The 220,960-nt window shown below is 41.9% G+C and overlaps 2 protein-coding genes across 22 annotated transcripts; one reads left to right on the plus strand and one right to left on the minus strand.

The window, feature by feature from the left end:
* The first annotated feature begins 25,838 nt into the window (after positions 1–25,838).
* ptprdb (protein tyrosine phosphatase receptor type Db) lies at positions 25,839–184,112 on the plus strand. Of its 15 annotated transcripts, none has more exons than XM_084344997.1 (45): positions 25,839–25,964; positions 26,120–26,234; positions 52,430–52,455; positions 67,357–67,432; positions 68,709–68,753; positions 112,983–113,132; positions 124,258–124,403; positions 127,186–127,327; positions 134,262–134,450; positions 138,177–138,194; positions 139,879–139,989; positions 141,018–141,029; positions 141,521–141,790; positions 143,043–143,152; positions 143,595–143,792; positions 144,026–144,151; positions 144,287–144,434; positions 144,541–144,686; positions 145,367–145,511; positions 146,411–146,713; positions 147,874–148,067; positions 148,554–148,580; positions 149,217–149,334; positions 149,588–150,175; positions 150,583–150,677; positions 151,580–151,836; positions 152,356–152,449; positions 154,954–155,178; positions 155,279–155,439; positions 157,363–157,374; positions 158,020–158,132; positions 158,237–158,278; positions 158,832–158,929; positions 161,719–161,842; positions 164,011–164,186; positions 166,633–166,656; positions 169,203–169,322; positions 171,278–171,432; positions 173,061–173,346; positions 176,660–176,838; positions 177,006–177,132; positions 178,769–178,894; positions 178,993–179,147; positions 180,423–180,558; positions 180,658–184,112. In XM_084344997.1, the coding sequence occupies exons 6-45, from the start codon at positions 113,048–113,050 to the stop codon at positions 180,724–180,726; spliced, it is 5,850 nt and encodes a 1,949-aa protein (XP_084201123.1). In that variant the 5' UTR covers positions 25,839–25,964; positions 26,120–26,234; positions 52,430–52,455; positions 67,357–67,432; positions 68,709–68,753; positions 112,983–113,047; the 3' UTR covers positions 180,727–184,112. The 15 variants fall into 15 exon arrangements, with proteins under 15 accessions (XP_084201123.1, XP_084201116.1, XP_084201127.1 ...); XM_084344990.1 differs by having other exon boundaries at positions 25,839–25,937; XM_084345001.1 differs by lacking the exon at positions 166,633–166,656 and having other exon boundaries at positions 25,839–25,937.
* Positions 184,113–188,663: 4,551 nt separating this feature from the next.
* kdm4c (lysine (K)-specific demethylase 4C) lies at positions 188,664–218,815 on the minus strand. Of its 7 annotated transcripts, none has more exons than XM_084363942.1 (22): positions 218,529–218,814; positions 215,975–216,141; positions 215,582–215,757; positions 215,105–215,219; positions 213,767–213,960; positions 210,408–210,457; positions 209,475–209,578; positions 209,073–209,210; positions 208,642–208,835; positions 208,040–208,266; positions 205,789–207,866; positions 205,554–205,665; positions 204,065–204,246; positions 202,531–202,774; positions 200,694–200,770; positions 200,067–200,122; positions 199,824–199,932; positions 193,983–194,177; positions 193,345–193,515; positions 191,435–191,554; positions 189,888–189,980; positions 188,664–189,747 (listed from the first exon to the last, which is right to left on the minus strand). In XM_084363942.1, the coding sequence occupies exons 2-22, from the start codon at positions 216,116–216,118 to the stop codon at positions 189,580–189,582; spliced, it is 4,947 nt and encodes a 1,648-aa protein (XP_084220068.1). In that variant the 5' UTR covers positions 216,119–216,141; positions 218,529–218,814; the 3' UTR covers positions 188,664–189,579. The 7 variants fall into 7 exon arrangements, with proteins under 7 accessions (XP_084220068.1, XP_084220069.1, XP_084220070.1 ...); XM_084363943.1 differs by having other exon boundaries at positions 193,345–193,512; positions 208,040–208,269; XM_084363944.1 differs by having other exon boundaries at positions 189,903–189,980; positions 208,040–208,269.
* Between the last annotated feature and the right edge of the window lie 2,145 nt (positions 218,816–220,960).

Below are 220,960 nucleotides of genomic sequence, written 5' to 3' on the forward strand. Positions count from 1 at the left end.
TCACGTCTGTCCCGACCCACTTCCGCATTTGAAACTACAAGCGGACAAGAGGTTTGTTTGGCCCTGAGCAGTTCAGCTGCCTCTGCTCGCCCCACCAACAAAGAGTCAAAGAAAGAAAGTCTGTCACTGAAAAGACACAAAGCGAGATGAGAAACAAAGAGGGCTCAAACCAAATAAACATCGGGTCATCGTTTGAACGGTGGCGAAAGGTCCGTGAAGATATGGACCCGGTGCTGATACAGCGGCGTTTCTGTTGAGCAGGTAACCTTCGTCTTTATTGTGGATGTTGTGACACAGATAACTTTCATGCCGATGCTGCTGATGACTGTGAAAGCTGCCGTTAGTTTGTTTCTGTGTTATTAGACGGTGTCTGTCTCTGCAGTGTTGTCAACACTTGTTTACTTGTTCGACGGAGACGTTAGCCTCTATGCTAGCATTGTAAGCTAACAACAAGCTAACATTGCTAACATGTTTACACCAAATCAGCCTATTTATTTGCTCGTGGCAGCTAAATGAAGCAGCAAGTAAGATGAATGAAGGGATGGATGAAATCCCAACGCGAAGCGGAGGGGTTTCGGATTTATTTCCGGATTTTTATCTTATTTGTCCGGATTTATTTCTCCATAACAACCTCTCGCCCGGTCACTGCTCAGCTGTTTTGCTAACCCTCCTCCCGGTCTTGTCCGTTTGTTTTCAACGAAGCCTTTGCTAAATCAATATGATGGATTATCATAAACGCGTTACGATGTGTGTATTTGTGTGTCTTATCTGTCATAAACAAGAGATTACGGTTTACGGACACGTTTGTGTCGCGGTCTGTGTGAGTCTCGGAGCAGCTGTGTGTCCTAGCTGCTGTCTGGTGCTGCTCAGACAGCAGCTGGGACACACACAGCTGCTCCGAAACTCACACAGGTTTGTTTTTCAGCCACAATGTGGAAGCGATCGTTGTGATGAAAGCTGACGGCAGCATCTGTTAGTCTCTTGGCCCTCAGTAACTTTTAGAAGTGGCTAACTTAGCTGTTGTAACTTATTACGTAGCTGTAAGGTATCGTAGCTGTAGCATGCTAATGTCGTTACGCTAGCTTGGCTGTGGAGCTTGGCTGTGGACAGTGTAATGACTTACAAGATTTACGTGAGTTTCAACGTGCATTGTTATAACTTTATCTGTGAATCCGACATCGTTACTCCGCATTCAAAGCTGGGCTGTATTTGGTTTCTGCCGGCTTGTTGCTCTTGGTGCTTGTTGCGGGACGTATAAAGTTCGTTGAAGAGAAAAAAAAAAAAAAAGCTTGTAGCCGGAGGGGGTGTGTCGCGGGACTCCGAGGGGAGAGCGATACAAGCTCGGAGGGGAGGGGTTAAGGAGCACAGAGGGGAGGGGTGCGTGTGGGGGGTGATGCTTTTTTCAAACCTTTCTCAGATCGTAGACCAGAGCTTTAAGTCTGCTTTTGACCAGTGTGTGTTCACATTACAGGGTCAATAGGTATTCAAGAGCACAGCCCAGAGACATCTATAGGGAGAACTATGATGCAGGCACTCCATGGAGGCTGTTGGGGCATTGGAAGATCTGAAGTTAAAGTGGAAACTTAGTGTTTCCAAGTTATATTATTGTTGGTGCAGCTGTCGCAATGACAACTGGATTGTTTCTGTTTTCCTCAGAGTCGCAACTAACAACAACAGCAGACAAAACATGCGTTTATTCATTCACTTAGTCTTTAATGGAGACGTGAAGGCAGATAGAAATGGTGCCAGCCTGGGTCAACAGTCAGCCTTCATTTCCTGGGAGGTTTCGCGCACGGTGGCAGACAAGATTGCACAGTAAGAGGTTCAAAACCAATCCAAACGTTGATGGGGGCATTAATCAACAGCCATTACATTATGCAAACAACATTTACTTCATAATGACGCATTAAAGCAACGTTTGCAAGTTTAAATGCACTTGTTTCATGTGGAATGATAAACAAGAGTGCTTTTACTATAACAAGGCAATTAAGATCTAGATGACCAAGCTTTATTAAGATGGCAAAACAACATATCAAGTACCGAAACTTAATTTTAAGTTAAAACTAAAATTAATAAAATACGATGCAATCTTTCTAGATGTTCAAGGTGATTAATTTGTCCTTGGTTTTCATCTTCACATATAAAAGTTCTACATCCTGGACCGTTGTCCATCCACTATGACTGCATTTAAGCACAAGCATCATCGATGTACGTTGTATCGATGTACATGTTGAAAACTGTGACAATCATGCAACATCATGTTTTATAAATTCAACTTAGCTTGCTCTGTCACTAATTTCCCCAGTGTTATTTAGGCTTGATCAACGTTTAACTGGACACTGGAGATGAGGAAAAAATGCATAAATCCAAGATGGAAAGTTAACGGCTCTGAGATAGCTCTGTAATATGCTTACAGTGACAACGATTAATAATGATTTTCTGGCCATTGAGTGCTACACATCCCCATCTAATGGGATTCATCTAATTACACTGTTTTCTGCTTGTTGTCTTGCCTCTGGGATCCCTGAATGTTGAGTTCTCTCGCTCTATCTCGCCTCCAGGAACCCTGTGAATATAAAGATCACAGAACCTGAGGAACATTTTAATGGCTCCCGAAATGAGCATCTCTTCAGGCAACTGCTCAACTTTCTCCCACTCAGAAACTTTCCTGGAGCATTGCATGCGACCCACCAACTACTTCTTCACTGTTGCCTACTCTCTTTCGCTACATGCGGGGTCCTCCCACCAGTGTCTACATCCCGTGGCTGAGAGTAAGTGGAGCAGAGAGGGGAGTTCTTCCCATTTTAACTGCTTCAGAGACCATCTAACTTAATTGCCTTCAGGGGTTTTGTGCTGTTTTATACAGTGCATGAAGCCACACAGTATTCATTTGCATCAGACATATGGGAGCTTCTCGAGGTTCATCTGTCTGGACGTCTGATAATGGATGTCCTGGTGTGTTCTCTGAGCTCGTCTTGTAATTTCAGTGGTAGTTGGTGTCATGCTGACATGTATCTCATCTTTACTTTTACAAGGACACTTAAAAAACAAGCCTCAAGAAAGTTACAATAATGTTTTAAATCTATCCTTCTCTCATTAAAGATAATCTAATCAACAACCATATGTGTGATACACTAGTTTAAAGATGAATGGTGTTAATGTCCAGCTGTAGTTACAGAACTCCCACGAAGGTTCAGAAAGGTCCATCAGACCTTCAGAGCATACACCTGTATGTATAGGCAGTTGTATGCTCTGATGAAGGTCTGATAGACTGGAAGCTTGCTTTAAAAGAAGTGAAACACTGCATGGACCTATGTGTGCAGAAATCTTTCATTTGGAATCATTAAAATGAAGAAACAATGTGCCGTCGTGTGGGTACAGAGGCACAGCGAATACCCATTTGCTCCAGTAATTTCAGCTTGCATCCCAAGACAGACACCATATAACTGTTCTCACTTATTTAGCCTGATTACATCATCTCACAGGACTTGTTAGAGTGTATGGATTATGGTTGATTTATATCCCTCTCACGCTTCTGTTTCTTTTCTCTTGAATATTTTATTTCACCTCTTATGGGATGACCACTTACACCTTTAAATATACCTAATGGTGCATCTTAGTGACATCTAAAGCGTTAACCTGAGCAGATGTAGAGCCGGAATAAGTACAAGAGAAAGAAAACGATAAAACAAATCACCTCCGTGTGAGTGCAGGACCAAAGTGACAGCTGACTGCTCTATCACAGGAGCCATTCAAGTCCACTTGCATGCACATGCTAATTTTGACTTGTCAAAGCAGGACAAGCACAAGTGTAATGAAAAACATTGATGATGGCTGCATTCCATTTTGTGTGCAGGTTTAAAGGCTTTGGTATTATGGTTGCTGGCTCACTAGCTTTGCTCACTGGACACACGTTGGCATATACAAATCCATAGATATGAAGAAACCTTACTTTTCTTTATCTTGCAACTTAACATTCCTTTAGGTTAAATATTACATTATTTTGCTTTGGTAATGTTGTGCTTATGCACTGTTTAGGTTTAGGCACAAAAACCACTTGATTAGGGTTAGGAAAACATCATGTTTTGGCTTATAATATCTGCTTTGTCACCACAAACACACCTGGAGATGTCCAGAAGCCTCAGTAAAAATGTTCATTTTTTGTCATCACAAACGCGGCTGGAAATTCTCTCAGTCTCCTTACAAATATTTAGTGGTTTCACACTAACAGATGTTGAAACAGTCTCTAACAGTAGTTAGTGGCTTGTAAGCCTTCATGCCAACAACCCCACCACCGTCCCCTCCACCACACGATATGAACATCAGGTCATAAACATTAAATGTGAACGCGATATAACACGTTTTGTAGAAACGTTAATATGGTACAAAGCCTATAACATGAGCATTCTTTTGCTTTTATTATGAATAAGCAGAAAGGGCTTCCTGATGAGTCCCTTCTGATTTAAACAAGATGAACCTAAGTTTCAAGCATCCTCCTACAATGTCACCACAAACTTTACTATAACTACTGATACGTGCTTCAACAACACTTAAGAAAATGACAACATCTCAAGCTGAACACAGTAATAAGGAGTTGTCTTTAACTGATTTGTAACTCATCATAACCACAAACTACAAGTGGCATCTGAAGAAAAGAATAACGTAGGTGTAACCATCCTGACAAGATAATAATAATCATGAAAATAGTGAAACTTGCCGCCTTAGACTTGCTGCCCACAAGAGAAAGGCTTTCTCAGTCTTCCCACTCAGCATGTGTGTGTTTGCTTGTTCCCCCATCATAGCAAGTACAAAAAAACGTTCTCAGTCGGCATACTTTTTATCCCGTTTTTTAGATTTGATTTATTATTCATTATAATTTCATAAAATTGTGATTGTGTTTGGCAAACTGCAAGAAAAAAGTTGTGTTTTTTATTGAACTTGATACATTGATGTTTGAGTGCTGCTAGTTCACAGAATCTTTCAAAAAGTTTTGTCATTCATTCCCAGCCAGCTTGTTACACATGGAAGAAATATCACAGAGAAATATCATGCTCATTTTTAGGTTCCTAATTTTATTTTAGGTTAGTACTAGAATAGGTTACATGCTTTAATGCTCAAAATAACACATCAGTCTTCTCATACTGTCCAGTGCTGCAGCACTGTGTTCTCCCTCCGTCTGAAACGCTCTATTTTAGCTCCTGTCTCTTTAAGGCCCCCCCTCCTGAATCCCCAGTCCCCTCTGATTGGTCAGCTCACACAGGCCCTATCCAGCACCGCTAACAGCAACAGAGCAGCTATGCTATATCAGTTCAAACTGTACGTGCCAAACTAACAACTTGGGATGAACTATGCAAATATGTGACATGGTGACATAGTGTGATGTCACAAAGTCACAAAAGTAAAGGTGGGACTACTGACGAGGCATTTCAGGAGCAGTGTTTTCTGTGGGAGAGAGGAGCTTCTGTTGGTGCAGACTTTGACGTTTTTAACTTTCAAGATCTTTTACATGCACAAGTTCATATATAAAATACTGAAGGAAAGGAAAAAAAGCATAATAGTCTCTTTTAACCTCTTTTTTTTGTTTAGGATACTTCACACTGCAGACTATTAAATATACCTACTGTTTATCTGAACGGGCCAATATTATGTCAGAGAAAAAAGGTATTGATTCAATTTGCAAATTATGTTGTTAATAAAAGCACATTTCTCCCAAGCATTTTTCCTCTCACACTGTCTGTGTCCCGCTGAAGTGTTATGAAAAATACATTTCATTATAGTGCGACTTTGCTGTTGGCAATATGAGACCGTTTAACTAGTCATGGATTTAATGGCAGCTGTACACTACCACTACTCCAAAGTGTCCATCTGTGTTCAGCATATTCATAATATCATATTAAACAGCACTGGATTTCAGCATTTATGTGTGTGTTTTTCTAGTGTATACTTATGTTATGGGGCCATATTGCCCTTGCAGGAAATCCAGTACCCATTATTTTCTTTGCGAACTGAGGTAAACTATAAGCACAGTTACAATTAAAAGCTCTTGAGGTTGTAAACATTAAGGAAAAATACCTAGCTGTCAAATAAAAATGTTATTGAATAGCTTCAGGCTGTAAATCTGTTTGACATGTTAGATTAGTCCTGGTATCCATCCTTGAAAAGCTATCTCTCTGCGTAAATAATGATTGGACAGTTCTGGGTCACTGAAATAGCATAGAGTGTGAATTGATAAATGAGTCAGAAATGCAAAATTTAATACAGATGTAATGTTCCCACAATCTTGTCATACTCCATTGTCTCGGTTTCCTTATTTTCCCTTTTCTTCAACAGTTCCACATAATAAGCCAAACTCTTCCCACTTGTGTCAGGATTACTGTCACTCTGGTTTCCTGCAGTCCTCCGGTTTTGAGAGACATCCGCAGATTTTGTGGTACACTCGTTTTTTTCACTTGATAATAATAATCAATCACCGTGCTAAGAAAACCTGTCATCTCCCATTCATTTTTTTTGCCGATGGCTCAAGGTCTTGGTTGTATTCAAGCTAAAACTGAATTCAGGCAAGAGTACAGCATCACAACAGCCAACTACAGCAGTGGGGAGATTATTCTACAATCATACAATCCAAGACTATAGGTTTGTTTCTCATGATGACTATTCTGATTATGGGGGGGGGGGGTCTAAAATTAGCAAAAAAATGACATGAAGCCTAAGTTATTGCTTTGATGAAATTTTGATTACAACGTATTGATATTAAAGTCTTTTATAAACCCACGATGGCTGACAATTTTCTTTTCCCTCAAAGGAGCATGCTCTCCTTCATTTGAAGAACTAGATATTGGCTTTTCACCAATCAGCAGGGATATTTTCATTCATCAGTTTAAAAACAATGTAATAGAAATTAATTAAAGTAATTACCAAGGCACATTAAGGGACAGAGATGACTTCTGTCATTTTTCATAATGCATAGTCATAGTTTATTGCTGTTGCAAATATTGCCATCATGGCTCTGTTCAAAGTGCCTTTCTTGCCTTATCCAAAAGCCATAACACCTGAGAGCAATTATCTGCTGTTATGTAAAATAAAGGTTTTTAAGATGTGTGGGTTTTCTACTTGTTGTTCTCATTATTACTCTCCTTGGAAACTCTTCCATAAGTTTATCACTAGGTTGTTATTCAAAGAGCTTGGAAACATTTCTGCTCTGGCAGTGAGGATAGAGGAGTGATTAACAATTGTTTCATCAATTTCATTATTTCAATAACCCTTGTTGCACTGATTAATTGCATTCCTTAAATTGTGATCACTCATTCTCATGCTCATGGGGGTATTAATCTCAAGAGACTTAGCTCCGACATTTGTTATTACCGCGTGCTTTTCTACTTTCTCCTCTACCTCCAAAAGGGCTGGGAAAACTATCACGGTGATCGCTGAGGCTTAAAAAGAGAAAGTTATCTTATTCAAAGTCTCAAAGGTTTCGTTCATCCATTAAGCCAAACAAGTGTGTACTTTGTAAATGTTAGAGAATGTTGTGCTGCTCATCTAAAGTTTTCTTTTCCAAAGTCTAACCCTGTTCTCTCCTGTCCTTGCATGAACTTTTTCATAAATGTTAAGTATGCAAATATGAAATCATATTCTATGGATGTTTTTTTTTTTTCTTTTTTTTCTGGAGCTAAAGGGAAACAATGTTTGTTTGGTCTCCAGAGGCACTAAAGTAAAGTGTTTTTGCAAATCATTTTCGGACAATTTACACTTTGGTTTTCATAAAGATCTGGCTCATAAACAAATGTGTTTATGTTTTCTTGATTTTTTCAGCTGTTCCAGGTGTCCGAATTCAAATCAACTCTGTATTAAAAATAAAATAATAAAATAAAATAAAACTTGATCAACAACTTTCACTTCAATTTTAAGATTAAACAATGCTTTGTTTGTAAATAACAGATTATCGGGCCATCTCAAGTGTCAATGTAAAGCCAGGATTACATTTGGTGACATGTGAACATTGTGTTTCTATGTTTTAAAGGTTTTCATATGATCCTTAATGTAAATCCAATAATCACAGGTGTTTTAGACTTACTTTGGACCCCCGACTCCTCAGAAAAACATCTGGCTCCAAAAGGCCTTTGTAAAGTTTGCCTTTCATCATCAGTCACAGTTTACTTTTTACCACCTTCGCTTCCCCGCTTCCCCCGTGTTAAAAAAAAAAACGACGCAAAAGTGCCCTCTAGGGTGCTCATCCAGTTCACTATACTGTAAATGCATCATGACTTTCTGTGCGCTGGTGCCCCACAGCTTACAGCTATAGTGCCCTTTTTGTTCCCACCTCTGCCCCTAAAACATCCTAAGTCAGCCACTGCTTCTGGCGTTGCTTCCCAAAGTTAAACTGTATATTACAGTGAGTGGTATTATCTTAGCATATAGATGTCAAAAGAAACATGGGTAAGAATGAAAGCACTGGTATCGGCAGTATTTGTTACCCTTCAAATTCATTCACTCAAATTATAAGCAAATGTGAAAATGGGGCTTAATCTGTGTTTGATAGCTTATTATTAACAATGCAGATGAATCTGTATCACAGCTGGGGGGCTTTGTGCCTCATTAACCCTGGAAGAAATTACTCCATAATCGAAGTGAGACTTCCTTACAAACCTACTGAGATATCAAGGGGGCTTGACTGAGAGGAAAGGTATCCCCTGGGCAGAGTTCCTGCTGGACATCTGAGGTAACCTGGACTGGACTGGACTGGACTCAACAGTATGTTGAACACTTGGGATTCAAGGTTCCACTGAACTCTGGGACCAATTTCAGTGATCAACTTTTTAGGTGTTTATCAAATGTGGTGCGATATGTTCTGGACACAAAGATAAAGAGAGGATCTGAGCTCAGGCTGTTTTGATTTGAGTCTGAACTTTGTTATCAATAACAACAGCACCTGTACATACATCATAATAAGGCTGCTGTATAACAATAGTTTTTTCTTCTATGATCTTCAAATATGATATTTAATGGTCTTTTCAAAGACAACCAATTCCCTGTTACATAAACAGCTGACCTCTCTGGCCTGGTATGCTCAAGCCATAATCACTGCTGCCTCCTCCGTTGCCAACCTCAGCTTGGGCCAGTGACGATAAGGCCAAAGAGTCATCAATCATGTCATAGGTGATGGCCCATGCACCTAACTATTTGCATACCATTAGCTGTAAGTACCTCGGGTTTCAGAATCTATGGAGATGCAAAAAAGCGTCAATATACTTGAACACTGGAACGTTGGAAGAAAGGCACCAGAAGTACGTAGAATCAAGAGGAGCGGGACGACGCCAGCAAGTAACAGGTTTGGCAAAGAAATAGTCATTTTGTTTATAAAGATGTCCTTAATATTTATTAATTTTCTTAATACAAGTGTAGAGATTCATTTTCTTTTTTTTTATGGTCTCACCTGAATTTGTAGTATTTTTTTCTGATTTTACTGTGAATATAAGATAAAGTGCTACAAATTACTTAAACAAATAATCACTATAACTACAACTACTATTGTTACAGATGAGATTACCGCATCTTTCTATAAACCTATTCTGTCATGTATGGCACCAGTACAATTTAGATAGATATCAAGCTAAAATGAGAAACATTGAAGCAAGAAGACGACTTAGAATTTGTAAAAAAGAAAAAGAAAATGTTCTCAAATATATCAAAAGTAAATACATAAATAAGATGCCACAAAAGGTGACAACATCTTTTAAATCGTTTTTCAAAGGAAAGAAAAGTCATGTTTCTTTCCATAGACTTCCAGCATGAACAACACTCCTCTTGGAAACACCTCCTTGCTGCCTGGCGACGCCGTCGTCCACGCCAGTGTGACAGCGATACCCTCCATGGTCGGCCTGATCCTCCGACTGCCTGTCTACATCTACATCCTGCAGCTGATAATATCAAGGCACTGGAGCTCATCTGAGTTCTACACCCTCAAACTGGCAATTTTTGAAATCTTCATCTGCTTCAACAACATTTTGGACATAGCGTTGTACTTTTCCGAAAACAAATATTTGATGACAATCAAACTGTTTTTCCTGGGGTTCATAGTCACAGGTCGCCCAAGTCTTCTGACAATTATTTGTGTGGAGCGCTACATAGCAGTAGTTAAACCTGTGGATTTCTTGAGGCTCAAGCCACTGAAGTACAAACTGGCCTTTGCTGGGATCATCTGGCTGTGGACACTGCTTTCTTGCTCCCTCAGATTTGTAATAACTTCCGGTTTTCACTACATTATCGCGGTGCAGACCAGTGTGTATTGTGTGGTGAAGCTTTACTGTTGTATTGCTACTCTTCGGGTGCTTAAACGGCCTGGTCCTGGAGAAGGGACCAAGCAGACGGAGGGAATAAGCAAAACCAAACGAAAGGCTTTTGGGAGAATATTGATTATCACAGTATCAGTTATGCTCGTGTATGTCCCCTTGATGTTTGTTGTTCTTTTAAAAAGTTACCTGGCACCTCATCTGTTCCTGAACATTGTAAATGTGTCCTACACCATCAGCGCCTTTACAGGGTTTGTCCAGGCTTTGCTGTTCCTTCAGAGGGCTGGGAAACTGACTTTTATCAAGTGTCCCTAACACTGAAGTCAAACCTGCATGATCTTTGATGCAGCCTCAGTCACTGCATTTAACTTTACAGCTAAACCACATCGCTATTCTACACGAGTTACCCGTCATCTCAACTTCATTGTCATGAATAGCTCACAGCTTACAGTAAATGTTTCAATAACACCGCTGACTTTTCAAGATTTACAGTATGACAGCATGGACGTTCCGCAATACTGCAATTTCTGCAACACATATCACATCCTGGCTGTGAACTTCTGTGTGTTTGCATGTCATTTGCAAAAAGGTTTACATCAGCCCTCACGTTTCAAACAGGTGAGGAGCCCACTGGAACTGAGTGTCTTTACAGAAAACATTAGGGTTCTTCTGGTACCAATGTAACGTAATGTAAGAAGACAATTTAATCGGGGGAGCTGTCCATCAATCCGTTAATTCAAGGTAATTTAGCACTCAACTTAGTTTTATTCAGACTGCATCTTCTTCCACATTTTAATTCACTGATTATGAGCTAGCCAGCATAACAAACCCTATATTACATATTAGTGTTTTAGAGTACTCTGAAAGGGGGTGCTGACACCTTTCAATTCTTGCGTTGGTTCACTGGTTATGTATTATTGCTTAAATTTAGTATGATTGCTTGCTTGATATCGAACATATCTTATTATCTTTGGCTTGTCAGTAACTGAAGGAATTGATTTTTCAAGTCCTACTCCTCCCCGCCCGATAACAGAAGATATTCTGAAAGTCAAAGTGTGCTTAATCTTTTTATAGTGCCCCTAGATGGCAAGATGGACGGAAATAACAGTCTACCGGTTGTTGCATCTCATCTGATGCACAGTGCAGATGCCCAGGCTCCATTCATAATCAATATTGTGTTTGGTCTTCCTGCCAACATGTGTGTCTTGTGGTTAATATTGGCAGGACCTGGAGATAAAGCTGCAGAAGTCTTTTCTCTTAACCAGGCTGTTTGTGAGGTTGCCATCTGTACAGCAACTGTCTTTGCGTTAATTGCAATAAATAGCAGAACATCCACTGTAGCGAATTCGACCGACCAATGGTGTATAAGATTTCCCTTCAGATTTGTATTTTCAGGGCATCCACTGTTCATGAGCACTGTCGTATATCCTGTGACACTTTTCTAAAGTATTTCAGATACAAACCAGCTGGAACTATGATTTCTTGGCTGACAGCGTTGGTGTGTTGTACAATCCCTATATGGATTTTACAATATAAGTCATATTATATTTTATATTATATTTCATATTATATTTCCAGCCTTTTATTATGTATGTTTTGGCATGGCTTTCATCTTATTTCTGGTGCAGCTCTTTTGTTGTGAAACACTTGCTGCCCTTGCACGGAATGAACAGTGCAAAACTAAAGGCTTTCAGAATCTTTGTGGCCATCCTTGTATCTGCTTCTCTCGTCTATCTACCCTATATCCTTTCAAATATTTTGTATGGTCATGTACGGTTAGGAGCTAGAGCCAGGAGGATACTATTATCTTAGCATAAAGACTACAAGTAAGGAGAATCGGCTGTCCTGACCCTCGTAAATGTTCAAAACAAACCGACACATCTAGCTCAAATTATACAGCAGCAACATTATGCAAACATTGTTTCGGGGTTTTTTGTTTCATTTTTTGCAATTCGGTGCCAAACAAGTGCAATTCACTTATACACACCTGTCATGAATACAGACAGCTGTACAAGTGCCTTTGTTATAATTACCTTACATATGATCAAAAACCAGGATTCTTGCATCTTGGTCTGTCACACGCTGCTGTTCTCGTCTTAGCTTCCTCTGTCAACATCGTCTTTGATCTCTTCACCTCTGCCATGATGTTTGTAGAGGTTGCTGAGCCCTTTTCCAAGCTCCAAGTCCCGTACAGACTGAGTCTGCAAGCTTACAGCAGCTACATTTAGCAGCAGTTAGCACTTACTTTAGCAAGAAGAAAAGCTACCTGTCTATCAGGAACAGGGCCACCGATAGTCTAGCTTGCACCCATGACAAGATGATCTTACTTGAGCCTGATCTGTTGTATGAGAGGGTGACATGTTGAGGAACATGGTTACTTTTTTGGTTTAGTTGATTATGATATAAATGTGGCGTGTTTGTGATGATTTGATATATTGAAAAACATGTATCCATGAACTGTGTATTTGGAGTACAGGCAGTGTATCACAATTTCCTCTCATAAGCTTTGATATCAGAAAAATGCATTTTACATTATGATATTGTGTCCCACAGTTTTCAGAGTTGTTTGGCTTTGTCTCACTGAAGGACAGTGTGGCAGCATCTGCGAGTTTTAGGACTTAGTGATTCATGTTTCTGTTTGTTAACACTTTGAGCGATGACTTCACAAGTGATCACTGGAATATGCAAATATGAGACCCCGCATTCAGAACTCAGTCCACAGCAGTACCCTTTTGTAGGTGAGAAAGACAAAACACGCGACCACATGACTGACTTCAAAATTGGAAAACATATCATTTCGCAGGTGTGATACGTGTGAAGAACTACATTGTAGTCATGTTGTATAATAGTTTATAGATGTCACATATATGATAATAATATCATGTTTTTTTGTGTGTGATTGAAGAGTGTTTGTCTTTTTTCTTCATGAAAATATGTTACACTTGTTACACTGAGCTGTTTTTTGATACATAGACCTATTTTTTCTCAGTGTCTACATAACAGTCCTCTCCAGTCTTAACCTTTACTTGTTCAGCTTTGTTGTTCTTGTTCTCAAGTGTTGCGTCTATTCCTGTGTAAGTACAGTAGGAGTGATGAAAAAATCCTTGAATGTGTACATACATACTTGCTGATTCCGATGTTGCTGTATGGAAATAATCAGTTCGGCTTTAAAGCTGCATGTCTGTTAACATTGGGTCCTGCCCTTCTCTTCCTCTCCTCACTCAGCTGAGTGCAGTTTCTGTGATGACTAAGACTGAGAGAGACTGTTCACTAGAGACCCTACACACACACACCCCATCACCACCACCACCACAACCACCGCCACCACAGCCACCTGCTTGTTATGAACGAGGTCTTTGTGATTGACACAACTATCTCATCAGCCTTCCCCTCACGACCAGTAAACACCACGGCCAAAAAAGCGCTGACCTAGTCTGTTTGATGAGAGCAGATCATAAACTTGATTTTAAAGTGTTCCCAGCGACGGCATCTTAAATTTGAGCTGGAGTTGGAAGTCACCTCAATTAAATCTGTTCCCAGCGGCAAATTACAACTCTGACTCACAGCTCTCCTTCAAAACATGTGAAATACTAGAACGTGATTTACTTATCCTTCGTCTTCTTTATTGTCCTTTCTCTGCTTTCTACTTTTATTCAGCATTTCTCTCACCCTTCCACAGAAGCTTTCCAGTTCTGTGCTCGGTTATTAAGTGTGCGTTACGTTTACAAAAGACATATATTTCTAGGATGAAGAATTGCAATCATACCAATGAGCTAAATGTCACATCAAGCATCAGCGGCACATTCTTTTCATGCAACATTACTCCCCTGTTTCAGTGTTGAGGTATGTGAACCAGTTTTCACCAGTTAAAGGAAAATAAAGAAAGGAAATTGACACACGGCTTTTCATATGGTTTATTCATGGTCATGCATTTACAGACTGATGGCAAAGTTATTTCTGTGTCTGTACGCTAAGAACTATAAAATGTGAGCAAGCAGCAGTTCAAGTCAAACATTTCAACTATTTTTTAAGCAAAGAAAGGCAGAAATCTTCATGTCAACACGTCGTATTGGAATCATGCTTTTGAAGCTAATGGTGGTAATTCAAATCACACTGCACTGATGTAAGTGTACTAACTGATCCCACACACAACAGCCACTTGTATTGATGGAGGCTAATTGGCATTCCTATGGTCAACCAATGTAAAGCAGCCAATTGTTTCGGTGTTGTTTTCATGCATTGTTTTGTTGCTTTATTTCTTGGAGGAAAGTAAAGGCTTTAAGTGCAGCTGCAGGCTAGCCTGTTGGCAGCTGTATGCTAATGGCTTGCCTTGTTTGTGACTTTGAAATCAAAGCAAGTCTTATTCTGGTCAGTGCTGGCCTCAAGGCTGTCAGTTTTAGGAATGCGGTGGGCGAGGAAAAGAAATAAGTAAGACCGATTTCAGTTATTGTTATTGACAAACAAAAGACTAAGGGAACGAGTCAGCAAGTCATTTAGAAGCTACATGCTAAAAGCTTGATATTACTTCACAGTTCTGGTCAGGAAAAACTTTTGGAGGGTTGAAAAGTGTAAGAATTTGTGACTTTTTCATGAGTTTGCATGATTCAAGTACGAAAATAAAGGCAGGATCCCACAACTGCTACTGCAGATGAAGTGATCGTCACAGCATTTTTCTCTAATCACTTCAGCTCTGTCACTCCTTCTTTGCACTTCACACTCCCTTCAGCTCCCCCTGCACTGATCCTTTCTTTACCTCACGTTTTCCAACCAAGTCTCTTTTTCGGTCCTTCCTCAGTTTTCTTTTCTTCATACCAATCCCCCTTCTATCGCCTTCTGTCTATCTCTACCTTTCTTCTCTCTCTCTATCTTTCATGCCTTCCTCCCTTCCTCTCCATGTAGGCTGTGTGATATGTAAATGCGCAGACAGCTGCTCCCGTTCTCCGACTTTTGATTCAGCAGTCGGCGTAATTAACAGCTCTGCGAACTGTGACTCATCCCAAACTAGGTGAGAGCAGCTCCGTCAGCCAATGAGCGAACTCTCTCTCTCCTTCCTCCCTCTGCGGCCTCCTCTCTGCGGCTCTCTCAAACACACATTGTTCGATATATACTGAGACACTTGCACACCTATCTGACCCTAAAACATTTGGGGTCATCTCCCAGTGGCTGGCTGCTGCATTGTTTCCCTGCCCTCTCTCGTCTTGGGTCTTCCGTCCTCTTTCCATGCTGTCATCTTCCTCCTCATCTTCCTCCTCCCCTCCTGTCTCTCTTCGTCTACACCCTGCAGTAACTTCTCCGCTCTCTGGCCCTCTCATCCTCCTCGAGTCTACTTATCTCTTTAATGGGGATATCAATTAACATGGGAAACTGGGACCCCAAGGCCCCTAGAGAATTAATGCATAACAACCTAAGCCACAGAGACAGGCTCCAATGTGCTCATCTGCTCCCTCTCCTGTACTTTCCTCTCTCCCTTCCTACTATTCTTCTTCTGCAGAGAATGATTCATTTTCTCTTCCTGGGTTTGAGCCACTCGCTGTTTATACAGCAGCAGAAGGTTTTATGTTACGTTTTTATAATTTGGCAGGGCTTGGCGAGCCGCATCTGCACACCTATACCAGTAAGTTGCAAACATACACTCTGTTTTGACAGCCTTGCAGGTGTGGAGATTCGACTATGGTAATGGCCCTGGGGTCTGTGGCAGGTATAAATAACACGAGGCAGGTGAAATTACTAGGCCTCAAAGCAAAGGGCGATTCAACATGTGACCACATCATAAACATATAATCAGCGTGTCATCGTAGCACAGCACTCTATGTCAATGAGTTTTATTTCATTAATTAATTTACAATTACTGCCTTGCTGAAAATTGGTAGCTGTGTTTTTTTTTTTAAATGATTTTTCTTTGGGTCATTTCCCCTATCATTGTAAGAAAGCGTGTGTATGGAGCAGAGAAAAACATTAAGTGCGGAGGAGTATAATTTATTGTAAAAAAAATATGAATGTCACAATTAAAAATGTGAATTGAGTCTAGGTCAGACTCTCCTTTCTACTCAACAAATCTGCATATGCAAGTTGGGTGAAGCATTTGTAATCCAAAAAACTTCACAGGAAAACAGTGTTGCTGCATTTTGCAAAACAACCGGAGAAGATGGAGACTTGTTTTAAAACATGAAGGAAAAAAAGAACATGAAAAGGCTCCATACAGCCCGTCCTGCATAATCCAAGTCGCCAGACATTGCAAGAGCTCAAATTGATTTGAAAATAAGTTATTTACACCCTTTTCAAAGCCTTCTTCACTGTAGCTGCTAAGCTAAAAGCATTAGCAGTGTGAAGCCAAAAGAAAAGATGGACTGATGTTTATTAGCAACCGCAATGCATTCAACTTGAAAGACATATGCAAGCAAACAAAGTTGACCAAACTTTGACCGCTATGTGTTTATGACTATGGATCTGTTCTCTATAGAGGTTAATGGAAAGCATTAGCGTATCACCTGTACACAGAATTGGCTTTTAGCAAATGCACTGCACTCAGTTAAAAGTATAAAGTCTTGTTATTTCCACACATATTTTTTCTTATTTAAACCTTTTCAGTGCAACAGTTTTGAATAAATATTGATAGCATATTTTTATTGATCATTACTACAAAGACATGACAACTAAATTAGGGTTAGTCTGCATTATGATCAGTGTTTGGTAACTGTCTGTGACTGGACATGGACCCTGGCCAATAAATATATACCACGACCATCCGCCAACACGAGTCTGACCTTCACACCTTTCACAACACCACATACGCGTCACACTATCTATTGCATTGGCACTGAATGTTGCTATTGGATATAAATCTTGTCCTGCAGAATCATCCAATATGAAAATCATTCCTAGAGGGTCGGGCTGGCTACTGCAGGTCAATAATCAGTGAAAGTAATGAGCAATGTGATTACCTTCCTCGGGAATAGTTATGATATAGAGACAGAAGGGATTAGAAACGGTTTATTAGTTTGTCCCCATAGTAACTTTCCCCAACTGTGGCAATCAGTGATATTTCACTGCACAGAATAATTAATACACCAGCAGGGGTTTGCAAGTACAGCTGTTCAAAGTCATTCACTCCTCTGTTAAATCAATGCCTGCTTTACTTAAAATTCAAGCGTTTTGAACTGGCAGCAGGCTGGCTTGATTGTGTGTTTGCTGGGAGAGCCACAGAAAAGCACCAGGCACTCCAATCCACAAGCAGACTTTATCTTCTGAGCAAGCCCACATGTGCTTTGTGATAGGCCTTTTTCACAGCAGACAATATGACTTGTTATAGAGAAGCACAGGTGGAACCAATTACATTAACGATGACTTTGTTCTATTCAAGTGTCGCAGAAAGCAATGACAGTGTGACAGTGAGCCAGCATGCACAGTGCCAGGACCCTGAAACTGAAGCAGCTAAATGGAATTCAGCCATCATTATTGGATTTTTTTTAATACCAATGGTATTTTCTTATGTGAAAAAGGAGCTATGGATATCACATAACTGCAGTTGTGGTACTGACTCGGCATTGCAATTGTTAAATGTTGTTTTTTTTTTTGCCTTAACTCATCATTCTGAAGTAATCACCAGCTGCATAGTGTAATGGCTGCAGAAAAATGACACCGTTCATGTATAGATTGGTTCCCTATAAACCTTGCTTCCATTATGCTATTCAGTCTGCCCGTTGAGCTGGATTTTTCCCGCAAAAAAAAAAAGAAGGACCAATGATGGCACAAAGGAAGTGAGTCTGCCATTGTGCAACCAAAACGGGAAGAGGCATCGTTTTCCCCGGTTGGTATCGCTAGGTAATGGTGGAGCAACTGGAATAACTGTGGAAACTCCACACTGCAAAACAAAAAGAACCGAGCTGATGGAGGAGGCAAAGAAGTGGAAGAGGGAGAGAGACAGAGGCAGAGGTAAATCAAAAGTGAACAGACGGGCATTCACTCAATGGATAACTCTCGTGTACATTGAAAATCTGTTTCCCCTTACCACTTGGACTTGAGATGGTTCAAAACCTACAAGATCAGTAAGTAACAAAACCTACTTATAAGTACAACTGGGTGTTTTACATCTTTTCTTAGCCCTGAGATCAGGATTTCAAGGTCAAACAGGGGTTCTTACAGTGTTTTTTGCTTTGAACAGTAGCCAGTAGCCATGACGCTAATGCTGGCAACATAAATACCACAGGGAAACAGTAGGAGGCTGGAATTTGAAAAGTTCTCTGTTTCTGATTTAAACAGGCAAGCAATCCTGTGATAAACATTAGCCACATAACATAAACTAGCTTGCTTATAGTTAAATTGATGCTAATTGCATATTTAGTATTACCTAAAACAGGGGCGCCCAAACTTTTTGCCTTAAAGGGCCAAAATTGAAAGTTGATGGGGGGCCACAAAATATTTAATTGTATTGTTATGATGCACAATGGTTCTAGGATTCATTTAGTGTAATTTGCATTTTCCCATTATTGACTTCCTGCGCAAAGTGTCTCTCCGCCCACCATTCTCAGATAATGAAAAATAATTCATAATAATTAAGGAAATTTAAAAAAAAAAATGTTACCAAATAAAATTAACAGCATAGACAGTGATTTAAATTCATTTTCAATTTTTGTTTGCCAGAAACTTCCCAGCAGCCTTGACCTAAAACTCTCTTGTCTCTGAAACTATGACATATATTGATGACACTTGTATGAATGTATGTCATGCTAATTTTAGCTCTTACTCCTAGCCGGGGTGTTGTGGTGCCGTGTCACCTCAGTCCGCACGTAGTCAGTGGAGTCGTGTTTGCCAGTGTAAAAGTTAACACTCTTAACCTCGAATACTCAGGTCAGCAGATAGAGAGTGATAAAAAAAATCATGGCGATCAAGAGGTGTTACTTTCAGTAAAGCACTGCAGCATTCATTTAAATTGTTGCTTCTCTGACAGGCTTGGTGTCAACACCCTGTTCTGAGTGTGAAAACGGATTCAGCAAACACAATAAACCCTAAATGCATTCAACTTATTTAGACACAGTGTCACCATCCGTCTGTGAGACAATGCAAACTCTCATTTTTGAGAGCTGTCGTTATCCTCTGCTAGTGTTTGTGTACAGCCACATTTCACTGATTGCACCTTTAGTAATAGTGACTCGTGGCAGTAGAAGCACGGGTAGAAGACACAGAAAACAAAAGTGTTGTATAATTCATAAGAGAAGCTGCAATCCTCAAGATGAGTGTGTTAAGTCGCTCCCTCCCCTTCCTCAGTTGAAAGACGGCATCATAAATATTTTCTTAACCCTCCAAAATCCAACAGGGTGACTTGACCTAATGGTGTGAGGTTACATTAAGCTTCTATTTTCTGCTGTGTCAGGGCCGAAGGTCAACAGTGAAATGACATAATCAATGTTTAACGGAGACAAAGTCGGGAGGTGATGGCCCGTAGTGGCAGAAAATGATACAGGCTAATATTAATGGCATTATTGATATTCTTAGTCATCTTGAAAAAGAAACACTTAAATCCCTCCCCCACCCTCACTTCACCCTCTTGCACATAGACAAGCACTAATAGTCTCGTGGGAGTTTATTTTGCTTTCTCAAACATTTAAGCTTTAAAAGATGAGACTCTGAAAAGGAGATTTCTGCTGGAAAATGAATTTATGTTCTCTTGTTCCTCACAGTTGTTTAATAATGTCCTATCAATATAAGCACTTTCACGCCTAAAACACACAGCGTCTGCTTTAACCCATCCACCACTGGTGTGGTCGAAGGGGCGAGTTAAACCGCCAACCCCTGTGATAAAATTCAAAACCAATCAGAGCCGATCCCATTCATATCCATTATACTCTGAACTGGATCGATAGTGACAAGGTCTGCAGCTCATCGCTCTGGGCCTGTCAGCAGGGGAAGCCCTAATCTATAGGAAAATGGCCGGCCACCAGCGCAGGCTGGAGGAGGACCATATAAATGAAACATGGATGTTTATCAAGCTGGATAAGATTTATTTAGATATGTGTATGATTAAGTGTTTGATGTTACTCTTTGAACACAATATGAGCCAGGGGTTTATCACATGGGAGGGGTGTCTGTCTGTGAGTGTGTGTGTGTGTGTCTGCTTCTGTGTGTGGGAATGTGCACATGCCTTGTCTTTTTTTCCCCCTTTATGGCATTTGAAACGCTTTTTTTTCCTATTTAAACCATGTTGCTTTGGTACCCCCTGAGCTTTCAAACCCCTGGGTGGTCGATATGGCCTAGTTTTTGAATTTCCTGCTGCACACAGAGAGGCACACAAACAACTGGCACACATACAATGCACCGTCAGCCCCACTCGTGCGGCGCACACACAACGCGGCAATACAGTCCTTGTAAGCGAATCGACAGAACATGTATGAAGTTGCCTTAGTTTTTCATCCATTTTCGTTCCAGAGAGGACAAGAAAAGCATCTGAAGAGGGAGGGGAGAGGGGAGGATGAAGGAGAGGAGGGAGGAGGTGGGAGAAGAGGAAGGGGAGGAGGTGAGGAGGGGGGAAATGAAGGAGGAAAAAGGAGGGGAAGAAAGGGAGGGCTGAAATATAATAATGTGTCACAGTATATGGAGCTGAGCCAAGACACACGCTGTGAATAATCTGTGGTGGTTTTTTGCTGAACCGGTTGTTGTAGCATTAAAAATATAATGCCAAATATGTCCCAGTGTCTGGCTTGCCTTAATGATGACAGCCCGGGGGAATGGATAATTAAGACAAAGGGATGTGCAGTTTGCCTCCATATACCTTTAATAGTTTTCCAATGGCTCCTCTTCAGTGATACCGTATGGGACATTGATAGGTTACTCTGACCAACTCAGTGACCCTATCAATGCTAGTTTATAGGAGCAGAAAAAATGGGACTACAAGGCAGAATCAATGTTGGCAATGTACGTTTCAGTTAACTGTGGATATTTCACTATGTTGCAGCTTTTTTTAGGTTTTAGCTTTCTAATTTTATGTTGTGACATAAATGATGATGTCCACGATGAGAAATCGTGACGGACGGTAACATTGTTGTTTTAGGAGTGGGTGTTTGATTTCTGAATTTGAGGCAGTTTGCCCCCTCAGTGTTTTTGTAAGGCAGCAGCTGCTTATAAGCTCACCGCTGTAGTCACCGCAGTTTCCCACCCAGCAGAGAAGACTTTCCCCCAGCACCGCTGACATACAGTACATGCCCGTGCCATGTTTAAAAGCATCTTCATCTCCACACCTCATGTCCATAACTGAGCTGAGATTAGCCTCACAAGCTTGAAGCAATGTTAGCTAAGAAAACGTCAACAGCGACGGCCCGGTAAATTTACTAACAGAGAAGAAATACTGCTGCCACAAAAATTTGTCTCAGATTGGCCTAAATGAGCAAGAACAAAATAACCGGGACATGCAGACGTAATATTAGTGCACAGAGCAGCAACAAACTTCTTTCCAGTTACTCCCCCCACATATCACAGACAGCATTCCTGCCTTACGGCAACTCTGAGGGGACACACTACTTTATTGTGATTTCTGGCGGGGTGCCTTTTAAATCACAATGTTAAGATGGTCAGGGCTCAGTAGTCGAAGGCTGTCAGCCTTCGGCGATGGCAACACTTGGTTAGGGTTAGGGAAAGGTCGTGTTTTCGCTCACCACCTTCTGTCGCCACAAGTAAAATATTCAATTTTGTTGCTACTAACACAGCATGAAAATGTCCCAACATCTCATTAAATATATCTGGTAGTTTTGCGCTTACAGATGTTGAAACGCAATCTCGAAAAGTGGTCCCTGGCTTTTGCAGCCATCCCGCCCAGCTGTACCAACCGTCCCCTCCACCTCCAGACATGAAAGCTGGCTCGTAGATGTGATGTGAAACGTATTGTAAAAAAGGTCAATATTGTTTGTATGACATGTACAAACTTGAACGTATTTGAATGGAGAATGGTAAAATGCCAACACTTTTTTCAAGCGAGTGGGCTCTACAAGGTGTTCTGAATATACAAAACTGCATAAAACACCCTCAGAAGTGAAAACTCTACTTTGTCCATTTTAAAAAAAAAATATATCCTTGCAACCTCCAAGGACTGCAGCTGTTTTATGCATACAGCCAGGCACGTAAAAACTGCCGAGCGCGGGCGAGCCTGCATAAGAAACATGGGCAAAGAATTTCCTTGTATTATTTGGGTGAATCATGAAAGCGAATACAGATGGACAGATGGATACAGATATAACAGGAGGCGCATAGCAATAAGATTCATCACCTTGAAATCCAGGTTTAGACCTAAATCTACTGAAGTGTTGAGTCCCAGAGTGTCTTAAATAAACCGCTCTGAAGCCAACGCAGCTTTTCACAAGGAACAGTCAGAAACTTTAAATCCAGAAAGTAAAGGCTTTATATCACGCACTCCTGCCCTTCTTTATGACTTCCTGTGCCTGCCCTTTGCAAGGAGACTTGAAAACGATCTGATTGATTGACCAATTATCTGACTGACTAGTTGACTCATTGATTTACATACAGGGAAGTATCTTTTAACACCGCTGTCTTTCCTGGTAAACAGTTTCAGATGGTTACACAAAGTAATCAAAGAGTTGTATACCATACGGTGCAAGGACGTATCAATATCCCATCGTTTATGCAATGTTGGATGCATCAGATAAAACACTCCAATGAACCCACACACATGTACATACGGATACACAGTACAAAGCTGACGCACACACACACACAAACACACTTCATCCCACATGCTCTGTAAATAGAGACCAGGATGTTGCAGACATTTGGGTGCATGAACAAACAAGAGATGCTCCTAGAAAGAGATGGATAGAAGAAGAGAGGGAGAGAGAGAGAGCAGCTGAGGAGGGACGGATCAGAGAGAGAGAGGGGGGTAGAGAGACAACGAGGACGGAGACAGAGAGAGAGAGATAGACGGTGAAAACGAGAGCTAGGGGTAGGTGGACAGATGAAGTGGTGACTCAGGAATGAGATATGAAAAGAAAAGAATCAGCACTTGGAATTATTCTCCTCCTCCCACTCATTTCTTCTCTCTCCTTCTCTCCGTGGACAGAAGAGGTGGCATGAGACGGACATGGATCTCGCTGTGAACTTTGCCCTTTTTGTTTCTCTCCCCATCCATCTGCTCTCCTCTCCCTCTGTCCTCCTGTCCTTCGTCTTTTTTCTCCTTCCTCTCTTCTCGTTCCTTCTTCTTTGTCTCCTCAAGCAGGAGAGTGTCCAGAAGTCTCTCACTCTTAGCTCAGCGGCAGCAGCGGAGGCAGCTACTGAGCAGTCAGGATTGGAGTTAATAAAAGAGAGGATATTCAGGAAATGGGACGCAAACCCCTCTGCCTGATATGAAAGTATAATATGAAAGAAAAGTAAACAATAATACCGGTAAAAATGAAATAATCAGCGGCTGGCACTGTTGCCACATGCCAAAAAAAGAATTGGCTCGGAAAAAAATCAAACAGTACACCTCCACAGCTTTCAACTCCTGTTATCATTATTTGAATTCTTGTAATGATGCTGTAATATCTGACCAGAGTACAGAACAGTACACGCTCCGTCAAGGTCTTCATCCTGCATTCAGCCGTGTGAACAGGACGCTTCAAGTGAACAGAAAGTGTCCCCTGCTTGTGTGATTTGGATGAGGGTGGCGGAAAGAAATGCATTTCATATCCCCCCGTCCATGATGTCATGTTTGAGTTTGACTTTTTATGATACTGTCAACACGTCCCAGTATCACTCTACCAGTATCACATCACCGTATGAAAGCTTTGCATGTATCATTTGTTAAATATACAGTTTATACTGATACTGTGTTTGACAGATGGATGTAGTATCATGTTTGTTTGCTCGCTTTCCTTTGTGTTTTCTCGTGTCTCTATAAAGTACATGCCGGGTTTACCCCCTGGAAATTGCGTAGCCAAGGTGGTAAGCCTCCCAGATGTCAACGAATCGTGTCTCATAATCAATTCAGTTAGACAATGATGGACTAAACAATAGCCCCGCACATTAAATGTATTGCGTTCATTGTGTGAAACACTGCCAGTTTAACGTTTTATTCCATTAAACTTTATTCATTTTAAAGGGGCCCTATGTAACAATTTATAGCAATTTACATGCATAAATCAATTTTTATTGGCCATATGTGAGCGGCTTGAAACGTGAAATGAAAAATGAGACGTCCCTGTCTCTCTTACAAGCCTGTGGACGATTTGTTTGAGTTGTTTAAAGGTGCATTATGTAGTTTTGGGGAGGAAATTTTTAAGACGAGAGAACAAGAGAAAAGGGGAAGAAAAACATCAGTCGTGACTGTTTTCACGACTGAATAAGCGGAATAAACAAACTGTCCTCAATGGGCAACACAATTTCATACAGTTTTACTTTGTTTATATTTGCGGGACCCTTCTACAGTAAGTAGCCATCTTCTTAGCTTCAGACAGACATCCCCCTCTGAGGAAGGCTTGTTTGTGATGGAAACATATCAAATAAATATTTCAGGGTTTGTATTATTATCTTATTAATATTGTAAATATAAACTTTCTGAGTTTGAATATAGTTTCCAAAACTACATAGTGCACCTTCTAATGCTGCTGGACTGTGGATTTCTGTGTGGAGGACTCGGGTCAGCGAACATAAAGGACTGACACAGCACCCAAGCTCCACAGAGCCCTGTTTAAATATGTTTGCATGTGACGATTTCCATTCAAGGTAAGGTGGCCCAGGACTGCTTTTGATTCATTTCACAGTATGAATTCAAGATCCAGGATTGCATTTCTGCATGCTCGTCTGTAAAACCAGACATGAATCTGCCGCAGCACATTTATTAAACGAGGGAGGAATCTCGCATTTTGTGGTTTTCACAAAATTAATGTGTGGGTTATAAACACGGCGAGTGCTGCCTGTCTCTTGAGATGCCTCCACCACCTGAGGTAAGACTGGCTGCGAGCCAGAAAGTCCCAGGTCATCTCTTTGAAAACATCTTTGAGGAGGCTACTGCAGTTTGAAGTTCTCTCTCTCTCTCTCTCTTTCTCTTTCTCACATTTAAAAAAAAATAAAGCCCAAACTATCTTCACTGGTCATGTAAATAAGTAGCCTAGAGTAACTCCAAGACAGGCTGTGCAGCAACTGTACAACCTTCCTCCTGTGTGTGTGTGTGTGTGTGCGCGTGTAGCAGGACCTCACAGTCTCTCCTTGTGTCTGTCAGCCTCAGGGCAGTGCATGCTGACTAACATTGTAGCCCTAAACATGCACCTCTGATGCCTTTGAGTGCCTCTCTGTAGAATCGGGAATTATTCATCAACACCTCTGATGAGTTCACGTGTTATATTTCCCTGTGATGGCGCATATGTGGGTTTTGTCTCACATCTCGACCTACTTGAATAACTTTTAAGCTGTGGTTTGTTTGATTCAATTCTCTGGATCTGTCTCTCATCACTGCACCTCTGATCTCTCTCTCTCTCTCTCTCTCTCTCATACTCTCTCTCTCTCTTCCTCTCGCTCTCTCTCTGCCTCTCTCTCCTCTCGGAGCTTATCTCGGTGCGCATCGTCAGCATCAGTTTGAAGTCAAATCTGACAGCCGCTGCCTTGCCCGGTCCTTTCTTTTTTTCTCCTCCCGTCTCTTTCCCTCTCCGGTGGTCATCCCGTCTCGTTTAAGAGGTACAGACCCGGATTAGTGAGCTAAACGTGTGTAATTATTGATGTACTTTTTTGGGGGGGTGACTGAGTGGTGGTGGGGGTTGACCTCGATTGGCGCCCGGGATGAGAGAGAGTCGTCCACAGGCTGGCGTGGCTGTTTCCCTCTCAGCGTGGTCTTTACCTCTCTGTCTCTCTCTTTGCAGTTGAGTCGGGACTGTGGGAGCGCGCGTCTCGTCGCTGTCTTCAACTTGGGGTGAAGAAAGACAGGGGAAACTCCTCGGGATTCTCCGTACACCGAGCTCTGATCCGGATATTCTGGTGAGCACACTTTGGCCGACAGAGAGAGAAAAAAAAAGAAATGTGCTTGATTTGAATCCTGTGCGTCCTTTTTTGGAAAGTGCTGCTTCTGATTGTGTTGCGCTGATTTGGAAGCGGTATTTTTATTATTATTATTATTTTTTTTCAAATGTTTTTAAAAAATGCCTCTTGCACTTTTGTCTTCTTTGTAATTGTCAGTGTAAAAACAGCTGAAGAAGCGTTGAGGCGATCGTTTCCTCGCGCCGTGCGGGAGCTGCTGGAGGAGGCAGCGTGGCAGCGCAGCTCCTCCAGCTCCTCTCTTTCCATTTTCCTTTCTTTCTTTTTTTGTACCCCATGGCAGCGAAGTTATCGCTTATCGTGCACGGCAATTAAACGTGGCCATTTAGTGACAATTATTGTCGGTATTCCTCTCACGGAGGGTGAGAGAGTAAAAGACAGGCGGCCGGGGTGAGGGAGAGATTAGGTGAGGAGTGTGAGAAGAAAGAAACATTTGAGGGATCCCTCAGGGAAGCGCCGCTTCCCTCCTTTTATGAGAGGGATTTTATTAGTCTTTTTTATTTCCCCACAATGATGACATTGTCTGATATTGTTCTAAAGCTTCTACTTAATATGCTATTATTGTCAGTGCCATTACTTCCCTTTGTATATATACATATAGTGTAGTGCCATCCTTCAGTGCTGCTGGCTGTGCTGTAGGCAGAGAATCTATGGGGCCATTTGCTGCTTTTATTGTCCTGTTTATCAATTAAGCTTGTCTATAATGGAGATATCACACTTCCTCCAACATAAAACATTACTCTCCCACACACCATCCGTTAGCATCTCACCTCCCACATAGCCACACTTGCTGTCCACAGCCGATTATCTGGTTATGTGCCACCATTTGCACTAATAGAGAGTCCCTACTTTAATGTAATGACAACTCGATCTGTCAACCTGTGCACAACGGAGGGCCGCTTAAAGGCTCATAAGCGGTGTCATCAAGGGCAGATTGAGAAGTCGTAAAAGACACAGAGGGGATGACAGAGTGCCCGTGGAGGTTGTTTGAGGAGTTTGCTGATGTGTTTTATTGTCCGTGTACAGTTCAGGGGCCGTCATTGTGAGGCATGCACCCAGGGTTGTGTGTGTGTGTGTGTGTGTGTGGGGCTGTTTGCATGTGTGTGTCAGCTCTGCTCAGCCATGTGTACGCAAGGAGAGAATAAGTGAGCAAAAAGAAAAGAGGGACAGAGAGAGAGGGAAAGAGAGAGAGAGATTATGCTAACTCAAAGTATCGGAGGAAGAGGAAAACCCATGTAAGCAGTTTTTCTTTTAGCTTATATATTTATATATTTAGCTGTCAGGGCCTTCACTGATACACACTCGCTTCTTCTGGCTTTGACATGCTTGTCACCAGCATGAGGTTTATGTGAAAGAGGGCCACTGCTTATTTTAGCTTAGCTGTGCGACTGCAAGACAAACAAGGGGAGGCTAAGAGGATTGACCGAACAAGACCACCGACTTAAACACAAATAAAGGAGGATTATAACTCAGGTAGCGTGAGAGGGAAACTGCTGGACAGCAGTAAAGGGTCGAGTGTAAAGTGTCTCTCAGACATTTATTTGCCGCCGTCGAAAATCTAAGGTGAGAGCGTAGGAGGATGTTTACCAACGGGTGATATTTGATCATCAGAACATTTGTCAAGTGAAAACGTACCAAAGAACATTTATTTCAACGGGAGAGTGACCCATGTCATCTCTCATCAATTTACCTCCAGCGCTCTCTGCAGATGAGTTTCAGTGTCAGGAAAAGCTACGGTGTAAAGTGAGAGTGGAGGAAGAAATGAGGCATGCTGGGTGATACTTATAATCAGAATTCGTGTCATGGTTTGAGCTAAAGGTAAAATTTCAATGGGAGAGTGACCCATGTCATCCCTTCTCAATCCCCCCCCCTGCACTCCTCCAGTTTGGGATTCACACACGTTTCAGCTCAGATGTTTAACCTCCTCGTAGACACGGCCGGTCAATCAAGCGATCATTTTAACTCGGCGACCTCCGTCAGTTTCTTGTCAGGCGAAAATGAGACCATGCGTTCTCAGATGATGTGTTGACACGGTGTCGCCGATGGCAGTCAAGATGATGATGATGATGATGATGACAGCGTTCTGGTTAATGATAGTTGGGCTAATACCGATCATCTGATCTCGTACTGACGATGAAGCCGGCAGGTAGCTGCATTACATCATGGTGTTACCGCGCTGCACTCAGGCGCTACATCTTACATCAAAAGCACTTGATTTCCCAGAATGCTCTTCACTCTGAGAGCTGTGTGGCTTATATTGAAAAGGAGGCAAACACCGGGTTAAAAGCTTCTCGCCAGAAGTAGACAAGTTGAGTACCTTTTGACAGCATGAAAGAATGGATCTACTTGGGTTTGGTGTTGTTGGCAGCAGCATCGCAGTATTAAGAACATGACAGTCCTTGCAAAATGGTAGCGGCACACAAAGCCAGTCCTGATATTTCCATGTGACAGATTGCGTGTGTGTGTGTGTGTGTTTTCTCCTTCCTCTGGTTGTTGTTTGTTCCCTCAGTCACACCCGCTAAATCACACATAACAGGCACATACATGCTCAAATGCACTCACAGACACGTTATCGAATTATCAGCGTGGACTTGTGCGACAAACAAAGACACGTTCTCAAAAATACCAAAAACACATTGATTGCGGGGCCGCAGTCACACTTGCCTACACACTTAGGTAAAACCTTATTGTGTCTTGGTCGTATCCGCCCATTCTGAAAGACATTACGTAGCCTTGGGCTTAAAAATATCTCGAGCACAAACACACGTACACAGTTTGAGCAGGGACAGCCCTGTTGTGTTGGCACAAAACCAGAGAGCCGGTGATAACGAGGTTGAAGTTAGTTAGGATTTTAGCTGCGCCTCAACCTCCTAACACCCTTTCTAAATCTGATTCATCCCAAAATGAGATGTTTTTCCAAGAGAGGGAGATGAAAACACGCTCTCTCTCTCTCTCTCTCTCTCCCCATCTTTCTCTTTCTCTCTCCCTCCCTTCTTCCCTTGCCAAATACAGTTGAGCTCAGTCCCCCCTCCTCCCTCCTCCCTCTTTCTATTACTCTCATACTCTCACACACTATCTGTTTCACACCCCGTTCCTCCCTCCCGTTCTCTCACATCTCTCTCTTCTCTCCTCCCCTGGCACCTCGATGTGTTTCTCTTTAATTGAGATGCATTTCAATGTGGTGCAAATTAGCTTTCTACAGCTCCAGTCTAAACTTGCAACCTGTGTGTGTTTGTATTTGCGTGTACGCCCATGCATGTATGTGTGCATGTGAAATCTATACATGTGTGTGTGCGTGAAAAAGAATTCCCACAGTTGAAAGTGCTACCTTCCTCTTCGTTTCTCCAACGCGTCTTCTGACGCCTCCTCTCTCCCACAAACTTACATTTTTAGTACGGCATTAGCAACATTCACTTGTTTGGACTCCCTCGGTTTTTGTGTCTCTTGGCCGTGACTCCCACCGGACTCCGGATTTGAATTCTGATCTGTACGTCTGAGAGGTGACAATGCATGGCAGCTCATTAGGGACAGGGCCATAACTGAGGAGGGTCAGGGGTGTTTTGGGGACATGCTTTAGTTACGCAATGCTTGTCTTGCTCAGCTGATCCGATCTGGTTCTGTTCTGTTAAAGAGAAAGGCAAGCTGGCGGTATTCTGGACAAATGTGCAGGGCACAGCCGACAGAGAAAGTAGGGTCTACCTCTCTTAACGCGTATTAAAATCACATTGACAAGCAAAACATTGCCCAAATAATGGGCTATCGAGAGTTTTCTCCTCTTTTTTTTAGAAAATGATCTAAACATTTACAGGAAGTGGTTTCCAACCTGAGGGTCGACATAACCTGAGGGCTGGGATGATAAATCTGATAAACAAAACAAAATCATTCCTGGGATCTTCACTCATTCAGACCTTTCTCTAATCTTTGCTTTTTTTAGTGTGCCATACTGGATTGTTTGAACTTTGCAGGCACCTGAAACTTTTCAAAGGAAACAATCTCAGATGATTATTCTTGTATTGAGCTTCCCTGAGTATTCCCCTGAATGTAACCTGTGGTACCGGGTTGCAAGTAGACATATTGAAAATGTGAAATTATCTCATCTTGTGGCAGATGCCTCCGCTTCTTAAGCAAATAAAAGATACATCTAGTAGATAAATACAGTTGGGCGGTCTTGAGGCAGGTTTTCCCAGGTGGTCTCCGGTGTGTGTGCGCGCACGAGCGTGAACGTATCCTGGTGCACTTTGCTCGACTTTGAGCGTGCGCACGTATGCTCACATGCATGTGCGAGAGCGAGAGGAGTCGTTAGGGAGAGTGATGCTGACAGTGGGGTGACCTTGGGGCTCCCAGTCTTCCTCTTGTCGATGAAGGGGATGACTTAGTGCCTCCCTCCCCACCCATGATGGCTCATTTATTATCATTAGGCACACAGTCAAAAGATGCTGCTCAGACCCTCAAAACAGAGTGGTACATCTGTGTGTGCTTGTCTGCGTGCGTGCATCAGCGAGAGTGAGAGACAACAGGACAGAGACAGAAAAGGAAGTCTTATCTCTTACGATAAGTGCTGCACATCTGAGCATATGTGTCTGTCAGTCTGCGTTTGTCACAGGTGCGCCTGCCTTTGTGTTAGCTTCTGAACGCGTGTTTACCCATATCTTGACAGAAGACGCGCTTGCCTGTCAGTCCACATCTGCCGGCGAGAAGCGCCTCTCGCTGCCTGCTTACCGTGCAGTATAAATAACGTTTCACGCCATAACCCTAACCTTACGTCACCTCAGCCAGCCAGCGGGCAACATCAGTGGTATATGGGTACATCAGGGCGGGCCTCTGTGCTATCGTTTCTCAGCGTGATGGATGGAGACTTCTGCAGGCCAGTCAATACCCAATCTGAGCCCCACTGTCCTGATTTAAGATACAGCAGCACCCAGGTGACACACTCAGAGGCACGCCACTTTAATCACTCTGAGCATCAACTCTACACTGCCAAGATTGGTGCGTGGGCGGGTGAGTGTGTTTGTGTGCGCGCGCGCGTGTGTTTGTGTGTGTGTTTGTATTAGTATCTCACTCAGTCAAGCACTGCTGTAATCACACAGCGATCGGCAAGTGCCTGCACTTCTGACAGAGTTAACATTTCTTTAGAATGGAGAGGGAGGGACATAAATAACCTTTACAAGGGGAGGATTTATGCTGCGTGCGGCTCGAGCGGTGACAGGAAACATACATGAAGAAAGAGGGTGGAAGTGAGGGGATAAAATTTGTATTAGACATGGTGTAAACTGAAGGATTCCCACAAAACATGTTGCTACAGTACATTTCTTATTGACCTGTTAAAAGGAGGATCAGATTCAGTGGCAAAGGTGTTGAGTCCATGAAGTGTGACATCCTCATAGTAAGTGAGAGGCAGGAGGCCGGGGTGGATCATTGAGCATACAGTATGAGACACCAGAGAGGGGGAATGGTGTCTCGTTTAGGCTACAAGTCCACTTGGTTAAGGTTAGGGAAAGCAGTCAAAATCAGTGCAATGCATCTCAAGTCTTTGTGTAGTTAAGATTATTTAAACTATGTAGCTTTTAAAGTCGTTTTGGAAAAGGTTGTTGATTGTTGAGTCTCACAAAACATCAAATACCATCGCTTTGGGTTGATTGTTGAGGTCCGACGCCACGACCAGATTTGGTATTTGACTTTCTGGACACTATTCATTGTTAGCTTGTGTTGAGGATAAGTGGTTACAGATGATGAAAGGATGGATGGAAAGAGACTCAACAATCAGCTATCTTTCTGCAGAAAGTTACATAGGTAATGCATGAGTGAAAGTGCAAGAGTTAGCCGAAAAGCTCTCTTTTTTTACCTGTATCCCCCAGGCCAAGGTCTCAAAAAGGCTTTCACAACAACAAAGCTAAAAGAGAAGTCAGCTTCAAGTCAGTGTTTATTTTTTCAATGTCAAATCAAGACCATTACTTTCCATTTAACCTTAACCGAGTACTCTGAGTTGCCTAAACAAACCCTCAAAAACATTACTAATGCCTTAGCTTCCGGGAGCGGATTTAGAGGGAGAATAAATGAAAGTAGGTTTTGCGGATACATTCAGCGTAAACATTTTGTGTTGGAAAATTACATTTAATGGAAACATTCCTTTGCTATCCTAATAAAAAAACATCCACACAGCACCACTTTTCCTTCAAATGACTTGTATCTGTCATTTTTATCAGACGTGGCTGCATTCAGGTATGTCCAATCTAGTCTACTGGGAAAACATGTCAGATCTGCAATAATTATGCGTTATGCGAGGATGGAAAAGTGATATTTCCCGAGGTAAAAAAGGTGGGCAACTTCATATTCTGCATCCTCGATGTGTACAATCTCCCTGCTGTTTCCGTTTATGAGCGCATCATGCCGGAGAAAACGCTTCAGTACGTGCGGTAATCAAGGGAAGATTGTGTTTGTATGAGCGGGCGGCTGGATATCGCTACTTTATCAGAGAGTAATCTGTTTGCATTGGTTCAAATTGTTCCCTCTTGACGTGTCATCATTCACATACATGCACGACACACACTTAGTTGTGTACACAGAAGCACACTCGCACTTCCAGCAGCCCCTCCCCTGCAGCCCCCTCCGCTTTGGCTGTTAGTCTAATTTATGAGGTGCCGTTAATTTGGCCTAAACGCTCGTTGCGAGACCTCCCTCCTCTCTCATCCCTTCATCTTCTGCATCCCTCCTTCTCATCCTCCCTCTCATCAGTCACTCGGCAGAGTAAATCAGAGGGGTGGTATTGCACAGCAGGCAATACATAGACTGGACACCTTGACTAATATACCGCTGTCCTTCTCCCTCCCTCCCTCTCTCCCTGTCTATCTAACTCTCTCCATCTCTCTTGCCCGCTGTCTAAATCAAATTTGGCTCCTCTCCTCTCCTCTGTTCCTCTTTTAGTTTTGCGTCTTCCTCGTTTCTGCCTACACTTCGTTCACCTCTCCCCTGCACTTTCCCATCACCCCCTTCCTCCACCCTCCTCCCACTGTCTCCGTACTTCTGTCCCGTACCTCTCTTCCTCTACTCTCCTTCTTAACTCCCTTACCTCGCCTCGCTCCTCCTTGCCTCCTCCCCCCACTCCTGTTCTCATGTTAGGTGTAAATTTAGAACAGAAGGCATGAGGGGATGCTTTGTGTGTGTGTGTGTGTGTGTGTGTGTGTGTGCGTGTGTGTGTGAGAAAGAGAAACTCTACATGAAAGCTTCTCACAGTCCCCATACAGCGCTCAGATGGGGCTGATTAAAAACCTAAAGCCTTGGTTTTCATCCACATTTAGGATTCACATAAAATCAGATACACTACACACGCTCACGTGCAATCTGTTATATACACACGTGCACATGCGCCACGCGCGCACACACACACACACACACACACACACACGTTTTCCCCCCTCATTAGCTTCCTCTTATTTCACTCTTTTGCTCCGTACTTCTGTCGTACTCTCTTCTTTCTCTCTCTCGCTGTCTGACTCTTAAACGCAAACTCACACTTATAGCGTCTGGCTGAAGGTGATTCTTCCGGATACAGAAACAACGTCGGGCATCTGAGACTCCCTCATCGCTTTACGCCACATTGTTCTCTCTAATTCCATACATGGCACACACTTGGGAGTAACCCCTCGCTGTACTCACTGTGCCGGACTGCCCGACACACCTATACATCACTGTCCATCTCTCCACTCCTCTCGCTGTCTCTTTTCCATCTCACACACTCAATCGTTCGGGGTTTTCGGGCCTATTTATTTTCCTTCTTTTCCCTCTCATTCCTCATCTTTCACAGCATCACTCTCTCATGCGCAAGGACCCCATCTTTGTCCTTTTTCCTCTCTCCCCCCTTCAAATTCCCACGGCGCGACGGGCTTAGCTACTTCTCAATAAATGTAACAACATCTAGCCTCCTGTTCTCTGCCATACCCCCTCCCCATCTCCCTCTCCGTCGCCATCTCTTCTTCTCCCTCTCCCTCCTCTCTCTGACACTTCTCCCCCCCTCAACGGGCTTCCTTCTAGTGCACACTTACACTCACAAGATAAAGCATGCTACCTCTGCCTTATCCCTCTGTGTATTATATAAAGCTACCATGGTTATCATTAAGCAAGAACACCTTAAAACACTAGCTCATTCTATATAAAGATCAGACTCTCTTTGGAGCGGAGAAATGACTTAATTAGAATAGAATTGAATAGAATAGACAGGTATTTTTTTTTATTGTTTACGTAACAGGCAGAATGCAAAATACATTTATTGTGGCAGTTATAGCTAAAAGCTCATTTGCCTCCAGTGATTTTCAGGTTGACGCTGCAAAAGCATTTAACAGCAGCAGACAGTTGTAGTGAATTAAAAGATTTTGCCTCAAAGCAAATACAATTAGGCATCGTTATTACGGCCCAATTTAAAACAGACTACAAAAGTGCCCAACTAAGCACTCTATCATCGGTAACCCTGAAGCATAATTAGACTCAGACAGTTCAGTAGAAGTGAGAGTTTTCTACATACCTACGCAACCTTTAACACTTTCCAACATTTCGTTTGAATACAACACAGCTCTGCTCGGTGATTGCAAGTCAGATATCTTTTTTTCTAAGTCGAATGAAAGAGGTTTTGAAGTACTGCAACCTCTGGTGATAAATGGTAACTTCCATATTGAGGATGTTCTAAATGAAAGAGTTCATTTCCCTTTAGTGGAGGCTTGTGTTTACTCAGGGAGCGCAACACTTATCATAAACTGCAGTAGTGGATTCAAGAGTGAAAATATAATCCTTCAAATTTCAAATCAGTGAAAAATTATATGTAACTCTGAAGAGGAAATTGCAGTGGAATAAAATTGCAGTTTGAATAAATGAGGGGAAAAAATGCCCCAATTTTCTGGTTTGAGCTCCTTTAATGTAATTATTAACTGGTTTTCTGTGTTTTTCACCTAAGTTTGTATTAATGATTTCAACTTTTATACACATAAATCCATAAAACAGAATAATACAAAACAGAAAGATACTTACATAGTTTCTAGTAGTCCATCCATGTTCTCGGTTTCAGCAACTAAATCCATAAATCCTTAAAAAGTTTTTGTTGCTGTTCTGGATTCTGAATAACGTCCATTTCTCTCATTTTTCTTCAGGCTGTGTTTCTTGTAATCTCAGGTGATGTGTCAGTTTTTCCACTGTGTGGATTTCCTCTACGATCTCTATCCATTGTACCATCTCTTCTTTCTTTTAACGTCTGTTAATTGATATTTCAGTCATCAAACGATACAGACTTATCAGAAATTACACAAAATATCACAAAAATAGTATGAAGTTTACATACACGGACACAAAACAACACAAACAACATAGAAACAGGAGCAATATACAGTATAAATGTTAACCAATGTACAGGGCTGCTTTACATCGTAATTACTCACATCTTACTTAACCTAGTTGTAATAACAGAGAGTTGGGAGGATATTTACCAACTAGCCTCTACATAATTAATAAAGGGAATTTGTCAACAGAGCCTCGTAAAGCCAGTCTGAGCTTTCCTAGTTTTAGGTGCTGCATAACATCTTTTATCAACAGAGTATGTGTAGGCGGGAGGTTGTGCCTGTTTTCAGTTCAGTAGAATAACTCTAAGAGCCAAAAGGGTTATGAATCTTGCCGCAGTTGAAAGGAGTCTTTTAAGAGGACTTTCCTCTCTCAGTACCCCAAATTCAACCAGCGTTGAATGAGATTCTTCCCTATGCCCCAAAATATCAGAGTTTTAAGTATAGAGTCCCAAAAAGTAGATTGTTTTTGACGTTTGAGGGATGGAGACGATGCAGCTTACTGGTTTTCTTTGTCTTCTTCAATGTAAACGTAATATTATTGGACTCAACTGAATTTCATTAGAATAGAATAGAACAGAATAGAATAGAATAGAATAGAATAGAATAGAAAATAGTTTTTGGAGGCTTGTTGGATATATATTGCATGCCCGCTCATGCAATTGTCTTCCGAAATTCAATTCACCAGTAGATACATTCAGGTCATGTTTCTTTGGGATCAGCAGCATAAATCAGGAGTTATCAGCTCCTGGCGATGCTGGCAGCCAGCTAACACAGTCAGGTAAGTGCAGGATGATGAATTATTATTATTATATGAAAAGATTTTTTCTCTCTTGATCCCAACTTAATATTTTGGGATCGCTGGACACATTCATTATTTCACGAGTGAAAGGCCTTCGACACGTGCGTTATGAATGTGGTGATATATGGATTTACACGTGTGAATAGCAGATCCTTTATTTCATGACTCCCCGCCCAGCCGGGGCTTTTAACACTTTCGACTTAAATAATAATCAGATTCAATGACGGACATGGAACCTGCAAATCAAGAAAGAATCGGGTGCATTTTCTTGTGTGAATCCATTATATGGCTGTATCCCTGCGAGATCTCTGGGAGGCTGGCCAAGTGTCTCCGGCTGAGCCATCTCCATTCGCTGTGTGTCTGTTCAGTCAGCCACACAGAAGACAGATAGAACCACCAGTCTGCTCACCCCTCCAGTCGCACCAATGTAATCAGACCTCAGCAGCCATAAACCACCGGCTATGGACACTCTGCCTAGCCCGCTGTCACACACACACACTCACACACACAAACACACACCCACGCACGGAAACACAATCCCACGTACATAGATACGGACAAATGAATGTAGACTCGTGCACAAGATTTGCGGGTGTAGAACAGGCTGCAAACACAGGAATATGAAAAAATAGCTCCGTGGCATTGGCTCACACGTGCACACACGCTGACGCATATATGCACACACACGTAGCTCAAAGTGTGGAGTGCTTAGTGGTGGTCCTCCATAAGTTGAGGCTTTTTGCCCAAGGAGCTTAGCCCACCATTCTGCTGGTGCAGGAAGGATGTCTTCTGGCCCAGAGGGAGCCTTCATCATGTTGCTCATCCTGCCACCATTATGTGTGTGTGTGTGTGTGTGTGTGTGTGTGTGTGTGTGTGTGTGTGTGTGCGTGTGTGTGCGTGCGTGCAGAGATGGACTTCCGTCTACAGTGTGTGAGTTATGTGAAAGCTTGTGTCTTTATCTCCCTCCCTCACTGTCTCTTCCCTTCCATCACTCTTTTAACACCTCCATCAGTGTCTGTTTCACCCCTCACCACCGCCTGCGTTTCGGGCCATTTTGTGTCTGTTTGTCTTTTTGTTATCGTGTATCCTTTGTTCTCCTCCTCAAAAAACTAACACTCAATGTCTCCCCATCTCCCGTCTCCCCCTGTCTTTCTTGATGCTCTCTCTCTCTCTCCAGCTCTGTGATGCGAACGATGGTGGATGACTGTGCTTTAGGAGATTTACTGCTGGATCCTGTCTCTGTCAGGTGTGGAGACGAAAGGAAAGCGATGAAAGGGGAGGTGGGGGGGGGGAGCAGATGGAAGATAGAGCAGTACACAGAGAGACGACGAAGGGAGAGAGGGGAAGGAAATGGAATCAGAGGATGAGGGCAAAGAAAGGGATGAGAAAGAGAAGATTATGCAGGGGAGCATCGAATGAGATAGAATAAGAAAAATGTGAACAGAGTATGGAACAGGAGGAGAGGCTACACTGTTTTTGAGAACGGTCTCTGAATATAGCTTGACAGAATGGCTCTGTGCTCCGATATAACTAAGTCTCTTACTTTGCCTCTTTTTCTCGGTTTCTCACCGAAACGCACGGAAATACAAACTCACACAGTTACAGACACAAACAAATGAATTGTCACTTCCAGGTGAAAGTTGCATTCACGCCGACCAGACACCAGTTACTTTGTGAATTTGAACACTCATCTCACATTTAAAACACACTCTCTTAACGGTTGAGCGCTGTGAGGGGTTAAAGTTGCCGCTGAAGGGTCACTGTAAGTGTGTTTAACCCCCTAAAAGCCCTTTCACACACTTTAATGGCCCCTGAGAGGGAACACACATACGTCTTCAAAGACCAGGCTTACTGCCTCAGTGCAGAGAAGAACATATGTGTGCAAACATGCTGTGCTGCTTCTCTGTTGCCTAATTCTTACATTATTTCTCACCATCATGTAATCAGTGGTAACATAATGCATTGAATTTTAAGTGGTTTGGTGAATTTGATTAATCGGTATGTCACATGTACTTCATTTTCTCCAGTGATTTATTTACGCTATGGCATACACGGATGTATGTGAAGTGATTGTAGGTGTAAATAACTAGCCCTAACCTTACTAATCTCTATCAACAGACTTCTGCATATGAATGCAGAAGTCTGTAGGCAAAGGACAAGATTTTGGTATCAGAAGCATTTTTGTTTCCTTTTGGTCCAATTTCAATTGAATTTCTGTCAGATGATGAAACACTGAATGGGAAGTCTTGGCCTGGATATCCGTTATCCAGTTATCTGCTATCTATACTGGAAACCCAGAAACAATAGCTGTTGCCCCCAGAGGCTAAATTGTCATTAGATGGCAGCCGGTTGATACCAAGATTGCAATCTTAATAGTAGGTATGAGTCATGATCGTCCAATATTCTAATACTTGGTGAATTAGAAATATTCTAATAGTATTTTATTTATTATTATTTCCCTTGTTTTATCACCACATATTGCATCATTGCAGGCCTAAGTAGAAATCATGCTATTATTACAAGGCTCCAGTAAAATGCATGGAACACAATGTTTTCTACACAGAGTCAGTATAGGCCCATGCCGCTATATGCTACAGTACATACAAACATCAGCTCTTGGAATAATTGAATGGTCATCATTAACCACTTTAACTTTTGCTGCAAGTGTAGCAGTAAAACTTGGTTTATGGCGATCTTGGCGATTTACTTAAAGCAACATTATGTAGAAATCGGCATTTTGTGCGATTAGGACGGTGCCACACCACTGTTGTAAATACAAATCCCAGGTCTGTAACAATTTGTCAGATGTGATGTAGGTGCTAACTCTAAACAAAACTCATAACGTCATAACGATGTTACGTGTTGAAAACTTGAAGTAAACACGTATGTAACGCTGTGATCCTGCCCTCTCACTGAAGTTATGTAGTGCAGGAACAAGTGATTCGCCTTTTACAAGACACTGTACCATCAACGTGATTTTGAAGCTGTTATTTTAAGATAAAAGAGTTGCTTTAATGAGCAACATTTTCATACTTATTTGAAAAAAAGTGCATTTACGTCATTTTGGCTCCAAATAGTTCAGACTATTCAGTATTAGGTCTTTTGGTTTTTTTAATTAACAACTCTGGATTGGTGAAGAATTCACATGTGCCTGTTTGGCAGAAGAAAGAGCTCATCAAGAGCTTTCATTTGATATATATGACTCATCTTTGCCCAGAATGTCGCTAACACCCCTCTGTTTCTCACCCCTTGAATAATATCTGCAGATCTATTTTGGATAAACTCCACATTAAATCCATGACACGTCCTGTAGTTCTGCTTTCAAATGTTTCGGATTCAAGTGCATGTATCTATATCAGCTGTGTTAAAAAGAAACTGCTCATAAAGCACAACTGCTCCCTATCCTGGTAGGCCAAAAATAGCCCTTCATCAAAACAACACCAGGGGCTGCACTGGTGTGGGCGTGTTGCTACAGGTACTGGTGAGAAGATGAGCTACAAACCAGGAAGTCCAGATTGAAGCCTTATCATAACAACAAGACACCGTGCAGCAGTTTCTACTCCTCTGAGGGAGGATTTTACAACTCTTATCCCGTCAGCAATAATGTGCTCCTCCGTCTGGACGCCTCTGAGAAAACAGTACAATTTAGCATGTTTCTACATAGCACAAGGCTATAGATTTACATACTGTTACAAGAACCGAATCAATCGGACTGGAAGAAGCATACAGCTGACTTGAGTGTCTGTGTCTGTGGTCAAAGTGACTTTTGGTTTTGAAATGTGATCACAGCAGGAAGCATTCATTGTCAGGCTTGTACACTCTATGCTATGACTGGTGGTCAGGTTCACACTATGTTAGTCTGTCAGTGACAGAAATGCTGGCAGCAGTGTCGGCACAATCTAGACACCTCATGTCATCAAAACATGGCTCATCCTCAGAATGCTGCTGCTTATAATTAACACTATTTTTCAAGATAGAATATGAGAATGGTAAATAACAATTCATGCATTATGAGTTGTCACCAAAACGTACGCCAAGCCACTCAGATAGTTGTGAGGGTGGCGTTTCCTCAAAATAAGATGAAGTTATCGACTATTCTGGCATCCACCCCAGACAGGTGCTGCATTAAAGGGGCACTGTGTAGTTTTGGAGAAGAAATTTAAACTCAGATTTTTTTTACTCAGAAACATTTCTTTTTTTCCATAACTGAATTACCAAGCTGTTCTCAGAGGAAAATAGGCTCCCCAGAACATTGTTTGAAGCTAGAAAGGTGGCAGGGTCCGCCACATATAAACAAAGTAAAACAGTATGAAAGTGTGTTGTCCTTTAAGGTCAGTTTGTTCATTCAGTTTATTCAGTCACGAAAACAAAGAGAGTTTGTTTATTTAGTTTGTTTAGGCATTAAAAAAAATCTCTTCTGATCAGAATTTCTTCCCCAAAACTACACAGTGCACCTTTAAGCTGACACTGCTGTCTGACAATCAACCCGCTAGTTTCTTAAATCTGTTTATTATTTTTGATTAGTTTTATTAATTATTTATATGTTGCAATTTTTAACACTTTCATCATTCTGATTTTCATTTGCAAAGGAAATTCTTCTGCTTTTCATCTGTTTATATTTGACCTCCAATTTTCTTGCTGCAATTCAAATGACTCTAGTTCCAGTTCATTAATATTTCATCAAACTTACTAAAAACAAATCTTTGCGATTTAAACTACTTTTCTTACAGTTAATTAATATTGTATTTCAATAACCTATTTGTGATTGCTGGACCAAATCCTTGCTCTTAAAGATTTTACTCAATATGTTTTTAATATTTTTACATTACCCTTGTTATGTCATCTTATGTTTAATTTAACTTGTGTTGCGTTTACTTCATTACCTCATTGTACAGAGTCCCTACTGCTACAAACAGTATACGTGTAAAAAAAATGTGCCCTCCCAAGGACGACCAAACAAAAACACTAATAAACACAAATTTACACAGAGAGATGTTTAACACACAAACACGGTAAACGAGTGAGCATGCATGAATGACCGCATTATGTGCTGTGGGTGAAAACTAGAAACCCAAAAACAGGAGATGTATTGAGAGAGTGAGAGCAGAACCAGAAATGGTTTGAGGCACCCATCTGTCAGAGGAAAAGAGGAGAGGCGGGCAGCGAGACAGAGAGAGAGAGAGAGAGGGGAGAGGGAAAGGGGGGGAGGACTGACAAAACTGCAAACAGCATGTGGATGTACAGACAAGGGTTGTGAGACAGACAAAAAAAAAGAGAGAGACAGAGGGGGTAAGCGACAGAGACGGAGAGGAAACAGAGATAGGAAGAGGGAGTGAAAGACAGCCAGCCTGAGAGAGTGACAGAGTGCAGTCCTGAGAGGGAGAGTGTGTGGGTGAGTGTGAGAGCAGCGCTAGCTAACTCGTCTGTCAATCTGAATCTGTGATTGACACCTCGGGGTCCGGCACTCCTCTCTTAGCCCGCTGGCTCTTCCTGTCAGGATGTAGGGCACGGGGTCACCCACACTCGCACGTAACACACACACACACGCGCGTGCACACACATCCTTACATGATAGAAAATATGGTGTAATTGTCCATATGCGTAGATGATGTGTGTCTCTTTGTGTCTATCTACTGACACACACACACTAGCAGCGGACACACACACATGCAGGCAGGGTCTGGCAGAGGTGAGGTCTCCTGTGGCGGTCCACTCTTGCTGACTGGACCTTAACCTTTGGCATTTGACCTATGACCTTTACACTGTCAGCAATACATCTTTTCACTGGACCCATCTTTCACATCGGATTGTCTGTGTTTTATGTCACGCTGCAGCCAGTTTGTTATTTATCAGTCGGGTTCTTCCTTTTTCTTTCTATCATTCTACACAACACACGAGTGCAATCATAAAGCAAAGAGTCTAATACTGTAACATGCGTACACATGTTTAAATACACACATGCACAGACACATATCACTGTCCTTTAATAGAGGGATGATAACAACATGTCCTCTACCGTATGTCCTGACCACTCACAGTTACACACACACTGCGGGCTGAAGCACTGCGTAAAAATAACAATATTAGCACATCACTGTCAGAAAAATATATGTGTTTTCATGTGTGTATTCTGTGTGAGTACATATTTCAACTCAAGGTCCACTTACTAGCTTTGTCTGGGGTCGTCAATTGCACCTGAGTGCGGTCAGAGTTTGTTCAGTTGTCATGAAGATAGCTCACTTATCCTGATGTGAAGTATGGAACAGTCCCCTTTAATTCAATCAAGCCTAATCTAATATCAAACTCAATAGCCCTGTACTGTGTCACTCTAAATTTCAAACCTACAATACTTTTATGAATTGTGTTGTTTTAGGTAGTGTACTTGCTGTTCTGTGTTTTTTTTTTTTGTTTACCTGTCAAGGGACAACAGATACAAATTAGCTGCCAGCTAACTGTGGTGCAATTTCTGTTAATTGTGCACTGTCCCTGTAAAAGCTATCATAAATACTGCTCAACCATAATTAAAGCTCACCATATCTAGGATCCACATTAAGTTTTTCAATCATAGATACCAGCCACCTAAGTACAACTGCTTTTTTTACATCAGGATCCATGCATTATTCCCTGAGAAATTCACAGAAATGTAAAAAAAAAAAAAAAAGAAATCCTATCTCACACTAAAGGTTAATAGGGTCTATTCTAGGCTGAGACCCATCCTCCATCCAAGTTTCATGTAAATGTGTTGAGTAGATTTGGTGTAATCCTGCTGACGAATGAACCAGCCAACCAACAAATTAACAACAACCTCCTTGGTAGAGGGAATAATGGCCTGAATGTATTCTGAATTTGCTGTATATTTGAATACCATTCCTCATGCCCTTGCAGGAACACTTTATTTATTTTTTTGTGTATGTCTTTGTTACATTGTGAAAGTCAAGTGAAAACTTTCTTTAATGCGGTACAACATCTATTGAAAGACAAGATCAAACCAAAGGGCAAACGTTTGCATATAATGAGAGATGGAAATTTCTGCATAATGTGCTGCTATAAATTAAAAGTATTTATACCCGTTGTTATTTTAACAGTCTTTACATTTAAATGTGAATAAGAGCTGATGATTAAAACCTGATCAAGTTTCTACCGCCAACAATGACCGTCCCAAAATTCACCAGCAAACAAAATGTCCCAATTTCATCTGCGATGTTTTGAAATTACACATATTACACATTTTTTTAATCAATGCAGCCTAACACCTGCATTGGCAGTGGTGTGAAGATGACTGATCTTTCCTGGCAGCTTTCATTAATGATGGAAGATGTGATGTTCTTACATCTCATGTTGTAGCTGTGTAGCTCTTCTTTAAAAGTATCACATGTACATGCACACACACACACACACACACACATCCACTAATGAGAGGAAGTGTCCATCTGGCGGTCTGTGTGTGTATGTGTGTTTAAGTTTGCGTGTGTGTGCACCAGTAGGGGTTTGTGACTAATGGGGTCATTATTGATGCTGAGTCAGGATTACCGCTGATTGCAGTGGTTGGATGCCACCCTAACGAGTGTACAAACACATACACACACATGCTCTTACTTACGCATGCATACACACACTTTCACTCACTCACACACACACACACACACACACACACACACACACACACACACAATTTCATTTCTTTCAGGCTCTCATAGGTGCACTTATGCACATAAACCTCCCACCTCAGCTAATAAACTTACTCACCCAGGCATCCCTCTCTCCACCTCTCTAGACCTCCTTTGTTCCTGCACACACACACACACACACACACACACACACACACACACACACACACACACACACACACTTATTCGAAGCTATATAACCAGACAGGTGGCAGGTGTTATGATGAGTAACCTGTCACCTACTTATTTTTGACAGGGCTACAAATGATTCATAGACACAGACAGACACACACATAAGAACCTAAACCGTGACATACGTTTTCACAGTACAAGACAGAAAAGTGTTAGAAGCTATACAAAAAGTCTATTCCGATAAGAGTGATAGTTAACCTTGAACAGATAATGGGTGAATCATTTGGAGCGAACATATTCATCTGAGAGATACAGTAGATATGAAAAATATGACAAAGACACGAGCTGTGAAAATGTGAATTCATCAAATAAAACAGGATGGCGTCACTGTGCTGTACTATGTTGTGTACTCAGCTTGAATCCTACTGACTGTGTGATTCCCTCAATGCTCCTGCAGCATCACCACCGGGTCAAAGTTTTCACTTATGCAGCAAAATATGTCAGCGTCCGCGAGATAGACTGGCACATACAATATGCCTGGTTCAGACATTCATGGTCCCCAGATGATGTTTCTTCATGGCACCCCCTGACGTTTCTTCCAGCGTCAGCAGCAGGTCGACATTTTCAGATCACGGCTAGGCTTTTCATCCACATGCGGCCCAAGTTTTTACCAAATTTCTTACAGAGTCGGTGAAAGAAAAGGCAAATTTTCATCTGCCACTACTTCCATGCGATAATTTGGAGTAGGTTCATCGAGATGCGCAGCAACAAGATCTTATCCCTCCACACAAATCTGATGTTTTTGTCTGCAGCCATTGTTCATATCTCCACTCACAGGTACCTCCAATCTGTTTCCATTACATCATGCCACAATTTGTATTTGGAAAAAGAACACCATGTTCATGTTTAGAAATCGTGCCCTTAGTTGCCCATAAAGGCAAGTGGCACTAGATTTGTTAATGATACAACTGTGAGTGTACCTTTTGGAGAGGTTGAGTCTGACTGAAGCTGCACTTGAACAGTAAAATAAGCGAAAACTGTATCTTTTCTTTCCTGGAATCATTCATTCAAACAGCAGAATTATTTAAAAACAAAACATTATATTAAAAATGAGCTGAAGACCGATTTATTCAGGCAGGCATTTAGTTAATCTTACACGTTTCCATCTCTTCCTAACTACTTTTATGCATCACCCTTTTTAATCCGTTCTTTTATTACATTTTTAAGATTTTATTTATTTTTTGTATTGTTGCTCATTGTGTTTTGTTATTATTTTATTATATTATCACATTATCACAATGTCTTTTTAAAACTCGGCCATTGCTGATCCTCGGACTGTCTCTGGGGTCTGAGGTGATCATCGCTGCTCTCGCTTGGGGAAACCAAGAGCTCAGCGAGTCTTAAGTGATTTGCCAGTGATTATAAAAACCTTTAGAAAGCCAGTGCCCAGCTTTGAAATCAATAGGGAACCCGATGATGTGTTCGCACACAGTTTTCTGTGTGTTTGTATGACAAACGATGACGGTATGTGTACCTTGGGGGCCTAAAATGTGTCTCTGTCCTCTTAAACACAGACTAAATGTCAACTCGGTGATCCCCCTGTGTCAGCATCATGAATAAACATCAAGATCATTCCCAACATCCAATGCTTCAATTAGACATTTGCCTTGATGTGAGTCCACCTGGTGTGTGTGTGTGTGTGTGTGTGTGTGTGTGTGTGTGTGTGTGTGTGTGTGTGTGTGTGTGTGTGTGTGTCCAGAGTATCACAAATACTTCTTAAACCCCTCAATGTGTTTTTAGAGTAACCCGTGTGGCAGAATGATGGTAATGGTTGGAGCAGCATGTGAATGTTTGTAATTGCAAAATTTCCGGCTCCGGTGGTGTCACAACATGACTGTGTTGGTGTGTTTCTTGTTTGACTGTGTTTCCAGGAGTGACTGTCTTTAGCAAATGAATTACACACTCAGAAATCTTTATTCTCAAAGTCAACTCAGCAGTGTAGTCCCAGGTTTAATCAAAGCGCGAGTGGTATTTTTCGCCCTTGTGTGTGTGTGTGTGTGTGTGTGTGTGTGTGTGTGTGTGTGTGTGTGTGTGTATGTGTGTGTGATCCAGCTCTGTGTGTGACTTGACAGTGAAAGCCACTGTAGTTTCTAAATCAAGTCTGATATGAGGTTCTGCAGCTCAGGGCAGACCATTAACATTTCATGTCACTCTGGCTCGCTCTCTGTCTTACTCCTGTGGGCATTAAGCAGAAAGTCACACTTTGAATAATCCCTGCTGCCGTCTGCGAAAGCAAAACCACAGCGACTGTGCTTATTGAGACTGGGGGACAAAAAGTTTCAAAAGTCGACAAACAGCCATTAACCTTGACCCCCAGCTCAACCTTTTCCCACGTGAACTTTGCATCCTAGCTTAAACATTCATTTCGACAAAGTGATTTTCATAATGCCCGTGGAGGAACAGATTTTTTGAAATCAGAGTAGAGCCGTGGGGGGAAATTTTTCTCTTAAGTTTCATCACTTCGCCAGACTTTATTGTCTCTTTCTCTCGCTATGTCCTCACTCTCTTAACATTCACCACTCACACTTGTCAGCTCTGAAGCGCAGCTTGCCTTAAGTATCGGGATTCAGCGTGTAAGCTCATCTCATTATCCCCGTTTGTGTGTGGACGCGCGCACGTGCGTGTGTGCGCGCGTCATGTATGAGTGTTTAAAACTGACTGTGTGAGAGTGTGAGTGAGTGATGGGTGTGTAAGCCCCCCTTCTCTCGCGCTCTGTTTGAAATAAAGCGACAGATAATCGCAGGGCTCTGGCGAAGCGAGCTCATCTGAGCGCCAATCGATACGGGTGCCATAGCTTCAAAGCAACCCTTCAAAGAGGAGAGAAATAGCCATATGCTCTACGTGCTCCGCGTGTGTGTGCGTGCGTGTGCGCAAATTCGTATTAGAGACAGGGGGAGGGCGCGAGAGCCAGAGCAAATATGTGCGTGGAGAGAGGGAGGGAGACTGGGAGTGGGAGAACAAAAGGAGGAGAGAGACCGAGTCAGGGAGTCTCTCTGTGCAGATGAAAACAGTTTTCATTCGGTCGCAAACATTATCATATCACAGTTGACATGCGAAGTGCTTGTGATGCAACTGATGTCGCTATTTAAATTGGACAAAATCATTGTTTCGTTAGCTGGTAATCTCCTGATATTATGGCTCTGTCATCTTTTATTCAGCAAACCGGCAGCAGCTGTGGCCTTTGTTGAGAAAATGGGCTGGGAGGAGAGACACACACACACACGCACACACTCCGTCTCACACGCACGCGCACACAACACTGAGACAGAGTTTAAAGACCGGGAGATAGTGTGTGTGTGTGTGTGTGTGTGTGTGTGTGTGTGTGTGTGTGTGTGTGTGTGTGTGTGTGTGTGTGGTGAAAGTGAAACAGAGAATAGACTATACAGTGTACCGCGAGACAGTGGGAACCGAATGCGCGCAGGAAGGAAGAGTGAGAAGGACGAGAGAATGACAGAGTGAGAAAGGGAGAAGGAGGTGTGCGAATATGTGTTTGTGTGTGAGACTTAGAGAGGGAGATAGGGAGAGAGATCCCCGAGCCGTGCTGTGTTTAGCAGTGCCATCTCACCTTCCTCAAAGTGAAAATGAGGATGTATTTTTGACTCGTCAGTGTTAAAAAGAAAAAAAAAAAAAAAGTTGTCTGGAAGTTTGCGCGCAAGTCTGTTGGTGAGCGAGATGGAGTATGTGTTGGGTTTTTTTGTTTTTTCCCTCTCTGCACGCAGACGCGCGATTGTGTAAAGTGTGCATGTGTGTGTGCATTTTGAGAGGGAGTGTGTAAACTTGTGTGTATGTCAGCATGTCTAATTAGCTGAGACAAGCAGGTGTAAACCAGTAATTAATGACACAACTGACTGACTTCATTATCTCCACATGAGCTTCTGGTTGCTGGCTGAACAGACACGCACACGTGCAAACATTCTTTACATTTGGAAAAACATAACAACATGAATCTGTTTGTGTGTGTGTGAGAGAGAGGGAGAGAGAGAGAGAGTAAGTGTGTTTAACATCCTTTCCCTACAAAATAGTAGAGCAGCGGCGTGTAGAGTAAGTGGACACAATCATCACACACAGTCGCAGTTCGGCCACTCAAACACTCATTTAGTTTGCAAATGGACTCATTACTAATGAATCACAAGCTGCTTTAGAGCAGGCTGAGCACACAGTAATGGTTTGGCCATCCTCCAGAATACAGACACTACAGCGCGCGCGCACACACACACACGCACACACACACTCAAGTTGACAGAGATTGAGAGCAAGTGTCCAAAAGCCCCAATTACCTTCACATCCAATGTAAGAGAACAAGCTAGAAAGCTAATTACGAGACCCATACATGTAGATGTGGATCACTCAAGCACACACACTCGCAGAGCAGATGCTGTGCCAACACAAATAGCATTTTCTTGTATTTGTCTGTGAGTGTTAGTGTTTACAACGAGCTCATTATGTGTAATATGGCAGTGTCATTGTCTTATTACCATAAGTCATGATTACAACCCAGCGATCTTTATTGAATCATCAATAACAGTGTGTAAATGACTAATTCCAGATTTAGCCAGATTGATTTACACTTCACTACTCCACTAGGCTTGAATGAGATCAAATGATATTAGATGCCTCTAAATGCACCACGTTGTCGTTCGCTAAGTGGAATAAATATGTTTTTTTATTCATCATTCGAGAGCTATCAGTCTTTTCCTGCTGGTGCTTTGCCAAGACATAAACACTGCTGACGCTCTCGCTCTTTCTCTGGTGATGGCAGTGATTGGACGGAGTAATTGGACCTAATGAATATGTCAACAGCCTGTTTCTTTCGCTCTCCATTAAACACAACTGGATTAGATTTACTGTGCTTACCCCAACAACTTAAAGACTCCATCAGTAGGCTACTTTCGACGTGCATTCACACACATTTGTGCACGCACACACGCAGATTGCCTTGGCTCAGTAGATCAATGGCCTCTTGGTCAATGTCTCCTTCGGGAGGGTAATCTATCTGCTCCTCACTAATGAATCGCTGTGTGTGTGTGTGTGTGTGTGTGTGTGTGTGTGTGTGTGTGTGTGTGTGTGTGTGTGTGTGTGTGTGTGTGTGTGTGTGGGTTTGAATGTCTTTGTGCTATCACGGGTGTCAGTTTGTCTCTACAGTGTGTGGATATGGAGTCATGCTGGTTGTTATTAGGTTAATTACAAACTGTATCTAGCATTTTGTGTAAGTCACATAACTGTGTATTTAAAATGTGAAAAAAAATGAAAATATTAAAGAAAAATTTCCCTTGACGAATCTCATTATACAGTGGCATGTCAGTAATCCTGAAATACTGAACATCTTCACCTTGTATTAAAAAGCTTCTGTGACGACGACCAGATTCTGTGGTGACATAGATGTCATGTGTTGCATTTGGCTGCCACTTTTTTAAAAAAGCATTTTCGACACTCTCTAATTCTAACACATTCTTTCCTGTCAGCACCTTTTTTTCAAATTAGCTTTGCCAAAGTATCTTTATACTAAATAGTCTTTGACGGACGGAAAAATTGCTTCTATTGTCAGCGTTGTTCCTCTCTTTTGTGGCAAAAATGTTTTTCATTTGAAAGCCCCATGATAAAAATACAAATACCAAATAAACTCTGTGCAGCCAGTCAGAGCCCAACAATCAGGTGCAAGGCCGTAAATAATTTCCTTTCTTTATCCACAGTGTTTGCAAAAGGTTTTAAAGCTGAAGTGTACTGGAGTGATATTTGAATATGACATCCATTGCATTTGAGCCCTTACCAAACAAATGCTTCCAGTAAAGATTTAGCCTATCACCACCAGGTAAAGAGCCAGAGTTTTTAAATCTGGAGGTTATTTTGTCACGCCAGTGCACCTGTAGTGAGTTTTTTACATCAACCAGTACTCATGTTATTATGTATCAATGACTACTGAATACTCATGTAACTATTTAGTGATGACAACTCAGTACACATGTGATTATGCAGTAATGACTACTAAGTACTTGTGTAATTATGTCGTAAAGACTACTGAGTACTCATGTAATTATGTAGTAATTACTAGTGTCTCCTCATGTAATAATGTAGTAATGACTACCGAATACTCATGTAATTATGTAGTTACGACCACTGAGAACTCATTTAGTTGTGTAGTAGTAAAAAATTACACAATTGACTAGTGTCTACTTATGTAATAATGTCGGAATGACTGCTGAGTACTCTTGGGTTGGCATGTTGACAAGCGTTGTGGCTGGTGTGATCCCATCCCGAGATTAATTGATTTACCTCACTGCCAGAAGGGAGAGGCAAAAGTTCCACACGCAGGTTTGAATATAAAAGTCTTGTGCGTCCTGGTGGCCTCATAGTTGAGTTGTAACTGCAGTATTCCCAGTTGACATTTGTTGCCACTCTTCTTCTCTGACGCCATTTTCTTTTCCGATGTCTACTGTCACTGAAAGCACAAAGTACAGTCGATCTGCAGTGATGTAGGACGGTTTCCTGCTGACCCAACTGATGGTCATTGCAATTATGGAATAAAAATAAATGACACAGTTTACCATGACCATTTACCATTAAAACATGATAAAAACACTTGTATCCATTATCAGCTTCTGTGTAGTGTTGTATGTGTGTGTATTCCATTATTACAACTCTGAAACCTAGTGTGTGTGTTAGACACTCACAATGAGGGTATTTGGGTGATGTAAGGTTATTTTGGTTTGTCCTCATGTCAGCCGCAAAATTTAAAGTCTACAAAACTATACTTTCACCGCTGACTTTCTCAGCCTTGAGTAGACCAAAGTCACCAGAAATTCGCAAAAAGATTCAAAAAACCTCAAGGCCACAAAGTGTTATTCTCCAATATGTTCCTTTTATCTGTCAATGGATAAGTCTGGAACTCTCTTTGAGCTTGTACTCACAGTTTTAATAGTCTTGTACAAATTATTGTATATTCACTTTTAAAGAAAATAGTATCTGGATTCTATTTCGGTGACCTTTTCAGAAACCAAGTAGAGAGAGCTACAGACAATTTGAGTCGCAATAACATACTGTTTATCAGTGAGCTCAACCTTTACAATATGTCTGAAAGCATTTAAGGCATCTGATTATTACATTTTGTTTAATTAGGCAGCACTAAGATACTCTTCTTATGTGCCAGGGTGTACTTGAATTGAGGACGTTGGAAATCAAATGCGTTCATAGTTGTTTTCAAGGGTCGCACTGGAAGGCAGGGTGAAAAACTGGCCTTCATGCAGGTGGGGTAAACGCTATATCTTTTAAACATAGGGTTCATGGTGCTCTCTTTCAGACAGTCTCCTCTGGCAGACATCGATAGTGTTACACTGGCTTGTTCACAAGAAAAGTGACAAGAAATATTTGTGTCCAGAATGAAAGGAGTTCAAATCCTGGCCTCTGTCTCACCTCAGTAAAGCCGGCACATGACGGGGTTGAAGTGAGCGTGGATGTCGGATTGGCAGTTTCAGAAAGTTGGAGAAATGGTCGGACACAGACCCTCTGTAATCCGACGTTGGAAAGATGTCGAGGGAGGGAGTTTCCAAAGCTATTCACCCATCCGCTAAGCACTTCTGACGGAGCATACTGGCAGCTTAAGGGTGTTTGCATCGTCTCTTTCCAAGGCTGCATGTATTGCAGCCAGGAGAGCGTAGCAGTGTGAAGTACAGTAGGTCAGCGTTTGGCAAGGGAAGACAGGGAAGAACAACACCCAACAAACCAGTGCTATCTCCGTACTCCCTGCTCTGCTCTACCGGGGTCTGATAAAGTGTGGAGCTGCGGAGGAAAGGGACGAGAGGAATAAATATTGTACAGGATCCAGAGATTCAGCAAATCCATGAGGGCTATTTCTAGTTTTTTTTTTTCTTTCTGTTTATTTAAAGTTGTCTCTTAAACAGCCCCCTCAAAAGCAGATTTTAGGACAGCCTCTTTTATGATCTTTTTTTTAAATGATGCAACTGTCAAATGGTATTCAGTGCAGCAGAAGCTGCCTCGCTTTGCACTGTAAATCCACTCTAGCATTTTAAAATCTCTCTCCTTCACACATTCGCCTGTGAAGTGTCTTAGAAAGTTGTTGTTCTGCAATTGCGCTTTATAGTCAACTAATTTCTTCTTTCTTGTTTCTTCCTCTCTCTTCTGTCTCTCCCCTTCTTCTCTTTGCAGTTTGACGTGTTCAAGTGCTTTTTAAGGTAAGAGACACTCGTTTTGCGTTTTCCTTCACTTGTACATTCTTCCTCTGATTTTCAACCCATAAAACACAGCACGCCATCAGCACTTGGCACAGTGTGTGTATCACGAAACAATCTGCGTCCTCAAAATGTATTTGGCACAGGATCCTGCTCACTGAAACACAATAACATTGTGTTAAGATAACAAAGAGACACTCTGGGTAGCACTCCCACTGCACTCCCCGGGTAAAGCCATGATCAGAAATGCACAGGACTGCATCAGCAGCTAAAAGGACACTTTATATAGGGATTACACAGCATAATTAACATGTTTACATCCCTCCATTAGTCAATAAATAATTTTAAGCAAAAAAAATATATCATAGGGCTGTGTAGTAACTCTGTGCGGTACACACGAAGAATAATAATGCACAGTAAATCCTCTCGCTTAGTGTTTTGCAACTGAATCTTCCTGTCACTAGCAGTTACTCATAACCGGGTCTGTCTGCAAAAAAAAAAAACTGCCGTATAGTTTTTAAAAGGCAAGGCCGCTGTTATTGTTTATTTATAGATTACTGGTTTCAGCTTTAGTATATCTCAAACTTATTACTTTCAGGCTGGGATGCTGTGTAATAATATCAGCAGACTCACAATACTCTCAAAAGAAAATTAAATGTGCTACAGTACCATACAACCTGCCTGACCTTGTGTTCGGGCATACAGGATGCGTGTGTGCAATATCTGACTGCAGTGTAAAGTGTGAGCACGAGCATGCTGTGATTTTTTTTTTATATCATTGAAAACCTTTTATCTTCAAATGTCCTTTGTTCACAAATGGTTTCATTTTAGAGCTCCGAGTTTTGAGTTTATCTATCTTGCCGTGAAAAGGAAGTTCAAACACCTAATTTGTATAATTTTCTCTATGGTTGCTCAAATAAAGCTGAACTGTAATTGAAGGCAAGGCAAGTTTATTTATGTAGCAACATCCAGACACAAGGCAAGCCGAATGCTTTACACAGGCACAGTCATTGCATTTGAAGGATAATATCAACAAAAAGATTACAACAAGATTACAGTTGACTGTATCATTGACAAATTAAAGTAAAATAAAAAACTTAAATATCATTATTCACACTGCAGTTAAAAATTTAAGAAATAAAGTTACGTGTTGTTGAAAACAAAAACAACCAAATTTGGTTCAAGATTTTGTCATTTATTACCAACTGATTTAAAGCTGAAGAAAACACAAAATACTTTATATTCTTTTAATTACTTAAAGGAACATTATGTTAATTTTTTACCTTAAAATAACAGTTTCAACATTATTGTGATGTTACAGTGTCTTGCAATAGGGTGAATGGTGTCTCTGTCACAGCTCTCACTTGTTTCTGCACTATGTAACTTCAGTGAGAGGGCAGGAGCTCAGCGTTACATACATGTTTACTTCAACGTACAAGTTTTCAACGCGTAACATTGTAATGACGTGATTAGTTTTATTTGTAGTTAGCACTTACATTACGTCTGACAGATCGTTACAGACCTGGGATTTGTATCATCTGATGTTTCCCCCGAGGAAACATCAGATGATACAAGTTGATATTTTAATGTGCCTACAGACTTCCTTTATGGAGTCAATGGGCATTGAGTGCAGTTTAATGGCCTCACTTAGTCACCAGCAAGCATAGCTCTGCCCACCTTCAACCTGAGCAGAGGCCCCATCAGGCAGAAGAAATGAAAACACCTTTACTTCTGCGTTTGTCACATTCTAAAATTTCTTTGGTGATTCCCAGAGCTGAAGACGCTGAGCTTGAAAGGCTGAAAGCAATAGACTGCCCCCGCAAGCACAACACAACCTTTGCCATGAGAACTATTTAAAATATGCTATAATCACATGAAACTTATTGTCATCGAACAGCAATTAAAAACACTTTGGCTCAGAGAGGTTGTTAAATTTTTACTCTGCATTTGAATATGAAACAGTGCCAGATATCAATATTGAGAAAATGCTCTGATACTTTAATTATTGCTGAATTCAGTCCAAGGCACCCACACCTTCCTTAGAACTGAGGACAAGTAGAGAGGGATGCCAATCCTCCAAAGAAGTTAAGACATAAAAAGCTCCGTAATTGTAGCTACAAGGTTTTTACCAAAGACAGATGCCATGTTAGTGCGGCCTTTAGTGTTTGTTTGTGCTGGTGCCCAAGGTTGTGCGTCAGATTTTAACATTTCTGTGTTTGTGTGTATGAGGGCATGTGTCTACATCTTAGTGTTTGTCTCCCTCCTTGTGTGTGTCTGGTTCCCCGTGTTTGGAGTGGGCTCTGTTGGGACTGTGTGTAGAGCCTCATTAGTGGATAAGGTTTGGCCGGCCCGCTGTTACTAGAGACTCACTCGGGGGCACAAAGTCATATGTTACTCTACTGCTGGCCCATCTGCCACATTAGCCCTCACTCGAGACTCTGAGTTATGTTTCTTCTTCTTTGCACTTGCATCTTTGTAAGCAGTCGTGGGAAGGTAACCCAGTACATATTCTCAAGTACTGTACTTGATTATGACGCATTAAAGTAAACAGATATAATTATTGTTATTTAAAGTACCTTAACTGCCGTGGAAACCCGGTCTCATCAATCTGTGTACAGATAAGACAAGTGTAGACCTTCAAATTGAATGCACGATACATTAGTTGCTCCCATTAACTACAGCAGCCTGGTCAGTGGCCCTACGCGCCTAAATTTGATGCTGTAGGCACCCCTCTAGTGACACAGCAGCGCCACTCTAGTCCAGTAGAATAAAGAGCAAGAAAAGTCCAAGTCAGGTGGTTAAGTGGGTCATTCTCAGGACTTTTTACTCTGGGGACCAGGGTCTGCATCTGTGTGTCACAAAGAGTCAAGAGTGATTTGTTATTATTTTTTATGTAACGTAGGTAAGTTAACCTATGTAAATGATGTCACTTATGTTACTTTCGTTAAGTGAGTGTTGCCATGTGCGACATTACATGAGTGACATCATGTACATGAGTTACATCACTTACATGTACAAGACTGAATGTAGTTATTTTAACCTGAAGTATGGTCTTTTCCTAAACCTAACCAAGCAGTTGTTGTGCCTAAGCCAAACCAAATCATGACCATTTGATGTTGATAACATTTCAAAAGTCATAATAGGTGAACTGTTTGCCAGCAAGCTTTATTTTGAAAGTCTAATCAGATGTTGCATACTGCATATTATTGCTCACTTGACCGCGGAGCCCTTCGCATGCAAAACTGATGCTAGAGGGTATAGGGTGTGACAACGTGTTGCAGATCCATAGTCAGGTTATCTTCATCATCATCGATCACAGTTATGTTAGGTTTAGGCAACAAAACTACTTGGTTTGTTCTAGGACAACATGAGGTTATATAAGTCATGTAAGTTGAATATGATATATTTGTTAAGGTGTGGACATAAGTTACAACACGTCCCAGCCGACTTGATTTTATACAGGACACAAATACCAGTCTCTAGGCTGGTTGTTTGACCCATCCATCAACCCCAACCTCCATCCTTATTAGACTTTTTGGATGACATCACCTGACATTTTTTCATGTGTGGTATTTGGACGCATCTGTTCTCCACAGAACTTAATAAGAAAGTTGCTGTTTCACTTGCACGCAAAATTAGACTTTGACACACAATTTTCAAGTCCATGATTTGTGTGCGGCAGCCACTGCTAAAACTTTCCCGTGCCCACCTGGGCAGGAGCACCTCACAGTTTGAAAACCTGTGTCGTAGATGAAACTACCCGGTGTGTAAGCAGTTAAACTGAAATACACCTTGATCAACTGCAACGTTAAAGTACTGTACCAAAAATAATAACATAATGATAAAACACTGACTGAAAATGTTAACATTTTGTTGATAGTATTTTGTTCTGCAGGATTATTTTATAGTATATTATTGCTACTTATACCTTGGCACTTTCTCCCTACTGTTTCTATAGCAAACTATTAACAGTCTATGAAAATGCATGTGTGTTTATGTTGAGAAACTGTGTAGTCATGAGTCTACTCTAGTCAGAAGGTCAGTTACATCGAGAATGAAATGAAATGGTAAAAATTATCCAAGCGATTAATACTGGGATTCAGCTAATGATGTTTTGGGGGGCTAATTCAATCAATAATTCAGTGCTGGCAGCCAGATACACAGATAAAATACAGATAGACATGGAAAGGAAAGAATGACCGCTGCATGAACTGGTCCAGTGCACAATGTCACTGTATGTGTACAACAGCTCGAAACAACTGAAGTTGTGTAATGTGTCGTGATCGTGATAAAAACTTGTTTAAAGCCTTAGCTTTAATAGCTCCGCTCAGCAGGAGAAAGGTTAATTATCACATCCTGTTACTGACAGATAGGACACCTCCTCCTGTCAAGCACACACACACATAGACTGTGAAGCACACAAACAGGCCGACCATCAAACAAAACTGTGTGTGCGAGTGTATCTGTCATATAAAGATGTAATCTAGCATCTGTTTGTCCTCATTTCCCTCATCACTCCATTGAGGCCTTGATTTCTTTTTCCTCCTGCCTCCCTCCTTCTCCTCCTCCTCCTCTCACACCACCCGTAATCACAATAAGACGGGACCGATGCCACGAAATTCATTCATGAAGTCGTTCATCAGGAAGAAACGGACAAAGTCCCCTTGGATCACGTTTCCTCACTTGGATGCAACGTGTGAATTGGGAAGGTTTATCACATCCCCTGAAAAACGGGGCGCAATTCAAAAGTGAAATGACGGATGAGTGGACAGAGGTGTTCAGTGGGTGTGAAGCAGTGAACCACAGAAAATGATTGCTGTTGTGTTCCCTGGAAGATGCCAAACAATTTAGAGGTGAAGAAAATTAAACTGACAACTGAAAAGAAACCACAAAGAAATAGTGGAATTTCTTTTCTTCTTAAAGTGGACAACTCCACTTTAGGTCATAAACGCTTTTACAATATCTCTCCACTCTTTCATGTCATCCACTCCACTCTACTTTCCACTTTATCTCTCTCCTCAAACATACACTTCTTTCTGCGTTTCTTTTTCCTCGTATATTATTTTCATGCACATCCAGTCCCTACTTGTGTTGTCTCCCAACCACCTCCATCCTCATTTCATTGCCAGTCTAGACAGCATCAGCAGCAGGTGCTGAGGCTGGGAGAGGTGAGAAAAATAGGGTGAGAAGAAGGGAGGGAGGGAGCAATGGAAGGAAAGGAGCCAAGGGGATAAGGAAGACTGAGCCAGAACAGAGAGAGATTAATAGATCAAGCGGAGAGGCATATGATGAAAGTTTAGAGGAGTATGGAGAGGAAAGGAAAGGAAATGAAAGGAAAGGAGAGGGATGGGTCAGTTTAAGGTAGGATTGGAGCAGAGAGGAAGGAGGGGAGATATGGGGAGAGCTGAGATCTGAGTAAATCAGGTAGGTGCTATGCAGAGGCGAGAGGCGCGGAAGAGGCTATTTTAATGCAAGGTAGAAACCAGGTGCTCGAGGTGGGGAGAGAAGGAAGTGGCAAAGAAAGAAGGAAGGGGAGGCGACGGGTGGTGTGGAGCAACGGAGTGAATGAGGTAAAGAGAAAAGAAGGGTTGAGGAGAGGGGAGGATGGAGGGGGAGTAAAGAGCCTGTGGAGAAGAGGAGGAGAAAAAGTCCCAAGGAAAGGTAGCATGGAAGCAAGAAAAGAGGAGGGAGAACAAGGATGTATGGATGGATGGATGGATGGATGGATGGATGGATGGATGGAGTGTGTGTAGGGGAGAGGACAGGAACAGCGTTGTTGTGCTTTTTACGGGAGGACACCGGCTGCAAGGAAGTGAGGCGGGTAATAAGGCCATAGCTCATTCCTGTGGAGCAGCCTCTATCCTATTAGTGACTACCTCTCACCGGATGACTTATATGCACCTCGTTTTTCACCAACAGTATGACAGCAGATGCTTGGGAAGAAACAAACATGTGTGTGCGCACACACACACACACACACACACACACACACACACACACACACACACATACGTGCACGCTGGAGATGACAGGAGAAATCTGCTCCTTCTTCCTGATGTGAAGAGAAAATAACATCAGTGCAGAAAAACCAACAGTTCACAACCCGGTGTCAGACTGTACAATTACCTCAAAGACAAATGTAAAGTACTTTTGTCTATTTTTCATGAGAGTCTGACTGAAGAACAGTGTTGGGCAAGAATGCACTCAATTACACATTACTGTAAATATTACTAATGAAAAAAGTTAGCACAATACTTATTACTGAGCTGCAGTACTAATTAATTAGGCGACATTACTTTCATTAATCAACCTAAAGGTGCCTCTAAACTAAAGCCTCCATAGCCAAACATTACATCCTCTGCATGTAAAGGTGCAGCGTGTTGGATTTGGTGGCGTCTAACTGTGCGGCTGCACATTGCAACCAACTGAATACCCCTCCACTCACCCTCTAAGAAATAATGTGAAAGGCCGTCTCTGTTTGGTTGGTTGTGTTGGTTTGTCCGCTCTGGGCTTTTGGATAAACATAGTGGTGCAACAACGTGGACTTCGGTGCCTCTATAGATATGAAAGGCTCATTCAAAGGTAACAAAAACATTGTTGTTAGTTTTAAGGAGATTATACACAAATGTTATTGTTGTCTACGTTTCTGCCAATAGAAGTAAGCTAGTTAGCAAGTAAGCTAAGAACACCAAGCTAGCCAGTGTGTCAGCTGAATACAGAGAGAGCAAACGGACATCAACCCTCCAACAAACAACTGCTATGACAGTAGTACAGTGTTTTGTTAGTGGCAGGCTCACACTGTGAGGGGCATACAATAAAAAAGGCACCAGCTGCATGTGGTTGGGCACCACTACGTAAAAAAGTTGTGATGCATTTGTGGTGAAACAGTCCCTTCATTGCCTTTTCTTCATTTTATATTAGCCTAGGAGGCACTTTACCGACGCTGTAGGCACCCCTCTCAGATGATTTCTAGAGGCATCCAGATCAGGAGGTGGTCTGATGGTTGGTTGGGTCAAACCTCCATCCACGAGAGCAACGTTTTAACTTGAACCATTATCTTTTTCTACCTTTAAGAAGTTAATGGTGTCTGAACCTAACCAAACCCGGCCATTTTGAAAGTCAAAAACCAGACGTTGCATAATTCCTATTGCTAACTTGACAGCAGAGCCCTGCATGTACAAAACTAATGCTGGGGTAGGGGTAAGTAGGGTGTAGGGTTGGGCTGATAGACGTTGCCATCGTCCATCGTTGATGGCTGACAGACTTTGACTAGTCAGCCATCTACCATCGTAACATTGTGGTTGTAAATAGTGAATTACAAAAACCGTAACTTGTTACTAACTAATGTGTTACTGGAAAGAAAATACATTTAAATTGTAGAAAAAATGTGACAACTGCATGAACCAGATGTGAAGCCAATCATAAGCTGGTATCAGTCTTGCCTCACACAGCAAGTCCAAGATCACTTATATTCAGAAGCACCTCTGGAAAAACTCAGCATGGTTCAAGCATGGAGCCAGATCATCTTCTGTTCGGCTAACAACCTTGTACACTTACAGTGGGTGTCTGAGTGCTGTATAATCAGTCGCTCCAGGGAATTCTGTAATTGCAAGATATTTAACAAAATCCCCTGCTATCTTGCAAGGGTTTGCAATTTGGACCAGTCCCCACACTTTTACTCCATAAACCCTCCCAAATCCTTTCAATTTGAACTAAAACAGTACCATTGTGTCAGAACAATCCAATCAAACAAGTCCATTGAGCATTTAGAAACAATTTCAAACTGCATTTAAAGCGAAATGGTGAAAAAAGAGGAGAACTAATTGTCCTACAGTTTCACAGAAAAGCCAGCAGGAAATCGTTTTGGTCACAAACTCAGAAATGACTGGTACTTTACAGAAAAAAACTAATTGTCTTGATACTACACACATAAGTGCACACACACGTACACAGTTAAAACATCTTTTCAATCCCATCTTGTCCTTTAAAGTGAAAGTTCATCTGTGTTATTGTAATTTACCATCTCCATGGTGACATTTTCTTCCCGAGAATGAAGACTGACCCCGTCAGACTCCTCACCCGCTGGAGTCCGTGCAAACCCAACGACTAATGGTTTGGAGGGATATAAGAATCTATTCCAATAATTTTGCCATTTTAATTAAATTTATGCATATTCTTCCCTGTGAAGAATTTGGGGCAGCTGTATCAGCAAGAGGGGGAAGAAAAAGAGACAGAAAGAGAAAATGGGTCACTTTGGCAGAGGGACTGAGAGGCTTCATTAGGAAACCCGTTGCAGTCACTCTGTGGCCATTCTTATTCTGCTCCAGTATTCCCATTCTGCACTCGTGGGATTCCAATATCAGCCTAACATTTGTGACCTCGTCAAAGGCAGGAAATAAGCAGGTGTCAGGTCGCGCTGGTCTCACCTGCCGCCACCTCTGTGACATTCTGCCACCTTTTCCTATTCATTCTGCCTAAATTAACACTGCGTCTCCTTCGCCTTGGAGGGGAAAACGTCAGGTGTTTCCTATTCAGAACTTTGCAGGTTCGTAGTGAGAAAAAAGCTGCACGCATTGTCTTTGCCAGTGAAAGAATTAGGATGTTAGCGCTGAGACAATTTGATGTTAACTGCGCAAGAGAATTAGATGTACTGTGTAATTTTGCCTTTCAAGGATGATGGCTGAGCAGATGGAGCAGGGCAGAGCTCTGTCAGAGTTTCTCCACTTTAGAAGCGCTTCTTCCCTCTTATATCTCATTTGCCCTTTCTCATTTGCTATAATTCTCCTTATCTCCCTCTTTCTTTCCCACTCTGTAACACTGGTTCATTTTTCTTGTTACCCCTCTGTGTTGTAGACACTTTTCTTTCACTATTTCGCTCTCTCAGTCATCTGTTCTCCTGGCCCCGAGCGCAGTAGCGTCTAATATGTCTTTAAAAGTAGGACACCACTGAGTAATTTGTTGCACCTACCAAATGATAATTCACAATTGTCACCATATATCCATGACTGCGGGGCCACCCCAAGCACACAAAAGCATCTGCCGCTCTGGAGAACAGTCATCATGATTTTCTCGTCATTGTGGTGTTAATGGAATTTTAAAATATAGGATTATTTCACAAAGACGTGACACCGTTTCTCAGCAGGGATGTTTGTGCCCTTTGTGTAAGCTGCGTCATTACACTGCCATTACATGGAATTTGCTTTGTTGTATATTGCTTCGAGGCACCCTCTGCTGTAGCTTTTCCTCCTACCAGTAAGCGTGAAGAGAAAAGCTTTCTTAAAACCCAGCCCTTTTCTCTGCAGCAGCACCAGTTTGAAGTGGTTTCTCAAGAGGTCGAGTGGAACAGATAATTACTTCTGTACAATCGTCAGCGTGATTTACCTAAGGCCTTTGAAGGTCATTATAAAACTACACATGAATATCAGTTTACTAGTCTTTAGTAATACTGAGCCTAATTTGGGTTTGAAACTTCGTCAAAATAAGAGAAAATAACCCCAGCAATATCTTCAGGGCTTATATTGTCATGGACTGGGAGAATTTTAACGCCTGGGTGACAAACTGGGGGTGAAGAGTTTGAAGGATGGAGGCATCTGTCAGACCTGGAGGATGAAAAATGTGGTACCTTAATGCATTATGGGGCGTGTAGGACGGCACTTGACTGGGGGCTAAAAGTCAAGATGTCTCAAACAATTGCCTATAACACATCAGGCCAAAACACTGTAGTCTGACTCACTGGATGTAGAATGTGGATATAAGACAGCTGAAATAGGCAGCCAGTGGCAGGCTGTGTTTTACAGTTTCTGTTGTACATGCTGTTATTGCTACAAAAACAACACCCTCCAATCTAGCAACCTACAGTACACACTAAAATTGGGTACTAACCCTGTATTGATGATATGTTACGGATGTGTTTGTAGTTACACAAGTTGCTTGCCGTCCATCCCGTAGATGGGTGCACAGACGTGTGTACCCGCCAATACCGATTCCAGCATTTTAGGCAGTTTCAGAAGCATTTCCGATACTGGCATAGTAAAGAACTATGCGAGCGTAGACACATTAAAGTGTGTTTACGGGTCTTGGGGAGCATATTTAGAAAATGTAGTATAAATAAAGCCTTCTGTGGCTCCAGAGGAAGCTGCATGTAATTTGATAAATTGCCTCCAGTGATGTCAGTCAGTGGATGAGTTGCATTGTGGGTAATGTAGGCACATTTTACTTCTACAACACTGCTGGACTCATTACGAACAGTTTCCAACCAAATGATCAAAAATCGATAAAGCAGAAGCAGAGATATCGCCTTTTTTAATCTACGTTTTCTCCCTCCCTTTAGAAACCTGCCGCTTACATTACCCACAATGCAACTGGAGGCAGTTTATCAGATTACATGCAGTTTCCCCTGGAGCCACATAAGATACTTTTTATACTAACTTTTTCACGTATGCAGTAGTACTCCTCAAAACCTGTTAACATGCTTTAATGTGAAAATTGGTAGAGTTGGGCCACCACAGTAGCTCAGTTGGTAGAGCGTGCACGCCACGTACAGAGGCTGCTTCCTCGTTGCAGTGGCCCAGGGTCTGAGTCCGACTCGTGGCTGTTTGCTGCACGTCATCCCCCCCATCCTCTTTTCTGTCATCTCTCAGCTGTCCTATCAAATAAAGCCACGAAAGGCCAAAAATATATATAAAAGATGTAAGAAAGTTTGGTGATAATTCCCTGTCACTACAAGTGACACTTTTCACAATACACAAAGTTAATTTTTTCCATCGTTACAAGAAAGTCATCTGGTGCTGCTTTAAATTCAGTGTTGTGAAATGTGCTGTATCGTTTAATTCACAGTCTAAAAGACTTACACAGAATGTGCCAACAAGGAACTGTCTTGTTCTAAGCCCTTGACCCCAAGTTAACCATAATTTAACCTACCATAAGTCAACATTAAGTCAAATGATATGTATATGTATTTCTCTCATTGTATGTATTATGAATAGATGTCCGCTCGAAAATGCCAATAGAGGTACAAGATTTAAAACCAACTCTTTGGTATAATTCCCAGGAAATTTAGTTCCATTTGGTATGTTAAATCAGGAAATGAACGCACACTGGAGCATTGTAATCTGACTCAGCTCAAAATGCCAGATTTAGCTGTACTTATCCTGCTTTAGGTTTTAAGAGGAGCTAATTTTTTATGTAGTTTAGGATTAAAGTGTGACTCGAATTTCTATCTTGCGTGTGTCTCTTCCCTGTCTCCATGTTAGCTCACTGTCTCACGTACAGGTGTTGGATGAGTGCACAGAGACTATCACTGCTGTTCAATAATCCTCATCCCACTGTAGGCCTTTTTCTGTCTCCAGAGTTGCAAGAGAAGCGGGTCACTTTTGAAGGCTCACTTGAGTTACGCAGGCATTCGTGCATCATGTATCATCCCAAAATGCTTAATCATCCTTGCGGAGGCGGATTAGATCCCTATTCCTTTGTATAAACCCCTAAACGTCAGACACACACACGTAAACAAGTTGTAAACAAGTTCAAGTTGTTTACGCAAAACTGTGCCATGCCGCTCTGAGAGTCCCTGTTGCCAGCTTGACCTGCAACAACCTCCTTAACATTCTGGGCAAACTTTGATCAGGGCTGCATACACACCTCGAAAGAGTAAACATGTTTACAAAGTTTAATTTGCTGCTGAAATATATTTTCTCTCAAAAATTATACAGCTGACACATATCATCTTGAAACCATGCACACTTAAAGGTCCTGTATCCCGCTCATTTTCAAGTTCATACTTTTATTTTTGTCTGTCTACTTGAAAATGTTTAAATGCTTTAAAGGTGCGATATGTGAGTATTTTTGTTGAAAACAAACAAAAATTAACTAAAAATATCAACAGAATGCAAAGAAAATGATGTATCATAATGATTTATGATGTATTGTTGCAAAGAAAGCAGATGAAGATAGCATGCTAACCAGCTAGCCCCAGTCCTTAACAGTCCAAAGCTACTGAACTAGTGGTGTAAACACAACACTCCCCTGATCCTCAGAGCTCCCAGTCTGGACCACTAGCTACATGGCTTACTGAGCTACTTAGCTTATAGCAGCTACAGCTAGCAGCAGTTAACGTTTGGTGATATGGTGCCCACGTTTGGTTTGGAGTAGGAATTTGACATGTGGTCTGTTCTTGCATATTGCATCTTTAATGTTAACCTTGAAAAAAAAACAACTTTTTTTTCATACTCTCCATTGTACCACCTCTATTCATCCTATTTGTGAATGGTCAGTTTTAGCGCCTGTCTCGTTAAGGCCCCCCTCCTGAAAAGCCCTGTCAGCTCTGATTGGTCAGCTCTCACAGGCCTGAGCAGGCACCGTCCACTACGTTTCCACATGAGCTCTGTTGGTGTTTTTACAACCACAGCCATGTTGGTTAATACTTGAACGGTAATTATACAGCACCCAGACCTGCTTCATAATCAAAAAAACATGGAAATCCTTCTTTCTACAATATGGGACCTTTAACCGTCTCTAAAAAGAGACGTTGTAGCCTGAGGAGGTCGTGTCTAGAGATAAAGTTTGTAGGTAACCATGTCAGTGTTATGCATGGCCTTACTGTGGCACTAAATCCAAAGCAGGGCGTAAGAGATGGCCATCTGATGCCCACTCGGCTCACCTACTTGATGTTGAATCCAGTAGACAGAAACCTCAGAAGAGTGTTTCACACATGCTGAGTGAAGCCAAACCAAAGTAAACCGAGTTCCACTGAGCTGCCCTGGTTCGGGTTAGACATCAAAAAATTATCTGGGCCATTGCTGTGCAGGTCAGTGCAGAAATAGTTTGGTTCATGGAGTGAAAAGGGTATGTGAAAGCACTTTAGTGACCTAAATAATTTGCAGCTTGAATCATTTCCGCCACCAGCAGAGACCTTTAAGGTGATGTCCAGATGGAGCAAGAGTTGAATTCTCTTCAAATTACTATCAACATTTTGATTCTTACTGAATAGTCACTTCAGCCATCAACATAAAAGGGATTCAGAGGCTGCTCTGAAGGGTTCCCATGGGACTCCTCAGAGAGATTCAAAGCAACCAAAAGGGTTTGCAGACAGACTTTCACCGCGGGTGCCACTTTATCACAGAAAAAAATCCAGGAGAAATCTACAGTAATGCCGTGTCCACCGAAAAAGAGGATAACATAACTTGTCCCAGCTTATTGTGCAAGAGCTGTAAACTGAAATTGCTTTCACCAACATGAGCTTTCCAAATGATCTACTTTCAAAACTCTTCCTCTCCCGCACAAGGCTGCAGCCGAGGCTTTAATTACTTCTGCTGGGCCAGCACAGGTGAAGCACATTCTCACTAACAAGGTGGTTTCCAACCAGGGAGCACTGAAACACCAACAGGAAAACAACGTGATGGAGAGAAAAACTGGCGCCCACAAAAGAGGGTAACCGATGCTTATAATAATCCTCCACCCAACTGATTTCACCAGCCGCCGTCAGATCGTTACAGAAGAAACATGGCGCGAGTGGAGAGGAATCCGGGGAGGAATGTGTCATCAACTGAAAATAAAGTGTGAACTAGTTTTCACACATGGTGCACATACATTTGCCACAGTGCACACACTATATGTAGCACTTGCATCTGAGACTGATCCTCAGAGCGCAGATTCTTCAAATGGCCTTTGATTACATCATGTGAGACGCAGCCCTCGTGACCTGGTGTTAAGAGGTCAAGGAATGCAACAGTAATGACAGATGTCCTAGTTTTCATTTGGTAATTAAATAACTCTCGATCTTTACATCATCAGATCCTGCAGTTAATGTATGCTGCCATCATCGTGTCTGCCCTTATTTAGTAAGTCGGTCAGCAGCACAAACACAGGAGTGGTGTAACAGCACAGACTAGTGGTGACTCTGTGTTACGGCACCTTGCTCCAGTTGTCTGACAGAATCCCTCTAACAATCTCGATATTGTCAACAGTAAACATGATGGACTCTTATTTTTCTGGAACATATCATGCCTGCAACTTGTCAGAGCCAGCTGCATGGTGTGTTCAGCGATAAATAAGGGCATACAACAAGAATCAGATGGTGTTAAAAGTGCTCAGATTGGATATTTACATCAAAAAAAAGTTACAAACTGATGTACTGCAGTGGCTGATTCACAGCAATACTGCGGAAAGTTGTTTGTCCAGGGTCTCCGAGTTCAACAGAGGAGGGATACCAAAAGAATAACACTGCAACTGCCCATGAGACCCATCCTGATTTCACTCCACCAGCCAAAGTGATTTCTATTTTGCTACGACTTGCTGCACTCTGCTGCACTCCATAGATGGCAGAAGAAGTCTGGATACCGTCGCAGAACACTGAAGAGTAACATCTGGATGTGTGTGGGTGTTTGTGTACACGGCCTCTCTTTGCTTACGTTTCGCACACCTCTTTGCCAGTATTCACGCATGTGTCCTAATGCAACCCCTTTGATCCAGCAGAGTGTGTACTTATCATACTGAGGTGGTGTATGCTTTTCCCACTCTGTGCTTTTATAGCCCCGCATCCCCTTCGCAGCGGCTTGTAAGTAGCCGGCATGGAAGCCTTGAAAGCCTTAAAAGCCCCCAGTAGGAGTTGAGCCGGGGCCGTCCATTTGACCTGACCTGCTTTTGGAAAAATTATGGCCCCCTTAAATTATGTTTAACCTGGAAAGCCTCAATCGAAACGATATCTCATAATCGCAACACACACAAATGCGAAGGCGAGTTCAGAGGAGACGCAAACACAAGGACCCTAGTTGAAAGCGGAGTTGGCTTTAAGAGCGTTCAGTTCTGAAAGGCTAAGGCTTCTGTTCCTAATCCCTCTCCTACTTTTCCTTTTCCCCTCTCTTCCCCACCCTCCCCTCTTTGCTCCCTCTCTCTTCTTCTCTCTTGCAGGAGAATTCTGGGGAGATTTCTTGCTCTTTCATTCCTCAAGGATGAAGCAGCACAGTGGACCTGTGTACTGAAACACGTAAGTACTGGATACGACGATGACCTTCAAACACACAAGCGCACACGCATATAAACTTCTTTCCCTCGCCGTCAAAAGCAGATCAGTCCAGGGCCTGACTTGTGAATGGTTTATGTTGCTAAAAGGATGCGCCATGTCTGCTGAGAAAGACACAGGGAGGGAGTATAAAAAGAAAGAGAAAGGGGGTGGGATCTTGCATCTGAGAGAGAGAACGAAAGAAGGAAGCACAGAAAGGGACTCATCCTCGGGGACGGAGAGAGCGAGTGAAGAGACTGTCGACAGGATGAAAGTTTAACCAAACATCAGCTCCCTGCAGGAGAGGCAAATCTGCTGCCGTCGCAGTGGACAGACTGGAAGAAAGACATGCAAAGAGACAGACCGGCAGACAGGACAAGACAGAGCAGCGATCCCCAGCTGTTTTTAAAACGCTGCCTCTGATACATTATTGAATATGCAGCTCTCCAACGCATCGCTGAGCTTTCCTCTCATGTTAGCGCTCAAGTTTGCATAGCGTCACCATTCTAAATATAAAGCATTCGCTCACCCCACTCCGGTTTGTTAAAAGATGCAGAGGCTGCACGTAGGCTGTGTGTGTGTGTGTCTCTGAGTGGCACTTTCTGTCTCTGAGGCTGGCTGGAGTTTGAGTTGAGCTCGTGTGTGTCTGCGTGTGTGACTCATTTTGGAAGGAAGCCTCAGCAAACTTCAAAAAACAAAAATAGATTTCATCAAACTCTTTGAAAGTATCGTCAGATGATGCGCGCAGTATACTGAGGCGAGCGGAGCGCTTGCTTCACTGGGAGTCACACGCACTGTACAGTGAAGGAAGTGAGACGTTATCGAGGGGGCTGTTTCTGAATCAGACGGCATCTGGAACACTGCAGGTCCACAACTAGTTTGCACAAGTCAAATACTCATTTTTCCTAGCTCCCGTTTTCCCAGTTTAATAAGCCAGATCAGGATGGATGCTCTGAGGTCAGTGTCCTTAGACTGTGTGTGGGTGGAGTACCAGGTCTGGTCTACAGGTGGCAGCAGAGCAACATACCCAGCAGGCATGTTTCTGTCTGACTTGATTGTCCCATTTTACCAGCAAGTCCCTGAGCAGGCCTCCTCTTCATTTATCTCTCTGTCTCATCCAAGACAGGTTTTCAAGCAAATGACTCCTCCTGGCCGAGAAAATACTGCTAAAAACCAATCAATGTGGCTTTTTGTTCATAGATCAAGTGTGCAGACAGACACCTCGAACTCACATGAAAAATCTTGTCTTGTTCTGTTCCAGCTCCCACTTTTAAACTTCATGTTCCAGGATGAACCATGAGCAAAGGTAAAAAAAAAACTTCAATTTGACCTTATCGTAGCATCTGTGTGTGGGTATGTGTGTGTGTGTGTGTTAATAAAGACATGCCTGTGAGCGTGTATAGGCATGCACTTTCCTGGATGTCTGAGAGGATAGATCGACACCTGAGTCCAAGTGCTGCTGGGGGTATGTGCAGATGTATGAATGTTTAAAGGGTGTGTGTCTCTGTTTTCTGACAGATGTTGTAACGACATGATTAGCCCTCCGGCTGCCAGTCGCTCTGTGTGAGGTTGCTATAGTGACTGTGGGTTGAGTGTTGGGGAGGCCAGAGTGGAATATGAGGGTGCCGAGGATGAGGAGAGGGGGTGGAATAGGAAATGAAGTGCCTGGTGCCTCCGGCCTGTGTGTGTGTTTCTGTTTTCGTGTGCATGAGTGGGTGTGTTTGCGCGACGTTTATGTCTGTTTATTTGTGTCTATCGCCAAAGAGTACAGCATTGAAGAGACACTCATCTGTGTAATTGGGAATATGATCAAGACAATTCACTCAAACGCACAGTCAATCATGTCTACACACACACACACACACACACACACATGTTCAGTCTGCGTAGGAGCGACAGAGACGGGGAACCTGTGATGGAGGCAGCGTGGGCTGAGGGTAACCTGCTCTGCCTCACAGACCAACACCATGAGTAGGTCGCACTCAGTATCACTTATCACTTAAATTGCCGCGTCAATGGAGCTGTTGTGCAAACTGGTACAAGCAAGAGAAATGCCCTCTGCACACAGACTGTGAAACGGTGCTGTGTGAGGCACCCCGCCGCTTCAAGAACAAGGCTCAAGTTCAGCCTGCTGATAATTTTTTTTTGACTGTGTTCTGAGGAAGTGCTTATCAGCCCGAGGGTCAAGACCCCCACAACGACTTCTAAGATAAACCTGAGAGGTCTCTACGTTTTGCTTTTGCAGCATCAGAGAGTTTGACATCCTCAGGCGTCTAAAATGTCAAATGAAACATCCTGAGAAGAGAAAACTTATCTTTGGTGAACTTGATAGAACTCAGGCATGACTTGCAGCTTCGTTTTAAGGGGTCACAAGCTGCAGCGTATGTAGTCAAGTTTGGGAACCCTTTCAGGGTGTTTGTGTGTTTGTGTCCCCTGGTTGTCTGAAGGGATGCGCCACTTCATCTTTTTTCTCTCTGGATATTGTTTCAAGTACCTCAGCTCAGGATATGTGCCAGTACACAGCGCTGATCCAATACCCGTGGTCTCTTTTTTCTAAAACTTCTCTGAGAACTACAACCCCAGTTCCAAAAAGATTGGGGGTGCTGTGTAAAAAGTATATAAAAACATTTATTTGCAGATACCAACAACGGTTTTATGAAGTGTCCCTGTGTTATCAGCAGTATCCAATCTTTTTCAAAGAGACATGATATTAAAACCTGTCAAGTTATTACAATATTGGCATTCTGTCAAGTCAAGTTGCAACAGTGACTCAAACTGACGCTGGTTCACATATCTGGCCCATGTAGTAATAGCCCTTATACAATAATGTGTTTCACAAAGTGGTGAACATCGCCCCATTTGTGCTTGTGAACGACCCTGTCACACCCAGTCATGATGCGATCACCTGTCACTGAACCTGTTTACCTGTAGAACCTTGTTTTGGAGCATTCCACAACTTCCCCGGTCTTTTGTTGCCCCGGCCCCAACTTGTTTGATACATGTTGCTGGCATCGAATCCAGACTAAACATGTATACATGCAAAACTTGCTAAGTTGAGGCCAGATTTACAACAACAATAAGACACCAGTTTACTGCTTTTGTTGATAGAAGTTTTATTTTCTGTGATTGGCGTCTATCTTTTTTTGATTTTTTTGTCTGATTAGAGGTCAGCCTTCTTTTTTTCTTTCATTTTTTTGACAAAATTGAGAGAAGTGTTTCACAGCAACTCATTGTATCGTTTTGGGTCTATCCTAACTTTATAGCATTATAGGGACATAATGTTTTCTGTGTGTTAAAGTCGTTAGTAGGCTATATTTTCTTTTAACTGAAAATTCAGTCGTTGGAAAAAAAAAAATCAAATAGAAAATGCAAATGTTAAATGTTAATGCAAATATGAAAGACTAGGAGACGGGATTATCAAAGAAATATGAGACAGGGTGTATTAAAATTTGAATATTTTAATCACTGAGGTGAAAAACATCCCGCCAGGACTGAGAATGAGATGATGTGTTCCCGGTGGGCCACCTTAAGTGAACCGATCTCACTTTACGTAACAATTTAAATAAACCCCCGAGGCTCTGCTGCCACATACACTGCAAACTGTCCCCATGCTTGTCTCCTGCATCGGCCGTGTGTGCCGCCGCTTTGTGCAGCAGTCATGGGTGAGAGATATAATGGGCTGTACTGTACGGGGCTGGCTTCACACAGGGATTACACCTAGATGATTCTTCAATAGAGAATTTAGTCTTGGGTAGCCGAGCTTAATCCGCGCCGGTGGAAGCGGACCACAGTGCCGTGGAGCCGTGGCCAGATATGACAGAGAACAGAGAGCAGCCAGATTAGTTCATACGAGGAAGAGGGCTGAGCTTGAAGCCGCCTGACAGAGCGTCTCTTGACAGCTCCTCCCAAATCTCTCTACTCGCTCTAATGCAGTCTGAGGGAAACATTGTCCCCCTTTCACTCTTTCTGACTGTTTCTTTCTTTCTCCCACTCTACCCCTGTCTCTCTGTGTGAGGTGAGAGCAAGCCATAGAGAATAAGAATATGTGTGTGAGTGTGTGTGTGTCTGTGTGTGTGTGTGTTATCGCTTCATTAGCCCGTAGATTTCTGGGTCATTCGTTGCCTTGTTCCCACTGTCTCGGATGCTGTAATTACCCTCACATGAGTCACATCTGATAATTAGGATGGTCCGAGCAGGACTCAGCCACACACACACACACTGTTCGTGCTTACACATGTGACGCACATGCACACACACATACACACACACATCAGTCATTAGTGGAGAGCTTAAAAATGCAGTACAGTGGTAATGGGATTATCATTGCTGAGGGTCCCACTCATCAACCTCTTACTCTTCTTTCTATTCATCATCAAGCACCATTCTTAAACACTCAGGAGAGCCCATCATTTCCTACATGACCTTTCTTTCTTTCTTTCTTTCTTTCTTTCTTTCTTCCTTCACATTCCTTTCGAGGTGTCTTTCTTCTCATCAGTGTAACTGTGGATATGCTCTATTGGCATGACCACATCTGAGGGCAGACTCAATGCGGCACCACGGTGGCCAAGGAGTTTAAGCCACTGACCATGTAATTCTGATGTCCCTAGTTCAAGTTCAGCTGGGGACCTCTGTTGCATGTCTCTTCCCCTCATTTTCTGTCTCTCTATACTGTTTGCTTTCAAGTAAAGGCATAAAAATGCCCTTTAAACTTAACTTGACCCCTGAAAATTAAGGAATGTTTTCATGCAACCCTTTGTAATACAATTCATATGAAGAGTTCATTTGCAAAAACGTGGTTGGCGGATTTAAAGGAGACATTTTATGCTCATTTTCAGGTTGGGTTACTACTAGAATAGGTTTACATGCTTAAGCGCCCAAAAAACACATCAGTTTTCTCATACTGTCCAGTGCTGCAGCACTGTATTCCCCCTCTGTCTGAACAATCTCTTTTGGCTCCTGTCTCTTAGAGGTCACCCCTCCCAAATAACGAGTCTCCTCTGATTGGTCAGCTCACACATGCAAGAACAACAGAGCAGCTGTGCTAAATCAATTATGTACTATTAGATGCTAGACATGAATTATGCAAATGTATGACATGGTGACATAGTGTGATGTCACAAAGTCACAGAATTAAGGGCGAGACTACTGACTAGGCATTTCAGGAGCAGTGTTTCTGTGGGAGAATGGAGCTTCTGAAAAAAACCTTAATTATAGGTCTCCTTAAAGGACGCACTGGCCCTTTAAAATAAAGAAACCAATACAATACCAATGTGACTGATATTCCAGGGTGTATAATCACAACAGAGATAACTATTTTTGCAAATGGGCCCTTCATATCGAGCACAGCTGTCACAACTGGAGGGGTTGGTTTTTAAAATGATAGCAATTCAAAAGAGAAAAAAGATGAGAGGCAAGTTTGAAAAAAATGAACACAATTTGGCCGAGTTTTATCTCTTCTGCTTTCCTACTGTGTCCTCTTAATCATCTTGTGACCCCTCATCTGTAGAGAACCACAGCTCTCTAAAGAAGAGCAGCCAAATTAAAACTAATTATAGGATACATGTGTGAGATAAAAAAAAAAAATGACAGCTGAAACAAAAGAAAATTGAGACGAAGTTTGGTTTGGTTAAAGGAATATGCATGCATTTTTGCATATTATGTCCATTTTAGCAATTAATTCTAGACTTACATCTAGTCAGTCATACTTTACATAAAAAAGCCTCCCTAACAAGGATATCACAAAGGAAAAGAAAACACTGAGAAATGTAGCCTTGATTTGTTGTTCTGCTCTTTTATCCTTTAGCTGCACTGACATAATCACCTCTCTCCATCTCAGCCACTCTCTCTTATCATCGCTGCACCCATTTCATCAGCTCATTTAAAAGTAATATTACCCATAACCATTCAATTTTCACTGTGTTTATTCTGTTGACTGAAATGGTAATGGAGATATTGACAGCGCAGTGCAGAGTGATTCTGTCCAGGCGGGCCATTGTGTTGAGTGGTTCGATGGAGAGGAGTGGATGACTGGAGAGCTATCTATGGTATTACATATAGTGTGGAAGGCGTGGGAAAGAGAGGCCCTCTGAAAGCCAGAAGCTTAAATACCATGCCTCAAATACACAGACATAAAGGGACAACTCACACACACACACACACACGCACGGAAACACATGCAGGCAGTGGTTTAGGATGGGGATTATGGGAGCATAGCTGCAAAACAGGCAGAGACAGATCAGTGTTCATAAACACACTGGATGTGTATTAAGAATGTACAGTAAGATGGATTTATTCAAAGGTGGATGGTGTGATGAGTTGGGTTCATGCGTCATGACTATTCAAGCTTAAATAGAGAGACAGTTCATTGGGGATGCAAAGAAGCTTTAGAAATCAATTACTGAGCCAGAATGGCAGGAACTGAAAGCTGCAGAGATTTCACATCCAGGTCATAAAGTATTTTATAACGTCCATAAATTACATTTTTTTTACTTCAGTCTATACATTATGATGACATTGGACATTGTAAGCTTCAGCTTTTCTCCAGAATATAATCTACCATAACACAGAAGAAAAGACAACCTTGGCATTTTGCCCATCACACAGGTCCTGACATCGCCGCCTTTAAAACACAGGTGATGTACATTAATAAAACACCTCTGGCACCAGTTTTATTAAATGGTGAGCCACTCCTGTTTGTGAAGCACTTCACTTTTATTATCTACAGTACGAGGACAGCAAGATACAGAAGGACGTCAATAGAAAATGTTGCCCATAGGCCACGGTGTACGTCGTCAACGCCGCAACATCGAAACATCTGATACAGCCTCAGAAAACTGAAGAGTTTTTGGTTAACCCTAACATGCATAAAAACAACAGGATAAAATCAAGCTGTTGTCGTGAAATTCACATATGTGTTTAAAGGACCGGTGTTTCAGACTTAGTGGCATCTAGCAGTGAACATGCAGATTGCAACCAACTGAATATCCCTCCCCTCACCCTTCCCTTTCAAGCCTGTAGGAGAACCTACGGTGGTGCCAGCCAGTGTAGAAAGATTGCAGTACAACCTTGTAGACTCTGTAGATGCTAAATCTTACATATTGGACCTGTAAAGAATTAAACATGGTTAATGACAGCTGTCAGGTCATAAAACCAACAATCTGTTGATCTCTACAACTCCAGATGAGATAGTGCTAGATGGAAAAAGGGTTTAAATTGAAACTTGACCCTAAAATCGAAAGTCATAGCGAATCTTAGATTTGGAGAATTGTGACACCGTAATGTTTACCAATGCTTACCATCTTCATTAAGTGTGCAAGCGTGCTGAGATGGACTCGATTCCAGTACAAAACAACCAAAACCAAAAACTAGACAAGGCAGACGAGGCAATAAAGGTTAACTTTATCTGAGGTGAGACTCAACATGTTGTCAAGGATACAGACAGTGAAGGAACATTATTGTGGCCTTATGTCCCTCAGGAGATGAGGAGGATTGAGTAGTTATTAAGTACATCTAGACTCCACGACAGGGCAATGTTAGATACTGTACTTTATAACCTCTTTTATGCATTAGAGGTGCAGTTCACTCAAGTAGCATTAAAGCAAAGTATATAGCAGAGTAAGTATTTTATCACTGGAATGGATCCACAACCACATATTTTCAGTTTTATGTGCTGAGAACTTGAGGTTTCTGAGCACTTTTCTCTTCTGAAACTTCTGTCGTCACCCCAATATAATGAAAGTGAATGAAATTTCCTTGGTGATGCTCGCAGAGTTGAAAAATTGGCTTTCAAATATTCAACAGCGACTTGTCATTCTTGCATCCTGGTTACTCTGGATATGCACAATAAGTGTTAACAGCTTTCATGTAGACTATTTCTTTGGTAGAAAATGGTTTAACCGGGAGGTCTGGGCTTTATCCTCAGAGGCTCGGACAGTGTTTCCTCAATAATTTATTGCTGTTGAGTTTCTCAAAAGTAATTTTCTAACTCTTTGAGCACCTCCGACTAAATCCAATTCATCTACATTGTATCCGGGTGGCCACAGAATGGATGATAATTCAAAACCTGGACAAATAATTAACACCAAGCTATCATGTTTTTATTGATGTTATACACAGTGTCCCAACGTCATTTTTCAAGCTGAGGGTTGATAATGAAATTAAAGTTTGTAACTCCTTAATGCTACACAAACATAGAACATATATACAGTTATGTAGCCTGTAAACATGCATTCACAAACAGAATACCTCCGGGAAATCATTCTGTCGCTCCCATTTTGCCGCTCTGTGAATGTAAACAGCAGCAACAAGATGATGATAATATTGTTGGCATCGTTACAAGTTTGACTCAACGAACTATGCCTGCGTTTGAGCGCCGTGGATCAAAGATGTGAACACATAGTCCACCTCTCTTCGCCTTGCGCTCTCTTGGCTAAGAACTTGATTCCACCCGTCGAGTGCAACAGCTTGATCCGAGATGTTGCGGTGGAGACAGGTCTCTGTAAAGATGTGGCCACAGCAGTCTCTGATTTCCCGTTGGTTCGCCAGCCTGAGTCTCATTTGTCCATTTGAGCTCAGGCCATTAGCCAGAAGCAGCCATAAATACATGTTTCAGTGGAATTTATCCTGAAATTACAAGAAAGTCTGCCCCTTTGCAACCTCATGTAACTATAACTAATTGAACAATTTTGAAATAATTCATGATATCAACTTGCTGTGTTATTTTATTATTGATGTTCTTATAAAAATGTAATTATTTGTATTTATTTAACAGATATGTCACATTACTATTTACCATACACTTTTCAGGTTCACATATTGCACAAATTGATGTCCAGATATGTAACTTGACTTGCACATCAACAGACATCCAACAGGGGTCCGAGACAGACGTTCTTTCACAATCACCAGGCGTACAAAAGCTGATCTTGACTGATGGATGTCGTACATACACGATCTACCATCTCCCTGGCGTCGCATGCTTGCTGCGTAGTTCATAAAATGTGACATTCTGAGTTTGCAGGGATTGTGACTGAAGTTTGAACTGAACTGTCAAATCAAGGCATTGTTTGATGTGACGAATCGACCGCCATCACTGCCCCCTCTTCATTAGTCACTATTCAAACGCTGCTCGGCGTTACTAATGAATTCTACAGCTTTGGCTGAAAAAGAGCTATATTTCCACCTCTAATTGTCACAGAATCTGCCATCACCGTGGTCAGATTTGCATCCATAATGGCTGGGAGACTTTCTAACTAACCGTAGCCCATATCGCAAAGCTGAATGCGGTGAACAGGCGCACACGCACATCCATATAATGAGAAAATGAGAGGGAACAGTTCACCTCTCCACCACCCGCCTTGTTAATTTAAAACAAATTGCCCAGTCGTTGAAAGCGACGCGCTGCTGTGAATCGGAGCGGATGTATGGGCCCTGCTGTCTGTTCTCGGAGATAAAAATGCAAAGTGATACTGTCACGCCAGACGTCATATAATGTTTCAAAATTAGGCCACACGCTGGTCACAGCTCGGCCACACGCCGGTCATACATGATGATGCGCTCGTCAATCTGGTCGATCTACGTTGCGGCCCTGCTGCATCAGGCATGTCTTGGTCACCATGCATCTGTCATCAGCACGCAGCTCACTGGAGGTCTGCGGCTCCCCGTGATCCCATCTTCGCTCCAACCGTCAAACATAATCATCAATCTCTGCTTTGTTTCCATTCATATTCACTCTGCACATTTCTGCCCGGCCTCCTCAAACTCTCCCCTCTCACCACCACCACCCTCCTCCTCCTCCTCCTCCTCTTCTTCCTCTACATTTCTCCTCTCTTTTTCAGTACGCTGAAATCTATAACTAGCAATTTGCCAATCTCTCCCACTATGACACACACGTACATGCACACGCACGCACACAGACACACATGCGGCGGCATCCAGACCGCGAGAGCTGCTGTGGTGTATAATGACAGATAATTGGCTATTGTGGGTTCGCCCTCGGCAGCAGGAACCAATCACAATGACAGCCACTTCTCCATGACCCGTGTGTGCTCCAGTGAGTGTGTGTGCGAGCAGGAGTGTGTGAATGTGTGTGATGCACTGATTGTATTTTATTTCACCGCCTGCCTTTGTTGCTGCGCATAGGAGAATTGCCAGTCAAGCGTGTACCATACAGTATGTAACTGACAGCCCTCTTTGTAGTTCATATTCCTTGTCATATGTCGCAATTGTGTTAACATAAATACGCTGTTGATCTATGCATTTGTGTGTGTGCATGTGGAATATGATTATCTTCTGTTGTCTAACATTTTATTGAGTCATAATTTGTCTATACATTTTTAAAAAATCTATGTAGTGTGGTTTATTAGGCTTGCTTGCAGGTATAACCACAATAAAGCGTCTTTATTTTGTACAAATGGCCACTCAGTGCTTTCTCGTTTTACATTCTCATGGCTCGTGCACCCGCCTCGAGGATCCCACACAATGCACCCTTGCTGTTCTTCACTAATGCGGTAGCTGCTTAGCTTGTCATTCGTCACTCATTTTGATGGAGTCAGCAGCCCTGGTTAATGGTCTGTCCGCTTGCCATTTTGTACAGAAACCTGTTGCCTCCAGACTGATCAGAATGTGGAAACTAATCCTGATGTGTGAATTGTAGCTGCATCAGCGACAGCCTTTAAAATGACTCGCCATAGTGCAAGTGGAGGATGCCTCTCTTTGGTTCACGCACACTCTCTTCTCTCCCTTTATCATTCACTCATTCATTCCTCGCTCCTCTCTGTCTTTTCTCTGCCACTTCCTCTTCTCTCGCTGTTTTTCTCTTTTCTCCCTCTCCCTCTCTCTGTCTCTCCGCCTGTTTGCACCGATTCTCATTTCCGCTCTTTCAATAGTAGGCAGTGCTCATCCAACCCCGTGCACACAGACTAAATGAGATCCTGTGCGTGCGTGTGGCGCGTGCGCGCAGATCTGACTCTGTAAATATGATATTTTCTGTATTGCTAATATGCAAGACCATAAAAAATGTGCATGTTTGCGTGCGTGTGTGGAGGAAGGGCTGTGTACTTCATCATAACAGCCAGCTCAATATTCCCAAATGCAATTTCCTCGATGTGAAAAGAGCAGGCTGGATGTTCATCATTCTATACTCCCGTCTTAGTGTTCAATAAAAGCTTCCTTAGGACTGCTGGGCTGCTCGCTCTCTGCTTCTTCTCTTTCTTTTTTTTTCTCCTGTCACCCCCTAATTGTCCCTCTTTCTGACTCCAGCACACCACCACCTTTCGTGGAACACAGCGTATCTGTCTCCTGTGCATGATTAAAGTGCATATCACAGCACGACCCTGGGTGTTTCTTTTGTAACGCTGCTTAACATTCTGAGCCTATAACACATAATTCAGCCCAGCTAAGCTCATCTGTGTTGGGTTTGTGAAAAATCAATTCTAGCAATAGAGATTTTTGCTGTTATACATGTAGATAGAGAAACGTTTCAGCTCAGCCTCCGCTGCCGGCAAACTGATCAATTTTCGGTGTCTCCAAAAGCTCCGTATTAGCTTTTTCTCTCCGAAGCTAAGCCAGAGGAGAATGTCTATTGTCAGAGCTAGATCAACATGTTTACAAAAGGCTCAATCGGTGCCTTTTAACATGTGTGTGGCAAAGAAATCGTAAAAGGAAGGAAAAAAACACGTCATTCTTGTTTACCCTGTGATGTAATCCAGATATTTGATTGTAGATCATGTATGATAAACCGACCAGCGGCCTATCCCCTCACATCACTCCGACTGCGCTCTCCTTGTTAGCTGTATTAGTGTCTCCCTCTATGAAATTATGGTTGTAATTGTCCAGGTGCAACTAGGGAAGGTGCCATCTCTTATACCAGCCCAGCCACTAATGGTGAGCAGCCCACTGCAGCCTCACATGTCTGGGTAGAAAACAGATGACTGGAGGACTGGCAAAACGGCAGGTCAGTGTCTAAAGGAAGGAAGGGATAATGATGTGGTTTGTGTTTGTGTGTGTGTGTGTGTGTGTGTGTGTGTGTGTGTGTGTGTGTGTGTGTGTGTGTGTGTGTGTGTATAATACATCCGTGTGCGTATTTGTGAGTCGCATTTCCATACACACAAAGAGAAAGGATGTGACTATCATAAAGTCATCAATGCCTCGAAGCTGGAGGAATGTTTTTCTGCTTGTTTCTTCGTAGGGTCGAGTGTCAGTGGCAGGGTAGGCAGGGTCAAGTATATGTGTGGGAAATCCATGATTAGGGCATGTGCGAGCAAATGGTGCAAGTGGGTGGCACCGTGGCACTCCATGATGCTGAGATTAGAGGCAATTACTGAAATGTCATGGCTTTAATGGGCCGCCGCTCCGCACCCCTCTCATAAGTCATGAGGTGAACTTTCAAGGTGATGAAACCAGGACCGGTGTCCAGAGTCTTTGTGGGGTTTTAAACCTTTTTTATAATGTATCATAATGTTATTCTCCACCTGCTGGCCATCTTTAGCTGCCACACAGTAGAATTTAGCAGCCTGATGCTAAGGTACAGTAAGGGGTTGTTGTTTTTTCATTGTTGGTTAGAATCTGTACGGAGCAGTTTTATGTGGGTTTTGCTGTGAAGCTCTCTAACTGTTTTTTGGACTATGAAACTTTTCCCACACTCAATCGCCATGGGGGTGAACTTTTACTTTAAACCTTCTTGGAGAACACTGTTTTACCGTTGCCCAAGAACGCTGGCAATTTGCAGTGGCATATACTGCAAGGGATTATTTCAATCAATAAACTGTATCTATCTTAAACCCATAGCGTCTGACACAATATCCTTTTTGTTTTTCATAGTTTCTTCACAGAATGATTCTCTACTCTTATCACTTTTAATGAGATTTGGTATAATGAAGGTAATCTTTTCTCAATGATATAATGAAATCTCTTCTACTGATAAAACAGCGTAGCAACATCAATATTTTTGCACAGATAGAATAAACATTTAGCCAGTCTACTGTCATTAAATTTAAAGTAGTTTCAAAAACTCATTCAAAAGCTTATTTTATCTTTCTTTTTGTAATGACTATGGAGGCCAATTGGCCAGTTTGTAAAGAAATACACCAACAACTCATGCCAGATATCTTTGACTTTTCCAAACACAGGTGTAAGTATTAACATTAATGATGGTTTTCTTTTTTTCATATGCAGTAGGTGTTCCTGTTTCAGGGTTGTAGCTGACTAACTGGCACACCTAAATGGAATGGAGCCATCATTAATGTTATGGGTTGTGTTTTTCTTGTTATAATGGGTCAAAATTTCTGCTGTATGGCAGCTCGTTTCAGCAGTGGTCAGTCCAAGATATACATTAGATACTGTACAATTTCACCAGTGCCCCATTAGTCCAACAGAGTTTTTGTCTATTCATTGTGTACAAAATGTCCAACAGTCCTTCTTGTGCCACCATCAGGCCATGGTGTAAGTCACAGGTTAGCCTATATTTTTTTAACTGAAAAAAGCTGAGAAATATCAATGGGTCACAATGTTTTCATAAATGTTGATTATTGAGCATCATGTCAACCAATCTTTAGGATATTGTACCATCTTTGAGGCTCTTTCATTGTGGCTACTCAGCTGGATCTCCCACACTCTGAATCAGTCATTATGACTTGATGAGGTCGGCTTTACTTAGACATTGGTCACACACAGTGTGAAGTCACACTTTGGCAGTTTAAAGGGCAATTATTTAGTTACAGTTTCCACCATTAACCATGTAAAAATTGCATGCTGGTAGGTGAAAAATCTGAGAAATCGTTGACATATTAAATATTTTCTATCAGTCACACTCGTCCTATTTTTAGAACATTCAAAGCCCACATATTGCTGGTGTTGTGATATGTAGAGCATAGGACTTATTATCTCCGGATCACAGGATTAAAACCATAAGTGAGCAGGACATTTTCTATGAAAAGCATGCACTCCAAATTGATAAAAATTTCTCATGCTGCAGCGTAACAGCCCGGAGTATTTTATTAAGCCTGCTTGCTAACCCTGGTGCAGACGATATCTCCAATAAAGCAGAGACAGAGTTTCAACTTGTCACTCGTCCAAATTTGTGTCTCCATGCGGGCGTAGAGAACAGGGATGTGTTGAGCCGGGTTAGCTGTAACTGTAGATACAGCGAGCTGAGGAGAGGCAGAGTTCATGCATGACTTAGAAAACATTGAAAACTGATAAATTAGTTGGTTGACAGTGTGTGCAACATGCCTGCGGGGTGAGCATGTGTGCGGACAGTCGTGTGTTTTCACATACAGAGAGCATCCATGCATACACGCGAGCGCGTGTTGAATATTGAACCCATACATCCATACATATTTATCAGTGGATGACTTGAATATTTAATCAAGAGCTGCTGGAGAGTGTTGAGGATATGTGTTGACAGTGAGAGGGCGCCCGGGTGTGAAGCAACAAAGTAAAAGCATCATATGTAACTCAATTTGCTACATAGGGTGTATTTATTAGAGCTATATGACCTCTTTATTGTCTTTTCAGTTCAGTGCATGTGCAATGTGCATATGCGTGTGTGCACTGTGATGTCATGAGGCCCATCAAACACATCCCCAGATTTCATTTTAGTCTGTGAAGCTATCTCAACAGCAAAACCCTTATCTCTTGTGTGTGAGCTATTATCTTTTGAGCGACTATGTGTGTGTGACTGTGACTGTGTGCACATTGTGTATGTGTGGCATCTGTCTCTGGTGCGTGTGAGGGTATGCATCTGTCTGTGTGTCCGTGTGTGTGTGTGTGTGTGTTTCCCGCGCCTGAGGTTGTGTTTTCTTGTACCCAGTGAGCTGAGGAGTTTCTGCAACAAAGCACGTTTACGCTCCTCCAACTCATTTACATTGCGCTGATGGGAATCTGCTGCACCACTGATTGTGTTTGGTGTTCTAGGTCAGCACACCCCGATAAGTTTGTGTGCTGGTGATTGTATGTGTGTGTTTGTGGTGCAAGCATGTGCTCAAAGTCTAAAAAGAAATGGTGTTAAAATCTTCCATTTCCCTCCTTCTTTGGCCGACCTCGTGTCTCTTTGTCATCACACAAACGGACAGTCTTGACACCCATTCGCACTGGCCAGTATGTCAAGGCTATGTGGAGCGCGTCTGATCTTCAGCAGCCACATTATTAATATAGTTTAGAGCCGATTTGCTCACTTTGTAACGCACTTTTGCAGCACGTTAGATCAACTAAAAGGTGCTTTGTAGCTGTGCTTGAGTATGACAACCTTTGTTGCTCAAGAGCTTCTCTGTCATCACTTTAAAGCATCAACATATCCGATCTCTGAGCAAGGCTATTGACTGCTATTCAACTTGTTATGAGCAGCAATCAAATTGCTTACCTCTTCAGTTGTCTTACAACAGAAAACAGACTTTAAAAAGAAATACGACCCTGAATTACCATCATGCGATTCACACGGGACTAATGTTTTCATAGGACTTCCCAGACTGTTTCAGCAGGGGCCCCCTTTATAGATAACAATATTTTCAAGCCCTGCCGACCCACACCACACACACACACACACTCACACTCACACTCACACACACACATACACACACACATCTTTTGCTGCAAACTCCTCAAACAATTTTTTAACTGCAACTTCAGTGTGACATCTCACTGACAAAAACTAAATAAGGAACAAATCACCTCTATATGTGTGTATACTTTAAGTGGCATCTTAACTGGTTCAGCTTCACACTGTCAGAAGCTAATATTTTGAGAGACACTACACTCTGTGGTCTCTCTTCATTGCCAACCTTTGCCTTTGTACTGATGATATTTTCTTGTCTTTGGCTTTGTGTGGTAGCCTTGCCGACAGAGACGCCCACAAAAAGTGTGTAATAGGAGGGGCCAGGACTAGTAAGTGGCCACCTAGAGGTCATTTTATTTTCATTATTTATTTAGTGTAAATAAGTACTACCTAAGGTTAAAAAGAAAATAGAAGCATATTATGCATACAGCAGTTGCCACAGCTTGCGGCGCCCCTCCTGATTTTTGAGCAATATGGAAGGTAATATGTGGTGGATCTTTTACTTTACCAATTACAGACATGGCAGATTTGCGTGTGATTAAGATCACAGACGTCCTCCACAAGAGACCCTTACTAGTCCTGGGAGAAAAGGGCTTAGAGCTGGGCGATGTGGTCTTTAAACAATATAAGGCTACACGATATTGTTACAATATTGTAGGGACGACTTTTGGTACTTGCACAAAATATATACACAATGAGAATTTTGTTAATCTTATGTAACTTTTTGACCTTAAAATAACGGCTTCAAAATCATGATGATGGTACAGTGTCTTGTAACAGGGTGAATGGTGTCTCTGTCTCAGCTGTCACTTTGTAAATTCTGCATTATGAAACTTCAGTGAGAGGGCAGGATCACAGCGTTACATACGTGTTTACTTCAACACGTAACATTGTGATGAAGTAATGAGGTTTGTTTGAAGTCAGCACCTACATTACGTTACAGACCTGGGATTTGTATTTACGACAGTGGTGTTGCGCTCAGAAACTGTGGGGGGCGCCATATCGCACAAAACGCCAATTTCTACATGATGTTGCTTTAAAATAATATTGAGATATTTTTAGGCTGTATCGCAATACACGATATTGTGACAATAATTCAGGTATGACTATTGGTGCTTACACAAAATACTAACACTGTGAGATTTCTGATAAATAATCATCTGTCATGTGGACGTTGGTGGGCAAAGTGGAACAGTGTGGCCACTTCTGAAAACGACATCACTTTACCGTCATGCCACCTTTAACACCACAACACTTCACCATATAAAGATATCGATACACGGTCTCCATCCATCGATATAGTGCCCAGCCCCACTAGAGCATTTACCACTTTAGTATCCTGTGCTGTCAGAAACAATTCAGAATTTTTTTTAAAAATACCTTAATTTGAATGTTTTAACAGTTTGATAAAGATTTTAACATACAGCGCTGCAGCAAATTTTAAACTCCACTTACACAAAGCTCAGTCAATCAAATCCACACTGGCATAATCACGTTGTGCGCTCCGAGCGGCCCCATCTTGAGTTTTGATCTGTTCTTATCATAAAGCTGTCTGCACTCTGGTTGACGCATCGGTTCGAGAGAAACTTCCAGATTTAAAAAAAAAAAATTATCTTCACATAGATCACACCATGGCTTCCTTTTTTTTTTTTTTTTTTGGTTCCTCCTCATCAGGAGTTTGCAAACTGTTGGCCTAAATAACATGAAATGTCCCGATGATACCCGAGTTTATCAAAGAGCTGCTCCTCACTGGAGATAAGATCGACTCCACTTGTCTCCACGGATAAATTGCGCCTGTGATTGGCCCTTGCCTAATCTCCCCAAAAACTAAACATTATCCCAGAGAGCCTTTTTAATGTGATGGGGGGAACGAGGGAAAAAAAACACTCTGACAGAGATTTAATCTAGAGTTTAACTGAGGAAATTGAGGGAAAAACACTGCCAGTAGTGAGTCATTACACTTCACTTTCCTTATCTAATTTCTTGCAATTGTGTCCAGAACGTTATGGGTGTAACGTTGGCGTTTGGACCACTGTTTGTCTCAACGTGATACATTTCCAAACTGAATCTGGCATTCGTGCCCAGATTGATCTCATCTCATCGATCCATCCACCTCCACCTCGCTGCTCGGGACGATTTCCTCTCTTGCCGGGCGAGGGAGCGATGACAAAGGAAACTCCTCATCGCTCCACGCCACATTACGGACTCCCTGAAACAACGTCGCAGGGATTACGCGCGGCGTCTGCGGCTTTAAAATCTACCCCAAGTTCAGTCCAGCAGCAGCAGCAGCAGCAGCAGGAACAGCCACCACACAGGGGGGGAGGACTTGACAGCTACCTTACCCAGCCGTGTACTCACCGGGTACAGGGAATTATTGGAGCGAGAGAGAGAGAGAGAGAGTCAGAGAGAGAGAGAGAGAGAAAGAAAGAGGGAGGGAGGGAAACAGACGCACGGTGCTGGATTATTTGGGCAGAGCAGAGCGGCTGCAGCCACGGTGGATGTAACACGGAGAAGACGACGGACGGACGGACGGACGGAGAGCTTTGAATCCATCCAGACGAGAGCGAGTTCTGTATTATTATTATTATTTTTTTAACCAACGACGGCGCCGGGCAGGATGCTGATATGGTGAGCGCGTCTCCTCTTCATCGTGCATGTGTGTAGTTTTGCGTTTTCGCGCACGGAGCGTTAACTTCTCACAACGACAACGCATTCGGGAGCCCGTGCATCTGCGCTTAAAAGACGCACGGATGCGTGTGTGTCAGCCACACACACATGACTGGCACCCTGTGTTGTGCCCTGTGAAGCACGAGCAGTTAGTTGTTTGAATTGGTGTTCCGGGTGATCTCTGATGTGTCTCAGCCGTGAGTTCATATTGATCTCAGTGCTTTATTATTATTATTATTATTATTATTATTATTATTATTATCTGCCATGCCTTCATGATGTTACAGTACGAGATGACTGTCACCCAGTCATGATCTGGATGTTCCCCTCTGGTGCCACAGTGATGATAACATACAGTAAATACAGTTTATTACACTGCACCCTCTGTGGCACCTCTTGAAATGAGGTTTTTTAATGCCGATGAGAGATTAAGGAGGCTGTAAACCCGCCTGCTTTTTCACTGGGGTTTGGTGCCTGCCTGGGGTTTTTATTTTTTTTTGGCCCCCCCCCCCCTCCAAACATGCCCAGAGGTATTTTCTCACGACTGAACCGAGCACAGAGCACGACTGGATGGATGGACGTTATTGTGATCCTGCAGACACAGGGTAAATGGATTTTGTTAATGGCAGTCAGTCAGTGAGTTGAACCTGTTTTCTGAGTGGGCTGTCTGTGAATTTTTGCAAAACTGCGTGAACACTTTACACTCAAATAGGCCACAGTGGATTATACGGGCGAATTCCTGTCCCTGGGGTTCCACCAGACTCCATTTGGATCAATTTTAAAAGAGGTTATTGGAAAAAGAGAAATGTTTGATTGCAGTTGATTGCCGTGAAGCACAGCATGCCCCATTCAGCAGCCTACACAATCTGCTTCCACGTCTGAGATGTGGTGATTGCACACTGTTTGTATTTTGACAGCTTTGCTGCAATTTTGATACGTGACATCTATATTTCTCTTTATGCTGCTGCCACAACTCAGTGACTGTAATGTGCCGTAATGTGCTGATGTGCTGCGTGTGAGTGAGTGAGTGTGTGTGTGTGTGTGAGTGTGTGTGTGTTCGGCAGTAGTCAGCAGTCTTACTCAAACACTGTCTATGGCAGCATTACAGACCTCACTAGCTTACAAATCAATCAGGCAAGTACTTTTACAGCAATTAGGTTAGGTATGTGAGAGACACACATGTGAGGGGGGGGGGGGTGCCTTCATGCAGTCATCTGGTCTTACATACAGTTTACCCATACAGTTTCTCTGCTAAGTGCCTGCATCCATGTTAAGTATTGTTGTGAAAAACCTGCACAGAAGGAGCCATATGTTTCCTGTTTGGAACACCTACACGATCTTTACGTTAACTGATTGACAACTTGTGCTGCTTTTTCTCGGCCAGCTGTCTCAGTATGTATTTTAGTTAAGATGAGGGTGAAGTAGTGTCGTCACGATGGTGGAATCTCTAACGTAGATACAATAGCTTGAAAAAGAATCGATATTTAATATCGTGTTCAATACCACGAGGGAAAAATTGACACGACATTGAAGGAATAACTTTTTAGATTTTTATTAGAAGATAAACTTTTATGTGCAGCATGGGTACTACAGCAGCGCATGTGTCATCTCTGTTAGGAGAGGAGAGCGATAAAGCACATTCTAGTACTGGCGCATCATAACGCAGCAGCCAGACATGTTACAGGTACGAGGAAGTAAGAGCACGTCACTCATATTTTTCCTACCCTTCGCTGGCCACCAGTTAAATGTAGAATTGATTTTTAAGATTTTATTGTTAACTTTTAAAGCTCTCCGTGCCAGTCTGGCTCCTGGCTGCATTACTGAGCTCCTACTCCCGTCTGTGCCAAGCTGAGCCTGAGGTCTTCTGAAATGACTCCACTAGTGGTTCCAAAGTCTGGGTTGGTGACCAAGGGTGAACAGGCTTTTGCTGTAAATGCTCCCAGACGCTGGAGCCGCCTGCCCGAGGACCTCAGGTCGACTTGCTCAGTAACCGCTTCTTTTAAGAATTCCTTTTTATGAAAGGGTTTTTTCAGATTCTTAAAATAGCGTCTTGGTTTACTTGAAATCATTTTTTTCATGTGAATGCTGTTTACCCTGACTGTTTTGGCATTACCGGCCTGGGTGTGGTGTATTTGCATAATGCTGTCTGATGTCTTTTTTTTTTTTTTTTTACTTATGTAGTTTTGGGGAAGAAATTTTAATCAGAAGAGAAAGATCTTCTTTGACTGATCTTTTATCCTTAAACAAACTAAATAAACAAACTGTCCTTAAAGGACAACACAATTTCATACTTTGATTTACTTTGTTTATATTTGGCGGACCCTGCCACCTTTCTAACTTCATACAGCGTTCTGGACGCCTTATTTTCCACTGAGAACAGCTTGCTTTTTTTGTTTTCTTGTCTTCTAACTTATCCGTGCAGTATTTTATTTTATTCGTACAAGCGCCTTGTAACCTTGATAAGAAAGGTTCTATAAAAATAAAGATTATTATTATCATCAATACTGTGAAAAGTGAGTATTGAACAAGCATTCAGAATCAATATGTAACTATATTTCAATATTTTGACAACGCTAGGATGAAGTGATGTAATCATCTTCTAAAAAAGCAGTGCATTAGGGTTTAGGAAAATACCCCCTAATGTAAAAACATTTTTTTAAATGTCATTAACGGCCTCAACTGCGCCCTGTTAGATATGTTTGGGCACATTAGGAAAGTGGACCACAACCTGTTTTACGACCATAGCCTGCTACTCTCAGGTCAGAGGTGCCTTGTCACATGCCAGTTTGTGGATGAACAAGTGCTTTACCCCAGCTGATCTTCCACTGTGCTTGCGTGCATGTGCATGTGTGTGTGTGCACATGCGTGCCACTGCAGCTGTTCCTCCTCTCAGAGAGATTAAGTTTCACAAGATGTGATGGATGCCAGTGTCTGCAGAGCCAGCTGTGTGTGTGTGTGTGTGTGTGTGTGTGTGTGTGTGTGTGTGTGTGTGTGTGTGTGCGAGCGTACATGTTTGTCAGCGCATTTCTGTGTGCATGTATGTCGTAAATGTCCAAGTCATTGCCCCGAGGGTTGGGTCAGGTTAGGGAGAGGTGATATTAAGGTCAGGGATGTTATGAGTTTGGTCGGTAATTATAGTGACTGCGCCTTCGTTTCCCACAGACCAGGCCAATGCAGTCTAAACCGGGGTGACACGGGCAGGTCAGCAGAGCCGGATCGCTGCTTGGGTCAACTTGTCCTGTTGCAAACAAAGATCTCTGCCAAGAATAAAAAACACATGATTATACAGAACAGAACGGATTGTTTAAGAAGCTGAAGTTTGGCTTATTTCCTTCCTGCTCATGCAGAGGAGTGAGAAAGTGAGCAACATTTTCAGGGCTACTTGTCATGAATCAAATTGCATATGTTAAAGAGGCTATTTTGAGAGACAGCCTCGTAGTGAAAACAGGCTGTAACAGTCAGAGTGGGCAGGCGGGAGGCTCCCGCTTCAGCTACAGTTAGCCGGCGTCCAGCTGCGTTGCTGCTTGCTTAAAGTGATGGGATGTTGAGTCAGGAGGAGTGGAGGAGGTGGACGAGCAGCTGAGAGGAGTGGAGGCGGCGCAGCAATGCTATTGATTTACCTGGCAGTCGGAGGGGACAGTTTCCAATCTATCTCGACTCTCCCTATCATCTGTCCGTCGCTCTCAGCCTTCCTGTCTTTTTCTCCGTCTGACTCCTAGATTGCCCCCCCCGCTCTCACTTTCCCATACTTCTCCAACATCTGAGCCTGATCGATAGTATGTATTTCTGTCATCGCTCTGCTTGATCTATTTGTCCACGTTACGCCGTGTTATCCCTTTGTCTTTGCCTTTTTTGTTCCTCTCGTCACTCATCCCTCTCTTGCTTTTCTGTTCTCATCCGTCCGTCACGCAATCACACCCACATACAGGCTGTGAATCGGTAATTAATAGGCAAAGATGTCTTCACCTGTGGAGAGGAGCATATGGTGAGATATTAAAAATTTAACTTAAGACTTTCCTCACTTCGTCTGTTCTCCACTCAGGCGGATTTTTGTCTCTTCTCCCGCAGCTCTCACGTCTCCGTCTTTTGCTCTAGCTCCGTCTCTCCTTTTCTCAGTACAAAATTGCTGCTTGGTTGTTTCCTTTTCTTTTATATTTTTTATCAAAGTATTGTAGCGGAAGACGTAGCAAGCAAACATCTTTTGCTCACGGACATTTTTAGCAGTCGGCTTTCTAACAGAGAGACACACTGGCATCAAATTTCCATATTTGTTACATGTGCTGTGTGTGCCTAGTGTGTGTGAGTTTGTGTGTGTGTGAGTGTGTGCGTGCGTGCGTGCGTGTGTGTCGGATTCTTCAGACAAGAGACAGAAGATATGGGGTATGTGTAATGAGGACCAGACGAAAATAGAGGAAAGCGAGATTCAGAGAGAATGAAAGACAATGACAGAGACAGAGTTTGTGGTCGGGGCGATCCCTGCACACAAACACCCCCACGCACCACCACCACCACCCTCATGTTCCAATCAGAGGGAGACACACTGAAGGAGCCAGGCACAACCACAACAATGCCATTTTTCCAACCACACTTGCACACACAGACGGACACACAATCTGAGCCGAGGCCGAAGCCTTTCCCTCCTCTCTCCTCTCTTGTATCTCAGTTTCTTCCTCACATCTAATGTCTTCTCTTCCTCCTGTCCTCCTCTTCATTTTCTCCCTGTCTCTTTCTCACCCCATGCTATGCTCCTTCTCCCTTCTATCCCCGTGGCACGCATGATGGTTTGACATAGCGAACCAGTGCCAGACCACAAAGCCTTATTTTCCCTCTGCAGCTCCTCTCTCTCTTTCTCTCTCTTTCTCTCCTTCTATCTGCCTCCCCACCCCTCCTTACTACTATACAGTTTAATCTGCAGCGGGGGCTTAGTGGCACGGCTGCAGGACTTCCACATCACTTCTTTCTCTCTGCCAGAGGATTTGCGACTGTTTGCAGCCGTTCTCCTATGGCCCCTCTCCGTCCCACGCCCTCTGTTCTCTCCATTTTCTAAAGCCATTTATTTGTTTAATAATTTATTCATTTTCATTTCCTTTCGTTTTTTTGGCCTCTCTCCTCTCTAATATCCTCTCTTATCTCCCCCTCCCTGCTCCATACAGTGGCGCCTGTGTGACATGTGTTTGCATTACGTCTCATTATTCCCTCCTTTAATCACTGTCCCATCGACACAGCCGTAAAACTCGGTTGATGTCTGTGAAAAATCGCTGTCATGGCTTGCTTTTTATTCAGATCCAAAGATAGGGCTCTCAGCCAGTGTTTGCTCCAGTTTGTCGAAGCGAGAGTTGTATTGTTATTCACTTAAACTGGCCGGCATCCAAATTTTGTTTTCGTCCTTTCTTTTCTATTTTTGCTTTTGGCAATATCTTTGGCGCTAAGCGGTCACTGCTCTGGTATTTTCCCAGAGGTTACATGTCAGTCAAACACTATGGGAAGCTCAGAACTTTCTACGGGTGGTGGTCATGTCCTTGTTCAGCTGTTGTATCCATTGACTGACAGAGGGGGGGGGGTGCAGGGGGGGCACCATAGGGGCCCTCTTGGATGCCCCTATAGTAGATGAAACATGATAAAGTGCCCTCTGTGGTGCCCGTCTGGTGGACAGAATGTGGTGAAGTGTCCTCTCTGTTCACTATAAATATATCCAACTTTCTGCGCGCTGGTGCCCCCCCGCATACAGCCGGTGCCCTTTTTATATTTTACGCCCTTGCCCCTCAAAAATCCTGTGGATGTATCACTGCTCACGCTACCTCTTCCAACCATTTTTGCTGCTCCTGGAGAAAGATGTATCACTACATGTGCCAGAGGATTTTTCTTTTTCTTGGAAACAGCTAAGCATCTCCAGGTGTTGAGGACAATAAATGTAAAAGCCTTTCATGTGAACCCAGTATGAATCATTATTGTGTTATATCAATCAGCGACGGGAGTAGCAGAGCAGACATTTATATGAACATTTTTCACGCATTAGTACTTCAAGCCAAAGCGAGGAATTTTCCAGTCCATTATACGAGCGGAGAGTGTTTGCACTGTATCCTCTGTGGGAGCCTTTACCTCCGCCGTCCCTGCCATGGCTTCGGTCCTTCTTGGCTCGGTCTCCCGTCCTCGCCATTCACAGACGACGCGGCCAAGCAACGACTGGATGCCTCAAAATGGCTCCCACCAATCACCTCCGCCGCACATTAATTCTATTAGTCTCCCTCTTAGCTCCTCATTTTTCTAGCTGTCCAGGATTAGCCCTCACCACTGTTTGTCTGTAGATTTGTAATTAATGACTTTGATTGTCTTTTTGTTTGTTTGCTTTTGCCATTGAATCAGGATAAGACGAGTTGAGCTGAGCTTTTTCTCTTTTGTCCCTTCGTTTATCCTTCATCCTGTTGTTGTTCATTTCCCCTGTCCGTCTCTCTGGGGGGGGGGGGCAACACAAATCCCATTTCTTGTTGTTCGTGTTCAGGAATTATGTTCTGCCTCCCCATTTCTCTCAGACTCCCTAAGGCACCTGGGATTAAATGATGTGTGATTTCTATTTGTGTGTGCCTGTGCAGTTTTGCTCAACCTTCACCATTTCTCTTGATTGTGTAAGGGCTTTCCTTGTGTAACGATCACGGTAAAGATTGACTTCCGATGTGGTGTAAAGCTTTACATGGAAGTGAGTATCGGTGTGCCATGTGCTGTGTAGGCTTTATGTGTGTGTGTGTGTGTGTGTGTGTGTGGGCGTGTGTGCATCTGTGTGCCTGTGCAAGGGGATGAATAATCTCTTTACAAGCACCAAACATTTGAAATTACTAGACATGCCCTGTCCTCGGAAGACACGATGCCAAGGGCTTGAATGCAAATTTACAAACATGACCTGAAATGTCCTGCTTGGATTTACTTTACTACTTACTATTTGGTTATGAACGTGTGTGTCTGTGAATGGCAGTGATCGTATATGTGTGGATGTCTTTTTGGAACAGTCATAAACCACGTTCTTCGTTTATAATGTCAGTGAATACAATACATACGTATAATAGGATCACTTCTATCATTAGACGTGCCCTTACTTTATATAAAAGCAGACAGTCTTTGCATAATAATCACACTGTGCCCATTCTTCACCTTGTAAACATGCACCACAAAACCATTTCCTTTCCTCCCTAATGTATCCCAAACTCCTTACTCAGCGATTCCCCCAACTACTCCGTTCCTGGATGGCCTTTAGACACAGGAAGTGCCTTAGCAGGTCTCTCAATATTGCAATATTAAATTAGACCCGTCATTTAATACATCCCTTGGTGTAGAGATTGGCATCGTTTTCCCTGCGCATCCTCTGAAATCTCCCGGCCAAAGCAAAGAGACACCTAACCAACTGCCGGCCTCCCCCGTGCCTTTCATAAGAAGCTCCTGTAATAGGTTTATTGAAAATAACAAGGTTGTCTTCTAGAGTTACAGACGGGGCTCTGCTCCTGTCTCAGCTTGAGCGTCAATAAACTGTGGGGGTATTTTTCAATGGAGGCATCTTTAAGCCTCTCACTGAGGTATGCGGCGTATGGCTTTACACTGACGACGGTGTTTTTCCAAGGAGACGTATTATGCTCATATTATGGTTAGCTCACACAAGCCCGAGCCAGCACCGCTAACAACAAGAAAGCAGCTGTGCTAAATCAATTCTTACTGTTCGTCCAAACTAGTCGCTAGACATAGATTATGCAGATGTGTGACTCTGTGAAGTAGTATGATGTCACGAAATTAAAGGCGGGACTTCTGAAAAGGCGTTTCAGGAGCGGCGTTTTCTGTGGGAGAGATGAGCTTCTGTCGGTGCGGGCTTTTAAACTTTCAAGATCTTTTACATGCGTAAGAACCTCTGTAAAACACTGAAGGAAAGGGAAAACAAAAAAGATCTCCTTTAATGCAAGTCGTGAGCAGCAAACCGATAAATGAAAAGAGATTAAACAAATGAATATTGGTTTAAGAATGCAGAAATTCCTCTGTATCAGTCCCTTCCTTTTGTGTCGCTGTTCAAACACCCCAAACACAAGAACATTTCATTCATGCATTGTAACAAATTTATGCTTTTATGTGCGACATTTTAGGAGACACAGAGAAAGCTTATCGAGCAGCTCCTGGTCCTCAAATAAGTTCATTATAGAAATTTAATTGGCCCTCAGTTGTGATTGCAGTTTTTTTTTTTCCATGAGTGACACAGTGACACATCAGTCAGGTTCAGGATTCAGTCACAGCACAGATTGATCCCCTTCCTTCTGCACAGCTCCGTCACCTCCTGACCGCAAAACTGTCTGTGCTCCCCAGTGACTATGTGCATGTCCATGTGCACGCGGGTGGTTGTTTGTGAGTGTGCGTGTGTGTGTGTGCAGTCATCTGCGTTGTCTCCCTCTTCTCACAGAAAGACAGACATAATAGGCCAGTGTCAAAACCATGACACACACATATATGTGTGTAGAGTTAAAGGCACTAAAACGCAGGATTATAACGTAATCTGACATTTCTTGGCTGATATGCTGATTCACCGATTAGAAACCAGTCTGCCATGCCAGCAGCGTGTTTGTGTGAGATGGGGAGACATAATGACAGATAATGTGTTTGTGTGTGTGTGTGTGTTGGATCGGGGGGACGATTTAGTTTGCAGGCGAGCTTAACGTATGCCGCCTGCTAGACCACATGAAAGAGAACAATCATCCGAATGAGAATTGCAAAGCTACATCTCTCTGATTGGAATTCAACAAACCTCCGTATTGGCTTCAACTCGCAAACGCAACACACACACACACGCACACACACAAGTGAGGCAGTTTGCGATAAGCTTCCATACCCCAAATGGACTGCCCAACTCATGCATGCACACAAGTACACACAACCACACAAGCAGCATACATAAAGCTTGCTCAACAAATTGGCTGCCCAGCGCACACACACACACACACACTCTGCAACACGCTGATATTCTTTCCTGTTGTGGCGTGTGCTCATTGTAAGCAGCCTAGCCGTGTCGCTCGGCTCTCCTCATAGACTATTTAGCTGCTTCTCTGCTGCGCTGGGTGGCAGCCAGTAAAATGGTGCGCTCATTGTGGAAGGCTGCTGGCTGCCATTGATTTGGCCCAGCGGGTCTCGGAGGATACACACTGTTGCCCTGCCAGCTAGGCCCGGGGAAGGGGGGGGCTGTGGTGTGTGCACTCCAGATATAAAGAGAAGGGACTGTAAAGTGCATTTATTGGTGTGCGCAGTGGTGCAGTGCGTGAGGACTCTCTCGGTGAGATCCCCGCTCCGCTCTGACTATATATTCCAAACTGTTTAAACCCCTATTGGGAGAACTCGAGGAAAGTCCAGAGCGATCAATTAGCCGTAATGCTTTTGATGTGATTTGTTGTGTTTACCCAATAGAGAGGGAATAGAGGGGGGGGGGGACAGCTTGTTCAAGAAACACGCTCCTTTCTTGAAAACTCATCCATATTTTGCTGTCATCTCTGCTCCTTTTTTTTTTTTTTCCCACACTTCGATTCCTCAGACAAGCTTTGAAAAACAAACAAAGGAAAGCTGGCATCAGACTATAAATAATGCAGACGCACAGATTGGGGTCAAATGCTTTGGATTCCACAACACATATGTATGCCTGAATGGGAGCTCCTGCACACTCACACACACAAAGATTCACATTGTTTTCCTATAAGCAATATTTATTCCCCAGTGAGCAGTCAGGGTGATAATTAAGAGCACGTACACACTCGTTACACACTGACGTATGCAGAGAAGCACACACCGACTCTCCTGCACACACTCTACTGTATACACACACACACAGGCTGTTTACTGCCTTGATGTCCCTCGATGACAAAGCGTGACAAACAAGTCTGTTCAGAACACATTTTGGTCTCTTTGCGTCCCCCCCCTCCCTCTACTCCCTCCCTCCCCTCTGCTCTCTCCCCCCCAACTCTCCTTTTCATAACTCCAACAAGGGCAACTCAGTCATCCTCTCCACGCACAGCTCCTATCCATCAGCACACTGCCATAACCTGCTGCTGTTCCGTGATAGATGGCTTTTCATGTGCAGATGTATTGGCCTATCAGACTTTGAGGAAGTGACAGATTAGATCATTATGCCCCTTTATGATTACGGCCCTTGTTTTTTTTTCTTTATATGTTAGTGTTTGTCCGATGCAAGTTTGCGTTGAGCTTTACGAGGAAGCATTTTTCATGGTGGTTGCACTTCCAAGGAGAGTGAAAAGAAAGAGGGGAGATCAGCCGGGTCTTCGCGAAGAGGAGACTGTAACACATAAAACGGCATTTCTTTCAAAGAAGGAGAAAAGAGCCTTTGAAGGACACACCTTTGTGTGCCATACAATGTATATTCTTTCTGTGCTCTTGGTCTCCACCGACTGCTGTCAGTGGAGAAATTGGTGTGTGTCGCCGTGGATTTCTTCAAGTGCACTATTCAAAAATTGCTGCAAAATGGTGAGTGAAGAATCTCTTTGATTCTTAAGGATCAGCACTGAGATTTTTTATGTATCATTGATTTTATGGATGAACATAACAAATTCAATGAGGAAAGTCGATTACACCGTTATAATTACTTACGGCTGTGTAGAGAGCCAACAAAGAGTCAAGTTAGGGAAGACATTACGGGTGTTTATTCATGCCAGCCCAGTACCACAATAACATTTCTACAATATGTGTCATATCTCGTGAACCTCACATATTTATTTATGTGACCACAGCTCAAGACTGCGTTTCAACATTTGTAAGGATATTTTTAAGCAGACCTGGGGATGATTTCCAGCTGTGTTGGTGGCAACCAAAACAGGTATTTTATGCCAAAACATGATCTTCTCGTAACCCTAACCAAGCTGTTTTTGTTCCTAAACCTAACTAAAGCATAGAAATTGAACATAAAGATGAGTAGTGACATAAAGAAATGTAAAGTGAAATGTACTGTGCCAATATTTACTCTGGCGACTGGGTTGTTTTTTTGTTGATTTTCAGCTGTTTTGAGATTCAGATATCTATTAGTTAAAATTCTTGATTCCTATTAATCTCTACTGTCTTCCCTTAATCAATCAGGCGTTCGAGAGAAAATGAATTGCCAGCTATTTTGATCATCAATAATTTAAGTCATTTTTCAGGCATAAATGTCAAACTATGTGCTAATTCCAGCTTCTCAAAGGAGGGATTTATTGATTTTCCTTGCTATTTATGATAGTAAAAGAAGGGTCTTCACTTTTGTGATGAAATTGTGATGAAAATTATGCTAACACTGAAAATAAATGTGAGTTGCAGCCCTACAGCTATGCCAGTGTGATGCCAGTACGTCTACATTAGGCCAATTTCAGCATCCACAGGAAAAATGAAATCACCCCAAGCAACAAATTTGGCCCCAGGAATATAAGCTACTTTGCCATTTCCTGTTTTGTTAACAGTGTTTTGGCTGAATTTTTTTGGTTAACTGACATTGAACTCATTCAGTGGGCACAGTTAATTAACTTTATTTAATAGTGGAAAAGGCAACGTGTGCTTAAATGTTGATTGAGGCCGCAACAGAGCTGTGAGTGTGTGATATTTTCCTCCCCGTACTTTGAACCATCACATCTGTAGAACACATGTATTTCCTTCATTCCTTCATTGTTTATAAGCGATTCTCTCTTTTTTTTTTTTTTTTTGGGCTGTGCATGAAACACAACATCATATTTACCAACCTGAACAGAATGATATTGCTTTAATGAACCTATGGTGAACCGAGTCACACGTATTGCTAATCCTCTGAAGCTAAATGGTTCATTCATTCCATATACTGTATATATACATATATATCTACTTCTCTTTGAAGGTCTACTAATCTCGTGCATGTAACAGATTACATTGATATGATGGCCCTGCTATAAGAGGCTTTGAATTGTTTGCGTTGAAGTGTATCTCCTGCGTCCTGTATATCTGTGGCTTCGGAAACATGTTTGCACACATTTGAATTTTGAACCTATATGACGACCCTGAGCAGCACATCAAGCAGCTGACTCTCTCGCCTTGAGGTGCAGCTTTCTAAAATTTCTCAACGCAGCGGCTGCATTAAGTTTTTGCTCATCTCTATCCCTGAAAAAAATACAAGCACCGACACCGAAAGTGCATCCAATGTCAGCGTATCATATTATATCCTCAGATTCAGCGCTTCATCATTATTTGATGCATCCCCATACATAAGCCCTTTTTGCTTAACCTAACCCTGAAATCAATTCCACAAGTGATGCACGGTTCAAGCAGTCAGAAGCGATGAAGCTGCTGTTTGACCTTCTGAGGAAATACTTTATACAGTGGATAGTATTTACAGTACACGAGCGGCGTTTTAGTGCTGGTCTCATTCAGCCTATAGGCTTTCTCCCTGACCCCTGACTCCTAAATCCCCTCGAATGCCGCAATGTCATGATTGATGATGTCATTAGGAGCATCAGTGACACATAGAAACGAGGACACGCTTTGATAGACAGCAGCCTCTCCACATCCATCTTCCTCTTGCATGTGTGTGGTGCGTCTATCAGACATGAAGCAGCGAGGTGCAATCTTTCTGTCTTCATCATCACAGAAGTAGTGATTGTATTCTCTTCTCACCAACTATAAGAACATGGGTCTGCTGCATGTTGGTGTGCACTGCATGTCACATAAGACGGTGTGTGGTTGCGTGTGTGAGAGAAAGCTCCCGGTGGCACTCCCCTCTCCTCCTCAGTATTCTCGCCGTGGCCCCCTGTCCCTGCTACTGTAAGACAAGCTCTGCATCGCTGTCACAAGCCATTATAACATATGAAGAACCATACAGGGCTTCTGTCCTCTGAGACCTACAGATCAAACACACACACAGAAGGAAACACATGCACAGATGGCCCATATTGCATGCATGCATGGCATCACACCTTATACACTATACTGTCTCTCTTCTCTTACCTTTATCTTGGTGCAAAGTTATCTTGGTGCAAAGTTATCTTGGTGCAAAGTCCTGTATTTGTACCTGTGAATTTTCCATTTTCACATGTGAATTATCTAAATTCACATGTGACTACACATTTTCACACATTTTCACATGCGACTGATGGCGCATGCAAGCTAAAAGCTTTAACATGTAAAAATTAAAAAAGAGTCACATTTGAACTGGACATTTTCACAAGTGATTGGCTTGTTTCGCACATTAATAAATTGTCCACATCAGGAATTTACATTTTCACCTTTACAAACGTGACTGTTGCCGCGTAATAGCAACACACGTACCAGACCTTCGTCGAATGCATGCGGTTTACTTAGGTTTAGGCTCTTAAACTACTTGGTTAGGTGAAGTCAAACATTGTGGTTTGGGTTAAAATCACTATGTTGCTTCTGTGGCTTCTGTTACAAACGTACCGACATTACCTAAGTAACATACGTTATTTTATATATGTGACGTTCACTATTTCAGTCAGTTAAAAGAACTCACTGTTGACTTCTGGTTTCACAGTAGACACGAAGAGCGCTCTCCTAAATAAAAGTCCTGTGCTTGTTAACCTGTTTGTTCATCCCCAACCTCCTCCATATAAGGACTTCTCACCCTCTATACTACTTCTGGTATAGAAGCATGTAAACAGACTGAGGTGATGTTTGCAAGTATATGTATATTTAAAAAAAAATACTGAGGTGTAAAAATAACAACTTATTATTACAGGCCGTTTTCATGACTCAGAGCAGTTGGCAAGTTGGTCAGGCAATTAACAGAAACTCCAGGAAGTTAATGATCCAACAATGCATTTTTATACTTTTCTGCAGATTAAACAAAGAGAAGAAATATATATACAGTGTGTATATATGTATATATATATATATGTGGGTGTGTGTGTGTGTGTGTGTGTGTGTGTGTGTGTCAGACAGACCCAAGCTACCTGTTTCTCCCAGTTTCCATTCTTTATACTAAGTGTAGCTAACCGGCTGCTGGCTGTAGCCTTTTATTTAATGGACGGATATGTGAGTGGTATCAATCTTCTCATCTACCTCTCCACCAGAATATGAATAACCTAATTTCCTATTGCTTTAAGTAAAGCCTCTGAGTACTTTTTCCACCACTGCTCTCTCTTGCTTCCCAGTCTCTGAAGAGTCGCATAACAGCAGTAGCTGCATGCATCACCGATAGATCTATGTAATTTTTAAGTCAATAAGCAGTGAGATTCAAATCTGTTTAAACGCTACAGTAGTCTTACTCATGGTACTGAAATAAGCAGCCCTGTTGTTATATAAAGTGCTGGATCCAGTAGAGACAGATGGTCCACTGGTAGAAGCAACCAGAGCTTTTTTGGGGGGCTGTTTGGGAAATCATGTCAGTCGCACCGTCTCCTCTGCTTCTGCATGTCATGCTCAACCCCCCTCTGCCTCTCTCTCGCTGTCTTTTTTACACGCTCACATCTTTAAACCACACGCACACACACATTGCAGGTCCAAACTTCCTTCCTCAATGACATCATTGAGTTTTGGTGCCCCCAGCGGCAACGAGCCAAGGAAGGGTGGAAGCGCTGGCCCTGGTGCTTTAAGTCAGATGTCTGATTTGATTCACCCTGACAACCAAGGACCATTTGGGAGCCCTGTAACCACGGCAACTCCCATCACAACATTGTGGGTGGTTGGTGGACGGGGCCAGTCAGGGCCGGTGTTCCTTGCATCCATTTTTAATGGCCAGTGTACTTAGTCGTTCTTCCTGGGCCTGTCTCCCTGCGGTCCCATCTCCAAGAAGGAGAGGCAGCCGCACTTGGTGGAAAAAGCCCCCATTACATATTTATTGTCCCCAGTCTTAATTACGAAGCCAGAGGGGATGTGGGTTTTGCTCACTCTCTCTCTCTCTCTCTCTCTCTCTCTCTCTCTTGTCTCTCCTTTTAACTTGGAGGGGTGGGATCTTCTCTCCTTCTGTCTCGTTTCTCTCCTCTCCCCTCCAGTTGTCAGACCTCGTCCTTCTAAGCTTTGCAATTTCATATCCATATAAAGTAAGCACCAATGGAAAATGTGGGTTTTCTGTGTACACTGTACTCTCTGTAGCACGTGGAATATAATGTTCACACACTGTAAAAAGAAAAAGAAAAAAAGGAGAAGATGAAAAAGAAAATTTCAAGGCAACTGTCTTGAGTCAAACTCAAACTTTGCAAGTTTTGAAATAGACTAAAATCTATAATGTTTTATTGAGATTGGTGTTTGGCGATATGGCCTCAAAATAATATGGCATATTTTATAGATATATCTTGAAATTTTGAATTCTCCTCAGAAAGCATTTCATAAATGCTAGGACTGGAAAACAAAACCAGATATCAGAATATTTTTGACCAAATACCCCAATAGTGCAACAATGTTGTACAGATAGCTATTGGCTGTTGACTATTACTGTAATGCAGCCTTTAAACCAGGAAAATACTTAACACTTAAGCCATATTGTGATATAACTTTATCCAAAATTTAAGACATCATATAGGCAAGTGTCATATCATGATAATAATTTAATATCAAAATATTGCCAAGCCCTAGTTAAGGTACTTACATTTTATTTATTATTAATTTATTTATTTTTTGGATTTCATTATTTGGATGTTGAAAATTCTTTGTGAATGAGAATCAAAAATCAACTTTTCTCACAAATTGGACCTTTAAAACTCAAACCTTTTGTGAAGACAGTGTCCTTGTAACTATGAGTTTTCATAACTTTGTATTCACAGTGCATAATCTTGCAATACGAAACAGAGGAATTGACATTTACGTAACTTTCTAAAATCGCTTACATTCTGGGAAACTGAGATATAGCTGTACTTCCTCCCAACTTTAAATTGTCGGCAACATATGCAAGATATAATCTAGGTTCCAGCATGTGTTGCCTTCCTAATTATAATAGTTATGCTTGATTATAGAGTTAAGTCGGCGGTATGTCGCCATGCACAGCATGAAACATCACATTTATTTCAAATCAGTGTATAGTGTTGACGTCTTTGCATTTCCCCGCATGTTATTTTGAGTCATTCTCATGTACTCCCACTGCTCTGCTGGCCAAAATCAATCTGAGGAAAAAGGTTTTGTAACCCCATCCTTCTCTCTCAGCCGTTGTAACATGACATTGGAGAAGATTGATCAAGAAATGTATTTTTGGACTCTCATCGCCTCCCCTTTGACCTTCAAGGTTGTGGTATTGTTTATCCTTTATTTCTTCTTTCAATTGCTTCTTACTTTCACATTTATCGACAGATTTCATCTTCCTCTGGGTCTTCTATCTGAATAGATGAAAAAACGGAGAGATGAGGCTTTTGCTTTGTTTTGTCCGTTCTGCACGAAATCACCTTGAGGGGGGCACGGAGGAAGTGTGACTTCTCCCATTCACATCAAGCTTCTCTTTATCTGGCATAAGTCACTCTAATGCTCACTGGAGAGAAAAATATCTTTTTTTTCCTTTCACAATGGGAAGGCCATCTCTTAACTTGTGGTGCACCGTGGAATTCAGTGAATGCATGAAGCAGGGTTCATGAACTGCTGCGTGGTTCCTGTGACGCCCCCTCCCTCTCCGCTGCCTCAGGAAAAAGAAAAAAAAAAAAGCAGGAGGTTCACTCAGTTGTGTGGGGTGTTGGATGCGTGTTTCTGTGAATGAATGCATAAGCCCACAGATAACTATGCTCTTAACTGGGTAAAGAGTGGGAGGTAATGGGTTGGACAGCCTATTACACAATAAAGAACCACCTATTGAACACTTAGTGTAGATAATGTATGATAGAGGAGGAAGTGAGAGATGGGTTATAGCTGGAGCACCGAGTAGATAAAAGGTCTCATTATTGAAGGGTTAGCCTGCTTCTGGTCCGAAGGAAATCCATATTTTATTTGGCGTTAGAGCCACTCACCTGTAAATTATTACTGCTGCATTCCACCTGCATGTGGAGGTCACCCAGCCAGCTAGCTCAGTAGATGTGCGTGTTTGTGTGTGTGCCAGTGTCAGCACACATGTTCGCGCTGATGCGTGTCCACTACAGCCGCCTTAGCCTACAGTAGTACGTGTAGCATGTCACAGGGGCACAGCCGTCACACCGTGACCATACTGCAGCCCCATTCATCCATAGATCTATCCTTTCCTCCATCCATCCATGTACTAAAACACATTACAGAGATGACTGCCTCCGATGTGCCACTTCCCCCCCCCCCCAGCACTAAAGGCTCCTTACTGTACAGTGTATGCTGCAGGAGGCAGGACATATCATGGCTACAATGAGAAACACAAATACTCGTCCGCACGCTCACACATGCACGATGACATCAGAAGTGTGACAAAAGTGGATTTAGTGCAGTTTTTATGCGCTGGTATTTTACTTTATTGAAGTCTTTATCCCTGTCGTTACTTTGCAGATTCAGGTTTTACTTGCAAAGCATAAAACAAGCTCATGAAATATGATGTACTTCAATATAAATTGCCCAACAGTCAGACATAAAGTACAGTCAACTGGACCACTTATAACGTTAAAATACTCAATGTCAATAACTTAGCACTACAAAAGGGGGAATTCCTCGTGAAATACTAATGCTGCAATTAATGATTCATTATGAATTGATATTTTGTTGCATAAAACATCAGAAGAAATGTTAAAGATGTCCATCATGATTTCCTGGAGCCAAAGACGGTATCTTCAGTGTGCAATTTCATTGTCCAAAGCAAAGCAGTACATTCTCTCTTTTTAAGAAGCTGGAACCTGCAAATCTGTCATTTCTGCTTAAAAAATGACTTAACAATTCATTGAACATTTCAGCGCTACAATAAGGGCTGTAACTAATGATTATTTTCATTTTTGATTCATGTACAGATTATTTTAACCATAAATCGATTGTTTAGTCTATAGAATGTCAAAGATGTCTTTAAATTGCTTCTTTTGTCGAGACACCAAAACCCAAAGACTCTTCGTTTACAAAAGAGCAGAGCAACACATCTTCCCATTTAGGGAGCAGGAATCAGCAAATGTTTGACATTTTTGCTTGAAAGACGACTGAAATGATGAATGGAGCTGCAAATTCCTCCCCTTTGAGAAGCTGGAACCACAAAATCTGCCACGTTTCTGCTTGAATATTGACCTAAACGATTGATTGTCAAAATAGTTTATCTCGAGCACTTATCCACTTGTCAACTAATTGTTTAACCTCTTCAATGTGCTTCTTATTTTGATTCATGAATACATTTTACTGCCGATGGCTGTTAAAGTTTCAACAGAATTTCATCGATGTGACACTCATGTTAGAGATTTGCTTCTTCGCGACTTAAAATAGCTCCCGTCAGAGCTCCGGTTACACCTAGAGCCACCGCCGTTTGACCACATGACTTCACTTTCTCTTTCTTCCTCTCACCCCTTCTTTCCCACTGTACCATTCGGTCTCCATATCCCTCTCTCTTAACCTTCTTGCCCCACAGCTGGTGCTCATCTCTCATCTCCCTCTCGCTTCCTCCCTCCATCCCGCCCTCTCTGCAGTCCTGCTGCTATCTTTACGACCCTCTCACTAATGCACCGCTCAATTAGCCTTCGATGAGGTTTCCACTAAAGGCCGGGTAAATAGGTAATTACATGTTGTCATCCCCCCACCTCTCGCTAATCCACTCAACTTCACTCCGCTCCTCTCTGTCTCCCCCTCTCTCTCCCTCTCACTCTCTCAATATCATGGATGGCTGCCAGAGATGGTCCAATAGAGGCCCAGCGTGGGCCTGTTAGTCACAGCTGGCTTAACCCTTCGATTGGCCACATTCAGCACTCTGCTTAGTGCACACTTTTTACTGTTTTCAGCCCGCACTTCAGCTCCGTTATTTGGGACGCTTTATCATCAGAATGGTAAAAGTGGAACCACCCACTGGCAAAATGCTGATGAATTCCTGCCCGCTAATAGAGACGTTAAACAGGTCCAGGTGTTCTGAATGCTCAGAGAGGTGAAATGAATGGTGACAGGTGGAAAGCAGCAGTGGGAGGGATTTGTGCTTTTTTTTTTTTCTGTGACTGACAATCAGAGAGCGTAGGCGCTGTGGCTCTCAGGCTCTGACGGCTATTGATGCGATCAAATTGCCTGCCTCGAGGCAACAGTCCACAGGCAGTCTGTGAAGCTGGTGGGATGTATTATTTTCGCTCGTGTCTGAGGCTGAGGCCAAGAAAGGAAACAGAGTATTCATCAGCTTTACTGCTGCTGAAATAAATTGATGCAAACGCGTTGTCTTTGGGTTGTCCTCATCTGTTACATCAACAATAACAATGTTTACTCTGATATATAAATGTCCTCTGAACATCATCCATCTAGGCAGGCGCGGAAATCTCGCCGTTGTCAAGGTCTGCCCATTATTCAACGATGTCGTAACAATGTAGATTTTCATCTTTCATGCGTTGGGACCAGGCCGCTTTCGTGCAAGGAGCCTCTGAAAAAAGGACAGGGCTTATTTTTGGGAGGAGTGACTGAAAAGCTTTTTTTCACACATCAGTGCCTGCAAAGTGAACTTTGTAATCAAAATAAAACTTTTATTCTGGATGGAAATGGAGGCTGGACTGAGAAGACCTTGGCTGTATTGTGCAAAAAAAAAAAAAAAATCTGGAATTCCTATTTTGGATACTAGGGAGTGTAATAAGACCAAAAATAGGATATTTGATTGACGTCCCAGTCCTCCTCATTTTAGAGAGAAACGAGATATCCGTGAAACCAGCCAAAGAGGGAGAAAGTACAAAAGAGAAATAATAGTTTGTTTGGGCCTTTGGAGATAGACAGCGAGGTGGAAAGTGAGAGAAATAGGAATAAATGAAGGCAGAAAGGAAGGGAGGGAGGGAGCGAGGACAGAGTGTTTGGGGAACCAGAGGAAGTGATAAGTTGAGAACAGCCAGACAGCCTAAATCCTCATCTCAATCAATCACATTTTTCCCTTCCTCTCCTCTCAGTTTGTCTTATTGATTTCTTGTTTCTGCCAGTGTCCTGAAAGCCCGACTCAAATGACTACTCAGAGTTTTTGGGGCTCCATCTCCCGTTGAAAACAACTATCTGGTCATTTGTCTCACAGCTATATAAGGGAAGTAAAGAGATCTCTAGAGTCTTATCCAAAATGATGTAGCTGGCCATTCTCCTGTGGCTTTCTTTCATATAAACTGCGACTTTGCATTTATCCACGATGCTTTGGGAGAAACCTAGAGCTGTGCCAAAACAGGAAATAGTGTAGCATTGATCACATCTATTTTAAGTCTTTTAGGGCAAGTCCAAGTCACATAAGTAGGTTTCAAGTCAAGATGCTTACCATTTACACCTCAGAGCTTTGCTACATTTAGAGTGGAAACAAGTCTTTTCAATGCGTAGGATGCTAATTTAAAATTCAGATGTTTGGCATTATCATTGCTCCAGGATTATACCAGGTGCAAACCTGAGAATCTACATGACATCTACTTTTATTGGGCAATATATTCCCCCAGAAATAAATGCAATACAAATCTGATATAATATAATGATATACCAATATAATGATGATATATTAGTGCCAAAACAATCCCTAATAAATAAAACAAATAAAATAAAACCAACAGTTAATAAAATTGACTTTCAGGCTCTGTTTGACAAAAATTGCTCTTAAATAAGTATTAAACATTTGGCGCCAGGGTGTGGTCATTCATTCCTTAACAGACAATATACTGCCAATCCAGTTTTTACTACTTTTGGTTCGATATCGATATCAATAAGCTGTCAGTGTAATTATCTCGACAGGTCTACAGACAGGGAAAACTCCATCCATCCTCTTCAGTGTGTACATAGTTGAATCTTTCAAAATGCAGCTGATACTGTACTGTATGTAATTTATGTGAATCTCTCTACCCACACAATACGAGCGTCTGACTCACAGTCACTCTGCGTCCCCTGTCTTGTGTTCTCCTTCACACACACATGTGTAGAGTACAGTACATACATACAGGGGCTGCTCTTGGGTGATAAAACGTAGGTGAGTCACCCATATGCAGAGGCAATTAAAATCTCTGTCACAGCTTGATGTCATCAGCTGCTGTTCCCGAAGACACTGACACTGAGCTGCGTGCCTTTAAAGATCAACGTTTCTCTCGAAAACATGCTCAGGGGTTACTTCTGGAGTCTGTTTGAGTCTGTGTGTGTGCGGCGGGGGAGATGACAGATCGCTGGTAATCAGTGTGTGCATGAGTGTATGTGTACACACATGCTCAGTAGTCATATACATCAAACAAACACTCTCCCTTCAAGCCATTTCCAGCTTTGTTTTGTTTGTTGTGCCATGAGAGAGACTGTTATATTTTGTTGGCATTTTTGCAAAACTCTATTTCCATACTTGCTTGTTATCTATCTGCAATGAGTGTTTGCAGAGTCCTCCGTGAGTGACACGGCGGCAGCTTCTTTAGTAGCTCAAATAGCTAAACAAAGTGTTGTAGTCGAAACCTTTTGAATTGAGACAAGGGAATAGGCAGAGGAATTTAAGGTACAAGTTAGTCATGTTTGCGAAACAACAATCAGTGTTAGTGCTGCCTTACAAGATAGATACGTAGGACACAGACAGCAGCCAGCAGTCAAGAAAATGGGATGTGATTGTAAAAACTTTGATGCACCCAACTAAAGAAAAGTAAAGAAAATGAAAAAGAAATTAGATTTTTGCCTTTTAGTTCTGGTTCAGTTTGTGTGCACACCATGGATGTATTATAAGATCTTGATACCAGACCTAAGGATGGCATCTACTCATGCTCGCCTAGTGCATACGGCAGCGAAGTGACTAGCTTCGGGGTAGACTTTTCCATTTAATGGTGAGTGACAACCAGCATTAAGGCACATTGTCACCGACTACCATGACAGAGTGAGACCGGAAAGAAATGTAAATGATTTAAGAAGCATTGGATTACTCACGCAATATTGTCGTATGTGCATTATTAAAACAATATGAACATAAGATCTTTTTAAATATCATCAGCTAGTTCACGCTGACTTTTGACTGAAAGCTAACTCATTGGACTTTTATTCACGATGTCATCCTGCATCATCAGTCCTACATTGAGCAACATGGGGGACATTTTGTTTATGTGTGTAAGGAGCCCTCTTGAAGGTTAGGAGTAAGAAGTACACAAGGAGAAATCACCTCTGTATTAACTCCTTTTCACTTTCCCCAGTTCAGGGAAAAATCCACGTTACCATGGTTACCAAATGACCTTGTTTACACAGCTTACAGATCACTTACAAGATCACATCCTTTAAGGGCAGAAGATGGGTTTAAAAGAAGGTTTTCTTTTGAATCGGTGCTAGCATCACATATCTGCTATGTCATAAAATCCTGTGGTTTGCTTTCACAGTCACTTGTGATTGACAGCAATCACACCAGCCCGTTGAACCAAACCAGCAAATGCACCAGAGTTCGCTTCAACCACACCACACATGTTAGGTGTGACAGCTCCCCGAGACCATTAAAGTGTCCAGTGACCTGCCTGCTGTTGTTTAGTGAACAGATGTTTGAAGAAACCTTCATGACTTGCAACCGCTATCCTTAATGGAGCAGAGGAGGAGACCAACTTTGTTTATTCCACTCTGCTTGACTTGTTTTTTCGTGCAGCGCTATGATGCAACAAATACAAATTGTCTCTCCATTGACATTTCTGTCAGCCTGCCACTGTTTGAACAGGACAAATAGAATAAGTTAATTAGTATGTCTAATTGCATTTGGTGGCTCAGCTTTGGGAATACCAAATCAAATTAGGATACTCAGTGTTATTTTTCCATGGCACATGGTTTGCCTTAAGCTATGCTTTTTAGGATCTGTCTCTTGTCTTTGTCTCTATCTTTCTCAACGTCCCTTCCAGCTGTACTACGCCTTCGCTTTGTAGTCTACCCTCTTCTCTCTCGCTCATCATCATCATCCTCCCACATTTCCTTTTTCTTTTCTTCTGTATTCGGATCTCACTCTCTCTAGTTTTCTTTTTCTTTTTTTTTTTCCTTGTCTCGCAAGTTTTCAGCTTCATCTCTTGATAAGTTGTTTTTTTTTTCCTCGTAGTGATAATGTCATAGCTACCAGATAATGAAATAAGTTGGCCCTCTAAATGGGACAGAAATAAATACAAGCTGTTAATCCAATAAGCAGCCAGTTAATGCAATAACAACTTATGATTAATACTGCTTTTTGTCCCCTGATGCTGATGTAACCAACAGTTTTAAGCATTATGGGTGTTTTGACTGAAGCCCAATTTCATATGAAAATATAATTGTTATTATTATTATTTTAACCCCCCTCCCTATGAGCATTTCCTAAACAGTATATAACACAGTATAATGTAGCTGTAAGTAAGCTTAAGGTATTTGTAATCAGTTTTGGCAGCAGTAGCTCAGTCCGTGGGGACTTGGCTTGGGAACTGGTTCGAGTCCAGCGTGGACCAGTCGGTATGGAGTGAGGACTGGTAGCTGGAGAGGTGCCAGTTCACCTCCTGAGCACGGCAGAGGTGTCCTTGAGCAGGGTAATGAACCCCTAATTGCCCAGGGCACCTGACCATGTGGCAGCCTCCTCCCTCTGACATCTCTCCATACATTAATGCATGTGTATAGGTCTTGCTTCTTCTTCTTCTTCTTCTTCTTCTTCTTCTTCTATGTCTTCATAGAGTTACTGTACATACACATTATTAAACACTTTAAAATGTCATAATATTTGCTTCATTTGTCTTTTAAAATGTTATATCCTGCTCATAGATGATAAATGCGGGGGATTAAAGGGTAAAGTGTCCCCTTATCAGTTACCAACATTTGTTTGTCTGTCTCTCCTCCTCTGTGCTTGTCTCTTCCTCTGCGTCCTCCTCCCTCTCCTCAGTGTGTCCTTCTGTCTGTCCAGTGAAAAAAAACATAAGCCAGTCTGTCACTCTCCGAGTCAGTCTTTGTTCTGTCAGAAGTTATCCCAGAGATAAGTGTGAGTGATGGCTGCAGGCCCGGCCAGACAGTCAGTGTATAATTGAGTGATAGGGACTAATGTAAGTGAATGGCTCAGAGCCGACTGTGATCCACAGCAGCAGCAGAAGCTCAGGCACCAAAGGGAGGCTTTTTGTTAGGCCCTTGGTAATACTAGCGACAACCGCCACCCAGATTACGATCTGGCGACTACCTGGCTGTGTGTGTGGCTCAGGTTGTCCTCTTTTTCTCTTCTTTCCATCCTGTGTCTCTTTTCTTCTCTGTTTCCTAGCTCTGTTTACCACTCCACTTTCCCTCTGCACACCTCCACCTCATCTCTCTCTGTCTTTCTTTTTTTCATCTGTCTCTCTCTCTTTCTCTCTCTCTCTCTCTCTCGCTCTCTCCCACCGTTATCTTAGCTCTTTAATTAACGTGACATGCTGTGAAGTGAGATACTAAATAATGCAGGCTTTTCCAGTGACATTGAATCAGCCAGAATGATTAGTGGCCACACGCACACACACACACACACACACACACACACACACACACAGAAAAAAGATGGATTTGCCCTTTTTTTAATCAGTGATCTACCGTTTAATATCTGTATTCCTTTTGCAGCAAAATTGCAGCTTAATTAGACAAATATGCACATAAATGATCTGTTGAGAATAGACTGTCTTACAAGTTTGCATTTTAGATTTATGTAGCAGTGAATTAAACAGTAGGGGAGTATGAAATTTAAGAACCTTCCATTAAAGGAGGCATATGCTCATTTTCAGGTTCATAATTTTATTTTGGGTTACTACTAGAATAGATTTACATGCTTTAATGCTCAAAAGATGCATCAGTTTTCTCATACTATCCAGTGCTACAGCACTGTATTCCCCCTCTGTCTGAAAGCTCCTGTCTCTTTAAGGCTCCTGCCTCCTCAATATCCAGTCTGCTCTGATAGGTCAGCTCAGACACGCCTGACCCAGCACTGCTAACAAAAAAAAGCACCTGTGCTAAATCAATCCTCACGTGCCAAACTAGCCACAAGGAATAAATTATGCGAATGTGTGACATGGTGACATAGTGTGATGTCACAAAGTCACAGAATTAAAGGAAGGGGCCACTGACGAGGCGTTTCAGGAGCAGTGTTTTCTGTGGGAGAGAGGAGCTTCTATTGGTGTGGACTTGACTTGACATTTTTAACTTTCAAGATCTTTTAACAACTTAAATAAAACACTGAAGGAAAGGACAAAAATGAAAAGCATAATAGGTCTCCTTTAAGAAATGGAATTGAACTAAAGTAGAATTAACACTTTCAGCAAAAACAACAAAAAACTAAATCAAGCTAAACTCAAAATCCATAATAAAAGATGGTAATGGCTACTTGAAAACTTAAATAGACCTGAGACCTAATGTCCAAAACTAAATAAGAATAAACTAAAAACTAAGCTGTAATTTCCCTTTGCTGTGGCTGGATACGCAAGGTAGCTGAACATTATGCCTTTACACACTGTATTGCTGAGCTCTCATATCTACTGTATAGTGTAAATCAAAGCGCGGAGGACTTAATTTGTGCAGGGGGAGATCTAGGTTATCCCAAAGCAATTGTTTCAGACCAAACCAAGTGGAAAATCCAATGTGGGTTTAGTTGTTTGCTGCCTTGGCTGCAGGGAGCTCTGGGTTCCAGCGTTCTTCTGCCCCTACCCCCCTTGTATTTTTTTAATCAGATGGCTTGTTCAGGAGTGGAGGGGATTAAGACTGCTGCTGCTGCTGCTGATGATGACTCTGTCCAGTTTTGGAAAGCCCACAAACACATGCACGTAGGCACACACACGCTTACAGTATTGCAAGCGATTCAGCACAGGCACAGGCAGTCGGCGGTGATATACACTTGCATGCACAGACGGATGCATCAACGTATGCATGAGCTAGCCCATATGCATGCACATACAGTGCAGGCCTACGCATTCATTTATTCAAAAACCCACATTGTGCATCTGAGCGTCTCTATTTTGTGTCCGCTCACTCTCAGTGTCTCTCACTCAACACTGTCAGTTTCTGAACAGCAGCAGTGATCTGCCATGTCTCATTGTGTCATGTGATTTGAGCTGTGAGATTTCTGACACACAGACTGACGTCTGTCTCTTCTGATGCCAGGCACTCACACCAGGCACTGCAGATGGGACAGGGACAGACAGACAGACAGACAAACAGAGGTTAAAGAAAGATGCTGAGGAGGGAGTAGTAGTAATAGACGAGATGAATGAGGAGGAAGGGGAAGGAGAGTCAAAGAAAATAAATATTAAGCATATCTAGGAGACGCAAAAGTACAAAAAGTCACAGGTGTGAAGAAAAAGAGATTTAAGGATGAGACGATAGTGACATCGAGCTGCATGTTGACCCAACACTGTTTGCAACATAGCCAGCCGATAACACCAGTCAGCCTCCTCCCACTCCCACTAATCTCCCCATCATCCATCAATCACTCACTTAGTTCTCCCACCCCTCTGTCTTGAAGCCATTCGTTTCTTTTCATCATTCTGAAATCAATGGCGTTTTTTATGAACATTTTGTAATGTTAAGCAAAAAGGAACCAAATGGAAGCTTTAATAACAAAGCTGAATCCAACAAACGTAGACGCGAGGTAATACAAAAGCAGGCAACTAAAAGAAAGAATCCAAAAGCAAAGTACTAAACTAAGTGACAACAGGGTTGACATGAGGATCACAAGCAGCAAGCGCACGTGAGACACAAGGAGCAAAAACAAGTGAGGGAACACATGGACTAAATACACAAAGGCTGATGAGAAAATGTATATAAATGACAAAGACAGGAAGTGAAGGGCTTATCAAGAAACCTTCAAAATAAACAGGTAACATAGAAAAAGTAAAAGCCCAAACCATGTCACATTTGGACCATTGGATCCGGTAGAGAAGTGTCGCTTTGTGGCTTGTATAACAGGTAAAGACCTGAAGCAGAAAAAAATCAAGGCCGTTTCTTACTCGGGAGATGAACTTTCAATGTCGACTGATGATTTAATGCCAAATGTTTTCCATAAGTTGAGATTCATCAGCTACTTTGTGAACTCACGCACGCACACACAGACACGCACACGCCAAAACACACCTCCGGGCGATGAGTGTATGGTCCTAATGAAGCGAGAAGAGGAGAGGCAGCTGCATAACTGGAGTGTGAGGCCTAGAGGGAACTCACACACTTCAAGTCTGTGTGTGTGTGTCTGTGTGTGTGTGTGTGTGTGTGTGTGTGTGTGTGTGTCTGTGTGTGTGTGTGTGTGTGTGTGTGTGTGTGTGTGTGTGTGTGTGTGCGTGCGTGCCTCTGAAAGTCTCATAATTTCGACTTTAGAACAAATCTAATGACTGCATTTTCTCTTTACCTCTCCAGGTTGTGAGGGCCTGTTTCTATCGTCCTGTCGTACAGTGAGGCAGTGAGCTCACGGTGGATACAGCATGCATGTGTCGACATATCCCATGATGCACTCTGCCAATCCGGGCCTGCTCCTCCTCAGCTTCCTCTTCCTCGCTGATGCTGACTGTGAGTCCCTTCACACTCAGACCCATCTACATATATTCTCAGACACACACACACACACACACCTGCTAACAGATGCATAAAGAGAAATGATACAGTACATATGCTTTGAATGCACATGCTGTTTGTGCATTTATATACACGTGCACACACTTGGAATGACCTGATTTTCTCTTACAAACCGCTCCAGTACTGATGTCACATCCCTCCTGCATGTGTATCTGATCGTGTGTGTGTTTGTGTGTGTGTTTATCTGGCTGTGTGTGTGTACAAGTGTGTGTTGGATAGAAGGTTTGATTCGAGGCCAGCTGTTTTTGTCCATCCCAGTATTACTTGGCATGGATAGACAGACCACATATGGCAAATCAGATAATTTCTCCGCTGCTTGTGTGATTGTGTTTATACACTCTGTGTGTGTGTGTGTGTGTGTGTGTGTGTGTGTGTGTGTGTGTGTGAGCATTGGTGTGTGTGATCCCTGATCGTGGCTAGCACGATGGGTTTCTCAGTAAGTTTACATGGACATTAGTATTCAGGTTATAAGTCATATCCTGGTTTGAATTACAGCTGCAACTATTGATTATTGTCATTATTGATGCAGCTGTTGATAATTTTCTTGATGGATCTTCTTATAAAATGGCAGAAAATAATTTAAAGGGTCCGTCGCCTTTTCCCCAAACAACACTACAAACCCAAAGATATCATACTAGGTGAAGACATCTTGAAATCCAAGGCTGGAGGATGGATTTGTGCATATTAATATATTCTGCGACTAATCATTTCAGACCCAGTTTTTACCATATTCGGGCTATGATGTTGACATGGTACATAAAGACATGTGGCTATTTATCTCCCTGTGTTGAAAATAAATTATTATATTCTTCATTTTTTTCTGGATTGACTGACATCATTCACCTTGTGTCTGGCTTTTTGGACACATTGTCTGTTCCATGCTAACAGCCATCCTAATGGAAGACAGTTACCAGCGATAATCAGTTTATCACCCATTTAACCAGCACCAGACATCTCTACTTTTTTTTCATATATTTTTATACAGCAGATACTATTTGCACCCCAATCCTGGGTGTTTGCGTGATATCCTTCTCTTCTATCCAGTCGGGTTAAACTGTTGTGAATCTCACCATCAAAACAACTCAATTGGCTGACATGTGTGTGTCATATGTGTCTTCCAAGCACCATCTCTGTACTCACAGACTTTTCTCTTCAAAATGCTTTCTGTTGTTTGTCTCCTCTCTTATAACATCTCTGGTTGCGCTCAAAGCTAGCAACCAATCACAAAGGCAATGCGTCAAGGCAACGAGTACCAGCCAATCACATGAACATCTACATTTTTGAACACAGACAGCAGCAGCCTATAAAAACCTTAAACGCTGACACACCTGAACAGACAGCAGATGATCAGAAACTTGAATAAGTTGTTCACGTCTTTATTTTTGTAATTACCCAGCTACCACATTCAATGTTCTTAAAACCTATGGATAGATTATCCAGATTTCTGCATGTGCATGTTAACATACCTAACATGATGGTCTACCTGTCGAAAGAGAAGTCTTGGCCAGGTTTGACTTCTCTATCAATTTGTCACGAGGACGATTAGCACTGAGGCTTTGAACCTCATAACAGTGGTGATGAAACTGTCTGATTTGGACTAAGACTGAGGATAAAAGGTATGAAGACAGAAGGGGAGTGTGGGCGAACTTAAAGATGGAACAGACTGAAAGAGAATAATGGAAGAGACAGAGGAAGAGGTCATTCAAGCTCACCAAGCAGACTGTTAAACATCTGGGAGTTATCCTGACAGAGACATCACTAGTAATGGATTCCATTAGAATTTTAATCTGTATATTTGTGTTAAAGTGAGTTTGATTTTGGAGTGAGCTGCCCCTTTAAAGATGCTCGTTCCTTACGTGTAAATATGTTTTGGTAGATGTGTTTGTAAAGCAGATAAAACATGCAGCACAAGTCTGTTTGTTGGAAGAAAATTGCTGTGTAGCTCCGAGCTCGTGGTCGTACGATGCTGAACATATATCATCGCCACCCTGTCACACACACGCTTACAAGCAAGCATATGTGCGCACAAGTATAGGCTCGAGGCTGCCATACGCTGTAACACAGAGCCCAGTAAAAGCACACATCCACAAACCGCCCTTGTTTTCCTTTCAGCCTCCTGCCCTCTTGTCCCCTGTGTAACTTCCAGGGTCGGCCAGTAAAGGCCCAGTCATCCATCAAAACGATGATGCTCCCGGCCTGCTCTGTGACGGTTAGGGGAGCAGCACAGATGCTACGAGGGTGGAAAGGATTCATACTTTGTCTCCTCTGTCTATATTTTCTCGTTCCCCTGCCCTCGTCTCATTCGGAGTGACTCTCTCCATTGCTCTTTTCCTGCTTGCTCTCTGCCTCTTTTCGGCACATCCATATAATCTGGTGAGAAAGCAGGGACAGAGGGCTTGAGGGGGGAAAAGGGAGGAAAGGCTGTTCTTTTCTCTTTTTATCTCATTGTGTATGACGTACAGTGCCTCTTTTAATATCAACAGTGGGGACTCAGAGATTTGGATGTTGAGAATTCAAACGGAGGCTGCTGGGACGCTGACATCTTTGGTGCTCGTCTCGTGTCTGCATGTTTTGAAATGTTAAACACGCTCTGAAATATTGCTTTCAGTTGTGCTTATCTTCACCAAATGAATGGAATGGCTTTTAAGCATCGCAGGGTTTCACAGGAAAGAGGCCACTCCTTTATGTCTGGACAGCGGCATCGCTGTTCAGCAAACTTTAGAAACACCATCAGCACACATGCTCACTACACAAGTTACACACTAGTGGACTGAGGGTATTAAGATGCAATCAGATGGAGCAGCATCCCCTGTGCATAGTTGGAAAGCTTGCATGACACTGCACCATATGTGCAATCTGCACACGAGCGCTGGTGCAACAATGCAAGCAGTGCGCTGAGCTTTTGCACGTGTAAACGCGTGTTTCTTCAAATTCCCATCGCCCTCTTTTTTTTTACTCCATCTCCCCGCCTCTCTCGCCACCATTTTTTTTTTTTGTTTCTCGGTGTATTTGTGTGCGCGTGCGTGCATATGACATCTATCTGGTGGATTAAGAGTAATGCCCTGATCCTGTCGCAAACTAGGCCACTGCTTCATGTACGCAGTGAGATGCCCCATGTGAGAAACCCCATCCCTCCGCATGTCAGTCAGGGCGACGGGAAGCGATGAAACAACAGGGTTCTCTCTGCTGACCCACGTTTGCCCCAAAACCAACAAGCTGTCGTCCTTCCGATCGCAGACTGGATGTAACAATAAAAATTCCAGCAGAAATAAACCCTCTTGTGTGTGTGTCTGTGTGTGTGGTTGTGTGTGTGTGTAACAGAACACAACAAAACAGCTTCTTTTTGTCAGCGATGCTGAGTTGTAACCTGGCGCTTTAGTAAGCAGACTGTACATTTTTGAAAGCGAGCAGGAGTGGTTTAGGATTCTGCCGAGGGAGGCTCCTGGTAATGTGAAACTCTTTAGTCTCAGTTTGCATCACCTTATTTATGTTGTGAAAGCTGTTTCTCTTTTCCACAAAGCTTGATGTAAAACGTAAAATATATATACAACATTTTTTTCACATGACACATTAGGTCGCTCACGTGCTGACGGATTGACCTGTCAACGTATGGCCATATTGCCTGCACTTGCATAGCCGCGAGGTTGACTGGAATCTTAAAGGTGGCTGGGTCAATCTCCCACAATGCACCACTACTTCGCTTGCTTTGGGTGCACCTGAACGAGGCACTGAACACACAAGTGCTTAGAGAGGAGATGTCTTTGGTTACCTGGAAGTATTTCATTCAGCTTTCCCTCAGGTTCTTAGTTCAAGGCTCTGAGCTGCTCTAAAGAGCAATGTTCTTCCACAACACATGATATGCTGTATTTTTGTCCAGTTTTAAGATTTGATTTCAGTTTACATCTTTTCCAACTTTAGTATATTCACAGCTAATTAAAACAACATAAAGTATAGCTTCTTCTTTATATCTGATGCATTTCTTATATTTTACAAGGAAACCACACGGTCTGAGGAAACAGTAGATGGAGTTGTATGCTGTGGAGATTGTAATGCCCTATGAGGTACGGTAGGTGAGAGTGATTTTGGGACATGTTCACAAAACTGACCTGACTTTTTGACCTCTCTGTGGTAAGAACATAAGGAGGCAGGGAAGCTGTAATACAGGACATGTGTATCAAAGATTTGTGAGTCAGGTCATATCAGCGAGTTTGAGCTTAGTGTGTGTTTCCGTGTGATTATGTTTGTAGCTGTCTGTTTTATATGTATATGTATGCAAGCATGTGTAGTGCTTAGAGTAGACAAGAGATTAGATTGCGATAAGTATCTGGTTTCGTGCGAGCGTCGTGCCTCCTTGCTGCTGATGGATGAGGTAGCGTCGGGATTCGCTGGCATGAGATGAAGAGGCAGGGTCACAAAGGTTAAAGGTTTTCCGCCCCAGGGATTAGTTAAGGGTGTGAAACAGAATCAGTTAGTTTCTTAGATGGATTGTGTTTCTTTTCTGTGATTGATTGGTATTGCCTGACTCACTGAAAGCGCAAAAAAAAAAAAAAGGCAAGATCCGGGCTGACATTATTGCCCATAACCGCAGTACAAAATGTCAAAATGTCAACATCTGCTTCTGGCAGTTTAGACCATGATGGAAGCACTGGGTGATTTCTCTTGTGGGCTGGGAAATGATGATCAAATGACCAAAAGGCCTCCAGCGTTACACTGGCCAACATACTGGTCAAATCTCAAAAGACTTTTCAGCAGCTTTTTACAAGCAAAGACCACAAATACAGAACTTTGCCTAGCATATACCAGAATAGAAAGTTCATTTAAATATCTCTAGAGGAATACCTCAGCGACATAGACTATAAAAATGGATGCAGTCTTCATGATGTCACTCATAGGTTTCTAAAGAGCCATTCAGTCAAGTGTTGTTTTTACACTTTTGATAACGATTAAACGAAAGATCTATAGCGTGTGAGCATCAGGGACAGAGACAATATTTGTACTCTGATGGTGCTTGGGGTCCGACCAGGAAATGTCATCAAATTTCATCACGGGGAAAAAATAAATAAATAAAAAATTAGTGCATGTTTTCTCTGCTGTTAAACTAATAAAGGGGTCATTCTTTACCCTGAAGACATTGAGAGTGTTAGCATGATTAGACAGTTTTAGTTGAAAAAAAACTAAGAGCAAACAAAATTGCTGCAAATCTACAGTGATGTTGAGTAAGCAATACAAGAAATGACGCCAATCGTGCTGAAATTGTCCTTTAATTTCCTTATTTTTAATTAACATGCCACTTATCGACTAAACTGATTTCCATTATCTAAATAATTCATGGTATATGTTCTGGAATCATTTATCATTAGTGTAGTATTATAATTCAGCTCTGGTGATGATGTGCCTCATCCTGAATATGGCATGAAACCTTAAAAATAAAACCCCTAATTAAAATGTTTCCTTAAATACCTCTCCATAGAAGATGACAGAGATGGGTCGCGTCACAAGCATCTTCAGAAGTCCTACAGTATATACACATAAAATTAAAATGCCAATCTCAGTTCTGTTCTAATTAAAACTGTCAGAGCTGGCTTTAGGAGGGGCTTACTGTTAATAAATAGACCTTTAAATCAATGATGTCATACTCACTTGTAGCACAGTGACCTTTTGGACTCCCTTAATAACTTCTCTATTGTTATCGGGAAAGTCAGTCCATGAATGAGGGTGGATGAGGCCCAGAGAAGGAAAGTCCTCCTGCAGTCCTCCTGCTGAAGCTTCTCAGTGTGCTGCACAGCAGTGAGGCTATTAGCAGCTAGCATAGCTGTGCGCCCATCCGTGAGTAACAGGATCTGACCGGCGTTAGCTTAGCATTAGCTTAGCAGGCTCACCCGTCTGTGAAGAAGGCTGGATAGCATCAGCTTAGCTCTAACTTTGCTAAGCAGTGGTCTGTGACTAATACGCTGTGACCAGCACTGAGAAAACCCTCTGTTCATCTTTATGGGATGCCAGCTCTGACCCAGTAGAGTCGAGTGTACCCAGTGGGTAGCCCATGTGTTTCTAATGACCTGTGCATAAAAGACGTCCCTGTTTGATTAATTCCTCTCCTTGTGTTTCTAACAAATTAACCCTGATTAACTCGGCACTAGCCAGACCCTAGGGCAGCCATGGTGGGTAAGTGGCATGCTAATTGGACATTACTATTGGCAGTAAAAGTGCATTTTATCCTTTGCTATTGCATCAGATTATATTGCAGGGAGATGCTTGGTGACATCGTCCTAAATACTGCAGGTTTATATGCACACAGAGAAGTTTTATATGAGAAGAAAAGAGTTTTTGAAATGAATAATCCAATACTCCAGATATGGCTGTGACACTGCAGAGATAGATGGACACTTTGTGAAACTTGAATAAAATGTGATCTTTAATGTAATGGTTACGGCGCTTAATTGCGTATAATTAAATTTCGATGTTGAAATGGCCCGTTTTAGCAAATGTTTTCCAATTAACACGTACGTGTACTGCAGAGGGAAGATAGCTGTCTCTCTATGTTTATTGGCCCCGGCAATCCAATTTCATTTCCAGGACGAAAGTGAGCAGCTGATAATTTGCTCTTAATGTGTCGGTTTGATGTTAATGTGTTTTAAGTTATGGTTCTGGCCAGCTGCCCGCCCACTCTCGAGGCTGACTATCACGGCCCTGGCTCAGGCCCCGATATTGGCGTCGTTCCTCAACTTGTCTGACAAGCCTGCCTCAGTTCTCATTTGGGGAGTCATCGGCTAACCGCCCACCACCACGTACAACACTGTGCAGCTGGATCTTTCCCTGGCAAGCACTGTGACTACTCATTACATGCCTAACTATCGACATGCACACACACACACACACACACACACAGACATACAGAGGAAAATGTGAGGCGCGGGCTAATATGCTTGACAAGTTGTGCCAACCTCCAGAGGAGCCTTTTCAGATGTGATCAAAACTTCTCACAAAGGCTCTTCATTCTCATGAACACGTGTCGACAAAGACTCAGAAACACTGGGGATAATGTGAACATGTCCGACAGGGATAATATCTTTCTGATCAGGAGGTTCAATAACAATGTATCCTCTTCCTCCTCTGAAGGATGATCCACTATTCTACCTGTGAGCAGAAAAAGCCACATGCAGGATTAGCTACTGTTAGCATCTGGGCTTCCCCGTCTGCTCCCTTTTAGCTAACACTACACCAAAGCTTAGTCATTCCAATTTCTTATCTGTGATTTTATACTTATTGTCGGTAATCCAGCATCTCAGAGCACCTCTTTTCCAATTTGTAACTGTCATACCTGCAAAATCAGAGAGAGCGGGTCAATTTCGTGCTGCTGAGCCCATTGCTTTTTGCTGATTTGCTCTGTTTGGACAGGCCTGTCTGCTTTATGCTTTTTCGCATCAGATCAGCTTAGCGATTGAGGACACACAAGATGAGGCCTGAGGGCACGTAAATTGCATTATTTCAAATTTTGCAAAGAACTGTGGGAGTTCAGATTAAGCACAATAAAACACATATTCCACTCATTACGTGTCGCTAAACCCAAAAATTTCAGTGTGATAAAAATGTATGATTCCCTTATTTATCACTTTTAAAACTCTACTTTTACATCCTGAGTTGTGCATCTCCCGTGGTTAGTTCTGCCTGTTCATCCTCCCAAATATGTTCTTTCCACTCTTGCATTTATACTATTTTCCAATCTTAATACTCTACATTCGTAAATCATACTCCCTGAAGGTTTGTGCCAGCATCTGTTCTTACAAACTCGATCTCCCTCGCTGTGTCCCTCTAGGTTAAGACAGCATCTGTCAGCTACAGTATGTCCCTCTAGTCTCCTACAAAGTGTCACTAGCTTCATTTAGTCTTGCTATTTGTCTTTCCTCCGACTCTTGTCAACCTCCATCATCCTGATAAGGTTTTGCAGGTTAATTTAAGGAGGGCTTTATCCAAAAACAGTGTCGTATCTGTGAAAGATCACAAAATTAGAAGTGTTCCCTGCCACCCAAATGCAGTCGGTGTTATCCCTTTGATTTTAAATACCAAAAATCCTGGAATCAAAGTTTATCACACGTCTTCAGCAGTGACTCGAAAGTGGTCCGGGGAGGGGGGGCTGACTTTGTAATCCCTGCCATCTGTTGTGTAGATCAGATCCCACTGTATAGCGACCTTTATGTAGGCCACCCTCCATCCACCGCACACACACACACACACCAAGAGGGGGAAGATTGCCACTGTCTAATTCCATCTAAATCTCTCTCCGTGGACCCACTCTGTAGCTTCCCCTCACTTCCATCTTAGGTCATATTGAGGGAAAAGACGAGGGCTGCGAGAGAACGCCTGGAGACATGCACGGGCACCTAAGCCTGTGACTGCTGCAAAGTGCCTCACTAGAACAAGTTCTTCTCCTTCTTTTTCTTATTTTTTTATTTTATTTTGGTTGAAATAATAAACCTGCACAATCAACCTTCCCTCCCTACAAATATTGAAGTCCTCCTTTGAGCTTGGGCCCCCGTTTTTTCTTGTCAACGCTTAATCCTCCTAAAAAAAAAAACCTTGATGATCTTGGCAAAAGATTTAGATAGATAAGATAATGGAGGAGAGGGTGGAAGATTGAAAAGGGGGTGAGAGGAGGAATTTGGAGGGAAAAGCGGTGAAGAGGGGAAAAGAGAATAAGGATGAGCGCCGATAAAGAGAGGGGAGGAGAGAAAATACGGGAGAAGTGTGGAGCATACGGCTGCATCCCCCCCTCCCCTCTTCCTCATTAAGTCAGTCAATGTGACAGGAAGACTTATGTAACACCCCAGAGATGGAGGGAGGAGATGGAGAAAGAGTAACAAGGAGGAGGATGAAAGGGGCAGCAAGGAGAGCAGCTGTGAAGGGGGTCGGGGGGGGAAGAAGTGATGCAAAAAAAGGGAGACTGGTAGAGAGATAGAGGGGCAAAATATGAGAAAGAAGGAAGTTAAGACAATTAAAGAGGAGATATATGAATGAGGGATCAGGGCGAGATAGATGAAGAGAACGTAGGGAAAGATAAAAAAGCAATTGAAAGATCTACCGTGCCTTTTAGTATGGCTCCGCTGGCTTTACACTTTTCATTTGTTTTGTGGGGGAGAGATTAGCAAGAGGATTAAGAGAGCGATTCTCCCGCTCCTCATTCTTTCTGTTTCCATCTCTCTTTTTCTCTCACTCTTTCTCTCTCAGATGGGCGCACGCACATTTGCTCGCTCGTCACACACACGTACAGTATGATGGCATGCGTGTAGCAACTGTGGTGCATGCGACGATTCGCAGTAAATATCACGGCGGCGACTGACCATTGTTTTATTTCGCAGGTGATTTTATTAATCTGCCTGTGATTAATTGATGAGTTGCGTATGCAAAATGTCAGGAAGTAGTGAAACAAAAATCAACATCCCAGTGTCCCAGAGTCCATGACATCTTCAGATTGCTTCTTTTGTACAACCCATTGTCCAAAGCCCCCGAAAATATTAAACTTACAGTGTAAAAACAGAGAATATCTGCAAATAAATCATTTATCAATCAGCTATTATTTTTTTATTACATTTTTTGCTGATAATAATCAGTTGATCAACTCAAGCAAACTCTCCTGTGTGTGCAAAGTTTGTGTAGATCTACCTAAACAGGCAGATACAAGGGTGAAAGTAAGCGCACACAAAAATGCTCACACACACACAACGCACACACACACTCTCTCTCACACACACACATACACACACACACACTGTTCTATTCAGTCATTGAGGTAGATTTGGCTGTAAGCCAGTGAGGTGTAGAGGTGACTGGGCAGCTTGGGGCTCTCAGACCATGTTTGCCAGTACATCTGGCTCGTTCTCGCTTGCTCTCACTCTCTTTATCTCACCCTCTCTCTGTGTCTCTCTTTCTCTCTCTCTCTGGCGCTCTCTCCCTCGTATCCACCTCCTGCGCTCATCTTCCTCTCTCCCTCCTCATCTGCCGTTCATGCTTTCTCTTCCTTACCCATTCTGCTCTCCATCTGTCTCTCTCACTCACTCCCTTTATCTCGCTCGCTCTTCTGTTCAGCTATCCCCGCTCTTTCAGCGCTCTCTCTCTCTCTTCTTTCTCTCCTTCTCTGAAAAGCTTAGCTTTTCTCCCTCTCTCCCTCCCTCCTTTTTAAACAGCAAAAAGCAATTTCTCTCCCTTTGTCAGGGCGGTTGGCGGTAAGCCCTTAAGTAGGGATTTTCTGGTTTGGCTGGAATGCCATTAGGCGAGCTGGCGGTGACGTGCCGTGACTGACGTGCCGAATCTTTTTGATGTCGTGATGTCACAATCCAGCGGAGGCTGTGGTTATGATATTGTTGGCGTCCCCGGAATGAGGGGCTTTAGTGGTCATGTCAGGAGTAAGTCTTCATAAATCCTTTATGGCACAGAAATATTAAGCTTCTTTGGTGGTACAGGGACAGTGGGGAAAACATGGTGGAACATGCACACACATGTACAGAAAAAAAAGGCGCACACACAGACACAAAGCCACCAACATGCACGACTACGCTGAAAGAGAGATATAGGTCCATTTGTAATCCAAGAATCGTCACACACACACACACACACACACACACAAAATCAGCCACAGTGTTCATTCTGATTATTTTATTCTGGATTTTTGATAACCTTCCATGTGACTGCAGCATTGTGCTTCCTCTTTTTCACTTAAACTAAACACACACACACACACACACACACACACACATCTGGCATCCCCCTTTCACACACTCTCAGACATAAGTGTTACAGATGTGTGAATGATAAATTACAGTAGTATTTTAAGTGGATGTCTGGTACTTAAGTGCATTTAGAAAAAACACTATAATCCATTAGAGAAAATGTGGAAGAATGTGTGAAACTGTTTTGCCGTGTAGTGGTGATGGTGGTGTGAATGGTTGTCATATTAAGAGCATTATACAATCATCAGTCAAGTGGGTATTGACATGTGCACACACACACACGTAGAGTACACACAAACGAACTTGAACTTAACTTGTGTAAACATCTTTCCACGCAGCACCCCCCAGATTTACGAGAACCCCAGAAGACCAAACAGGAGTCCAGGGGGGAGTGGCCTCCTTCGTGTGCCAGGCCACAGGGGATCCACAGCCCAAGATTGTCTGGAACAAGAAAGGCAAAAAAGTCAGCAACCAGAGATTTGAGGTATGATACTAATGAAGGAAGTGTCACTTTGTGTCTTTTTTATAACAATACTGGCTTCTTCTCATGCTGACATGCAGTAAACTGGAACTGGGACTAAGTTAGCATCCCACAACTGAGCAGCCGCAGAGTTTCAACCAGTGGTTTCTGCAAAAAAACAGGATTTTATTTCCTTTGTCACAGCAGACATTTTTGATTGCCAAACACAGGTGTAACTCGTAACATTACCAGTAGCTGTAGAGCGGACACAGCTAATGTTAGTGGATCAATGATCTAACGTTAGACAAAATATGAATTGGCAGTGAATTAATCGTGGTGAATACCGCTCTAGTGTTTATCTACGGGATCTGGATGTGGAGCTAGGTGTCACTTTAGCCTTAGCCTAGCATGGAGGAGGAAACAGCTAGCGAACACACAAGCCCCTTGAAAAACCACCACAAAACTTGTCATTTTTACACTTTTCTTTTTGTACTGCTTAACAACTAGGGTGTAACCTTTTACTAACTATAAAGGTGCTGGTAATTTCTACCTCTTGACAGAGCTATGCTAACTGCTTATTCTAGTCTTTGTGCCAAGCTATGCTAAGCGTATCCTGGCTTTAGTGTTGTATTGAGATAACGGACAGATACAGTGAGCGCTAACAATCTTCTCATACTCTTGTGCTGTATATTAAATGTCAAACTATTCCTGCAAGTATTTTTTTTGTGCCAAACATTAGCTTTCCATTTGTAAGGATTTGTTGCTTTTTTTGATCTAACACCATAACTGCGACACGAGCAAGCGTCAGTAACAAAATCAACTCTTTGCAGTGCGACACGACGCGGCATCCTTTTTTTAGCCCGACGCCCTGTTTCTATTTTCAATCCTGTTGCTCACGTTGAAAGTGTGACACGGACAAGGAACGAATGAGGCGTTATCAATACTATGCCATCTCCTTTTACTACAAAAACCTATATAAGGTGCCAGCTGGCTGGAGGGACATAGCCAGGGAGCTGACAGTTTCTGGCGATCTCTATTTGCTGTTGGCTATATTATGTCATTTGCTGTAGAGAAACATCTAAATATCACAGTATAAAATTTGTGTTTTCTGTTTTAAAAGTACAAACACAGGAAAATAGCAAACTCACCCGTCTTTTACGAGTGGTTTATCTGCAACCTGATCTCCAGCTCACAGCTGATAGGTACTTTCGTTGAGAGAAAAGGAGTATTACTGGATCTGTAATAATCTTCATTAATATATATAAAACAGGCAGGCTTATAAATACATGAACATGTATTGCCAGTTTGTATATAAAGCCAAAATTGTAGCACTCAAGATTGGATCAGTTTACCTGCTTTTCTTCATTTGTACTCCAACTGTGTGAATTGCTATCTGCCCCAGCTCTTCCATATGTCAGATGATGCCTCGGGCTACAGTATATGAGATTCTCATATGATCACCTTATTAGTTTCCTGAAGGCTCTAACCTTTGATTTACTTTCCCACCTCACAAGTCACTCTTAGATGGAGATGTTGAACCAGCTGCTCTCCTCCACAGTCAGTGTCAAGCTGGGCTCAGGGTGCTTTTCCACTTTAATAAGCCGACTTTCCTCCCAGGTTTAAGTTCATCTTGCTGTCTTCCTATTTGTGATTAAATCACTCCGGGAGATATTTTATTTTTAATCCACCCTATATAAACTCAGACTACTTGCTGTATATTTCTCCTTTCTGTCCTGTCGGTCAGGAGTTGTTGTGGGATTTCTTTTTATTGGATTTCAGTCAACGAAAACCTTCTCAGAATTCAGATGCTTTACATGCATGTATTAAACTTATGCAAGAGCATTTAAAAGGTACAAACCAGTATTTCTAAAAAAAAGTTGTTTCATATCCTAATTAAGAGAGATAATCACAGACAATTTTAATTTTTAACTATCCATTCTCTTCATTTGTTCTGTTCAGGCAAAAGTTCCAGTGGATTGCTCATCTGTTGCAACCTGAAATTGATTTTAATGTGTAGTGATTGATCCTAGACTGTAGGTCCAGGTATGCCTGTGGCTAAGGATTAAACCTGACTAGTGCTCACATACTCCGCAGACTCAGTCCCCTCAGCTTTCCACAGTCAATTAAAAACTAGGAAAAGGCCTTCACTGTTTATCATTGAGCTGCAAGCGATGTTGAAGGCAAAATCAAAATCAATCAGTAACACCAGTCAGAGTCCAATGCGTCAGCTTAACATTTAATCAACTTGCCGCTTCTGTATCTGTGGCAGAGTGCCATATTTTAAAGCTGGATGAATTAAGGAGGGCGTCTCTTTAAACCCACTGTAGCTGGGTTTTTTTACCATTTGGTGGCAGTGGAAACAAGCTGTCAACACAACACTGACATATCAGCTTTTAAGTTGAAATTGCAAGCAGTTGCTGATGTAAAAATTCCGCAGTTACAGAGCAGAATTTTTTGGAGTTGTGTTTTTGGCAACCTGACAAATGTAAGATCAATATTCACTCTCTTTTAGCTCCGTCTTTGGTCTCCACCATCTCCTGAGTGCAATATTTGGCTCTTTAGCTGCTAAATCACCACGTAATTGCTCACTCTGTCTCATGTTTCGTGATGGGAAGGTTCACCGTGGGCTTTTAGAGCTTTTCAGCAAAATAAAAAAAAGCTTCTCTGGCCGCAAATGATGCTAGTAAGAGCGGTGAAAACAGTGCAACTAAGAGATACTCTGAAGATCTGTAGAGTTGAGCAGGGACTGCAGAATCACATATTCTCTGTCGCATTTTGTCTGATAAACGTCTTTTCCTTTCAACAGGTAATAGAGTTTGACGATGGGTCCGGCTCGGTCCTGAGGATCCAGCCACTGAGGACCCCCAGAGATGAGGCTATTTACGAATGTCACGCCTCCAACTCTGCAGGAGAGATCACTGCCTCCACCAGATTAAGTGTGCTACGAGGTCAGTGTGAACAAACACGCCAGCTACTGTATGTTCCCAATCAGCTGTCCAACATCATTTATTTAATTGCTTAGAAGAAAATCACATATCATAATTCTGGGACATAAATCATAGCCACTTAAAAATACAGTCTTAATAAACAAATGTGTTTTCTATGGCCACTTATCAATGGGTAAATTAACACGATGAAACTCACAAATTTACCTGAGAAAAACTGAAATATTGCCTGAGAATATAAAGTCAGAAACTCTCTCACCAAAATATCATAAGCATATTAGCATTAGCTAATATTCTAATACTTTAGAGACAGAATATTGTGGAAATTATCACCTTTTTCAATGTTTGCATCCTGCAGTAGTAGAGTGTCTGTAGTTAAAGAGTATAACTGTAGGTGTAGCAGCTCTGGCTTGAGTCCGTCACGGTACAATCCAGTCGAAATCAAGTGTTTGTTGAGTCAATAGTGATATTTTTCTGTCAACTTAAAAACAGTTTATGCAGAATAATTTGAGCCTTTCAAGGATACGTCTTTAGATGTAGTTATATATGCAACTGTAAGCATGGGTCCACTGCAGTAGATGGTTTCTGTTAGTGTTCGCAGGAGTCCATTAATGCAGATAGTGATGTTAGTGTTAGTGGAGTCCATTAGGAGAACATTATGTACCGGTAGTTTGAAGCTCAAGAGTGTCTTAGTGAGTGAAGCTGCTCGAGTGTGGATAATCACATCGTCTGCCTTTACAGTACATGCTCGTGGGGAAAGGACGCTCAGCCTATTGTTACCTACCATCTCATTTCTCTCTCTCTTTGCCTCTCTCTTGTCTCTCTGAGGTAATAACATAGTCTACAGTTCTTCCTCTCCACTCTCTTCTCTATCTGTCTCGTCTGTCTGGGTTTTTCGTCTCCCCAAGTTCATTCCCTCGTACTTTCTCTGCCTTACACTCCCCTCCTCTGTGTTTTTATACACTTTCCATCTTTTCCCCTCCCTTTCTCTCCCTCCGTCTGTCTTCCTCTCTCTCTCTCTCGATCTTTCTGTCTCTATCTATCTCTCCATACACTCTTAGGTCCACTACACAGCAACCTCTAAATTATTCACATCAGACCACTCTTTGCATCTTCTGTGCTGTTCCGCTTCATCCATCCAGAATTTTTCCTGTCTCACATGGTTGTCTTTGTTCGTGTGTGTGTGTGTGTGTGTGTGTGTGTGTGTGTGTGTGTGTGTGTGTGCATGTGTACATGCAGGCATGTGTCTTGGTTGTGTGTCTCTGCGTCTATTTTTGATTTCTCTTGCTTCCCTTGATGGAAACTATCTGCTCGTGTCTAATCTTTAGCTTTATCGAAAACATAACCGCTCATGCATGCACACACACACACATACAGGAAACACACGCACACACAAACGTATCCTCGATCTAAGACAGTCAGTCTTTATGTAGTGATTAGCCTCTTTCTTCTCCTCTGAGGAGTCATTGTGCTGTGGATGAATAAGAGGCCACCTGGGAATAGCTAATAGCCCCTGATAGACTGTCAGTCCAAATGTCAGTTACACACACACACCAACACATGTGCGGGCGCGCACACACACAGGGTCTTGTCAGTCATGTCTCCTTGTCTCCCCTGGCTCTGTAAAGACACAGCTCCAGTGACTGACTGACTGACTGACTGTCTGACAGGAGGGATCCGGTGTTAAGGTCAGCCGACTTAATTACTGTGGATTAGAACCAGGCTAATTGAAATCTTGGCTTCCAGTAACTGGCTGTGATTGGCAATGGCTGAAATAATAATGAACTTGAGAGCAATTATATGCTTTAGGATCCAGTTTACAGGCAGACACTGTATAATTCATGGTTTGGTAAAAGCAAGCAGCCACCCTACAGGGATGAATAATGCTGCAGGTCCTTGAATGGCCACTTGGCTCCAAAATTGAGTCAATCCCCAACTTTATTGCAGAAATAAACATGCTTACAGTCCAGTACAAGGAAAAGTTGTTGTTTCCATAGTTAATTTACCCATTTATGACACCTACAACCTTTTTATGAGTTATGCATAATTAAGGGCGTGGCCACTTTGAGTGACAGCTAGCTGTGATCTGTCTGCTGGGCTCCACCTTCACCTCGGCTAATTCGAGTCAGTAAAACTTGACTTCTCGGTCACGCTTGTGGTGTTGGCACCTTTTAGCGAATATCGGACAAATAATAAGTCTTGCTGTGTGCTTAATTGAAATAACAGACTGTCCAAGATGTCTGTGCTCCACCTCTTTGCCTATTTTTTAATTTGCCACGAGTTAGGCGGAGTCAGACACTGCCAAGATGGTGACAGCCAGAGGCAGCACACCGGGTTTTACGATGGTTCTTAAGAAACCTGCGGGTGATGTCACCGAGGCTACGTTGTCTATGTCTATGTTTTATACAGTTTATGTGTCTGAATGAGTCTTGGACAAAGTACTTGGGTCCGAAAGCTGAAGTCGTAAATGAATTCTATTCAATCAATCGTGTTTTTTATACAACTTGGGTCTGCCATCAAAGTACTTGCTAAGATTGCAACAAAGATGCCTGATGGGGTATGAAGCATGATTGGTCAGACAATCAGACCAGCACTTGTAGTGTCTAGACCACTTAATTTGGAGGTAAGACTGAGTGGAGCAGAAATGTTGGTGGTGAAAGTGTGGGAGGTTGAACCACAAAGTGGGTATTTACAACAGGCAGTCTGGATAACAAAATAATTTTCCCATTTGTTGTCAAATAAATAAGTTCTTCAAATAAGTTTGGCAACTGACAGTTTCTTTAAAACCTGTCTGTCATCATCTGAATGCTCATCTGTGGCCTCACAAACCAGAACCGAGTTGAATCAACGCGTCTCTGAAAATGTAAAATAACTCACATGTTAGAATCACAAAGTGATGCAGTAGAACAGGGCTGTTGTATTGGTTTGCCATATATTACATAGGTGATAATTTTATTGCATCCATCTCTTATGGTGTTTATCCCCTGAGTCAGTGATGAATGACAGAAACAGGCTTGTTTGCAGGTGCAGATATTACACAGCAGCCAGCTCCTACTTTAGTTCCCATGATTGTAAGAGCAGACTTGATTTGCGAGTCGTCCAGATTCGCAGATGACAAACCCAGCGAGCGATGTGTGTGGATTTCATTTTGGGTCTTATATAAAGAAGTCAGTGTTCGCACAGCAGTTCCCATCATTGTGAGACCAGGTTTTTCTATGAGCTGTGAAATTGTCTGGATCTCTCACAGTGGAAACACTGGAGCGGGAGCGAGTCCAAATGAAACAGTGGGGATGTGTGGAAGGCTCCGTCAACAAGGGAGTGTAGGGTTACGCATCTGCGCTGACCTCAGGGGGTTCTTAACTGTTCAGCAGCAGCACACGCACACGCACAAGCTCACACACTGGAGCAGCTCTGTCGCAAACGCACTTTGGTGTTACTTACACCTGTCCTCATGATGGATGGCGGAGAGCTGGTTATGTGCGTGTGTTAATGCTTCTGTGTGTTTGTGCATCAGCTCATTCAATCAGCCCTCAAACACTTTTACTTGTATCACTTCACACCTTGTCAGCTTTAAATTAAAGAAGCTTGTATTTGTTTTTGTCTGCACAAGGAGGCATCTGCGTGTTTCAATCCGGTATCCGTGCATACCTGTGCTCTTGCTGCCGAGGTTTACGGGCTCTCGCACACGCGTCTGCCTCTACACATCTGCAGCCCTGTCTTTTGTTCACATGCGAGTGGCTGTAGAAGAGGGGCAGGGAGAGATGCACGGTCTCAGGGAGTAGCATTCAAACTGTGCATCCTCAATGTTCACTGTCCCACCCCAGGTAGATGAAATAGAATGCATTATTCCTGCCTACGAGGGGCTGGCTTTGAAGTGAGCGTTTGCATAATGAAAGCGGAGAGAATCAGGATTGTTATGCTGTACGGGTCCCTTGTGCTCTCTCTCTCTCTCCCTTTCTTTCTGTTTTCCTTTCTGCCACTCTTTCTCTGTTTCACTTTATTTCGTTCTATTCTTTTTTCTTTTTTTTGCACTCTTGCCCTCTTTCGCCACCCGCCCACACACGAGACACACACCGGTGCACACAAACACCTTCTCATCTTGTTCCCTTGGTTTATTATGTCCATGTTTCCATTTGTCGGGCGTTGTGATTGATTGAAACCGGAGCTGTTAAAAGGCCACACACGCTCTCGCGAAGCTAGTGTCTCACAACCAGCCGGCCATGGTTCGATGGGCTAGTACCAGAATTAGCATCTCCTTGGCGGAGTTCAGCGCTAGGATTTCCTGTTAATGAGGCTCTGTGTGGTTGAGAGGGATGAAGTCACAAGGGATTCTGGGTAAAGAAAAAAAGGGGGGTAAAAATTTAAATAGACTGACTTCTAGATCAAATACAGCACGAATGCATGCAGGAACACATGCTTATTCGTCTCTTTTCACCATGTCTATCTTTATCCACTTTATTATGGATGACTCATGAATCTGACATTTTACCTCGCATTTTCAAAGTGCAGCCTTGAACAAAGTGAAGAATTTGTTTTTTAAAAACCGATTTGCTCTGAACCTATTCGATTCCGAGGGTGAACACAGTATCTTTTTCACTTTGACTGAGTTCAAACGTCTTTGATCCCCCACCTCCTCCAAGCATTGTCCCCTCCTCTCCTTTAAATCTCCCACTTCAGTTGAATGAAGTTGGCCCAGTGCCTTTGATTTCCCTTATCACAGTGGAACGACTCTTCATGTTTGATTTAATTGCCTCGGATGCCTATGAGTTCGCATTTGATTTGCCATCCCAAAAGGGTGCGAGTCCCAGTGGATGTGTCTTTATTGGACTCGCCTGTTTGAAGGGAGAGAGGGTTGTTTGCAAAAGTCAAAGCTGGACAAAAAGTGCATCTCAACTGCTACTGACTCCCAGCAGGAAAGAGAATATTTGATTTCCCATTGATTCCTATTCGAAAAGAGCGGTTGCCTAAAGCTTTTGAGAGATAAGTTTGTCAGGTGGAATGAAATGTTATTTATTCAGGTTGACCTCACTATGAGATTCTTGCTAAATCTAGCCCCTAGGCTCAAGTCTGATGTGGAACATATCTTGACTCTGAGTTGATTGGAGATTTGACTTTTGACCAGCCGGTTCACCCTAAAACCTTTTCACACAGGACAACTTACTTTGTGTCAATTCAGGACTCTTCAAGTATGTGGCATCACGAGTTGCTTCAAGTTTGTTTCAAATGCAAGCAGTAAGAATTAAATGTTAAGTTTGACATTGTTGGAAATGTGTTTAATAACATTCTTACTATCTGCTCGATTTGAAGCTACAGCCAGCAAATGGTTAGCTTAGCTTAGCATAACAGAAAACAGACGGCTTCCAGCAGCTCGAAAGCTCACCAGTTCACACTTGACTCATTTGTTTTAAACCAACTGAAGTGATGACAGCGTGAATGACAAGTCATAATCAGATAACGAGCCAATAAAACAATTATCTCCACCAAGCCTGTTACATAACGTTGCGTTCAACATAAATGGCACTCACTAATATGAGCGGGAGCTTTTACGGGGCTTTTATCACAGAGCTGACTGAGCTGAGCAGACTATTAATTAGGAAAGGGGCGAAAAGACTTCCAGACATAAAGTTACATTTCAGTTGGCTTTACATGTTGAGCCTGTTGAAGTTACTGGCCTGTCATTCACGATGGTAGGTCTCTACTAATCAGAGAAGACTGGAATACAGCCTGACGAGGAAAAACATCCAAAAAGTAGCAAAACTTCTACAAGCCTGGTAACATTAATAATGTGAATAAACAGTAGCTTGGAAACTGAAAACAGGTAAGAGAAATGTAATTCATATTGAGATCTGGTTTCAACCATGAAAGGGTCAAGATATATGTTTTAATGCAAAAGCTGATATAACATATCCACGAGCAAGGCTTTGTGTGAAATTCCCCCTGAAGATGAAGCTGAATATGGTAATATTTCCATTAACACACTATCCTACTTTATCCTGTGTAAAAGGCAGCCTACTTATACTTATACATGTAGATATCGGCTTATACAGAGAAGCGACACACCAGTGTGATTCCCTCGAGCACAAGTACAGCTACAGACACTCAGTTGCCAGTTCATTAGGCACACCTGGCTAAAGCTAATGCAGTCTCAAACAACAGCCCTGCAATAAATACGACCTAACAGAAGATTATAATTTTCTATTTTGTTGAATCTATTGCAGAGAGGTGCTGATTGAATTGTAGCGTCATTTTGGTGGCTGCAGTGTGTGGTGTTGTTGAGCTGTATTGCATTATACTGAGAGCTTTTTTCCAAAATCTTTTTCTGCTACGTTCACATCAATGAAGAAAGAAACACCTCTCATTGTCGCCCAATACAATTCAACAGCACCACAAAACGCAGCCTCTAAATTGAGTTGAATCAACACCTCGCTGAATCAGATTCAACAAAAAAGTAAACATTATAACCTTCATGAGGGTACGACTGTTGTATTAGACCGAATAGACCAGCAAGCGCTTGTATTTGTGATTTAGAAGGAAAATAAACACACATATAGGAATATTAGGAAACTGGTGTAGTGCTGATCTGTAGTATATTTATTCCTAACAACCCACTTGAGTATTTTCTTTTTACTTCAGCTGTACGTCTATCCTCATAGAATAACAATGACACACACAATAAGACAAGTAAATAAGGCCCAGGGAGAGTCAACCCTGGAGTGGGAGGTGGAACAGATTAGCGTTGGGGATGATGATGCCAAGATTCAATGCACCACTGGGGTTAACACATTTAAAACATGACAGAGGATGTGGGTGAAGGTGTATTTTAGCCCCTCTGACAGGACTGTGGAGGATGCTTGTGAACAGCATGGCACTATGCTACCAAGCTGAAGATGTGAGTAACATCCTGCTCTCTTTGACTGGTGTATTTGATCTTTTCCAGAGGACCAGCTGCCCTCAGGGTTCCCCACCATAGACATGGGTCCCCAGCTGAAAGTGGTGGAGCGATCTCGGACCGCCACCATGCTCTGTGCTGCTAGCGGCAACCCTGACCCAGAAATTACCTGGTTCAAGGATTTCCTGCCGGTCAACACGTCCAATAACAACGGACGAATCAAGCAGCTCCGCTCAGGTAACCAACGCTTTTATCCCTCCAGTCTTTCCCTTCCCTTCAATCCCGGCTTTTTATTTCCACCTGGAGGTTTTCTTCCCTCCCACTTTGCTTTTATCCCTCTTTCAATATCCTCTCACCCCAACCCATTTTTTTATTTTCTGTTCCTACAAAGCTTCTGTTATTCTCGCCCTCGTTCACCCCTTTTCTTATTGCCGTTCTGCACTCCTCCTGCCGTGGTTTCTGGCTGTGTTCCTCAGCTGCCCCTCTCTCTCTGCTGCTGCTGTGGTATGAGTTGACTGTGTTCCCAACTTCTCTAAACTCTTCAAGGCCTCCAAAAAAAGTCCAACTCCCCACTTTTCTCCGCTTTCCTCCAAACTCTCTGAGGTCTTCCCGTGCAAATCACCATCACGAAGGGTTTAATTTTTCTCTTAGCAAAAACATTGTGAAATATTTATGGCGACACGCATCAGTGCGCTACATGTCTCCAGTCATATCTCAAGAAATTTCTCCACTGACATGAGTTTGTGAGGTAAACCAGAGTGATGGTGGCATGTACTGAGGGAGCGGCCTCTCTAAGATGGCTCACTGCTGTGACTAAACAATCTAATAACTTTTTGTTTTTCCTTATTTCATGGAAAGTGTGTCTTGCGTGGGTGTGAAATTGACACACATGGTATCCATGTTAATTGAGGAACTCTATTGACACATTTTTTTTTAAATTTAAAGACAGATTTCTCGGACAAGCCACTTAATCCGCCTCAATCGGCCTGTCAATAGCCACAGTAGTGTGTAAAATCCCAACTTGTCGTAGCAAAAACCCCTCCCCCTCCTCAGTCCGCCTTCTGCTTCTGGAGGCTAGACCCAAAATCCCTTTCTTGTTATTGGACACCCAACTCTCTGGCTTCTTTATGAGCAACAACCTCTTTACTTTTGTCCCTGTTTTTTTTTTAATTCTCTGGCTCAACCCCTCAACGCCCTGCTAGGACCAACCCTTTTTGACCTTTATTTTACAAAAATGAAAAAAAAATCGTAGCATTTACACAATTTTTACAACTTAAAATGTCAAATATTTGTTATGTTTAGCTTCTTCTATGTGATGATTACAAAAATAGCTGACTTTTACAATTCTTTTAAAGTTTTTTGTTCTTGGCGTTCCAGTGCTTTTTTCAAGGTGTTTCTACTTAAGTCAACTCCTCTGTGTAACCAATGGTCCGATTGTAATGCAATGTCTATGCTGTTTCTTTTCTCTTTGTATCTTTTTAACCACAGAGTCCTTTGGTAAGTGCTTCTGTTCCGAGGCCCACACCCTCACTGTCCACTTTTCTACATACTGTTTCTCACTAATGTTGCTACTGCTGCTGCTGCTCACCTTTTACAATGTTGAGGTGTTATTAAAATGCATGGCATGCATTTTACTAACAGTCACACACAGAGATGATATAAATCACAAAAAATACACACACTCAAAAGTCTGCAGGCACCCACACATCAAAAAGCAAACACACACACATAGACATGCACACACCTGTACACACACATATCTCTGTCACCCTAGAGGTAGCTGGCCTCACCCTCACCTGTGCACCTGCAGCCCTTCCACGCCCAAAAGAATTACAACAACTTTCTCCTCACACTCACCTATTTACTTTCCCGCTCCTTCACTTATTCAATTACTCTTTCCCTCACTCACTCACTCACTCACTCACTCACTCTGTCATTCACTCACCCACTTACTCTCTCCGTTCTGCTGTATAGAGTTACCAGTCAATAAGCCATCAACTCTTAGATGGCTGTTAGCTAGGCCTCTGGTGGAGCCACTGGAAGGAAATCAATGGACGACCAGGTTTCAGACTCTTAGACTGTACAGTGTAGTCTGTGTAGACTAAACATGGTTACTACTGTTAAGAGGTAGTGTTCGTAGGCAGATGTCGTTTTTAACATTGCTATAATATATACTATAGAGTCAGACATGTTTGAGTAAATAAAGAAAAACCTACCCTTCAGTACTTTTTCACTGGTTTATAAATCAGAATCATGTCTTTGGATCTTCACTTTAGTCAGTGATGTCCTCCGTTTCCATGCAGCAAAAATAGCTCAGAGATTTTCCTACGAGACAAAGTAAGACCTCCCTACAGCTGAAACGATTAGTCAGTTATTAGATTAGTTAAATGACAGAAAATTAATTACTGGTAACAGTTTTTTTTCGGTCGATTACTTCCTTAATTAATGTTTAAACAATTTCTAATTTCACAGTCTCTGGTTCCACCTTCTTACAACTGATTTCTCTCATTTTTTATCATTGCAAAGTGAATATCTGAGGGTTTGGAGCTGTTGGTCGGTTGGTTTGTGCAGCCTGTAGCCCAATGTGGCCCTTTAACAACCTCATTCTTGCCCCTTTGATCATTTTGTTAGTAGGCTAATTAGCCCATTCATTAGTTATGTCTGTTGCTAAGCACAGAAATACTTTTTTTTTCCCATTACAACATTTTAAGCCAGGCTCTTAAAGTAGAGGGAATTTATGAGAATCAAAGTAACAACCTACTTCTAATATTAAAAAAAGGTGCATTGTATTAACATGTTTTAATTCTGAGCATTACATGTCAGACAGAGGGAAAGAAAATGTAAATGTAAAAGGTAGTTGAATAAACCTGCCATAGTGTCGGCCAAGCTTTTTAGCATTTAAACGTGTTTTATCTTACATAATATTTTACTATCTTAACTTAACTATCAAATTATTGTTCTTAACCTAAAAGTTTTTAAAGGCTTTTTATTAGCCAATTGTGAAAGTGCTTTTTCTTTGTTAGTGCAGACCAGATGATTAAATGATTAATCGAAAAAATGCTTTTCAGGTCATTCATGAAAACAGTTGTTATTTGCAGCCAGGCACCTCTTGCTGTAAACTCAACGTCTCTTGGCGTGAGGCCATTGATTGCTCTTTTTCCTCCCAGTGTGATTGTTGATGATAAGATACTGAGTCTTCACACATTCGCTCTTTGCTTCTGAGGGGCTGAGACATGAACTTGACATTTGCTGCTGATATTTTAAATTGCTTATTTCCCTGCTGTTACTCTAGTTCATAGTCGTGTTAGAAAGATTTTGACTAAATGTCACACCGTCTACATTTTACCATTTATCTTGGTGATTTAGAATAAAGATGCAATGCCTAACAACAGCAAAAAAAGCAAAAACAATACGATGCCAGTACTGGAGGGTGGATTTTTCCCTGAGGGGCAGATATAAAAGGTAGTTACACACTATATTATAAACAGGATGACACCTGGTTTTGATCCAAGTGCGGGTGGACAAGTGCAGGTTCAGACTCAGGGCAGTTAAGTGTACTTAGAGTGCCAGTCCACCTCTGAGAGACCCAGATAAGTGCAGTGGAGATACTACCCTACTCTTACAGCCACATCCACCCCTGCTGCAAGTCAATGAAGTCAAATCAATAACCCATCTCCTTATAGCTCTGTCACAGTCTGTCACTCTGTCTATCTAGTATCTGTCTTTCTCTTCTCAGGCTTATCCTGTCTTTATTTATTCTGTCTTTTTTTCTTCTATGCCTCTCGCTCTTCCTCTCTAAGGATCTATATTTTGAGTCTTTTCTCTCTAATTTGATTCTTCTCCTTTCCAAGTTACCTCCCCAACCCCCAAGTCCCTCCCTTCCTTATCCCCTTCCCCTCCTGTGGTACTAACATTTTCTTCTTCTTCTCCTTCTCTAATCTCGTGCATTCATTGCCCACTCAGGTGGCACGCCCATACGAGGTAAGACTGCTGGGAGGACCAACATGACACAGTGGCCTGATTCCTTTTCAATCCCCGGTTCCTACTTGTCTCTCAGATCTGACAAAAAGTAGCTCTGGGCGGATTAATCAATGTGGGTTTAGTCCAAAAGACTCAGGACTTGGCCATATTGGTAATACTCATCCAGCTGCTTCAGATCTGCAGTAGGTGCAAGAGGAGGGAATTGGAATTGAGCAAACAATTCATTATACTCTGACGTTTAATCACCTTCCTTCTCCTCGTCTTTCATCCTCTCGTCATCCTTTAATTTTTTACATCCCAGCCTCAACGTTCACTCTGTAACACAGAAAATCCATTGCTTCCTTCCTTCCATATTGTGATCTCTCTTTCGTATCCATCAGTTTAACATCATATAGCTCCTTACATCTACTTTGTTTTCAGTCTAAAGCATGATGTGTTTACTTGTATTTATTTTGTTGCTTAGTTTGAGGTGAAAAAACACACTTATTTTTACCGTTTGTTTGCTTTTTTTTTTATTCTTTTTGTGACCGGATTTTTATTTCTTTTTTCTTTTTCTTTTCTTTTTTAGCGGAGGGGGGGTCTTGACCTTAGCTTGACCCGGCCTCTCCTCCTACCTTGTCTATATTTGCCCAATCAAACGTCCCAGTTTTGTTTTCCCTCCCAGCTGTTATTCGCTCAACCTGAAAAGTCCAGATGGCGAAGACTCAGCCTCACTTGCAGACATTAGTGTGCTCACACACAAACGTGCACACAGACACACACACACATTTCTCCATGGTTTTTTACCATTACTTCCTCTTTTCTCTCTCATTGCCGATAAAAAGCCCCAAACAACCACTTTTTTGATAAAGTTTTTATGGGCGCTTTTTTGCCTTACCACACCATCTTTAAACGAAACCTCTGGTTGACTTTTTTGACAGTTTTTCTGTTTTCAGGGAGCGAGAAAAGCGTCGGTCCCTTCCCAAGGCTTTGCGTATGTCGTTCCTTTTTGTTTTTTGTATCTGTTGGCCTTGATGGAGGTCGGTGGATGTCTTTACCTCCTTATTGGGTGTGTTTTTTAAAAATGACATCACACTCCTGATCCCATTGGTGGATCCGTAAGGGTTGGGGGATATCTTATCGCCATGGCAATATCTTTGTGACGTTTTATCCTTGAACGCTAAAACATGATTTGCTCCCTAATATAACTGCATTTTAATTTTCAGCAAAGAATTTTCAAAAGTGCTGTATTTGACTGGATTTCTCCACATATTTTGTTGCTTGGTTGATTTGTTTCTGCCTTGCATGAAGACTACATTCTCCGTTTTTGTAGGCTTTGTATCAGTGCTTTCTTTTTTCTTTTTTCTCTTTTTTTGTTCTCTTCCAATGTCTAAATCAGGAAGCTGACCCTTGTTTTGGGCTGATTCCTGCTGACAGTGGTAGAAACATGCTAATTTCTCCCAATAGATTTGGCTCCCTTTTTAGCATTCCTCATACAGAGTTCAGCTTGTTTTTGCTGAAAACTCCCTCAGATTCATTTACCCTTTATGCAGTTCTTACCATTTCTACGTTGTGTATTTTTTGGACTATAACGGATGATCTGATGTCTTCCAATTTTGTGTAATTGCCCTTTCCTCCTCACTATCTTTCTGTATGACTCTCTCTCTCTCTATTCTCTCTATCCTCTATCCCTCCATCCATCCAGGTGCCCTCCAGATAGAAATGAGTGAGGAGTCAGACCAGGGGAAGTATGAGTGTGTTGCCACCAACAGCGATGGGACACGCTATTCCACCCCAGCTAACCTTTATGTCAGAGGTAAGAGTGATGTCCAATTAGAGCGCTTAGATTTAAGGATCACATCACATAATGAATGAGCAGGTGTCTTTTCCTAGAAGATACATGTTTTTTTACACAAGACATCTTCTGCTAGAAATGTTCGTTTATAATAATGATGATATTAAATCTCCTGTGTTTCATAATTCTTTGCCGGGAAACCATAAAACAGAATCGTTTTTAAAACGAGCGCTCCTTTACAGCGGTTTAGGCAAGGCTGAGTGTTTCACTCAGGCTATTAATCTCTCTGCCCTCCCTTCTTAGCCTTTAGACCTCGAAGAAAAAAACCGAAATCATTGTCTGGTTAAGACTTGTGTTTCTCCCCAAATCTGACAGGCATCTCACCTCCTCAGGCGCTGTCTCCTTCAACACACGCACACACACACACACACGCATGCACATGTTTGAATCTTGGAGACATTTTAACTCCCGTGGCCTTTTGCTCTGTTGTCTGCCCGCCCAGAAAAAAAGAAATAAATAAAGGCTTTAAACAGCGTGGCATGCCTTTCTGACTCCAACATTGCTCCGAGGGATAGGAAACAAACACGCACGCAAACGATCGAATGCACACACATAAACACACATCCATGTCCTACACTTAACCGTATATATGTGCACACATATACGCGGACACACACGAGCAGCGCCGAGTCAGTGATGTGCGTCTAACAGTGCTTGCAGGGGCCAGTAAAATCTTGCAGTGCTGCTCAGTGAGTGTTTGACAGGCGGTCTATGGAGACAGCCGGCTGGGGAGGCTGCCTCAAACAGGAAGGCTCTCAGCAACACACACAGGCCACTTATGGCCTCTGTTTTGTCTCTTTGCTCTCCTCATTTCTCTCTTTCTTCCTTTTTCTCTTCGGCTTTCCCTCTGCCTGTTGCCACCTTGCCACACTCCTTTGTCTAACTTGTTTTCTCTCTGTGTCTCCTGTCTCTTCTCTGGTATTTTCCTCTCTTTTCTCTCCACCTCCTCCTCCTCCTCCCGCCGTGCTCTGTCCTACCTCCCTCTGCAGAGCTGCGAGAAGGTTCGTACACTAACGTCTGTGTGTGGCTCTTTCGAGTCTCTCCTGAGTATTTGCTTTTCTTCCATTTAACTGCCGTTTGTGTTTGTGTGTTTGGGCTGTTTTATGTGAGGCACTGAAGGTTTAAACCTGCCTGTACAGTTACTCCTTTGAGATGTACTGTACCCTGCGTTCTTCTTTTCTCCTTTTATTCGCTGTGAGTGCATGTGTGTTTGCTGTGTTTTTTTTTCTTTTCTGTGAGTATCTTTTGTGATTCAGTTCATAAAATATTTAATGGTGCACACCTAAAAACACCATGAATAAAACATTTTGATATCACATGTGCCCTAGCGGTGATGTATCAGACTGTGTAAAGGCTCTAGGTCTTCTTTGAATGCCATAAAACTAAATCTCAGAGCTCACGGAACAACATAAAATCATCAAGGTATACAGTGTACAGACCCTGATTATAACCATTCATTTCTAATCACCGCTCTTCTCGCTGTCTACTCCAGTGCGTCGTGTCCCCCCTCGCTTCTCCATCCCCCCAGCTGACAGCGAGATCATGCCAGGGGGGAACGTCAACATCACCTGCGTGGCAGTGGGCTCCCCGATGCCATACGTGAAGTGGATGCTGGGAGCGGAAGACCTGACGCCTGAGGACGACATGCCCATCGGCCGCAACGTCCTGGAACTGACCGACGTGCGCCAGTCCAATAATTACACATGCGTCGCCATGTCGACGCTTGGAGTGATTGAGGCGGTGGCACAAATCATTGTGAAAGGTGGGTTTGTATATGATGTTATATGTGTGCTTATGGTGGAGACGTTGATGTTTCACTTTATCCAAAAGAGTGTTTGTCTTAACTGATTTTTTATTCAACTTTTTTCATTTTATATTTATGGAATTTGACATAAACATTACATTAGACAAAAAAATGTGAATAACCCTTAATAACCCGGCAGAGTATTTATAATAATTATCATAGATAAATGATTAAAAGATATTAATAAATGAATAAATCAATTGAAATTAAATTAATTCATCACAAATGTAATATGATATGTATGTTTCCATACATCTTCAAATTAAAAACCTTTTAAAATCTTTCATATAGAGGCTCCACAAATGAGCAAACCTCTTGTTTTTAACATTCAACCACACTTTGTAAACAGCAAGCTATCAAATAATAATTTTTCATGTTACATATCCACGAGCAGTACATATGAAACACCACACCACTCCTGCCACCAATGAATTAACAGTACAATAACAGTAGAGTTAGGCAAAAAGACTTAAGAAGGATAAGAATAAAAACCCATCCACAGTGAAGCCTTCTTCTCTCTGAGAGTGAGAAAATGTACAGTATATCACAAAAGAAGTATAAAGTTTAAGTAATAATATAAGACTAGTAAGTATAAAAAAATATTTGACATAAATAAATAATATAATATGAATATTCAGAATCAAAAGAGGGAAGAATTATTACAGTTTGTGAAGAAGCAACAATATAGTAAGCCTGTATTCAGATTTGTCAGTATACAGGGGGTTTAATTAGGATTAAAAATGAGCCACTTTAAACAGTCTTTGAAGGGATTATAAACTTATTATTATAATTATTATTATAACTTACTTATAAGCATATTGCTGATCTCACTATATGTGTTTAGTTCAATTGACTATATTTATGGTCCAGTTCTTGTAATTGCTGTGCAGATATTATGTTCATTGTATAATTCTAGTATATTGAGCTGGTCTGTTCAATTAAATGTTTCCATCACTTTTATTTAAAGCGAAAACATAGATGAGGATAAAGGAAAATCAGTTAAAATAATTCAATAAGGCTGGGAGATTTGTGATCTTGTTTTTAAATTGTCCAGATCGTTCAATGAATTGGGAGCACTAAAATAAAAAACTGACTCTGCTCGAGTGATGTTCAGTATAAGCCAGTCATTAGGGTCCAAAGTTCCTCTTAAGTGTCATGAATATGTCTTTTTTAAAGAAAAAGTGTGTAAGATCTCTTTTCTCTCCCTCAGCTCTGCCGAAGGCTCCTGGTATCCCTGTGGTGACAGAGAGAACTGCAACAAGCATTACTCTCACCTGGGACTCTGGCAACCCCGAGCCTGTCTCCTACTACATTATACAGGTGGGTAACAGACACTGAGGCGCTGCTGCATGTGCAAACACGCTTTTGGACACACGGGACTAAAGCTGGCTCAAGCTGCACTGGATTTCTGTATGAGTATAAACAGTTATTAACAGCCTAAGTCAGAAAGTGGGGCTGCAAAAGAAAAGAGTTTCCTGTCTCTCCTGATTGTCATAAAGTCGCCAAATTGCTCAAATGAAATCTTATGAGTGCTCTCTGCCCACAAGGAGTAATGAATTTAAATGTTGAGAACAGTGAGGTGATGAATGGATGCTCACATTCACAAAAAGTATTCTGTATGTTTTGGGGTAAATCTTGGTTGTATAGTAAGAGTCTGATGTTTGCAGTTTGTTAGTTTCACACAATTTCTGTGTATTGATAGACAGTGTACTTAGATAGACAGACAGATAATCAGTATACCTTTCTTCTCTCTTCCCTCCAGCACCGTGCCAAAGGATCAGATGACCCCTATAAAGAGATTGATGGTATCGCCACAACACGCTACAGCGTAGGCGGCCTCAGCCCGTACTCCCACTACGACTTCCGTGTGGCCGCCGTTAACACCATCGGCCAGGGCCCCTCCAGCGATGTGGTGGAGGCTCGCACAGCCGAGCAAGCCCCCTCGTCGCCTCCTCGACAGGTCAGAGTTTGAGAAAGCAAATTCAATAAATGTCATTTCACTGCGATATCACAGCCATCTGTTATTTTTGTTGTGGCTTCTGCATCTCCATACAGTAAATCTTGCTTATAGTGTGTAATTTTTAAGTTAATAAGTTAAATCTTTAGTTCCCGAAAAAACTGAGCCACATTTCTTCAACAAAACTTACATTTTCCGCGCACATTTTTGCTAAAGTTCTCCTGTTTGCCCTGCAGGTCAGAGGTCGTATGCTGAGCACCACAACAGCAATCATCCACTGGGATGAACCAGAGGAACCAAACGGACAGGTGGTGGGCTACAGAGTCTACTACACCTCAGACAACATGCTGCCAGTCAACCAGGTGTGCGCTTAATTTTGTTGCTGCTCTTATGAATCACAGATGACGGATAACTTGCCTGCATGTGTCTCATACTTGAGTGTGCATCTGTGTGTCTGCTTGCATTCATGCATCATGTCATGTGCTTGTGTTGTGCAGTGGGAGAAGCAGATGGTGCGCAGCGCCAACTTCATCACCATCCAGGGTTTGACTCCTAACAAGACTTATTACATCAGAGTGCTGGCCTTCACCTCTGTAGGAGACGGGCCCCTGTCCCAGGACCTGCAGATTATAGCCAAGACTGGAGGTAAGAGATGGTGGGAATGTATTAGACAGATGTTCAACTGAACAAGTTTGCAAGAATACAAGTAAGAAAATGGTTTTACTCATCCCATTTTTCCTCTCCTCTGTAGTTCCATCCCAACCTTCAGAATTTAAGGGTGAGGCCAAGTCTGAGACCAGTATCCTGTTGTCCTGGGTGGCCCCACCCCAGGGTGGTCCTGACAACCAGATCACAGGATATGAACTGGTCTACCGACGAGCTGACGACACAGAGGAGGTAAGACAAGACAGAGAGACAGACTGGTTGGTAGCTGAGAGGACTGTATTGCTAGACTAACTGGCATTAAGTCGAGTGCATACCTCCGCCAAGGCTGTACAGTCCCTTTTTAATTCAATCAAGCCCATATTTAAATACTCTAGATCCAGAATTGTATAGGGAACTGCATCAAATTGTACTCACTCATAGATACCAACCAACTTAATCAAGATCAATGTATTAATTACTTAGAAATTTACAAAAACATTTAATAACGCCTTGCTATATTGAAGAAAGTGAGAAAAAAATAAACCAAGAGTTAATGAGGTCTATTCTGCACCAAGATCCATCCTCCATCCAAGTTTTGGGAAATCCTTTCAGTAGTTTTTGTGTAACCCTGCTGACAAAGCAACCAACCAACAAATGGACACAGGTGAAAACATTACCTCCCTGGCAGAGGTAATACATTCATGGATGGTTGGATGGGTGTTTACAGATTTAGAACAGATGTATAAATAGATGGATGGGTGGGCAAACAGGAGATAAATAGGATCTCGGTATTAGAACCTGACCAGAATCTGTGTAGTGTCTTCTAAAGGTTGATTTTATTGAACACCTTGAGTAGTTAATACAACCTCTTTCTTTTGTTTTGCTCATGACCTGACGTCTTCTGCCGTCCCGTTGTCTTAATGTCCTTTCAGAAGAAAGTGAGCTTTGAGCCCACCACCTCCTACCTGTTGAAAAACTTGAAGCCTTTCTCCACCTACACCTTTCAACTGGCTGCCAAGAGCAAGCACGGCATCGGGGCGTATACCAACGAAGTGTCCATCGACACGCCACAGACGCGTAGGTCCAACCGTAGATAGCGCTGTGTGTGACTGTGTGTGATTGAGAGAGAGACAGAGGGACAGAGTGAGAGAGAAAGTGGGCGAGAGTGAAAGGTTTCTATTTTGACAATGCAAAAAGAATTGCCACGAAAACTGAATCATTAATACATGAATGCGAGATCAGACCATTATGAATTTGTATGTGGATTTTTGCCTTGTCAAAAGGAGGCCGTCGTGAATCCAGACCTTAACTGACCTCAGATTTGATATTTCAACAAATGTATCATTAAGTAGCTCCTTTATGATTCCCAGAACTAAACCTACTCAAAATGGTATTTCAGCAAATATAGAACCAAACAACTTACGAATAAATGAAAGCAAAGTAACTTGATTTGTTGGCTACCAATCTGAGGTCTATAAGAGAATCAGTAAAGACAAGGTAAGAAGCCAGAGGCTCGTAGATAGAGATAAAACACCGTGTTGGATCACAGAGGCTTGGGTAGGCTGTGAGGACAAGTAAGTTATGGGCAGGTATGTTTGTGTGTTAAAGCTCTAGTCAGTGTTTTTGTGTTGCATCTCTTTTTAAGCCATTCACTCGTTTTCATTAATCAAACATTTCTGCCAAACAGAAGTTGACACCCATCATCCAGTATCTTTGTTCAGCCATCTTGCTTTCTAGTCACAGGCTCATTTTTTTCGTAAGAGCTTCTGTTCTCCAGTGTTTTGTTTTCATTTTATGTTTCTTTGTCTTTTGTTCTCTGTCTCTCGTCTGCTCAATATCATCCCCATTTCCTTCACGGCAAACCTCACTTCCTCACTCCTCCACCCACCAACAACAACAACAACTCGCACACACCACCAAATAACATTTTACCCAAACAACCCCTGTTGTGCTTCCTCAAAAAACTGGCCGATCAGTTCCTTCAGCACCTCCCCAGGACATCACATGCACCAGTCCCAGTTCTACCAGCATCCTGGTAAGTTGGGCTCCACCTCCTCTGGAGTTTCAGAACGGCGTCATTACAGGATACTCCATCCAGTACTCCACTACTGAGGGCAACAAGATGTCTAAAAGAATTGATGGAATTGCTCCGGAAAGTTCCCCGTATCTCCTGGAAAACCTGGAGAAATGGACTGAGTATGGCATAACGATACGGGCGCAGACGGAAGCTGGGGATGGACCGGAAAGTTTACAGCTGCTTACCCGCACCGAGGAAGATGGTATGTTCCCAAACGAACCCCCCCTGCCTGTATTAGGATGGTCCGCCCCACTAACAATGGCTTCCTAACTAACATAGCACTAATGAGCTCAAAGCATCCTAAACTAACAAGTCTTCCACTGGCCAGTATAGGCATTTTGTCTATCCTTGCCCTGCAATCCAAACGGTTGATGATGCATTTAAGAACCGCTGTCAGACCCTCCAGTTTTCAAAACCTCTCCTTTATTCCTTCATAACCGCCAGAAACCTCCGGAAATCTCCTCCTGCTGCTCCCTCTGCACTGCTTTCTCTTCTCGACAGTAACCCTTTTTTCTCCACAAGCCGTTTTTATCCTCTTTTTTGCCAGCATCTTTTTCCCACAATTTACCCTTTCTTCTAAAATCCCCTGTTTTTTGGGGAAAAGTGAAGGTTGGGATTTCCCACTCGATTCTCCGCTAACAATACCAACACGAACCCTTTGGCTGTTGCTCTTCCTTGGCCTTTTCCGCACCTTTTCTGACTGTCTGCTCTTCCAACTCCTCTCCAGCTCTTAGACACTTATTTGAACATTTTTAAGCTCAACTTAATAAATGTATTTTATTTTTACTTGTGAATAATATTTTTAGTAATATTCTTAATATTCACATACTCCCAATGCATCCATTCAGAAATTTTTCTCACCTCGGCTTTCTTTCAAGTCTTTATGCAAAGGTCAGATAGCAGTGGCTGGAGTTTTTTTTTATATATTTTCTTCCAATATATTTTTTTTTCTTGTTGGGAGGAGTGTAGTTTTTGGCAGCACGAAAGAGGTTTTTCTTGATAACAGTATTTTCTCTTTGACTGCCTGCCACTGTTTATCGGCCCATGGCAACAAATCCTTTTCTATCTGCCATTGTTATCTTTCTCTACATTTGCTTCTTATCCTCCACTGCTTTTTTCCTCCATGTTTTCCTCAAGCACTCTCATTTTTTTTACTATTTTTACTTTTTTTTCCCAGACATCAGACCAGTTTTAGACTTTTTGGAGGGGTGTATTTTTACATTTTTTTTAGCTTTTGGGTGTTTTTTTTATTGCCCCTGAAACAAATAGATTTTTGATTAGAAAAAAGGGAAGACCTTTACATAAGAGGTTTGAGTGCCCTCATCTGTGACCCTTGACCTCTATCCCAAAATGCATTTTTAGTTCCAAGCGGTCCTCCGCGAGGGGTGGAGGCAGAGACTGTGAACGCCTCGGCCATTAGGGTGAAATGGCGAGCACCCGCGCCCGAACGGCAGCACGGTCAGATCCGGGGCTACCAAGTGCACTATGTGAGGATGAACTACGGAGAACCTCAGGGTCAGCCCTTCATCAAGGACATCCTCATAGAGGACTCTCAGGTGACCTTAACATACTCTCTCTAACACCTTATGATCAGTTTAACTACCAGGAACTGTTTTATGAATGCCTGATAAAACTTTATTATTAACGTTATTTACTTATTATAAATGTTCACATTGAAATATTATAAGTCTCCTTTAACACACAGACAAGTGACAAGTGGTAGCAATCTGATTATCTAACTCTTAGCAAAAAAGCAAATAAGAGCATTCCTCAAAATGTCAAACAAATGTCAATTACAATCTGCCATTTATGTAACCACTTATCTGGTCAGGCTAAACAGCCTTAATTTTTTTTTTATTTCAATCATTATTCAATTTCTGTCAAGGAAAAATAAAGGACCTAAATATGTTAATACCTGCCACCTACTCCTGATAGATAGCAGTAGAGGATGATGTATTTGCCTTGAAGTCTTTTAGATCGTATCCTAAATATTATGAATTGTGTTTTTCTCTCCCTCTCCTCCACACGGTTCCATTGCTCAGTGGGAAAACGATGACTCAACTGAATACGTGAGTAAACCCTTCTATTATTTAATAGTAATAACAACAAAGCACAGAGAGTAGATGAGTCATGTTTATGAGATTGTAGCTCTCAAATCTCCTAAGACCAGAGCGAGGGCTTAAAACCCAGCAGGAGGGGGCCTTTTTCATTTGTGCATTCTGTTTTTCTCCAGGATTTTCTAATAAAAGAAAATTGAAAAAAAAACATTAAATAGATAACTGATATGAGTCATTTGCGGGTATTGCCAAAATATCCTGATTATTTATGCTTTCTGCAGGCCAGGAAATGAAGAAAATATTCAGATTAGCGCTTAGATGGAGGCAAATCTAAATGAGTTTTGAGTGTCTGAAAAGTTAAATGACATTTTTGTGTTGCTAGAAAAACACATTTTGAGCTCTGTTGAGATAATTTGATATAGTTGTTTTGAGTTTTGTTGAGAAAATGAATTTCTTGGCTGTTGGTGTAGAAAAGAGCTGAGTAACTTTCTGTACTCATAATTGTACCTTTGGTCACTGGGGCTGAACCTTTTTGACCAATTTTGACCCAGATTTTTTCATTAAATTGAATCCCTGCTCATTGTCCTGAGGCCACACATAAGTAAGTTACCTTGTGCAGCTGACGGTGCTTTTTGTTGTTTGCTGTAGGAGGTGGTTCTTGGAGACCTGAAGGCAGACACTTCCTATTCTGTATCAGTGGGGGCTTACACTGCCAAGGGGGATGGTGCTCGCAGCAAACCTGTTTCTGTCTGCACCGCCCTGCCACGTAAGTGTGTCTGCACACACACATAGCTAGTAATGATCCTTGAGACTAAAGCATCACTAATGATCATTAGAGGCCATTAAATCATTGAATTGGTTTATGTCTCACTCTGTCACACCTTGCTATACCAGTAAGAAGCCATCTTTTGGTGCCATATTAATCATATTTTGCTTGAGGCAATGAATAATGTGCTTTGCAATTATCCTCTAATTGTCTTTTCATCATTCTCTCTCTCTCCATTTTTCCCTCTTTCCAGTGCCTGAGAAGCCCAAACTGATGGTGAGTGCCACTGATTCAGGTACTGCTCTGCTTCAGTGGGTCCCTGCACCCAACCCACCAACCCCACTCCTGGGCTACCGCCTCACCTTCGGCCGCACTGACGTCCTCCCCTTTACGGTGGTTGAGTTCCCCACCAAAGAAAACCGCTACACTGCCCAGGACATCCACAAGGGAGCTAACTATGTGTTCAGACTCTCTGCCCGTAACAAAATGGGCTACGGAGAGGAGGCCGTAAAGGAGGTGACCACTCCAGAAGACGCCCCAAGTGGATACCCAGAGAATGTTATTTCAGAGGAGGCTTCTGCCAACTCCCTCCGGCTGATGTGGAAATCAGTCCCTCTAATTGAGCAAAATGGGAAAATCATGAAGTACTCGGTGCTGTACAAGGATATAAACAGTCGAGGGAACGCCTCAGAAGTTGTGGTGCCCGCTCCAGAATCAAGTGTTTTGTTGGAGGGTCTGAGTGCAGACACTGTGTATGATGTCAGGTTGTGCGCATTCACAGCTGTCGGCCCCGGGCCGTTCAGCCCAAGTGTCCAGTTTAGGACGCAGCGGCTAGACCAAGGTAGGACTCACTCACTTCCTAACAACCCATCTTCATCGCTCAGGATGCAACACACGCTTCCTAACAGCACATTTGTGCATATACGGTGCACAACTCCCACATGCACACACACACTCATTCAGACACTCAGCGTCTGGTGACAACATCCTAAGTGTCCTTTTTCGTTGTCTTGTCACTGTAGTCTTAGACCCAACGTCCTTTTCCCAAAACAAGGTAAGAGTCTTGGGTCTTGGGCAAGTATCCCTGTCCAGTCGGACTCACTGTGTGTTGATCAAAGCAGATAGCTAGCTTGAGACTGGTACTAGAGAATGGCACACAGGTAAGGCCATTACTTTTGCTTCAGAAGAGAGATTCGATGAGACCGCAATCATATTCATGTTTTTTTGTTTTATATTTTTGTGCCTCAGTTTTTGCCACCAACTTCAGAGTGAAGGCTGCCATGAAGAACTCTGTCCTGCTGTCCTGGGAAATCCGCGACAAGAACCCCGCCCAGCCATTCACCGTGAGTAGATTTGCATGAGCACGAGCAGGTGCACTATGCAAGTTTTTCAGGCCTGTAAACAGTGGAAAAAGTCTTGATACAAGGAATAACAGTTTGCAAGACCTAACATGAGTTTTAAATCTACTTTAAAGCAACATGTTTACATTTTAGTTTGTAAACAATAGAGCAACTGTTGGAGAACTGTCACTAACAAAGCTTCACGGTGCACCTTTAAATGTAGTTAAATCAAAACCATAATTAAAATGAGCCAGTTCTCAAATGGTGTAAAAACAAATAAAGGAAGGCTGATACTAAATGGGGAAATTACCTGTTCTACAATGACTCAAAGAAAATTCAGCATAATTTATCATATTATTTCCAACCATTAGTTTCCCCTGTTAGGTCGCTGTTCATTAATTTCAACACTTCCTGTTGGATAATTGATGAAGCCTTGCAGTCATATAACGCCTCTTGAGCTGCTCGAAGGCTTTTAATTCAACCGAGATAGAGGAAGTTCACCCAACAGCAACGACGGCAAAGACAACACATAAAGCTTTGTACCGAAGTTTAATCAAATTGTACCAATAAAATTAAAGGGGAAATTAACAAGCGGAAAGGTACATGCAGGCACACGCGCAGTCATGCATTCACATGCACACAACCTCACAAAGATTTGACCTCAATGGCAAATTTGGCCTCAAAAGGGTGACATTTTTGTGGACCGACCAACCCAGCGACTATAGAGCTGCCGGTCTCAGACAAACACTGATGGTCCTCTTTGAAATAAACTCCTTGTTCTTTCTGTTGAGGCAAATAAAGACCTTGTGGAATATTTAAGATCTTACAATATGTGCTGCATTTTGTCTTTTAACCTGCAAAGTATACAATTAACTGTCAAATTATGTGATTTACCCCACGTCCAGATCCTGTACGGAAAGGGCCAGTCTGTGGAAGTGGATGGAAAGCAGACACAGAAGCTGATCACTGGCTTAGAGCCAGACACCCAGTACTCCTTTCTGCTCACCAACCGGGCCAACAGCGCTGGGGGTCTGCAGCACCGCGTCACGGCCACCACCGCCCCGGACATCCTAAAAACCAAGCCCATGGTGGTTGGAAAGACCAACGCAGACGGCATGGTGACTGTGCAGCTACCAACCGTGCAGACGACGGCCAAAGTCAGGTAATGACAATGGATGAGTTGAGAGAATGAGAGTGAAGAATTTGGTGTAATGAATTTATTTTTAATAGTAATTTGTGCCAAATTTGCTCCGATTAGGTTGTTTTTAAATGAATTGTTCTTCAGACCCTGTAAGGAAATTTTACAGCTTCCTCCTGCTGCTGCTTTTCATTTATTGGTCTATTAGGAGGGATTTCTCAGTGTTGGCAGCAAAGCTAGTCTGAGGACTCCCACAACAGGCCAAATGAAAGCACAAAGCTGATAATCTCATCTGCTTGTCGTAACCAAGAACAATAATAGATACCAAATGGAACCAATCCTTCAGCGTTAAAGCACAACCTGAATCAAACCATCACTACTGACAAACATTTTCCTGTAGTTTGGGACATTTTTCACATTCGCTTATACACTGTAGCTTCATATTTATTTTACAGACATAACAGTGGTATCGATCTTCATCCCAAAACATCGAACTGAAGTATTCCTTTAAAAGGCCTAAACCCGGCGTGTGCTGTGTTTCAGGGGTTACTATGTGGTGGTGGTGCCGCTGAAGAAGCAGAGAGGAGGGAAGTTCCTGAATCCTTGGGAGGAGCCCGACCAGATGAACCTGGATGAGGTGAGACATGCAGCAGACAAGAGATTGCACTAATAAATAGCTAATAATGGTCATTGTAAACAGCTTATTGTAAGGTTATGATGATGTGAAGAGGGTGATGATGACGATTGGAGCGATGGCCATGATATGATACAGAGAAGGTTCATAAACACATGTAAACGTCACATATTGGTGACTGACCTGCGTTTCATTTAGATCATCAACTCATCAGATGGATTATCAGTTTCTCACTGAAAGATCTCTGACAGTCACAAATAGCTGAGAATCTGAATAAATCTGAGAAAAAGCTCATCAGAATTTCCCAGTGACGTCTTCAAACACCAAAAACTCTTGATTGCTATCATAGATAACAAAGAAAAGCAGCAGGTTCTTACATTTAAGACGCTGGAACAGGTAAATATTTGACATTTTTGTTTGAAAATTGATTGAAAGGAGCATTTAATATTCTTTCAATCAACTAAGCGATTAATCGACTTATTGTTGCAGCTGTAATCAAAAGCGTAACGCAAGAATCTGTGGACGGGATGAAATGGTAGCATCACCACAAAAAATAGGCAGCTTTCCAACACTGACAGACTTTCTAGTGTTGAAATCATTCAGACCCACACATACGTGGGAACTGTGTTTGAAGACAGCTTGAGATTTAATGAAAATACAGATGTCATTGTGAGACAGGCTCAGCAGCAATTTTACTGCCTACGTGAGCTAAACTCCTCGGAGCAGATCAGACTATATTAAGTGTTTTACTGAGAGTATTTTAACTTTTTCATTTACTTTCCATGCCAAAAGAACAAGCAGCGATTGGTGTTTTTGACTCCGTCTTTGAGATTAGTAAGATCCCAAGTACAGCGTAATACTGAGCAAGTACTCAAAAAGTACACTGTTCAAGCTTGTACCTGTGAGAATGCATTTTAGATCACCTGTATGTCAGGTTGCGGCGGTGTACCCATCTCATGGTTTACCGGGCATGACCTCTACTGCATTAGTGCTATTGAAAATATATGTTTTTCAGTTTTATATCAAGTTTCATATCTGTCATTTTAATAAGGTATTTGTTTAACTAAAACAACATCTGTTTTCATTTCTGTAAGGCTTATTGTAACTGATAATAATAATTGATTAATACTGAAATGTGATATTTTGATATTATTTTCTTATCATATCATAAGAATCTCGTACCATTACAGCCTGTATGTGAAACAAAAAGAAGGAAGTTTGCTTTTATTCCAGAAGCCATTAAACTTCCACAGTACAAGAGACGGTCAGTTCTCCTTGTGAATGGACTGATAAATGCACTTAGACTAGGGCTGCACGGTATTGTGATAATGCAAACTAACATGTCATTATGTTGTCTTTTTTGCGATATGAAAAAAATCATACTCATGTATCCAAAAAATTTAAATCAGACTAAATTATGTAAAAATTAGACAGACGTCTCTTGTAGATAAATCATGGAAAATGAGAACTGTACAAGTTTAAAGCAGCATAAAAATTGGAGCGTGATGTTTTTTAGTTAATTTGAGTTTGCATGTCCTGCAACGTGACTATTGCTCATGCGCACATTGCTTTGTGGATGCTGAAACGATACATAGGGCAGCCCTCACTTAGACGTTTGGATATTGCTGGCAAAATATGGACTGTCCGCTCTCATTAATCTGTGTGTATTTCAGCTTTATTTCTTACACGGTCATATTTGTATTTTTAGATGATGTGTAGTTTTGTTTGCTAACTCCCTTCCCTCAATTTGCCCATTGACAGATGCATTAATACTCTGAATTGAACATAAATTGAAGTCACATAAACAAAGAATTGTGCCGAGTCCACTGACTCTGTTGTATCAGTCTATTTGTATCTAATCATGCAAAGGTAGATGACCTGGCCATCCATTGCCTCTTCAGTCCAGACAATACTTTCACATAACATTTCCCATCAAATTCCTTTTTCTAAAGACTTAATCACCTCATTACACCGCTCTGAAAGCACATTCATGTGTATGAGATTAGTTTCAATAGAGTTTTTATGGTGCCCGCTGTCTCAATGGATAAATGCGGTGGCAATCCAGTTGATGATGAAGACATTTGTGCTTAGCTGATAATGCTCAATGCAGCCCATTGTTCCTTTTACTGATGAGGGTTTTTGTGTGAAGTAAAATTGCCAAAAGTGCCCTTCTCCTACGAGGCGTTTTTTGTTATAAAAAGGAAAAATAGATTCCAAATATTAAGCAAAACATTTTTTTCAGGAAAATAATATTACAATTCCAGAGAAAAGACTAAACTGCCTTTACTTTGTCAGAGGAATTGAGAAATAGTGTGACTGATGGCCTTTGATGTTGCACTCTATTTGAACTTGGCATAAATGAGAACAAAATAATTACCCAATGATGCCTGTTATTCTCGATTTTCTATCATTTCAAATCTTTTCTGTGAAACTCTTTGTTACCTTTGTTTTAATCCTTTCCTCCATCTATCTCTGTCTACCCGTCCTCTGTTCTTCTTCCCTTGCAGCTCCTGAAAGAGATCAACAGGACCAGTGTGAGTCGTGCCCTCCGCATACGCAGGCAGGCTGGCCAATCAGATCCGAGGGCCTATGTCACAGCTCACTTTAAGTTCCTCCCACTGGAGTTCACACTGGGTGATGGGAGAAACTACGGAGACTTCCGCAACCGTCCGCTGCAGAACGGACAGGAGTATGTTTTCTTTGTGCTGGCACTGCTGGACCTCTCTGAGAATGTGAGTAGAAACAGGGTCACACAGTTCAACCATCTTAATTAAGTTTTGTCCAATTTAAATGTGAAAATGCAAAAAAAAAAAAAAACATTTCTCCCTTCAGACTATGTACGCCACTAGCCCTTATTCTGATCCCGTGACCTCATCGGACGTGGATCCTCAGCCAATCGTAGATGAAGAAGAGGGTCTGCTGTGGGTGGTGGGGCCTGTGCTGGCTGTCATCTTCATCGTATGCATCGTCATCGCCATTCTCCTCTTTAAAAGGTAAGAACAGCACGGTGGAGCCAGGAAGATGTGACAATGGTTTGGTGGGAGAAGGGGAGAGACAGTTTTTGTGAATACAAGATAAGAAAAAATAATTGCAAAGGCAGTTTACATATTCACAGAAGGGCAACATCCTCTGTAGGGATTCATTGTTTTCATCTCCTTTTTCAAACCAAGACATTTTTAGACCGTAAAATATATTGTATAGATATTTTAATATATTTCTTGCCTGAAGTCAAGCAGCAGTTCTCAAATAACTTTTAACAAGCAAGGTCATAAACAAGAAATAATGTAAGTTATCTCTCTGAAAGGTATGCACAATTTATTATCCTTCACATAAAATATCTGGACTATTGCTATAAGACAGGACTTTTAAGTCTTTAGGATGAAAATAAGTTAATATGAATTAATCCTAACTACGATTGTCAGGATAATCGTGCTATAAGATTTGGGAGAACAGTTCCTATCACGGCTGATGTGAACATCACCCATAATAGTGTTGGAGTCAGTGGAGTCAGTTAGTTAGCTCTGAGCCACTTGATCCAAGTTGTTTTAAGCACATGTGACTGAGGTCATTTAGTCCAAGTCTCAAAGTCTCCCAAGTCATTTTTTCTCAAGTCTGTCGGGTCTTATGTCATTTTTAAGTCCAAGTCACAATGACTCAAGTCCACATCCCGGGGGTTTGGCCTGTTTTTCTTTACATTTTGACGCCATTAAAAGTTTACCAAAATTAGCTATTAGCAGTTTCAGTTTACAGGACCTCTTTTTTTCTAAGATTTCTAATTGTGGACAGTGGTGATGATTAATTGATTAATAATCCATTGAGCACACTGAGAGGTTTTTAATACAACAACAATTTGGGCAAAAATTCCAGCAAGCAAGTGTTTGAAAAAGTAGTCAAGTCAATTTTATTTATATAGCCCAAAATCACAAACAACATGGCCTCAGTGGGCTGTAGAATCTGTCCAGTGAAAGACATCCTCTGTCCTCAGACGCTCTAACAAAAAAAAACCCTTGTAGCAGGGAAAAACATGGAAGAAACCTCAGGAAGAGGAGGAGGAGGGGACGCTCTCGGAGGACGGACAGACATGCAGTGATAAGATGTGGCGTGTTCAGAACAGAACAACAAAATCACAGAGTATACAGATTTCAGTGATAAAATATCTGATACAACCTCCTCTCCACCATCTTGACCTGGAAGAGGACAGGCCACACAAGTAGCCTAGCTGCTTTTCACCTCTCCCCCCTTTGAAAACTTCTTTGGGTGAAAATACTAGACTTCCAGCAAAGCCCAGTTTGTTCATTATGTGTTTCCATTATTTATGAAACGTGCAGGACTAACATCTGTCGTACTGATCACACCTGGGTTTAGCTTACTCCTTTTAATAGAAATGTGACCGTGTGTTTTCTGTAATCTGTTCTTGAAAACTATAAACAGGGAGCAGAGTCAGCTCACATAACAAATAGGGGAAAGATAACATTATCACACATTAGCATTATTCATGAGAATCATCTGTTCCTCTGGCTACAGCTTTCTTAATGCACATGAATAATTGCTGTGAATGTGGCCATTGCAAAATGATTAACCTTGATGGTAATAATGTAAAGTACATACACGCTGCTGCTGATCCACAGCCATTTATGTCTCACTCGTGGTTTCACTTCACAACATATTTCCAGTATGTTATCATAGAGTCAATGTCACTAGTTGTCAAGTTTTTATCATTTACATTTACATCCGCTGATTATCTTTGTGTCTATAGGAGGTGCTATTTAGCATATCAAACACTGTACTAAGTTTTAATAAGAGGGGCAGAATGATAAGTTCAGCACTGCTTTAGTCCCTGATGTTTGTTGAGTGGACACTAATGTTATTCATCCTTGTCTGTTCTTTTATCTGCTCCTCTCCCTGTTTGGATGCAGCAAACCTGACAGGTAAACAAACACCATCTATTACCATTTCCACCCTCCTACAGGGATATTTTCCTTGCAGAGCCTTTGCAAAGAGTGCTGTAGATAATAGATCCTGGTAGAGTCAGAATTAACCTGATGTGTCTTTGATGATTGTGTTGTAACCTTCAACACACTGGATAAATTGTAGCATAGTATACTGCATTTGATAAAGATATGAGGTATAAACATCTAACTGTGCACATTCAGAGTAGGAACAATGACCACTGCGCTGCATGAGTTTGTTCATGTCGATGATTTTGAGTAAAAAAGCAAAGGAAATGAGAGAGTGGATGTCACTTTTAACTCCTGGCAGTTTCCCACCTCCATCCCAGACAATGAGCCAGTCATTAACATATAAAAAGCTGCAACACTAAAACCAGCAGTCAACGAAAGCTCTGCTAGATTTCAAAACAGAAATTTCCTGAAAATTACAGCTATCCCTATAAATGCGAGGAGCAATTTTATGAGGCTTACTCCGGCCCATTTATTCAAACACAAATCCCCATAAATTGAGTTTACAAATCCCAAATTTTGCCAGAATCAGCTTCTTTTCGTCATGCAGTAAAAAGGTCCAATTCATCAGGGTTGGGGATACATTTAACGATGTGTGTTGATCTGTAATTCCAGGAAAAGGGCTGAGGCTGAAGGCAGGAAGGGCAGTTTCCCCTGTAGCAAAGCCATGTCGTCCCATCATCCCACCGATCCAGTGGAGCTACGCAGAATCAACTTCCAGACTCCAGGTAAACTGGACACACCTGTACACACACAGGTGTAGCTTTGATGTGTGTGTACAGAGCAAGAGTTGTAATTTTAAGATTAACTATGGTGTTGTTTCCCTTTTCAGCCTACCGTGTATCAGTGTACCGCGGTTATCGCCGTTTGTCAAGTTAGTTGGTCCCAGTCCACAACAGAGCTTCTCTTCTCACTCACATTCATGTTCTTTCTTTCTTTCTTTCTTTCTTTCTGTCTTTCTTTCTTTCTTTCTTTCTTTCCGTCTTTCCCATGTTCATGCTAACTAACCTTCCATCCCCTATAGGATGAAGCTGCTTGAACTGACAACATTTCATCAAAATGCCACCGGAATACCTCCTTAAAACAAACTCTCGAAAAAAAATTTCATACTAAATTTTTAACCGCCTGTGTCATCTCCTTTTTTTATCTTCACCAGCAGTGTGCATATACTCTGAGGACATGTTACTGTGCCTCAGTAACTTTCACAACACGCACATTGTTCTTCTTTCTGTCTGCCTGGAGACAAAATGGTCACTTAACAAAAAAAGGGGGGAAAAATCCACTTCCATTTGCTTCCTCCACTGACTATGGACAGAACACTAAACAACACCTCCTCTGAGAATCCTTAATCTTAACATTTTCCTCCAAAAGAGTTTAGTTGGTACATGTATCCAAATGGCCTCTTTTTCTATTTCTGTGCTCGGCAGGCATGGCAAGTCACCCGCCCGTCTCCATCTCCGAGCTGGCAGATCACATTGAGCGCCTCAAGGCAAACGACAATCTGAAGTTCTCTCAAGAGTACGAGGTAGGAATGCTGATTATCTGTCCCTGAAAATCTTTAACTTGGGAAATTCATCTGGTTTTGATGCAGTCGCATATGTATTTATCGTTGACTCGTCGTTTTTTGGTTCAGTTTCTAGATTGAGCCTCACATCATCTCTGCATTTTGATTCGTCTTCTTAGATCGATTTGAGATAAAGCACATTTTCCTCCCTCTACTGTCTTGTTGTTATCTATACAAATATGAGGAGGGGGATTGAAATTGCAAGCTCAAAGAGAGTTTGCTTACAGCCAGATGGTTATCAAGCCCTCATTTCTACGCTCTGGTGGAGAAAGGGGTGAAACAGAGATAGAAATAAAGAGGCAGCGACGGAGAGCAGACTCACCAAGAGATACAGGAAGCAAGAAAAAAAAGACGCTTCTTGATTACTTTCTTCCAACTTGCAGCACAGTTAATGTGGAACAAAAAAAAGGGAGGCATCTACTTGGAGATAACAATGTGGCTGAACTTGGTGTGCTGAGCCGTGGCACACAAAAAAAAACATCAGTGGAAATATTACCCAACATGCTCGTGTGTAGCAAATAGCATTACAATGAGCTCCACAGAGAGCTATTAAGGGGGCGAAAATGTTTTCTTTACCCTGAAAAAAATCAGTTTAGACCCACAGCCCGTGGGTGAAGAAGGAGACATAAGGCTCTAATTGGCCACCACAAGAGAGACAAATTGAGTGCGACAGAGATGCGTATATGGAGGAAGACAAGGACACATTATGCAAAGAGTAGAAGAACAGAGCAGGGATGTTTTAGGGAGAAAAGCATCGGGAGAGAGGATAAAGGCGGGTGGAAGAGACAGTGAGGGAGAAGCCGTATGTAATTGTGGTGTGAGCTGGAAGCGCTCTGTTGAGCCTCACATTCTCTCTGCATGACTGTGTGCTTTGTTCGGTACTGAACCCTTAACGAGGGAGCGAGAGAGATGGATGGAGGAGGGATTGAGGGAGAGAGAGAGAGAGAGGCCAGAAATGATTGCGGTGTAATAATCAGACACACATGATGTTGGACAGCAGTCTCACACTCACACACACACATACGTTTATACATACATACACTCATCCAGTACCACTCCTGTTCATTTTTTTCCCCCTAAAACCAAACCATAATTATGTGTCGTAAAATATTCAGAATTGCTAAATTGCTCTGGCTCTCTCCTCTTCGTCCCTCTCCATTGACAGCCCCATAATGACCTCATGTCTGCTTCTCCCAGCTAACAGCAGTGGTTACACTGTAATTACCCTCCAGGAACTTAATGTGTTGGTCTAACACAACCATCCTTTCTCTCCCAGAGGAATTTATTGCGCTTTTATCATCTTTCTTGGGTAGCTAGTGTTTTTTTTTTTGAGTGGAAAGGGGAAAGTCCCGACATCACAGTTGTTTCTCGAAACAGGATATCGTATTTGCCATCATTCCCATCCAAGTTCAATAATACCTTGTTAATTTTCAATTTGTACTTGGTTTCTAACGGTCTGGTTATTCTGCGGTGACAGTGGACTATGCGCCTGAGCTCAAATTCACAGAGTTGTCACGAGTTCCAATTTTCTGCATTTTAGGCAGATTTTAAGCAATAACAACATCTAACCTTAACCCTAACCCTTTTTTGGCAACTGATTGATCAATATTAACATTTTGATCAGCATGTCAAGCAATGAAAGATTCCTTACTTCAATGGCTTTAATCATACATGCAATGACCATTAGTCAGAATATCATGTTATTGGCCATTAACTAAGTGTTTCTCCTCAATAGCCTTGTAATAACTGATCATATGGAAGTTGTTGTACATGAAATACAATCTCAATCACAATCTCAGTAGGCCTTACAGTATATTACATTCTCCCATGTAACAAAACACAAAACTACAAGTATTAATAGAGTCCAAATAACTCTAAATTAACCCTTTGAACACACAACACAGTTTCTGGGCTTTTTTTTTTCTGACACAGTTTTAATGCTTTATATTATAAAAAGAAGGAATGCTGACCACAATGGTTACCAGTATTTCAAAACTTTAATAGTGTTTAAAATGTTTTTTTTTGTTGTTGTTGTTGTTTTTTTAATTAATGTTTTTTCCAGGATTAGGTTATGGTGGCGCAAACGGTTTGTTTTTGGTGGAACTTTATATTAGACATTTAGAATAGATTGAATTTGATGAAGTTTCAGTATTTTTAAGCTTAGTTTTGTTTATTTTTCCTTACAAAGGCGCTCGGCACACACGATAAGTGCAAGGATATGAGAAAGAATATATAAGATGTGTGAAAATCCTTCGATAACTTCTATTGTTATTGTTGTTGGCGATGATAAATGGTGCCATTTTGTTGATATATTCCAAGAAAACTTGCCTTCCAACCTGCCAGCGTGTTGTTGGGGTTGAGGAGATTAAGTCTTTGTAATTCAGGATATGTTCTACATTCTATAATGAGGTCTGGCTCGTAACTAATTCAGCACTAGAACCTGTGTTGATTAATTAGTGTCAAACTACTGGTGAATAAGTGCTTTTTAATGACTAATAAAGAGATAGATGCTTATAATATGCATGCTAATAAGCAGCAAGTTAATGGTTTATATGTGTGCTGTAAGTATTGCAGTTTTCAAACCAAAGCATTAAAGCCAAATGATTTTTTAAATAACTTATCAAAGGATGCAAACACTGTCCAAAACAGGCCGAATGTATACAAAGAGATAACCCTGCTGCTCTGTCTTCATTAGTTATTTTCCGCTGACGTTTTCTCTTTGTTCTGTCCTTGTCTTTTGCCTCTTGTAGTCCGTCGACCCCGGTCAGCAGTTCACATGGGAGAACTCCAACCTGGAGGTCAACAAACCAAAGAACCGCTACGCTAACGTCATTGCCTATGATCACTCCAGGGTCATACTCTCCAGCATTGAGGGTAAGACTCGCCGCCAGTGTGTTTGTGTGTGTCTGTGCGCTCTTGTACTTCTATCTTTGTGAGGACTTGCTTCAGAGTGAGGACATTTTTAGGAAGTGAGGGCATTTTAGCCATTTCTTTAAAGGGCTGAGGTTTTGAGGGTTGAGGTTAGGGAACAGATTGAGCATGTAGTTTTAATGGTTAAAGTTGGGAATAGGGGATATTATGTCATTATGTCACAGAATATCGTCACTAGTATAGAAGTACATACATGTGTGTTTGTATCCATATGACTGTGTGTGTGTGAGAGAGCTGCATGATTGATGGGAGGATGGGATCCAAATATGTGTTTCATAGCCAGTTCCCATACATACAACACACAAAGTAGTCTGCCTGCAACAAGCATAAAAATTCCAAATTCAAACTGTGTCTACCCTCTGTGTTACCACATCGCTCAATTAATACGCTCCCTCACTTGACCATTTTAATGTTTCTGGAGATAAATTAGGCTCACGCTTTATTAATAGCCTATTCAGTGATTACTTTTCACGGTGCGCCCATTTTAAACGCTCTAAAACGAGGAGAAAAAAATAGTCTCAGTCCCGTTCTCAGTGTGCGTTTCGAAGCGCACTCACCCACCTCAGCTGGGAAAGACCTGAGGCAGAGAAACTGGCAGCTCCAGTGTGGAGAGAGGGAGGCAGTGGGAGGCCAAGCCCAAACAGATGAGCCTTATCTGGGCAGAGCATGTGTGAGCAGCCCTTCCACCCCCGCCAGTCCCGGAGCCCTGGCTGTCTGTCTTTCTTTCAGCTTATAAAACACATATACTCTTGAGCATGTCCAAACACACACACACACAAACAAACACACTCATACTTCACTATAGATTTAAAACACATGCCCGGGATGTGCACAAGCACAGATATGCACTTTTGCTCCCATTCTCCTCCGCCCATGCTCATGAACGCTCTCTCTCTCTGCCTAGCCAGTGTAGCCACCAAGTGACTGGAAATGTGTGTGTGTGTGTGTGTGTGTGTGTTTGTTTTATCTGCACTGTGCTTCTGCTGTAGTCCCTTGCAATAAAGTTGTAGCACATCAAAGCATTTAGCCAAGCTGTCTTTTAAAGACTGTGGTTGATAAACATATGTTGGAAGCTCTTCTTACCGTCTGTCCCCATCCAATTTAAAGTAACTTGTGTAAACACCCCGTACTCCTCTGTCATTTAAATGCGTGCGCGTGTGTGTGTTTTTGGTGTGTGTGTGATGCTGGCTTGGGGTTTTTACGAGCGTATGGGACCGTGCTGTGTTTTTATTATAAGCTGCAAGGGGAGAATCAGCTGCAGGAGTTTCTTCCTGTCGGGATTCTACTGTTTGCTCGTTGACTTCTGTCTTTTGAAATGTAAACTGCCATCAGACGACTCAAAAGGAGTTTTGTGTCCCACTTCGGCAGAATCGGGTCACGGCTGAATGCACGCGTCAGTGTGTACGTCCGTGCGCGTGCTGTGGTGTTTCCGTGTGTGTGTGTGCATGTTTGAGCTATGACTCAGTGATTTTTGGGATTATGGTATTAGGCCCCAGATGAGCAGGACTGATCCTAAATCAAACACACACAGACGGTCTCTCACATCACACACACACACACACACTAACACGCATACACACAATCCCTTCCAGGACAAGCAGTGTCAGCCGAGTCTTACACAGAGACGGCCTTACAGTCATATTGCCATTCAAAGCGACACATCCAGAGTATACTCAGATTAGGCCCATGATCGTCTTAGCATGTATTATAAAACAAGACGGCTGAACAATCCAACACCAAAGGACGTTTGGCCCTGTGAAAACATTAATCTCCCCACCATGACCTCAGATGATCCGCACCCTTTATTACTGGGACATAAACCTGCTTTCATGCTTTCAGTAGACTTTAAATAATCCATATGGATTATTTCACCGTGAATCAGAATAAGAATCAGATTCATCCGCAAAGAAAATTACATGCACAGTGAATCCTTCTGTGGAGTATTTCAGCATCAGTGGCATCTATTTCACCCACCTGTTCCCCTCTGTTTATTCTCCCCTTACTCTCCCACCTCGACCCGTCACTATTCATTCCTCACCTCACCTTGCACACTTCTCTTTCCATTTTCGTCCACGGCCCTCCCTAACTTCCACTTGTTCTTTATCATGCAGGTGTCCCAGGCAGTGACTACATCAACGCTAACTATGTAGATGGCTACCGCCGTCAGAATGCCTACATCGCCACTCAGGGATCCCTGCCTGAGACTTTCGGGGAGTTCTGGAGGATGGTCTGGGAGCAGCACACAGCCAACATTATCATGATGACCAAGCTGGAAGAGAAGTCAAGGGTAAGAAAAAGACGGTGGGATGACAGCAAGGATAATGTAGCACAACGCTAAGCCAACACTTTTTTACAACATTTTTATGCCCAAGAGCAGTGAAGGGAAGGAATACTAGAATCAGGCAGATAATGGAGGAGTAGAATAGGTCACTTGGAAAATATAAGGATGTTATTACACAATATTAAGTAGCATTTCGGACCAAAAGCTGGGAGAGGACATTGGATGGTAGGTTAGCATTAGGGGAAAGTATACAGCAGTAGACTAGCATTAGGATCTGTAGGACAGAAACAGACTACAGAGGTTCTGTTGTGTAGCTCAGAACACAAGACACAGTGGAATAAATGGTGCGGTATCATGTGGTAGGAAAGACTTAGGTACAGCATTGGGTAGCGTAAGTGTAGGATAGGGTAAGATATACAATTCAAGTAGAGGTAGGGTAAAGCAATTAATTTTTTGCAAAAAGAGTTCAAATCCAAGACACGTAGCAAGTTGAAAAAAAAAAGTGACTTATTAAAGTGAGCTTTAATAAAATAAAGCCGAATTCCAAAGAACAAAAAACTGGCGGCCAACAATAACAGAAAAAGCAGGCTGAGGCAAATCCAAAAAGCAAAGAGAAATATTTTAGAGAGAACAAACTGGAAAGGCACAGGGGAACAAAAGCAGGAACACTGATAAGACACCAGGAGTAAAAGCAGGCCTGGGGAACAGACATTGACAGGGTGACAACTGAACGAAGGAAACATGACGACTTAATACACAGGGACTAATTAACTAATGAAACACTGGTGAACACAGAAAATAGGTGGAAAAAAGACAAATACAGGAAGTGTAAAACAAAAGATGACACATGAGGAGTCTTTCAACATGAAACAGGAAATACCAGGACTATGACACTTAACAAGTACTACAAACCCTACTACAATTTTCACATCCTCACAGATTTGGGTTCTATTTTGGGTTTTTTTTATGAAGCAGGTGTGGCACACCTTTATTTCCTTTACCTGTGCCACTGAATGTTAGCAAGTGAGTTACTTTGGTAGGCTGCATGTTCATAAGGCAGTGCTTTTTACTTTGGTTTACCAGAGCCAGCCTGCTTTTCAGATGCTGTGGCGCTCAGCAACTCTCAGAAGTAGTAGTGAAGAAAATACTCAGATCATTTACTGAAGAAAAAGTATTAATACCACACTGTGACATTACTGTGTTACAATCAATTTTCAATTTTTATTTGCAAAGCACCAATTCACAACAAAACTTACCTCATGACACTTTCCAATTGGAGCAGGTCTAGACCATACACTTTAGTTAATGTATTTACAGAGACCTAACATTTCAAATCTTGATTTATAAGGTGACTAGTAACTAAAGCTGTCAAATAAATGTAGTCAAGTAGAAAAGTAGTATATCTCCTCTGAGGTGTAGTGGAGGACAAGTAGAAAGTGGCCTCAAATGGAAGTACTTCCATTTGTACTTAGATACAGTACTTGAGTAGATCTACTTAGGTTACATTTCAACACTGCACAGAGTCACATGTACTGTAAAGTGTATCCGAATGTTTCACTGCCACCACAGAAAAGACTAAAGTGGGTACGATGTAGAGCAGGACTAGGTTTGGCAGAATACGAGTGGATACACTATAATTCATGCTTCAGTAATGAAGACGTGGGTACAGCAGGGTAAGATAATGAGGCAGAGAATAACATGATAGGATGTGGGAGATCTCCTTATTGGAGGATAAATTACAGTAAATTAAGAGGAATAAAGTGCAGTCAGGTTAGAGTTGAATAAGAGTAGAAAATGATTGGATATGGTTGGTTTGACGGCAGTGAGGAGGTAAAACACAGACCAGCACAGGGCAGGACGATCATTTTATAGGATGTGGAAGGACAGTAGAGTCCAGATGGATTCAACAAACCAGGACGAACAAGGAGAGGACATAAGAGAAAGAGCCAGGACACGTCACGTAGTACAAAAATAGCTGACAGAGTAAAACGAAAAAGCAGCCGACATCATTATGGTGACCAAGCTAAAAGTGCTGTGGTTAAGTGAAAAGTTAGAGTGGGCATGTAGTTGATCAGGAAAGAATAGAATACAGTAGAATAACACAAAATAATGGTGAGCAAGACCCTGCGGACGTAAAAGTACGGCTAAATTGAGAGGAGGTAATGAATTAGAAAATCATTTAGCTTCAAGGCATTTTGCTGTTGTTAACAGAATATGCGCTTGAGTAAAAATTCAATGTAATGAGAATGTCATGTTAGAATAAAATGAACAAGAATGGCTTGAGGTATGAATCATGATTAAGTGCTAACCAATTATGTCCGGAGCCATGTTCAGAAAATGATCCTTTCCTCTCGTCTGTGCTTCCTTTCCTATTAACCTGTGTCTTGTGTTGAAACTCTGCTTCCTTTTCAACTTTTTCCAACTGTCTCTGTTGTGTCTGTTTGACCCTCAGATGCCCTCTTATTTCTTCTCTAAGGCAAGACCTCTCTTTCTCTCCTTTGCTTATCCCTTTTGAAATGCAACCTCACCTCACATGGTTTTCTCCTTACCACCTTTCTCTACTCAGTGCGCCTTTTTTCTGCTGTTTCCCTCCTTTTTTCTCTGTTGAGCGAGAATGCAGAATTGTTTTCAGCTCACCACAAGGCACTCGTACTCAACTTGGTCTGAAATGGGTTTTTACTGTACAGTAACCACTGCAGTTCAGAAAACAGTGCACATTAGTGTCTACAGTTTGCATGATCACACCCACAACTGTTTTTCTATTTTCCTGTCTAGTGGCTATGCAGTAGAGGATGTAGCCATTAAAGCTGGGGTTGGTAACACTGGAGAAATCAGTGAAAAAAAAGCCACTCCCCCGAAAAACATGAGCACACACTGCCTGACTACACTGACACTGGATGGGAGCAGCAGGTTTGCTCCGTTACACAAGCTCTCTTGGCTTTTTTAGGCTAATAAATAAAACAATAAACAACAATCGCATATCACAAATGTAAGACCTAACATGATCATAAAATGTTGTCAGAACTCTCTCTGCCATTCTTGTGCAATAAAAGTCATGCACATTGAGTTCATGGCCAGAGGGTAGGAAAGTATGTAGGTAGACAGCTGTAGGCTGGAACCCAGAAATACGTTTTTGCACCTCCAGTTCTCTTGTCTCGAAGGCAAGGGTTTTGTTAAATGATGATAATTTTGGTCTGAAATAAGGTTGTTTTAATACCTCATGAATACCTCTGAATTACTGTATGTCTGAATTATAAAGCCTTTAAGTGTCTCTAAAAAGGCAAGTGGCTAAATGAGACTATAGAGCTCATTCACGCTTCAAACATCATAAAAGTGATGTTCATCTGTGAAGATAATCTCGCTGAACAAAACGTCTAAATATCATAAACTTGATTTCAACAATAATCCAATAACAATTCAAAAAATTCCGCAGGCTTTTGGTCGAGGGAACCAGGGCGGTGCTAATTTCCGGTTGAGCCGACAAAAACACGTAATCCCTGCAGAGCTCTGTTAGAGGCCAACAACAGCCACGGATACCTGATTTTATTTTAATTGTCAGAGCATTTGATTTGATGATTGCTCGCTGTTAAAAGATTTTCTGTAGATATGAAAAAATGCTACCAAAATAAATGACCAACCCTTCATTTAAAGTCATATGAAAGTCGTATGAGTCGTATGAAAAATTTCGATCCGGACTTCAGAGCACCGTATTATAAGGAGTAGGCTGCTGCTGTCTTGTAAACCTGATGAATCTGTAGTTTGTAAATGACTGTTTGGCCTTAAATTCTCTAAATTCAACATTACGCAACAATGAGAACATTCAATTTGAGTATATTTAGCTGTTTGTTCTCAGCCCACTACCTCCATGTCCACCATTGAAGGAGTAGTGGGTTGCTTGTTGGAGAAAATGATTTAATCTCATTTAACACCTCTCAACATTAAGCCATTATGTGTTTACGCATTAACAACACGGATGATCACAGATGGCCCCGCTGTGGAAATCTTGCCAGCATCCTTCCTTTTAGCACCAATTTAACTAGCAAAGAGCATGGTGCAGTTATGCCCATATATCAATGGATAATATAGTCTTCACACCAGGCATTTACTGCGATCCTGTTGAGCCTTTGGCACTGGTTTTGCCCCCCTACGTTGACGACCATTCCTGTCCCCACAGTGTCTCAAGGTCTGGTGGGAAAACAACAGTCGAAATGCTGTAATTACAGCCTGAACGTCCGGGGCCAAAACGCATAATCCCCAGTCTGGAGCAGTGGAATGCAGAGCGAGCTGAGCTGAGCTCCCTGCTGTCTTTGATGTGAGGACTGGAGGGATCAGCACATAACGTTTGGTTTGGCCTGATTCTGCCAAGGCCCTCCTCCCCTCCTCTCCCTCCTCTGGGATTTTTTTTCCCTCTCTCGTCTGTGGTCTCTGAGGCTGAGCTGAAGAACTACAAATATGACCACCTCATGCAGTGCAATTCTATAATGTTTTGGTGGTTGGGATGCTGGGATTTGGTGTGCGGGGGGTGTAGTTTTGTAAGGATTTGTGAGGCTGGAATGTAGAGCAATGCACAGCGTCCAATACGTGAGGCCTGAACTTAAGGTATCACTTGGCTTTTCCAGCTCTGTGGTGGATCTTCATGAGAGCCCACCAGCCTATGGTAATCTCAAGCCACACAGTTTTCCTAGTATTTCAAACAACTTATGCAGGATCACACCCAAGAAAGCAGAACTCTCTCCCTCCTCCCCTGTCTCTCTTTCTGTCACTCTTCACCCCACACACTTACTAAACCTCTTTCACACGCTGGGTTGTCGCTGTATGCACATTTTTTCCAAACATTACTGTCTGAACTCTGCAAACTCTCTCACTGATCTGCTTCAACGCTCCCCTCCCTTTTTTGCCACTGTACACGTGCACATGCACCGAAGCCAGCTCTCTCTATCTCTCTTCTTTCACAAAGAAATGTGTACAGACATATACAAATCGCTCTGCATCTCTCACAGCGTCTTCCCTCTTCCCTTGTAGGTGAAGTGCGATCAGTACTGGCCAACGCGGGGCACGGAGACCTACGGCCTCATCCAGGTCACTCTGCTGGACACAGTGGAGCTGGCCACCTACTCTGTCAGGACATTCGCTCTGTACAAGGTAGCATGACATGTGCAGTGGAGTGTAATGGGGTCGTGTGTGTATTGATCTGTTGAAATATTTATGCATACTTGTGTGTGTGTGTGTGTGTGTGTGTGTGTTTACGCTTGGTTCTGAGGCCATGTCACAGCCTGTATTTGTGACCCAGCGTGACAAGCAACCTCATCAGTACAGATTTTTTTTTAAATGTTTTCATATATTTTTCTTTCCGACAAGATTTAAAGTGATTCAACACATCAAAGTGGCCTATTTTCTTCTTTGAATTCTTAGTTGTTGACTTGAAAAAGCCCATTTTGATCAGTTATTGTCTCGCCTAAAATGGATCTCCTGTTAGGTTCAATAAACCAGTAGTAGTATATTAGCAGATTATTGAGTTCATCGTTAAGTATAAACGTAAACGTGATAAAATGTATTTAAATAGCAAATAAAAACAACACAAATGAAAATAAAAGACCAGAAGAATTATAAAATGTTTTAGAGTAAAACTATAAAACCCAAAACATGCCTTCCTACAAAAGGTTTTAAGACAAGGTTCAACAGATTGTCAATGATGTCGCCTGCCTGATTTCAATAAGCAGAGAGTTCACAGTCTGGGGGATCTGACTGCAAACTATGACCTCTAATTTATCAATATTCAACGCCCAACATTTAATGTCACAAAGGCCGGCGAGGAGATTATCTAAAGTGGATGTGTGAGTAGACTTGAAGGGGACATTGAATATCTTCCACATAGCAGTGATGGGTAACACCATGGTTCTGGATGATCTGACTGAGAGGAAGCATGTAAATAGAAAATGAAGAAGGGCTCAGAATGGACCCTTGAGGAACCCCACAGTTAAACTCATGAACAGACCCTAACCCTACTTGGAGTTTACTAAGACAACCGAGAATGTCCTATTGGACAGGCATGAGGGAAGCAGTTGTAGGGCAGTACCCATGAGCCCGATCCACGTTGTTTTCAAGGAGGTCCTAACATACAATACACATTAACATGAAAAACAAGCAGAAAAACAAGACAATAATCAACAAATCAACACACAACAACTAAAACAGTGCAAGATTGTTTTACTTTTTTTATGGATTAGTTTTGTGATATTCTATATTTTTCTTACCGTCAACAAATCCCAGAAAAAACGGCAACACCAACAATGAATTGATCCTTCTACCAAGCAAGTTGGCTGATAAACTGCAGCTTAGTCCTCTCACACGCCTCCACTGTTGCCCTAAAAATTCAAAAAAACACATGAATGTGCCACACTATTGTTCTAAATGACACGTTCCTTTAGTTAAATGGACGTGGGCACTGTAGTTTATTTTGAGTCAAACCCACATACACCATGCTGCTGCTGTAAATACCACGAATAGCGTACTAATCCATGGCTAAAAATAACCCCCCAAAATAAACTATTTACTCCTGTTTTACTGAGCTTTTTTTGAAAAGTAAGTCTAAATTCTGTGTTTGTAGCACATGTGTGGGTTTTGGTCTTTTTATAATAAAAATCTAGATTTACAGCATTTTTATTGATGATTAAAATAGCACTTTCAGGTCAGTCTCTAATTTGACGAATAAAGAAACAGTCGGGTCAGTCTCTGTTGCCTTAATGAATGTATTTATTACAGTACTGCAGCCAGGGAGCAAATTCTACTTGACAGTGGCTGCATAGGTTTTGCTTGATAAAAATAGGCTAAAAATATACAAGGTCACAAAGAGGCTTTTCTTAGATATCTTTTTTAAACAACAGAATCCAGTTTGCATCAACCATATAAGAAACTGAGAACCCCCAAGGTCTTCCAATCTTTACAATGGTCTGGAACCACTGTCAAAGAGTGCATAAAGATCGCAGAGACCCTTCTGGGTTTGCCAGCGAATGACCTAACCACGATTCAGCAGTTAACGCATACATTTTATTTAAGTAAACCACATTTTTAACACTCTTGTCTGTCTGCTTGTCCAGAGCGGCTCCAATGAGAAGCGTGAGGTTCGTCACTTCCAGTTCACGGCCTGGCCAGACCACGGGGTGCCCGAACACCCCACCCCCTTCCTGGCTTTCCTACGCAGGGTCAAGGCCTGCAATCCTCCAGATGCAGGACCCATGGTCGTCCATTGCAGGTGTGTGGTTGATTGTGTCAGTGCTTCACGCATGTTTTTTTTTTACTGGTTTTGGTTCTATAATTTACTGTACCAAACTGATTCCTAAAATCACCAAGGAGGACAATCCAGAAGTCCCTGACCAAAAAGAAAACAAATCTGGTCCTTGACTGTGTCCGTATGAAACACTTATGTGTTATTTTGGGTTTTACTTGGCAGTATAATTTCCAAAGTCTGTGAAAATCAACACGAGTCCAAGAGCACTTGTATAAAATCATTCATAGGTCCTGAACTGAAATGAGATTGACCTGCCATTATGCAAACCCCAAACCATCCTCACTGGCTGAGGCAGCCGCATTCCTCCCTTAACGACCTCCATCGTCTCAACGGTTTAGCAACAACAGCTGTCGCCATGCTGACCCTATTTTCCATAAGTAGCCCTCAGTGTTGACTATTTACGGTTTAAGCTGGTGGTAGATATGAGTTCACAAGTTTATATTCAAATGAGTTGCTCTCTGAGCAGCAGGAGGCTCGTGCATTGGTTGGAGGAAGATTCTGGAAACTTGTCATTACAGTCTTGGCAGAGTGGTGAGCGCCAGAGCTGGAATGAAGCTGCTATTTGCTCTTACAAGGGAGTGAAGGAGAGAAGAAGATAGAGGGTTGCAGAGGGAATATGGAGCAAAAGCTCTCAGGAGGAAGAATTAGTGAGGTATAGACGTGGAGGAAAGGAGGGAAGGGAAGAAAAGGGGGATCGAGAGATGATTGAGAGGGAGCGTTAGCGAGGGGCCGGGGAGTTAGAGGAGGGGATACGTGCAGAATCAGAGAGAAGGTGAGGTCAAATCCAGGACGCGGTGAATGGAAATGATGAATTAAAGAAAAGGAAAGGTAGAGAGAAAATGGAGTCTAAAAAAAAATGTGAGAGTGAAAAAGTGGTTGGGCCGGTGTGAGAGTGTTGGAAGGGTACTTAGAGGGAAGATAAAGAGGCAGAGGGAGATGAGGGCGGGAGGAGGGTGAAAAGGTTGGCAGGAGAGGAGCTCTTCCTAATCTTCCGTAGCAGTCAGATGGAGTATCTAACAGGATTATCAGTCAAATTTAATTATCCCGGCAAGACTCCATCATAATGTGACTTAACATATCAACCAGCCTCTGTATCAAACAATGGACCGAATCTCATTCCACCTGAACAACACACACACACACTCGCGCGCGCACGCACTAGGGCACACACACATACACACTGATATTAATTTAACCATATAAAGAGGTTTTTATTCACTTGCAGAAACTTGCTTGGTCAGGCTGTTTCACCATTTAGGTACCAGCACAGCAAAAATGTGAAGTGTTTGGGTGGGCAGCTAAATGTATTATATTCCTGGATTGTATGTCGACGGGAGAGGATATCTTCCTAATGCCAGTCAGACGGCGATGCTGACTCATCGCTGATGTCAATTTTTACGTCCCTTTGTTGGAAATATTGCTGGCTGGCATCTTTGTGATACTTAGTTGATTTAGGGACAGTATGTCGGAGCTTTTGCAGATTTGTACCAGGTTTGAAGACACAGCACACACTCAGGGAAATTATTTGCTCAGAAGTTTATCGCCCAGGTTATGTGAGGAAATCACATCACCGTCTGTTTGTCTTCCCTCAGCGCTGGAGTGGGTCGCACCGGCTGCTTCATTGTGATCGACGCCATGGCGGAGAGAATCAAGCACGAGAAGACCCTCGACATCTACGGCCACGTGACACTGATGCGCTCCCAGAGGAACTACATGGTCCAGACGGAGGACCAGTACATCTTCATTCACGATGCGCTGCTGGAGGCCGTGACCTGCGGCAACACCGAGGTCCCCGCGAGGAACCTGTACTCCTACATCCAGAGGCTGACGCAGATTGAACCAGGGGAGAATGTCACTGGCATGGAGGTGGAGTTCAAGGTGAGGACTGATCAGCATGTCATTGAAGTTTGTAAAATTAGGTCCAGGCCAGACATCAAGGTCAATACGAGTCAATAGCATCCCTGAATTAGATGCCATAGATTTACAATGGCTCCTCACACTTAACTCATTGTCTAAAGATGGTCTCTTTGCCTACTGGGCCCCATAAAGAAGCACAGACGGTCCAAACACAATATATGGTCACTGTGTTTGCCAAACTAGGCGTTGTCAAATGAGACGGTCTGGTCTATGAGGAATTTCCTATATATATCTGTCACCAGCTCCCCCTGACATTACCCTTGTGTCACAGAGCGCTGCTCCTGTAACCTACTGTCACCCACTGACTCACCCACCCCTTGTTTTGTTAATGATTTATCTTTAGCTATTTGAGTAACTTCAAACCCCATACTTACATTTAAAAGTTTATTCAGCTGCAATTTCCCTCCGTGTGTCCACCATAGTTGTCTTTTGTAAAAACAAATCCAACCTTCACCAGTGCGCAATAAATCTGGGGATATGGTGGGCCACGAAGGATGCAACGGTTGGATTCCTCACAGCACGAGAAGCGAAGGCTGCATTCTGCCGCATTTAAAGGAGCCTTTGAAATGGGACGGCCTTGCTGCCCCACTGTGATGCATTTGGTCTTCATATGCAGCCTTCAAAAGATGCAGCCCCCGAATTGAGACACAGCTTTAAAGTAGCCTACATTTTAATGAACTTTAGAGGTGCTAGAAAACAGGTTTCTTACAGTTTGACAGAGCCAGGCTAGCTGTTTTCCCATTTTCCAGTCTAAGCTAACCAGCTGCAGGCGCCAGCTTCATATTAAACTCTGTGCAGGAAAGAGAATAAGAGTACTGTTGAAAACAATGTTGAATGTTATTGGCATTGTCTGCCATAACATTTTTTGTCTAATGTCTAATAGTACAATTACAGTCCAGGAACAAAAGAACAAAGAGAAAGGAGGTCGGTTGACAATCCAGGAATTTTCCTTCCCAAAGTTATAAATTCCAGATTGCATTACAGTAAAATGGGACAATGAAAATAAAAACAGGAAAGTCTGTTCAACTGAATGGAAAAAGCTCTCTGGAGCGTCCGACTGCATCACATTGTCCACATCAGCATATCAAGTTTGGACGTTAACCTCGCTGACAGTAGACGTTAACTTTTCTGAGCACCTCCAGCACTTCTCATCCATGTTGACTTTAAAGTCAAGGTTTTTAAATTCTTGACCTTGGAAACAGCAGTTGGCAAAACAATTACACCTCCATATCTCTTTAGTAGCTGCTGAAGATGTTCACAGGAAGGCATTTCTCCCCAACACAGCTTGAGAACAACCTTCTCCACAAGGACATACAGTATGTATGAACCTCGTGTTTTGCTGACCTGGATAGTCACTCAACATCTTTCCCAGGGCTGTTAGCGGTTCCCCCTCTGAGATTTTCATATACTCTGGATGGATGGTTGGATTTGAAGGAGATTATGGGATTGCACCTTGTGAATCCAGGGTAAGAGAGTCCTACTGAGGGTTTCAGAAAGCATTATAGCTGTGGATGTTTGATGGGCATACGGAGAAAAACCATGTAACGCCAGCCAGAAAGTTGCAGGTTATAATAAAACATTTGGGAAAGGTCATCTCAAACATTTAGGGAGCTGATCAGAATTTAAAGCGAGAACACCGAACAAGAGGCCTCGGTTCGCAGGCCGGAAGAATACATAAGGGATTCAGAGTGTTATTGAGAAGTCTTATTTTCATTTTATTCTGGCTGTTTTAGTTTGTTTACTGTGATATTTACCTCTTGCCAGACAGAGTTCTCAGCAGACCCCTGTCTGGTTCTGGCTGGGGTGAGAAGAGAATCACTTTTAGCCGTACAGGTATATATTGAAAGCAGGTGGCTTAAATTGCTCCTGGAATGGTTTATGTCTGCTCAGACGCTCAGAGGGCAAAGTAAACACAAAGCCACTCCGAGCAATCTCCTTCATCCTGTGCTCCAGCATTCCTGTCCTAATGGCAGCGGCCTCCGCTGAATGACAATGAAGCGGGCGCTCGCCGAACTGTTTGCTCAGCCTTATATTGATGTAAAACATATGCAAGGGTTGTCCCAGTCACCAGATTTCATCTCACTCGAACACTTATGGGACAGGGACAGCACTTTCCACCTTCATCAACAAAACACCCCAAAAGGATGGAATTTCTCATGGAGGAGCGGTGACGCATCCCTCGAATGAAAAAATCACAGAGAGTTGAAGAGTGTGTGTGAGAAAAGAGAGAAACAAAGCTGTTCTGGTAGCTTTTGGTAATCCAACACCCCTATTAAGACATACTGTTTTTGTTTTCTTTCACTGGTTGAGTTTAAAGAGGTTGCCAACAGGGCACGGTTTTATCCAAGCTTAACAGATGGCGCAAATAATGGCATGTATCAAAGCAACAAGAAGTTTTGTGCACGCCAGACTTGGTCGATAAGACCGAGTCAAATCCAAACCAAATGGCACGAAGAATTACTATCGTTGGCGCTGGAAACTGAGTACCCGAGTGAACTGGTGAACTTGGTGGTTAGTGTGGGACTTTCCCGTCGGGTCTGTCTGCAAGAAAATAAGGTACTCGCTGTTTCTCCCACAGCGCTCCGGTAGCCTCTATCGGTCCATGCTCAGTTCACGAGACCCCATTGTTTCCCCTCCCCGAGTCTGCGGTCTCAGTCTGCCTATTCTCTGTTGTTCTGTCTTTCGTTTTAAGAAAAGTCATCCAATGGTCGAGTGTGTGAGAGAGAGTGTGCGCCATGTGCTCACGTCTGCGTGTCTGCACGTATCCATATGAATGTGTGTGTTCCAGGGTTGTTGGGTTTTTTTCATACAGGATCAACTGTGGTTCACATATGTGCATTTGAGACAGTGTGGGGCCATGTGGTTTCCTGCCCCCCAACTCTTGACTTTCTCCTTCCTCCTCTCGTTCATCTTATTATATTCCCTCTCTCCCATTCCCGACCGCTGCCCTCGTCCCTCTATATCACCACCCCTCCTTTGTTTATTCAATTGAAGATGTCTGACTAAATATCCCCAGGCCTGACGAGTCAAGCTGATTTTATAATTTCAGTTGTCCAGTATGCCAGAGGAAAACCAAAGCTTGTGCTAAATACATTTGAATGAGGTCTGTGAATTTGTTTGAACGTACTTTTTATTTTTCCTCCTTCCTTGTTTCCATTACTCCCCATCTTCCTTCATTCCCCTCTGTTTTCTTCAGTTTGGTCTGCTTCTTTGGCCCTTATTTGAGGATCTGTAAAGGTTTTGTTATGAAATATGGATTTCTTTTCTGTTCCAGCGTCTGGCCAGTGCCAAGGCCCACACATCACGGTTCGTGAGTGCCAACCTGCCATGCAACAAGTTCAAGAACCGGCTGGTGAACATCATGCCCTACGAGACCACACGTGTGTGTCTGCAGCCAATCAGAGGAGTGGAGGGTTCTGACTATATCAACGCCAGCTTCATAGATGGATACAGGTCAGAAAAAATATGAACTAAACTATTATTTTCTATGTCCTTTGCTGGCATTTACTTTCAGGTTTAATGTACGTGGATTCTTAACAGTGAATTTCAACTCATTCGAAGTAGAATAAATAAAGTGGGTGCAGGGATGCATTATTTGATTAATATATTTGTGTTTGTAGGCAGCAGAAGGCCTACATAGCAACCCAGGGCCCGCTGGCTGAGACCACAGAGGACTACTGGAGGATGCTGTGGGAACACAACTCCACCATAGTTGTCATGCTAACCAAACTGAGAGAAATGGGACGGGTACGGATACAAATACACACACACACACTAATGTTATAATAATAATAATAAAAACGTTAGTATGGATTGGCTCTTCTGGGACACAAACCTCTAATTCTAACATTATAAGGGCTTTTAGAGCTTGTGATTGTAGTGATGATAGCTGGCAGCAGCTGAGTGTCTGTATTGGTATCTTTAAACTTGACTAACTTTGTAGGGCAGATCCACGGGGGTGGCATGCCAATCCATCCGAGATGTCACCCCACTTTGGGAAAATCTGATTATATGAAAACATGTTGCTGGTTGAAAATTTAAAGAGGGCTGATTACTAATAACTTTAAATATAGAATTTAAAAAACGGTTGGGAAACATTGAGGGGCATGCAGAAAGTTGAAACAGACAGTAGTCAAAAAACATTCACTCAACTTTTCCACAGGACTCAGTGTGAAGTTGTGCACTTATGTTTTTAATAGCAATAGTAGAGGAGACAAATGAAGAGGATCTAAAATAAAGTAGGCTGTCAAATTTAACACATTAATCATTGATCATTTATTATCATATTTTAGTTCATCACAGTAAATAAAGTGTATATTGCCCGTATATTTGGCCATTATGTGTATGTCAATTTAGATTAATTTAAAAAATAACATGTTAACAATATAATATGGCATCTGTTATGGTCGTGTTTTAGGCAAAGTGATAGCCATAGGTAAATTATTTTAAATTAGTCTATGTAATGGGTTTATGTTCAATGAAAAAAAATGTCTGAAGATTTGAACATTCAATATTCATTCATTATTAATGCCACCTTTAGAGGTTTCTATTTAAAGCTTTACTCATGAGTCATTATAATGTAATGTTCTTAAGTTAAATTATCTTATCGCAAATACACGTATGTGATTGTTTGTTACATATTGAGCTTATTTTTGCCACTCCTTAACTTTTCCATACCAGTCTTTTGTCACCCCATGAATATTTCTCTAGATCTGCACCTGCTTTGTGCCAAAAATTAGACATATTATTTTATAAGACGGTGGAAAGGCTCTGAAGAAAATCTAGACAAGAGACAATAAACTCTTTGAAACCCACACTAATTAGATTATTTCAGTTGAGCTGCAGCTTTTTAAGATGGACTAGGTTTCAATGCCAACCCAAAATATCAGATAATGATTTGCTGTTGAATAGACGATGATTTTTACCCAAGCATGCACTGTAACATACAATATCACACAATGTGCCATAATTAGGGCCTCACCAAGAGAGGAGCCTCTGTACCGAGAACTGCTGAAAGGAGGAAACAGCTGTTACACTTCTTAGGGGTCAAATAACCTGGGTTAAATATGCAGCTATTTTTGGAGAATATCTGTGAAAAAAACGACAATGATAAGTCTTGACTATTAAAAACAGTATATGAAGCATCGAAAATGCAAATACCACAGTGACAGAGTGAGAGAGAAAGAATGATAGTGGTGTGAGTTATATCCCACGAGCATCATATCTCATCTGGCAAAGACTATCTCCAAGTGAATAATGAATTTCAGGAAGTCGGGCAGATATTTTCATGACAAAGTAGCCAGAAACTGTTCTCATTCCACACTGAATCCATCAGACGTGGCGTAAAGCTCTGAGCTGAAGCCTCTGTGCTCTCCTCCTGCAGGAGAAGTGTCACCAGTACTGGCCTGCAGAGCGCTCAGCCAGGTACCAGTACTTTGTGGTGGATCCCATGGCTGAGTACAACATGCCCCAGTACATCCTTCGAGAGTTCAAAGTCACAGATGCCAGGGTGAGTCACCAGTTTGTGTGGCATTTGTATTATAATAACATTCTTACTTTAATTAAAGATAACATTAAAAAAAAAACACACACATTCTTTTCCTCCAGGATGGCCAATCGCGGACAGTTCGTCAGTTCCAGTTCACCGATTGGCCGGAGCAAGGAGTGCCAAAGTCAGGGGAAGGATTCATTGATTTCATTGGCCAGGTGCACAAAACTAAAGAACAGTTTGGCCAGGATGGGCCAATTACTGTGCACTGCAGGTAAGACTTATTCTTCCCACTAACGCCTCTATATTTTTATACTGTGTGATCATTGTATTCATTGTGACAAGTTTCATGAAACTAAATAAATAAGTGGAGAAACAGATCCTGAACAACTTGAACACCTATGGGAAATGTCTTCACCATGATGACTAAAACCCCAAATGAAGGAATATTTTTTTGAAGGTTGTCCCAGTAGATGTGAGACAGATTTGTGGTGGTGTATAGTGTAAATGTGTCATTCCTCTGTGTATATGATCACTGTGGAGGGATCTTAAAAGTCCCCTTTGAACAAGTGTGGACAGTTTAGATGTATCGTTTGCATACACACTGATCAGAGATGCTGTATGTAGCGGACAAACCCCAGATGATTATACAACCCCAAATTCCAAAGACTTTTGGCTCAGGGACACTTCAAAAGACCGTTGTCAGTAAAGTGGCAAATGATTGCATCTGTTTTTATTTACATACACAGGATTTTCATAGTCTGTTGATATGCAGTTATCAGAGATACTGTATGTCGCTGAAGAGCAACAGATGATTATAGTATATTAATCTACTGTATGTTTAGGTCTCAGCTTCTGGTACACAGTTCTAAATTTTTGCATTAAACCGAACTGTATTTTGTAGCCTGTTCACATGTATCCAAAAATGGACTTGGTAAACGGATTTGCATTTCTATAATGCTTTTCCAGTCTACTGACCGCTCAAAGCGCTTTACAACACTTGTTACATTCAACCATTCACACACATATTCATACACTGATGGCAAAGCCCTGCCCTGTTCATCAGGAGCAATTTGGGGTTCAGTATCTCGCTCAAGGATACTTCAACATGTAACTGGGGGATCCTGAGATCAAACCACTGACCTTCAGTTTAGTGTACCACCCGCTCTACCTACTGAGCAGCAGTCACAGATTAATAAAGTTGCGTTTTTTTCCTGTGTTGTTGTTATTTGTGACTCTGAGGAAAACGAAAACGATCCAGTTGTCGATGAAGAGTCGTACAGAGCAGTGATATTTAGCCATTAGCCTAAAGGTCACTGCCTTTAGTGTGAGGCATGAGTCACCTGTATCTAAAAATCACCAAACATATTGACTGACTTTACATTATTTATACGTTCGGTGTCTGATCTTTGCCATGTGCGGGCAAAAAGAGGTCACTGCTAAAAACAAAGCCAGTGGGGGAAAAATGTATGCCTACTACACGTGACGACAGGTGTGACAGTTGTAAATACATCCAGCTCTAAATATGTTTCCACCTGTCCACCAACAGTGCTGGAGTAGGAAGGACTGGTGTGTTCATCACCCTCAGCATCGTGCTGGAGAGGATGAGGTACGAGGGCGTAGTAGACATCTTCCAGACTGTCAAGATGCTGCGCACCCAGAGACCCGCCACCGTTCAGACAGAGGTGAGCCCTCCCGCTGTCATTAATCTGTCTTCTTTCTAGTTCACGCTGTCTTTATCTTTATTCTCTGTCACTGACTTGATGTGCCTCTCCCTCCTCCAGGACCAGTACCAGTTCTGCTACCGAGCCAGTCTGGAGTACCTGGGAAGCTTTGATCACTATGCAACATAAACCCAGTGGCCATCTCTCATGCCACATCCCACCTAGTGCACTTTTCTTAGGTCACATGCGGCCTGAATTAATGCACCAGGCTGCGATGTGTCTTTGAAGATTTTTTTGCCGCCACATGCAGAGTGAAGAGGGGACCATCGGCTTATCCCGTACCCAGAAACAGCACCTCTAACTGAGCCATAGCAACCTGCTTGACAAGGGTGTTTCCTTCCACCCTCAGCCCAAACACACCCCATTGGTCAGTCTGAAGAAGCAACTTCAACCACTGTTCCAATCAGAATACTTGATCAGATATTGATTTTTTTTTTATTCGTTTCAGTGCTTTTGTGAGCACCCAGATTGCTTTACATTGTTTGGGTGTGGAACTCTCACCTCGTCCACCACCAGTGTAGCATCACCAACCTAAATACAGGACCCGGCTACAGTATTTAGCTGTCACAGGAAACATTTTGATTTTTTTCTATCTAGAGGACTGTCTAGAAGGAGTCTACAAATCCATCTCATGGATTTGTCTCTTGGACTGAAAGAACTGGGACTTTTGAGCACCAGAGAATTGCCAACAGGAGACTGAAAACACAGAGCACACAGTATTAAAAAGACAAAGAACACACACATCCCAAAAAAGAAAAAGACACCGAGAAGTGTTTTTTTTTTTTCTCTTTTTTTTTCTTTTTTCTGTTTTTTTGTTCGGAAACAGACTCTCGTTTCCTGTGAATGAAAAAGAAGATGTTTCTACCATACAGTAATAAAAAAACACCAGTTCAACCTTATGCTTCACGGTTTAAGATAAGGGAAATTTGAGAGAGGTTTAAAAATGCATACCACAAAGTAAAACATTCATTTAGTTTTTTAATAGAATATAGATATGTGACTATCTTGTTTTTTAAAAACTGGGTATTTCTTGTGGCACGTTTCTGTTTGTTGTTTTTACAGATTTATGACTTTGTCCCCACTGACCATACAAAGGCAAAGTAGTATTTTATTTCTTTCTTTTTTTTTCCGTTTCTGTGTAATCCAATGAGCTGTAGCGATTTTTTGTTTTAAAAGTAATACGGTACTGTTTTAAAGTGTACAATCAAATCTAGTGTGAAAAAAATGTTCACAATTCTATGAAAAACACCACCATTGAGTGTCACTCTCCTGTATTCTCCACCCACACACACGTTTCGCATGCACACAGGGCTCTCATGCGGTGTCGAAGAGGGCGGCCATTTTTGAATTCCCAGGGGGCCCCGTAGAGGCACAGTGGTCAGCCTGCTGCTACCAGGAAGAATAATCTTGCCAAGTTGTTCTGTGTGCAGGTTGAGAGAAAGCCAGATAAAACACTACAGAGAGAATGCACAGAAAGCGAGATATTAAAAAAAATAACTATTTATGTGTCCAAATAAGCTTCACAAAGATTTCTCAAGCAGGGAGCGAGAAAGAGATGTAGAAAATGGGACGGGGGGATCGGGCGGGAGGAGGAGGTGGGGAGGGTCGGGGAAGGAACAATTTTCTCACTGGAATGCTCACCTATGACTTTTCTCTCTGTCTGATTCAGTGTGCAATAAGTAGATGTATTATATATTTTTGTGTCAAGTCACTAACTGCAGTTATATGCCATTATGATAATGATATTGATGATGGTGCATCATTTTCCAGACACAAGGATGTTATAACGCTCAATACGGTTTTTCTCGCCACCCGTTCTAATGTGTCCAAACGGAGGGAAGACGACCCCTCTGACCTTTTTAGATCTTTCATCACGTCACGACTTCAGTAAGACGATGTCATCCCTCTGTGTGTGTCACAGCAACCGACGAATGATCGAACTCATATTTCAAAACAGCATCTAATAAGTATTTTGATTTTAGATTTCTAGTGCCTTATATTACACGCCTATTTTGATAAAGTTACTTTAAAGGGTTTTTTTGTGTATTTTATGTATGTATGCTCGTACGTGTGTGTACTGAATGTCTGTGTATATAATTTTGTTATGTTACAGTGTGTGGGAGTATCTCGTAGGTTCTGTTTTTTGGCTGTGAAATTTTGTATGGAAGGCTCTGTGTAAGGTTGTACTCATCACTTTTCAACCCAGCAACAACATCATCATATCTCTTTTAATTGGAAAAAAACAACAATATCTTAGACAAGGACTCAAAAAATGTGGTTTCAAAGTAGGTTATTCGCAGGATGGTCTGACAGAAGAAAAAAAAAAGTTTGTATGCCGTAAGCTTTCCGTCTTTTCTTCCTGGGACACTTGCACAAGCTTTTGTGTATATATACTCTTTCATTCAGACTTCAGTTTGCCTGCCATGAAATTTTGGCCACACTCTAGCAACTTTGGCACCGACTGTGAGCTGGCTCAGACAAGTCATACTTACTCAGCTATGTAGAAATCTATATACAGCTGAACGGCAGTGGCAATCTTTGTCAGTTTGGACAAAACAAGAAAAAAACAACGGATACGCTCATACAGTTGTATCCCACCTGAAATCAGTCAAACTGGTCATCTGTGTTATTCGTTCTGATGTCTACAGTTCTGTATTTTTTCCTTTAGCGACAAAGTTCAGGTGCTACGTCTCCAACGACACAGAACCTACAGCATCATTCATTCTATTACTTTGTATCTCCATTAACCATATAAGGGATCGTTAGCAGTTTTCCACCATCTTACAGTAACCCTGTTGTCATTTTTCGTATGCATGGTACCACTTTTGAGATGCCCCTTTGGTCGCACCTGTTATGGGAAGACTTGCACTTTCTCTCTTTGTACTATGCACTAATACTAGTATCCTATTATCTCTCTGATAAGCCCCCACCCCTCCCCCCAAAGGAGTTTTACTTGAACTCAGTAAAGATGGACCCTGTAATGCTCACATGGTTGTGTATATGTAAATAACACAAAACACAGAGAGTAATTGAAATGCATAAATAGTAAATGAATACCTAAATAAATGATGAAGAGTGGATAAAAGTCTATCAGATATACAGAGTGGTATAATACAAAGGATGCACCTGAAATCACAGTTTATGGCACAGCAGTATGTGCAATACATCACATTGTGGATTTGTCGTACCACAAAAGAGAAGTTTCACAAAAAAGTGTTTCTATTTTACCCCCCCGATGTATCATGTAGATGGATAAAACTGGAGTTTATAAATTGTATAAAAACGAAAAATATGGTGTGTTACTTGGATCAGTTACCTCCAATTGGTCTGTAAATGTAAACTTCTTTTTTCTTTTCTTTTTTTTTCTTTTTGTTTTCTGCTCCGGGTCAACAAGTGCTTTTTATTTTCTTACATTGGTTCTCGGAGCGTGTGAAAACCGAAAAACAGGTCTGTATGGATTTCTGTTCTCTGTCGACACAAGTTTCATTTGTTACAAATAAACTCAAGTGAAATAATTTGTTGCCGCTGTCGTTTTGTATCTCGGTCCTTCTCACTTTAAACAACATCGTCATGTTAGGAATAATGATGGTTAAAAATACAAACGGGATCTTTAAACAACAAATATACTGCAATGTCAACTTTTAAAGATGTTATTTTGGCTCCCTAGGAAATCTGTTTTAAAGTTAATTATGATTTTCATTTTTGTAATTTTTTAGAAACCAGCTCCAAACAGTCTCCTGCATTCATGGCTTGTGTTGTATAAATTTGGCATTAGGGCGGAGATTGTATTTGAGTTGTTTCCAGGACCATGTTAGTGTTCTAACCACTATAACTAAGTATACAAGGTAACACTTTATTTAAGGATAACTCCACTTATTTTATACATCAAGTGTGTTTACAGGTCTCGGGGAGTACTACTGCATGTGTGAAAAAAGTAGTCTAAAGCCTTTAGTGGCTCCAGAGGAAGCTGCAGGTAATCTGATAAATTGCCTCCGGTGATGTTACTCAGTGGCTAAGTTGCATTGTGGGCAATGTAGGCAGCAGGTTTTGAGAAGCAGACCACAGGTTTAGCATCGCACTCCTGAAACACTGTTGGACTCATTATGAACATTTTTTAATTTCTTTTAAATTGATACAGCAGAACCAGAGATATCAGCTTCTTATACATTGTGTTCTTCTTCCTTTTCAAAACCTGTTGGCCCTAATGATGCCGTTAACCTAGAGGGAACACACAATCAAATCATTTTTAATATAATTCATCCGGAGTGAGCCATTAAATTCAACAAAGACGTGGTTCTCTGAGAATAACAGGTCAAAATAACAAAACACTTTTGTCCAAACACGTGGATTCATGTCAAGAGAGTATAAAGTATTGGAGTAAGTATCAAATATATTTTATTATTCATGGGCCATCAGGCTAAATGACAGAATGCCAATAATAGTGCCTATCATAAAGCAGCCAGAGTGGTCCTCCCACTCCTGTTTTCCCCCCACCTTGACCTGGCTTACTTCCTGTGTGGGTGGAGGCTCTGTGAGTCACTTTATTCTGATCAGTGAAGCAAGTGGACCTCATGGGGATGACATTTTCCTCAGTAGTTTGTTTGGACTGTGTGAAAATGATTTGGGTTAAATTGATGCTGTAAAAATAAAAATGATTTAAGAGCCAATGTGAAGGATTTAGCAGCATCTAGCAGGGGCTCATTCAGTAACGAAACATAATAACATAATTATAAATATTATATTGCACTCCTGCCAGTATATCCACTAAATCCTACTGTGCACACTGGACCTTTAAATACAAAATAAATAAATAAAAAACTAAGGATTATCATTGCTTCCTTTTTGTTTTCAGACAATTCAAATTAAACCCTTATTTCAAGAATAGCATGACAATGTAGAGCTGAGCCTAACAAGCTGAGTCTAACATGACCCAAAATGGCAAATGTAGAAATAGACATTTAATAATAAACTTTTTCTGTAGTGGCGACCCCCAGGTCATAATTTGCATTTGTCCCTCCCCCGAGCGTTTACAAATAGCAACATTATCTCTATTTGTCTCTCAGTTTATTCCAGAAATATAATAGTCTTTTTTTTGGCTGTGTAATGAGCGCTCCGGCAGCCTCACAGGGATTCTTGCATTGCTATAAACTTTTAGACTTGTAAAAATCCACATTGGGAAACAGATCGAGGCTGCAGTCTGCAGTGAGTGGAGCTGCAGCTGAGAGGCCCTTGCTCACTCATGTCTGACTTGTTATTGTAAGGCGGCGGGAATGATCCAACGTCTCTGCTGGGCTGAACAGAGACCGCCTTGCTCCCGGGCTCAGAGCAGAACGGTTCAGATCATTCTTGGTCCCGCCGCTGTCTCTGAAGCTCTGTTGCATTTGCCATGAGCTGTGTCATCAGCTCAGTTCCCAACACTTGAGGATTTCCTCTGTTAGACTGGGTGGGATGCTCCAAAGACTCACTTGGTCTCTTTCAAGTCATAAGCTTCTGTTTTTGGCTCTCTGTTCTTTTTTATCAAGACCCGCGTCAATAAACTGTAAGGCAAGCGTAGGAGGGGGCACCGGGACCCAGGCACAATTTGACGATCAGGTGAGAGCACCTCAAAGGGTGTAGAGGCTGGTGAAGCACAGTTGTTTCAGCTTCACTGCTGCTCCCGTGATCACCCCTGTGCACATGATTTCTTGCTGAGCCAAGCAAACTCTGTGTTTTACATCCCAACAGGGTTCAAAATGACATTTTTTACAATGTCATTTTAGACATCTTTTAAACTCCAATGACAGACATCTAAAGAACTTCTTGTTCTTCAAAATTAAAGTTTTATATGACGCCCAAATTTTACTCCATGCATCAAAATCTACAGGGTGGAATCAAACCTCCAGCCTCAACTTCAGTACGTGGGGCACATCAGGTGAGCAATCTACCAGCTTTATTGAATATAAAGTCTTGGTCATACAACCTTGCGATGACAAAGATTTTGAATTGACGACTTTCGGATGTTTTCTGCTCAGTGTTTTTTTTCCGTTTGAAAACAAGTCCCCTTCTACTTCAGTTGTTTAGGATTCTGCAACACAGTTTTGCTGTGAAGCTCCAGAAATGTTTTGTGAACTTTGAAACTTTCAACATCAACATGAGGGTGAGTAGATGATGACTGAATTCTCATTTTTGGGTAAATTTTATCTCTAAGTTTTCACCAATTCATTGAGTCATACCATCATGTAGCTACTCTTTCTAGCTGGACCTTTTCCTCTTTGCTGATAGGTGATATAATAGTTGCTGGTTTGTGCACAACGAAAGGAGAAGTGGAGCAAAATGTTACATTCAAAAGGCAAATTTTGCCAGGAGCAATGGGGGGAAAAACAGCTTTACTCAGCCAAGTTATCTTCAACCTGTTTATTGGAATAGGCCTCCAGTGGGCAGCCTTGAAGATTTCCCCAAGTCAGAGAGACATGCTTAAATTAATTGTCATGCATTGGTGCACCACCAAAAGACCAGAAAATAATGCAGGGTGGCATGCTTGTACAGTATGACCATGCTCGCATATACTACATGAAAGTTGTGGAGTTGCCTCAAGTTTTTAATTTGCCACTTTCATCATGGATGACTTTTCTTCTGTCTTTGGCTTCAGTAACAAAGAAACACATCTGAGGCAGGCTGTGGCGGTTTCCATGGGAGTACAAAGCTTTTTGAAGCCTTGCCAAGGCCACTTATGGTACCTCTTGGTTTTTCACTTCCCGTTCTGCCAGGCTCCTCCTCAGGACCTACTTGGAAGACATGAGCTGAGTCTGCTGGGAACACTGTGCTCCGTATACCTCAGACTGTCACCTGAAATGCCGGTCAGGAAGTTCAACGTTAAAGTTATTAAACACCGTCTGTACAATAAGGCACATTCTCTAACCTTGGCATTGTCTCTTTAAGAGTTCAACAGTTATTGATTCTATAGTCGTTCATTCAAACCTTGACACCGCATCGATGTTGTCTTTAAAACCACAACAGACCTGATTTTTTAGTTTTACTAGGAAAGGAGCTATTACAGTATATCTTCACTCTCTCTTAACAGGATCTGATATCTGCAAGATCATTGAAATGCAATTTTTCTACAAGATCATTAAACATAATCAGAGGTGGGAAGTAACAAATACAAATACTTTGTTACTGGTTTTGTGCTTTTTTTGTACTCTGAAAACTTTTTACTTTTTCTCCCTACATTTAAAACACACATCTGGACTTTCTACTCCTTACATTTGCAGAACAGGCTCATTACATTAGTTTTAATGTATTTGCGGGGAATTGTCAATTGTTTATATTTTGCATCATTGCACGCCACCTTCCCAACATCACAAGACCGATTTCAACCTGTCACGGCAGACATGGCAAGATGAAACTACGAGACTTGAATGGGGACAATAGCGTAATAAAGGCGTATAGTGACAAAGGTAGGAACATGGATGAAACTGAACCAGGCAACGTTGCCACAGAGCAGATTGTGAAAAGACAGATGTTCTCCACCCATTGCCTTATTCAAGTGAACTGTTTGAAGGTGTTGGCTCCAAGAAGTAATACTTTGAGCACATTTCAGAGCCTGTACTTACTTTCTTTTACTTGAGTAAAGAAGTTGAATCAGTACTCCTACTTGTACTTGAGTAAATAATGGGTACTTTTACCATCTCTGAATATCACAGTGTAGTGTATGTTTTACTTAACGCACCAATCAAATGTGATTTTAGCCAAATTCTTGTTCCAGTTTTCATTTTTGGCATTATAAGTCCAGTGCGTAGGATTTAGTGACCTCTAGAAATGACACTGCAACTAATTGAACACCTTGCTCTCCCTCTCCAGATATAAAAGGCTCATTCTAAAGGATCTGAAACAATGGTTCTCAGTTTCTGTGTTTATATAATAAAGAAAACATAATGAATATTATATTCAATAATTGCCTTAATCTCCCTAAATCCTACACACTGGGACTTTAAATGTTTATCACTCAAATTCAACATATTCTAGAGTCACATTAACGATGTCATATCATTCTTACTAATTAAAGTTTAAAAAAAAAAAAAACTCCATTTAATAAAAAAAACATAGGTAATTTTTTATTGTTTTCCTTACAGCAGTTAGCAATAGTTTAACTATAGCAAGCCAAAAATAAATACAAATTTTAAATAATTTCAACAATGTGTTTCATTCAACAGAGCAACAGTAGCATTTCACGTTAATTGGGACACAGAAATCCAACACACACAGACGCGGCTTCCGGTCTGAATCTTTCACCTAAAGAAGTGATTGACATGATCAATTCTTTTCTCTTTTTTATTCAGAAGTGATTAAACAACTTATCGTTGCCCATAAGCATTAAAATGCAGAGAGGAAGCCATTGTAGTGTGATTGGACTCAGCCCAGCAGAAGCAGTTAGGAGACGATGTTTAACATGCGGGGAGAAACAGTAAGACATGAGCAAAATACTACAAGCAAAAGTGCATAAATATTCAAAATCAAAACTGGAAATAACAGGTGCCCAAAAAGCTACCGCAGGCTATTTAGAAAAATCTCACCTGTGAATTTTTCATGTACAAAGAAAAAAGTTTGTTTATTTCAAAAAGGGTGATGTGACAAATGTCAGTCACTTTTATTTTCCCTGACGGATGTGAAAGCACGAGGCAGCTGAGGCAAAGACGCCCTCTGTTAACCCTTTCTATAGAGTCCAGCTGTCCATTCAGAACTCTTCTCCAGCCTGTCGCAACATCCAATCACCAATCACTGATCTATGTACAAGCACACGCAAGTTAACATCCATCTAAGCCCAGATCACCGGTTCCCTTACATCCTCTGATCCGATCACAGGGAAGGCGAGTGGTTAAGATGGAAGTAGATCCAATAACTTACACACAAACATACTCATACATTCACTCACACAAACAACCTCCCCTCTACATCCACTGTTAACTCAGTGCATTCATTTGTCATTGATCCTTCTCCATGACTTCATTTCCCTTTGTGGCTGCGTTGCTCCCATGTGCTTTTGGCAGTTGTACGGAGGCCTGGCAGGGCCACATAGTCTTTCTGGAAGCGTGAGTTGGGTGTCCTCTGCCGTTTCCTCTCCCCCTGCGTGGTGAAGAAGGCGTCCTGGAAACGCATGCTCGAGGCCGTGGACTAGAAGGAGACATGAGAAAACGCCAATGAGTAAATAAGAAAACGTCCGAGGTGGCACAAGAATGTTTTACTTTCATGCCATTAAAGTATCAAACTTATGGTTTCAAGTTTATGTGTTTCCCAGTAAGTCTAATACTTACAAGTCTACGTTTCACCTTTTTGGGCAGGTCTTCATCTAACGTATAGACGTCTTCTCTTTTAGCCAGCACCTGAGACCCGTCTTCAAACTCCACCTGAGATTACATGAAAAGATTCAGCAGTTGTAAATAAAATGCCTGCATTTACACATTTATCCAATTTATTAAATATATGCTTTTTTTTTGTACACATGCGTACACAAACTTTAAGGTGCAATAGGCAAGAATTGGCGACACTGAATTCATACTGGTGCCAGCAAATCACCAGAGTACCCGCTAACTGTATTCTTTTTATGCATCCATGACCGTAGCTACCGTTAGCTTGTTAGCTCACTTAGCCATACTACCAGGGGAGTCTTGGTGTTTACACAGGAGCTTGAGACCGCTAGGAGAAAGTTTTCATGGCCAAGGCTAGCTGGTTAGCGTGCGAGCTTCAGTAGATATCTCTTCAACACAATACATAGATGTCTTTGACCTAACGTCAAACCTGTTGTTTCTTCACGTTATGTTGATAATTTGGGCTAATTTTTCAATGTTTTAAACTCAAATTCTTACATACTGCAGCTGTTAATGGTATTATTTCTGGGTGGTACTTTTCAAAATCTTACATTCAAGCCTATATTTTGTTTGCAATTAATTATTTGCAAATTATCTATTATAAAGTACAAACTGAGTCTCTATTAGGATAACTAAACATGATTTTAAACAGCTAGTGCATTACCATACAGGTTTACACAGCATTTGGATTTGTTTTCATACTTTCCTTACTACGTAACGCACATCAGCCAATTTGTCAATTAATTGATTAAAACGCCATTTTCATGTTGCTTTTGCTCTTGAAAACGAATATTTTCTTTTTTAAATTTTTTTTTATGTAGATCTTGAAATAAAACACTGCCCTAAACTATTTCGTGCCTTAATACACCTTGACAATGAAAAGTTCTTGTTCAGCCTTTTTCTAAAATCGGACCCATCTTAAACCGAGTGTGTGCGTCACAGATGCATTTGTGCATAACTAATGGTTGACGCCCAGCTCAACTAAATAAAGCTTTAAGTGGAAACCGCATGACTCTAAGCCTAGTGAATATTTCAGTGAGTTTGAATAATGCAGATTGTCACCTCCTTCTCATCCTCCTCTTCTCGCTCTTGCCATCTCTCTTTTTCTCTACCCATCTGGCTCCACTCTGTGTGAATAGCTTTTGCTTCCTATGTATCCATCTCTTCATCCTCCCATCATCTTCCATCTCATCTCCACTCCCCCTCTTTAGTCGCCAAGACTTTCAGCACCTCCCTCAATCTCTGTCTCAAGTGTCCTTTCTTTTTCTCGCCCTCCATACATAGACCTGGGGATTCTGACAACGTCAGAGAAGTCACGATAATTCTGACGTTGAGGGAGTTCAGCAAGTTTACTGTGGTCTCGCTTTGACCAATGAGTTAATTCAACATTCACAGGAAGAGGATTAAATCTGCAAAACTGGGTCATACGTCTCTCATGATTATGTATGTCTATAGCACAGTGTGTGTGTGTGTGTGTGTGTGTGTGTGTGTACCTGGTACATGTAGGAGACATTAGAGCCCAGGTATTTGGCACCGTAGAACAGCCCATCAGGCCATTTCACTTGAACAGCTTCCCCGACTTCAGGAGGACCCAAGTTCACACAATCTCTGCTCTGAAAATACAAGAGAATAATGGTTGGTCTGCGTAAATGCCTGAGTATGTTTCAAAATGTTCTCAAACAGAAAAGTCATTCAAAGTGAGTGGTTTGAAGTTGAATAGAGCCTTTTTTAGTTTTACGAGGTTAATGTCATGGTTGGACTTGATTCAGACTTAGCCTTGCTGCTGAAAACACAAGATTGCCTTCCAAATGATTTGACTGAGCTGTGAGCAAACTTGGTATGTACTTCTGCTGGGAACGATCCAAACCCACCATCATTTCAACATCTTATTTTTCACACTATGTGTTGGTAACGTATGTGGGAAGACAATCAAATCAAGCACATTCCTCAATGTTTTATGAGCAGCCTCCCACAGTCTTTATTAAATTAGGTTTTTATTTCATTTTTTAAATTTATTTTATTTGAGTATTTGCCAGCCCTGAGAAAGAAAAATACGTACTTGGATTTTATAATTTCTAATATATACATGAATTTCTATCTATTTATATATCTTAATTATTACTTTGGTGCAGTGCACAATATCACAATAGTTTAACAGATAGAAACAATTCAATGTATTTGTTTTCTTTTTTACGAATCGGAGGCAGTTAGGTCATCAGGTTTCGTGTCTTTGCCTCGGACAGATGACTTCTCACGGCTGTTTTGATTTTTTTCTGAACCTGTGCTCTTCTTCCACACTATATAATGGAATTGCCAGCGGCACTTCAGCCAGAGTTTTGAAGTGAAGGAGGAAATCCTGCAGCATGCACTCCTGCACTGGCAGCGTAGCTGTGACTACATGCAAGTGTGAATCACTAACTTAACAGTAAATCGCTCTCAGTGTTCTCATGTGTCAAAATGACCGACAGCCTTCAGATTGTCCATCATTGTTAAAAAAAACAATCAGCCAATCACTGAAATTATTTGGTTAGTGCGACCTCTGGTGTACAATATGCTTTATATCTAAATAAGACAAGGTTAATTAAGGCAGAGAGTATTAATTGTGTTTGTGGTTTTCAGCCACAGCTACTGTACTTCTCTTTAACAGGGTTGAGAACACTGAATGAGACTTCCATCCATTATCATAATCACTTGACCAAAAACTCATGAATTTGGCTTTGACCCGTCATGCCAGTGATTGTTTGCTGCTACCATGACAACTCAGCAGTCTTACGATATTCTACTTTGAAGTGGAGACAACTGTATAGTTTTTGTCATCCTCACAGTAGCAACTACCAACAACAAAGGAGTTTATTTATTCATTTAGTCTATAATGGAGACATGAAAGCAGATAGAGAAAGTGCCAGGCTGCCAGCCAGACTGGATCAACAGTCAGCCTTAATTTTCCCAGGAGATTTCGTGCCCGGCAGCAGACACAACAGCACAGTGAAAGCGAAGTTTATAGGGCACCGAACTAAACAGCGGATGGTTTCATTATTCTATAGCCATTACATTGTGCAATCAACATTTACTTCATAATAAAACGTTAAAGCGAGAAAACTTGTCTAAATTCTAGTTAAATTTGACAAGCCTTTTCAGAAGTCGCTGTTACAGTTTAACTGCAGAATATTGGAAATTATTCAAAACTACTCCTGAGCTCATTGGTTTTACAGATACACACCTTACACCAAGTTATTAACACAAGCTTATAAGTAATCCCTCATGCAATGACCATTTGAGAACCAATAATATCCCTTGAAAAGTGGAAGCTGCTTTCAAAACAAGGAGGATTTAATATCTGACATGACCTCATACAACTGGGACGTGACCTCTTGAGCATGTCAGTAATTCAACATATTCTCACCACTATATCCTCGGGGTAGGTATCGTTGGAGAACGAGCCATCATCAAACATGACCTCGTAGAACATCTGGGAGCTGATCTCGGTGACCTTTGAGCTGTAGTAGCGCAGGTTCTTGTGTTTGGAGATCACCGTCTGGCCCAGTGAGATGGACGCTTGGCACGCTCGCTGCTTCTAGTACACACAGAGAGCACAGGGCAGCAATTAGGCTGCTGTAAGACAATATATAGAGAATCATTTTAAACTAAAAACGTCTGATACGAGTCATCACTCAAGCACAGTTCGTTTAAGCTGCATTTTAAAAAACTTTTTCCTCACATCAAGTGGCATCCAGCCATGCAGATAGTTTTGATTTGTCCAGATGTTGAGTTTCTCTTTATTTCTGCCACAACTTCTTTCAACTGAAGTAAAAAAGCCACTATTTGCATGGATAGATGCCACCAAGGGGAAGTGAGAAAATCTTTTCAAAATAAATTCCATCAAAATGCCATCTTAAATCCTACACTTAGTCCCCATAGCACCTTTCCTCTACTTACATTATTTGACCAACATTTACAGACCCACTGCAAATGCAGTGTATGAAAGTAACACCAATCATTAGTTGTCTACAATTATCCCTATTAATCAGTCCTTTAACTTACAGCTGACGAACTCCGTGACTGGTGTCTATGGCAGGTGATTGACACCACATACGGCCAATCATCAGGCTCCATGGTCACACCGGCAGCATGAGCACAGGTCACGTGAAAGGAGGTGGGACAGCGGCCGCATGAGCACTGGATGCAAGCGCCTGCCTGCCGCTTCCCCGCGCAACGCTTACGACAATAGATGCACCTCTGTAAACACACAGACCAGAACAAACCGTCAACACGAAACACTGACATGAGCCAGATGGGTCCAATTTCTTTTTAAGACAAGGCTGGCTTTATCTTGTAGTTCTTTTAAAAAAGGTCAAGCCAGCACTCAGCACCAAGTCCAGTCTTTTGCACTGAAGACATAAATCTTTAAAAACAGGCCACAATGTTTTTTTTTTATGTGAAATCACTTGATAACAACAGCACAGTCAGTCCTCTTCACATGTGAACCACTTCATTGTCACAATGTGATTATCGAACACAAACAAACTATGGGGTGTTTTTACATTTAGATAAGAGAAAGGGGGGGGATACATTAAAAAGGTAAGTAAAACATATTTCAAATGAAAACAAATAATGATAGTATTAATAATAAAAAGGGAAATGGAAAATGTCAACAAAAGAGACATTTCAGGGAAATATGTTTTCCACTTCTCTCAAATTTCCTCAAAATTAGTTTTCTGAAGCCTCGAAGAAAACGTGATTCCTTCCATTACAAAGATTTCATTAATGATATCATACCAGTCTTCTATTGATGGGCTCTCTGGCCATTTCCTTGTAATTGTTTTTCTAGCCGCTACACTCTGTATTCCAAATAGGCATTTAGTTTTATTGTTTGTTGATGCTGAGCATAGCAGCCCAAAAGGCTGTACATCCCAATTAAATGTAATCTGGTCCCAGACATAGTCACTAATTCTGTATAAATCTTGAGCCAAACAGTAATTACATAAGGACAGGCGCAAAACAAGTTGATGCTATTCCTCCAGCAGTTAGGAGAGCCTGAGTGGTGAGACTTCTGAACAAGGGTGATAAAGTATAGACGGAGAGGCTTCCAGCTAAAAATGTAAAAATTCACAATACTTTGTCCAGATTTCCTCTGGGACGCAACTGTTAGTTTCCCCATTTTTGCGTCATGTATATATGGCGGGATTGAAATAAAATCGACAGTGCCCATGTTCAACCTAATGAAGGAACATTTTGACATGAGATTAGTCAAGAATGAGAAACATAAAGGGAATATCGCCAGCCTTATCCTTTAAGACTACAAACACTTTTGCATTAGAAAGTGAAGTGATATGTTGATGTGCTGATTGACTAGTAACAGGCAGCGGTGTGTATTTCAAGTTTATAAATTGTCTGACAAACCGAGATAACAGGCAGTCCACGTTGGCGGCTTCCAATAAATATTTCTGATAAATTTGATAAAGATAAGAACGGATTATTAAATCTGTTTTTAACATAGCCAATGAGGTAAAGCACAAATGATGTAAAATGTTAAAGGACGCACACACAGTATGCAGGCATACAGAATAGATTAACAATTTGGCCACCACTAGGGTGTTAAACTTAATGTATGAAAACAGCAAACATCAACAAATAAGCACAAGATCATCCGTCACATATTTTCCTTCTTTCCCATCTTTCCTGTCACTTTCAATTGCAAACTATATTAAAGCAACTGTCATTGAGCGTCTTTATTGCATTAAAGGAGCCCTGACCTTGTTCAGTGTATTCAGTGTAGCCTTTGGAACAGAATGAAAAGAAAAGAGAGTCATTTAAACTCTGCATTTCCACTTGAAAGAGTCTGAATATGGGAAAACGGCAGTGAATTACAGACAAAAGCACACTAAGTGAATCATCGCTCAGTTGAGCCATGAACCTCAAACATCACTTTAAAGCCATCATGCGCTCCAAATAAACATATCTGTGAGATCTCCTCAATGTTATTGGAAACGGTGGTGTAAACAAAACATAGGTACGAGAGGATAAAATGCGGAGAAGGAGAGAGATCCCAGTTGTAATAGTCAACATAAACATGCTATTTCACCGCTACAATACCAGGAAACCCTCAAATAATCGTTCAGATGACATCATTCAAGTTTTCCACAACAAACCAGTGCTGCAATGTCTGTGTTGTGGTATTTTTTCCCCCCCGTTTGAGGTCTGCGATCAGTACACAACTGCACAATTGAGGACGTAATACATATACACAGAGTTCTCCACACAAACATTGCCACGCATCCATGCACAAGCGCACTCGCACCTACATTTTTAAGACTATTCCTCGGTTTTCTGCACCAAACAGCCCATCAAGTCCATTTCCTCCACTGTGGCATCTCCCCTCTCCTCCCCTCCCACAAATCCCCAGCTCTTCCACTAAAGGGAAAGAATGACAACATCCTCCCATTATAACCCTACCCGCTCCCCGTTCCTCTCTCAACCCTTTCGCATGCCTCCCATCTCACTCCATTTCCTCCACTCTCCTCCTAATAAAACACCCATCTACGCTCTCCTCTTTTCGCTTCGCTTCCCTGCCTGTCTTCGCGCTGCGTTTCTAACATCTCTTTGAAGGTAATTTATTCATTAATCTAATTCCTAGGAATCCATACTGGAGTATCCATACATGTTGACAGATAATATGCCTATATATAGATAAACTCCGCAGAGAATATGCATCGGCGGTAAGTGAGCTCAATTGGGAATTAGCTGATTGGGAAATGAATTCCAGCCTATATAAAGAGTCTGACGACATGTAAACTGTTATATTACCATCTTATCATATCCGTGGAAGAACATGGTGTGTCAAAACAGCACAGAAATGGATCTTACGATGATTTAGTTCTCCGTTGCATATCATGAGGAATATTCATCGCCCTGGGAAGTATAACGCAGTATTTGATAGGTGAATGAGAAGGTGATGCTGTGCAAATTAAAACTTTTATAGTCACGCTAAGCCTCTCATATAAATGCCCTTTGTTCATTTCTTTGCAAAATCAATAGCTGATCTAATTAGTTAACCTAGACAGCTTTAATTAAATTTAACCTCTACAGCAGGCCTGGCCTCGCCATTACAATTATCAGCTTAGCCTGCTTAATTCAGATATCAGTTGAGGATCAGGAGCTATTGTGTATGAAGAGACTCTCAGAGAAGTCCTCTTTTCTTCTGGCGAGGTAACCCGAAAGGCAATGTGAACGCTTAATTTAAAAAGAGGGTGATGAAATCCCGCAACTTTATCCCCCTTTTTTTTTTTAATTAACGCAGCCTCTGCTGCTTCACAGCTTCTCCATTTCTAAATTGAGGGACTTTTACTCAGCGCTTTTCTCGGTGACTAACTTGGCCTACATTTCATAAAGCCTTTTCCCATACCTCCTCAATTATGGACAGCGGCGTGCTGATGAACTGGCCTGGCCTGTCTCGTCCACCTATTGAGGCCAGCATGACAAGATTCTGACTGACATGCCTCATGCGTGTAGGGGAAGGTGTGTGTGTCTAAACTAGTATTACTATACATTTGTTTGTGGAAAAAAAAAATATTTGTGTAGTGGAAATATGTCTATATGTGTCTGCTTGTGTGCGAGTTTGTGTGCGAGTTTGTGTGAGCGAGCCTAACCCACTTTTCCCCGTGTCTGTGCCTTCTCCGGGGTGTATTTGGGTGCCTGTGTTGAGCCATGCGTTAAGAACATTCCCACAGTAAATTATGAATGTGTGTGTGTGCGCGCGCCTGTGTGCGTGTGTGTTGTGTGATAGTAAATTATGAATGTACTGGATGCTGCAGGGGCAACGGGTCCAGTGCAAGCTTGAAAACACGTGGCTTGCGGAGCGAACATACAAACGATGAAGTGGACAGAAGATAAAGGTTTCATGTCAAATGTCAATGAAGATAAGATCTGTGTCATCATAACACAATTTTTTTTTTCTTTTTTCCTTGCTTCAGCATGTGTGAGGGGCTTATTATTTATTCAAGCATGCTGTGCCGCTTTTCATATTTTACCTTAATTTAGAACTCAAAGAGGTTGTTTAAAGAGGCCCATCTGTTTTATCATCAACTGAAGCATGGTTTCATCCAAAAAAGCGCTTGTGTCAGCATGCTAATTAGTCAGAAATTGGCAGCAGAAAGTTAAGATTGTGTGTCTTCATGTAGTGTGAGTGAAATGACTGTGGTAATAGAGATATCTTCAGATCACATACGCCATCCAAAGGGAAGAAACTTTTAATACTTACACCTGATAATCAAAAAGTGCGTCTGTAAATCTGTAATCTGTGGTGTCAAGCAAAAACTGGCACCGTGACAAACCTAACATTATTTGACAGCCACAAGGAAGGAAGTACTGTTTCCTGACCTCAAAAAAATAATTTAGATCATTGCAAGATCTGAAACATTTTGGCCATCATTAGGGTCATGTCAGAGGCATTTCTTATGAGTGCCCCACCCTTTCCCGTCTGGACTACACATTTCATTTTGTTCAGATTTTGGCCCGTGGATATGGAGACCGACTTCGTGGTTTGTGCTTTTCATATCCAAATGAGCTTAATTTCAATGTGGTGTGAGTAGATATGAACCATATCCCTGTAAATACCCTGTGAGTAATGTCACTGTGTCCACAAAGTTAGAGTCAGTTCAGTCGTATCCCTTCAGCTATTTTCGGGTAGGCACTCATGTAGATGGTTTGGTTGGTTCCTTTATGGTGGAGTCAGACATTGGTGTTACAACTCTGAAGCCTCTATACACTCAGTTGCCAGTTTATTGAGAACGCCTAGCTCAATTCAGTTTGATAGTATTCCTTTATTCTGGGAGGTGTTTCTAACATTGATTAGAATTATTGTCTACTCCACTGTTATCAATAAGGGCTTGGATTTTATTATTACTTTAATGGCAGTATAGTCGTTAGTGAACCACATGTGATTTAATTACATTTTGCAGCAGCTTGCTGGTAGTTCAACTACATTCATACAGTATTTGCATAGTGATTCAAAAGACAAAGAAAAGACAGGAAATTGGAGAGAAGAGAGAGAACATGCATGACACGCAGCAAAGGGCCCAGGCCGGACTCGAACCCCAGGCCGCTGGCAACTGAGCTAATGGCTGCCCTTTTGCCATGTTTTTTATCAGATGATCAGATGATCAGACTGCTGATTCCATACATGAAGGGTTTTATGTCCCGTTGATCATTGAAAAGGAAATTATGGTTCTCTCCCTGTTCCTTTAGTATTGGCCTGATATAAATGCACAGGGCCATTGCTGAGATGGCTAACCTGAACCTGATGGCTTCATTTACATGCAGTACCTAACTAAACAAACACAATGTAAGCACTGAATGGACGGGCCGAATTCATCCCTGTGATCCATCTTGTGTTAGGATGTACCTCTCCAACACTTTGCTTTCTGCTGAGCTATCATGGGGCCTGCAGCGGAGAGCTAACTATAGTGGCAACATGTCAGGTCTGCTGAGACGCACTCCAGCTCTCTCATTAAGCAATCACACACACACACACACACACACACACACACACACAATAGATGCACATACACACACAGACAGACACACAACCACACATGTATAGCCCAACACTCGCACACAGACAGCCCAACGCACACAAACCCCCACTCCCACCCACTAGTGGTTAATTATCTAGCTTTGATTGCGGGCATGTTCGTCTCACATTGTTAATTAGAACTGTGAACACTTCATTAATTAGACCGAGCCGGTCCTCAAGGACCTGGGGAATTCCAGCACTGCATCTGTGTGTGTGTGTGTGTGTGTGTGTGTGTGTGTGTGTGTGTGTGTGTGTGTGTGTGTGTGTGTGTGTGTGTGTGTGTGTGTGTGTGTGTGTGTGTGTCTACTCACCAGTTTATATCGCTGCATGGGGATCCTACTGGTGTCAATGGGACTCCTCTTGGCTTCATCGCTGAACCTCGCCTCTGGCAGCGCTACTGCACACATCACATGGGCCCATCTATAAAGACACACACACACACACACAAATTAATACATTTTGATGCTTAAGATGCACAGACAATGAATTTCTCTGAGCTCTGGAGATCAGAGATGAGTATGCAGATATAATCACACAACAAAAGCCCGTCTCACTTGTCGTTTTGGGTTTTCTTCAGCGCTCCACCTCTGAGGTTACAGAGACAGCATTCCTGACAAAACATAAAGAGAGACAACAGAGTGAGAGAGAAAGAACACATTTTTCTTCCCTTCAGCAAAGTCCTTACACACGTTTACATATAACAACTTGATTGTGCGTGGCACTAGGACAAAGTTGTAGGAAATCTGCTGCATTGTTTCATAGTTGAAAAGGAGTCATCTTTATCTTAAATGTTTAACAAACTTCTGTCTTTGTATATCTTGTGACTTTTTCCTTATTTATTCTGTACACATGACAACTACTGCATGTCTGTTTCATGAGGTTTCTACCATTTTTTCATTGTTAAAGGTTTTTTGGGGGGAATTTTTGTTTTTCCTTATCTGAATCTAGGGTCTAATGTACAGATCGTAACGCTCCTTCAGGCGGGACGATACCACAAAGTAGCTGCAAAAAGCGAGATCTATGGGAAAGAAACAGTGAGGATTTTGGGAAATGCACCGCTGATTGAAGAACCATTAGCACTAGTAACAGCTCTAGCTCGGAGTCATTGATCTGGGTCGTCCTGCACGTATATGTAATATGCAAAAAAGTAGCTTTCACAAAAGGGAGAAAAATTGTCTTACTGCTGTAAAGCTTCCTTCCGTACAGCGATCACACGACCACTGTTCGCTGACATCATTTGCAGCGACACCGTAGCAACCTGAGGTAGAAAGTGATTTGATGAAAATTAGAGGCAAAGATACAACCCTGTAAAAGCATAAGTCAAAAGTACTACTAAACTGCTAGCCTGGTGGCATGGTGTCAACGAACCATTCACAGAAAACAGCAGACTTGACAGCAAATGGTAAGTCTATCATCAGTTACAGGGAATGAAGGAAATACCACGTCCACATAGTTTCCACAGATTTTTAACAGAAAGATGGTATTGTTCCGTGCAGAAATGTACAGTATTGCAGACCAAGTGGAAATGGAGAGCTCTATGGTGTGTGTGTGTGTGTGTGTGTGTGTGTGTGTGTGTGTGTGTGTGTGTGTGTGTGTGTGTGTGTGTGTGTGTGTGTGTGTGAAGCCGACAACACAGGAGTACGAGGAACACTAAATGCCTCTTTGTTTAGAAATGTCTGTGTGTTCATCTATGCATCGTAGAGCGACAGACAGACTTGCACTGATGTGACAGCAGGCTTTGACACTTGTGCTGCTGGACCTTTGTAACCCAGACGATGTGGCTGAGAGACACAGGAAAACCAACAGCAGTATTAAAAACAACAGCCACTTAGTGCAAATATTGTAATTTCATTCAGTTTTGGTCAGTGTCCTTGGTGTGGCAGAACAGCACAAATGTTTAGGAAAAAAATGCTGCTGGCCTCAAACAGAAAAACATTTTGAATTTGAAAGTAAGACAAATGTGCTTCTTTTCAAAGCTGACAGCTGGTTAAAATCCATGGGCTGGAGGTTTTAGACACATAAGCTGGTAGGGGGGTTTTATTTGTAAAAAAAACACTTAAAGTCTGTATATTTGTGCATGTCTCTGTTCTTTTCCCTCACTATCCATCACCAAACCAAACATAAAACCTAAGCTCAACTCTCCTTCCTTTCTCAAGTTCAAATAACAGAAGAGAGGGAAAGTAACATCAACTGTACTTATTGTCGGGTCTCAGAAACCAAACTTGTGGCTTTTTCATCAGTGTCAAATGACATACACTTCATCTGGTACTCCCACACACTCACACTAAGCAGTAGTAGTGTGTATGGTAGTTAAGCACACTCAGTACATATATAACACCTAGACCCTCCAGAGTAGAAAATGAGGCGGGATCAACACTAGTGGCAGGAGAGTGAGGGATTGAAACTGACTTAAGGAGAAGCAATGTCATTTTAAAGCTGTGGATTCGGGACGGTGCGCGAGACCTTCTGGAAGTGTGTGTAGGGGACTGTCTGAAAGCTTAAGATATTGGCAAAATGTGTACGGATTTGAAAAGAGATCTAGAGCTGTTAAAGTCTTTGAATGAGGGATTGAGATAAAGCACAGTGTCTGTATGTCCAGGGGAACAGAAAGGCTCTGGGGGGTTTTTAAGAGTCTGTGTGAGGGCTTGTTGCACTCGCTTGGGGCTTTTTGGACAGGAAGTATGTGTGGTGAAGACAGAGGATTCACCCTCATTCGGCTGACGAGGGAAATAAAATACAGCAAACCACAAAGAGAGAGAGGGGGGGGGGAGAAAGGGAAACAGAGAGGGGGTGGAACATTGTAACAGAGTGAGTCAAGGCTTAAACCCACTGACCCTCTTGGAATGACATCAGAGGGACAAGCACAACATGTCAAACAAACAATGTGGCTTGATGAGGTAGGTGGTAAACAGACGCTATGAGGTTTAGAAACTATACTCACAACACCAGTATTTCTACTTTGAGATGCACAACACTCTCCTCACATGAACACACTGCTCTTTCCCTGTGCGTACGTACTTGCATGGACTTGCAGGCAACAGCCCTGACAGTAGAGCAGAGGAGAGGTGCCATCTTCCTGCAGCAGAGGGTTCGTGGGAGTTGGGGGGCAGTTCTGCTCCCGGAAAGAAAAGCAGATCTCTGGGACCAGGGGCTTGGTTCTTCTCAGACCTATACAGGGACGTGTCAGGGCCTCCGTTGGAGAGGGAGGCTTGGAGGTGTCCGTGGCTACGAGAGTCGTGTTGTCCTCTGCTTTGTCTTCAGCCTGGAAAAAAAAAAGAATTGGAGTGATTTGTATTTTATCTGGAGGAAAACTACAGGAAACCGTAATAACGCAGATAAGCTGCAGCGGGCTTAGTAATTATTTTCAATTTTAGCATTATTTACAAGTAATAATTTCTGCTCTCTACTTTAATAAGAGAACGATAAGAAAGACCAGCATAATCAGAATCACAACTAACTTAACATCACCACAACCCATTTGATTAGTTTGAGGGGTCTTTACTTGTGCAATCGTTGATTCAGATCAATGAGTTACAGAGAGAATGATTAGGTTAGCAAATTCCTTTTATTAAAGGCCCTGACACAACAAACTGACATTAAGGAACAAGCTGCATCAAAGGCGGTGATGTGCTGCTTCATGTCTCCTGTGTCTTGGCCAAAAAGGTGCACCCTAAGAGCGCCAAGATTACAGCAGAGGGTCAACAAGCTTGTGCGTTCTGCACCTGCATGAAAGGAAAAACCTCTCTGCAGATATACAAACGGTTGTTGAAGGTGTCTGATAAAAAGTCGCAAATGGCACTGGTGAAGAAGCAGAGGAGAAAAGGAGATGAAACCACGCTAACTGGGTGAAATTGTGGATACTACAGCGACAGGCCCAAGGGGCTTTTCCATTTCTTTTTCTCTTTACGTGCACCGATCCAGTTACCTGAACAGCCAATCACAGTGATTTCTTTCACAGATGAGCTGTCGCCGATTCTACATACTCAATCAGCCAAAAAGCAGCGTGATGGATGCTCACTGACCTCCCCAAAAACGCCCTATGACCGACTGTCGGCCGGTGTGTCAGCCTTTAGTTTTCACACTGAGCTGATGAAACTCAGTAAACACAGCTCTATTTATATAAAACTTATAGATACAATTTTGAGTATACAAAGTATCTCTGCAGAGTGGACCTCAATAAAGAAATCTTATTAACCTGCAATTTTGGCAAAAAACAATAGGTAGTTGTGGCTCTAAGTATTACAGGGTGAAAAAGAAAAAGACATATGCGTTACAGATGAGATTAGAATCACTGACCAGCACAGATAAAAGTTAAATCACGCCACATAAATAATTCCTGTAGGATTGTGGCTTGAGGGGCGAAAGCAAAGAGGCCAACTGTATGTGATCTGCTCATATTGATTTCCCCATCCTCAGCTTGGTGGTAGTCCTATCTATACAGTGTGCTCAAGTCTGCAATACATACAGGCGCCAATGAAAACTGTATTGCATTATGGATACAAGCAGCCACCCAATGACACTGCTTATATATTTTTGTTGAACTCTCCTTTACCTGATAATAGGGCATGAAGAGTGTGCACACCGCGCAGTACGGCTGCATGGTGGCTGCATGTGCATTGTACTCCCTCTCTGCTGTGAAGCAGCTCTTCCTGTTCTGCCAAAGGTAGATGAGGGGCTTCGCCCACGCTTCCATTTCCTGCTCCTCCTCCTCTGCCAGGTTTGCTTCAGGGGGCTCTAAGTGGAGACAAAACAAAGCCTCACAAGACTGCAATCACTTATCTATTCAACTGGTGCCTCTTTCACCCAAATGATGATTCATGCAAAACAGAGTGCAGACCTCTGTCTTTGCTAGTTTGTTAATTAAGCCTATTCTGAATCTGAGACAGTCGTGTGACCTGAATATCAAAACGGCAGCATGCATCATTCTCACAATTGACTTCAGCAGTATTAATAGACCTGCTGCAAAGTCAGATCTAATCCAACCACTGTTGTGACAATCTCCTTAAACAATCTCTGCTCATGAAATGACCCAAAATGATTAAGAACCCTCATCATCATAAAATATGCCTCTCACAGCCATGGTCATTTCATGGTCATTTCTTACTCAGGGATAAACAACTAAAATGACTGCTGAATTATTCATCCTTTTTCACAACCGTGGAGATGATGAATGTGACCGTGTGTGTATATGTGCATTAGTAGTTGTTAATTGTGGCCCCCTCCCACCCACACTGTTGTAGCCACGAAAACAAATAAAGTATCTATCACGAGGCCATTTTACTGTGGTAAGCCTGAGAGTTAAATCTGTTTGGGTTATGCGTGCATTGATGTCAGAGGAATCATTTGGTGGGGACATTAAATGTGAAAAATGAGATGGGGGAAGTGGGGACCGCACAGTGGAATGGTTCAATGGTTTTAAACTACTCTGTGGGAGTAACACAAATGTTACCTGACATTAATTAATGTCAGGTAACATTTCATCTGAGCTGATTTTCTTGCTAGAAACACTGACTTTAACAAAGAAAAATGTTTGTTAAGAAAGCTTTAAATTGGGTTTTGGTTTAAAAACAAAAAGTTATAGCAACAGGATTCTGCTTCACTGCAATGCAACCAGCAGAAGTCAAACGATCATGGTTTCTGGCTTGGTGCCAACCACAATACAGCACTGACCACAACAGGAAATGTCCCTGGATTTTTATTGAAATGAGCATGGCTCTTGGCTAACAGAAAGTTCATGTGTCACTGTCTGAATGGTGGGAGTGTTTTCGAGGCTAAATCTTCACGATACCTTTCAATAAACTGTGTGAACTGCATGTGTGAGTGTGTGCTTTTATTTCTATCTTTGACTGGACAAAGTTTTTTGCTGAAAACCAGCGTTAAAAGGACATTTTGGCCAGGCTGTTTGATGGTTAAGACATGGTTTTAGGGTTAAGGTTGGGCATTTAGTTTTGATGGTTAGTGTTGGGGGCTAGGATATTGCTCTATGTAAATGAGGGTCCTCACAAGTAATGCATGACAATCGTGTGAGTGTGTGTGCCCACCATCATCACTGGCAGCCTGCTGTTTGACTGCAGTGGGTACAGCCCTTGCAGTAGGTTTCCTGAGTGGGTGACGCCAGCTCTTAGTGGTCCTCTTCGCTGAAAGCGCAGGGTACTGACGGCAGGAACAGGCATCATTGAGAGGCATTAGAGTGCAAATAATCTGCATTTGTATAAAACTTGAGCAAGAGACTGAATGTGTATGATTGTGTATGACTGTGTGTAAAAGAGCACTCACAGCACAAACCTCCCCTGGTTCCAGGCCTGATTCATAACACTCGTAGTTTCTGGTATCATTTTCCTCCTCTTCCTCTTCTTCCTCCTCTTCAGACGAGTCGCTGCTGCTCTCTCCCTTGGCACTACTTTGCTGCTCCGCCTCTTCGCCATCAGATCCCCCTTCTTCCATGTCGGACACACCGTCCTGTTCTCCTCCTCCCATTGCGAGAGGTGAAAGAGCAGTGTCTGAGTGGAGACTCTCCTCTGCCTCCCTTTGTCTCCCCAGCTCCCTGCACAAGGACAGGGCTTCAGACGTATCCGCTTCCCCTCTATGGAGCTCATAATCTCCACAAAGCCCCAGGGGCTCGACAGCACCGACTGAAACCAGCGAGGTGGGCTCGAGCTGGGCCCAGGTGAGAGGCCCACCATCCTCCTCCTGGTTCACTGACTCACGGAGGTCTTGTTCTGGGTCCTCCAGGTCTGTGACCTGTTTGCACTGAGGCTCAGTCCACATGGTGTAAGGTAGGGGGTCGTGGGTGAAGTCAGAAGGGAGTTCAGGGTTCAGACTCTGGATGAGTACCGCAGAACTCTGGGAATTTAAGTTTTTCCAGATGCTGCTGGAGAAAGGTTTGGGCTCCATGTATGGGTTCTGGGAAGTACAATGTGAGGGGGAGTATGTAGTGTTGTGGTGGAGTTGTAATGCTGGGTGACTGTCAGTGTGAGTGCATAAAGGAAGGGAAGGGGCTGGGGGATTATTGTTTGAGGTACCAGTTAAAAGAGAACCAGCAGTACTTAGACTCAACGCACAGTCTCTCTGAGCCGAGTCCTCTGAGTTAACACTACTTGCTAACTCTGCTAGGCCGTATTGCTGCTCTGTTTGCCGTGCAGGGTTCTGAACTAGCTGGCAAGGGGAGGCATCGCTCTGTCCAGTAGTAACATTTTCCAGCTTTGTGCGATCATTTTCTGCAGCAATTTCTGGCATTATTAGCATTTCATGGACACCACCAGATGTTATTTTGTGCAGAGCACTGGCAGTTAAATGAGCCGTGTTTCCTTCTAAACCAGACACCGCTGCCCCTTCACAATTATACGCAGAATCTAAATGCCAGTTGTTGGCATGTTCTACAGTGAGGGGTTCTTTTGACACCGAGTCAGTTTCACCCTCTTCCTGTTTGGCTTCTTGTGAGGACGGCGAGCCAGTTGGCGTCTCCCGTTGAAGGACAGGTGCAACCTGGTGACAGCAAAAAGTTGTTTTTGGGACCTCAGTTATCCCATCATTTGCCGGGGTGAGGGAGGGCATCTCTTGTGTCAGTACAGGTGGCAGAGGGCAGATTCCAACCTTATCTTCTGGCTCTGGAGTGAGTTGTGGCATATCCACCGCATTCCTCTGTAGCAGAGGAGGGGGAAGATTTTCCTCAGTGCTGCTTTTTTCTAAACTGCAATTGTGTCCTGAAGGGGAGAAGGAGCCACATGATGTGTTACTATCCCCCTCTACTGGCTCAGTTTTGAGATCATAAAGTGCTTCTGTAGTGGAGTGTGGATTGATATGTTTTGGATCACAATCTGTGTCCATTTCATCTGCTTTAGCAGTGCTCTTAGTGTATTTCTCAGCACCTGTGTCCATGCTGCTGTCAGTGTTTGGTGTTAGGCTTAAAGTGTCTTCTCTACATGAACTAGCTGTCTGAGTTTTTGAGTCAGGAGGACACAAGCTTGTCTCGGTCACAACAGAAGTGCTTGTTATGTGGGAAGATGAATGTTTGTTGTCCTCCAGGGGAGGGACCCTGATAGAGCAGTCCTGAGAAGTTGCGAGGTGTTGTGGTTCAGGAGTACAACACCTTGGCTCATTATTTCCAGGATGCATCTGGGTGGCCTCAGGCCATTGTCTGAGTCCTTCAGGAGTCCTGCTCGTGACCCCTGATCCTGAGAGGTGAAGAGGGTCAACATGAGTGTCTGTCTCTGCCTTTAGGTCGTTCTTCACCGGTGAGGCAGGGCAGGGAAAGGGGACGCAGGGAGAATTATGGGATGGCTCCTTCTTGGAAAATCCCAAATTGTTACTCTCTACACGATTTACCTTGACCACACACATCTGTCTGCAAGGACCTGTTGAAGAAAAATCTATCATCAGGTAAACAAGGACTGCAACAATATTTTTATAACTCATCACATACACACACAAACTGTACACTTCCTACCAGGCCAGTTTTCAGCCCTCTTCAGATCAAAGTGATATCTTAAGTCCCAAATAGCTTCCAGTGACAGTGTCAGTCTCTTACCAGGAAGCTGGACAGAGTTCTGATTCTGGTTGTGCTTTGAGTCGGGCTCCTTTTTCTTCTCCTTCTCATCCTCCCTGCTGGTTGTCCCTGCCACAGACCTTCGCACCTTGGGCCCAGGCGGCCCACCCAGACCTTTCCTCTTGCTGCTGCTCAATGCTGAGCTGTCATCCAGGCCAACAGGCTCCTCTGTGGTTCGGAGGCGCTTGGAGCGCATACGAGAGTGGCTGCTGCTGTAGGAAGAGGGAAAGAGGAGAGGAAAGAGGGTTGAAACTCAAACACCCTGATTAATACTCATAAGCAATGAGAGCAAGTGTGGAATTTTGTGACTTACGAGACAAGGACATTTGGCTTTTGTAGCTGTCAAATATTTCTGGCCACATACATTAGGCCACTTGCCAATGGTGGCCATCATCTGAGCCACCAAGTCTTCATCATCAACACAATCGCATGCTTAGGATTTGTAACTGTTTCTAAATAAATGTTCTTTCCTGATTACAAAATGAAATTAGCCTGTCTTTATTAACATCCAAAAAGACTGTTTATATTAATCATTTTTTTATTATAAGTGTACTTTTAGTAGCAGTCCTATTCCAGTACAGTACCCTTTGTTAGCAGGTTTGGTCTTGCGCCGCCTCTGCAACCAGCTCTGCAGCTCGGGTGTTGAACTGGGAGTGGCATGTGTGTGGTCAAGAGGTGCAGAGTCTTTGCCCAACATCCAGTTAGGGTAGCGGTCAGGTTGGAAACGTTTAACAAAGGGTTCCATGGATATCTTCACCATGTCTCTGCTACATGTGCACTAGAGGAAAGAAAGAGAAGGAGGACAGAATAATCTCTCTGCTATGCTAAAACATGAAGACACCTCGCAGTGTTCACCATTAAGCCTAAATTACAATCCATTCTGTTCAGTTTGACACGGTACGACCATTACTTAAAATGGAATTAACTGTATTGAAATCCGGGACACTTCTTTGTCAGCCTTTTAAAAGACATGAAGTGGTGCACAATTTTAAGGGAAAATTGAGCTGAATGTTACCTGTGTGGCCACTTTTCCATAGTCTATCCAGCGCACGGTGGCAAAGTTGGTGGACTCCGCACAGTTGAAGCCATGATTGAAGCCAGCATGATAGCCGTAAGGGAAGGTGATCATGAACTCTCCAGCTTCCTGAGTAATCTAGGGAGGGAAGAAAGACAGGCAGAGATATAACTTCATAAGCATTTAGCAGACAAATGAACACTGAAGTGGAACTTTTGGGTTTCTAAAGATTTGCAAGCAAAAGAACCAAAATAAACCACTGCAGATTTCTACAATCAGTCAAAATGAGCACTGCTAATTTCAGTGGCAAGAAAAGCTGTTTTAAGAAAGTTGGTAAATAAAAAGGAGCATAAACGGCAAAAAGGAGCACAGAGTCGTTTTTCACAGGGGGTGAGAGCATACCTTATCAAAGGGAATGCCATACTTCTTCAGTATAGAGGGAGAGATTAGAGTCATCTTGTGACGAAGAAAAGCCTCACACCCCTTGAAGCTGTTGGGAAAGAAACCTGACAGACACGCGCACATACACGCCATTAACATAAAGTCTAAGCCAACCAAAATATAAGACATACATGAAAAACACACCTGACAACAACACAGCTAACTTGGCTTTCTTAAGATTTGTGGTTATACTATCTTGAACCTCTGTAGATGACAGTGAGATTCATCTGAGAATTCAACAAGGAAAAGTTTTGCATTTTTACCTGAACAATCAACAATTCAAACAACAAAACAGTCAGCAGCACTTAAATTTCTGTCAACCAGCTAATTGATTAATCAAGCTTTGTTGTAGATCACCTGCTCATCACTTTGTTAACTGGATGGCGTTAACAACTGAGCATATTTACTGTGAATTGGTGGTTATTCAATCAGCATTGCAGGCTGAGACCCATTAGCCTCATTTTACATCAACTTTTTAGGGTCTTACCTTTGTAGGCATGAATTAAGATTCTTCACTTGTAACACTTTACCATTTATTTAGTTGCAACTGTAATCATATGCACTACGGTTCATTTACTCCACTATTGCCTTACAGTATGGATTTTCCTAAAGTGGTTTGTCGATACATTAAGCATCTTTGTCCACTTTACATCTCTACTAGTGGCACTTTTTGCTTGTTTGTGTTCGGAGCTCATTAGCATTCTGCATCTTAAGCTGCGCCATTACCTCTCGTGCCCTCTCGTTGCCGAGTTTAATTTATGTGCTGTACTTTGTTGTTTAATGCAGACCTGCTTCTGTATGCTGCGATTGTTATTTAATAATTATTTAATTACCTCTCTCGCCTCCATTTAGACAGAGAATACAAAGAGAATATAAATTATCCTTTCTTTTTACCTGTGGCCAGACGCTCCAGTCTCTTCCCGTGCTCAGGGGGTATGGCGTACCTGGTCGGAGACAACAGATAGATATTATTTTTGACTGTGTATGCAAATATTCTAAACATGTTTTGTGTATTATGCCTGGAATGTATCATACTCTGACGGTTGCAGACTGCCATCAAGTGGTGGATAAATGAATAAATGAGAGAAGGCTGATAGACCCTTTGCAGCACCGCACTATTGATAAACTCATCAAAATTACAACACACAGAAACACAGTAATCCCTTGTGATAAATGTATATTCAAATTCACTGTTAAAACCCTCTAATAACCTGCCACTAGCTTTTTTAATGCAAATGTTGATACTATATAATCAAGAAGCTTGTAATTTGTTTGTGTCATAATAATAATGAATTTATTAAATATGGAGCCTAGTTCTGTCTCTGACAGGGACAAAATAATCATCGCTAATTGCCGTTAAGAGAATCTTACTTTGACCTTATTCTGCATTTTCTTACATCACACTGCTGGCACAATCCGAATTTAAACTGTTCCCAAAGTTCCCGGTAGAGAAACCTCAGCAGCGTGACAGAATTCCCTCAAGGTCTGACAAGGCATTCCATTTGACTAGCGCCATCCGCCCTCAGGTCTGTGGCATTTCTATCACCATATCACCTGTCAGCTTAACAGAGCAGTGACAGACAGGGTGAGAGGGAGAGGCAACCTCAGGTAAAGGTGACACAGGGAGTTGGAGGGGATTGAGGAGTGGGGAGAGAGAGAGTCGAATCTTTAAGCCGCTCCCCCTCCAGGGACGAGATGTCAAAATAGCAGCAAGATGAAAGAGTGTATGTCAGTGTGTGAGCGTGTGTGGTGTGTGCTAGATGATAAGGGTATGGATGTGTGTGGGTACTTGCCGCATTAGGCTGCTCGGTGTGTGTGTGTGTGTCTGTGTTCCTGTGTATATGTGTGTCACTGTCTGGCTGTGACACTGATCCCTGTGGGGTTGCAGGGCTCACTGCTCTAATGAGCAGAACTCCCTCCAGGGCAAGAGGGAAAGAGAAATGGAACAAGCCAAGCTGACAAAGAAATAAAAAGCAAACTCCATTTTGATCTACCTGCATTCTTCACCTCTTCTTTCACGATGTCATTATAACCTGAACCTCCTTAAAAACCAGCTCCTTTTCTATCAAAGAACGTGTAAGCTTTGACTAATACTAATTAGACCAGTGCGAGACACATTCTGCAACTGACTTTATCATGTTACCGTGTGCTCTGGTTGATACTGAATTTTTATGAAATTTAAACAAGATAGTCTGCTGACTTGAAACGTACGTACATTTGGTATCTATTGATGGAAATCAAGTCTAGTAACTTAACACTAAATCCAATTTTCTAAGTTGGGAAAACTTATGTGTGCATGTGACATAATCGTAGAGAAGAGGTCTCGGTCTCACAGAAAAAAAGAACGCCTCACACTATATTCCAGAGCTGCGCCTTATCTTTAGGGCCGGGACGAAAGAGTCTAGAGGACGGTTGCAACACGGACTGTTTCTCTCGCAATATGGACGTCGCAAACTGCTGCGAACTGTAGCTGCTAACTAGCACGGGAGCTTTGGACCACCAGAAGGAGGAGCTTTTGAGGAATACGCATCAGAGCCGGGCAAGGAGGCAACACAACCAGGCTCAGCCGCCTGGGCCAAACACACCTGACAGAGGCTAATTTGACGATTTACCGTTAGTGGGGTGAGTTAATGTTACAGCAAGATACAGAAATCAAGTGTCATCAATGTGCACGGCATAGAGTTACGAGATTGTGACTGGCATAGAACTAGTAAGCTGGTTGTTTACAGTGTTAAATTTACTGAATTAATGTAGAATATTTGATTGACTGGTTAAACTTCAATTTTACCTTGAAGCATGACAGCTTCCAAGAAATCTAGCCATATGCTTTTGCCCTTGGAGAATAACAAAGCCCCGTAGAAATTTCACATCAATGGATGCTTCATCTAGTCCCTTCTGCTCCATATGTTGTACCTTTTCTATTCTCACGAGTATTTTGACGTTACCCAAAGTACACTCAGTCACTTATTGCAGGTAACCACCTCGTCAGTGTGCAAACGTGCGCTAAGGGAACTAAACCCCAAAGCTGTATGCAACAGAATGGTCGGGTTAATTGAATAAAAGCTATGATGATCTATGTGATTCACCATTTAAATCTACTTTAATCATGAGAAAGATCGAAATGAAGGGTGCAAAAGATGGATTTTGCAGACCTGAGGCAAATATGGATATGAAAAGGACATCTGTAGATGTTTACCACATTTACTGTGCTGTATATTCTGCCTCAAATGTCCTCAAGATGCCACACTGAACAACTGACGGGATCAGAAATAAGTCACAGTCCTAACAAGAGATAGAATTAGCAGAATTAAAATGAATAGATCCTAAAATGGGAGAGCTATTTTGTCAATGTGCACCACATATAAAAACACTGAAGCAGTTAGATTTAGCGAATGATAGACTAAATACTGTTGCATCACTCCAACTGCCTGCACACCGACTTAACTACACAACTAATGATTTTATTCGATTTGATTTGACACGACGCTTGCCATTTAAAAAATTACAGCTCTGTTATGAAAGCAAAAACTTTAAAAAGGTTAAATAGTCAGGGTAACAAGAAAAACGCTACAAGGCTTCCTTTCATTTTAGTCCCGTGGGAAGGGAAGAAGAAAAAAAATCGACGGGGTGACACCTCCATTAATTCCAGTTAACTGTACTTAACTTTCAGTGTTAGAGCAATTAAGGGTATCTATGGCAACAAGCATCCTTGGAACCCACAGAAAAGTAAGAGGATGTGAACATAAAAGTAAGTAAGTAAGTTGATATCTAGTCCTGCTACCCCACAAATACTTAAAGTAGATTTGCAACTTCAAATTATTTTCATTGTTGGTTAATCTGTTGATTATTTTCTAGGTTAATCAATCAGTTGTTTGGTCCAAAAATGTCAGAAAATGGTGGAAAATGTCAGATGACGCCCTCAAATGTCAGTTGAATGTCATAGAGGAGTAAATAAATCAGAAAATAATCACATTTAAGAACAAGAAATCAGAGAAGTTGACTTTTTTTTTCTTAAAAAATTACTCAAACTGATGAATCCACTATCAAAATATTTGGGATTTATAATTAACAACTAATTGATTAATCATTGAAACTCCATAATGAAGATAATACAGTCAGTTTTCATTGTAATACGGGGGTGTTGATTCAACGTGGTGATTACTTTTATGGCTGTTTTTGTGGTGCTGTAACAGATAACATTATGTCGCACAATTGTTGCGTCATTCTGTGTTTATCCCCCGTCCCACACTAACCAGGACTTGGGCTCTCCAAAGTGGAGGTAGTTGATGCTGTATAGGTCCATATCTTCAGTGTGCCAGGAAAAGGTTGTCTTCCACATCCCAAAGTAGAGATATGGAGTGTTAACCCCCTGGATGGACACACCGCAGTCCTCCTCGATAACATCCAAGATAGAGTTCAGGTGGCCGATGTTCCACTCCTCCACATCCTGGAACAATAGAAACAGCAGTGAGACGGGTTTAGGGATGCCCAAAACCAATCCTGCAGATTGGTAATCTGGTTCAGAATGGCATTTTTTAATCCAATCAGTATCAGCTATATAAAAGTATAATTTAACTGTCTGTACTCCAGGTTGGCCAGCTGTCAAATCTCCCACTCTCCGCTAAAAACTAGGACCATTACCTAACAAGAGGCACTGTACGCAAGTAAAAGGTGAAACAGAAAAAACATCCACATTTAGAGAGTGGGAGCAGTGAGCAACGCAAGCAGTGCCACGTCAGGGTGAGTACAGTCACTCTGCTTCCATTTAAGTGACAAATGTTAAGTGTACCAAGCCTCTATAGTGTTGCAGTTGAAAAATGGTTGCTTGGGTTTGAAAACTGGATTTGAACTTCAGTGCCCCATTTTCTTTGAGCAAGGTATGAAAGGTTGTTCAAGCTTCCTGCCATGCCGACACTCATCTTTCTACAGCAACTATACAACACATAGACCACTTAACAACCAATGAAAAGCTGCGATGAAGGCTCCATTTTGATTTGTATTTAATATAAGTCTACTTTGGGTAAAGTCTGCACTCTGAACCTGTTATGAAGGACAATTTCTGAATGGCAGATGGGATCTGATTCACACTATTAAAGCAGCTTTGAGTAAAATCTTTATTATTTAACTTGTTCGTATGTATTTAAAGTGGCATACGATTTTTTTTTGTAGTTATATGGAAAAATTCCAGAGTTAGTGTAGTCTACATGTTGCTTCCAGTCCATCTGTGTGTCCTCACGCTGGATTTGGAGGGGCTTAAAATCTCTCGGAGTAGAATTGGGGGCAAAAAACAAGATTAATACATTTTATTTTAGTTTTTATTTTCAAAATCCAATCTAAAGCCAAATTTAGCCAGCCAAAATTACAAGATTCAGGTGAACTAAGTTTATGTAAAATCCACCAAAGTGATTTCCATTATCATGTCTCCTACTGGGAGAAACAATAAAGAAAAAAAGACCCTCTAAAGAAATGAATGAAAGCGAAACAAACACTGTATCGGCATTGAGCAACAGGTGACGAAAATAAACACACATATAGAAATAAGGGAACACAAACAGAAAGAAAGCAACAAAAGCGGAGGGAAAGTCATCTACCTCATCATAAAGGCTGCCACTGACATCAGCACCATAAATGGGTGAAACAAAGGTGAGGTTCTTCCAGTATTTCCTCTCAAGGTCTTCGTAATTCAGGTAGCGAGGTGTACAGTACCTTTAGAAGAGAAAACCATTACATTCAGTAGTGTGAAAAGCCCTCTATAATCAAAGAATGAAGACCTTCTAAGCACATAATGATTAGCAGCTACACTTTATAGCCTAAGCAAATATTGCTCTTGCACTTTTTAACCACTCATCTGGAAACCCACACATTAATGACGGTCTTCTAGAGATTATTATGTATGCTAAAATTATATTGATTTAACAATAGTGTGATATATCAGTCACATACCCTGTGGACTAGAAAAACTAGATTCCTGCTCTGGCACCATACGACTGTGATCTATGTATGTGTAAGCACCGTCTTCCTCCCTAAAAGAATCGATAAGGCACTGAAAACAATTAAATATTACTCACATGTCACTGTTAGCTAATCGCCTGAACTCCTGCACACTAAGAGGCTTCTTCTGGATGTTATATTGAGTAAAGAGCCCCGATTGACCAGCCACCATTTGCTGGATGGGAGCATCAATCATCAGATCATCAATGTCATCATAGGTACGACGGGGCTTCCATCCTTTAGGGGGAATCACCTGAGGGACAAACAGAGGAGGAAAGGACTGCTGTTGAATATAAAGCAGGAACAGAGTCACTTTGTACATAATGATTCACATTTCATCGTTGGGAATAAGCAGTAGTTAACCCGCCATGTTTAAAAGGGCCACTAGCTGATTATTTATTTATTTATATTTCATTTCTATCACTGTGATCCTCAACTTGGAACTTTGTCAAAGTTGAAATGCTACCTACCTTAGCCAGCCCTGCACGGTGTGCACCCTGAGACTCCATGTAAGCCAGATACTGGTTGAAGTCCTTGAACTCTTCCATGGTGGGCCTGAAGGTCATAATCTTGCAGGAGGGGTTCGCAGGGCCGAACACCTCTGCTCCCGCCATCCTGCCGCCTCACCAGATGTGACCTGGGGGAAAAACAGAAACATTAACACATTTTATAATTGGTATTTAATTGTAAAGGGGACAGAAAATAGGTTTGGTAAAACTGTATTGATCACCTCGTTAACCATGTGGAGGAAGGTAAATAATGACTACTAGAGCCCGACTGATACTCGATCTTTGGGATCAGATGCCAATACTGATATGAGGGAGCAAAAAATCCCAATATCGATATATTGACTGATATTCTTAATATATAGAATATACTGTATATGTATATAACATATACAACACACATCTCTTTGCAATGATCCCTCAAATGTGGTTATTAAACAGCAGGATATTTCAGTCTAACAAAAACTTTATTTTGCAAAATGACTGTTTTGAAACAGTGAACCCCATTTGGAATTTAATAATCATAATATACCCCAAATATCTTTTTCTACTTTATGTTCTGTTAGGAAAAAAGTTTTCATATCGGCACAAAATCAGACAACATACGCATCAATACCAAAATACCTGTGACAGGCCATTATCAGCCGATAATATTTGCTAACAATAATAATAATAATAATAATAATTAAAAAAATCATTTATATAGTTTTATAGTTTCATGATACTTAATGACACTTTACAAAACAACATTAGAAAAGGAAATCAAAACATTGAAAACATATATAAAAAACAATCATCGGCGATAACAAGCCGTTCTAAAAAAGTGGGGTTTGATGAGTGATTTAAATGTGGACAGAAAGGTTTACACCTATAAAATGTAAAAGTGAGAATGAAACAGACCAAATACAGAATCTGCTAAATCTGTTTTAAAAGGTATAATACCCCCCATTCAAATGGTGAATAGATGTTTTAGATACTGTAATAGATTTAAAAGTCTGGCCAAAGGAAAACATGTGAAAAGTAATAAATATTTGTTTGTTTGAACTCTTGATGGTTGTTAATTAACTTAGCGTCCCAGTTGTTTTGGGTTGTTGAGTGTATTATGACAGAATTAAATCCAAACTAATAACAAGATCACTGCTTTTACTCAGTTATTTCACCTGTTGCATTGAATCATTACATTCCTAGTGCGAATGTAACATATTTTATACAAGTGTCTATATTTATTTTCTCTTTGTCTATTATTTCTCATTTCTTGTCATGCATTTTATTTTAAACACAACAACATCTGTGCCAATGAAAGTCATTTACAGGTGTCCAACTGGATTTGAAAGGCATCAGCTGTGTGTGCTGGTGACACGTTCACCACTAGATGGAGGTAGAGATTCAACAAATGTCGATTTGATCCTTTGATCCTTGCTGATGCCAACAACCCTTTTCAGATTTTTGTCCCATCCACCCATCCCACTCCCAACTCTGACTTTACTGGGTGCATTCAGACAAAGGATCATTCACCCCCTGAGTTAAGCTACTCCAATATGCAACCTTATATTTCTTCATACCGCGATTTCACTGCAAACCAATGGCGTACGACCCGGTTATGTAACAGGCATTTGCAGGCTGGATAAGTTTATTTTTAAAAAACAGCTACAGTGATTATACACGATGTGTTTAAAGCCTTACTCTTTGTTCAGATATTTAAATAAACATTTCAAAACGTTGGTAACCTCAGTGGGGCAAACTCGGCCTATTATTTATTCAAATAAACCTGTTTAAATAAATAAATAACTCAAATAAATCTCAACTGAATGATAGTTTCGCTTATATCACAACCTGAGTGTCTGTAGCTTGGCATATCTTTGTTGTCTGCTCAGCCAGCTAACTAGCCAACTAGCCTACGTTTTGTTATGATGCAAAGTAATGGCTGCACAGTTAGCACGGCTTGCTAGCTCAGCTGATAAGCTAACACATATTTAGATGGTTGACTCAGTCGGTACTCTTTAACTCGAGTCTGATGTGTCCATGGGACCGGTCTCAAATGCACTTTGACGATAGTAGTTAGGACGAGGAAGGCACTGCTAATAATTAAGCTAACCTAGCTAGCTACCACATTAGCTAACTTCTTTAATGCACGAGTCAATGGGGTTTAAATGTCCCTCGCAAGGTGGCTGCAGATAGGCCCGTGGCTACTTAGCGGTGTGACTTTGTGTGGCACAGATGATAATGCGTGATATATATCTAGTATATATGTTATGTATCGATATCTACAAGTTTAGCAGCAGATAGACGAACAATGACAAAGCACACGGTGCGAGATGCACACTGGCATAAACGCGTGCCAACTTATCTGGCTGGCAGAGCTAACGGTTAGCTGTTGATAGCTCGGCTAATCCTGCACAAGACTCACGAAATGCACACTGCTCTGTGACAAACCGGCACAACACTAGCTACAGGTCACACTTTGAGACGGTATACTGCGTGTCGTTTCCGTGATAGTGTACAACTCGAGTGTTTTTACCTCGATAAGAGAAAGACGGGTTCGTGTTGTTGTTTATCCCCTTCCTTGTTCGTCCAGCTGATTCACATGACAGCTGCTGGCTGCTGCTACTACCGCTGCGATCGTGAGACGGGGCCGCGTCCTGTACCGCTTCCACTCCAGCTCCTGTGTGTCAACGTGCTAGCAGGCACGGCCGTGCGGAGAGGCAGCCCCCATCCAGGCACTGTGAGATCTGCGGGTCAGCAGCTCAGCCGAGGGACTGGGACGCAGCCAGTGCTGGTTGAAAGTGCACCTGCAGCATGTAGCGACTGATCAGTCACACACGTGTCCGGTGAAGGTTTAATGATTTTAGTTTTGACCTTTTATGATTTTTGTCCCATCAGTTTTATACTCTGATCCCGAGGAGAAGTTATTGCATGGTGATTTTCAATCAAACTTTATTTATAAAGCACATTTCAAACAGTTCACAGCGCTTTAAAGTGATTGAATAAAGAAAACGTGGCATAGAAACGAGTTTAAAGACTAATAAAGACCAGTTGCAACTAACTGAGTAGTTAATGAAAAGATAGAAAAATTATAATAGAAATAAAATTAAATATTGCACATAACATTTGATTTAAAAAAGTTTATGAAATATAATATAATAAGAATAATAACAAGAACAACGGTAGAATGTACATTTAAAAGATCTATATAAAATACAGTAAGAAATATAGGGCTATGATAAAAACAAAATAAATTAAAATAAGTCTAAAAGAAAATATTTTTGTTTTCTACAGAGGAAATGATGAGTTTTTCTTTACAGCACCATGAATATTGACTGACAAAATATATATATATAATCAAAAATAACCAGTGTTGCAAAAGTACCCAGAAATTATACTTGAATAGAAGTAAAGATATTGTGTTAATATTACTTTGGTAAAAGTGAAAGTCCTCCATACTAATAGTACTTCAGCAAAAGTCTTAAAGTATCTGGTATGAACTGTACTTTAGTATCAAAAGTTTGCCTTGACTATTAGATCCAATTTTAAGCTGTGTTGTGATTATAAAAATCACCCTTTTCTGTTTGTTGTTTGCTTGTTTGTTTGTTTGTTTGTTTGATTGATTGGGTCCAATTGCAGATCAAATATAATAATTTAAAATTGTGCTACGTTGGCTCTGGTTCTATGAAGGATTGAAGCTGCCAAAATCAAAAATAAATAAGTAAATAGATGTCTCAATAAATAGATTTATATGCAAAAGTAAAACTGAAACTAAATGTAGACGTTCATTAATCTTAAAAGATGTGACATCAAGTGATATTTCTTCTTTCACTTGCCTCTGTGTTTATTAACGTTTGTATGGAGAATACAATCTGCAAAGTCACTAGTTACTGAAGTTATCAAATAAATGTAGAGGAGTAAAAGTACAATATTTTGCCTCCAAAATGTAGTTGAGTGGAAGTATAAAGTAGCAGAAAGTGGAAACACAAAGTACTCAAAATTATACATAAGTACCGTACTTAAGTAAATGTAATTAATAATATTGCATCACTGCAAATAACAAACAAATTATGGTACCACTTGCTAAGGTACATTTTAGAAATTGTAACTTAATCTGGCGCCTACATTGCCCACAATGCAACTCAGCCGCTGAGTGACATCACTGGAGGCAGTTTATCAGATTACATGCAGCTTCCTCTGAAGCCACAAGAGGTTTTATTCTACACATGCAGTGGTAGAAGCTCTACCTGAGACCTTTAAGCACACTTTAATGTGTAAAATTGGTGGAGTTACCCTTTAAGGGTCAGAATAAATCATGAAAGTGCGTCAGGCTGAAACTGAAGGGACTAAATGGGATTTTGCCATCATGAATTGTATTATTTTCACATGTGCTACACAAGATTATTTATTAATTAATATCTATAAAGAAGTGCCATACTGGAGAAGGATTTACCAGCCTGACAACACAAACGTTGTTCTTATCAATGGCTTTTAACTAAATATAGTTAACTGATTGACTAACAGTTATGAAAAATCAACTTAATTACCCTTTTATTTAGAAGTAAGTGGTACCCAAATGTCTATACTCTCAGGTTGTGCTCTGTGAAATGTGGCAATTCAATGACTTCTAACCATGAAATATGTACATGAACGTGATTAACTGTATGTTAGTGGCTTGGATGTAATGTCGATGCCTATATTCAGGACAGCGAAGATATACAGTAAAATGTTTATGTCAAACAACCATAATGTGAATGAAGTACAGTACTATACTGTTATTTATTTATTTTTTTTACAGTATTATAAGGTATGGAAAATGTTGTTGTAATTTATTTTACAGAGCAGCTGCATAATGTGCAGTATGTACCTACCGCTGTATTTATTACAATAAAATATTAACTGTTGATGTAAAATATTCAGTCCGTAGTGACTACTTGTCCATGTCTGTTTTATTGTTAGTTTTTAAAT

This window comes from Pagrus pagrus, assembly GCF_965226575.1.
Source record: "Pagrus pagrus genome assembly, chromosome: 2".
In the NCBI taxonomy this organism is placed as follows: domain Eukaryota; kingdom Metazoa; phylum Chordata; class Actinopteri; order Spariformes; family Sparidae; genus Pagrus; species Pagrus pagrus.

Excerpts from the sequence above, each read along its gene's own strand:
- kdm4c (XM_084363941.1), bottom strand. The coding sequence starts at position 216,118 with ATGGCGGGAGCAGAGGTGTTCGGCCCTGCGAACCCCTCCTGCAAGATT. Across the intron at positions 215,220-215,581 it reads CGATTAGCTAACAGTGACAT|GTACTGTACACCTCGCTACC; the intron begins GTGAGTAATATT and ends TCTCTTCTAAAG. Across the intron at positions 210,458-213,766 it reads TTTGGAGAGCCCAAGTCCTG|GTACGCCATACCCCCTGAGC; the intron begins GTTAGTGTGGGA and ends GTCTCCGACCAG.
- ptprdb (XM_084344997.1), top strand. The coding sequence starts at position 113,048 with ATGCATGTGTCGACATATCCCATGATGCACTCTGCCAATCCGGGCCTG. Across the intron at positions 146,714-147,873 it reads TACCCGCACCGAGGAAGATG|TTCCAAGCGGTCCTCCGCGA; the intron begins GTATGTTCCCAA and ends ATGCATTTTTAG. Across the intron at positions 171,433-173,060 it reads CCCATGGTCGTCCATTGCAG|CGCTGGAGTGGGTCGCACCG; the intron begins GTGTGTGGTTGA and ends GTCTTCCCTCAG.